The sequence below is a fragment of the Odocoileus virginianus genome, chromosome 8, assembly GCF_023699985.2.
Source record: "Odocoileus virginianus isolate 20LAN1187 ecotype Illinois chromosome 8, Ovbor_1.2, whole genome shotgun sequence".
Taxonomy (NCBI): domain Eukaryota; kingdom Metazoa; phylum Chordata; class Mammalia; order Artiodactyla; family Cervidae; genus Odocoileus; species Odocoileus virginianus.
In genome coordinates this window covers 19,312,460-19,557,223 of record NC_069681.1, presented here as the reverse complement: position 1 = coordinate 19,557,223, position 244,764 = coordinate 19,312,460, and the positions used below count along the sequence as shown (strand labels likewise).

The 244,764-nt window shown below is 44.3% G+C and overlaps 2 protein-coding genes, 2 long non-coding RNA genes and 1 pseudogene across 4 annotated transcripts; 2 read left to right on the top strand and 3 right to left on the bottom strand.

Annotated features, from left to right (window-relative positions):
- Nucleotides 1–27,035: 27,035 nt before the first annotated feature.
- Nucleotides 27,036–30,887, bottom strand: LOC110140944 (glycine cleavage system H protein, mitochondrial-like; annotated as a pseudogene).
- Nucleotides 30,888–40,414: 9,527 nt separating this feature from the next.
- Nucleotides 40,415–150,376, bottom strand: FAM124A (family with sequence similarity 124 member A). The gene is made up of 4 exons (XM_020899624.2): nt 150,073–150,376; nt 139,020–139,051; nt 110,113–110,846; nt 40,415–44,079 (listed from the first exon to the last, which is right to left on the bottom strand). The coding sequence occupies exons 1-4, from the start codon at nt 150,135–150,137 to the stop codon at nt 43,279–43,281; spliced, it is 1,632 nt and encodes a 543-aa protein (XP_020755283.2). The 5' UTR covers nt 150,138–150,376; the 3' UTR covers nt 40,415–43,278.
- Nucleotides 150,377–206,573: 56,197 nt separating this feature from the next.
- Nucleotides 206,574–223,907, top strand: C8H13orf42 (chromosome 8 C13orf42 homolog). The gene is made up of 4 exons (XM_070471135.1): nt 206,574–206,978; nt 219,924–220,071; nt 222,547–222,778; nt 223,733–223,907. The coding sequence occupies exons 1-4, from the start codon at nt 206,574–206,576 to the stop codon at nt 223,905–223,907; spliced, it is 960 nt and encodes a 319-aa protein (XP_070327236.1).
- A 1,368-nt stretch (nt 223,908–225,275) lies between these two features.
- On the bottom strand, nt 225,276–228,270 carry LOC139036217 (uncharacterized). The gene is made up of 3 exons (XR_011488920.1): nt 227,872–228,270; nt 227,321–227,404; nt 225,276–225,463 (listed from the first exon to the last, which is right to left on the bottom strand). It is a non-coding gene; the product is annotated as an uncharacterized lncRNA (long non-coding RNA).
- Nucleotides 228,271–230,929: 2,659 nt separating this feature from the next.
- Nucleotides 230,930–236,032, top strand: LOC110140933 (uncharacterized). Its single transcript, XR_002314921.2, has 3 exons — nt 230,930–230,979; nt 231,949–232,028; nt 235,934–236,032. It is a non-coding gene; the product is annotated as an uncharacterized lncRNA (long non-coding RNA).
- Nucleotides 236,033–244,764: the final 8,732 nt, after the last annotated feature.

Here is a 244,764-nt window from a genome sequence, read left to right as displayed (position 1 = left end):
ATATGGATTTCTTTTCTTATGAATGCATCTCTTTTATTATGAATGCACCCTTCCAATCTGTTTGTGTTACTACATCTTTTTCTCTGACCCTCTCTGCCACCTCCTTCTCCATTTAAGGACCCTTAAATGAAACGGGTCCACTCCAATTCTAAGGCCAGTTGATGAGCAACATTAATTACCCATGCAATTGGCACCTTTTCACATGTCTCATCGCATTCTTTTGCCCTGTTGATTTTTCTTATTGATATGTAGGAGTTCTTTGTATATGAGGAAAGTCAGCTCTTTCTTTGAGACATAAATTACACAAGTTCCTAACCCTCTGAACAGTTTGACATTGCTTATGATGATTCTTATCTTGAAAAAGCTCAGGTTCTATGTAACAAAATTTGTCTGCTTTTCCTTTTTGGTGCTATAGTTGGGCCTTCCTTGCTCTGCACCTGTAAAAGAATTCTCTTGTGATTTCTTCTGCTTTATAGTTTTATTTTTTACATTTAAATATTTTAACCACCTGGAGTCTTTTTTGGTGTAAGGTAAGACATACGGGTGGTTACCCAGTTAATTTATTGTTATCTTTTCCACACTGATTTAAAATTCTTATATAAGATAATTCAAATAACTATTTTATAATAATAAAATTATCTTGACTATATAAAATATAATTATATAAAGTAATTTCAAATAATTATTTGAAATTACTATATAGAAATGGAAACCTACTCCAGTATTCTTGCCTGAGAAATTCCATGGACAGAGGGGGCTGGTGGACTACAGTCCATGGGATTGCAAAAGAGTTGGACATGACTTAGCAACTAAACAACAATTTCCTATTGGTATCTGCGTTCATTTCAGCTCTGTCTTTGATCTGTCTGGTTATTTATGTACTAGATGCACACTGTTTAGTAAGTTTGTGTTTATTTTTTCTTTTTCTTTTTTTAAGATTTTTTTTCTTTTTCTTTTTTGATTGCATAGCAGGGCATGTGGGATTTTAATTCCTTGACCAGGGATAGAACCTATGCCCCCTGTAGTGGAAGTGCAGAGACCTAACCACTGGACCACCAGGGAATTCCCTGTTGTTATTTTTTAATTTAATTTTTATTTCATATTATGATTTACAATGTTGTGTTAGTTTCAGATGTATAGCTACATGATTCAGTTATACATATACATGTATCCATTCTTTTTCAGATTCTTTTTCCATATAGGCTTCCTATGAAACATTGAGTAGAATTCCCTGTGCTGTACACAGGTCCTTGTTGGTTATCTATTTTGTATGTAGGAGTGTGTATATGTTAATCTCAGCCTCCAGATTTATCTCTCCTACCACCTTTCCCCTTTAGTAACCATACATTTGTTTTCAAAGTCTCTGAGTGTTTGTTTTGTAGATAATTTAATTTCTATCATTTTTTTTAGATTCCAAATCTAAGTAATATCATATCACATTTGTCTTTCTGTCTGACTTCACTTAATATGATCATCTCTAGGTCTATCCATGTTGCTGTGAATGGCATTATTTCATTGTTTGCTATGACTGAGTACCATTCCATTGCACAAATGTCCCACACTGTCTTTATCCACTCATCTGTCAGTGGACATTTAGGTTGCTTCCAGGTCTTGGCTCTTGTAAGCAGTGCTGCAGTGAACACTGGAGTGCATGTATCTTTTCAAATCATGGTGTTCTCTGGATATATGCCCAGAAGTGGGATTGCTGGATCATATGTTACTTTTATTTTTAGTGTTTTAAGGAAGACACACTATTCTTCATAGTGGCTGTACCAATTTACATTCCCACCAATGTTGTGGAGAAATTCCCTTTTCTCCACACCCTCTCCAGCATTTGCTGTTTGTAGACTTTTTGATGATGGCCATTCTGACCTGTGTGAGGCAATACCTCATTGTGGTTTTGATTTGCATTTCTCTAATAATTAGTGATGTTGAGCATCTTTTCATGTGCTTGTTGGCCATTTGTATGTTTTCTTGGGAGAAAGGTCTATTTAGGTGTTCTGCCAACTTTTTTTTATTGGATTGTTTATTTTTTTGATATAGAGCTGTATGATGATGATGATGATGAAAATCACTCAGTCATGTCTGACTCTTTGCGACCTCATGGACTATATATAGTCCATGGAATTCTTCAGGCCAGAATACTGGAGTGGATAGCCTTTCCCTTCTCCAGGGGATCTTCTCAACCCAGGGATCGAACCCAGGCCTCCCGCATTGCAGGCGGATTCTTTACCAGCTGAGCCACAAGGGAAGCCCAGAGCTCTATAAGCTGTTTGTATAGTTTGGAGATTAATCCTTTGTTGGTTGTGCCATTTGTAAAAAATTTCTCCTATTTTGTGTGTTGCCTTTTCATTTTGTTTATGGTTTCCTTTGCTGTGCAAAAGCTTTTAAATTTAATTAAGTCCCATCTGTTTATTTTTGTTTTTATTTTCATTACTTGGTTTATATTTAAATATCTGATAAGAATGGTTCCTTCTTATTATTTTCCTGGTTTCTCTTTTCCCTCATTTTTCTATATAAACTTAGAACCAACAGGCCCATTAAAAAAATCCTATTTTTATTTAAATGAAAGCACATTAAATTTATGCACTAACACAGGGCTTCCCAGTGGTGAAGAACCTGCCTGCCAATGCAGGAGACACAAGAGATGCAGGTTTGATCCTTGGATTGGAAAGATCCCCTGAAGGAGGAAATGGCAACCCAATCCAGTATTGTTGCCTAGAAAATTTCATTGACAGAGGAGCCTGGCAGGCTACAGTCCACAGGGTGACAAAGTCAGACATGACTGTGCATGCATGCATGCACACACATACACACATATGAGAAGAACTGATATCTTTATGTTATAGACACTTCCTATCCAAGAACATAGTATTTCTATTTGCCCAAGTCTTTTCTGTCCCTAAGCAGTGATTTAAAGTTTTCTTTATATACATCTTATAGTTTTCCCCTTAAGTTTATTCTTAGGGATTTAAAAATAGTTGGTATGGGAGATAGGATGTTTTCTTCCATTTTTTTTATCTTTAATTATTGGTGGTTTGTATACATGAGGGCTATTGATTTCTATATTTTAATATTGTAGCCAGCTACCATACTGAATTCTTTTTTCCAGTTTTATTGAGATACAGTGGACATAGAACCTCATATACTTTAAGATGGACAACATAATGGTTAGATATATACATATACTGTGAAATGATCACCATAGTTTAGTTAACATCTATTACCTCACATAGCTCCTGAAAGGTTTTGCACCGAATTTCCAACATGTGTGTGTTGAGCAGGGCAGGTATTTCCACATCACCAACAAGCAAGCAATTCTCTGACATCAGCTGGGTATCCTCCAGTTTAACATAATTCTGACACTATCTACCTGGAGATAGAATGAGATTCTACAGGTTGAGGGCTCAGTCTCACAAGACGGCCCTCCTCTTCAGATGCCACTTACAACCCTAGGTTGTTACCCGTGCTTCTGATCGACCAGCTACAGATTGGAGGTTCCCACTGCCCCCACCCCCCCGGGGTTCAATTAATTTGCCAGGGCAGTTTATAGAACTCAGGAAACCTGTTTACTCACTAGATTACTGATTTATTACAAGGGATGTTAAAGGAGTGATCAGCAGCCAAATGAAATACGTAAGAGTGAAGTCCTGAACGAACGAAGTTCTGTCTTGATGAAGTTTTGGTGCCTTCACTGGACGCTCTCGGAACCCCCTTCTTTTGTTGTTTTTTTCTGGAGGATTTATGACATAGGCATGATTGATAAGGGCTTCCCTGAGGGCTCAGATGGTAAAGAATCCAACTGCAGTACGGGGACCTGGGTTCGATCCCTGGGTTGGGAAGATCCCCTGGAGGAGGGCATGGCAACCCACTCCAGTATTCTTGCCTGGAGAATCCCCATGGACGGAGGAGCCTGGTGGGCTACATCTAGTCCGTGGGGTAGCAAAGAGTCAGACATGACTAAGTGACTAAACACAACATGATTGATAAAATCACTGGTCATGGGTGGTGATTCATTCAACTATTAGTCTTTTTCGCATTCCTGAAAATTAAGGAGGTGGGACTGAAAGTTCCATCTCTGTATTCAAAGTTGGGTTTCCCTGGCAACAAGCCCCATCCTTAGGTGCTTTCCAAAAGTCACCTCATTACCATAAACCCCATTGTGGAAAGGGGATTGTTATGAATAGCATGACACCCATTTCACCCTTGTGGCTCTGAAGTGATTTCAGTAACTGAGGAAAAGAGACCAAATACTGTAGTAAAAGATGCCCCATTGCTCTTATTTCAGGAGATTTTAAGGGTTTTAGGAGCTGTGAGCCAAGGAAAAAGACCAAATGTATATGAGAAATATACTTTGGTCATTTGAATGACCAAATACATATTTCTTGTAATTCATAATATCACAGTTACAATTTTTTCCCCTGTGATGAGATTTCTTAAAATCTCTATTTCCTTGGCAACTTTCAAATATATGTTATTGTTTATTTCAGTCACCATGCTAAATATTACTAGTACAGAATTTATTAACCTTATAATTGGAAATTTATACCTCTTAACCCCCTTTACCCATTTCCCCTATCCTCCATCCTCACTCTGGCAACCACCAATCTGTTCTGTTTTTGCATTTGCTTTGTTTTTTTTTTTTAGATTCCACAAAGAATTGACATCAGACAGTATTTGTCTTTCTCTGACTTATTTCACTGAACATAATGCCCTCAAGTTCTACCCATGTTATTGCACATGGCAAGATTTATTCATTTTATTGCTGAACAACATTAATATTCCATTGTATATTTTCCATATATATATTTCCAAATATATCCACATATATTTGTATATACCAGATTTTCTTTATCCATTCATCTCCTGATGGACAATTAGACTGTTTCATGTCTTGGCTATTATATATAATGCAGTGAACATGGGGGTGCAGATATCTTTTTGAGATAGTAATTTTGTTTCCTTGGGGTAAATACCCAGAGATGGAATTGCTGGATCATATGGTAGTTCTATTTTACCTTTTTGAGGAATCAGCATATTGTTTTCCACTGTGGCTATATAATTTACATTTTTACAAATAGTGTACCAAGGTTCCCTGTGATCTCTATCGTAACCAGAACTTGTTCTTGTCTTTTTGATAACAACCATTCTAACAGGTGTGAGGTGATTTGCATTTTGATTGTTTTGATTTGCATTTTCCAGGTGATTAGTGGTGTTAAGCACCTTTTCATGCATTTGTTGGCCATTTGTATGTCTTCTTTGCAAAAACATGTTAAGTTTCTCTGCCCATTTTAAAATCAGATTTTTTTGCTATTGAGTTCTTTATTTTGGATATTAACCTTTTATCAGATATATAATTTGCAAATATTTTCTCCCATTCAGTAGACTGCATTTTCATTTTGTTGATTTCCTTAGCTATGCAGAAGGTTTTTAGTTTGATGTAGTCCCATTTGCTTATTTTTGCTCTTGTTGTTTGTAGTTACTGTGTTTAATAAAAAAAAAAATCATGACTAGTCAAGGCACTTACCCCAGAGTTTTATGATTTCAGGTCTGATATTCATGTCTCTAAATCCATTTTGAGCTGACTTTTGTGTATGGTGTAAGGGAGGAGGGCCAGTTTCATTCTTTTGCATGTGGATGTCCAGTTTTCCCTTCACCATTTACTGAAGAGATTATCCTTTCTCCATCATATATTCTTAACTTCTTTGTTGCAAATTAATTGACCACCACTTATGTGTGGGGTTTTCTTTGGATTGTTTCTTTGATCTGTTATTTTTATGCCAATACCATGCTAGTTTGATCACTATAGCTGTGTAATATAGTTTCACATCAGGAAGTGAGAAGCTTTTGGCTTTGTCATCTTTTCTAAAGATTTCTTAGCTGTTTGGGTGCCTTTGTGGTTCTATATAAATTTTTAGAATGCTGTGAAAAACATCATTAGAATTTTGACAGATTGTATTGAATATGTAGATTGCTTTGGTTAATGTGGACACTTTAACAAATTAGTTCTTCAAGTTCATGAGTTCAGAGTATCTTTCCATTTATTTGTGTATTCCTCAATTTCCTTTAGCAGTGACTTACAGTTTTTCAGTGAGCAAATTCTTCATCCTTTTGGTGAAAGTTATTTTTAAGTATTTTATTCTTTTTGATGCAATTGTAAATAGAACTGTTTTCTCAATTCTTCTTTTGATAGTTTGTTGTTAGTGTATAGGAATGCAACTGTATATTGATTTTTTTTTTTTTTTTTTGGTACCTGGAAACATGTGATCTATCCCAGAGAGTGTTCCATGTGTGCTTAAGAAGAATGTATATTCTGCTACTTCAGATGAAATGTTCTGTAAATGTGTTAAATACATCTGGTCTAACACATGTAGTTTAAGTCCAGTGTTTCCTTATTGTCTGCCTGGGTGATCTATCTGTTTTTGAAAGTGGGGTATTGCATTCCCCTACTATTATGTGTAACTGTTTCTTCCTTAGTTCTGTTAGTGTTTGCTGTATGTATTTAGGTGCTCCTGTGTTGGGTATATAAATATAAATGTTGTAGTCTCTTGTTGGATTGACCTTTTTATCATTACAGAATCACCTTTTATTGTCTCTTTTTACAGTCTTTTTTTAAATGTCTGTTTTGTCTGATATACGTATAATATCCCCAGCTTTCTTTTAGTTTCCATTTGCTTGGAATATTCTTTCCATTCCTTCACTTTCAGTCTGTGTGTCCTTAAAGCTGAGATGAATCACTTGGTTGATGGCATGTAGTTGGATCTTTTTTTTTTTTTAATCCATTAGCCACTATATCTTTTGATGGGAGTATTTCATTCATTTACATTTAATAATTGATAGGAATGGACTTGCTATTTAAAAAAATTTTTTCTGGAAATTTGTGACTTCTTTGTTCTTTCTTTCTTTATCTCTTCCTTTGTGATTTGATGGTGGCTCAGGTAGTAAAGAATTCACCTGGATACAGGAGGCCCAGCTTCAATCCCTGGGTCAGGAACATCTCCTGGAGAAGGGAATGGAAACCTACTCCAGTATTCTGGCCTGGAGAATTCCATGGACAGAGGAGCCTAGCGGGCTACAGTCCATGGGGTCGCAAAAAGTCAGACATGATTGAGCGACTAACACTTACTTGTAATTTGGTGGTTTTCTGTAGTGGTATGCTTAGATTCCTTTCTTTTTCTCTTTTGTGTAACTATTGTAGGTTCTTGCTTTCTGGTTACTATGAGGCTTTTATAAAATGTCTTATTATGACTATTTTAAGTTGATAACAAATTAAGTTCAAATGCATACTAAGCTCTATATTTTCACTCTTGCCCCAACACTTAAATTTATGTCTTTGGTGTAACATTTTGTATCTTTACACTTTGGGTATCCTTTAACAAATTATTGAAGTTATTTTTGCTACTTTTGTCTTTTAACCTTCATACTAGATTTAAAAGTGATTTACCTACCACCATCACAACATTAGAGTATTCTGAATTTATATATTTTTCTTTACCAGTGAGATTATACCCTTATACGTTTTCCTATTACTAATCAGTATCCTTTGTTTCAGCAAAAGAAGTTCCTTTAACATTTCTTGTAAGGCTGGTCTAGTGGTAATGCATTCCTTCAGCTTTTGCTTTTTTTTTTTTTTTTTTAGAAAACTTGATTTCTCCTTCAACTGCTCAAGGACAGATTTATTGGATAGAGTATTCGTGGTTCAGTTTTTTCTTTCATAACTTTGAAAGAAGCTATTCTCTCCTGGCCTGTAAAGTTTCTGCTGAAGAAATCTCACAGTCTTATTGGGATTCCCTCTTACATAACAAGTTTTCTCTTGCTGCTTTTAAGATTTTCTCCTTGTCTGTAACTCTTGATACTTTAATTACACTGTGCCTTTGAGTGTTTAGATTCATCTTATTTAAAATTCTCTATAGGTTTTCCTAAATCTGGATGTCTGTTTCTTTGTCCATGTTATGAGTGTCTTGAGCCATTATTCCTCTGAATAAGCTTTCTGCCCGCCTTTCTCTTCTCCTTCCAGAACCCCTGTAATACAAATATTGATCCACTTGAAGGTGCCCCATAAGTCTCAAGCAATTGTACTTTTTTCATTTTTTTTTCTGTTTGTTCCTCTGATTAAATGGATTTCGTTGCCCTGTCTTAAAGTTTTCGTGGTTCTTTCTTTCACTTGATCTACTCTGATGTTGAACCCCTCTATTGTTGAATTTTTGAGTTCAGTTATTATCGATATATCCTTTAGTTCTGTGATTTCTGTTCGGTACTTTTATATTTTCCATCTCTTTGTTGAAATTCTCACTTCATTCATTGATTGTTCTCTTGACCTTGGTGAATATCTTTATGACCATTATTTTGAACGCTTTATTAGATAAATCATGTACCCTCATTTCATTAAGGTCTTTTCCTGAGATTTTATCTTGTTCTTTTGTTTGTTATATATGTGTGTCTGTGCTCAGTTGTGTCCAACTCTTTGCGACCCCATGGACTATAGCCCGCCAGGCTCCTCTGTCCACGGAATTTTCCACACAAGGCTGCTGGAGCAGGTTGCCATTTCCTACTCTAGGGGATCTTCCTGACCCAGGGGTCGAACCCATGCCTCTTGTGTCTCTTGCATTGGCAGGCAGGTTTGTTTCTTTGTTTTTGACTTTCAGTGTTGGTTTCTGTGCATTTGATGAGCGGCCACCTTTCCCAGTCTTGCTGGAGTTCTGTGGGGAAGTTGAACCTTCAGTTCAATTCAGTTCAGTTGCTCAGTCATGTCCGACTCTTTGCGACCCCATGAATCGCAGCACGCCAGGCCTCCCTGTCCATCACCAACTCCCGGAGTTTACTCAAACTCATGCCCATGGAGTCGGTGATGCCGTCCAGCCACTTCATCCTCTGTTGTCCCCTTCTCCTCCTGCCCCCAATCACTCCAAGCATCAGGGTCTTTTCCAATGAGTCAACTCTTCACATCAGGTGGCCAAAGTATTGGAGTTTCAGCTTCAGCATCAGTCCTTCCAATGAACACCCAGGACTGATCTCCTTCAGGATGGACTGGTTGGATCTTCTTGCAGTCCAAGGGACTCTCAAGAGTCTTCTCCAACACCACAGTTCAAAAGCATCAATTTTTCAGTGCTCAGCTTTCTTCACAGTCCAACTCTCACATCCATTCATGACCACTGGAAAAACCATAGCCTTGACCAGACAGACCTTTGTTGGCAAAGTAATGTCTCTGCTTTTTAATATGCTATCTAGGTTGGTCATTACTTTTCCTTCCAAGGAGTAAGTGTCTTTTAATTTCATGGTTGCAGTCACCATCTGCAGTGATTTTAGAGCCCCCCAAAATAAAGTCTGACACTGTTTCCACTGTCTCCCCATCTATTTCCCATGAGGTGAATGGGACCAGATGCCATGATCTTAGTTTTCTGAATGTTGAGCTTTAAGCCAACTTTTTCACTCTCCTCTTTCACTTTCATCAAGAGGCTTTTTAGTTCTTCTTCACTTTCTGCCATAAGGGTGGTGTCATCTGCATATCTGAGGTTATTGATATTTCTCCCGGCAATCTTGATTCCAGCTTGTGCTTCTTCCAGCCCAGCGTTTCTCATGATGTACTCTGCATATAAGTTAAATAAGCAGGGTGACAATATACAGCCTTGACATACTCCTTTTCCTATTTGGAACCAGTCTGTTGTTCCATGTCCAGTTCGAACTGTTGCTTCCTGACCTGCATACAGGTTTCTCAAGAGGCAGGTCAGGTGGTATGGTATTCCCATCTCCTTCAGGATTTTCCACAGTTTGTTGTGATCCACACAGTCAAAGGCTTTGGCGTAGTCAATAGAGCAGAAATAGATGTTTTTCTGGAACTCTCTTGCTTTTCCGATGATCTGATGGATGCTGGCAATTTGATCTCTGGTTCCTCTGCCTTTTCTAAAACCAGCTTGAACATCTGGAAGTTCACGGTTCACGTATTGCTGAAGCCTGGCTTGGAGAATTTTGAGCATTACTTTACTAGCGTGTGAGATGAGAGAAATTGTGTGATAGTCTGAGCATTCTTTGGGATTGCCTTTCTTAGGGTTTGGAATGAAAACGGACCTTTTCCAGTCCTGTGGCCACTGCTGAGTTTTCCAAATTTGCTGGCATATTGAGTGCAGCCCTTTCACAGCATCATCTTTCAGGATTTGAAATAGCTCAACTGGAATTCCATCACATCCACTAGCTTTGTTCGTAGTGATGCTTTCTAAGGCCCACTTGACTTCACATTCCAGGATGTCTGGCTCTAGGTGAGTGATCACACCATTGTGATTATCTGGGTTGTGATGATCTTTTTTGTACAGTTCTTTTGTGTATTCTTGCCACCTCTTCTTAATATCTTCTGCTTCTGTTAGGTCCATACCATTTCTGTCCTTTATTGAGCCCATTTTTGCATGAAATGTTCCTTAGCCTGGCCCTAACTCTTGGTTGGTTCTCAAATCTTTGTGTGTGTTGAAGCCATCTCTTTGTTCTTAGTGGCTCCCAGTAGTTGAGAGTGTGCCAAGACCTGTCAGGATCCCAGAGGGAAGGGTTTCAATCAGCACCTTGATAAAGGCTCACTGGATGCTGGGCCCCCAGGCAGCAGCTTCTGAAGTATGCAGGTGAGCCTCTCAGGGAAGGCGTGAAGCTGAGCGTTCCTGTCCGCTTCCTCTCTGCTGTGTACTGAGGAGGGCCCCTGGTTAAGAAGTGTGTGATTGCTTGTTACAATTCTGTGGGACCTGGAACTCAAGCCCTTCTGACCACAAGACTGAGATTATAAAGATCTGTGTCCTCGGGGCAGGAGCTGCAAAAGCCAGGGCTCCAGATGCGTCCAGGTGCCTTTCAAGGGGACACCAGCGAGCTGGAGCAGGGCAGAGGGAAAGTGCAGGGATGTCACCTGTCGGCCTCCCGGATCTGCAGGAAGAACTGCAGTCTCTTCCCGGACAAGTGCTAAATTAGAGACCTGACTCAGGCAGCAGCTTTTAAAGTCTGCAAATAGACCTCTTTCAGGGAACTGACTTAAAGATGGGCATATCTGTCTGCCGCCTCTGGACTGATCCCTGGGGGGAGACCCATGGTGATTCCAATGAACCTTTTAAGAACTGCATCTTAGGTTGCATGTCTCACCGTTGTCATGGATACATTCTTCATGGGCTTTCAGAGTGAGATATTTTGGGGGGCCGTCACTCAGGTGGGAATCAGGTAGAAGTTGGGGCACTGGATGTTGGATTCAAACCCTTCACTCCCCGGGGAAATCTGAGGTTGTGAGTTTCTTCCCAAGTGTACGTCTCTCTGTCAGAGTGGGGCTTATGGTGAGAGAGTGTCTCAGTCTTTCTTACTCTTTTCGATGTGGGTTTTTTTTTTTTTTCTCATTTGCCCAACGTGTGGGAGTTACTCAGCTAGTATCTGGATTTCTTTCAGAGAGAATTAGTCAATGTGTAGGTGTAGATTTGGTGTGTCTGTCAGAAGAGAGGTCAGGAGTTTCCTGTGTTGCCATCTTGCACCAAAACCCTCGAATTCTTTTTGTTTGTTTATAATAGTTTTTTCTCTTTTTTTTTCCTTGTGAACAGTCTTGTAATCTGCAAATAATAATAATTTTGTCTTTCCCGTTCCAATTTTTATACCTCCGATTTTTTTTTCCCTACTGGTCGATTACCCTGGCTAGTACCCCCAGAACAATGTTAAATAAATAATTGGGGTGATAATGGATGACCTTGTCATCTTGTTTCTGACCTTTATGAGAATGCTTCTAGCATGTTCTCATTAAGTCAGCTTTTAGATTGAGAGAAAGAGAGCGAGCTATTTTATTATCTTAAAAAAAGTAGGTATCTATTCTTTAAGAGTTTATGTCAGTAATAAGCACTGATGGAATACATAGCCTGGCTGTGTATTTGATTGTATAAGCATTTCACTGAGACACCTGGTTTGAAGTGAATCTTTGTTGGCTGGTTGTGGCATGCCAAAGCTTCCAAGCGTGTACAACGGATGGTGCCTGTATTGGTGTCTCTAGAGAGCCAAGAAAATGCCCTGAAGTGTGGCTCACTGTGCCCCGCCCGCCTCCCCCACCTGGTCTGTGTGAAGGATTCACATCGTTCAGGTGGAAGGGTTATTGTCATTGGAGAACAATGGGGGATGAGATGGCTGGAAGACGATATCCCAGTTTCCTGTTGCTGCTGGAACAGATAACCACCAGTTTAGTGGCTTGAAACAATGCAAATCTATTATCTTACAGTTCTGTAATTCAGAAGTCTGAAATGGCTCTCACTGGGCTGGAATTAAGATGTTGGCAGGGCAGGCTACATTCCTTTCTGAAGACTCTCAGGGAGAATCTGTTTTCTTTCCCAAGTGTTTCCCAAGTACTGTTTTCTAGATACTGTCCCTGTTTTTTCTCATTTACGGCCCCTTCCTCCATCTTCAAAGCCAGCAAGGTAGCATCTCTCTAATATGGCTTTCACTGTCAAATCTTTCTCTGACTCTCTTCTGCCTTCTTCTTCCACTAGGAAGGACTTTTGTGACTACACTGGGCTCACCCCAATGTGAAGATCAGTTGATTTGGAGCCTGAGTTCTCCTGTGATTGTGACCTGATGTCTTCATAGAGTCCAGGGATGAGGACATCTTGGGAAGCATTTTTCTGCCTACCACAAGTGTTAGTCACTCTGTCGTGTCTGACTCTTTGCGACCCTATGGACTCTGGCCTGCCAGGCTCCTCTGCCCTTGGGATTTTCCAGGCGAGAATACTGGAGTGGGTTGCCATTGCCTGCCTACCACAAGTGTTATAAACTTAGGAGGGTCCGTGGCATCTTAGTAAAGAGGAGCAAACCTAGAGGACAGGCAGAGAGGAGAGGAAGAGGCCAGCATTGGAGGGGGTGACCCAGCCCTGCTGCGTTGGGGACACCAGGGGCCATGGGAGGAGCCAAGCTGATGTCTATAGACCTTCCACTGACTTTTTAACGACGAATCAACTTCATTTCCTTAGAGCATCTTTGGTTCACAGCAAAATTGAGCAGAAATTGCCGAGAATTTGCACATGCCCCTTCCTTCCCACGCAGCCTACCCTGACTTTGAGGGAGCCCCGCACGCCCCTCCTACTGGGGGAGGAGTAATAATTCTTTCCATCAGTGTTTGGGGTGGGGGGGGACAGGGCTCTGACCCTAAGATGTCAATCCTACTGGCCTATATGTGGCCACCTCTTTTCTGGTGACCCAGAATACTTGTCAGGGCCCTTAAAGAGAAGAATGGATCCTTCGTAATTGAAGGAAAAGTCCCAACATTGGTACTGGTGAAGGTCATTCCTATGACACTATTACTCACATTTAAGTTCCCACTTTCCAGTAGTTTGTATCAGAGAAATGCCAAATGCAACAACATGTCAGATAACTGCATGGTTATTCATGAGCCAAGATGACATTCTGGGCTGAATTGAACGCTTATGGCTTAGCACTGCTGGTACAAGCTCCAAGTATAACTCGAAGGCCAAGTCAGGCCTGGGAAGGGTTTAGGAGTCCCAGGGTAGAGTGTGAGAGTTTGGATTGGAGGAAAGTCAAACATGTAGATATTGAGGGCCGGGCCAGGTCTTGATGATCGCAAATGGAAGGCCGTTGGAGGCCAGACTCTCTGGCAGTTTGGCCGCGTGTAGGCGGGCAACGTGAAGGGCCAGCTGGCTTCAGTGAGCCTCCCACGGCAGCTGCCTTTGTGGAGTCCTTGAGGATGGAGTGTGCAGCAGTAAAACATGAACAGTTCAGGGTCAAGTGCTGTCGGGGCAGCTCCAATGAATGCTTTGTAATCTTGGTTGCACCTGAATTTGATTGCCTTTAATATTGCCTGAGATGAATGGACTGCTGGCTGGGGTGGATTTTTTTTTTTTTTTTTGCTTTTGCTACTTGAAGATTTTTATTGTAATTGTTTTTGTGGAAAAGACTGTTTACGGCAATGCTTCGAACCTGCACTTTTTTTCATCTCGATATCTCTGTCACTTCTGGTGACAGAGTGCTTTAAGTGCTTTATTACGTATCTCCTGGACTGACTTCTCTTTTACTTCACAGCTTTGGTGGGAGGGGAGGGGGGCCTCTGGGCTCTACGTGGAAATGAACGGTAATAGTCAGGATGTTGCTAAACTTGATGATCGTGGATGGTTCAATTTGCCTTTGATCTCCAGGAGTCTGCAAGATGCTTGATGTTTTATTAATTGTCCATTTAAATTTTGGGGTAAATGTAATGCCTCATTAAACAGAGGAGTAAGGAGAGCCTTATTATCCTTTCCTTCAGCCTGTTAGAGCACAAAAAGGAGCAAATCATAGCTGCTCAGGCTGGTTTTAAGAGTCTTATTTGTCCAAATGGCAAGAGACTGTGGCTTCCATTAGGCTCTTAGGGTCCTTGCTGTGTGGGTGTTGCTTCATTGGTGTGTCTGTCACTTTTTTGCCTGATGCCTCTAATGGGCAGGTCTGGGTTCAATGGCGCTGTGTAGGTCCTGCTGCCTGCCTCGATTGAAAAAAAATCAAATACTACCAGCTTGTTACATGTGTGCTGTGCTTTAGCATTTACAAAACATCATTATATGTAATATCTCAGAGACCCTTCAAGTGGAGGAAACTCCTCTGTGCTCCTGGGGAGTATTAATACATATTAATATGTATGTAGGCTCTATGCATACATTACTATAGTATTTGCTTGGTGATTTATAATTTACAAAACACAAGTATATCCTCTCAAGGAGGGGAAACTTGTGAACACCCCTGCTTCCTGGGGTATAAATAAATATTAAAGTGGGCTTAATAGCACCAGGATTGCTTCCCCTGTTAAATTAGATCCTTTACTTAAAACTTGGACACCAGCAGACTTGTAGCTTTGCTGCAGACCACTGATTCGTGCCAGGAAAGACGGCATTTTTCTACTATTACAAGACAACTCCTCAGTTCTTGCAAAGCTTTCCCTTGACACTGTGTTGCAGCTGGGAGAATAGAAAGTAGAGCAATATCTCTTGAGCAAGCTGTCATTCTTGTGCCTGTGTTTTCTGCTTAAATATTTTTTTTCCCCATTTTTAAGCTACAGGCAGATGACTGTCTTTTAGGCGCTCTTATACTTACGGGCACCATTTTTAAATTGTTGTATTTTGGGAACATCTTTTCCCGGAGCTTCTTGTTTGTGTTTCCAGCTTTGATAGAAATCAGGAATATCTTTATATGTGAATCTGCTCACAGTCCTTGCCCCCTTCTGTAGCTTTCTAGGGGTGCTGACCCTGTACCAGATTGGTTTTATTTTTTTTTCTTGCTGACATCTGCTTTACATTCAGAGGCCAGTTCAACTGCATATTACTGAATCTGTGATAATATTTATTCAATAAAATGAGAATTATTTCAAGTATATTCCTCTCAGAGTCTTACATCATCTGTTCTACTCTAGACTAATTTTGAGGAAGTCTGATGCTCAATTTCAAACACTTTATATTTGTGGATGATTTTGAAGCAGAATGTCCTGATACCCATTGTTCTTTCTTTCTTTTAGTAATAGAGCTCTGTTTTAGTCAGACACATGGGCTCCAGCTCTAAACTACAATTCCCAGCCTCCTTTGCAGCTGTGTATGGCCACGTGACTGAGTTTGCCCAATAGGATGTGATGTATGCAACTTCACGGTTTCTACTATATGATGCTCGCTTTGGCTTCTCCCTTTTCAGCTTCTGCCACCTGGGAAAAGGCAGAAAATGGAGCAACCTTGCAAACCACATGTGGGCTATGGGGTTGTCCTGTGTCCCCTCTTCACATCTCCATTCAACTGCAGACTGAAGTGTTTGGCAGATGGACTTTTTCTGTTCTTTAACTAATAAAAATGTTAAAAATCGAGCACTTAAGTTAGAGAATACAATACATTTCAATGAAAGCTCTTTATGTGAAGGTAGGAGTAGTAAGACCTAGAGATTGTGACTGGTCCCCTGCTTTCGTTCTCTCCTTTCTCCAAGTCATTCTCTGAATGTCTCTAAAAGACAGGCAACTCTATTGCTAAACATCCTAAAATCTTCTGCTGGCTCCCAAGGTACCTAAAACCCCAAACCCTTAGCATAGAGTAGAGATGACAGAATTTGGGTTGAAAAACATTCCTGAACAAAAGTAATGTAAACATCAAAGCTTTGTTCTTCTAATAGAGAATCTGGAGGACAGTGTTTCCAGGATTGGTTTAGAAGCTCAATAATGTCAGGTCTGCTTGAATTTGCTTCAGTTCTTATATATTTTACCTCATAGTTATATGATGGCTGCAGCAGCTCCAGGCTTCACATCCTCTTATGTATCCAAATGCAGGAAGGGAAAAGGAAGGAAACTATTTTCCAGAACCCCCTGGCAAACTTTTCCTCATCTCTCTTTGGCCAGACTGATTCATATGCTTATGCCTTAGCTGCAAGTTGGCTGGGAAAGTGAGAGTCTCTTGTGGAAGGGAAATTCTACATATGATACACAGGGGAGCAGGCATGGCTGTAGGGCAGGCAGTTGAGCATGTACCCCAAGAGCCTCATGCACTTCCCTGAAGCAGAAACTATGACTGTAAGTTGAAATATAAAAAATGTATTTCCTGTAACCATAGGCCCATCACAAACATTTCTTTTGAATTATTATTGTTATGATTTATTGGTCAGAACACAAAAACAACATGAGGTGTACATTTTGGTAAATAATGAAACAAATCAGATTTTTATTGCAAATATATTTCTTAATGCTACTAGAGCACATGTAAAGTGGAAGAATGTTATTGCTGAGTGGGGATAGGGTCTCGCTTCAACTGCATTCTAATTTCATGTGTGTGGATTGAGGTGTTGAGTAACCTCACTCACAAAAATAAGCTGATGGAAATGGAAGGCATTTTATAAACTGCAAAATTAATCGTGTCTTTGGACTCTGAGTTACATACTGAAATGCACATGGTGATCTATTGTTGTTCAGTCACTCAGTTCAGTTCAGTTGCTCAGTCGTGTCCAACTCTTTGTGACACCATGGACTGCAGCACGCCAGGCTTCCCTGTCCATCACCAACCCCCGGAGTTTACTCAAACTCATGTCCATTGAGTTGGTACTGCCATCCAACCATCTCATCCTCTGTCGTCCCCTTTTCCCCCTGCCTTCATTCTTTCCCAGCATCAGGGTCTTTTCAAATGAGTCAGTTCTTCACATCAGGTGGCCAAAATATTGGAGCCTCAGCTTAAGTCCTTTCAATGAATATTCAAGATTGATTTTCTTTAGGATTGACTGATTTGATCTCCTTGCAGTCCAGGAGACTCTGAAGAGTCTTCTCCAGTGCCACAGTTAAAAAGCATTAATACTGCAGTGTTCTGCTGCCTTTTATGGTCCAACTCTCACATCGGTACATGACTACTGGTGAAGCCATAGCTTTGACTATACAGACCTTTGTTGGCAAAGTGATGTCTCTGCTTATTATTACGCTATGTTTGCCGAAGCTTTTCGTCCAAGGAGCAAGCGTCTTTTAATTTCATAGATAGTGATCTATAATAAAAACTAAATATAAGGTTTGGGATGAGTGAGAGGCATTTCTTTCTCTTGTAGAGGAGGAGGAGGAGACATGGGAAAGAGGACCCGCATAATAGCTCTGTCAAAGGGTGTATTCAGCAGATCAGTTGAGGGGAGAGGGGAGAGGAAAGCTGAGCGCTGAAAATTGATTCCCTTTAAACCCTTTCATGCTCAGTGTTCCTCTTGGAGACTCTATGGAGACCCGCATTGATACCTGTACCCCAGTTTAAAGACTCTGGTTTTGAGGATCAAGTGAGATAATGTACATGAAAGCCTTTTGTGTGATGTGAAGAATGTTACAGGTGACGTTAATAATAACTGTATGTTTTGTTTTTCCAAAATTGTGACGACAGCCCACAAGGGCTCTAAGGATTTCATGTTATAAGACCTGAAAGCTGTCCACTAACAGGCGAGGCAGGTCCTGCTAGGCTTGCTGAGAACATTCCCGCAGGATGAAGGAAGAAGACTGAAGGGAGAGAGTGAGAAGTGACCCTTTTTCTGGGGCTGGAGCAGCCGGGGATGGTTGGGGTGGGTGTGTAGGAGAGGGTGTCCTCCTGTTCCCTGGATGGGTGTCTGCCCTTCCACAGTATGTGCTGAGCAGGTCTGGTCTGTGTGAACGAAGGGAGGAACCCTGGAGAGACACTTCTGAGGTCCCCATTTTAGGACAAACAGAAGGTGTAATCCATCCAGGTGCTCAGGCCCAGGAGGCCAGACAGTTCTGGGGTCTGTAGGGACAGGCCTGATGGTATGAAGTCGCCAGCTAGGGGCAGCCAGGCCACAGGGTCACCCTCAGTGGTTGGAGAAGCTGCCTGGGAATGTGTTCTCTGCCAGCAGGGCTTGGGGACCACAGGTTAGATTGGTGATAATGACCAATAAAAGGGGGGAGCACCTTCTGGGTAGTTGCGTGTGCTTGCGTGTGTGCTAAGTACTTTTAACTGTGTCTGACTCTCTGCGACCCCATGGACTGTAGCCTGCCAAGCTCCTCTGTCCATGGGGATTCTCCAGGCAAGAATACTGGAGTGGGTTGCTGTGCCCACCTCCAGGGCATCTTCCCAGCCCAGGGATGGAAGTACACAACGCCTCCTGCACTGTGGAGAGGTCTCTTGGCTTTCTTACGTTTCTCTTGCTCTGATGCCGGAAGAGCAGGCCCAGGAGAGGGGAAGGGAAAGTGGGCCAGGCTCACCCCTCCGTCCACTCCACGCAGTGTTGCTCGGGGCCTGATCAGCGGGCAAACATCTCCACGTTCACTGACACTACCTTAGTCACTTCAAGTCCACCTGGTGGGGGTATTGACAGCACAAGGGCCAGCAGACTGCAAATCCCTGCGTCCCCCTCCTTTCTGAGTTGAGAAGGGTCAGGGTGCTTCACCTTTCCCAGCAGGCCCCCGACTCCTGGTCCCTGGAACTGGGAGCTGAGCACATGGTGCTGGGGAAGGATATGAGTCAAGTGTGAGACAGATTTCAGGACAAGTCTTACAGGTGACGATGTGAGCAATTAAATGATTGAAAAGCTGTTAAATGGGATTAAAATATCTTTTATTTTTTATTTAAAAATTTTATTTATGTATTGTTGGCTGTGCTGGTCTTGGTTGCTATGTGGGCTTTTCTCTAGTTGCGGTGAGCGGAGGCTACACCCCATTGTGGTGCACGGGCTTCTGATCGCGGTGGCTTCTCTTACTAAGGAGCTTGGGCTCTAGGCACGTGGGTGTCAGTAGCTGTGGCGCTTGGACTTTGTTGCCTTGTGATATGTGGGATCTTCCCAGCCCAGGGATGGTACTGTGTTCCCTGCATTGGCAGGCAGATTCTTAACCACTGGACCCACCAGGGAAGTCCCAAAACGTCCTTTAAGGGAGCCTGTGACCCATCAGAAGAGTTGAATTTGGCAGAGCATAACACTACGTGAGAAAAATAACCTGTCTTATGTCTATATTTTATAAACGGAACCTCCGCGGTCAAACTGCCCACCTTCACACAACTGAAGATATTGGAGAGGGGTCCATTTTAATACGGAGTTGCTGAACATGATGAAAGTGTTGGGGTTTTTAAGAGTTGTTCCCCGACATGAGCCAGCTGGTCTCAAGCCTTTTCCCCCTCTTGGATTTCGCCCCTGGGAGCCCTGGACCACAGAGTAGTGTTGATGGGGTTGGAGGTCTGGTCTTGCCTCCAGCGGGGGTGGACCCCTGCCTCAGCCAGGCTGGTTCTGGCTCCAGAAGCAGATTCTACAGAAGTGTCAGTTGCCCGCCCTCCAGAACTCCAGGCCTGTTCTAAGGATGAGCAGCTGTGCAGAGAGTGGGTTCTTTTGCAAAACAGAATCCTCTAACGAGACTAATTGTTTTGTAATAGGACTTTCACAGGCAAAGAAAAAACCCTCTCACATAAAAGCAAATGGATTCTCTCCTCAGAACGCACATCCTCTGCCCAGCAGGTACTGAATTGCAGATGGTGTTGTTCCTCTCCCAGCTGGGTGTTTAATGAAGAAGGAAAGGGGGCCCACTCCCCTTGCCTCTCCCCACCCCCAACACTGATGATGCCCTTTTCTCTGTTCACTGAGATTCACTCTGAGTGGAGAGAAATCTATTTTAAACAAAGGTAGGAGATTTGAGGGTTCAGTTCAGTTCAGTCGCTCGGTCATGTCCGACTCTTTGCGACCCCATGAACCGCAGCATGCCAGGCCTCCCTGTCCATCACCAACTCCCAGAGTTTACCCAAACTCATGTCCATTGAGTCGGTGATGCCATCCAACCATCTCATCCTCTGTCGTCCCCTTCTCCTCCTGCCCTCAATCTTTCCCAGCATCAGGGTCTTTTTAAATGAGTCAGTTCTTCACATCAGGTGACCAAATTATTGGAGTTTCAGCTTCAGCATCAGTCCTTCAGGTATGACCTAAATCAAAACCCTTAAGATTATACAGTGGAAGTGAGAAATAGATTCAGGGAATTAGATTTGAGATTTAGGTGGAATTTAAATCAAAGGGAAAAAAAAGGACCTGTACAGTTATTTCCGGGCTGATAATACCTTATGGACCAAACTTGTTGTTCATCAACTTCCCATTCCAGGTGGTTTCAGGAACATGGAGAAGCCTTCTGTACCAGTTCAGACTGTGTTTGGCTAAACAGTAGTTTCAGTAAAACAGGATCTTAAAAAAAATTTTTTTTTCTCTCATATAACGAAAAAATCATGTGGATTATCCAGGGCTGGTGCGGCTACTCAATGGAGCTACTGTGGACCCTGGCCCCCTCTAGCTTCCAGATCCTTCCTTCGCCTGGGGCACCTCTGCTCCTAGTGGCAGGATGGCCGCCCTTCCTCCCAGCAACGCCCCTCAGGTGCAGGCAGGAGGACGGGCGCTAGACACAAGTGCAGAGGTGATGGGCCATGAGATAGGGTTTCTGCTCCTTACTTTTTTACTCAAATGAGTTGAAAACTTTTACCCACACAAAAACCTGCACACAGAGTTTTATGGGAGCTGTATTCATAATTGCCAATCAGGCACAGCCAAGATGTCCTTCCATAAGTGAATGGATAAATAAACCGAAATATATCCAGTCAACAGAATATTTTTTGGCTCTAAAAGGAAATGAACTATCATGCCATGAAATGGCAGGGAGGAAACTTATTACTAAGTGAACGAAGCCAATCTGAAAAGGCTACATACTATACTGTATGATTCCAAATATAAGACATCCTGGAAAAGACAAAGCTATGAAGACAGTAGAAATGTCAGTGGTTTCCAGGAACAGAGGTAAGGAAGGGAAGGATAGATGGAACACAGGGGATTTCTATGGCAGTGAAACTACTATGTATGAATCTCTCATGGTGGATCCATGTCGTTATATATTTGTCAAAATCCGTAGGATGTACAATACCAAGAATGAACTCTGAACTGTAGACTTTGGGTGACAAGGATGTGTCAGTATATGTTCATCATCTGTAACAAATGTACCCCTCTAGGGTGGAGAGTTGAAAAAGGAGCATGTCCATGCATGGGTGGGGGGGAGGCTGTTCATGTGTAGGGGCAGGAGTCTTCTGACAACTCTCTACTTTCTGCTCAACTTCGCTGTGAACCTCAAATTTCTCTTTCTCTCAAAAAATATTAAAAAAAAGTGATGGGCCAACTGAGTTCGTTTTCAGCAACAAAATAATAGCTTCCGTAGAAGGTCCACACAGTGGACTTCTGTTTATACCTGATTGGCCAAAGGTGGGTCCTGACTACCCCAGGCTGCACAGGAGTGACTGTTTTTATTTTTTTTTTATTTTTTGGAGGTACTTTCCCCTCAGTTTTATTGAGATATAATTGATATATGTATAAGTTCAAGGTTTACAGCATAATGACTTGACACATATATATTGTGAGATGATTAGCATGGTAGGTTTAGTTAACATCCATCTCTCAAATAGTTACCAAAAAAAAAAAAAAAAATCAATTTTTTTTCCCCTTGTGGTAAGAACTTTAAGAATTACTCTTGGTAACTTTTAAATGTACTGTTTTACATTGTTAACTATACTCATCATGTTGTACATTATACACTCTGTAGAGATTTGTCTTATGACTGGGAGTTTGTACTTTTGGACCAGCTTCATTCAATTTCTCCATCTTTCACTTCACACTTCTGGTAACCACAAATCCAATCTCTTTCTTTGTGATTAAAATTTTTTTTATATTTCACATATGAGTAAGATCATATATTTGTCTTTCTCTTTTTGGCTTCCTTCACTTAGCACAATGTGCTCAAATTCCATTCATATTGTTATAAATGGCTGAATAGTTTTCCATTGTATATATTCAGACACCACATTTTCTTTCTTTTTTTTTTTTTTTTTTTTGGCCACAGTACATAGGATGCAGGATCTTAGTTCTCTAATCAGGGATCAAACCCATGCCCCCTGTAGTAGAATGGAGCCCTAAGGACTGGATTGCCAGAATTTTCCACATCACATTTTTTTTCAAATCCATACATCTGTTGATGGGACATTTAGGTTATTTCCATGTCTTAGCTGTTGTAAATAATGCTGCCGTGAACTTGGGGGTTCAGGTTGTCTCTGTGACATAGTGATTTCATTTCCTTTGAATATATGGGGTTCTCATGGTGGCTCAGATGGGAAAGAATCTGCCTGCAATGCAAGAGACCTGGGTTCGATCCCTGGGTTGGGAAGATTCCCTGGAGAAAGGAATGACTTTTCCGCTCCAGCATTCTTGCCTGGAGAATCCCATGGACAGAGGAGCCTGGCGGGCTACAGCCTATGGGGTTGCAAAGAGTCCGGTGTGACTGAGCAACTAACACTTCACTTTGGATATATACCTAGAAGTGGAATTGCGGGATCATGTGGTAGTTCTATTTTTAATTTTTTGAGGAACCTCTCTACTGTTTTATATAGTGGCTGCATCAAGTTACATTCCTACCAACAGTGCACTAGGGTTCCCTTTTCTCTGTATCCTCACCAGCATTTATTAGTGCTTGTCTTTTTGCTAATGGCCATTCTGACAGTCATGCTGTGATAGCTCATCGTTTTGTTGCGTGTTTCCCTAATGATTAGTGATACTGAACATCATTTCGTATACCTGTTGGCCATTTATATATCCTTTTTGACAAAATGTCTATTCAGCTCCTTTGGGCATTTTTAATTGAATTGTTTATTTTAATTGAGTTGCATGAATTCTTTATATATTTTGGATATTAATCGCTTAGCGGATATATTGGGTCTTTCCTGGTGGCTCAGACAGTGAAGCATCCGCCTGCAATGCAGGAAACCCGGGTTGATATGGTTTGCAAATATTTTTTTTGCATTTTGTCAGTTGTCACTGGACATTGGCTGTGTCACTGGCTCTAATTAGGTTAATGCTACAGTGACCGTGAAAATAGTAATTTGATGGGACAGGGGTGGAAGAATAAAAAAATTAATATCAAGCATGCTTTTAGCAAGACTTTCTGCAGCGATATCTCCTTTTCCCCATGCAGTATAAAAATGGGCTCTACTTCATTCATCTCTCTTTGTTCTTTTATCATACATTTTTTTCTTATGTTTAAATCTTTCACCCTGGCCTCCCACTCCATTTGGTCTAAATATCCTCTTTGGTTATTTCTGGTTCAACTGTTTAGAACATGCTGATTTATGGTGCTCTCCTAGTGATGTGTGGTGGGGGAGTGAGCTGCCAAATGCAGTGGAAGACATTTGCAGTTCAGCAAGATGGTCTTAACTATGGTGCCATCTCTGTGCTGTCTCAAGTTGATATGATGCAGGAAGGAATCTCAGACAGTGTAATTAAGTGAACAGACAAAAATCCAGACAGGCAGGGTGCTTGTTTAAGAACCCATATTTGCTGTATAAAAATCAAACATTCCCAAATTGATTGTATTTAGCTAGAAAGAAAAGCTGGACAAACTCTGATGACTCGAAGGACCTCTGTGACAAGCATTGATGATGCAAAGGCTCTCATCTGAGTGTGAAATCCACGCGTGGGGCCCGGGGACCCATTTGCCTGCATGCTCCAGACACTTCATCCTTGTTGCTTCATTTGTTCTGATGACCCCTGGGCTCAACTACATCCTCCCAGCCTCTACCCCACTCCCTCTTTTCCAGAGGTAACATTATCTTTTCCCAAAGAGAGCAAATTAACTTTGTACATTTCATGACATTCTTTGATCTCATTGAAAATGTTACAATTCTGATTTTTGTCAGCTGTCTGATGTTCATACCTTATTATTCCTGCCTGTGCCTGGTTGTCCTTATTTTTATTAGAATTTTAAAACTCCTTGATGTCCTCCATGGGGAACTGTGGACACGTAAATCCTCTTCTTAAACCAAAGAGGGTGCCGAGTGCGTTAATGGTGCTGAAGGCACAGGATTGAGTCAGGATCTCCCAGGAGCACTGGGTTCTCCACCAAGGCTTTCCCCCAACTCTCTGGGGACACAACAGCCAGGAGCTCTTGGGAGGGGCTGGCACTTATGATTTCTTCCATCTTTCTTGCTGCTCTTCTTACCCTCTAGATATTTTCCTTTCTTTTCTTTTGCTCCAAACATCAAAGTGGTGGGAAGAATCCGGCTCTTGGTTGGAGGTGGAGGGAAGGCAGAGGTTTATCCCCTTGCCCAGCTCTCTCTGGTTGCAGAGGGAAGAAGTTGCTCCCTCTGTCAAATTACAGGTGCAACAAGGATACCCTCGGTGTGCTGACTGGCTGTGGATGGGCCTGCGGTTTTGTATGTTTGACTTTCAGACAACCAGGTCTTTCCCATGTCATCTATGGATACTCCCGACTGCCTTCCAAAGACAGAGTCAGACTTAACCAGGCAACCTCCTGCTTCCATCTGATGTAAGCAGGACCCTCCTGTTTTTAAAAAAATAATATTTGTGTATTTGACTGCACTGGGTCTTAGTGGCAGCATGTGGGATCTTTGATCTTTAGTTGTGGCATGTGAACTCTTAATACTTGCAGCATGTGGAATCTAGCTCCCTGAAGGGGAATTGAATCTAGGCTCCTTGCATCAGGAGTGTGGAGTCTCAGCCACTGGACCACCAGGGAAGTCCTGGGACCTTCCTATTTAAAAGGAGACAGTTTTCACTATCGCTAGTCTTAATGAAGAGCATAATTAAGTCATAGGGATAGAATTTTAATAGAATCTGCTGATAACTTCTGGAACCTGGATTTAATCTCAGACAGCTATGTGCTACGCCTACCAGATTTTGACTGTCAGATTTACTAGGGTGTTGTGTCTGAGAACAATAGTCTTGTGAATTGTGCTGACAATTACATATGCAAATAAGTAAGTATACTACATTAACATTAACAAAACTATGAATGATAAAATAATAATGAAATGGATTGTACTGGATGTTGCTGGTTTAATTATTCCTGTTTTAGGGGGCTCAACTTGAATGTTTCTGCTTAGAAGGCCATTATCACATTTTATTCTTAAGACTTTACTCCTCTTCAGAGCCTAGCACATTTGTTACTTGCTTTCACAGGGCTGATTCCTCACTTCTCTGTAAGAAAAGGGTGCTCACAACACTAGTCACACACCTCACTCTTCCTTTTAGATATCTGTGTGTTGTTTTACCTACCTGCTGCATCAGAAACTTCTTCGGGAAATGTTACTGCGGGTGCAACTTTACATGTTCTGATACAGCTTATCAATACTCAGTATATTTATTGAAAGAAAACAATTGAATGATGAGTGTCTACTCTTTCTAGTTGTGTGATCATGGCCATTTCTTATCATATTTGTTTCCTCCTGTGTATAATGGTGATAACGACAACCTCATTCATTTAAGATGAAATGAGATCATGTATATAAAATACTTAACATAAGGCCTAGCACACTGAATTCCCAATAAATGTCAGCTCTTTATTTCTTCATTATTAACATGTGATGTCATTTTCAGTAGGTCCTTTGAAGCAGGGTGGCTTCTTTGCTGACCAAGGGTATAGTGATAAATGAAGGGGTGATAGAAGCGATGGTATTTCATAAAAGCAAAGTAACAGCAATAAACTGAGAGTGGTTTCAACTGGGAAAATGATGCTCAGCTCCATATGCAGTAATGGGCAGGTTTCCAGAAGGACCCGATGTACTCTCAAGCGTGCGTTTAGCACATAAAACTACAATCCTCATCATAAATTTGATCTACAGCCAAGGAATTATGTCCATTATCAAGTGAATGCATATTGTGCTGGTTGTACTTTGGGTAGCCTGCTCTTTTAAAAGGACTCTCCAAGGAAGGTTAAATTCATGCCTTATTTCTCTCTGCATTTATTTTCCTAGAGTTACAGAGGCCAAAGGTCAACAGCTTTGGTAGGTCTGGCCAGTATCTATTGACAGTGATGTTGAGGCAGTTGTTTTCACCAGAGATTCTTTTTTCTTCCTTTTTGCTTCATAAAGCAATATCAAAAAAAAAAAAGCAATATTTATTTTTGGCTGTGCTGTGTCTTCATGGCTATGTGGGCTTTCTCTGGCTTCGGTGAGCTGGGGCCACTCTCTAGTTGCGGTGTGGGGGCTTCTCTTGTGAAGCTCAGGCTCCAGAGCACGTGGTCTTCGGTAGTCGCGATGCAGGGCAGGGCAGGGGCTCCGGAGCCAGGGCTCAGTGGTTGTGGCGCGTGGGTTTAGTTGCTCCAAGGCATGTGGAATCTTCCTGGACCAGGGATCGAAACCTGCCTCCCCTGAATGGACAGGCAGATTCTTCTTTTTTTTTTTTTTTTTAAGAAGTTGAATATTTTATTATTAACTTGTTTATTCTCCTGCAAGGCTGTTGCCTCGCTGTATAAAAATAGCACTAGCAAACACAGTATATTGCAAAGTTAAGACAGTAATATTCTTTACTGGACACTATACAACTAACAAACTTTTCTCCACTGGCAGTTATTTCTAGTGGGAAGATCATTTTGACCCAAATCCAAGGATAGCTGTAAGCAAGTTACAATGTCATATAAGGTATAAGATAACCATGTTATCCTTGAATTACATAATTTTTGTAATTAGTTTTATCAGAGATAATTTCAGGAATTCTGAATAGTATAACTGGAGCCTAGCTTAAAAATCACAGGATGCTGTGGAAAAGATGCACAGTGTTTATCTGAAGGCTTTAGAAAGTTAAGGGGTATTTTCTTCAGGAAACATTGTTACAAGTAGTTTCTTTTGCTAAAAGTTGCTTTTTAAATATCTATCCACCACTAATTTAAGACAACTATGCTAGATTAAGTTGTTTCAAAGTAGTTTATTTAGGGGTTCCATTTTCATTCCTCAATAGATTTTCTGTATTTCTCATATGCTTCTTCACTCATTAGTTCATCTAGTTCTGAAGGGTTACTGAATGTCATCTTGATCAGCCAACCATCTTCATAACAAGACTTGTTGACAAGTCCTGGATTTTCTGCTAGCTTTATTAATTTCCGTTACTTCTCCTGATAGAGGGGAATAGCGTTCACTAGCAGCTTTCACACTTTCCAAAGCACCAAACTCCTCTTGTTTGTTCAACTTTGTCCCAACTTCAGGCAGACTACAGTAAACAACATCTCCCAAAGCTTCCTGTGCAAAACGGCTGATTCCCACTGCTCCAACACCGTTTTCTGTTGTTACCCATTCGTGTTTTTCTGTGAATGTCCGCGCCGACAGCAGCGCAGGGCCGGGGCGCAGCGCCCGGACGGCGCCCGCCCGCACTCCCCGGGGCAGCGGCGAGCAGCGCGCTGGGGGCCCAGACGGCGCGCAGGCTGCCGCCCGCGCCCGCACGCTCCGCACCGCTTGCAGCCCTGTTCGCACGGGTGCGGAGGGTCTCCGCGCGGCTCCTAGAGCACCCCGGCCAGCGGGGGCCCAGGCAGATTTTTAACCACTGGACCACCGGGGAAGTCCTAGAGATTCTTTTCTTCAAAGTGAGAGCTGGATCTCGCATTTCTTCCCTTCATATTCTCCAACGTCTGCGGTTTCACCGGAGACTACTACTGCTCCTCTGTGTCCCTTTTCTCTGGCATCACTCAGCTTCCCAGACCTGCAGAAGCATTTCCCTCCTCCACGGTGCTTTTTCTGACTCCCCAGGAAGAGTGCACTGTCTCTCTCCAGCCCTCCCTGCCTCTGGGTAACGCAGGAGGGTTCTTATTTGTATCACTACCGAGACCGGAAGTGTAGGGCAAATGTATATGTAAAGGCTTGTTTCTGTTGGTTGGTTATGAGCCACTCAAGTTTTGGATCTATTTTTGATCATTTTTATGTCTTGAGGTTGTAACAGGAAGGTTTGGGGGCGGCGGGGTGGGCGGCTACGAGGCCTTCTGTGAGCTTGCCTGGGAAACAGTGCCTGTCACCCTGGGGACCAGAGTGCAGCTCCCCGTCATGGAGCAGCCCCGAGGGGTGTGGTGGGGTCGACACATAGTGAGCAGAGGGGGAGATGAGGCTGGGTAGAGATGGAGGGCTGGATCACGTAGGGCTTTGTGACCGGGGGACTAGCAATTGGATTTTTAGTCCAAAGGCAAAGGGAAGCTGCTTTGAGCTTTAGGAGGGATGGTCCAGGGCACAGGTTCCATCTCCTGCACCTCTTCCTTTTTTCCCCTACTGGATTGTGAATGCACAGTTTGCCTTGTTGCAAGTATCGTGTTTACTGCATGCTTTCTTGAATGGCCTCAAAGCCACGGATGTGTTGAGAAGAAACACCAGAGCTTTCCACACAGACTAGCGGCAGCAGCATCCTTGAAACGGGTGAGCTGCCTTTCCCCACTCCCATTACCCTCTGACTTCTGACCTATGGGTTCTGGCACCACATTTACTTGCCAACTGACAGTGGAGAGTCTGCTGGTTTTCCATTTGATTTTAAAAATGAGTAAATAATTGCAGGCAACATGCAGACATGGCAAAAATGCAAAGGAAGCGACAGGATTTGGGCATCTCAGCTCCAGGGAGCGACTGCGACTCTGAGGGGTTTTTGGAACCCATCCATGTCTGAGGGCACACATGGCTGTTTTATGTCATATGCGTGGCTTTGGAGGTTCAGGAGGCCAACCCCGAGGGACATTTTGAAAAGTGATGGAAATGATTTTCAGTCCAAGGGAAAGAAGCTGGTCAGGTACTTAAGCTCCCGGGCCTACCGTCAAAGGCTCTAATTCTGTCCTGACAAACAGTAAAGAGAGCAAGTAAGTCCACTCATGTCACTTCAGTGTTCTTTTCCAAACATGTGGATTAAAGACAGTTGGGTTTGGAATCCATTCAGTTTGTGATTTTGCCAGGAGTTTCGTGGGTGTAAAGTTTAAAAATAGCTACGTACACATAGAATGTCTGTGGGGAAATGTGGGTAAATTCTAGGCTGGAAAAAGCTTCTGTGAGCAAGTGCCCTCAATGTTTAGCCCCAAATGTTTGCAAAGACAAACATTTTGGAGATCAGAGTAACAATTGTGTTTTATCCTTAGTCCAAACCAGAATGCCTCTGGATCCAAACGTGTGAGTGAATAGAGTGACTCAGAAATATGTGATGGTGGTGGGGGAGCGAAATTAAAGGCCCAGAATAAAGAATTAAAATTTAAAAAGAGGTGCAGGGGGGTGGGGGGTGGAACAGGGAGAAAAACTTCCATATATATATAGGCTAGAGAAGTTAGGATTTTTCGGTCTGGAAGCATGAAGGCAGATGGAATTAAAACTGAAAAGTGCAGTAAGTGGCTGAGGTTTGGGTAAATACGGTAAAGGCTGAGGTTCCAGTAAATACAGTCTTGCTCAGCCAGGGCCTTGTGAATTTTCCTCCCTGTCCACAATTTCCCTCTCTCAGCCCCCCAGGACATTTGGATTGAATTAATTATGAAGTAAGCAGCCTGATCAGGGTCAGGGGCCTTGACTCGAGAATGTGAAGATGGGGATTTATCATGAGAGGAGCTCTGGCTAGGTCAGCCACACACAAATACATCACTCATGTGTTCACTCCTTCCAATCTTATTTATTGCGGTACTGCTTGGACTAGTTTATACTTTGGTCTACATTATACTTGGACTAGTTTATACTTTGTGGATAAAACTTGTATCTAAACAACTACAGGGTTGAATATCCTGTGATCTGTCCTGAGTCAGGGACAACTAGTACCCGCACATGACAGCAGTGGGAAGGGCGCCCTGGCTTCCTGGAGGTGGTGTTTGCACTGGGCTCTGGTGGATGGTGGGGTTCTGAAGGGCGGGGAGTTGCAGAGGAATAAGTGGATGTTGGCACGTGGGTGGGAACTAGGTGTGTTCAGTGGAGAGTTAAGAGCCTATTCATCTGGAGTGAAGAACGGTAAGTGCGAAGAGGTGACGGGATCCTGGTGAAACCCTTGAGAGTGTGTCTTAGGAGAGGGCACTTTTGCAGGGTTGGCAGGCGGGACCCACGGGAGCAGGAGGGTGTGCAGAGCCTGTTAAAGATGAGCAGTGTGTGTGGATGGACAGGAGTGGACAGATGTCAGGCCATGGAGACTAGTGGGGCGTGTATGGCTATAGCCTGGGTGAGGCTTGCACAAAGACACCAGATAGTGGGCATGACTCTCAGGCAACCAAATCAGAGGTGCAAAAATACTTCTTCATCTTCTTTTTTCTTTTTAAATATTTATTTATTTGGCTGTGTCGGGTCTTAATTGTGGCACATGGGATATTTTAGTTGCAGAATGCGGGATCGTTTTTAGTTGCAGCAGGTGAACTCTTAGTTCCAGCATGTGGGATCTAGATCCCTGGCCAGGGATCAAACTTGGGCCCCCTGCATTGGGTGTGTGGAGTCTTAGCCACTGGACCACCAGGGAAGCCCCTTCATTTTTTTTTTTTAAATCAAACTAATTTTGACTCAAAAGCATCATCCTATATGTCACAGGGAAATCCCACTGAGTGACAGTTGAGGGCTGGAATAGGGACCCATCAGAGTCTTGGAGACGACATGACAGGCGAAGGGGAAGGGGCCTCGGGTCTCTCGTGGTCCTGCTGCCATCCTCGCTCTTCAGTCCCACAGTGGTCCCTGAAGCCAGCTTCTGTACCGTGAAGACAAACACCCCGAGGTGAGGTATTTGGATGCCCTCACTTTACAGAGGGGCCTTCCCAGGTGGCTCAATGGTAAAGACCCCGCCTGGCAGTGCAGGAGGTGCAGGAGACCTGGGTTTGATCCCTGGGTCGGGAAGATCCCCTGGAGGAGGCCATGGCAAGCCACTCCAGTACTCTTGCCTGGAGAACCCCATGGACAGAGGAGCCTGGTGGGCTACAGTCCATGGGGTTGCGAAGAGTTGGACACGATTGAGCAACTGAGCAGACGCACTTTGCAGATAAGGAAGCTGAGTCACAGAAGTTGTGGAGCTTGTTCAGTTTCACTGACTAGTAAGGAAGGGGCCGGGTTAGAAGACCTGTCTCTGTCGCTCGTCTGCAGCACTTACGTAGTTTGGGCTGGAGGGAAAGGAGAGGGCAGAAGCACATGGCACCTGGGCAGGATGCGTAAGCTGGAAGGGGCAGTTAGATGTGCAGGTTGGGAATAATCAGACGTACTGTGTTTTCATAGTTTTAGTATCTTTATTTTTTTAATCATAAAATTAATAAATACCATAGAAAACATACCGTGTACAAAAAGGAAAATTAAAAAATATCACCCACGATTTTACCACTCAGAAACAAAAGCTATTATGCCTTGGCACACTTTATTTTTTGTTACATTCTCTAGTTTATTTTTTAGATCCCACACATGAGTGATATCATACAGTATTTGTCTTGCTCTGTCTAACTTATCTTAGGTGGCATAATACCCTCTATGGCTATCCACATTGTTGCAAATGGCAAAATTTCACTCTTTTTTTTATGGTTGAGTAGTATTCTGTTGTGTGTATATACCACATCTTTTTTTTTGTGTGTGTAACTTTAATAAACTTTTAATTTTGTATTGGGGTATAGCCAATTAATAATGTTGTGGTCATTTCAGGTGAATAGCAGAGGACCTCAGCCATATGTGCACATGTATATATTCTCCCCAACCCTCCTCCCATCCAGGCGGGCACATAACACTGACTGGAGTTCCATTATATAATAATAGGTCTTTGCTGGTTATACATTTTAAATACAGCAGCGTGTACACGACCTTCTGTACATGACTAGAGTCCCTAACTATTCCCTTTCTCTTTGGCAACCATAAGTTCATTTTCTGTCTGTGAGTCTCTGTTTTATAAAGAAGTTAATCTGTATCATTTCTTTTTAGATTCCTCATATAAGGGATGTCATGATATTTCTCCTTCTCTGGCTTATTTCACTCAGTATGACACTCCCTAGGTCCATGCATGTTGCTGCAATGGCGTTATTTCATTCTTTTTAATGAATAATATTCCATTGTATGCGTGACTACGTCGTCTTTGTCCATTCACCTGTTGATGGACACTGAGGTTGCTGCCATACCCTGGCAATTGTAAACAATGCTGCGATGAACATTGGAGTGCATGTATCTTGTCAAGTTAGTGTTTTTGTTTTCCTCAAATATATACCCAGGAGTGAAATTGCTGAGTCACGTGGTAGTTCCAGTTTTAGTTTTTCGAGAAACCTCCACACTGTTTTCCACAGTGGCTGAACCAATTTACTTTTCCACCAGCAGTGTATTTTCTACTTTTCCACCAACGCCCTTTCTCTCCATCCTGGCCAGCATTTGTTATTTGTGGTCTTTCTGATGGTAGCTATTCTGACGTGTGTGAGGTGATATCTTCTTGTGGTTTTGATTTGCATTTCTCTGATGATTAGCAACATTGAGCATCTTTTCTTTTTTTTAAATTAATTTTAATTGGAGGGTAATTACCTTACAATATTGTGATGGTTTTTGCTATAGATCAACTTGAATCAGCCACTTCATGTGCCTGCTGGCCACCTGCATTTCCTCTTTGGAAAAATGTTTGACATGCTTCTTTACAATTTGTTTTTCTCTGTACTGTTTTACATGATCAAGAACAATGTATATATATCTATATATGTACTTATATTTATGTATTATATATGTATATATGTGTGTGTGTGTGTATATATATACACACATTCAGGTTGTTCCCCAGTGGTTTGCTGTTATAAATTCTACATGATAAACAGATGCATGTTTTTACCTCTGTTTTAGATCATTTTCTTGAGTGAGTCCCGGAAAGTGAATTACAATCCTTGAGCATTTTTGCAGCTACTGACATATCTATTGCCATACTTCCTTCCAAAAATATTGTACCAATTACTGCTAAAAGCTATGTATAAACATAAGTTGTGTATTAATTTTAAAACTTTGGCTGATTTGAGAAATGACCTCTTGTTGTGCCAGGCTTTGCCTCTTGATTTCTCTGATTGCTCAGAATGACCCTAGACAAAGGCCTTTTTAAAAAAATATTTTTAAAAAATAGTCTTGCTGGCTGAGTCTTTTGGCACCCTCTTAAATTTTGCCTCTCAGGTGAGTGGCTCACTTGCCTACCCTGGACCAGCTCTGATTCACGCCACTTTGCAAAGGAGGAAACCAGGGGTGAAAGATGAAATTCCTTTGATTTGGGTCACACAGGCAGTAAGCATGTGTGCTAAGTCACTTCAGTCATGTCTGACTCTTTGCGACCCATGCCAAGCTCCTCTGTCCATGGGATTCCCAGGCAAGAATACGAGAGTGAGTTGTTGCCATGTTCTCCTCCAGGAGATCTCCCCGACCCAGGGATGGAACCTGTGTCTCTTCTGTCTCCTGCATTGGCAGGTGAGTTCCTTACCACTTGCGCCACCTGGGGTCCTCAGGCAGTAAGTGGTGACATTCAAATTTGGGTAGGTTGACTCCAAAATCCTGTTTCTTTCTACTAACCTGTTTGGGTGCTTTGCTCTGGGTTTTTGAATGTGAATGACGAGGAGAGAGACGAAACCATTACACAGAGCTGAGGAGTTCTGGAGAAGAAGGAGCTGGTCCTTTCAGGCGTGTGAAGGTGTAGCAGTAGTTTAACGTGGGTCTTGTTGATTTGGGGCCATGGAGGAACCAGACACGTCCACTAGAGGCTTAGACAGCAGGTAGCTGAAAACTCAGGTCCGCCCCGCAGGACGGGCTGTGCCCGAGTAGGTAGGGTCTAGTGCTTACCTAATCTGGTGCAAAGGCCGGGTTAGACCCGGCACAGAGGTGTGACCAGGCGGAGTCCCTGGGATGGTCCCAGTTACACGTGGTTGGGTTACAGGCATCGGAAGTACTCCCCCTACACAGTGGCAGCAGTTCAGGGCATCCCAATGGGGCACGGCCGTGCCCGGGGACACTCCTGGAAGCCTGGGCATGGCTGTGAGCTCTGACACCCACCAAAGGAGCAAAGAGGCCACTGTGGGTCTGCAGAACCAGCTTGGGGTGAACACAGGCCCAGACCTCCTTGAGCTTTCTGGCCAAGGAGAGTGGTAGAGCCGCTGGCCTGGGCTGGTTGACTTGCATTGGGCACGGGAGGCTTGTTTTGCAGGAACCAGGACTAACTCTTGGCATGGTGAGAGGATGTGTGGTCTCCTTGCTACACACACCCATTTTTCCTCCATTGCCCCCATTGCATTTTCAGTCTTCAGACCACTTCCGAGGGCAGAGGACCAGGTGGTAGTCTCTTCTATGCATCAGTCTCTTATTGCTTCTGACCTCGTTGGAATCACTCCCATCTTATGGGGTCAGGTGGAGGCCTGAGGGGGTGACGGATAGTTCTAGGCCAAGGTTAGTCTGGGAGTCATGCAGGCAGAGTTTAGAGAGCATTCAGGAAGTTGGAACAGGTTGGAACAATTGAGGCCTGTAAGTGTGCGGTGAAAGTTGGCCAAGTAGCCGTGGGCGGGTGGACTGCCTGTGGTCTGGCAGTTTCGGAGTGGAAACAGAGCAGAAGTGCAGGATGGCTGGACTTGGGGGCCCGGCAGGTGAGGCAAGAGGGTGGGGTGGGGGGTTGCAAATGCTGTGGAGGCCACAGTGAGCCAGTCAGCCCGGGCTCCGGGAGGGGTGGGTGGGCCTGGACACTCCAAGGGAGCAGGGGAATGTAGAGATGGGGAACTGGCCAAGAGAAGGGAGCATGGGTTTTGTACGCTTGGAGGATCGGGTGGGGAGCTGTGGAGAGAGTGTGTGTTTAGGGAAGGGCAGCTCAGAACTGGGGATCTGGGAGAAAGAACAGCTTTCTTGCTGAGTGGTAACAAGCACCAGGGTCTGATTTGCTGGCAGTGGCTTGAGATGCAGATGAGAGACAAGCCAGGGAGGTGGGTGGAGGGTGTGATGATGGAAAGATGACTTCCGATCCAGTGGAGTCTGTCCAGAGAGATGGTGGAGAGGTGATGGTGGAATCGCGGATTGTAAAGAGCATGTTGAAACCAAACCCTGTCTGTCCTCCCGGCACCGGGCAGTTTGTGAAGTAGGCGGGTGTCAGCTGAGCAGAGCGTGGGGCCACTAGGAAGCCGGAGGGAATGGAAAGAGCATCTACCTTTACAAAATGCCCACTGTGCGGCAGGCAGTACAGCGACTTCCTCACAAACTCTGCTTAGTCACTCAGTCGTGTCCGACTGTTCGCAAACGCATAGACTGTCGCCCACCAGGCTCCTCCGTCCATGGGATTCTCCAGGCAAGAATACTGGAGTGGGTTGCCATGTCCTCCTCCAGGGGATCTTCCCAACCCAGGGATCGAACCCAGGTCTCCGGCATTGCAGGCGGACTCTTCACCGTCTGAGCCACCGAGGAAGCCCAAGAATACTGGAGTGGGTAGCCTCTCTCTTCTCCAGGGGAACTTCCCCACTGAGGAATAAACCAGGGTCTCCTGCATTGCAGGCAGATCCTTTATCAGCTGAGCTACCAGGGAAGCCCTCCACACAAATTACATAACTTAATTTTCATAGCGATCCTCCAGGGTAGGTGTTGTCATCCATATTTTACAAATGATAAAACTGAGGCTCAGAGAAGTTAATTAACTTTGCCCTGGGTTTCCAAAGTGAGTGGTGGGGTCAGAATGGGAAGCCAGGTTAACCTGATGCCAAAACCTGAGGCTCTGTATATGTAACTGTATTAGATCCTTTAGGAGGATTGTAAAATCTATGAAGTGAAGTGTTAGTCATTCAGTTGTGTCTGACTTTTTGTGACCCCATGGATTGTAGCCCACCAGGCTTCTCTGTCCTTGGAGTTTTCTAGGCAAGAATACTGGAGTGGGTTGCCATTCCTTTCTCCAGAGAATTTTCCTGACCCATGGATTGAACCCAATTGGAATTCCTACATTGTAGGCCGATTCTCTACCATCTGAGCCACCAGGGAAGTCCTGTAAAATCTACAGGGAAGAATAACTAGTAATGATGGGGTTAATAGGAGATGATGTCTCTCCCATTCAATCCTAGGTCCCCTGGGCTGATACAAAACTGTTCTGTGTGGTTTGTTTGTCCCCTGATTTGATTTAGTGATCAAACCGTGCAGTACCTTGTGCATCCTGGATCTCAAAAGTTTTTTTTTTTTATTGTTTTACTGAATTTACCAGCATATGAGTGGAAATTAAGAGTCTATGTAGTTTTTATATGTTGTAATATTTCTTCAAATAAATCTCTCCTAGAAATTATTGGATTGGCCAAAAGTTCATTTGGGTTTCATAAGCTCCTAAAGAAAAACCAGAACCAACTTTTTGGCCACTCCAAAGTTTTAAAAAAAGGCACAAATAGTCCACTGCCTGACACATAGGGTGCCTGTGTGTGCGCTCAGTTGTGTCCAGTTCTTTCCGACCCAATGGACTGTGGCCCACCAGATCCTCTGTCCATGCAGTTTTCCAGGCGAGAATACTGGAGTTGGTTGCCATTTCCAACTCCAGGGGATCTCCTTGACCCAGGGATCGAACCCATGTCTCTCGCATCTCCTGCATTGGCGGGCAGATTCTTTACCACTGCACCACCTGGGAGGCCTCAACACGTAGTGGGACTTAGTAAATACTTGTTGAATGAATAAGCAAATCCACTCAGACCAATGAAGAAAGAGGTGCAGGGAACTGAATTCTTATCACTTTTCAGGAATCTCAGTGGAGGGTGGGTTGAGGGGATTTATGAAAGGGCTTCAAAGGGCTTCGCAGGTGGCTCAGATGGTAAAGAATCTGCCTGCAATGCAGGAAACTCATTAGTCCCTGTATCAGGAAGATTCCCTGGAGAAGGACATGGCAACCCACTCCAGTATTCTTGCCTGGAGAATTCCATGGCAGAGGAGACTGGCGGGCTACAGTCCACAGGGTCTCGAAGAGTCAGAGAGGACTCTGCAAATCACACTTTTTTAAAGTGCTAGAAGGCCTTTTAACCATGAGGGGTCGCAATTAGAGTCTTGGTGGTGACTTTGGAAGGGCAGAATGTGGATGAGGGTGCAGGGGGCTAGACAAGGGCTCTCTAGCCACACAGACTAGAACCACGGGTAGAGCCTGCACTCTCCCAGGAGGATGTCAGTCTCATCAGTGGCTCTCCATTTGCCAAAGAGATCTGGTCTCAAGAGACCGAAGGAGGCCAGCTTCCAGGCTTCCTGCCCAGGGCCAGTGACTGGAGATGTCCAGGGAGGCTCACCCAAAGCATGAGGTGGTATCCACTCCTCCAGCCTTTGTAAACTCCATCCTTCAGTCAAGGAAAGCTCCCAACTTGGACCAAAATCATCACCCTACAGAGAAAATCCCTCATGAAAACCCCCTTCTGAGAACGTGATTTTATTTTTATTTTATATTGGAGTATAGCTGATTGAAAATGTTGTATTCATTTCAGATGTACAGCAGAGTGATTCAGTTATGTATATACATGTTATCTGTTCTTTTTCAAATTCTTTTTCCATTTCAGTTATTACAGAATATTAAGCAGAGCTCACCTGTGCTAGGTCCTTGTTGTTCTTTTTTTTTTCTTTAAAATATTCATTTATTTTTGGCTGTTCTGGGTCTTCATTGCTGCAGCAGGGTTTTCTCTAGTTGCAGCGAGCAGGGGCTATTGTCTGGTTGTGCTGCATGAGCTTCTCATTACAGCGGCTTCTCTTGTCACAGAGCATGGAGTCTAGGGCTCACAGACTTAAGCTCTAGAGCACAGGCTTAATAACTGTGGCACATGGGTTTAGTTGCTCTGAGGCATCTTCTGGGACCAGAGATCGAACCGATGTCCCTTGCGTTGCAAGCTGGATTCTTAACCACTGGATCACCAGGGAAGCCCGGTTATTCATTTTACATACATCAGTGTTGTACATGTCAACCCTCAAATCCCAATCTATCCCTCCTCCCCACCCCTTCTGCCCTGGTAACCGTGAATTAATTCTTAGTTTCTTTGCTAAGAAAAACTTGGTTTCTGTTGAGACATAGCATTGAGTCAACTTAAATTACAATGAAATAAGGCAGTGTCACTAGAGTTTCTAATTAATAAACATGAACCACTAAGCTGCTCACATTTCCCTTTTTGCTTTGGCTTCTAGGAAATTCATCTGCAGCAGTTTTCTTTACTGTTGGCATATTTCTACTCTTTCTTTCCCTTAGCCCCGATTTCCTATTTCTCTTTGCATTGTCTTATGTCACTGTAATTTCAGTGGCTTCAATACCTTGTGGAAATAAAATAATTAAATGCAGAATAATAAAAGGAAGTGAAGCGCCTCGAGTGTTCTTCGGGGCGGAGTCTTCTGCAAAGCAAAGGGCAGTCACTGGCCCTCCTGGGCAAGGCGGCCACTAGGTGGCACCAAAGCTTTCCTGCAGCCATCCTTAGCCAGGCGATCTGGCCTACAAGTGTTTCTGTATAACGGGGTACTTCTTGGACTGGGCTAACCACGTTTCGAGTTGCTCCTCTCCACAATGCTCTGGCTATAGTTCTAGGGCCTGGGCAGAGCTAACCCCCATGGAAGCAGCTCCATTAGTGACACCATCTGGGAGAGCGGGAGGGGAGATGGGACCCTCCTCACAAATGGAGAGTTTAGGGGGGGTGTGTTATGGGGGCATGGGGAAGGGGCTTTTCAGCTTCCCCGGTGCCTGGTGACTTCGGTCTGAAATGAACATACTGCCCTAATGTTGGGCACATAACTGGACAATAGTTATCACACCTGTGCAATAGAAACTGACTTTTAAAAAGACCCAAGAGTGCCAGCATTAATTTCCATTAGTGTTTGCTCCCATTATTCACTCAGAGAAATTATGTCATTCAAAGCCATTTTGTAAAAAAGCCTTCTGTGGAAGCTGGAAGAATGTAATTCTAAAAAAACCTTTAAATTCAGGTTCTTGACTCTTCTTGAATCCATGTGTTATAACTGTGACAAAAGATGTTTCCTTTGAGAAGCCATTTTTATTCATGTCAATTTCTTGTTTCTTCAAGTGTCTAACAGTATCTGATCAGTTGTGTTTCCAGAGAATTAAAGAGGGGTGGAATACTGCAGATCATTGAGGGGCGTATTTATATCCAGACCAGGAATGTGGAGCAATGTAACCCTGGGCAGGGGTGGGGGTCGGGAGGGTGGGGGGCGCGGGGAGGCGGCCGTCCAGCTTTCCACTGTTCTCCTGAAATTTGGACTTGGGATCACTGGCCAGAAGTGGCTCTGGGTGCTCTGAGGCCTTGCGAGGGAGAAACTCTCAACAGTTTTATTTGCTCTTAGAAAAATCTCTTCCAGAAATTCTATGAGTCTACTCAGGTGCCTTTTACCTGGTGGATTGGAGAATTCATTCATCTACAGAAGGCCCAGGAGGGGAAGAGGAAGTACTTGGATTTCTCCTGTTTGACGAGGGGCTAGAGAGATCAGCCATGGGCTCAAGGGCCTTCCTGATACGAGTAAACACTTGGCCTCACCCGGAAGGCGCTGGATGGTGCAGCTCAGCAGGCTTCCACGTGACTGCACCCCTGTCCTTGGGTCTCAGGGATCAAGCAGCCCCCAGTGCTACCACCCTTCTGTTGACCACACATCAACCCCTCCACCATCACAAAAGTCTCCAGGGGCTCGCCACGCTCCTCCATGGGAGACCCAACTGGGGTGACCCAGGGTGGTTTCTGTAGGGCTTGAGCTTGGTCCATTAGGGACCCCCAAGAAACATTTGATCTTTAAAGTAGATACTCAGTAGTGCTACTAGTAGATACTAGGTGGATCTTCCTGGTGGCTCACATGGTAAAGAATCCGCCTGCAATGCAGGAGACCCGGGTTCAATCCCTGGGTTGGGAAGATCCCCTGGAGAAGGGAATGGCAGCCCACTCCAGTATTCTTGCCTGGAGAATTCCATGGACAGAGGAGCCTGGTCCATGGGGTCGCAGAGGATCGGACTCGACTGAGCGACTAACACTACTACACTACAGGTGGGAGACCACGGTGGGACCATAAGCAGCAATTTGGGGAGTCTTATTTGGAAAAGGGGCAAGTAAGGGATGGCCTGTGAGCTAGACTGGGGCACTTATTAACACGACCCCTGGGGCAACGCTGGGGAGAGAAATGCAAGGTCAAGGAGACATGTTATCCATTAAACAACAAGAAACTACAGCTAAAATACAGATCTTCCATCAAGAATTTTCTTTTCCAGGAGAAAAATAATTTGAGATAACCTCAGCTTTTAAAAATTGAACAAATTTATTGAGCACCTACTGTATGCCGGCAAGCATCTATCACAATAATAATCTGAAAGGGAGAGGATTCCCCAGGGAGTATCAGGAGCCCTCCTGGATGAGGACAGCACTGGAGGTGGGTCAGCAAGGGGAGCTGAGCCCCAGGAGTGCCTCTGGAGCCCCTCCTCCCCAGAGAGACTGCTGTCTGCAGGGAGGGGCAAGTCTGAGTGAGGATGTGCGGTCTTCTCTCCCTTCTTGTGTTACGGGGGCATCTTGCATTTCCTGTTGTGGAAGAGGTTTGCTGACACCCTTTGCTGGCGCTCAGTTTGGTAGACTGCACTGTGCTGCAGTGGGGGAGTCAGTGAGAAAGGGTGAAGGCAGACTGCATCCGAATTGGCTCCGAAGCATCCGTAGGGTGTGGGTGTGAATGTTCTGAGCTAAGGGTGCTGCTGAAGGGTGAAGACTGGAGGAGCCATCGCCTGGCTGACAGTCCACTCATGGATGCCCCAGTGACTTTACTGTCCTGAGCTTGCCTCCTGGTCCTTGGGGGCTACGTCAGCACCTGAATGGTTAGCATGTTGCTTTGCATCCTCAGCTACAGGCTGTGAGTCCCATTTCCTAGCAGCAGGTAGAAAGCCAGTGACTTTCTAGGCATCATTGCTGCAGAAAGAAGCCCCACACTGCTCTGAGCCCTGTGGTTCTGTAGTCATCAGCGTGGTCCCAGGAGCGTGATTTCTTGGTCTTGGGCATCACAGCTACAAAGGGATGCAGACCTCCGTTCTTCATCATTGACTGTGGCTGAGATCTCAAGTCTCAAGTCAACCTCAGTCAAACACAAGGGCTGGCCAACTATGACTCTCAGGCCAAATCTGACCCTCCACCTGTTCTTGTAAAATAAATTTTCTTGGAACTCAGCCGCTTCCCTTCATTTACATATCCTTGGCTGCTTTCACACTATCATGACAGAGTTCAGTAGTTTCGACAGAGACTGTATGACTGGCAAAGACTAAAATATTTATTATTTAGCCCTTTATAAAAAGTTTGCTCACTCCTGGTGTAGAATTATAAAAGATCATAATTTTATGTAATTAAATCAGAGTACAGTATTGTCATCTGTAGTCCTGAAAGGGCTTCCCTGATGGCTCAGTGGTAAAGAATCCACCTGCCAATGCAGGAGACAGAGAAGACACAGGTTTGATCCCTGGGTTGGGAAGATCCCCTGGAGGGGGCATGGCACTCTGCTCCAGTATTCTTGCCTGGAGAATCCCATGGACAGAGGAACCTGGCGGGCTATAGTCCATGGGGTCACAAAGAGTCAGACACAACTTAGTGACTAAACAACAACAATCCTGGAGTGTCCAGGCTGTTCGGGGTAGGAGCGAAGGTTCTCATTACAGGGACAGCAAAGACTTTGGCTCAAGTGTGATGACTAGTGAGGGCTGCTGGGAGGATTGTGTTGAGGAGGATTCTGAAGGCTGGTGTGGATGCTTCCAGGGAGGTGTAAACTGGGCCATGAGTCATCCAGGCGAGGAGCACCAGGGTGGGACGGGACCTCGGCAAGTCCACACTCTTCTTCTCCAAAGGTGCACGGCAACCAGGGACAGCTTGGTGTGGCTCCTGATGCCAGCACTTGGCACTGCTGATTGGGATTGTAAACATTCCCTTGCTGGAGTGGGAGAGACGCGAGATTTGAATACCATTCATGCTGCGACAGAGGCAGGCGACCACAGGCAAGACCAAGGTCAGGTCAGAGCTCCAGCTTTAACTCAGGCTCCTCTGCACACGGGCAGCAGTGTTGGTTCAGGACGGCATCTTGTGTAAAGCTTCCCACTTGGAGAACAGGGGAGGGCATTTATGACTCAGTGCCATGAAAACGCCAGTTAAAACTGCTACAAATTGTTTAAAAATGAAAAAATGACAATGCATGTTTACTGGAGAAAGCAGTATAAAAAGTGGCCCATTTACATGTACCTGTCTAGACAGCCCTTAAATTGTGGATTTAAACATGGAAGCATGAACGATCTTTCCTCAGTGGTCCAAATAAATCCAGGTAGTGGTCTTCTGTAGACTCCCGACCTGTTACAGTGCATGTGTTTGAAAAGTGCATTCAAATCTAGTTCTTAGAGCTCAGATCGTATTTTAGATGTACCAAGAGTCTGTTATTTGGGCTCAATCTGTATAAAGCTTATTAGCCACTTTTGCATAAATGCTGATTTTTGGATGGTGCGTGGCATCACTGTAGTGATATGAGTGCTGAAGTGAGGTCTTACTGTAGTCTGATTATATATCTACTGTTTTACTAAGGTGACTCTTTTCACTGTAACAGTTCCCAGAAATCCTCAGGGCCACTGCTCCCTGGCAGGGTAAACAAAAACGGAGAATCCACTAAGGTATACATCACGAGCACTGACCTCTCCTCCAAGTTGCTTGCTATCTTTCTCACATTGAGCATTTTGGCTTTAGTTGTTTTTCCTTCATGTCATGAAAAATTGTGCAATCAGCTCCAGCTGACTAGGTTTTCTTTTCAAATAATTATAGGAAGCATTTAAATTAGGTAAGTGCATTAAACCATATCCCAAATGGAATTGAGTATTTAAAAAATATATTTTATGACCTAAAAGTTTGTTGAGAATCTATTTGCATAAAAATCCCAGTGTCTTTATCGACTCTTAAAATGCCATGAGCCCCTAGAAATACACCACCTCACGGGCGAGAAAGGCTGGCCTGCAAGGGTGTTAGTGACCCATGAGACAGATCATCAGACTCCAGACGGGCCTGGGGGAGCTGGGCTGAGAACACGATGGCACCAGACCCCAGAAGGGCAAGGTGGGACCTGAGTCTGTGGCTCTGAAAGACACGAGTGGGGGTGCTCAGATGTAGAATTCCTCCGTGTCATTGTCCCCGCATCCGGCCAGCACTGAGGGTGCTGGGACGTCTCTGCCAGTCTGCCCGGCCTGGGGGGCATGGGAAGGGCATTCTGGGGGTGACTCTGTGAGCGAGGAGGTGTCTGAAGCTGGGGGAGCGGCGACGGCTGTGGCCGAGGAGCCCGAAGGCCCTTTGAAGAGAGGGAGGGTGGCCCAGGGGCCCCCCGCAGTCTCGCCGCCCCCAGTGGGCAGGGGTCCTTCTCTGAAGCCCCTGCGCTCTGACCAGAGGCCACTGCCTCGTTCCGGGGGGCGCGGTGCTTCCTCGGGGCTGCAAAACCTGCTGGGTGCTGAGTAGGCAGAGACCACGGACAGGTCGGAGGAGGAGAGCCGCAGCCCGGTGTCCACGTCCGTCTCCTGGGCACCCTCCAGGTCATCGATGGAGAGGAGGTGGCCATGCCCCCGCTCCGGCGCCCTCTGTCCCCCGCTGCCTGAGCTTGCAGACCGCTGCGCTTCTGCCGCGTTGGCCGGGGAGGGGTCTCCGGTGGGCAGACAAAACAAGGACTTGCTTCTCTGGAAAGACCAGGGCAGGCTGGGAGGGCAGGTGGCACACCTGGCAAATTCCTGCGGGTGCCTGGTAGATGGACCTGCCTGGCCGAGCCCCGGGTGTGATGCGTCCAGTGGCGGCTGCGGGCGGCCTGGGGTCCGGCTCTGCGCAGTGGCGCCCGGGGAAGACGTGGAGCCAGGTTTCTGCTCTGAGGCCTGGTGAGCCCTGCCAGGTTTAGGGCGCTTCCTGTGCCCCTTCTGTGCCTGCAGGGGCAAGAGGGGACACCGTTATCAGTGCCGGCCTGGGGGTCCACCTGGCAACGGGGATTCACTGCTAAACAGAACAGGAAACACACTTTCTGATGGTTGGAAACTTCCAGAACTGTCTCGGCAATAAAGCAACGCCAGCAATGTCACTGGGGCTTCCCAGTGCCCTGGTGGTAAAGAACCCGTCTGCCAATGCAGGAGACATAAGAGACAGGGGTTCGATCCCTCCGTGGGGAAGATCCCCTGGAAGAGGAAATGGCAACCCACTCCAGTATTATTGCATGGAGAATCCCATGGACAGAAGAGCCTGGTGGGGCCCAGTCTGTGGGGTCGCAAAGAGTCGGACACATCTGAGCACATACATATACATACATACAGAAATTTCATTCTCCAAATTCTGAAGTGAAGACAAAGACTGCAGGGCTTGGGGGAAGACAGATCAGATTTCTGAGTCTGAGCAGACGTCCCTGAACCCAGGAGGAGAGGCAGTCCCTAGTCACAACAGGGAATAGGACCTCTTCCAGCGCACATGCAAGGACACTCCATGGATTAGCGACAAGCCTGAGGCCTGGCTGAGCGGGACAGAGGACACAGGGATTACCATTCCATGTACAGAGGATGCTCGAACGGTCTGCTCCCCTCTGGCGAAGCCCCAGCATTTAGACATGCTCCCAACCGAGGACAGGGTGGAAACGTCAAGATGGGGCTTGATCCTAGTGCACGTGTGACCATCGGGACACATCCCAGGGGCGGCCCTTGGTTCAGGGCGGTAAACCTTCATTGAGTGAGGGGCTATCAGGAAATCTGCATGTATTGACTCGCTTTAGGAACCACTGACTCCTCTGTGTCCCCTTTCAGAAACTGTAAGGCGAAGGGGGCAGCTGACTACTGACCAATCCCGTGGATGCCGCTGAGGGGCAAAGGCAAGGCCCCAGGGTCAGTCAGTTCCATCCTTCAGCAGCGCAGCCCTGACCTCTGTTCTCTCCCCCACCTTCCCTGCAGCTCTGCAGGAGTTTCTGCTGCACAGAATTAATTGGGAACCTCTCTTCCAATGGATGTTCCCACCTGGGGCTGCTGCTCTCAGTTTCCCCCCGCCCCGGTCTGCTCCCCAGGCCTCCGGGCCAAACTTACTATGCAAAATTTCAGTTAAATAATGGATGTGTGGGGGACAGTGATTCTGGTTCTGTTTAGTATAGGATCATTTCATTTATTGTTCATTTGCTCTTTCGTGTCTGACTCTTTGAAACCCGTGGACTGCAGCATGTCAGGTTCCCCTGCCCTTCACCATCTCCTGGAGCTTGCTCAAAATCATGTCCATCAAGTCGGTGATGCCATCCAACCATCTTGTCCTCTGTCACCCCCCTCTCCTGCCCTCAATAAATTTCATTTATGAATTCCCAAATAAGGAAAGAATTTTTTTTTTAAACACTCAAGTACAGTTTACTCCAAGGAATATTTCCCGGCTCTCTGCAAGACTCTGAGACCCTGGACAGCACACACCCCCGTCTCCCTGTTACACAGGAACCCGGTCGTCCCACAGCCACTTGGGAAGTTAAGTTCAACGCCCTGTACACCTATTTGTACCTGTTACAGGTAAAGGAGGGGAAGCTAGAGTGAGAAGGACTGTTTTCAACCACAGGAAGCACATTTCATTGAAAGGACAGGAGACAAAAAGAACTCAGGTGGAGCCTGTGATGACAGGCACAGTGCTAGCGTGGACGGGGAGAGGCCATGCCTGTCCGTGGGGCGGAGGAGTGTCCGTGGAGGCGGGCGTGGGCGTGGGCAGCTGTCGAGCTAGTGGGAGACACGGGTAGAGAGGAGGCTGGGTGGGAGAGAGAGGCCAAGACAGACAGAGGCTGACACCTGGCAGGTAAGCGAGGGAGTTGTGACGGGCAGGGAGCCAGCAGTCTGAATGATTAGAGACCAGGTGCGTGGAAGGCAATGCTGTGGGTCAGCCTGGGGCTGGAGTCTAATAGTGGTCAAGGAGACCCTGACCACCTGGGTAAGAAATCCACAATCTTATCTTTTTGCTGAGGTCATATTCAGTCTTGATTATGTGCCCCACCCTCCCCGCCATAGGATCATTCCTTTCATTCTTGAGATCTTTGCTTAACTTCAGATATTTCTTAATCCTATAAATAGACTTATTGACTCACTTTTTTTCCCAATCAATATTAAATGAGGGTCTTTCCTGCAGAGCTTCTCATCTGGACTGCTTAAGCTTTGACTGGGTTATTAAAGGTGTGCCGACATATGGGTCTCTTTCAGTGACAGCCTCTTGCCATCTAAATATTATCATTTTTTATGTGCTCTGATGTGGAAAAGGTCTGGAGGACCAGGCAGAGACAATTTTGAATAAGACAAGATATTGAACCCCCACAAGTAACACACAACATTGAAATGTATTGAAGTAAGCCACGATGGTCAGTTCAGTGGCTCAGTTGTGTCTGACTCTCTGCGACACCATGGACTGCAGCACGTCAGGCTTCCCTGTCCATCACCAACTCCTGGAGTTTACTCAAACTCATGTCCTTCGAGACAGTGATGCCATCCAACCATCTCATCCTCTGTTGTCCCCTTCTCCTCCTGCCTTCAATCTTTCCCAGCATCAGGGTCTTTTCACATGATTCAATTCTTCACATCAGGTGGCCAACGTATTGGAGTTTCAGCTTCAGCATCAGTCCTTCCAATGAATACTCAGGACTGATTTCCTTTAGGATGGACTGGTTGGATCTCCTTGCAGTCCAAGAGACTCTCAAGAGTCTTCTACAACACCACAGTTCAAAAGCATCAATTCTTCGGCGCTCAGCTTTCTTTATAGTCCAACTCTCACATCCATACATGACTACTGGAAAAATCATAGCTTTGACTAGACAGACCTTTTAATGTCTCTGCTTTTTAATATGCTGTCTAGGTTAGTCATAGCTTTTCTTCCAAGGAGCAAGCATCTTTTAATTTCATGGCTGCAATCACCATCTGCAGTGATTTTGGAGCCCAAGAAAACAAAATCTTTCATTGTTTCCGCTGTTTCCCCATCTATGTGCCATGAAGTGATGGGACCAGATGCCAGAATCTTAGTTTTCTGAATGTTGAGTTTTAAGCCAACTTTTTCACTCTCCTCTTTCACTTTCATCAAGAGACTCTTTAGTTCTTCACTTTCTGCCATAAGGGTAGTGTCATCTGCATATCTGAGGTTATTGACATTTCTCCCAGCAATCTTGATTCCAGATTGTGCTTCATCCAGCCTAGTATTTTGCATGATGGTAAAGTGAGTGGCAATGTGTGAGCTCTATTGGAATGCAAAGGAGGGGGGGTTGATTTTATAGAGGGTTGAGGCAGCATGGGTAGAGGGTAGAAAAAGCTTGCCTTAAGAAGTCATGCTTGGACAAAACCTTGGAAAGTGGAGGAGGGTTTTGCCAACTAGAAGGCAGCGGGCATGGCATGGAAGGGCACATAGGCACAGAAGCAGCCTGCATGGAGGCTGGCTCACTGAAGCAGAGGTGAGCCCTGAGGACTGAGAGGAGCCTCGCCAGGGGATGGATATATATATATCCTTTTTCAGGTTCTTTTCCATTTTTGTTATTATAAGATAACTGAATATAATTCACCATGCTATACAGTAAACCTTTGTTATTTTCCCTGATGGTTCAGCTGGTAAAGAATCTGCCTGCAATGCAGGGACCCAGGTTTGATCCCTGGGTCGGGAAGATCCCCTGGAGGAGGAAATGGCAACCCACTCAAGTATTCTTGCCTGGAGAATCCCATGGACAGAGGATCTGGTGGGCTAAAGTCCATGGGTCACAAAGAGTTGGACATGACTGAGCGACTAACACTTTGTTATTTTATAGATGGTAGGGTGCATCTGCTAGTCCCAGACTCCTAATTTATCCCTCCCTTGTGCCTTCCCCTTTGATAACTGTTAAGTTTGTTTTCTATGTCAAGGAGTCTGTTTCTGTTTTATAAATAAGTTCATTTGTATCATATTTTAGATTCCACATATAAGTGATATCATACAACAGTTCTCTTTCTCTGACTTACTTCACTTAGTATGATAATCTCTAGGTCAATACATGTTGCTGCAAATGGCATTATTTAAACATTTCTTTTTTTATGACTGAGTGATATTCCATTGTATGTATGTACCACATCTTTATCTATTCATCCGTTGATGGACATTTACATTGCTTCCATGACTTGGCTATTGTAAATAGTGCAGCAGTGAACACTGGGATGAATGTATCTTTTTGAATTAGAGTTTTCATCTCTTCCACATAAAAGATTGCCCAGGAGAAAGATCAAGGGATTATAGGTAAGTTGAATTTTATTTTTTTTTAAGGAAACTCCATAATGTTTCCATAGCAGCAGTACCAACTTACAGTCCCACCAACATTGTAGGAGGGTTTCTTTTCCTCCAAGTCCTCTCTAGCATTTATTATTTGTAGACTTTTTGATGACGGCTGTTCTGACTGGTGTGAGGTGATACCTCATTATAGTTTTGACTTGCATTTCTCTAATACCTAGCAATGTTGAGCATCTTTTCACGTGCTTTTTGGCCATCTGTATGTTGTCTTTGGAGAAATGTCTATGCACGTCTCTTGCCCATTTTTGATTGGATTGGTTTTGTAAATAATTTTATTTATTTATTTTTGGCTGTGCTGGGTCTTGCTGCATGGGCTTTTTTCTCTAGTTGCGGAGGCTGGGGGCTACTCTCTAATTGCAGTGCCCAAGTTTCTTATTGGGGTGGCTTCTCTTGTGGATCATGGGCTTCCGTGGTTGCAGCTCCTGGGCTCTAGAACACAGGCTCAGTTGTTGTGGCACATGGGTTTAGTTGCGCCGTGGCATGTGGGATCTTCCCGGATCAGGGATTGAACTCGTGTCTCCTGCATTGGCAGGCAGATTCTTTTCCATGGAGCCAGCAGGGAAGGCTTTGATTGTTATTTTTTTATATTGAACTGTATGAGCTGTTTGTATATTTTGGAAATTAAGCACTTGTCGTCACATTGTTTGCAAATATTTTCTCCCACTCTATAGGTTGTGTTTTTGTTTTGTTTACAGTTTCCTTTGCTGTGCAAAATCTTGTAAGTTTGATTAGGTCCTGTTTGTTTATTTTTATTTCTTCTGCCTTGGGAGACTGACCTAAGAAAATATCACTTTGATTTATGGTAGGGAATGTTTTGCCTATGTTCTCTTCTAGGAGTTTTATGGTGTCATGTCTTATATTTATTGATAAGTCTTTAAGCCATTTTGGGGTTTCCCTGGTAGCTCAGTTGGTAAAGAATCCGCCTGCAATGCAGGAGACCCCAGTTTGATTCCTGGGTCGGGAAGATCCCCTGGAGACGGGATAGGCTACCCACTCCAGTATTCTTTGGCTTCCCTGGTGGCTTAGCTGGTCAAGAATCTGCCTGCAGTGCAGGAGACCTGGGTTTGATCCCTGGGTTGGGAAGATCCCCTGGAGAAGGGAAAAACTACCCACTCCAATATTCTGGCCTGGAGAATTCCATGGACTGTAGAGTCCATGGGGTCGCAAAGAGTGGGACACGACTGAGCGACTTTCACTTTAAGCCATTTTGAATTTTTTTTTTTTTGTATGATGTGATTCAGTGTCCAAACTTCACTGGTTTACAAGCAACTGTCTAGCTTTCCCAGTACCACTTCCCTCCATTGTATATTCTTGCCTCCTATGTCAAAGATTAATTGACTCTAGGTGTGTGGGTTTAATCTGGGCTTTCTAGTCTATTCCATCGATCTATACATCTGTTTTTGTGCCAGTCCCGCGGTGTTTTGATTATTGTAGCTTTGTAGTATTGTCTGAAATCTGGGAGGATTACTGCGCCTCTTCATCCTCAGTCTCTAATTCTGTGAGTGTGTTGGGGGGTGGGGTGGCTCCCCTCCTGCCCATCAGGCTCTGTACAGCATATTGAAATTCTCAAGCCGTTCTGCAGAGGGTGGCCTAGGGAGCTGGAGGCCAAGAGCAACAATTGTAGAGATTTCTGATGGTCTAAATCACAGATTTTTAAAGAATACAATGCAAAACACTTTTAGTACAGGTTGTAAGGTATGGTTCTCCTAAAGATCACACTCCCCTAGACCATTCTATGTGTTTTCTCAAAAATAATTTTATTTACTTTTGGCCATGCTGGGTCTTCATTGCTGCGTGGGCTTTTCTGTAGTTGTGGTGAGCAGGGGGCTGCGCCTCTAGTTGGGGTGAGCAGGCTTCTCATCGTGGTGGCTTCTCTCGCGGAGCACGGTCTGTAGGGCGCACAGGGGCTCGGCAGTGTAGCCCCCCGGACTCCGGAGCTCAGGCGCAATAGTTGCAGCGCAGGGGGTTCGCTGCTCCACAGCATGCGGGGTCTTCCCGGATCAGGGATCAAACCCGTGGCCCCTGTCCTGGCAGGAGGATTCCTCATTACTGAGCCACCGGGGATGCCCTCTGTGTGCATTTTCTGTGCACGGGGACCTTGCTGAATTCGGTGAGGAAGGTGCTGAGCCGAGCTGGTTCCTCCTGGGGGTGTGATCCACTCCCCAGGGCTTGCTGCTCTGCGCTCAGCATCCCCGGGAGCCCCAGCCCAGCCACTCTCTATGCCTTCTGCTCTGGTTAGTGACCCATCTTCTCTGCAAAGGTCTGTGCCTCACGCGGGAGAGCCCGCTCAGCACACGCCCTACCCCAGGACCCGGCACGTAACAGGAGCTTAAGCGTGAGTGCAGAGTCCCAGCCTGGGGAGCGGGTGAGGAATGGCCCCCGAAGGCCCACGTGTGCCTGAGAGGTGTCACCGCTGGGCAGCTGTTGAAGAGAGAAACCAATTTTCTCAATCATTTGAGTTTGGCTTAATAAGAGTGAAAGTAAGTCGTGAGGTTCTTTAGACAAGGAAATCCTCAGATATGGAGGCTGATTTCAATGGAGAGAAATGTTTACTAAGATGTTGAGGGATTTTCCTGGCTGTCCAGTGGTTAAAACTCCATGTTTCTAATGCAGGAGACAATGGGTTCGATCCCTGGTTGGGGAACTAAGGTTCCCACATGCTGTGTGGTGAGGCCAAAAATTTTCTTTAAAAGTAAAAGTAAGGATATTTATTTATTTTAAAAAAGATATCTATCTTATTTTCCCCAAGGGCTGATTCCTCTAATAAGTACATACTACCCTGTAACTTGCATCTTCAGGGTCTTATTCAAGGGGCATGTTCTGGGTGAGGCTGTCTGCAATCTAAATTTGCCTGAAAAAAGGAAGCCTCTGCAAACATTGCTCCATGAGAAGCAAAAGGCCAAGGTTCCCATGTGAGGAACTGCTTGGGGACATCTGAACTCTCCACTACCAGAGACAGAGTGGGGTTAAATTTGACTTTAAGTCAGGAGCAGCTGGCAGAGGGTGAAAGCTCGATGGGTTTTGCGGAGGTTTTCGTCACTGTGCTTATTGAACAGAAACCTGTCTGTGCTCTTATTTTCCCTGCATCAGGAAGGCTGGAGTCCAGATCAACCCTGATTTCTGCTTTGAGAAGAGTGGCATCCAGTGTTTTCTACTGGAGGGGTTCCCACGTGCACCGTGGAGGTGCCTGCTGGGTGGGTGGGATTCCAGTTGGCTGGGGACCTGCAGGACCCTGGGGTGGGAGCTGCAGGAGGGTGGCTGCGGGGCTCCCATCCCCCTGGGTGGGTCCAGGAGATGCGGTGGTTTCCTCCAGCTCCGCCTGGGGGTAGAGACGGCAGCTTCTAAAAGCAGGGTCTTGTCTGTCTAATGATAACTCACTCATGCAAAGGATGCCTTTCTTTCTGTGTCCCTCCCCTGGCGAGGATTCTATTTCCGGCCGCTCTTGTCTGCCTGTCTGACTTGACCAGAAGCACTAGGAGCTGAGAATGAAGTGGCACAGATGCTTCAAGAAGCTCTTCCCCAGTGGAATTTTCTTTCTTTTTATTTTAACTTATTTTCTTATTGAAGGATAATTGCTTTACAGAATTTTGTTGTTTTCTGTCAAACCTCAACATGAATCAGCCATAGGTGTACATACATCCCCTCCCTTTTGAAGCTTCCTCCCATCTCCCTCCCCATCCCACCCCTCCAGGTGGATCCAGAGCCCCTGTCTGAGTTTCCTGAGCCATACAGCAAATTCCCATTGGTTATCTATTTTACATATGGTAATGTAAGTTTCCATGGTACTCTTTCCACACATCTCGCCCTCTCCCCTCACCTCCCCATGTCCATAAGTCTGCTCTCTATGTCCGTTTCTCCCAGTGGGCTTTCTCAAGGTGAAAGAAACCCTGTGCCTTCTGTCCAGGGAAGCCTCCCCACTCCCCCGCACTCCCCAACCCCCAGCTTTCAGCTCTGAGGGCTGCCCTCTGGAGCTTCTCCAAGAGACTGCAGAACGGTCCCTGCAGAATAGCTTCCTTTGCTTCTCTTTGAGGCAGTGCAGGCTCGCTGACTCACTGGGATCCAGCATTTCCCTCCTTGCTATTTATGGAACTTTCTCTAAGGTACTCAGCAGCATTACATCAATGACTGCCTAAGGCAACCAGCCAGGGAGATCTCTTGTGTCCCTGAAATCACCAAAAAGCTGACATGTGCTAAGTGAACCATGAGCTTTGCGTGGAACCTGGGCAGTTTGCAATGCAAGAAGTGTAAAGAGGTCTTCTTCAAGGGATCTTGTGTCAATAGACCCATGGACAGAATCCCTAGGAAGGGTGATTCTGCCCCTGACCCAGTAAGCCTGGGTGGTGTCTCACTAATCCATCACAGTCGGGAAATTCTCTCTCATCCTCAAACCTCCTCGTTCTGAGAAAGGTCCTTTCCTCTTGTTCTGTCCCTGCCAGGAGCACAGCCACTGTGGCACTGTCTATTATGTAATAAGCCAAAGACCTTTTAACCTAGGGACTAATAAAAATTAGGGGCAGTCTCAAAAACATTGGGCAGTGGGTTCACATGAGAAATCAGATTTTGGATCTAAATAAAAACATCATATTTTGCTTCTCCTTTCACTGTCCTCTGGGTAGTGTTCATATATCCACTAAGAGTATTATTCCTGGAAAAGGCTATGTTGTCTTTAAAAATTATTTTAAATTTGATTAAAATTTTTATTGAAATTGACATATAACATTATATTAGTCTCAGGTGTACAACGTATTGATTCATTATTTGTGTATGTTGTGAAATGATCACAGCAAGTCTAGTTAATCCACTACCACACACATTTATGTTTTTTTCTCGCAGTGATAATTTTAAATCTACTTTCCTAGCAAGTTTCAATATACAATACAGTATTGTTAACTAGTCACCAAACTGTACATTCCATCACCAGACTTATTCTAAAGTTGGAAGTTTGTACCTTTTGATCACCTACCTGTAACAACTACCAATCTGTATTTATGAGTTAGGTTGTTTTTTTTAATTCCACATATAAATGAGATCATATGGTATTTGTCTTCTGCTTTATTTTGCTTAATGCCTTCAAGGTACATCCATATTGTCACAAATAAACAGGATTTCATTCATTTTTTTATGACTGAATAATATTCTACTCTGTGTATGTATATATATGTATACACACACACACATTTTCTCCATTCATCCACTGATGGACACTTAGACTGCCTCTATGGGTAGACTACTATAAATAATGCTATTGTCAATGTGTGTGTGCATGTGCTCAGTCGCATCCGACTCTTTGAGACCCACCAGGTTCTTCTGTCCATAGAATTTTCCAGGCAAGAATACTGCAGTGGGTTGCCATTTCCTACTTCAGGGCATCTTCTTGACCCAGGGATCGAACCCATGTCTCGTGTGTCTCCTGCACTGACAGACGGATTCTTTACCACTGTGCCACCTGGAATGCAAATACCTTTATTTTTTTTTTTTAAGTTTTTTTTTTTTAATGTGGACTATTTTTAAAGTCTTTGTTAATGTGTTACAATATTGTTTCTGTTTTACATTTTGGTTTTTTGGGCAGGAGGCATGTGTGATCTTAGCTATCCCCCTAATCAGGGATTGAACCCACCCCTCCTGCATTGATAGGTGAAGTCTTAACCATTAGTCTGCCAGTGCGTGTATGCTCAGGAAAGTCCCCAAATATCTTTTCAAGTTAGTGTTTTCATTCCATTCAGATAAACACACAGAATTAAAACTTCTGGATCATAGGGTAGTTCTATTTGAATTTTCAGAGGAGTCTCCATGCCATTTTCCATAGTGGCTACACCAATTTACGTTCCCACCAACAGCGAATGGGTTTCCCTGGTGGCTCAGATGGTAAAGAATCCACCTACAATGCGGGAGACCTGGATTCAATTCCTGGGTTGTGAAAATCCCTTGGAGGAAGGGCATGGCAACCCACTCCAGTATTCTTTTTTTTTTCCCATTTATTTTTATTAGTTGAAGGCTAATTACTTTACAATATTGTAGTGGTTTTTGTCATACATTGACATGAATCAGCCATGGATTTACATGTATTCCTCATCCCGATCCCCCCTCCCACCTCCCTCTCCACCCGATCCCTCTGGGTCTTCCCAGTGCACCAGGCCCGAGCACTTGTCTCATGCATCCAGCCTGGGCTGGTGATCTGTTTCACCCTAGATAATATACATGTTTCGATGCTGTTCTCTCGAAACATCCCACCCTCGCCTTCTCCCACAGAGTCCAAAATTCTCACTCCAGTATTCTTGCCTGGAGAATCCCACGGACAGAGGAGCCTGGCGGGCTACCGTCCCCGGGGTCGCAGAGAGTCTGACCGATATCCTTGCCTGGAGAATCCCACGGACGGGGAGCCTGGCGGGCTGCAGTCCCCGGGGTCGCAGAGAGTCGGGCGCGACTGAAGGGACAGCACAGCACACAGCAGTGGGCGAGGGCCCCCTTTCTCCACATTCTCAACACTCCGCATTTCCTGTTTGCTAACAGGCATTCCAGTGGTTAGGAGGTGGCATCACTTTGTGGTTTAGGTTTGCATTTCCCTGATTATTGGTGATGTTGAATATCCTTTCATACCTGTTGGCTATCTGTATGTATTCCATGGAAGAACATCTATTCGGACTCTCAGCCCAATTTTTAATTGAACTGTTCGCTTTTTTACTTTGAGTTGTATGAATTCTTTATATTTTTTTAAAGATATTAACCCCTTATCAGATATATGATTTGCAAATATTTTCTTCCATTTGGAAAGTGACCTTTTTATTTTGTGATGATTCCTATACAGAAGATTTTTAGCTTGATGTAACCCCATTTTTTATTTTTTGCTTTTGTTGCCTTTCTTTTTGGTGTAAAATCCAAATTATCATCACCAAGATCAATCTGAAGTAGCTTACTGCCTATGTTTACTTCTAGGAGTTTTATGGTTTCAGGTCTTAGGTTCAATTCTTATATCCATTTTGAGTTCATTTTTGTGTATGGTGTAAGATAGTGGTCTTTAAATTATTGTATTAAATTAAATTAAAACTAAAGTAAGTGTATGGTCTTAAGATAGTGGTCTTTAAATTATTTTGCAAGTGGCTGTCCAATTTCCTCAGAATCTTTTATTGACGAGACTGTCCTTTCCCCATTGTATATTATTGGGTCCTTTGTCACGAATTAATTGACCATATATGCATGAGTTTATTTCTGGGAACTCTATGCTACTCCATTGATCAATATGTCTCTTTTTATGCCAATATCATACTGTTTCAATTTGTGTAGTTTTGTAGTAATAGTTTGAAACCAGGAGGCATGATGTCTCCAGCTTTGTTCTTACTTATCAAGATTGCCTTGGCTATTCAAGGTCTTTCATGGTGCCATACAAATTTTAGGATTGTTTATTCTGTTTCTATGAAAAATCCCATTGAGATTTTGATAGGATTACACTGACTCTGTGGATTGCGTTGGGTAGTATGGACTTTTTTTTTTTTACAATATTGATTCTTCCAATTTATGAGCATGCAATATACAATATCTTTCTACTCATTTGTGTCTTTAATTTCCTTCATCAATATCTTATAGTTTCCTATTTTTTCTTTAATTTTTATTTTATACTGAAGTAGAGTTGATTTACAATGTTGTGTTAGTTTAAGATGTACAGCAAAGTGATTCAGTTATACATATATTCATTCTTTTTCAGATTCTGTTCCCACATAGGTTATTACAGAATATTAAGTAGAGTTCTCTGTGCTATACAGTAGGTCCTTGCTGGTTATATGTTTTATAGTAATATATAGTAGTGTGTATATGTTAATCCCAAACTCCTATTTTATTCTTCCTCCCAACGTCCTCCTCCCGACCCTCCCCCTGGCAACCATGAGGCTGCTTTCAAAGTCTGTGCATCTGTTTCTGTTTTATAAATAGTTTCATTTGCATCTTTTTGTTTTTTAGATTCCATGTATAAGTGTTATCATATGATATTTGTCTTTCTCTGACTTCATTTAGTATGATGCTGCACATGGAATTATGTCATTTTTTTCTTACGGCTGAATAATATTCCATTGTATGTATGTACCATAACTTCTTTTTTTTTTTTTCAATTGCTTATTAACTGACTATATTACAAAAATTATCCTGGTAGATACCTTAGTTCATCCTTCTAATAAGCTTGTTGCTCTGTTCTTCCCTGTTGCCAGCATCTCCACCTTCTACAAAATGGATGGTCTTTTTCTTCATTCCACTTCGTGGAGAAGACAATTTAAAGGGTCACAGGAAGTTGTTTGCTTCTTTGAAATATTTTCCAACAGTATAGATCTCATGAATCAGATCCTCCATGCAGATGATGCCATATTTCCCAAGAGATTGAGCAATTGACACATTATCTGTCAGGCCAATTCGCTTCTTGTTGATTTTGCCATAACCACACTTGTAGATCAGTTCATTTATGGACCTTCAGATTTGGGTACCCCCATGCAATGTGTGGCTCCACAGTTCTCAGCATGTTAACTGAAGCCTTGGTGAACTTCACAACGGTGCCATTGAAGATCTGCTGGAGGTGAAGGAGCCGTAGCACCTTTAGAATATTCGGGCTCACACCTTTGATACCGCTGATCCTGATGACAAATGCCAGTGTGGGTTCTGCAGGTACATAAAAGTTGCCGGCTTTTCATGCCATCCTAGCCATTCGAATTTCAGTTCTGCACACCCGCCTGTATTCCTTGTGGTGATGCTTAGCTTTTTCATAGATAAGCTTCCTCCTTGCCTTTTGAAGAATCTTTTGGGCAAACTTCTTTCTCAGGCACTTGATCTTAAGCTCTGCAAAATTCTTTCACTTTTTCTTAAGGGTTTCTGGCACAGCAGGAACCTCCTTTTTCTTCTCTTCTGCACCCTTCATGGTTCCAGCCAGGGAAGAGGCTACCATAACTTCTTTATTCATCTGTTGATGGACATTTAGGTTGCTTCCATGTCTTGGATATTGTAAATAGTGCTGCAATGAACACTAGGGTGTATGTATCTTTTTGAACTATGGTATTCTCTGGGTATATGCTCAAGAGTGGGTTTGCTGGATCAAACGGTAGTCCTATTTCAGTTTTTTTAAGGAAACTCCATACTGTTCTATAATGATTGTACCAACTTATTAATACACACTCACCAACAATGTAGAAGGGTTTCCTTTTCTCCCCACTTTCTCCAGCATTTATTGTGTGTAGACATTTTGATGATGGCTATTCTGACCAGTGTCAAGTGATACCTCAGTGTAGTTTTGATTTGCATTTCTCTGATAATTAGTGATATTGAGCATCTTTTCATGTGCTTTTTGGCCATCTGTATGTCTTCTTTGGAGAAATGTCTATTTAGACCTTCTGCCCATTTTTTTGTTTTTTTGATATTGAGTTGCATGTGCTCCCTCTATATTGTGAAGACTAATCTCTTATTGGTTGCTCATTTGCAGATATTTTTTCCCATTCTGAGGGTTATCTTTTCATTTTGTTTATGGTTTCCTTTTCTGTGCAAGGTTTTTAAGTTTAATTAGGTCCCATTTTATGTTTGTTTTTATTTTCATTATTCTAGGAGGTGGATCAAAAAAGATCTTGCTGCAATTTATGTTAAAGAGTGTTCTGCCTATGCTTTCCTCGAAGAGTTTAATAGTATCTGGCCTTACATTTAGGTCTTTAATCCATTCTGAGTTGAGTTTTTTGTGTGGTATTAGGGAGTGTTCTAATTTAATTCTTTTACATATAGAGGTCCAGTTTTTCCAGCAACACCTATTGAAGAGACTGTTTTTCCTCCACTGTATAGTCTTCCCTTTTGTCCTAGTTGGGGACATGGGTTTATTTCTGCACCTTCTATCCTGTCTCATTGATCTAGATTTCTGTTTTTGTGCTGGTGCAAACCCATACTGGATTATTGTAGCTTTGTAATATAGGAAGTCAGGGAGCCTGATTCCTCTAGTTCCTTTTTCTTTCTCGAGATAGCTTAGGCTATTCAGGGTCATTTGTGTTTCCATTTGTTGTTGCTGTTCAGTCACTCAGCTGTGTCAACTCCTTGTGACCCCATGGACTGCAGCACGCCAGGCTTCCCTGTCCTTCGCTGTCTCCCAGAGTTTGTTCAAACCTACGTCCATGGAGTTGATGATGCCATCCTACCATCTCATCCTCTGTTGCTCCCTTCTCCTCCTGCCTTCCATCTTTCCCAGCATCAGGGTCTTGTCTTTTCCAATGAGTCGAAGCACTGGAGCTCCAGCTTGTGTTTCCACACATATTGTACATTTTTTTGGTCCCAATTCTGTGAAAAATGCCATTAGTAATTTGATAGAATTTGCATCAGATCTCTAGATTGCTTTGAGTAGTGTAGCCATTTTCACAATATTGCTTCTTCCAATCCAAGAACATTGGAATCTCTCTCCATCTATTTGTTTCACCTTCGATTTCTTTCATAGTATCTTATAGTTCTCTGAATGCAGGTCTCTTGCCTCCTTGAAAGTGAATGTGTTAGTAGCTCAATTATGTCTTTCCGTGACCCCATAGACTGTAGCCCGCCAGGCTCCTCTGTCCATGGGATTCTCTAGGCAAGAATACTGGAGTGGTTGCCATTTCCTTCTCCAGGGGATCTTCCTGACCCAGGGAGGTTTATTCCTAGATATTTTATTCTTTTTGTTGCAATGGTAAATGGGATTGTTTCCTTAATTTCTTTTTCCAATCTTTTGTTGTTAGTGTATAGGAATGTAAGAGGTTTCTGTGTATTAATTTTTAATGCTGCAGCTTTACTAAATTCACTGATGAGCTCTAGTATTTTTCAGGGCTTCCCTAGTGGCTCAGATGATAAAGAAACTGCCAAAAATGCAGGAGACACAGGTTCAATCCCTGAATTGGAAAGATCCCCTAGAGAAGGGAATGGCTACCCACTCCAGTATTCTTGCCTGTAGGATTCCCTGGACAGAGGAGCCTTCTGAATAGTTTTTCTGTTGGCATCTTTAGGATATTCTATGTATAGTATCTTGTCATCTGTGAACAGTGACAGCTTTACTTCTTTACCAATATAGAGTTCTTTTATTTCTTCTCTGATTGCCATGGCTCTGATTCCCAAAACTATGTTGAATAATTGTGGTGACAGTGGACATCCTTGTCTTGTTCCTGGTCTTAGAGGAAACGCTTTCAGGTTTTTACCTTGAGAGTAATGTTTGCTATGAGTTTGTTGTGTATGCCCTGTTTGGTTCCAAGCCCACTTTCTAAAGAATTTTTTTAAGTCATAAATGGGTGTTGAATTTTGTCAAAAGCTTTTTATGAATCTAATGAGATGATCATGTGGTTTCTATTCTTCAATTTGTAATGTGGTGTGTCACATTAATTGATTTTGCATACACTGAGGATTTCTTTCATCCCTGGGATAAATCCCACTTGATCATGGTGTATGATCCTTTTAATGTGTTGCTGGATTCTGCTTACTAGTATTTTGTTAAAGATTTCTGTGTCTATAGTCATTATAATATTGGTCTGTAATTTTCATTTATGGTTGTATCTTTGTCTGGTTTTGGTATCAGGGTGATGGTGGCCTTGTAGAATGAGCTTGGGACTATTCCTCCCTCTGCAGTTTTTTGGAAGATTTTCAGGAAGATAGGTGTTAGTGAGTCTCTTAATGTTTGATAGGATTCACCTGTGAAGCCATCTGGTTTGGACTTGCATTTGTTGGAAGAATTTTTTTAAATCACAGTTTCAGTACTTGTGATTGGTATTCATATTTTCTATTTCTTCCTGGTGGCCCCCCTGTCCTGCCTGTCACAACCCTGTTGCTGAGCCCTCCTTTGAGCCCCTAAAGCTCCCCTTCTGTCCCAGCTTATTTCCCTGCCTGGGATGGAGCTTCCCCAGATGTGAGAACCTCGCCTCATCTTCAGCTCCCTGCCAAGAGTTCAGGTCCTATCCTGCTTTCTTTCCTCCTCCTTTTCCCTTCTTCTTTGTTTTGTCTTATGTGGTTACAAGGGGATCTTTCGTGTCTTTTTAGGTGTCTGAGGTCCTCTGCTAGCGTTCAGCAGGTGGTCCGTGAGAACTGTTGTAGGGAGAGAGGATTCTACATCCTACTACTTCCTTGCCTCCTTCCTCTTTTTTCTTTTGCCCTGCTTGGTTATGTGGAGGTTATCTTGGCCTTCCAGAAGTCTGAGGTCTTCTACCAGTGTTCAGTAGATGTTCAGTGTGAATCATCTCACTTGTAGATGTGTTTTTGATCAATCTGTGGAAAGAGATAAGCTCCATGTCCTCCGTCTCCATCATCTTGAATCTTCCCTCCAAAATCTAAGTTTTCAATGTACATATGTCATTGGCCTTGTATAAATTTACTCTTGTTATCTTATTTTTTGATGCAATTGTCGACTGTTTTTTAATTTTCTTTGTCTGAAGTTTGCTATTGGTGTGTAAAAACAAAACAGCTATTTAATATTTTTGTATCCTGCAACTTTAGTGAAGTTTTTAGTTCAAATAGTTTTCTAGCACAGGCTTTTGGATTTTTCTCTATAAAAGAGCATTTCATCTGCAAGTAGTGACAGTTTTGCTTCCTTTTCTTAAAAACACAACATGATTGTATTTTAATGCAAAATCACAATACAAAACACCATAGTAAATTGATGGCAACAAAATATGGTATTTCATTGACATTGCATGACAAATGTTAACATCTTTTGGCCATAAATGAGTTCCTGGAATATTTCCTTCTTTCTGAATTGGATGGCTTTTAAATCTTTTTCTTGCCTAATTGCCCTGTCTAGAACTTGCAATACTATATTGAATGAAAGTGATGAGAGTTGGAATCCTTGTTTTGTTTCTGATCACAGAGGTAAAGCTTTCAGCTTTTTACCACTGAGTGTGATGTTAGCTGTTGGTTTGTCATATGTGGCTTTTTTTATGTGGAGATATGTTCCCTGTATACCCCAAATGTTGAAAGTTTTCCATAAATGTTGAAATTTATCAAATGCTTTTTCTGTATCTATTAAGATTATGGTTTTATCTTTCCTTTTGATAATGTGGTATATCACACCAGTTGATTTGCATCATATGTTAAACCACCCTTGCACCTCTGGAATAAATCCCACTTGAATATGTTGTACAATTCTTTTAATGTATTGTTGAATTAGTTTTGTTGAGGATTCTTGCATCTCTGTTCATCAGGGATATTGACCTGTAATTTTCTTATGGTATTCTTATCTAGATTGGTATTAGGGTAATGATGGCCTTATAAAACAATTTTGGAAGTGTCTCCTCCTCTCTTTTTGGGGGGAAGAACTTGGGAAGGACTGGCATTATTTTTTTCTTTAAATGTTTTGTTGAATTTACCAGTGAAGCAATCTGACCCTGGACTTCTTTTTGTTTGGAGATTTTTGGTTACCAATTCAATCTCCTTACTAGTAATCAGTTAAAGATTTTGTTTTGTGATTCAGTCTTGGTAGGTTGAATGTGCCTTGGAATATATCCATTTCTTCTAGGCTAATTATTGGCATCTAATTATTCATAGCTGTCTTTCATGAAGCTTTGTATTTCTGTGTTATCAATTTTAACCTTTCTTCTTTCATTTCTGATTTGAGTCCTGTCCTTTTCTTGGTGAGTCTAGCAAAGGTTTGTCAATTTTGTTATCTTTTCAATGAACTGGCTCTTAGATTTATTGATCTTTTCTATTTTTGTTTTTTTATTTATATCCATTGTGATCTCTCCTTCCTGCCATTAAATTTGAGCTTCTTTGTTCTTTTACTAATTACTTGAGGTATAAAGAGAGTTTTTTTTAAAGATCTTTTTTGTTAGGACTTCTTTTACTATATCCCGTAAGTCTGGCATGCTGTATTTCCATTTTTATTTATATTAAGGTATTTGTTTCTCTTTTGCTTACTTCTTTGACCCACTGGTTGTTCAGCAGCATGTTGCTTAATCTTCACATACTTGTGAATTTTCTGGTTTTCTTCTTATAATTAATTTCTAGTTTCATAATATTGTGGATGGAAAAGATACATTTTAAATCATCTTAACTTTACGTAGACCTTTTTTTTGACCTAACATATGATCTATCTTGGAGAATAATTCCATGTGTGCTTGAGAAGAATGTATATTCTGTTTTCTGTCTGATCTATCCATTGATGAATGTGGAGTATTAAAGTCCCCTATTAATATTGTAATGTTACTCATTTCTTTACATTTGTTAATATTTGCTTTATATATTTAAGTGCTCCTATGTTGGGTTGTGGGCTTCCCTGGTGGCGCAGTGGTAAAGATCCAGCCTGCTAATGTAGGAGGCGCGAGTTCAATCCTTGGGTCATGAAGATCCCCTGGAGATGGCTACCCACTCCAGTATTCTTGCCTGGGAAATCCCATGGACAGAGGAGCCTGGTGGGCTACAGTCCGTGGGATAGCAAAGACATGACTTAGTGACTAAACAAACAATGTTGGGTTTGTTTGTCTCAAATGTTATATCCTTTTGTTGGATTAATCCCTTTATCATTATAAAATAACCTTCTCTCTAATTAGTCTTTTACCATCCCTTCACTTTCAATCTGTGTGTATCCTTACATCTGAAGTGTCTTATAGGCAACATATAAGTGTATCTTGTCTTTTTATATCTATTCAGCTTCTCTGTCTTTTGATTGGAGCATTCAGTCCATTTATATTTAAAGTGATTACCGATAGGTATGTCTTACTGTCATTCTGGTCATTGTTTTCTGGCTGTTTTGTAATTCCTCTTCTTCTTTTCTTGCTCCTCCTCTGAAATTTGATGATATCTTGCATTAGCATGCTTAGATTTTCTCCTCTTTATATTGTGTGTATGTACTATGGGTTTTTGCTTTAAGGTACCATGAGGCTTACAAAAAACAACTTATCAATTTAAAATAGACTTCTAAGTTTGAAAGCATTCTGAAGTTCGTGTTGTTCAGTTGCTTCAGTCGTGTCTGACTCTGTCACCCGATGGACTGTAGCCCACCAGGCTCCTCTGTCCAGGGGTTTCTCCAGGCAAGAGTACTGGGATGGACTGCTGTGCCTCCTCCAAGGGGATCTTCCCAACCCAGGGATTGAACCTGCATCTCTTACATCTCCCGCGTTGGCAGGCATGTTCTTTACCACTAGCACCTTGCTAAACCCCTCTAGTATATTTGTCTCATCAGTTATTATATTTTTCAGCTCTGTGACTTTTATTGCTTCTTTCTTATATTTTCTTTCTTTTGTTGCAGGTCTCACTTTGTGCATCCCATGTTCTCCAGAGCTCATGAGCATCTTTATGACCATTGTTTTGAACTCATCATGAGGTAAATAACTTATCTCTCTATCATTAAGGTCTTTTTCTAAGATTTTTATCTTCTTCCATTTGGAGCATATTTTTCTGTTTATTTTCTTTGACCTTCTGTGTTGGTGTGTATGCACTAGAGAAAACAGCCACTGCTCCCAGTCTGAAGTAGCAACCTCATGTAATAGATGAAATTATTGTTCAACCCTGCCTTAGTTGGTTGGGTTTAAGGAGCCTATTTTATTCTTAGTTGTTCCAGGAAGGGAGGGTGTTCCTAGACCTGTCAGTGTCCCAGAGGGGAGAATCTGTCTGCTCCCTCTGTGTACTGAGCCTTGGGGTGATGGTTAGTTAAGTGCTTATTGACCAGGGGATTTTTGCAGAAACTAATGTCTGTGGCCAGCAATTTTTATTCTGGCCTCCTTAAAACTAATTCTGTTACTTAACTAACACTTCGGGGGTTATTACATTCACTAGTTACACCTGACATACCTGTAAATTCTAATTTTTGTGAAATGTAGTCTTCAACGCACTCTTCTGTAGAAGCAAATGAGTATTCTCCAGCATGGTGAGTTTCATTTTCACTTTCCATATCAGAATCAGTCACTAAGGTTTTTTTCGTCTTTTTGTGGGTCTAGTATTCATATAGCTAGAACTATATTCTGTAGGACTACCATATTCTAGGACACTAGTATATGTGTTCCTCGGACAATTAGAGAAAGTATCTGCATGAAACTCACTGATTAAATTCATGTTTAGAACACACACATGGTTGGAACAAAGACCTAACAGAGCACAAGGTGAATAATAACAGCAGTTGTAAGTTGTAAATGAACTGGACCCTTGATCAGTTTTAAGCTCCAGCAACTTTACATGGTGACATTAATTGTGTCACCCTCTGAAAATGTATTGCTACATCTCCATTTGATGATGTTTGGGTAACAAAAGACATATTAATGTGTGTCAATAATGTGTTAGGAACTATTTGTTTGCTACTGTCCCATTGAATCTGAACACAAGCCTCACTGACCACAACAGCCAGGCTATCAAAGGGTGTATCCTCAGGGTGGTAGCCACAAAAGTGAGTGACCAGATGTCTATAAGAGCTCCTTTCTCAGACACTGTGGCGATTTGGAGCTGGGAAGACAGAAAGCATGAAGATGACAGTTACCAGCTTCCCCGGTCTTTGCAGAGGACTTCAGTCATCCTCTATGTGTGTGTGAGCGAGAGAGAAGCCTGGCTTATAGGCCACAGCTATGAAGCTAAGTTAAGAGGCTTCCTGTATAGGAGGATTGGGGCTTTTGATTCTCTTGCTTCTCTGCTGTTCCCTGGGGTTAGATAATTAAGAAGTCTTTGCTTGTCAGTCCTGTGGGACCTGTGAGTATAAGCTCTGCTATCCACCAGAGCCAGGCAGCCAAGGGATTCCTCTGGATGGCAACTGCAAAGAGCAGGGCATCAGATGAGGGCTCAAGCTCTTTTCTAGGAGTTACGAGTGACTTGGAGTGAGGGACAGTGTAAAGATAGCACCTTCCTGCCTCTCTTCTGGAGAGTAAGCCCCTGCACATGTGTTAAATAAAATGCCTGCCTCTTGGGCTGAAGCTTTAAGATAAACGAATTGACGTGTTTCACAGAAAGCGTTGATGTGTTTTAGTTGGCTGCCTCTGCTCTGGGCCCTAGAATGGGCGATTCTGCCTAAGCCCTTTAAGAATTCCATCACTTCTGGGTTTCTTGGACATAAGCCCCAGTGGCTTTCAAAGCTAGATGTTCTCAGCGTTAGGGATAACTTGTCTCTCAGGTGGGAGCCTCAAAAGCTGAGCTTCAAACCCTTTGGTCCTCGGGGGCAGGCTGGGAGCCGTACGGGCTTGTGGGTCCTGGTGATACTGTGTCTCAGCCTCCCCTACCTACTTTGCAGGAGTTGCTATGCTAGTTTTAAAAGTTGTCCCATCTGTAGCTGGAGCTTTGCTGTGTCCACGGCGGGAGGTTAGTTGAAGCTCCTCCTGTGTCACCATCTTGAATCAGAACCCTGGGCTATCTTTTCTAAATGGTTAGTAGAAAGAGAGGGGGAGGACAGGCAAGATTCACTCTCAAAGTAACCTGTGTAGGTGAGTCGCTAAGTCGTGTTCAACTCTTGTGACCCCATGCACTGTAGCCCCCCAAGGCGGCTCTGACCATGGGATTGCCCAAACAAGAATACTAGAGTGTTTTGCCATTTTCTTCCCCAGGGATCAAACCCAGGTCTCCAGCATTGCAGGCAGACTCTCTACCATCTGAGCCACCAGGGAAGCCTAATCTGTGTACATTTTGTCAAATCAGTGACATTTCTAGGTTGGAAGTTTGAAAATTTTCAAAGAGATTCTAGGCCTATAGGATGGTGGTTTAAACCAAGTCTTTGCTGGAAAATTACTTGTCTGTTCTTTTCCTCTATGTTATTATGGAACTGTAAGGCTTCCAGACTGTCAGGGTAACATACTAATTCTTTTCTTTTTAAAATGAAAGATAAGATAATGTATACCATTTTGCTGATTTGGCAAAATGGCAGCAAAGTGATAACTATCCACCTGGACAGGCTTCCTGTCAATGGTTACAGAGCCTCCCCAGCTTCACCCCACACACCTCTCCGAATGACTTTTCTAAATACAAACCTGACCACGTTTCTCGGCAGAAGAGACTCACTGGCAAAGCACTACGAGAACTTGTCTACTTCATCGAGCCTTGGGTCTTCCTAGAACTGACTAGAGCATACAGATTGCATTTGGAACTGCCATCATTCCCAAACAAGCCATGCTACTCCTGATGCCTGTCAGCCTAGAGGACATCTTTAGAGACCAAGCCTAAGGTGATGCTGTGAAGCCTTATCTGACCAGCTCCCTTCTTTTGTGAACAAAATGCACTCATTTCTCTTGGCCATATAAGTAGGAGTAGAATTGCTGGGGCCAAGGTGAGCAGCTGTTAGTTTCAGCACGTACTTCCAAACAAATCTACATCAAACTGATTGTACCAATGTATAGTTCTACCAGGAATTTACAAGTATTCCAACTGCTTTATATCCTTGCCAACCTTTATGGTTAGTATTCTTTTTCATTTCAGTCATTTTGGTAGGTGATGGTGTTTCATCATGCTGTTAACTGGCATTTCCCAGATGACTAATAATATTATCTTTTTATGTTTATTGGCCATTTGAATATCCTCTTTAGTGAAGCACCTGCTCTTTGTATACAGTATGTTCTAGATTCAATTCCTTTCTTGGATGTATGCATTCTAGATATCATTTTCCAGTCTGTGGCTTATCATCTTGTTCTCTTTTTGGTGTCTCTTGATGGGCAGGAGTTCTTTTTTTTTAAATAAGGTTATTACTAGTCTTAAAAAAAATAAACATTTGCTATTCCACCCACCAGCCAAACAGAGGGTGAAAGACATAATGAAAAGAAGCTTGGATCTCTGAGGATTGTCAAAAATAGGAGAGAGAAGTAAGCATCCATTGTTATTAAGCTTCTGTTTTTTTTTAAGCCTCTTTCTCAGTTGAACCTGAGCATAAATCACCACAAGTATATTTGCGTATTTAAAGGAACTGGGTTTAATTATAAAATTTTTAGTGCAGTAAGGCATTTAGGAGCTTGGTTGATTGACCTCTAACACCTATCCTTTATTAATATTTTTAAAAAATATTTATATATATTCATATTTGTACAAAACAGTCAAATTACTACTGAATAAATCCAGATACACATATATGTATTTTTATCTCACATGTTTTCTTGGTGTTCACAGTCCCTCTATTTAGTATCTTCTGTAATACTTACCACCCTTTCCCAAGATCTGATAATGATATTAAACAAAGGTGAAAAAAAAAATAAAGGTGGTCCCTGAGGCAGCCCCTCAGATATTTCTTGACTTAAAATTTTTCCATCATTAGATACTGCTATCCAATAATACTACAGTACTCATTTTTTCCCATCAAAACCAAATAGTAACTGTTGGTATTTATGATTTATTATATATGTATATATGTATAAAAGCACCTTAAAATTCCCTTGATCATAAGCATATGTGGTAAGCATTAAAGAAATACTCCTTGCCACAGTTTAATGAGGAGATCCTAAAATTAGCCAAAATGATTAACAACTTAAGCAGGAATCCCATTTTTTAATTAGAATGAAAGAGAGTGAAGAACTATGTGGGACATGATCAAAAGAATATCTTCACTTTGGAGTCCCAGAAAGAACAGAGAAGGGATAAAGGGACTGAAATCTTATTTAAAGAAATACTGGCCGAAAAAGTCCCAAATCTGGGAGGAGAGATGGCCATCTAGGTAAGGGAAGTTGAGAGATAATACCCAAAGAGATCCTCACTAAGACACATTATAACCAATCTCTCAAAAATCAAAGTCAGAGAGGACAGTGAAAGCAGCGAGAGAAAATCACATACAGGGAATTCTGATAGAACTGCAAAGCTTTCAGCAGAAATCTTGCAGGCCTAGAGACTGTGGGATGATATATTCAAAGCACTTAAACAAGCCAAATTTGTCACCTGGAAATGAAGGCGAGATAAAGACTTGACCAAATCAAAGCATGATGGAATTTAATCACCACTAGACCTGCTTCCCAGGTGGCTCACAGGTAAAGAACCTGCCTGCCAGTGCAGGAGACATAAGAGACGTGGGTTTGATCCCTGGGTCAGGAAGATACCTGGAGGAAGAAACGGCAGCCCACGCGAGTGTTCTTACCTGGGAGATCCCATGGACAGAGAAGCCTGGCGGGCTACAGTCCATGGGGTCGCAAAGGGTCAGACAGGACTGAGTATCTGAGAACATAGACCTGCCCTACAAGAAATGCTAAGAAAGTTCTTCAAACTGAAACAAACTAACATGAAAACATACTGAAATATAATACTGGTAAAGGTGAATACATATAATCATATTCAAAATACTACAGCAGCGGTGTATAAATCACTTTGATATCTAGCATATAGGTTAAAGATAACAGTGTTGAATGAAAGTAACTATAGCTGCAACATTATGTTAATGTAACATTTATAAATATTACAATATAAATGTTTAATATATGGGGTGGTGCCAGTGGTAAAGAACCTGCCTACTAATGCAGGAGATGTGAGAGACACAGGTTCGATTCCTGGGTCAGGAAGATCCCCTGGAGAACAGAATGGCAGCCAACCCAATATTATGTTAATATAACATTTATAAATACAACAATATAAATGTATAATATATAAATAATATAAAACATAAATTGGGACATCAACATAATCTATTTTTAGCTGATAATTATAAAATGTATTATGAAAGCCTCATGTAACCACAGACCAAAACCAGATAATAGACACAAAATGATGAGTAAAGAATCAAAGCAAACTACTACAAAAAGATAATCAATTCACAAAGAAAAACAGCAAAAGGAACCAAGGAATGATAAAACAATCAGAAATCAATTAACATTGGTGACAGTAAGTCTTTAGCTCTCAATAATTAATGTAAATGGGCTAAAAATTGGTTGAATGGATTAAAAATAAGACCCATCTGTATCTACCTACAAGAATTTCACTTAAGCAGTATAGATACTCACAAGCAGAATGTGAAGGGATGGAAAAAGATATTTGAAGCAAATAGAAACCTAAAGAAAGCAGAGGTGGTTATATTTATGTCAGACAAAATAGATATTAAGTCAAAAACTTAACAGGAGACGAGGTCATTATATAATGATGAAGGTGCAATTCATCAGATACATAAACTGTAAAGATATGCACACCCAGTATTAGAGTGTCTAAAAAACAATTATTTTAAAATATTATTAAAAGATCTGAAGGGAGAAACAGACAACAGTACACCACTTTAAACAGTGGGCAGACTATCCAGGTAGAAAGTCAAGAAGGAAATAATGGATGTAAATGATGTGGTAGAGCACATGGACCTACAGACATATACAGAAGAGACTATCCAATAGCAGCAGAACACACTTCTTCTTGCACACAAAACATTCTCCAGAATAAATCACAATGTCTTAGCAAATTTAAGAAAGTTGAAATTATACCAAGTATCTTTCCCAACCACAATGGTATAAAACTAGAAGTCAATACCAGGGGGAGAGCTGAAAATTTCCAAGTGTATGGGGATTAAAAAACATACTGATGAAAAACAAATGGCTCAAAAGAAGCAATCAAAAGTAAAATAAAAAATATCCTAAAACAAATGAAAATAATAGCACAACATATGAAAACCCATGGGGTGCTGCAAAGGCAGTTCTTAAGAGGGAAGTTTATATTGATAAACATCTCAAATACACAATCTTGCTTTACATCTCAAGGAACTAGAAAGAAGAAACTAAGCCCAAATTTAGCAGAAAGAAGGGACTAACGAAGATCAGAGCAGTAATAAATGAAATAGAGACTGAAAAGATAATAGAAGAGATTTACTGAGTAATAAATTCAGTAAAGTTGCAGGATATAAAATCAATATACAAAAACCTATTGCATTTCTGTATATTAATAATGAACTACCACAAAGAAAACAATCCAACTTAAAATTGTATCAAAAAAAAAAACTGAGGAATAAATTTAACCAAGGCGATCAAAAGCCTGTACACTGAAAGCTGTAAGACACAGAGGAAAAAAATTAAGACACAAATAAGTGGAAATATATTCTAGGTCCTAGATTGGAAGAATATTGTGAAAATGTCCATGTTACACAAAGCCATCTACAGATTCAATGCAATCCTTATCAAAATTCCAATGACATTTATCACAGAAATAGAACAATCCTAAAATTTGTTATGGAACCACAAAAGACCTTGAATATCCAAAGCAATCCTGAATATACAAAAGTACCTTGAGAAATAAGAACACAGAAGCATTTCAAACTGATATTACAAAATGGTAATCAACTGTGGTGTTGGAGAAGACTCTTGATAGTCCCTTGAACATCAAGGAGATCAAACAAGTCAATCCTAAAGGAAATCAACCCTGAATATTCATTGGAAGGAAATGATGCTGAAACTCCAATACTTTGCCCACTTGATGTGAAGAGCTGTCTCACTGGACAATATCCTGATGCTGGAAAGATTGAGGGCAAGAGACGGGGGTGGCAGAGCATGAGATGGTTGGATGGCACCACTGACTCAATGGACATGAGTTTGAGTAAACTCCTGAGAGATGGTGAAGGACAGGAAAGCCTGGCGTGCTGCAGTTCATGGGTCGCAAAGGGCTGGACACAATTTAGTGACCGAACAACAGCAGCAAAGTGTTTTTGGAACCATAAAACACTTCAGATAGCAAAAGTCATCCTGAGTAAGAAGAACAAAGCTGGAGATACCACAATATCTGATTTCAAAGGGATATTAATCAAAACTCTATGTTTTTATGGGGTGGCATAATAAAACACACACAGACCAATGGAACAAAATTCAGATCCCAGAAATAAATCTATGCATATATGGTCAACTAGTATTTGACAAAGAAGAATACTCTAGAGAAAAGACCATCTGTTTAATAAATGGTGGTTGGAAAACTGAATATTCACACTTGGAAAAGAATGAAACTAGGCCCCTATTTTATACCACTCACAAATATTAACTTGAAGTGGATTAAAGACTTAAAAGTAAACCTGAAACTATAAAACTCTTAGAAGAAACATAGGAAAAAAGCTCCTGGATATGGGTCTTGGCAGTAATTTTTTGAATATGACATTTAAAGCATAAACAGCAAAATTAAAAATATATATACAAGTGGGACTAGATCAAATAAAAAGCTTCTACATAGCAAAAGAAAGGATCAACAAAGTGAAAAGACAGCCTATGGAATGGAAGAAGATATTTGTAAATCACATATTGATAAGGGGTTAACATAAACAACTCACACAACCTAATAGCAAAAACAAAAAATGACCCAAACAAAATGGGCAAAGGACCTGAACAATTTTTAGAAGAAAATATGAATGGCCAACAGGTACGTGAAAAGGTTTTCAACATCACTAATCGTTGGGAAATGCAAATTGAAACCACAATGAGATATTACCTCTTATTTGTTACAAAGGCTGTCATCAAAGAGACAAGAGATAATGAATGCTGATGAGGGTGTGGAGAAAAGAGAATCCTTGTGCATTGTTGGTGAGAATATGAATTGAAGCTGCTGCTGCTGCTAAGTCGCTTCAGTTGTGTCCGACTCTGTGCGACCTCATAAACGGCAGCCCACCAGCCTCCGCCATCCTTGGGATTCTCCAGGCAAGAGTACTGGAGTGGGTTGCTTTTCCTTCTCCAGGGGATCTTCCTGAGCCACCAGGGAAGTCCTAAAACAATAAATGGTAGCTCTATTTATAATACCCAAGACATGGAAGCAACCTAAGTGTCCATCAACAGATAAAGAAAATATGTTATGTATCCCCATGGAATACTATTCAGCCTCAAGAAAGAAGGAAATCTTGCCATTTGTGACAACAGGTGCGTGCGTGCATGCATGCCAAGTTGCTTCAGTCGTGTCTGACTCTCTGTGACCCTATGACTGTAGCCCACCAATATAAGTATAAATGGACCCAAGCAGTTCAAACCCATAGTTTAAGGGTCAGCTGTACTTTGGACTGTAGCCTGCCAGGTTCCTCTGTCCATGGAGATTCTCCTGGCAAGAATACTGGAGTGGGTTGCTATGCCCCCCTGCAGGGAATCTTCCCAATCTGACATACTTTACTACCTTAATGCCTTTGTCAGATAAAGACAAACACAACTTATATATGGAATCTGAAAACACTGAACTTGTAAAAACAAGAAGATGGTGGTTATCAGGAGCTAGGGTAGGGGAATCAGAGAGTTGTTATTTCAAGGTACAAACTTGTAACTATTAGATAAACAAGTTCTGAAGATCTAACGCACAACAGTATTTCTAGTCATCAATACTATATTATAAACTTCAAAGTTGCTAAGAGCTTAGATCTTAATCATTCTCTGTACAGTGTACACAAAAAAATAATACAAGACATGATAAAGCTTCTAGCTAACTACTGGGCAGCTGAGGATGAGATGGCTAATTAGTATCACTGACTCAATGGACATGAGTTTGAGCAAACTCCAGGAGACAGTGAAGGGAAGCCTGGCATGCTGCAGTCCATGTGGTTGCAAAGAGTCAGACACGACTTGGCAACTGAACAACAACAAACTTTAACTACTGAAGTAACTGTATTTGTAATATATAAATGTTATCAAAGCAACACATTGTGTGCCTGAAAATTACACAACGTTATCTATCAATTTTATCTCAGTAAAAATAATTTTTTAAAATCCCATTTTTATTTTGAGCATTAATCAAGAGAATCTAGTTTTGAATTATCCAGATAATTGTCTCTGAGGGTATAATGCTAGCCTGTGGGACTGAACTTTAACCCATTACTATACTGTAGGTGAAAGGATTATTCATTTAAGTTAACACACACATTTGGAAGGATTATTCATTTAAGTCAACACACACACACACACACACACTTGGAAGCCTAACTGGAATCCTAGACATTTAGTTTAACTCAAGGTTTCTCAATTCAGCACAACTGATTTTTGGCTGGATTGTTCCTTGCTGTGTGTGGGGGGGTGTCTCATGCTGCCTGGCAGGATGCTGCCTGGCAGATGTCCGCAGAACCCCTGTTCTCCCCACCACATGGAAACAGCCACAAATGTCTCCAGACATTGCCCAATGTTCTCAGACACAGAGGGCTACAAAAATGCCCCCAGTTGAGAACCAATGCTTTTGTGGTTTTGCATTATGGAAGCATAATGCCTTTCAATAAATTCAGCAGTCAAAATTTTATGAATGCCTCATCATTTTTAAATTAAATTTTTGTTCTTACAAACTGATGGACAGTTTTAAAAACAAAGTACAGCTGACCCTTAAATAATATGGGGTTGAACTGCATGGGTCCACTTATACATGGATATTTTTCCTCAGTGAGAACTACAGTACTCTATGGCACAAATGGATACAGAGGTCCAGCTCTTAAGCTATGTTTAGATGAATCACCACATTGTTCAAGGGTCAACTCTGTAGTTCTACAAAGCTTATGGGAGAAAACAAGAAGGTTCTGTCAAACTTTCTGCAATGGCACAGTCTGGTATGTAAGCCATCAGTCCGTCAGTTCCCTCCAATCTCCTACCTGGACAAGTGCTAGAAACCCAGCAGCCTGTGCTCTTGAGGCCAGTCAGGGGGTGTGCTGGGCTGGAGGGATTGTTGAGAATACAGAACTGGATCTCTTCCTCCTGGGTCCACTCTAACACTCTCACCCTCAACTAGGCTTGCCATCCTCCAGTCTAAGTCACTGGCCACTTTTTTTCAGAGAATAAACTGATGCAATGAGGAAGAGGTGGCTGATTCGGGGTTCAATTGCTATGTGTGGGTTCCAATACAACTTTATGTACAAAAATAGCAGGTCACCTTTGGCTTGTGGTCTTTGGTTTGTTGCTGCCTGTCAGCTGCCTTTTAAACTAATTTTAAACCAATTTTCCAATTTTACCACCCACTCACCAAGGCACAGACACCATGCATGAATTCCACCCCATCTCTCTTAGCTTGACCATCTCTCCTGCCTTTCCTCCAGGCTCCAACAACAAAGGACCCGGGGCATCAAGTCTTGGGCATTCAGTGGATCGGCATGATAGAGACAAGAGATAGTCACTGGTCCTCTAGTTCATGAATGCAGAGAGGGAATATGGTTTGGAGACACTCAGTCTTATAATAAGCTGAGGGACTGTATCCTCCCAAAGATAACCTATTGACTTGACATGACCCCAGTCATCTTTTATGGAGATGGGGGTGGAAGAAGTTGCAGTTCTGCTGAACTGGGTGACCCAGCATGCCTCGGAGAGGGAAACAACTGGTGTCACAATTGGAGCGTCTCATAATTTCAAGTGTATGGTACTTAACACCTTTTTCTGCCTGGCCTACAATCATTAGGGGATAATTGGGCACCCCTTACCACTGTCCGGGCTTCCCTGGTGGCACAGCGGTAAAGAATCTGCCTGCCGGTGCAAGAGATGTGGGTTCAATCCCTAGGTCAGGAAGATCCCCTGGAGAAGGAAATGGCAACCCACTCCAGTATTCTTGCCTGGAAAATCCCATGGACAGAGGAGCCTGGTGGGCTACAGTCCATAAGATTGCAAAGAGTTGGACACGACTTAGTGACTAAACACCACCACCACCTCCACTGTCTGGCATAAATAAAAACGAGTTCTCAAAACTCAAAGGCAGTGCTGTTGCAAAGCTGAGCTCGCTGCTCATATCCGAAAAGGACCCACACTTAAAACAAGGCAACACCAACAAGCTATGTCTAATGGACAGCTTCAGAACCTTCCAGGGGCCCTAGCCAAGGCTGCATTACTGCCAGTCCACCTCCTGGCCGCTCTCAACTTGAGCCCCCCACACCGTCCTCAGGGCAGTGAAGACACACAGGTGCCAGGAGAGAGACTGGCAAAGCCTCGGGACCGCGGCTGTCATGAAGTCATGCCAGGGGAAGTGAGAGTGAATGGGTTGTATTAGGCAGGCCAGCAGTTTGCCATCTGGCTGCATATGAGAATCGCCAGGGAAGCTTGAAAACCCACCCGACCCTAGAGCAACTGAAACTACATCTCTGGGGTGGGTCCCAGGCATCAGTTGAAAAACTTTCCAGGTGATTTTTAACATCCAGCTAGAATGGGAACTGCTAGAACTGGAACTGCCAATTTCCTGATTTTCCCTTGTGCCTACCTTTATTTCTCTTGTTCCCTGCGTCACGTAACTATTAAGCTTGGCCAAAAAAGTTTGGGGTTTTCTGTAAGATGTTATGGAAAAACCTGAATGAACATTTTTGTCAAACCAATATTCTGAAAGCCTTGGGTAGTATATATTTTCGTGACTGTATACTCTTCAGATTGGAAAAACCCTCTTTTTTACTTTCTGTGAAGTAAGCTTTTATCACCATTCAGCTCCAAAAATCTGTGATTCTGAAAACTGAGACCCAGAAAACTGTGCCTTGCTTAATGTTCATGACGAAAGCTGGTGGGAGAGGCAGCGTGAGCACAGGGGAATATTCTTTTCTCTTTGTCTTACCCCTGCTGTGTTAATTAGATTAGCATTCACTTTCCCCCTCATTTTATACAGTTATTTTGGCTAAAGTACCCTGAACTTGTCCTCTCAATTAACCTTTGCCTGGAAAATGATACGGATAATGGAAATTCCAAAGAATGCGTTTTCCACTGCTGCGTCCCCCTCTCAATAATTTTCTACTTTGTTCTTATCTGCCAATCTGTTTTAAAAACAAAACTTGCTTTTCAAGCCTTGAAACCTCATCAGTTCCAGCCATTGCTGTGGCTCACCTAGGCTTCCTCTTGCAGTATTATCTGTTGGCTCACTTAAAACAGAGAACTATTGAATATAGTTGTAATGCTTAGGCCAGGAACACAAGGCTGCCCATATCAGACGCGATCAGCTAACTGTCCCACAGAACAAAGACCCGGGCTGAACAAAAGCTCCATCTAGCCTTCCCCTGGAACACACAGACGTCACTGTCATTGTAGATTCGAAAGAGCAAAGATGGATCTAATCTTTTCCATAAATCTGCCTCGCTGGGGAAAAATGTTGATTGTTGAGATTAGTCCTGTAATAACAATGCCTCTACTCAGCAAACAGAATTTAGGACAGTGTCTCCAAGTTTCGAGAGTTAATAAGAAGCATGCCAGGAATATGTCAGGAGCTCACTGTGACTGTTATTCACAGGGCAGTAGTACTCATTATATCCTTAGGAGCTTTCCCAACCAGAATTTTCTGTGGGCTTTCTTGGGTGGTGAAAGTAAAAATACTGAATTAAAAAATAATCCGGTCTTTGAAGTGCTTACTATTCAAAACACAGATGCAGAAACATAAGGATCTAAAGATGGGACAACTTGATAGATGGGCAATGAATATGTCAATTAAATAAGCATTTTCACTCAAGACAAGATAGGATGCAGCAAGTATCTTCATATGTTGAAAAGGATGACTCATTTCTGGCTTGAATATTCAGATACGTCAACAACCGGACATGAAGTCATTGGCTATTTGCCTGTTAGAAGCACCAGCCATTCCAACCTGCTGGGATATCAGGACTGCAGGATGAATGTGGGGGCCTGGGGTCACTGATCTGGGCTGGGCCCACCCTAAAGATGCAGCAGACCATTGAGAGAATGGGCCAGATTTCCATGGGATCTGGTAGTGAAAGTGAAAGTCACTTAGCTGTGTCCAACTCTTTGCGATCCCACAGACCATACAGTCCATGGAATTCGCCAGGCCAGAATATTGGAGTCGGCAGCCTTTCCCTTCGCCAGCCCTTCCCTTCTTCCCAACCCAGGGATCAAACCCAGGACTCCCACATTGCAAACAATTCTTTACCAGCTGAGCCACAAGGGAAGCCGAAGCATACTGGAGTGGGTAGCCTATCCCTTCTCCAGCGGATCTTCCCGACCCAGGAATCGAACCGAGGTCTCCTGCATTAAAGGTGGATGAGGGAGCTATGAGGGAAGTCCCAGTAAAACCCAGCATAATAAACAGGACCTCTCCCAGAACTGGACTTCCCTGGTGCCTCAGATGGTAAAGAATCTTCCCGCAATGCGGGAGACCTGGGTTTGATCCCTGGGTTGGGAAGATCCCCTGGAGAAGGGAATGGCAACCCACTCCAGTATTCTTGCCTGGAGAATCCGCATGGACAGAGGAGCCTGGCGGGCTACAGTCCATGGGGTTGCAAAAAGCTGGACACAACAGTGACTAAGCACAGCACTCCCAGAATACTATGAGTGAGAGTGGCCCCCAGAACCGTCTCACTGGTCCCACGCTGACCTCGTTCAGGAGCTGGATCCTTGCATCTTCCTACTTTCTTGGGGACCAGCCCTGGCTGTACTTGAACTAGTTCTGGCTGGGATTAAACTAACATTCCATTGGTCACTCAGTTAAAATTTTGGACTATCAATGTAGGCTTTCTGATCTGTTTTTGTGTATAGAGAAATATCTAAAATCTACTTTTGAAAAATTAATATCCAATTAATTACAGTTATCCATGTCAAGCCCAAATTTCGCTTAAATTTAATAATTTGAATTCAATTCCCAAATCTTATTACTCCACTAACAAGTCTAGCAAATGTTAATAATTAACACTTATTTTTAAAAGAGCTCTGCTTAAGTAACTAACTTCCTTTAACATTTTAAACTGCATTCATACATTTAATGTCTTCTTTTTAAGTAGTTTAGTGGTCTGATTAATAAACAAAACTTTTTAAGTCCTTAAATAACTAATAAATCTAATCAATTAGACATAGAACTGTTGACTATTAAATCCTCTTAAATGTTTCAGTGTTACAAATTTGCTACCTTTACTCTTATATCCCTTAATTTAAAATAGCAAATATAAATCAATTCTAAGTTATATTTTAAATTGGAGTCATAATGTTGGTCTCTTGTTCTAATAGACCAAACTCTTGAAAACACAACAAATGCTTAAAATACCAGACATGAACAAATTATTTCTAAACCTAACACAAAATTTTTAACATACAGGTTTTTAAAATTTCATTATTTCTGTGTTTAATCCTATTTTTTTCTGGGATTAAAATACAATATCTACTAAAAAGAAACTATGTCATCCAAAACAATCTGCCATTGCTTTTCTAGTTGATGGAGGTTGCATGCAGACAGCTATTTTGGCCAAGAGGTGTCCCGACAAGGAGGGACAAACAGGGCCTCTTTTATGGTTGGTTGCATGCATGCAGGCTCCTTTGTGTCTGACTCTTTGTGACCCCATGGACTGTAGACCACCAAACTCCTATGTCCATGGGATTTTCCAGGCAAGAATACTGGAGTGGATTGCAATTTCCTTTTATGGTTGCTAAACAGAGATTCCAGGACGTAAAGAGGTTATTCACATTGCCTGTGTCACTGGATTTAAGTCAAATCATTATCTGATTTCTCTCTATGAACAGACTTCTGCATCCTCCCCTCAGACCGTGACAGCTTCCATCACTGCTTCATTAGCTCTGCAAGTCTCTGCTTCCCTTAAAATACTGACATGTTACCCCACTGGACTCTCTCTCAAGGCTTTGCTGACTCTGCAGTCTGCTGTAACCAGGTGTTCTTGGCGTCAGGGAAGAGATGAACCAGTTGAATCAGGGAAGCCCAGCTGTTTGAAATGTCCCACACGATGGGATGTTAAACAAGTGACCCCCAAAGTAGGTGGGCAACTGAAGAAAGAGGCAGGTTCGGGAAAGAAAGGTGCTGCTCCTAACTCAACTATCAACATCATTAGATTTAAGAGATGGGAAAACAAATCACATCCCGGCTCCCAGGGCCCTTCAACATGGCGCCCTCTTGTGGCCGCCCGTGGACTCACAGGCCTTCAGAGTCTACCTCCGAGGTTCCACGCCACATGCCCGATCCTGCTCCCGCTACCTGAGGGACTGAGCCAGGAGCGGACACCTGACCAAAGGGAAACAAGCAAAACACTGGGCCGCACAACTGGATTCTCTCCTGAATAAAGACACACAGCCAAGGGTGGCCATGCCAATGGCACGCCAGGAGCGTGTTTTGTGTAGCAGAGAAAGTATTAGTTCTGACCAAACCCCATTTTCTCTAGTGAAAGGAGGTTAAAGACCTTCTTTTTGTAGTATGAGGAAAAGGTTTTTAAAAATTGTTTCTTTATTCAACAATACCCAAGCCCTGGAAGCTTCTTCCTTGATCCTGTTTACCATTTCTTCAACTGTTCCCATGGATCGTTTCTGTAGCCCTTCAAAAGATGGCACTCAAAGCTGAATTTTGTCCTCTAAGACTGAATGTATTACTCTTTCAGTTGTCAAGGACAGAAATTCGTCTCATGCTATTTAAAAGGGAAATTTAATGTAAGAATACTGAGGAGACACCCATCAAGACAGAAGTGCAGCAAGCCATGGACACAAGAGTGGAGGATTCCCAAGCCCTTTCTTTCTCTTCTCGGGACTTTTCTTGCAGGTCAGCCACCATTCATGGCCAGGTGGCTTTCTCAGTGCGCTAGATAACACAGCTGTTGACCATCCCCGGGCTTCATGTTAGCGCTTCAATCATCTGGGCAGAGATTCACTTACTCATCCGTCAGTACCAGTTCTCCAGGGCCAAAATGACAGTGCAGAGATAGCTGACTTACAGCTCCAGACGGAAGGCAGCAGTAGGTTAGTCTAACCTGGCGCTCTGGCTGTGCCTGTTCGTGAGGCGGAGAACGGGGCTTTCAACAGAGGACCGCTGGGGAGGGAACACCTTACACGACGGTATGGAGATGACTGGGCTAAACCTTCTCACCTTAAACTTCAGATCACTGCTGAGATGGTCTAACATTAGGCTTCCTCTTAAACAAATTATATTTCTTCTTTGCACTGTTTGAATGTCTTTTGTATCAAAAAAGGAGGACATTAAAAAAATCTTATTTATATGAAAACTAGATGACAAGTAAGATTGCAAAGATTTATTTCCTGAAATTTTGTAGGAACTAGGCCAATAGCCTAATGATTTAGGTGTGATTTCAGCCAAACAGTTTTAAGTATTTTCTTTGCTTCTCATTTTCAGGAAGATATCCTTCTCTTTTGAGGTCCAAGGAAGAAAAATCTCTTTGCAATTTCTAACAGTATTTTAGTTCAGTCATGCACTGATTTCAAACTAAAATGACATTCATTTTATAATTTTAAAAATCATACATATATTGTTATGTGTAGTTGGAACATTGTCCAGGGTAAATCATATATTAGGGCACAAAAAAGTCTTAAGGAGACAGAAATCACATCAGCCATCTTTTCCAACCACAATGGTATGAAACTAAATATCAATTACAAGAAGAAAGCAGAATAATTCACAAATATGTGGAGATCAAGCATCATGCTATTCAATAATCAATAGGTCAAAAAAGAAGTCAGAAGAAAAATTAAAGTTACTTGGGACAGATAAAAATACAACATACCAAAACTTATGGGATACAATAAAAAAGCTCTCAGAGGAAAGTTCAAGTGGTAAACGCCTAATTGAGAAACAAGAAAAATCTCAAACACATTCACTTACACTTACAGGAAGTAGAAAAACAAGAATAAGTGAAGCCCAAAGTTAGCAGAAAGAGGAAATAACAAAGGTCAGAACAGAAATAAATAGACTAAAAAGACAATAAAGAAAACATCAATGAAACTAAGACCTGGTTTTTTGAAGATAAACAAAAAGATGATGCTATTAAAGTGCTGCACTCAATATGCCAACAAATTTGGAAAACTAAGCAGTGACCACAGGACTGGAAAAAGTCAGTTTTCATTCCAATCCCAAAGAAAGGCAACGACAAAGAATGTTCAAACTATAGACAATTGAGCTCATTTCACATGCTAGCAGGGTAATATTCAAAATCCTTCAACCTAGGCTTCATCAATATGTGAACCCAGAACTTCCAGATGTACAATCTGTGTTTTAAAAAGGCAGAGGAACCAGAGATCAAATTGCCAACATACACTAGATCATAGAGAAAGCAAGGAAATTCCAGAAAAACATCTGCTTCATTGACTATGCTAAAGCCTTTGGACTTCCCTCATAGCTCAGTCAGTAAAGAATCTGCCTGCAATGCAGGAGACCCAGGTTCGATTCCTGGGTCAGGAAGATCCCCTAGAGAAGGAAATGGCAATGCACTCCAGTATTCTTGCCTAGAGAATCTGTATGGACAGAGGAGCCTGGCAGACTACAGTCCGTGGGGTCACAAGAGTTGGACACAACTTAGCAACTAAACCACAAAGGCTTTGACTATGTGCAACATAACAAACTGTGGAAAATTCCTCAAGAGATGGGAATACCAGACATCCTTACCTGTCTCCTGAGAAATCTGTATGCAGGTCAAGAAGCAACAGTTAGAACCAGACATGGAACAATGGACTGGTTCCAAATTGGGAAAGGAGTACGTCAAGGCTGTATATTGTCATCCTGCTTATTTAATTTATATGCAGAGTACATCATGCGAAATACCAGGCTGGATGAAGCACAAGCTGGAATCAAGATTGCTGTGAGAAATATCAACAACCTCAGATATGGAGATGATACCACTCTAATGGCAGAAAGCAAAAAGGAACTAAAGAGCCTCTTGATGAGGGTGAAAGAGGAGAGTGAAAAAGCTGGCTTAAAACTCAACATTCAAAAAACTGAGATCATGGCATCCTGGCCCATCACTTCACAGCAAATAGAAGGGGGAAGAGTGAAGCAGTGACAGTTTTTAATTTATTGGGCTCCAAAATCACTGCAGATGGCAACTGTAGCCATGAAATTAAAAGACGCTTGCTCCTTGGAAAAAAACCTATGACAAACCTAGACAGCATATTAAAAAGCAGAGACATCGCTTTGCCAACAAAGGTCCATGTAGTCAAAGCTCTGGTTTTTCCAATAGTCATGTACAATGTGAGAGCTGGACCATTAAGAAGGCTGAAAACTGAAGAATTGATGCTTTTGAACTGTGGTGCTGGAGAAGACTCTCCAGAATCCTTTGGACTGCAAGGAGAGCAAACCAGTCAATCCTAAAGGAAATCAACCCTGAATATGCACTAGAAGGACTGGTGCTAAAACTGAAGCTCCAATTCTTTGGGCACCTGATGAGAAGAGCCGACTCACTGGAAAAGACACTGATGCTGGGAAAGACTGAAGGCAAAAGCAGAAGGGGGAGGCAGAGGATGAGGTGGTTAGATGGCATCACTGACTCAATGGACTAAGCAAACTCCAGGAAATGGTGAAGGACAGGGGAGCCTGGCACGCTGCAGTCCATGGGGTCCCAGAGTTGGACACAACTTAGTAACTGAACAGCAACAACATAAACTTACAGGACTGCAAATGATGAATACACATTCACTCATAATGGGCTTCATCACAAAGCTTAATTGCCAAGTTCTGCCATAAACAAACAACTGCATGTGTTTCCTCTCAGCATTACTGAGCCCTGCTAGTTCAGTTGGCTTTGTGGTCGAATGGGAAGCTTCCTGGTCACACTGCTGCATATTGAAATACAGATTTAGCTATCCAATTTAGGAGTCAAGAAGCACTGTGTTTTTCCTATCATACTATAGCTTGTATACATTCTAAATAAAAATGTGACAATGTCCATGTAGTGGGCTGTACAGATGAAAGACCCCCAAAACTATACCTTAACAATGGTGAAAAATTATGTGTACTTTTCAACAATGTTTATTATGAAGCTTTTCAAATATATAAAAAATATTGAAAGAACAGTAGAAGATACAATGATTTTGTCTTGCTTCCTTTATCTCCATTGTACAGATTCGTTTTATGTGTGTATAATGTTTTATCATTTATCTATACATATATGTATGAGAATACATATATATAGTAAAAGCTACACACAGCTCTTTGCTGAACCACTTGAAAGCAGTTTGTGGCTTTTTAAACAGTTTATCCATAAATATCTCAGCCTGCTAGGACTAATTTATGTAAATCCCATGTATGGTGGCTGAGATGTTCACACATATCAAGCAAGCATCTTACATTCTTGACTCAGGTACAAGGTGCTTTGCTGTGGTCTGCAGAGAGACTCCTGAAGTTGAAAAGCCCTTTGAATCCTTGCTGGGCCACTTATTAGCTCTGTGGCCTGAGGCAAGTGTCCTACTAGCTCTGATGATGATGGCAGTGGTGGTGATAATGAAAATGATTCAGCAGCAAATACTTAATAGACCTCCCTGTGCACCAGGGTTTACTATCCTAGGTTCTTTCCTAGGGGTGACATCACCAAGATGGCAACACAGGTCATGCCTGACTTTACCCCCCTCCTAAGAAGGAGAGAGTCCCTTGGGCAGCAAGGGAGATCAAACCAGTCAATCCTAAAGGAAATCAACCCTGAATACTCCTTGGAAGGACTGACGCTGAAGCTCCAATACTTTGGCCACCTGATGCGAACAGCTGACTCATTGGAAAAGACCCTGATGCTGAGAAAGATTGAAGGCAAAAGGAGAAGGGGACGACAGAGGATGAGATGGTTGGATGGCATCACTGACTCAATGGGCATGAGTTTGAGCAAACTCAGGGAGATAGTGATGGCCAGGGAAGCCTGCCATGCTATAGTCCACATGGTTGCAAAGAGTCAGACACGACTTAGTGACTGAACAAGAAGAAGAAGGACAGTTAATATTCATGAACAAAGCAGCACTGAGGGAATTCTAGGACATACTGGGGTGCTTCAGCTTCACCCCACTGCCAGAGACCAAGACAAGCTGCACTGGAAGGCTAAGAAAAGCAGCTACACGCTGTCAGCCTTGCCTCTCCCCCAGGTCAGCCCACCACCCCATGGGCCCCAAATTCCCAGTGGGAAATGAGAGCCAGCTGGACACCCTCCCATCCCAGCATGGTGGGTCACTTTGTGAGGGCCCCCACTCTGATCGTGCCTCATGAGGATCGCAGAGGGAATCCGTAGGGTTTGAATCTGGGAATCTGACTGTGATGGAAAAGGTGGGAGGGGCTTGCAACAACCAGCGCTGGCACCTTGGCAGCCTGAGTTCCTACCTGCCGCCCCCAAGCAGTGATCCCAACCAGTGGTGCAGTCTGAGCAGGGAAGTCAGCAGGGTGCAGGTCTGCCTGACTTGGGACCTCAAGCGAAGAGTCTTCACAGCTCTGTAACCAGGTCTGTCTCTTCCCCTCCACCCTGAGTCTTAACCCACCTACTGCTGAGCATTAGCTCCTGGCCCTGCAGACCAGAAAGCCAGGTGGGAACACTTTGAAGCTGGGAAGCCCAGCATCGCTGAGCAAAGAGGCCAGCAGGCAGAGCTGATCATCCGGTGCAGCAAAGCCAGCAGCACGGCTCAGCCCAGGAACTTGGGGTTTGGGGGGGGGGGTGGAGGGCTGAGTCAAGACCACTAACAAAGAGCCTTGCCAGACTGGGAAGTGGTTCTTTGCTCCTCCCGGGCAGGAGAGATGGTTCACAGCACAGATTACTGCTGGCCCTGCCCAACCAGAAACCTTCCGGAACACCTGGAAAGCTGTTTGCAGAGAGCTCTCCTGCTCTGTCCAGGAAAGTGAAAGTGTTACTCGCTCAGTCCTGTCTGACTCTTTGCAACCTCATGAGCTGTACCCCACCAGGCTCCTCTGTCCATGTGGATTCTGCAGCCAAGAATACTGGAGTGGGTTGCTATTTCCTTCTCCAGGGGGCCTTCCTGACCCAGACCCAGGTCCCCTGCATTGCAGGCAGATTCTTGACCGTCTGAGCCACCAGGAAGTGCAGCTAATTCATAGCTCTGCCTACTGCTGAGGGAGCTTTGGGCTCTTCCTGACCAAGGAGCCAGGCCTGAGCACCTGGGAGACAGTGGGGACCAGCATCACTCGAGCAGAGGGCCTCGCCAGAAGCTCCACCGGTCTGCAGAGACAAGCCAGTGACCCCGTCGGAGCAGTCTGGTGCACAAATCAGCCTGGTTAGCTCCCTAAACCAGCAGTTTTCAACCTTTTTGGCACCTGGGACAGGTTATGTGGAAGACAATTTTACCATGGACTGGTGGCGGGGGTGGGGGTGGTTTTAGGATGATTTAAGCACATCACATTTACTGTCTACTTCATTTCTATTATAACATCGGCTCCACCTGAGATGATCAGGCATTAGACCCTGGAGGTCGGGGACCCCTGTCCTAAACAAGAGTCTTCTCAGCTTTGAGGTGTGCTCTGCATCCTGACTCAGCACCCCTACCCCCCGAGCAGAGAAGCTAACCTGTAGCCCTGCCCGGTGCCGAATGCAGCCTCCAGCTCTGCTAACCAGAAAACCTAAACAGAGCTCCCAGGAATCTCAGTAGTTTACCCTGGCAGCCCTGGTTCCAGCAGCATCTGAGTGGAGAACCCGACCAGCAGCTCTGCACCTGAAGGGAGCCCCAGCTGTGCAGGGAGCTTAGTGAAGTCTGTCTGGTTTGATTCCCACAGAGCCTCACTGTCCCTGGAGACTGTTCTGTATGCAGCCTCAACCATGCAGGGAAGGTCATTTATTGCCTTACCCAGAGCTGAATCCAGCCTCCAGCCTGTGAACCTAAGCAGAGCTCCTGAGAATCTGTGTAGCCCATCTTGCAACTCCAATTACAGCAGCACTGAGTGGAGAACCTGGCCGGTGGCCCAGCCCATCAGGAGAGCTAGGATGCTGGCCCATCAGGCCAGGGAAGCTGCCCGATTTGATCTGCAAACAAGAGCCTTGCCAGCCCTGGGGCCTGTGTGGGGCCCTGCCTGGTCAGCGACAGTAACTCATAGCTCCACCCACGGCTGAATCTAGTCACCAGCCTACCTGCCCAGGGGACCTAATCAGAACACAAGAAGCTGTGTACAGGCCTGGTTTAAGTACCGCACGAACAGATTCCCTGTCTGCAGAGAAAAACCAATGGCCCAGTCTGGTCAGGATATTCATTGCACAGTCTGGCTTGATTTGGGTCCCCAAACAACGAGCAGTGCTGTGCCTTGGGCCCTGCTCTGCTGCCTCCCCTGAGCAGGGAAGCCAATTCATAGCCCAGCTGACTACAGAATACAATACCTAGCCCCCACCATCTAGAGAGGCCAGGTAACCGCAAAGCCCATCCTATAGTCTTTCTGGGCAGGGAACCATCAGTCCCATGCAATATTTTCAGCCACTGGTATGCCTCCCTCTCCATGACCTCAGAGCCTGGGCAGGAGCCTTGTCCAAAACAGGCACTGATAGCAAGCCCTACCTGCCCAAGTATCTTACCAGCCAGCAAGTCCAGAACACTAAGCTGAGCAAACTAGTAAAGAACTGCCCCTTCCAAAGAGAACCCGCAGTGTTCTAGAAAAGAAAACACTCAAATGCATAGATGCCAATGTAAGGAATCAAGGGTCCAAAAACAAACAAAAAAAATCAAGTAAATATTAATCACTAAAGGAAACTAATAAAACTCTAATAACTCACCCCAGAAATGGAGATCTATGAAGAGCTGGACAAAAGTTAAGAATAACCCTCTTGAAGAAGTTTAATGAACTACAGGAACACACAGAGAACTATGTGAAATTAGGAAAACAATGCATGAAAAACAAGAAGTTCAACAAAGAACAGAGGGCATAAAACAAATAGCAATCCTAGAACTGAAACATATGATGACTGAAGAATTCATAGACAGCTTCAAAAATGGTCTCAACAATGCAGGAAAAAGAAAAATCAATGAACTAGCAGACGGGATAGCTGAAATTATCCAGTCAAAGAAGCAAAAACAAAAACAAATGAAAAATAGTGAAGAAAGCCTATTGGACTAATGGAACACAATAAAAGAAAATGGTACGTACATTATGAGAATTCCTGAAGGACAGTAATTACGATAGGGACAGAAAGTATATTTAAAAATACATGTAAATCCATGGCTAATTCATTTCAATGTATGACAAAAACCACTGCAATGATGTAAAGTAATTAGCCTCCAACTAATAAAAATAAATGGAAAAAATAAAAAATTTAAAAATAAATAAATAAATAAAAATAAATAAATAAATAAATAAAATAAAATGTAATGGCTGAAAATTTCCCAAACCCATGAAGGTAAATGGACATATTGATCCATGAAGCCTAAAGGACCCCAGATAGGTTGAACCCAAATAGACGGCACTAAGAGACATTATAATTAAAATGTCAAAAGACAAAGAATTATGAAAGCAACAATAGAGCAGAAACAAGTTACATACAAAGCTACTGCCACAGACTACTGGTGGGTTTCTCAACAGAAAAAATTTTTTTTAATTTATTTTATCTGTTTATTTATTTTTCCTTTTTTGTTTTTTAGTTTCACACCCTTTTGTTGAGGACTGACTTTGAATAGTCCACAGTGAGGGAGCTGCTCTGCTAGGTATGAAACCCCAACCCAGAAGCAGGTTGTCTACGGATGGTGTAGCACCAGGGTCCCTAAGAATGTGCGGTGCGTGACGGGTGAGGGGGCAGCCACCTTTCCAGCAGCACCCCATGTCCCAGGAGGAAGGGCTCTCCTCACTGGACCCTGATCCCGACGTGTGGCTGGGTGCAACACACCGCTACCCGAGAGATGTGGGCCTCAACAGAAAAGTTTAAAGGCGAGGAGAAAATGGGATGATATATTCAAAATACTGTAAGAAAAAGTGTCAACCAATAATTCTGTACCCAGCACAACTTTCCTTCAAAATGAAGTAGAGACATGTACACCCATGGCTAATTCATGTCAATGTATGGTAAAAACCACTACAATATTGTAAAGCAATTAGCCTCCAATTAAAATAAATAAATTTTAAAAAATGAAGTAGAGATAAAGACTTTGCCAAACAAACAAATACTTGTATAAGGAAAATTAACCACTAACCCCACTTTACAAGAAATGCTAAAGGGAGTTATTTGAGTGGAAGTAAAAGGATGCCATTTAACATTATTAAAGCACAGTTTTACTGTTTTTTTAAAAACTAAGCTTCCCTGGTGGCTCAGATGGTAAAGTGTCTGCCCGCAATGCGGGAGACCTGGGTTCAATCCCTGGGTCAAGAAGATGCCCAGGAGAAGGAAATGGCAACCCACTCCAGTACTCTTGCCTGGAAAATCCCATGGACAGAGGAGCCTGGTGGGCTACAGTCCACGGGGTTGCAAAGAATCGGACACGATTGAGTGACTTCGCTTCTTCACTTCAAAGCATAACAAGGTAGTGTGAAATTCACTGGTAATGGTGAATATATAGTCAAATTTAGTAATATGGTAATGGTGGTGTGTAATTCATTTACACCTCTAATTTAAAAGTTAAAAGATGTGAGTAAAAATTATGACTACAATGATCTGTTATGAGATACACAAGATAAAAATATATAATGTGTAACATCAAAACCTAAAACGTAAGGAGAGAAGTAAAAATGTAAAATTTTAGGAATGCTATTAAAGTTAACTTGGTATCAGTTTAAAATAGGGTGTTTATTCTAAGATAGTTTACGTAAGCTTCATGGTAGCCACAAGGGAAAAACTTATAGTAATTACACAAAAGAATATGATAAAGAAGGCATACTAATACCAAAAAACATCAAAACACAAAAAAGATGGCAGAAGAAGAAGGAACAATGGATCTAAAAATCAGCCAGAAAACAATGAACAAAATGGCACTATTAAATCCTTAAGTATCAATAATTACTTTAAACATAAATGGATTGTATTCTCTGATCAAAAGACAAAGAATGGTTGAATGGATTAAAAAAAAACCGCAAGGTCCAATGATATACTACCTACTAGAGACTGACTTTAGCTTTAAAAACAGATACAGACTTTAAGAAAAGGATAAAGATATTTAAAGCAAATGGTAACAAAAAAAGAAAAGAAACCAGGACTAGCTATACTTGTATTAGACAAAATAGAACTTTAAAAGAAAATACAAAGTAGGTCATTATATGGTAACAAAGTTGTCAATCCTTCAAAAAGATACAGCAGTTTTAAAATGTATGCTCCCAGTACTGCAGCACATCAGTATGTAAAGCAAAACTAATACAGCAAAAGAAGAAATAAACAATAAATAATAGTTGAATTTTTTGGTGAAACACTCTCAACAATGGATAGATCATTCAGACAGAGAATCAATAAGTAAACAGCAAGTTTGAACAACACTATAACTAAGCAGACCTCACAGACATGTATGGAACATTCTAACCAACAACAGAGCATTCTTCTTAAATGCACATGGAACATTATCTAAGATAGACCATATGTTAGGCCATAAAATAAGTCTTAGCAAATTCAAGAAAACTGAAATCATGCCAAGTATCTTCTCTGACCAAAATGGCATGAAATTAGAAATCAGTAACAGGAGAAAAACTGGAAAAACCACAAACACATAGAAATTAAACAACACTCTTCTGAAATATCATTGGGTCAAATAATAAAGAAGAAACTGAAAAGTACCTTTAGGTGAATGAAAATGAAACAACATATTAAAACTTATGAGATACAGAAAAAGCAGTTGTAAGAGGAAAGTTCATAACAATAAAAAAAAAAAATACCAACATAAGCAACAAGAAACATGTCAAATAAACAACCTAAATCTAATGCCTCAAATTAGAAAAAAGACTAACCCCAGTTTAGCCAAAGGAAGGTAATAATAAAGATCAGAACAGAAATAGAGAACAGGAAAACAACAGAAAACAGTAACCAAATTAACTGTTGGTTCTTGAAAATATAAACAAAATTGACAAAACTTTAGCTAAACAAACCAAGGAAAAAATAGAGAACCCAAATTTAAAAGCTATAAATGAAAGAGGAGACATTATAACTAATATCACAGAAACACAAAGGGTTATAAGAAGATACTATAAAAAAATTAAGTGCCATACAATTTAGAAGAAATGGAAAAATTGTTAGAAACATACAACCTAGCAAGAATGAATCATAAAGAAATAGAAAATCTGAACAGACTAATGACTGGTAGGCAGATTAACTCAGTAATAAAAAATCTCCCACAAAGAAAACCCCAGAATCAGATGGCTTCACTGATGTATTTTAACAAACATTTAAAGAATTAAATCTTTCTCAACCTCTTCCAAAAAAAGTGAAGAAAAGGGAATGCTCAAATTCATTTTATAAGGACAGTATTACCCTGACACCAAAGCCAGAAAAAGACACTAGAAGAAAACTACAAGCCATGTCCTTAATGAATATTGATGTATACATCTCAATAAAACACTAGCAAACCAAATTCAGTAGTATATTAAAAGGATCATTCACAATGATCAAGTAAGATTGTCCCACAATACAAGGATGGTTCAATGCATGCAAGTCAATCAATATGATATATCACATTAACAGAATCAAAGAAAAATCAAATGATAATCTCAATAGATGCAGAAAAAGCATTTGACAAAATTCAACATCTATTCATGTTAAAAATTCTTAACAAATTAGATACAGAGGGAACATACCTCATGATACTAAAGGCCTTATATATCATGCCACAGCTAACATCATACCCATTGGTAAAAGGCTGAAAACTTTCCCTCCAAGATTGGAAACAAGACCATGGTGTCCAGTCGCACCACTCCTATTCCACACAGCATGGACTCTTAGAACAATCAGGCAAGAAAAAGATAAAAGGCATCAACATTGGAAAGCAAGAAGTAAAATGGTCTCTATTTGCAAATATATAAAACGTTGTGAAAACTTCACCAAAAAATGTTAAAGCTAACCAATAAATTCAGAAAAGTTGCAGGATTCAAAATTAACATATATTAAAATCAGTAGTTTTTCTATAAACTACTACTAATTTATCTGAGTAGGAAATAAAGAAAATGATCTCATTCACAATAGCATCAAAAACAATACAGTACTTAGTAATAAATTTAACCAAAGAAGTGTGAGTTCTTGGCACTGAAAACTGCAAGACATTGATAAAAGAAACTGAAGATTCAAGGCACAAATGAATGGGAAGGTATCCTATATGTTCACGGATTAGAAAAACTGTTATTGTTAAACTATTCATAACCCAAAGACAGATTCAATCCAATCCCTATTAAGATACCAGTGACATTTTTTTTTTTTTCACGGAAATAGAAGAAACCATTCTAACATCTATCAGTTCAGTTGCTCAGTCGTGTCTGACTCTTTGCGACCCCATGAATTGCAGCACGCCAGGCCTCCCTGTCCATCACCAACTCCGAGTTTACTCAAACTCGTGTCCATCGAGTCGCTGATGCCATCCAGCCATCTCATCCTCTGTCGTCCCTTTCTCCTCCTGCCCCCAATCCCTCCCAGCATCAGGGTCTTTTCCAACGAGTCAACTCTTCGCATGAGGTGGCCAAAGTATTGGAGCTTCAGCTTCAGCATCAGTCCTTCCAATGAATACCCAGGACTGATCTCCTTTAGGATGGACTGGTTGGATCTCCTTGCAGTCCAAGGGACTCTCAAGAGTCTTCTCCAGCACCACAGTTCAAAAGCATCAATTCTTTGGCGCTCAGCTTTCTTTACAGTCCAACTCTCACATCCATACATGACCACTGGAAAAACCATAGCCTTGACTAGATGGACCTTTGTTGGCAAAGTAATGTCTCTGCTTTTTAATAGGCTATCTAGGTTGGTCATAACTTTCCTTCCAAGGAGTAAGTGTCTTTTAATTTCATGGCTGCAATCACCATCTGCAGTGTTTTGGAGCCCCCAAAAATGATAACATCTATATGGGACCACAAAAGGCCCAGAATACCCAGGGAAATCCTGAGAAAGAATAACAGATCTGGGGACATCACATTTCTTGATTTCAAGCTATATTATAAAACTATAGTGATCAAAATAGTATGGTAGTGGAATAAAAATATATGCATAGACTAGTGGGACACACTTGACAGCCCAGAAATAAATCCTTGCATATATGTAGTCAGGCTTCCTTGGTGGCTCAGTGGTAAAGAATCTGCCTGCAGTGCAGGAGATGAGAGTGTGATTCCTGGGTTGGGAAGATCCCCTGGAGGAGGGCATGGCAGCCCACTCTTGTATTCCTGTCTGGAGAATCCCAAGGACAGAGTAGCCTGGTGGGCTACAGTCCATGGGGTCGCAAAGACTCGGAAATTACTGAAGCAACTGAGCACACATGTATGCACATATACACAGTCAACTAATAACTGACGGGAGAGGAATACTGTGTGTGTGTGTGTGTGTGTGTGTGTGTGTGTGTGTATATACTTAGCACATATACACAGTCAACTAATAACTGACAAGAGAGGAATACTGTGTGTGTGTGTATATATACATATACTTAAGATATTTTAGAAATCAGTATATAATTTACAAATGCCATATATAAACATTAAGAAGAATTGGAGAAAAATAGCATTATATAATATTCTCAATCAGTAGATGTGAAATGAGGGATACCGTTGACCTGCTTCCACCCCAAGGTGGACTGGAGATATCTGTGTGTCCAGGTGGAGTTTATTCCTGTTTTAACCACATTTCCCCTACTTATAGGTCATAGGGTCTGAAGTCCATTAGAAAAGGCTCACTTGACCAAGGGAGATCCCCTCTGTGCGACACTGTGGAGATGTGGCCCCATCACTTGTTAACTACGGTAATTGTGAACCAGGGTGCGCATCCTCGTGTTTGTGCAGGCAAGGACTCAGCGAACAGGCATCTTCAGAGATGCAGTGAGGTCCAGGGGGCAGGAAACCATTCAGGCCCCTTGTGGGCAGAGCAGGATGGTCAAACCCAGCCGTTTCCTTCCTGTGCACACAGAGAAAGTGCTCTCTGCTTGGTCTAGAGTCCCAGCTGGTCTCCTGGGAGCAGCGGCAGCTTGGTGGCACACAGCTTTCTGCAGCAGATGGACAGAGTGCCCTGCAGGCCTGGCCTGGAGGTTGTCCAGGCTCTGCCTCCCATCACTGAGGCCCTTTAGTCCTTCCTTTATTCCTTCCTGCCTCCCTTCACGGCCCACTGTTTACCACTCCCCACCCTTGGTCCAGATAGCAGAGAGACAGAGAGAGAGAGAGAGGGGTCATAGCTAGGCGGCGCTCAGTGGGAAAGGGCAGGTTCCGCTGAGGGCCTGCAGACTTCCCCACCACCACCAACTGCAGCAGGGGCGACAGTGGATCCCCCTCCCCTCTCACGTGGCCTGGTGAGTGGTTCTAAAACTCTGAGGCCAGTTGTGCTTGACATACGGGGTTGTTGTTTTTTTTTCCAGAAGCAGGTGTTTACTGGGCACCGGCTGTGGGCAGACACTGTGACAGCCGCACTAATGCATATTAAGTGGATCCTCACACACACCCCCTTCCAGACTACCCCAGGAGGAAGGTGACTCCCCCGAGGTGACAAAATCCTGACTCGTGGAACCTAGACTTCCTGTATCTGAGTACAAAGAGGGAGACAGAAATTCTTTGAGCAGAAAATTCCAGAGGATCCCGGGGCTCATTCTCCCAGCATGAAGCCCAAGAATCCAGTGGAAAGTTCCTTAAAGTCTGAACAATGTTTGACCTTCCATCTGGGTGGTTGGAAGTTTGGTGGTGGGAGAGAGAAGTCTAACCCAAAGGTCTGAGGCCCTTTAGCAAGAGGTTCTTTTCCTATCTTTCTTGGGGACAAGTGAGAAATACAGAGTTTCCCTTTGTATGTATGTATTTCTCTTCATATTTGTCAGAAAGTTGACATAACATATACAGCTTACATGACCAAAAAAAACTGGCAGAAAATATATCATAATGCTCTGTTATGGTGGTAGTAATTTATTTTGAAATCTCTAATTCCCCAAAATATTTTGAGTAATGTGGTTTGATTATTTTCTAATAAAAATGTAATAGAGACAATAGAGACTATATCCCTGGTAGTCCACTGGTTAAGACTTTGCCTTCCAATGCAGGGTGTATGGCTTTGATCCCTGGTCAGGGAGCTAGGATCCCACATGCCTCACGACCAGAAAACCAAAACATAGAACAGAAACACTATTGTAACAAATTCAATAAAGACATTAAAAATGGTCCACATAAAAAAAAATCTTTAAAAAATATAATAAAAAAATTTTTAATGAAAATATCAAACTGAAAACCTAAAAACAGAACTACCATGTGACCCAGAAGTTCCACTCCTGCATATATGTTTGAAAAAAAACAAAGACACTAATTCAAAAAGATATGCACCCCTAAAAATTCAAAAAGATATGCACCCCAATGTCCATAGCAGCAAAATTCACAATTGTCAAGATATAAAAGCAATGTAAGTGTCCATCAACAGATGAATGGATAACGAAGATATAGTATAAATATACAATGGAATACTAATCAGTCATAAAAAGAATGAAAATTTGCCATTTGTAGCAACATGGATGGAGTTGGAGGGCATTCTGCTAAGTGAAAGAAGTCAGACAGAGGAAGACAAACACTGTATGATGTCACATACCTGTGGAACCTAAAAAACAAACTAGAGAATATAACAAAAAAGCAGCAGACTCACAGATACAGAGAACTGGTGGTTACCGATGGGGAGAGGGAAGTGGGAAGGGGTCATATGGGGTAGGGGGTTAAGAGGTACAAACTATTAAGTGTAAAACGGGCTACAAGATATATTGTACACCATGGGAAAAACAGACAATATTTTATAATAAGTATAAATGAGTATAAAATTGTGAATCACTATATCATACACCTGTGACTTATATAATATTGTGTTATCAACTATACTTCAATAAAAAGGATACCTAATTGGGAGCTAACAAAGAATACATTAACATAGAAGGAAAATTAAAGTAGGTCTTTCAGCCTGGTGTTTGAAGGTTCAGCCAAACCCTAAGCACTGTCCCAACAGGACCTAGTCTAGATGGGTGGGATCGAGACCCCCCCAACTCCTAACTGCTGGCTCCCAGAAGCCTTCTGCTGTGGTCTTCCTATTTTCCCTGCCCTGGAAGGAGACGCTCCCCTGGAGCAAACCCACTGCACCCCACTTTCCTACACCACAGCTCACATGTGTCACACTCCATGGGATGGTCTGGACCAGCCATGAACTTGGAGCACGGGACTCTCTTGTTCATCTTGGTCCATCTCTAGTCCCACATCTGACTGAGTGGAGACACAGTGTCTGCCGACTTGAACAGCTCCCAGCCTTGGCGCTGGACCGTCCCCTTCCCCTGTAGTTAGTTACTCAGAGGCACAATGTGGCCTTCAGTGGATCGGCCCTACCTACTGGGAGCCACCTGCCATGGACAAAATCAGCGGCCCTTTCTTCCAGGTCCACCGCCAAACCAAACCCCTTTGGAAGCAGAGCCATGGACAGACCAAACTAAATAAGCCAGGGGAGGTAGGCAGGCCACGGGGGAAAGCTGCTATAAGGACTGAGAGCAGAAAACACTGCTTAGAATCCCTCATTTTCCTTCCTCTCCCTCAAAGATCTGATTCCAAGTCCTGCAAAAGCCTATAAGCCCAGTTCACTTTTTTTTTTTTAACCTGATAGAAAATTACTCTTCCTTCCAGGCCTGAAAGAGCTCCCATGTCACTTACATATTCTGCAGGAATATCAAACTCAGAAGATGCTCTAGGAAATTATATTCTGGGGGTGACTTTCAGCCACCCTGGGCAATGTGCGGTGATAAACTAACCCAGTACAGGCAACGTGGTTGGCTGGAAACAGCAGTTTTCTTTAGAGTCTGGACTGGGAGCCAGAAACCCTGACCAAGTGTTCTGAGCTCAGTGGCCTCCCATTCACTCACACCCCTCCCTGCTCCATGTGTGGATGCTATCCTCCTTGGGCCACTCACTGCAGGCCTGCCCAGAGACCAAGGGGGCGGAGGGACAAGCTAACGCGTACTGAGTAGTCTCTGTGCCCTGCACTCCAGGCTTGGGGCTAGGAACAGGATACGGTCAGTCTTATAACTGACACAGAGCTCTGTGTTAGGTTTTCAGCTGTACAGCGATTCAGTACATGTAATTATACTGCGAGTGAGCATCACAATATTATGACTTCTACTCTCGATGGTCTGTCATGAGCCTGCTACTAAGCACAGTTAAAATAAACTTCTTAGAGGGAATGTGCCCCAGGAAGTGCTAATCAAACATGCAGTGACAACTGGGTAGTCCTGCTGAGACTATCCTGAGCGAGTGACCGTGTAGAGAGGGTGCTGTGGTCCTCAGCACCCGGGAGCTGGTTAGAAATGCAGGATCTCAGGCCCTTCTCCCGACACCTCCTGGATCTGAGTTTCTGGAGGGGGGACCCAGAGAATCTGTGATTTTCAGGGCTGCTGAAGCTGGAGGGGTGCTGGCAGATGCAGTGCCCAGGTCCCAGCTGGGTTCCTTAGAAAAGAACAGGGAGCAAGACAGCTGGTGTGGGCTCCTGAGTCCCCATGTGCGCGCCCAGTCTCCTCTGCTGTTGGTGATTCTGGGCATGGCAGGTATTGACCTAAATGTCTGGGGTGTGTCTGCAGGGCAGGGGTGCAAGTGGTCCCCCCGCTGGTAGACACGCTGAGAGGGTGCAGTAAGGAAGGTACTGGAGTGCACTAAGCCACGTGGCAACTCCTGAGCAACCAACTGATATTCACCATCACATCATTATTTTTGGGTTGGCCAAAAAAATGGGGGTTTTCCATAAAAATGTACAAAAGCTCGAGTGAACTTTTTGGCCAACCCAGTATCTCTTGGGGAAACTCTTCCCTGAATAGGCGCTTGCTTCCCCAGGCAAGAAGCTGACCAACTGGAGACGGTCTGTGCCCATCTCTGGCAGCTGGAAGCAGAAGCACCAGTCTGTAGGGTGGACAGTGTTACGTTGTCACGTGTGTCGTCTGGCCCCATGTCTGACTCTCCCACCTCCCCTGGGAGCAGAGGGGCTCTAGGGAAGAGGGGTTTCTATTGGCATGGCCACTGTTCTCACCCGATGTGAGGGGCGGGGGTAGGGGACCATCCACTCGTGCCCTTTGCCCCCTACCCTGCATTCAGTGCTGGAGGCCCGCTCGCCAGAAGCCAGCAGACGCCATGGCCCCAGGGCTCCTCCGCGGGCGCCTCCTGTCCCGGCCTCCCCTCTGGGTCCTGGTCACTCTCCTCCCTATTTCTAACCACCAGCTAGGGTTCTCCCTACTCAGCCTGCCTCCAGGGGGCCTGCCCAGCACAGCCCAAGTTCCCACCTGTCTCCCCTCTGTCTCCTTTTCTTTGTTCATTCGTTCAACAGTGAGTGTCTGATGTGTGCCAGGCACTGTCAGAGGCACTAGGGAGCCAGCAGTGGGCAAAACAGAGAAAGTCCCTGCCTCCGGGTGCCCAGGTTCTGGTGGGGGAGACAGACAAGCCTCTACTGGTTCACGGCACCTCTGTTACAGGGGATGGCGCTCTGAGGAAAGGCTGGCAGGGCAGGGGCACGTGTGTGAGAAAGGGAGAGAGAGATGCCCTTCACACCGTGGCCAGGGAAGGTCTCGCTGGCGGGGACACGGAGCAGAGCCCTGATTGTGGGGGTGGGGGAGAGGGAACATCCGCGTGGCCAGCTGGGCAGCGGGGGTCCAGGCAGAGGGACAGAACAGACACAGGGTGATCCAAAGGATCAAGAGTGACATCAGGGTGGCTGGGGCACAGTGAGGGGAGGAGGGCAGAGCAGGAAGGGCCACTGGGAGGAAACCGGCTCTGCGAGGGAGGGGACAGGCAGCGGTTCCGAGCACACGAGTCACCTGATCTGGCTTATGCTCTAAAGGGACCTGCTCACTGTCCAGTGGGCAAGCGAGGGTGGAGGTAAGGTGACTGGTCAGGAGGCTGTGCGGGTGAGACTTTCTGAAACCCGAGTCATGAGAAGGAACCCACTGTGTGATGTTCTTGGAGGAGACCATCCCAGGCGGTAGGTGCAAAGGTCCTGAGGCAGGAAAGAGTTTGTTGCCTCTGAGGAAGAGAAAGCAGGCTGATGTGGAAGGCAGAGAGGGAGTAAGAAGTGAGAGATAAAGGCTGAGAGATGAGCAGCTGACAAAAGGGCCTTGGTGAACATCTGGAAAGGCTGTCAGGGCCATGGGAAGCTTTGGAGAGTCTTCATTTTGAGAGAGATGATATGATGCACCTTTTATGATCATGCACATAGACACACACACACACATACACACACACTTGGGATCCAAGTGTGCTTGGGTTGTGCTTGGGATCCAAGGATGGCGCTGTAAGAATTTCTGCTGTAGAATCTACATCTGGAGGGTGTCAGGTGAAGCATCACTGTCTTACGTCAATGTTTTCTCACTTCTTTCCAGTCATCACCCTCTTTACCCTACAGTGCAGAATACAATGTATTGGACACCACTCTGGGCTTCCCACGTGGTGCCAGTGGTAAAGAACCTGCCTGCCAATGCAGGAGACGTAAGCAACTGTGGGTTTGATACCTGGGTTGGGGAGATCCCCTTGAGGAGAGCATGGCAACCCACTCCAGTATTCTTGCCTGGAGAATCCTATGGACAGAGGAGCCTGACGGGCTATAGTTCACAGGGTCGCAAAGAGTTGGACACAACTGAAGTGACTTAACACGGACATCACTGTACCCCACAAACAAAAAGCAAAGTCTTTCTCTGCTTTTTTTTTTCTTAAGATTTTTTTTTTAATGTGGACCATTTTTTAAAGTCTTCATTGCATTTGTTATAATATTGCTTCCATTTTATGCTTTGCTTTTTGGGCTGCAAGGCAACAGGGTTTTTAGCTCCCCGACCAGGCATTGAACCCACACCCCCTTGTATTGTAAGGCAAAGTCTTAACCACTGGACTGCCAGAGAAATCCCTCTCTACTTTCTCAAAAAACAAGTCTCACCCTCATGTGTTGCTGGTGGAAACGTAAAATGGCACAGCAAGTACAGAAAACAGTATGAAAGCTACTTTTTTCTAAAAATTAAACATAGACTCACCATGTGACTCAGCAATTGCACGTCTGGGTATAAACCCCAAAGAAGTAAAAGCATGGACCCAAAGAGATATTTGCACACACACGTTCACAGCAGCATTATTCACAATAGTCCAAAGGTGGACGCATTTCACGTGTCCATCAATGGATGAATGGATAAACTAAATGTGGCATGTTCATGACAGAATAGTATTCAGATTTAAAAAGGAAGGGAATCTGACACAGGCTACAACTTGGATGAACCTTGAGGACATTATGCAAAGTGAAATAAGCCCATCACAAAAAGATAAAACACAGTACAATCCCACTTATATAAGATTCCTAGAGCAGTCAAGCGCATAGAGACAGGAAGTACAGTGGTAGTTGGCAGGAGCCAGAGGGAGGTGGGGAATGGGGGTTACTGTTTAACTAGGACAGAGCTTCAGCTCTGTAGGATGAAGAGTTCTGCAAATGGGCCATGGTGATGGTTGTACAACAATGTGGGTGCAGTGACACTACTGGACTGTACATTTAAAAATGACTAAGATAGTCAACTTCTCTGTTGTGTGTATTGTTATGTGTATTTTACTACAATTATAAAACTGTTTTAGAAAGTCTCTGGGGCCACTTTGTCTCTCATTTGCATCCTCATCAGCACCCATCTCCCTGTCCTCGTGGCGGCAATGACCCTAGTATTTAGGGACTGACTGTTTAGACAATCTCCTTGCTGCATGAAGATGACAGATAAATGAACTGGCATGGATGAAATCTTAAAAGCTCTCCAGTGAAGACAATCCCCAAGACTGAACCTGGCTGCTCTTTCAAAGGGTAATGATTCTGCTTGTCCGGATTTCTTGCCTTTTAAACGTTACTTCCTGGTAGCTCAGCTGGTAAAGAATCTGCCTGCAATGCAGGAGACCCAGGTTCAATCCCTGAGTTGGGAAGATCCACTGGAGGAAGGCGTGGCAACCCACTACAGTATTCTTGCTGGGAGAATTCCATGGGCAGAGAAGCCTGGCAGGCTGCTATGCGTTTGCAAAGAGTGGGACACTACTGAGAGACTTTCACTCATTCACTCAAATGTTACTTAAATCTTGGTGGCTCAGTGGTAAAGAACCTGCCTGCCAATGCAGGAGACGTAAGAGATGCAGGTCCAATCCCTGGGTTGGGAAGATCCCCTGGAGGAGGGCATGGCAACCCACTCTAGTATTCTTGCCTGGAGAATCCCGTGGACAGAGGAGCCTGGTGGGCTACAGTCCACAGGGTCGCAGAGAGTCAGACATGACAGAAGTGACTTAGCACACACAAAACCTTCTGTTTAAGCCAGTTCCCTCCTTTGCCTTCTGAGAATGCAAAGAACAGCCAGTGACCATCTATGGAAGAAGTTCTCCAAAGGCTTAGACGCCATTGTTAAGTTCCCTTGCCTCTCCAAAGACATGGCGTGACCTGCTTTCCACATTTTCCAGCCTAAAACTGCAGCCACATTCTCTTGGTGAAACCGATCTTTGAGTCCTCAACTGTGTCTCTGTGTGTCTGGGTGGACCCCAAATTGCTTCTTAAGGTGTGGACCAGCCCATGGCACTCCCATGGTAGACCTCTAAGGGAGGTGGTAGGCTACTATTCAGGCCTGTGTCCTTTGCAGGCTCCTCAGAGCATCTCAAGACGTCAACACACAACCCAGCTCAGGTGAGTTGCAGGATAAATGACTCCATCCTTTACCAGCTACATGGGAACAGGTGTGCTCCAGGGACTGGGCCAGGAATAAACAAGCCAAATTCACTGTCACTTACAATCTACCAAAAAGTTGGCTGTGAGAAACAACTTTGGGAAGACTGAAGGTGTATCCCTGCCTTTGGGGTTAAGTCCTCAGGAGCTGCAGGTGGGGACCACCTGGTTTTGCCCAGCCTCCCTCTGCGGGGTGTCTTTGTTGCACTACATTGACTGGGCACCCTGCCCGCCCTGCAGGTGCCATGTAAGGAAGCCTTGGGAGGCCTCCGTGCAGTTGTTCTAGATGCACTATTGAAGGCAGGCTACTGACCCCTTGATGGACATGAGAAGGTGCGGGCAGCGCTGCTCCCAGGGCTCAGAGTCAGCAATCTGAAGTGCAATCTATTTCTGCCTCGTGGACTCTAAAATGCATCGCTGATGATGTTCCATTCTGGTTTTGCTGCTGGGGAACTCAAAATCAAATTGGGGTCCTATTTCTGGAAGAATGCTGTACAACAGAACTTTCTGCAATGATGGCAGTGTTCTGTATGTGTGCGGCCCAACATGGTAGCCACCAGCCACATGTGGCTACTGAGTACTTGAAACGAGTGAGACTGCGGAACTGAATTTTTTATTTTAATTAACTTCAATGTTAAATTTAAATGGCCATGTGTGGCTAGTGGCTACAGATTCCACGGCAGAGTTCTCAAATAGGGAATGACATGAATCTTGGGTCTCACAGATGGTTTACCTTACTTTCCTAACATTATCCAAATTTCTCCTCCATTTCAAGTTTCTTTGGTATTTAGTTATTATTATTTAATTATTTTTATTAATCTTCTAATGTGGTCTATATCTTTGTCAATCAACCTAAGTCTTTAAAAAAAAAATGTGGGATTTCCTTATAAAGACAAAAAATCCAGATAACATGGCCATATTCCCCCCTTTTTGATCATGTATGCCCCCACTCCTTTGTGCAATATGGAGTAATTAATATGTTCATTTAAGGGAAGGGAGTCCCAAGAGTGGGGAAAGAGAAGTGTCCTCTTCTGTTTCTATGCATTGTTTTTTCATCTGGGTGTTGCTCAGGCAAAGGTTTAATTTGTGAAAATTCACCGAGCATGTATTTATGATATGCACTTTTCCTTGTATATATTATTTAAATGATTCTTCAAGAAAAAGTAAGGAAAATGTATGAAGAGAACCTCCTATGTTCAAAGTACCACATTAGTTCTAGTGTGTGTAACACAGGTCTTGGCTCCAGAAAGCTGTAGTTTCAATCATCAAACATTAATGCAAATTTCTGAGATATATTTTATAGAGAGATATTTTCGGCAACTTCAGAGGCTGGCAACTCCCCACCCACCTACCTTTCTGCCTCTCCCCCCAAATCAGGCAATTCCAAGAAAGGAGAGGTGAGCTTCAGGAGGTGGAAGGCTTTCTTTCCATCTAATCAGACACTAAAATCCTCAACAAAATACTAGCAAACCAAATCTAACAACAAATTAAAAGGATTGTACACCCTGATCAAGTGGGATTTATTCCAGATATTCAAGGATTCTTCAGTATATTCAAATTAATCAGTGTGATATACCACATCAACAAACTGAAGAACAAAAACCATATGATCATCTCAATAAATGCAAAAAAGCTTTATGACAAAGTTCAATACCCACTTATGATAAAAAACTCTCTAGAAGTGGGATAAGAGGGAACCTGCCTCAACATAATAAAGGTCATATACTTCAGATCTACAGCTAACATCATACTCCATGGTGAAAGCTGAAAGCATTTTCTATAAAATCAGGAACAAGACAAGGATGTCCACTCTTGCCACTTTTATTCAACATCATTTTGGAAGTCCTAGTCATGGCTATCAGAGAAGAAAAAGAAACAAAAGGAATCCAAATTGTAAAAGGATAAGTAGAACTGTCACTGTTTGCAGATGACATGATACTATAAATAGAAAATCCTAAAGATGCCATCAGAAAATTATTGGTTCATCAATGAATTTAGTAAAGTTGTGGGATACAAAATTAATACATAGAAATGTCTTGCATTTCTATACACTAACAACCAAAGATCAGAAAGACATATTAAGGAAACAATCCCATTTACTAGCACATTAAATAAATGCAAGTACCTAGGAAAAAAACCTACCTAAGGAGGCATGAAATTAAAAGATGCTTGCTCCTTGGAAGAAAAGCTATGACCAACCTAGACAGCATATTCAAAAGCAGAGACATTACTTTGCCAACAAAGGTCCATCTAGTCAAAGCTAGGGTTTTTCCAGTAGTCATGTACGGATGTGAGAGTTGGACTATAAAGAAAGCTGAGCACCAAGGAATCGATGCTTTTGAACTGTGGTATTGGAGAAAATTGATGCTTTTGAACTGTGGTATTGGAAAAAATTGATCCTTTTGAACCGTGTTGTTGGAGAAGATTCTTGAGAGTCCCTTGGACTGCAAGGAGATCAAACCAGTCCATCCTAAAGGAAATCAGTCCTGAATATTCACTGGAATAGTCATTGGAAGGACTGGTGCTGAAGCTGAAACTCCCAATACTTTGGTCACCTGATGTGAAGAACTTACTCATTGGAAAAGACCCTGATGCTGGGAAAGATTGAATGTAGGAGGAGAAAGGGATGGCAGATGATGAGGAGGATGAGATGGTTGAATGGCATCACTGACTTGATGGGCATGAGTTTGAGCAAGCTCTGGGAGTTGGTGATGGACAGGGAAGCCTGGCGTGCTGCGGTCCATGGGGTAGCAAAAAGACATGACTGAGCAACTGAACTGAACTGACTGAAGGAGGTAAAAGACTTGAAGTCAGAAAACTACCATGGAAAGAAATCAAAGATATATCATATCCTTGGATTAGAAGAATCAATATTGTGAAAATGACTATAATATCCAAAGCAATCTACAGATTCAATGCAATCCCTATCAAATTACCAGTGGCGTTTTTCACAGAATTAGAACCAAAAAAAATCACACAATTTGTACAAAAACACAAAAGACTCCGAATAATCAAAGCAATATTGAGAAAGAAGAACATAGCCAGAGGAATCAGGCTCCCTGACTTCAGACTATACTACAAGCTACAGTAATGAAGACAGTTTGGTCCTGGCACAAAAGCAGAAATACAGATCAATGGAACAGGGCAAAGTCCAGAGATAAATCCACATACCCATGGCCACCTAATGTGTGACAAAGAAGGCAAGAATATACAATGCAGAAAAGACAGGCTCTTCAACAAGTGACACTGGGAAAACTAGGCAGCTACATGTTAAGGAATGAAATTAGAACACTTCCTAACACTATACACAAAAATAAACACAAAATGAATTAAAGACCTAAATGTAAGACCTAAATATAAAACTTAAGAGGAAAACAGAGACAGAACACTTTTTAACAGGAATTGCAGCAAGATCTTCTGGGATTCACTTCCTAGATGGACCTAGAGATTGTCATACAGAGGGAAGGCAGAAAGAGAAGGTCAAATATCATATAATATACTTATATGTGGAATCTAGAAAAACGGTACAGGTGAACTTGTCTGCAAACCAGAAACAGATTCAGAAATGCAGAAAACAAACTCACAGGTCACCAGAGTGAGGGAGGGGGTGGAATGAATTGGGAGATTGGGACTGACATATATACACTACTATATATAAAATAGATAACTAACGAGAGCCTACTGTATAGGACAGGGAACTCAACGCTCTGCATGCATGCTAAGTCGCTTTGGTCATGTCCGACTCTTTGCAACCCCATGGACTGTAGCCCACCAGGTTCCTCAGTTCATGGGATTTTCCAGGCAAGAATGCTGGAGTGGGTTACCATGCCCTCCTCCACGGGATCTTCCCAACCCAGGGGTTGAACGCACGTCTCTTTTGTCTCCTGCTTTGGCAGGCACATTCTTTATCACTAGTGCCACCTGGGAAGCCCACTCAATGCTCTGTGGTGACCTAAATGAAAAGGAAATCCAAAAGCAACGTGGACATATGTATATAAATAACTGATTCACTTTGCTGTTCAGCAGGAACTAATGCACCAGTGTAAAGAAACTATTAAAAAAATAAAAGAGTGAATTTTACAAAAAATAATTCCAAATTCTTAAAAGAGGTTGAGTAGCTCCCAGAAACAAACCTCTCAGCTTTTCTCCTTCAGAGGAATTAAACACTGAAGGAGGTCTCTGAAATATGAATTGTCAAGTCAATGGGGCAGGATGAAGAAATGACACGCAATCTATATTTTAAGAAAGCAACTAAAAACTACCCAACCAAGATTGTCTTCAATGTATAACTGCGTCCAAGTGAACAAAAGCATATGAATTGAAAATGAAACTTGGAAAACACACTGCTAAGGAGAATGGGGGGTGGGGTGGGGAAGGTGCTTTCTCCACTGGGTCCCTCCTCCCACAACCAAAACATCTTAATTTGCTAAAGACTGAAGCATATAAATTTTTACTTTTAAAAGGAACTTAAAGAGTTGGACCGACTTCTCTGGTGGCTCAGACAGTAAAGAATCTGCCTGCAATGTGGGCGACCTGGGTTCGATCCCTGGGTTGGGAAGACCCCCCTGGAGAAGGGAATGGCATCCACTTCATTATTCTTGTCTGGAGAATTCCATGTACAGAGGAGCCTGATGGGCTATAGTCCACTGAAGTCACAAAGAGTTGGACACAATGGAGCCACACACACACACTCACAAAGGGGTGGGCAGGTGTGTCGAGCTAGAGCAGAGAGCTGCTTTCTCCAGTGATGCAGGAACAGTAACCTATTCAAACGGCCATAATCAAGAACTGTGAGAGGGGACCATTATTCATTTCTGCCCACATTAATTTAACTCTTTGACATATTGCCATTTTGGACAAAAGCCCAAATTCCTGAAACCCCCATGATACAAATCTTTTCATACTTGGATGCTCTAAATTCAAAAGCCTGTACCCATACAGATTGTATAGCTATTTAAATCTGTGACTTTTCTTTGAAATATTCTTTCAATGGTTCCTTCGAGTGGGTTTCAGGCCAAGCTTTCTTACTTTATTCTTTCATTTATATTATTACAGGGATTGAGGAGGGGGAAGTATTCTAAATAACGCAAAAAAGAAAATTTCCCTCAGAAACAATCACATTCATTTTGGACTTTTAGTATAAACAAAGTCCTTTCATTAATTTTTACTTATGCAAATGCATTGTTTTGCATAAAGAATTGGCAGTCTTCAAATACAGAAGAAAACTTTTCTCACATTTCAAGAGATTATAAAACTGATACAGAAATACAAAGGATCATAAAAGACTAGTATAAGCCACTATATGACAATAAAATGGACAACCTAGAGTAAGTGGACAAATTCTTACCAAATTTCCTGAAACTGAACAGGAAAAAATAAAAAATATGAACAAATCAACCACAAGTACTGAAATTGAAACTGTGATGAAAAAAACTCCCAGCGAATAAAAGTCCAGGACCAGATGGCTTCACAGGCAGATTCTATCAAACATTTAGAGAACAGTTAACACCCATCCTATTCTGAAAAATTGCAGAGGAAGGAACACTCCCAGACTTATTCTGTGAGGCCACCATCACCCGGATACCAAAACCAAACACAGATACCACAAAAAAGAAAATTATAGGCCAATATTACTGATGAACATGGACACAAAAATCCTCAATAAGATAACTAGCAAAATGAATCCAACAATATATTAAAAGGGTAACACACCATGAAAAACTGGGATTTATCCCAGGGATGCAAGGAGTTTTCAATATTTACAAATCAGTATGATACACCACATTAACAGACTGAAGAATAAAAACATATAATCATCTCAACAGATGCAGAAAAAGCTCCTGACAAAATTCAACACCCATTTATGTTAAAACCTCTCCAGAAAGTGGGCATAGAGGAAAACTATCTCAACATAATAAAGACAAAATATGACAAACCCATAGCTAACATCATACTCAAACATGAAAAACTGAAAGCATTTCCACTAAGTTCAGGAACAAGAAAAGATGTCCACTCTTACCACTTTTTTTAAACGTAGTTGGCAGTCAGAGAAGAAAAAGAAATAAAAGGAATCCAAATTGGAAAAAAGAAGTAAAACTGTCACTGTTTGCAGATGACATGATAATACACAAAGAAAATCCTAAAAATGCTACTAGAAAACTACTGGAGCTCATACATGAATCTGGTAGAGTTGTAGGATACAAAATTAATACACAGAAATCTCTTGCATTCCTATACCCCAACAACAAAAGATCAGGAAGAGAAATTAAGGAAACAATCCCGATTTACCATTGCATCAAAAAGAATAAAACACCCGGGAATAAACCTACCTACAGAGGCAAAAGACCTGTACTCCAGAAACTATAAGATGCTGATGAAAGAAATGGAAGATGACACAGACAGACAGAAAGCTATACCATGTTCTTACATTGGAAGAGTCAATATTGTCAAAATGACTGTAGTGCCCAAGGTAGTCTACAGATTCAACGCAATCCCTATCAAATTACCAAAGGCAGTTTTTTACAGCTTTGGAATAATAAAATCTTAAAATTTGCATGGAAACACAAAAGACCCTGAGGAGCCAAAGCAATCTTGAGAAAGAAAAACAGAGCTGGAAGAATCAGGCTCCCTGACTTCAGACTATACTACCAAGCTACAGACAGTATGGTACAGTGCAAGACAGGCTTATAGATCAATAGAACAGGATAAAAAGCCCGGAACTAAATCCCTGCACCTTTGGTCAATTAATCCTTGACAAAGAAGTCAAGAACGTACAATGGAGAAAAGACAGTCTTCAGTAAGTGGTGCTGGGAGAACAGACAGCCACGTGTAAAAGAATAAAATTAGAACACTAGCACCATCACAAAAAAGCCTCAAAATGGATTAAAGACCTAAATGTAAGGCCAGGTTCTATAAAACCTTTAGAGAAAAACATAGGCAGAATACCCTTTAACACAAATCACAGCAAGATCTTCTTCTATCCATAGCCTACAGAAATGAAAATAGAAACAAAAATAAACAATTGGGACCTAATTAAACTTAAACGCTTTTGCACAGCAAAGGAAACCATAAACAAAACAAAAAGACAACCCAAAGAATGGGAGAAACTATTTGCAAAACCAACAAAAGATTAATCTTTAAAATATACAAACAGGTCATGTAGTTCAATATCAAAAACACAAACAATCCAATCAAAAAACAGGCACAAGATCTAAATAGACATTTCTCCAAAGACGACATAGAGATAGCACCCCCTAAAAAAAAGAAAAAAAACAATCAACAACAAAAACCCATGAAAAGATGTTCAACATCACTAATTATTAGAGAAATGCAAATCAAAACTACAATGAAGTATCACTTCATACTGGTCATAATGGCCAGCATCAAAAAATCTACAAAAACAATAAATGCTGGAGAGGGTGTGGAGAAAAAGGAACTCTCCTACACTCTTGGTAGGAATATAAATTGGTACAACCACTATGGAGAACTGCATTGAGGTTCCTTAAAAAACAAACAGAAATACCATGTGATCCAGCAATCCCATTCCTAAGCATATATCTGGAGAAAACCATAATTCAAAAAGAATACATATACCCCAGGGTTCATTGCAGCACTACTTACAATAGCCAAGACATGGAAGCAACCTAAGTGTCCACTGACAAATAAATGGATAAAGAAGATATGGCACATATATACAATGGAATATCACACAGCCATAAAAAAGATTAAAACAATGCCACTTGCAGCAACATGGATGGACCTAGAGATTAACATACTAAGTGAAGTAAGTCAGACAAAGACAAATACAATATCACTTCTATGTGGAATCTAAAAAATTATAGAAATAAACTTATTTACAAAACAGAAGCAGATGTACAGACTTCAAAAACAAACATGGTTATCAAAGGGGGAAAGGTGAAGGGCAGAGGATAAACTAGAAGGTTGGGATTAACATATACATAAACTATATATAAAATAGCCAATCAACAAGGACCTGTTGTATAGCACAAGGAACTCCACTTAATACTCCATAATAACCTTATGAAAAAAGAACGTGAAAAAGAGTAGATATATGTATATCTGAAACACTTTAATGTATACCTGAATGAACACAACATTGTAAATCAACTAGACTCCAATACAAAATAAAAATTAAAACAAATAGCGTTTAGTTCAGTGACTAATAAAACAATATTATATATTATTTGCATAATTCAAAGAGAAATCTGAAAATTACCTATTTCTTTTAAATCGTAAATATTTCAAGGTGACTTTTTTGACTTGAGCAATGTGGCCTAGCTATAGTTTGAACCAGGTATCTGACATGTGCCAAATTCTCACTTCATTTTGCAATATGTGGATTATACTTCTGATGTTTAATGCTAAAACCAACAGAAACTATGCAACTTTACCTGCGATTCAAGTAAATACAATCAGCCAGAACCTTTCAAGACAACGTCGCCTAACTTGTTATCAGCTTTCTCCTCTCAGGTAGCTGTTTATGAAAACCGAGATGCCAAAGGCAGAGGCATTTCAGAAAGACAAAATTGTATATGCCTGCAACTGATTTACCTGTTATTAGTAATTCTAGAAAGCATGGGCCTTGAAAGCATGTATCAGGTAGGGCATATACAGGACATTCTTAAATCTATATGCTCACTTTTGAATTCAAGAGTGTAACTTAATGACTTATAAAGAGTTGGGATAATTGCTGGAAGGATGGGAGGAGGAAGAGGTCCAGTAATTGAACCAAGATATTAACCACAGAAGCAACAGAAGAGCTCACTGCATCCATTTCCTTCTATGTATTTACTCCCCTCTTCCCATGCTTAATGAAAACAGAAGCCCCAAAGACATTGCAGTACTCCTTAAAATGCCTAGAAGTCATTTCCTAGTAATCACTGAGTTTTAACAACGTAATGCCCAGTAGCAGAAGGGTGAAGGGTAGAAAGTAGGGGAGGCACCAGAGCAAAGAAGAAAACATATCTTCTCTATTCAATGTCAACCTATTTTACAGTTGTCACGGGTGGCTTTTCCTGAAGTTCCTTTGTGGAAATGAAGAATTCATTGGTAAAAACCTCCTACTTGTGAGGGAGAAGACGAAACAATCTTTAATAGCAAATTGCCTGGGATATCAGCTCATTCAAGATCCCCTGGAACCACAAGTATTTAGTGGATGGATGCTTGTCACAGGTAGGTGACACCAGAGGATCAGCTATTGTTGGCCTGGGGCACATGACCTTGGCAGCAAAGTGAAAATCGTGTAATTAGAGTATAGACACCTTGACTTGGTCTTCAAGCCAGAAGGAGGGTCACTGATCCCTCCTTTTTCTTAACTCCTTGTTTTGCAACAGGTTAGGGCTTCAGGAAAAGCCATTTCCCTTGTTTCTCTGTTATCGCCAAAGGGAGACAGACACAGACAGACAGACGGACATTCCCCAGGTACCTGCAGAAGGATCTTGTTGCCGTCATGGTCCTCGGTCTGCCAGCGCCCCTCACTGATGGGGCTGCAAGGGTTGGGCAAGAGTGGCACCAGCTCGCCGATGTCCCTGACCCGGAACTCCAGCACGGAGGAGTCGGTGGGGACCGGGGTCTGGTCACAGGGCAGTCTCTTGAGGGAGAACTGGATGTCCACGTCCAGATTGGAGAAAATGGGGAAGATGCAGAAGTCCGCTTTCTTCTGACTGGGGCTCCGCCTGAGGATCAGCTCGTAGAACTTGAGGATGTCGGCGTAGTTGTCATGGCGACAGTAGATGGTGAAGCGCACGATCTCCTTGCCGTAGTGCACGGGCCGGATGGCCCAGAGAGGCGTCCCCGGGGCCAGCGTGAAGAAGTCCTGGCTGCAGGGCAGGTAGGGCAGGAACCTGCTGGGCACGCGCTCCGTGTGGTGGTGGCGCCAGGGCGGCCGCTGCAGCGTGCGGTGCAGCTGCAGGATCGGCTCCTCGCCGTATTCCTCCTGCAGGAAGAGCACCACCGCCAGCGCCGGCTGTGCCGCCTTGGGGGCCCTCCTCCGCCGGCGGCACGCCCGCCTTTCCGAGACCCTGAACAGCGGGAGGTCCGGGTGGATCCATGCCAAGACCTTGTCGATGGCCTCCTGCAGGGGGCGGGATTCCCCTGGGTCCGCGATGATGTGGATGCTGACCAGGAAAGGGTCCTGCGCCTCCTCCGTGGAGTACTCACCTAGCGACACACAAAAAGAAACCACGAAGAACACACGGTGACTACTTCATGAAGGCGGCCCGCGATGACATGCAAGGTCTTGGCAGAAACAGAAGCTCCATTTGAACCGACTCCTTGATGTTATGAAATTCTGGTCCCAAGTTCACGTGCAAATATGACTGTTGCAGCACCCAGCCGCCTGCCAATGCAGGAGACATAAGACACTCGGGTTCCATCCCTGGGTCGGGAAGACCCCCGGAGGAGGGAATGGCAACCCACTCCAGTATTCTTGCCTGGAGACTCCCATGGACAGAGGAGCCTGGTGGGCTACAGTCCATATAATGGCAAAGAGTCAGACAAATGACTGAAGGGATGTAGCCCGGCATATACAACAGCAGCCCCAAACTCAAGAACTATTACCCTAATAGTTAGCCGCCTGGCATTAGGGCGACCTTGGTGTGGTACCGCAGCAGATTGAGCATATCTTCCATTAAACAACACAGTCAAGTCTCCATGGATTTGGAAAGGCTACCAGGGCCCTTAGGGAAGGGCTGTACATTAAACATCAGGTGTACAACATTTGCCTCCCAGGTGGTGCTAGCAGTAAAGAACCTACCTGCCAATGCAGGAGACATAAGAGACATGGGTTCGATGCCTGGAAAGATCCATTTACACCATTTAGAACTTCCCAGAGTAACTGTAGTGCCTCCCCCACAAATGTTCCCTACTGCTGTGCTCCTTTGGTTTGCTTATTTTGTTAGCTTATTCATCACTTTGTTCATTCATTTAACATTTATGGAACCCTTTCTTCCCAGGTACTTCCTCTAATGGACAAATCAAGCCCTGGCTGGTGAGGCATCCTGCTAACTGTCGCGCTGGTGGGGTTGTCAGGTGGTGATCCCCTTGCTGCTGGAGACAGAGGGAAGAACAATCCGGGCGGAGGGGGTGAACCCCATGTTTTGTCAGAGCTTCCTGGGCCTGTGGTTGGGGGTGGGGTGAGGCACAGTTGGACCATCACGGCCCGTGTCATGCTGCTTTTTGGACCCCTACTTGGGCCACATCCACCCAGAGGCCCACACATCCCAAGCGGGTCAGTTCCCCTCCCTATGTTCTCTGGCAGAACATCGGATTCCAAGTGCGAAGTTGACTGTTTACCTTTGCTACCTCCTCCCATGGGGTGAAAAGTTTGCCGGCTACACTACTTAAGAAGTGTTCAGCATATTTTATCAGATAACCTGATAAAAGCCTTGTTCTTATTCATAATGGCTCTCTTTTCATTTAAATTGCATGACCATCCAAGGGAAATCAAGGAAAATTTAAGTCTACTGTGACTAGGAGGGCAAGATTCATCTAGCATCTAGACCTGTCTCCATATACATGCCTTGCAATGTCCACTGGGGTGTTAGGCACAGGGCCATCATGCCGTCGGTAACATTTGAGAAGAATGATGTCCTTGTAAGAACCATCATTTCAATCGGTTCACATGATGAAAGGTGATTTTTTGGTAGTTAAACAAGACATTTCAAGTGGGTTGACAAGTACTTTTCATCACAGGCACCTATAATAACATGGTCTTAATTTTGCTGGAGCAAAACCTGTCTGAATTTTCATTGGAACCCTGACTCTTAAATCTCTCACTTGGGAACAATTGTGTGTGTGAGCTCAGTTGTGTCCAACTCTTTGTGACCCCATGGGCTATAGCCCGCCAGGTCCCTCTGTCCATGGAATTTTCCAGGCAAGAATACTGGAGTGGGTTGCCATTTCCTTTTCCAGGGAATCTTGCCAACCCAGGGGTTAAACCTGCATCTCCTGCATTGGCAGGTGCATTCTTTACCACTGAGCCACCGAGTGGTGGTGGTGATTTATTCACTTAGTCATGTCGGACTCTTGCAACCCCATGGACTGCAGCCTGCCAGGCTCCTCTTGTCCATGGAATTTTCCAGGCAAGAATACTGGACTGGGTTGCCATTTCCTTCTTCAGGGGATCTTCCCAGCCTAGGGATTGAACCTGCTTCTTCTGCATTGGCAGGTGGATTCTTTACCACCGCACCACTTGGGAAGCCCATTTTGGGAACATTTAGCTCAGTTTGTTGTTGTCTGTTTCTCCTTCACTCATTCATCCACATGTTTCTTGAGCGATTGATATGTACCAGGCACTGGGGGACAAGGAAGCTGGCACCATGACTACTACACAGTCCATTAATACAGGCTCTGGCATGACTAGTGCCCCCTTAGAGTATATGACCTGCACAGCCACAGGCAGCAGCCGTAAAGAACCATGAGCCACAAATGAGACTCTCATAACTTAGCTGGGAAACACCAACATAAAAGATTAAAATTCAATCTGACATAAATCTATAGAAAATACGGTACAGGAGCATCTTTGACGCAGGAAGAGTCTAAAGTCACAATGACATAAACATTTACTATAGATGATCTACCACTGAAAGTCCCTTGAATTTCCAAGATGGAACTGGAAGGTCCTGACTTGAAACAAGACCACACAGCCCAGATAGATGTTCCTTTGGTTGACCAGTAAATGAAATAAAGGCTTGTGGGATGGTTGTTAAAAGAGTCTTGTATCATTTAAACACTAGACCCCTCTCAGTAGGCTGTGCCTTTCATCTACAAGAGGCTTCTGGAACTAATGTAATGATGACTAATGTAACTGCAAAGTGAAGTCTCGGTACTCCCATGATCATGGAGTTGAACGGTGGGTGGAATTATTTAAGTTCTCTCTCTCTCTGGTTGAGCATGTGTTCCCAAACTGATACAAGTATGAGCATGATGTAATTTCAATTTACTATCATATCACAAAGGAAGGAGCAACTTTTTTTTCCACAGGGCCTCTGAGAAGGCTTTCTGGAAGAGGGTCCAGGTGAATTGGGTTTTGATGGATCAACGACATCTCACAATAACCCCAAATGCAGGGGAGATCACTGCAGGAAGAGGGAAGACTGTTTATGAAGGCACAGATCAGTATGAAAAACAAGCGCATTTGGAAGTGGGTGGTGAGTAACTCTGAAACACAGCAACAGATGCAGATGGAAAAATGGATTGGAGCCAAGTTGTACAGGGCTTCAGCTCAATTTGGGAGTGATAAGGGGGCAGTGGAAAGTTTTAATAAAGGGATGTTGGGATCAAGTCAGGGGAGGTTGGCTACAGGCAAAGTAAGAAGTTAGAAAATAAGTGATGAGTCTAGTAAGAGATAACAAGGATGTGGGGAATTACATTACTGACCCTGGTTCTTTATTCTCTCGTCACCTTTCTTTCTGCCATGTGGCTTTGTACTTCCTTCCACTAAATGGTTAAAATGCATTTCTCTACCCGTTGACTTTGAACAAGACTATATGGCTAGCTTTGGCCAACAGAAACACACAACAGTGGCATGTGTTTTGGCTTGCCTTCCTGTGCTTCTGACATTTCCACAAGAAGAACACGCTTGGGTCAGCCCACTGGAGCCAGAAAGAAGGCTGAGAGCCATGTGGAGCAGACCCAGCCTACCTGAGCCTGGCCTCCATCGGCCAGACACCCAAAGACATGTGGAAAGAGCCACCCAACTGAGCTTCGTCTGGATCAGCTGACCCAAGCCACTGTTTGGGGATTGTTGTTACACAGTGATACTTACAGCTGCAGGCAGAGTCAGTGGGTGTACAGAAAAGGCATAGTCTTAGGCTATTTAGGAAGCATAGGGAGTCCAGGGCCTGGGGATGGGGGCAGGAAAAGGAGAGGAGTTGACCTTGATGTTTCTGGCATAAGTAACTTGTTTGATATTGATATTTAACTTGAGATAGAAAAAAGATGTTTAACTGTGATAGAAAAAACCTGCCATTTTTCTGTGGGGAGGTTTGTGGGGAAAGATGAGCTCTTCTTTGGCCAGGCTGGCTTGAGATGCCCGAATGACTTCCAGGAGGGATGTGTTGTTGGCAGTGGGCCTGCGTGTTGCTGAGGTGATGGGCTGAGCTCAGGGATGGACCAGTTACCTTTAGGCCACATTCACGTTCATGAAGTTCTCTCTTAAGTGTGTGCCCACATTGAAAGAGTCGGATGCGATTTAGCGACCCGAACACCAACACTTTGATTTGAACCAGTGAAAATTCACCTGGATGGCTTAAAAAACAATCAGAATTCGTGGATGATTCTGGTCTTTTTCTTTGCATGCTCTTTCTGCTCACCTGGCTACTTTCTGTTTCACTGAACATGAGCATTACTACCAACAGAAGTGCAGTTGATGCAAAAGTAGTGAACACACAGAGCAATGACATTTCCCACCAGTCAGGAGCTTCAGTGATGGCGGTAGGAGACACCACAGTCGCCAGCAATGCCTATTTCACTTTTCCATGGTGTCCTCATCACCCACCAGTGGAGATACATGATTCACAAACAGTGATGGATGCTCACTATGAATGGAAAAGAAGGGCTTTGAATAATTTGGGGATGAAGACACTCACTTGAGAAGATTACTAATGGTTTCTATGAGGGAAAGACAGACACTTGCGGCAGTAAGAGTGTTGGGGAAATAAGTCGTCAGAGCATCAGACAGTCCCAATAAGATCCTGACGCCACCACACTCGGGGTGTGCATGTGGCCACGGATGTGGGGTGAAGTTGTTGGCTCACACACAAATGACATTGGCCATGGGCTGGCACCTTCTCGGTGTTCTATATGTATGAACTCAAGAAATCCTCATAAACAACCCCAAAAGGAGGAGGTATGACTCTCATCCTCATTTTATTATTTTTAAAGTTTATTTAATGGGAGGCTAATTACTTTACAATATTGTGATAGTTTTGCCATACATCGACATGAATCAGCCATGGGTGTACAGGTGTCCCCCCATCCTGAATCCCTTTCCCACCTCCCTCCCCACCCCATTGCATTGGGTTGTCCCAGAGCACAGCTTTGAGTGCCCTGCTTCATGCGTTGAGCTTGCACTGGTCATCTGTTTTTCATATGATAATATACATGCTTCAGTGCTATTCTCTCATATCGTCCCACCCTCACCTTCTCCCACATACTCCAAAAGTCTGTTCTTTACATCTGTGTCTCTTTTGCTGTCTTGCATATAGGGTCATTGTTACCATCTTTCTAAATTCCATATATATGCATTAATATACTGTATTAGTGTTTTTCTTTCTGAGTCACTTCACTCTGTATAATAGGCTCCAGTTTATCCACCTCATTAGAACTGACTCAAATGCATTTTTTTTTTTTAGTTAAGAAATATTCCATTGTGTATATATACCTAGACTGTGTGGATCACAACAAACTGTGGAAAATTCTGAAAGAGATGGGAGTATCAGACCACCTGACCTGCCTCTTGAGAAATCTGTATGCAGGTCAGGAAGCAACAGTTAGAACTGGACATGGAACAACAGACTGGTTCCAAAAAGGGAAAGGAGTATGTCAAGGCTGTATATTGTCACCCTGCTTATTTAACTTGTATGCAGAGTACATCATGAGAAATGCTGGACTGGAGCACAAGCTGGAATCAAGATTGCTGGGAAAAATATCAATAACCTCAGATATGCAGGTGACACCACCCTTATGGCAGAAAGCAAAGAAGAACTAAAGAGCCTCTTGATGAAAGTGAAAGAAGAGAGTGAAAACGTTGGCTTAAAGCTCAACATTCAGAAAACTAAGATCATGGCATCGGGTCCCTCACTTCATGGCAAATAGATGGGGAAACAGTGAAAACAGTGACAGACTTTATTTCTTTGGGCTCCAAAATCACTGTAGATGGTGACTGCAGCCATGAAATTAAAAGATGCTTACTCCTTAGAAGAAAAGTTATGACTAACCTAGACAGCATATTAAAAAGCAGAGACATTAAAAGGTCTGTCTAGTCAAGGCTATGATTTTTCCAGTAGTCATGTATGGATGTGAGTGTTGGACTATAAAGAAAGCTGAGCACTGAAAAATTGATGCTTTTGAACAGTGGTGTTGGACAAGACTCTTGAGAGTCCCTTGGACTGCAAGGAGATCCAACCAGTCCATCCTAAAGGAAATCAGCCCTGAATATTCATTGGAAGGACTGATGTTGAAGCTGAAACTCCAATACTTTGGCCACCTGATGTGAAGAACTGACTCATTGGAAAAGACCCTGATGCTGAGAAAGATTGAGGGCGGGAGGAGAAGGGGACAACAGAGGATGAGATGGTTGGATGGCATCACAGACTCAATGGACATGAGTTTGAACAAGCTCTGGGAGTTGGTGATGGACAGGGTGGCCTGGCGTGCTGCAGCCCATGGGGTGGCAAAGAGTTGGACAAGACTGAGCAACTGAACTGATACGTACTACAACTTCCTATCCATTCATCTTCCCATGGACATCTAGCTTGCTTCCATGTCCTAGCTATTGTAAACAGTGCTGCAATGAACATTGGGGTATATGTGTCTCTTTCAATCCTGGTTTCCTCAGTGTGTATGCCCAGCAGTGGGATTGCTGGGTCATATGGCAATTCTATATCCAGCTTTTTAAGGAATCTCCACACTGTTCTCCACAGTGGCTGTGGAGTATGTACTAGTTTGCATTCCTACCAACAGTGTAGTTCCCTCTTCTCCACACCATCTCCAGCATTTATTGTTTGTAGACCTTTTGATGGCAGCCATTCTGACTGGCGTGAGATGGTACATCTTTGTGGTTTTGATTTGCATTTCTCTGATAATGAGTGATGTTGAGCACCTTTTCATGTGTTTGTTAGCCATCTATATGTCTTCTTTGGAGAAATGTCTTTTTAGTTTTTTGGCCCATTTTTTGATTGGGTCATTTATTTTTCTGGTATTAAGCTGCATGAGCTGCTTGTATATTTTGGAGATTAACTCTGTCAGTTGTTTTGTTTGCTATTATTTTCTCCCATTCTGAAGGCTGTCTTTTCACCTTACTTATAGTTTCCTTCATTGTGCAACAGCTTTTAAATTTAATTAGGTCCCATTTGTTTATTTTTGTTTTTATTTCCATTACTCTGGGAGATGGGTCATAGAGGATCTTGCTGTGATTTACATCAGAGAGTGTTCTGCCTATGTTTTCCTCTAAGAGCTTCATAGTTTCTGGTCTTACATTTAGATCTTTAATTCATTTTGAGGTTACTTTTGGGTATGGTGTTAGAAAATTAGATCTAGTTTCTCACCAGCCCAGGTTGGATGCATGAGACAAGTGCTCAGGCCTGGTGCACTGGGAAGACCCAGAGGGATGGGGTGGAGAGGGAGGTGGGAGGGGGGACCGGGATGGGGAATACATGTAAATCCATGGCTGATTCATTTCAATGTATGACAAAAACCACTGCAACACTGTAAAGTAATTAGCCTCCAACTAATAAAAATAAATGGAAAGAAAGAAAAAAAAAAAAAAGAAAGTTAGATCTAGTTTCATTCTTTTACAGGGGTTGACCAGCTTTCCCAGAACCACTTGTTAAAGAGATTGTCTTTTCTCCACTGTATATTTTTTGCCTCCTTTGTCGAAGATAAGATGTCCATAGGTGCATGGATTTATCTCTGGGCTTTCTATTTGGTTCCACTGATCTATATTTCTGTCTTTGTGCCAGTACCATACTGTCTTGATGGCTGTGGCTTTGCAGTATAGCCTGAAGTCAGTCAGGTTGATTCCTCCAGTTCCATTCTTCTTTCTCAAGATTGCTTTGGCTCTTCAAGGTTTTTTATGTCTCTACACAAATTGTTAAATTATTTGTGTAGTTCTAGAAATTATTTGTTCTAGTTCTATGAAAAATACTGTTGAGAGCTTAATAGGGATTGCATTGGATCTGTAGATTGCTTTGGGTAGTATACTCATTTTCATTATATTGATTCTTCCAATCCACAAACATGGTCTATTTCTCCATCTATTTGTGTCATCTTTTATTTCTTTCATCAGTGTTTTATAGTTTTCTATATATAGGTCTTTGTTTAGGTAAATTTATTCCTAAGTATCTTATTCTTTTTGTTGCAGTGGTGAATGGGATTGTTCCCTTAATTTCTCTGTTTTCTCATTGTTAGTGTATAGGAATGCAAGGGACTTCTGTGTGTTAATTTTATATCCTGCAACTTTTCGATATTCATTGATTAGCTCTAGTAATTTTCTGGTGGTGCCTTTAGGGTTTTCTATGCAGAGGATCATGTCATCTGCAAACAGTGAGACTTTTCCTTCTTTTCAAATCTTGATTCCTTTTACTTCTTTTTCTTCTCTGATTGCTGTGGCTAGGACTTCCAAAACTATGTTGAATAGTAGTGGTGAGAGAGGGCATTTTAAAATTTAATATTATTTTTTAAAATTTATTTTTAATTGAAGGATAATTGCTTTACTATATTGTGTTGGTTTCTGCCATACATCAACATGAATCAACCATAGGTATACATATGTCCCCTCCCTCTTAAGCCTTCATTCCCACCTACCAATCCATCCCACCCCTCTAGGTTGTCACAGAGCACTGGTTTGAGCTGAGTCATACAGCAAATTCCCACTGGCTATCTATTTTACATATGCTAGTTTATATGTTCCCATGCTACTCTCTCAATTCATCCCACCCACCCTTTCCTCACTGGGTGCACAAGTCTGTTCTCTATGTCTGCATCTCCATTGCTGCCCTACAAATAGGTTCATAAGTAACATCTTTCTAGATTCTATTTATATGCATTAAAACTCCAGTACTTTGGCCACCTGATGTGGAGAGCTGACTCATTTGAAAAGACCCTGATGCTGGGAAAGATTGAGGGCAGGAGAAGAAGGGGACGACAGAGGATGAGATGGTTGGATGGCATCACTGACTCAATGGACATGGGTTTGGGTGGACTCCGGGCATTAGTAATGGACAGGGAGGCCTGGCGTGCTGTGGTTCATGGGGTCGCAAAGAGTCGGACTTGACTGAGCGACTGAACTGAACTGATGATATTTGCCTTTTTCCTTCTGATGTACGTCACTCTGTATATGGGCTCTAGGCCCATCCACCTCATTAGAACCAACTTAAATGCGTTCCTTTTTATTATTCTATTGTGTATGTGTAACCACAACTTCTTTATCCATTCATCTGTTGATGGCCATCTAGGTGGTTTCCATGTCCTGTGTGTGTGTGTGTGTGCACATGTGCATTCAGTCATGTCTGACTCTTTGTAACGCCATGGACAACAGCCCACCAGGCTCCTCTGTCCATGGAATTTCCCAGGCAAGAATACTGGAGTAGGTTGCCGTTTCCTTCTCCAGGGGATCTTCCTAACCCAGGGATTGAAACTGTGTCTCCTGTATCCCCTGCATTGGCAGGTGGATTCTTTACCACTGTGCCAACTGGGAAGCCCTTCCATAACCTAGTTATTGTAAATAGTGCTGCAATGAACATTGGGGTATGTGTGTCTCTTTCAATTATGGTTTCCTCAGGGTATATGCCCAGTAGTGGGATTGTTGGGTCATATGGTAGTTTTATTCCAATTTTTTTTTTTAAGGAATATCCATACTGTTTTCCATAGTGGCTGTTATCAATTTGAATTCCCACAAGCAGCCCTAGAGCAGGAAGCTGAGGCACAAAGAGGTGGAGGGACCAGCAGAGGGCACAGAGGCAGGGAGTGAGCAGGCAGGCACCTGGCCATGGTGTCTGAGGTCTGTGGGTGCCGTCCCCTCGAAGTTCTGCAAAAGGACTCGTTTCCCAGCTGAAGGGGCAGCAGTTACTCTCCAGCCCTTTCTGGCCAAGCTGCTGCCACTTCCCTCTCATGCTCTCCTGCCTGCTCCTCGGCCCCAGTCCTAGCTTTATTTTGTGGCCACACATTTACACCTCTTCCTTCTGGCCCTGGGTCTCTGAGGGAGAATACCCCAGAAACCACCTCCCTGAGGGCACATCCCCGGGTCTCTACATCGGAGCACTGTCTTCAAGGGGAACTGGATCCAGCCAGCACTGCAGGTGGGTGTGACAGGCACAGAAAAGCAGAAGAGCAACACTGGGAAGGCAGCCAGCATGGGAGGGGGAAGGTAACTTCTGAGTCTCCAAGACAGAGTTGTCAGGGTGCCCGGTACCATGCCACCTCTACCAGCAACACAAAGGTTTCCCGGGGAGCAGTAACAAAGGCCAGGCTGCAGCCTGCACGCCTCAGTGACTGTTTACAGCTCCGCAGAAAGGGCAAGATGCCGGGCCTCAGAGCAGGGAACAGGGCTGAAAAGCATTCCACCAAGCCCAGGGCGGCGCAGGATGCAACCCCGATCGACCAAGCAGCGAGGCTGGAGACCTGACCCCTGTGCTCCCGTGAACCACAGAGACATCAGCAGCCAGTATCCTGTCCCCAAGAAGAGTCGGGGGGATGAGTGCTGACGTTAGGACACTCTGGCTGTCACCAGCCTGTGCCCACTGCATGTGACCCTGAAATAAACAGGCTCCAAGGGGGACAGAACACAGCTCCAAACCACCATCGGGCACTGGGGTTACACACGCCCCAGAGAAACCCTGCCTCCATGGAGCTAGATAGACAACCAAGTACTGGAGGGGCAGGAGAGAAAATGTGAATAATTAATTGCCATGAAAGGCCTCTCCGCCTCCCTGGAGAAGCAGGGACAGCGTCACGGTAGGATATGCCTTTATCATATCTATTACACGGCCTCTCAAAGGCCCTCAGAGAGCACCTGTTCAGTGAGGGAAGGACGCAGACCCAAGAGGCCAATGGGCAGACCCCCGCCCCCCGCCAGGGCTGGAGAGAGATCAGAGCTGTTCACCAAGCTTTCCAACTGGCCTGTGCTCCCCAAGAGGACGAGGAAGATTCCTTCCCGTGTGATTATATACAATTAGATTTTCCTTGGAGAATGTATAACACTGTATGCAATTGTAAGTAAAGCACTGCACCAGGTCAGGCCTTTTATGAGACAGAAAGAGTTACCCCCATATTTCACTCTCTTATACTCCCCTGTTTTTGTCTTGTTAAGTGTAACAGAAAATAACTTACATGATAACAATCATGTATTGTGTTCTTATTGTTTGTCAGACACTATCTTAAAAGCCTCAAATATCTCATTTAAGCTTTACTTGGGTTTGATCCCTGGGTCAGGAAGATTCCCTGGAGAAGGAACCCACTCCAGTTTTCTTGCCTGGGAAATCCCATGGACAGAGGAGCCTGGCGGGCTACAGTCCATGGGATTGCAAGAGTGGGACACAACTTAGCAACTAAACCAACCAACCAATTTTTAAAACACCACCATGATAAAGGTGAGGCAGGAGGTAGAGGCTCCCCAACCCCCACCTCCCAGCCCTGGGGTAAAGCAACTGGAGATTCATTCCTTGTGGATCAAAAAGACAAGAAGAGCAGGACCTTTAAGGGAGGAGGCTGGGCCCTGCCCGGACCACATGTTTCTTCTCTCGAAGTCAGGAGACCTCCCTGATCATGCATGAGCAGAAGAGGCTCCCTGGAGGCCAAAGGGGATTGGTGCCAAGGGATGTTCTCCACCCATACGCCTTTTCAGTAAAATCCATCTTGGCTAAGAGATGTGTGTGCATACATGGGAGGATCCTGAGATATTCCAAATATGAACTGTGAACCAGGCAAATCAAAATGACTGGCTAAAAGAAACCCAGAAGAAACACCCCATAAAAGTAATTCAAACCACCAGGAGTTCAGAGACTCTCTCTCCCTGAGTCTGCCTGTGTGTCTATTCACATGTACTGTACTCTTTTCCCTCTTAATACTTTACTAGCTTCACTACTTTCTGTCTTTGTGAGAATTCTTTCCTGCAAAGCCAAAGGGCCAGGGCCCTTGTCACTGACCACTGGTCTAGTGGCTAGGATAACATGCTGTCACCACTGTGAACCGGCCTCAATCTCTGGCTGGGAACCGAAGCCCCAAGATCAAAGGTATATCTTTTCTCTACATCTTGCAGGTGAAATGTTAACTGACTTGCCAAAGGCCATTAGGCTGAGGAAGAACTGGGTCTCTATGTTCCTCAACATGTGCTTTTTCTTGCCCCTTTTAATTTTTTAAATTTTTTTGGGGGGAGGGGTGCATACCATATGGCTTGTGGGATCTTAGTTCCCCATCCAGGGATCAAACCCACAGCTCCTGCCATGGAAGAATGGAGTCTTAACTGGACTGCTTGGAAGTCACCTTGCCATTTTTATTTTTAAATAAATTTACTTATTTTCCCACACCACATGGCTTGTGGGACCTTGGCTCCCTGATCAGGCATTGAACCTGTGCCCCCTGCAGTAGAAGCACGGAGTCCTAACCACTGGACTGCCAGGGAAGTCCCACTTTTTCTTGCCTCTTGAGCCCATCAACCTTATGCTCATCCTGCCCTGAACCTCAGCCTGCCTAGCTAGGCTCCATCAGGAAATGTGGTTGGGTAATTTTGCTGTGAATGGACTGACCAGTGTGTTTGGGCAGCTTCTGATAATCTCTGACTGTGTGGATGTCCTGAGTCTGGTGGAGGAACAGGGAGGGGACCAAGTCCCCCTGCTTGTTGACAGATGACCTGATGCTGACCCTCCCACTGGGTTATCTCAATGCTGCCGGTGCCAGGACCCCTCACTGCCACACTCTGCATCCCAAGGCTTCACGCCAGCCCGCTGTCTGGTGTCCGCCAGACTGGCCCTCCTTGCAGAACTGACAAACTGGTGTGTCCTCAAGACACTGACTTCCTAATAGCAGGTATGTCAAATTGAAGGTCCAGATCGCCTGTTCCAAAGGGAATGAATGCCTGGCCAAGTCTCAGGACATGACAAGGTCAGACACCCCTTTCTAGAATTTCTGGGAAATAATTAATGTCTCTTGTCATTTTATCCACCATTTATCATTGACAGTCTGCAATTCTGTGACAATGACTTGGGCTTCAGTGGTAAAGAATCCATCTGTGATGCATGAGCCACAGGAGACATGGGTTCAATCCCTGGGTTGGGAAGATCCCCTGGAGGAAGGCATGACAACCTTCTCCAGTATTGTTGCCTGGAGAATCCCCATGGACAGAGGAGCTTGGTGAGCTACAGTTCATAGTGTCACAATCAGTCAGACATGACTGAAGTGACTGAGCATGCATACATGCACGCACGGCAATGACTTATTTAATCAAGGAATGTTTATCGAGCACCTACTATCTGCCAGAAGTGTCGGATACAGTGGTGAATAAAACAGTCTCTGCTTTCATAGAACTCATCATCTAGTTAGTGGGGGAGATAGATAATAAACAAACAAATAAGATGAAGTCAGGTACCTAAATGCAATAGACACTTCACTGCACAAACTCATGTTCAATGTGGGTACTCCAGGGGTTTCCAAGGCAATAGCCATAACCACTACCATCACCTAAATAAACTATCCTGGACCATTTCAGGGCCCTAAGACCCACAGGGCCCCCAAACAGCTCAGGCTGCCAACAGAGTCTGAACAAGGCCCTCCAGCTGCTGCAGGTTGCTTGCTTCAGGGAACCTGGCTCCGGGAGTTTAGCTAAAGTCCCTCCAACCTCAAATGGAGAAGGTTGAATAAACTTATTTGCATTTCTAAAGCCCCACTCTGAGGCACCCAACCGTTCAGGGGCTCGGATACCTAATCTACTGACCAGACACACATGATCATGTGACCGAAAACGGTGGATCAGGTATGTAGGATCCACACACCCAGGGCATAGACTGACATGTGAAGTAAGATTAGGTCAGAAAGCAGGAGGGAAAGAGACCCCAGAATGACAAGGAACACAAAACCCGCTGCGTTAAAGTGCCACAGGGGGCCAACCTCTCACCATTAAGCTGCCTGGTCTTTCCTGAATGCCAGAAATAAAAGCTGCCAGAAAGGGGCTTCCAGATTCCTTCCCAGGAGAATCTATTCATCCGAAATGTAATGAATAACCTGCCTTCAGCTCTTTTTTTTTTTCTTTTACAGTTTTTCTTAAAGCCAGTTCTTCGAACCTCTGAACTAATTAAAAATTGAAGCAAACCCCTTTGTCTCTGACAACACTTAAAGTCCCAGATATTCTCAATTCTTAGTACTTTTATGATTTTGACAAGGCCTTTGGTTGGCCTGTAACTTTGAGCTGTGACGGGAACAAGACTGGTCCCAGTGCCAGCCCCAAAATACAGTCAAAACGAGACACAGGGTTGGCAATAGTGGCAATCTGGTGGCAGTGAGGTACATACAGAATATTTAACATAGGGGATCCAAAACGCATTCATAATATAGACAAAATGCTTCTCCTCTCTGAGCCTGAATTCACAGAGCATGCATGCATGCTAAGTTGCTTCAGTGGTATCCGACTCTTTGAGATCCTATGGACTATAGCCCACTAGTCTCCTCTGTCCATGAGATTCTCTAGGCACGAATACTGGAGTGGGTTGCCATGCTCTCGCCCAAGGGATCTCCCAGACCCAGGGATCGAACCTGCATCTCTTAAGTCTCTTGCATTGGCAGGCAGATTCTATACCACTAGCACCACCAACTTTCCTGTAATTGAAGAATGGAATACAGGCTAGAATACCTAGTCTATTGACCAGACACACATGACCAAGTGGCAGAAAACCCATGGAGAATGGTACATCAGGTGTGTAGGATGCACACACCCACGGCATAGACTGATGGATGCGGTAAGATTAAGTCAGAAAGCTGGAGGATCATACAGTGGGAAAGAATCCACCTACCAATACAGGAGATGCGAGTTTGATCTCTGGGTTGGGAAGATCCCCTGGAGAAGGACATGGCAACCCACTCCAGTATTCTTGCCTGGAAAATTCAACGGACAGAGGAGCCTGACTATAGTCCATAGGGTTGCAAACAGTCAAACATGACTCAGAACACATGCATACAGTCTGAAGAAAACAAAACCTCTGTTTTCCTTTGACAGAGGAAAACACTAAGGCATCTTCCTGATTCTTGGGCTTTTGTAAGAGGTACAGCTTTGCTGTTACTGTATTTGACCACTCTCTCAATTTTCATCATCTGTTGCAGAAACAATGTCAGGAATCTGAACATGTGATTCGTATTCTTAAGCTCATTCTAAAACTATTAAGAGAGAAATAATATAGAAGGCAAGGCAGATGCTTTAGACACACTGCATGTTTTTTCATGTGGAAATGTGATGTCCACTTGACTCTAAAGGTATTTCTTATCTTTGCTGTGAGACAAACCTCCAGATGGGGAAAGGAGGGGGAATCAAAGGCCAGACACCAACCAGCCAGGAAGGACCAAGTCACTTTAAATTCTGATACTGCTTGACAGCAATTCTGGAAGAGGACCGGGAAGTTGATACGTGATTAGTCTGAGAAGCTTTAATTCAGTTAAAAACACTTAAGCATATCTGGCATAGTTATCCAAGTCCTGAGGACTTAATGATTTTGCAAGTTTATGAGAAGGTAAGACAGGTCTGACGCACACTAACATCCACTGCTTAGCAATGTACTCAGGGGGCTTCCCTGGTGGTCCAGGAACTAAGACTCTGCGCTCCCAATGCAGGCGGCCTGGGTTCTATCCCTCGTCAGGGAACTAAATTCCACATCCCACTAGGAAGACCCAGTGCAGCCAAATAAATATTAAAAAACAAAACAAAAAAACAAAGGGTGTTCAAGCAACTCCAACAACAACAAAAAAATTTTTAAACATACTAGACCCTTTATGTATAAAAATTATACTGTTCAGAACAACCACAGAGTCTCTAGTATTCTACATACAATCACTCTACTCAGTAACTCCCATTTTTTCTAAAACACGTTGTATCTTGTCATTTCTATCAGTGGCACAGTCCCCCTGAGAGTGCCAGGACCTCAATAAAATTCTGAAGATTTGGAGGTGAGGCAGCAGGGCTTGCCAACAACATGACTGGAGGGCTAATCTTGTTTTAAGAAGTAAGGTGTATCCATCAAAGTCAAACAGACAAAAGAGGAGGATGTTAACCAAATCTATCCCCAGGATTTGTTCACCAAGACCGCTCAGCCTTCCAATGGAGCTAGCAGGAGGAACCCTCACAATTACAGTAATTAAGATTTATTTTTAAAAGGGATTTGTCTGGCAGGATGTTGAGAAATGAGACGGGCCATGATTAGTCATTACAAGTCTAGGAAAAAAAATACTACGGACATGCATATAAAAGACATTGTGGATGGTCTTAGGAAAATCAGCAATTAAATCTGGTTTTGCTCGTGATCAAACTAGCAATATGGGAAATGGAGCCTGTGGACTCTTTTATTTATTTATTTTTTGCCCTAAATTTCAGTGAAACATTCAAAAACTCTGCCAACTTGAATTGGATATTGATGTATCCCGGGTCCTTGTTTCCAAGTTTCCTTAGAAAAATATGTATGTTACAGCCCATTGGAAGAACAAGCTTCCTGGGGGCAACTCAAAAATTAAAGATGGGGGAGGGACATCCTTGGTGGTCCAGTGGTTAAGACTCCATGTTCCCAATGCATAGGGGGCGGGTTAGCCTATGATCCCACAGGCCATGTGGAGTGGCCAAAAAAAAAAAAAGATGGGGGAGGCATTTCAGTCTCCGCCCCCCGCGACCCCCACGTTTCATATGACATCAGACAATTTGCCCAAGTTGACCAGCTAGTCAATGGCAGGTCGAGAAAGAGAACAAACATGTCCCAACTCCCAGTCCTCAGCTCTGCCCAGTTCTGAAGTTCCCTCTCCCACTGATGGGCCCAAGGACTGCAAAGCAGGCAGAGACAGGGTCCCTTCGCTAGCTCACAACCTAATTAAGGACACAAGATGCTCACATGTGAGCAATATAAGAAAAACACAAAACGGGAGGTGGTAGGTTCAGGATGCTCTAGAGGATGAATTGCAGAGATAATAACCGAAGTTTCCCTCTCCCTCCGTTTTCTTATTGCCTGTATCCCTCCACCTGGAGAGTCCGGGCTGTTCCTTGCTTCAGGGACTGTGGGGGCTGATGGACTCATTCATCAAGCTTCTGAATTTAGGTTGTTTTCCAATCACAGCAGAGGAAACAGCCTGGAAGCGCAAGGCTCTCTACTGTGAGGACTGGGGGATTGGAGACAGAAGAGGCTTTCTGAGCCAAAAAGGGCTAAAAACCTAGAGCAGGGGGTTCACCTTGTGAATCAGAAGTCAAGAAGAACATGTGGTGTGTGGGGGTGGCTTTTCCCACACAGAAGATGTCACGTTTGGGCTCCTGGTGGGAGGGAGAAGACCGGAAGGGTCGGGACCAAAGCCTGGATGCCACAAGGTTTCCCAGGATGGATCACGTACTGAACTCCCAGGCTGAGCCCTGCAGGGGTGGGGCCCCCACTGCAGACCTGTGCCTTCCCTTGCCAGGGGGTGAGGGCAGAGGCCCAGGAATGAAGTTCAGCTCTATGATAGAGACATATGGCAGTTCCACTTTTATACCTGAGCAGGTGACTGAAAAATTCCTACTCACTGTAACAGGAGGTTCATAGAGAGTTCTCAACAGACAGCAGAAAGTGTTATGATCCAACTGATAGGGACCCCCTCTAAACATGCCAGCCTATAGAAAGACCTCCAGCTTCTAAGTCTAGGTTATCTATGACCCACACATTTTAGTCTCACTATGTTCAAGCCTGAGGCAGTTGAATATTAAGGATGGAATCACAGAGGAAGTCCATTGTCCCAGCAACAGACAAAAGAAAGACGTCTCACAATTATTCTTGTTACACAGAAGGAAAGAGAAATCCTTCAAGCATTGGTTACACAGCTCAGCTTCCCTCCCTTTTGATATCAATAATAATGTCAGATGTCAGAGTGAGATAAAAAAGGGGGAGTGAGAGCAGGTAGAATGTTTCTTCTTTTCCATAACCAGTGTATTGTACAAAATTTGAAAGTTTAACAAATGCGGGGGGCTTCCCTGGTGGCTCAAATGGTAAAGAATCTGCCTATAATGCAGGAGTGCCAGGTTTGATCCCTGGGTCAGGCAGATGCCCTGGAGAAGGGAATACAACCCGCTCCAGTATTCTTGCCTGGAGAATCCCATGGACAGAGGACCCTGGTGGGCTGCAGTCCACAGGGTTACAAACAGTTGGACATACCTGAGCGACTAATGCTTTCACAACAAATCTGGAGGAAGGAGAGAAGGTTTACAAAGAAGAAAGAAGGAAGGACTAATGGGATCCTCTTTGCTTTCCTGGTCAGTTCTGATTATAGCCTTTAGTGGCTATGACCTGGCTTTTTACATACCATTCCCCGAATATTCCCAGCCTGTTATCCCCTCAAAGGTTAACGGCAACAATTTTGATGTTGAATAAAGATAGAAATTGGCTACTGGAGGGAAATTACTTTTCATGAAGCCTCTTCAGGGTACTGATGGCGTTTGGGTATTGTTAATGATGCCTGGGGTTGAAGCAGGTGTGTAATCAATGAAGTGAAGTGAAGTCGCTCACTCATGTCCGACTCTTTGCGACTCCATGGACTGTAGCCTACCAGGATCCTCAGTCCATGGGATTTTCCAGGCAAGAATACTGGAGTGGGTTGCCATTTACCATACATTTAATGAGAACCACAGAACAGGCTCCAACTTGTGGGCCTCCAAAAGCTGAATCTCCCTGTTTACAATCTACTCTTTAGAGCAATTTTGCCCATTCTTATTGTGTACATGTATGTATATTGTGTGTGAGTAGCTATCTATACAGTTTTTTGTGCATAAAATCTTAATTTTTATAAGACCCTGGCACTCAAATCCATGCCCACAGGACAGTGAAGTAGTTCTTTTTGGAGAGTAACAGGGCAAGGGAGATCAGAAGCTTTAAAAAGTAAATATTTGACAATTTCACTTGTAGGAATTTATCCTAAGGAAATAATGAAGGATATGCATAAACTTGTGGTATAAAAATATTCCTGCCAATGCTGACTATAACAGTGAAAAAGAGAAGAGGACCAACAATAGGGTACCAATGAATGACGTTTGGTGCAGAAAGAAATACAATGGAATACTGTACAGTTAAACTATCACAGAAGTAAGTTTGGTATATAAAGAAAGTTCATAATATGCTTAGTGAGAAAATCAGACTATAAAACTCTCCAATACTACTTTTGGTAATAATATACACATATATAGGAATATAGATGCCCAGAAAAAATCTGTAAAGGCAGACACCAAGTTATGACTTGTTTCTGGATGGTAGCATTCTGAGTTTTCTTCTTTTGGTGAGAAAAGCACCTGGCATGCTAGAGGAATGTGTAATGGCAGCTATTCACTTTTGTTCCCTCCCTTGGAATGGGGGTTGGGGCGGGGGGAGGGGGGGTGGTTTCTGACAACCGTGGTAGAACAGATGTCCCTGAAGTGTCACTTCAGCCTCTCAGGGAAAATCTGATCATGAGAACCCTGATTCCATTTTTCTTTCATGTCCTGGCTAGAAATTCACACCCTTTATGTAGTTGAAATCACACAATTAAAACTTATCTTTGAAGCCAGAAGGACTATACAACATTTTTTTGGAAACGGATGTCCGTGTAACAGACCATCAGAGGAGTTGTCCATATGGGATATTGAACTCAGACTCTGATTTCCTGATGAATATCTTTGGTTATTGCTTTTCTCTTATCAACTGTCAAACAGTAATACTGTCTAGTTTTTCAGGTCCCCACTCAGAGGACTCTGAATATATAGATTCCACACCATCAACTAACTAACGTTCAAAGTGCACTCACAATTTCAGCTCCAACAGGTTCATTCATCTCAGGTTTCATTTGCTAATTCCATGATCATATGGATTAAGCTGCTACTTGCTTCTCAAAAGAACCGCAAACAAATACCTCTAGCTAGCCTGATAAAGAACAGGTCCTGTGTTTTAAAATAAACTACTCTTAGAACTTCCCTTGGTAGTCCAGTGGTTAAGAATCTGCCTGCCACTGCAGGGAACATGGTTTTGATCCCTAGTTTGGAAAGATCCCACATGCCACGGGGCAACTAAACCCATGTGCCAAAACTACAAAAACCTGCACTTTAGAGTTGGTGCTCCAAACAAGAGAACAGCCACTGTTCACCACAACTAGAGAAAGCCCACACACAGCAATGAAAACCCAGCACAGCCAAAAAATAGAACACATTAATTTAAAAAAAGACTATTCTTGGAGGAGGAATACAATTATCTTCTTTTAAATTATCCATAAAATAACTTAAATATTAAGTGGATAATTTTATTTAGATGTTATACAAATCCTAGAGCCCACAGAGTATACCATTAAAAGTTAGCCTCTGAAAGTAAGAAACTTGGATCAACCACCTCAATCAGGGATGATTAAGAGCAATCTTATTTATTGGGGGGATGGGCTATATCAGTGCTCTGCAAAAGGTAAGTACAAACAACTCACTTGGCTTAGGAGTTCAGGGGTGGGGCCTGGGATTCTACATTTCTAACTGAGTGATGCTGACGCAGGGGTCTGTGGACCACACTCTGAATAGCAAGTTTTCCTGTTTGGTGATTCACTGTGCTCTGCCAAGCCAAGAATACCTTGTCTGGGCAGCTGACAAAATGTGCAATGAGCAAGTACCCGCACCAGCTGCATTTTTTAGCTCTCAGCCTCTGCTCAGCTCCACCTATGTGGTGGCAAGGCCCAGGCCTGTCAAAAATGACCCTTGCAGGGTTTCGGCCTCTGTATTAGTGTTCCCTACAAGTTACACGCTAGATGGCTCCGGCCCTCAGAGGACGGTCCAGGAGCACAGCAGGTGTCTCAAACACGAAGCCACAGTTGCCCCAGGGAAAGCCTCAGTGTCGGGGGGCCTGGGAAGAGCCACAAGCACCAGGGTCCTTCTCCACAGGCAGGAGAACCAGTTCCTAACTGGAGTGAGACCAGTGCATCCCCAGGAGGAGAGAAGACGTCTTGAGGGCTCTTTCCCACACAGCTGTAGGAGCTGGCAGTGGGTGGCCCAGATGCCCCATGCTAGGGAATGCAATAGGTATTTCTGAGTAAAAGCAGTAATCCCACAGTCTCTTTGGAAGGCAGAGCCGCAGGACAGACTGGACAAGAAAATCAGACTGATCTGTCTACATGCACAACATCTTAATGGTTTCTGATTGGTCTCTGTGACCATGACCACAGATCAGGAAGGGCTGGATCATCAGTGATAACATCACAGAGCCTGTCTAGGGCTGGGGCATCATTCCAGTTGTGCAGTAGCTCACCAGAACCTCCATGAGAGCAGCTCTGCATGTGAACCTGTTACGCCAGAACAGGTTCATTTGCTGGAAGTTGCACACTCAAGCCTTCCTGGCACACAAAACCCTGACTGTCCTGCACTGAAACATATACACATGTCCCCAATGCATTCATTTTTTTTCATTCATTTCTTTTATGTCAACTGTGTATCAACTGTATATATACAACAGTATGTCAGAAAGCATCACTAGTATTAACATTAATAAGCCCTTGGGAATCCGAGGAAGTAGAAAATGAAAGAAAGTAGTGACGGATGTGAACTGAGATACTTAAGATACCTGTCAGGTTATTTTTTAAAGACCATATTATGGTCTTTAACCATAACTAACTTTGTCTGAAAGGCAATATTCTAAATTAGATAAAATTGGTAACTTTTCTTTTGGTGCTTTTACTGCAATAGGAATGTGAAGCTGCAGATGGAATAGGTAGATTTTTTAATCTTTTGGCAAGCCTGTGTATATTGCCAATTCCACACTGATCACAGAATTAAGCAACTTCAATGGCTGAAATTTTTCTTCATAAGGATTAATACATAGGTTTGAGTTCTGCTTAGATCTTACGGAATAAGATTCTGGAAGATATTTGTTCTGAAAATCATAATGGGGAAAGTACTGTACACAGAAAAAAAAATTATGACATTTACAAATGGATCAAAGTGAAACTGCCTCCCGTCACCTCTTCCAAAACACTGATCTTCCTGTTTCTGGATGTGTGTGATAAAAACTGGCTGTAAAATGAGCAAACTCTGTCAATAAGTTATCTGCTCTTCTAATAAAAACAGAAAGAAAATAATGAATATTTCATATCCCAAGTCTGAATTTAGCTCTGGATATAGGAACACAGATCATATATGCAAATATTCTCCATCACTGGTGAGTTCTACAGGACAAAACCACACATTTTCAAGGTACTGCTGCTTTAAAAGCTCCTTATGTTCTTTCATTAATTAAATCACAATGGGCTTATCTTCCCCTCCATGCTGAGGGGAGGCACAGATGTAGCCAGAGACAAAATCAAAACGTATTATGCTTCTGTATCCTGAAATAGCATGGAAATGATGACACCACTGAGAAATGAAAAGAAAAAGATAGCATTTAGAAAGATGTGCCTGTGAACAAAGGCAACCTTGGGAAGGGATGGGATATCCTCCCATCAGAACTACGAGGAGGACTTGACAAGCCCCAAGGTGGCTCTCGACCAGCTACAGTGCCTTGCAATTAACCAAGATATCCTGATTTTTTCCATTTAAAAAGCACCTGTGGGGGCAGCGGACAGCCTTTGAAAGAATGACAGAGCTCAAGGACATGACATAAACTGATTAGAACCAAATGGATCCAAGATGGTGAACAAGTTGACTTTCACTAGACCTTGAGCCTCAGTAAATGCTCATTGTAACACATCAGCAAGCTAAGTGACACACTCAGGCACCATGACGGTTTCAAGGCTGATCATCAAAGACCAAAAAGCGGGCAGTGGACCAATTCCTGGAAATCCCACCCCTTCTCCCAAATAGTTGGAATAATCCCCCCCACTCATTAGCTTATGAAAATTACCCAGACCAAAATAGCTTAGGGGATTCCCTGGTAGCTCAGCTGGTAAAGAATTCACCTGTAATGCAGGAGACTGCCTGCAGCATAGGAGACCCAGGTTTGATCCCTGGGTCTGCAAGATCCCTTGGAGAAGGACATGGAAACCCACTCCAGTATTCTTGCCTGGAAATCCCATGGACAGAAGAGCCTGGTGGGCTACAGTCCACGGGGTCGCAAGAGTAAGACACAGCTTAAAGATTAAACCACAACATAAAAGCTCACCACACCATAGTTTGAGGTCTCTCTTGCCTTCTGAGATGGCCCACACTCTGTTTGTGGAGTGTGTTTCTCTCTAAATTCACTTCTTACCTATCAAAACAAAACCCCAAGCAAACACACACTGCAATCTACTGACCATTTTACCTTGAGATGAGAATGTGTCCAGGGGCCCACAGCAGCAGCCGGGCCTCTTTGAGGCTGCCCTCAAGGGCCAATCACAGACACGGTGGCCCCAGGAAAACTGAGGGGACAGAAGTCCATTGGACCTACAGCTTGTGGAAGCTCGGGACCATTACGGAGAGCATGGGTGGGAAACAGGGAAGCTACCTGACTCACTAGAAGGGCAGAGCAGGAAGCAAGGGAAAGAAAGCTGGGAGAGAAACTGGCGGGCAGGAATCTGAGGCGTAGGCAGGGGCCAGGGAAGATGGGGGAGAAATGGGTGAAAACAGATTCAGTGACTCCAGCCCGCCCACCCATAACACGTGCCTTTTTGCACAGCTTACTACATGCTCCTGGGCTCAGGTGAGCAGAGCACACTGCTGAGGGCCACTTCTCCATAATTTCAGACAGAGGATTCCTCAGGGCACTACCAAGCACCTTCTTGATCACTTCAACTGATCCTTTGCCATGTGTGCTTTGAAAAGTCTGAAAGAGCACAGAACTGCCAGGCATTCCTGCTGTCATGGGCAGTTGATAAGAACCAGGTGAAGAGTTAACGACTCTACTTGAGTTTCAAGAAAAAACAGTCTCAGGCACAATTAGGAGAAGAGTCTTAAAGGCACAATTTGAAGAAGAGTCTTAAACACAGAGGACTCATGAATTCTTTGACTACCTCCTACTGGCATTATCCTGTGGCTAGAAGTCCCCAAGAAATGTTATACTATCCTGAAAATATCATTTTCCAACTCCCAGCATTTTCTAAGAGGAATTCTCCAAGTATGATTATAATCTTTATTGGGATGGAAATATTCAATCACACATCATGGGAAATGCAGTTGATTTATTTTCTCCTTGGCATAATGATTGTTTTTATCTTAGCCTGTTTATAAAATTTCCTCTTTTTATTTAAATCGCTTAAGAATGCAAACTGTACACAGTAGCTTGATGATCTTCTAGCAAGGCTGCTGGAAAAAAAACCAACCCAAAATTCTGAGAAAGTGAAAGTGTTAGTTGCTCAGTCATGTCCCACTCTGGGACCCCATGGACTGTAGCCTACCAGGCTCCTCTGTCCATGGGGTTCTCCAGGCAAGAATACTGGAGTGGGTTGTCATTCCCATCTCCAGGATATCTTCCCAACCCACGTTCCCTGCATTGCAAGCAGATTCTTTACCTCCTGAGTCACCAGGGAAGCCCAAAATTCTGAGAGTATAAATTAAACTCAACTTCCTAAGGAAGCATCATGCTTTACTGAGATCTCCTGAATGCTCAGCGTGTGTACAGTTTTTGCAGAAACAAGTGAAAAGCCTTTTTGGCCATCAATCTAAAGAAGTCAAATGGACCAGTTGCAATGAGGACAAAATTTATCTACACAAAACCAAAACATCCACTAAAGAAGCTCCTGAACCACTCTCCTGAGTTGAAAGTGTGACTGGACACAGTCAATGGAAATGCCATTCTTTAATCCCGGACATGGTGGAAAAACAAGACAACCAGTCTGGAGAAGGGAATGGCAACCCACTCCAGTATTCTTGCCAGGAGAACCCCGTGGACAGAGGAGCCTGGCGGACTACGGTCCATGGGGTCACAAAGAGTCAGACATGACTTAGCGGCTAAACAACAACAACTCTATAGCACAAGGAACTATATTCAATATTCTGTGACAAACCATAATGGAAAAGAATATTAAAAAAGAATAATGTATACATGTGTGTATCTGAGTCACTTTATTGTACAGCAGAAATTAACACAACACTATTAATCAACTATATTTCAATGACATTTTAAAAAAGATTAAAAAAAAGAAGATGCCCAACGGTATGTTACCCTCCTTCTCCCCTCCCCTATCCACTTATTTGAGTGCCCTCACCACAATGTCTCTACTGACTTAGAGGAAGCTCGCAGAAACTCAAACTGACCTGAACAACCCTCGCTTCAGGGTTAGTGATACTGTCCACCAGAGAGGATGCCCACCCTCTGGACTCTTATTCCAGGACAAAGAAAAAAGGTACAGAGTCCTTGAGTCTTCACGCTGTCTTTCCTCCCTCCCTTCTCTCTTTTTAGTGGAGTTTCCAAGACAGTGACATCCAAGCATCCCAGAGCACTTGGCGAGGTCCTCAGGGGTTCATTCTACAGAAAGGGAAACTGAGGCTCAGAGAGGGTAGATGACTTTCCTGAGAGCACACAGCTAATTCATGGCAGAACCAGGACTAGGACACCTGGACCCTACATCACTGCTTTGGTCCTTTCTCTTGGGGCCGATCTTTCTTCTACCGTCATCAGGGCAGGCAGGGTGAGGAAGAAGCCTCTGCTTACTTTCTAAGAGGAAAATTGGTGGCCCAATAGAGTGGTATTCTTGCGGAAGCTCTCCCGACCACTCCAGTAATGACAAAACCCAACCCTGGACAGACACAGTCCAACCCCAGTTCATCCCAAGGAAGCATTTACACCTCTGTGAACTCAGGATCAGGATATTCGGTTAAGAACCACCTGCAGACCCAGATAAGTCCATTTCCTAAAAGTGACCAGTTAGTACCAGTGCTCAAACCCTGATCAGGAGTCAGGAATCACTTAGAAACAAGCCATCCAGTGGACAGGGGCTGACGAACAGCAGCAGAATGACCGACAGGCAGGAGGTGCTTCCACGACCAACATGTGGGAACCGGGACTGACTGGTGAGCCCCCTGGGTCCCACAGAGGATGCGGCCACCAAGCTGGCTGTGAGAGGGGAGTGACCCTGCAACTGCGCCATTCAAGAGGAAGAGGAAAATCATTAACCTTCTTTCCGCTCAGTCCTCTGACTGTGACTATCCAGTTTGTGAGGAAATGCGATTTTTAACATCTACTTGAAAAATACTTTTTATAATTGCAGCACCACTGAACCTGTTTTAAAGGATAGACTTAAGACTCTGATTTAACAAGATTTTTTACTTTTCAGAAAGGGTCCACTGTGTTACCTTTGGCTGGATGCGTAAGGGGCCTTCTGTGTATAGGTGTGGCCAGGACTGATGGTCCTAGCTGGGAGGAAAGGCAGTTCAGGCAACATACAGGACAAAGACATCCAGGGGCCCACCAGTATCCCCTCACCTCTTCTTGCTGCCCAGGACAATGATGTGATGGCTGTGGCAGAGGCAGCTATTTTGTAACTTTGAGGCAACTCTGAGGATGGAAGCCAAAATCCAAGGACTGCATAACAGACCTGCATTGCTTCCTCCAGACTTTTTTTTTTAATTAGAGGAAAACACTTTGCTGACAAAGGTCCATGTAGTCAAAGCTGTGGTTTTCCAATAGTCATGTATGAATATAAGAGTTGGACCATAAGGAAGGTCCAAAGATCAATGCTTTCAAATTGTGGTGCTGGAGAAGACTCTTTGACAGTAGCTTGGAGGAGATCAATCCAGTCAATTCTAAAGGAAATCAACCCTGAATATTCATTAGAAGGACTGATGCTGAAGCTGAATTTCCAATACTTTGGCCACCTGAAGAGCTGACTCATTGGAAAAGACCCTGATGCTTGGAAAGATTGAGGGCAGGAGGAAAAGGGGGCGACAGAGGATGAGATGGTTGGATGGCATCACTGACTCAGTGGACATGAGTTTGAGCAAGCTCCAGGAGATGGTGAAGGACAGGGAAGCTTGGTGTGCTGCAGTCCATGGGGTCACAGAGTCAAACATGACTTAGCAACTAATCAACAACAAAGGAAAGGAAAACCATACTTAAGTCATTATTCTTCTCTATTACTGGTGGTCAAATACATTTCCTAATTGAAATACAAAACGCATGTATACACCCTCACTCACCAAGAGGCCCCAACACTGGAGGAGGAGGCAGGAATTGCCAAATATTTAAAGAGAAAGGGAACAACAATAAAAGGTTATTGATCCCAATTGCACCAAGAAAAATTCCAACTCAGAGATCCCAATTAAAATAATGGAGAGAAAAACATCCCAAACCAAATTACCAGTTTCACTGACAAGAGAGGTGCTTTGTTGTGACCCAGAGGACTGATTTGAGAGCTACAAATTGAACAAAGGCTTTGGGCAAGTATTTTAGAAAAATCATTCTTAAAGAAATGTAGCCTCTGGGCAAAACTGAAAATGGCAGCAGAGAGAGAGAACACATTCTCTGGTTTTCAGAATGCAGAAGCTTCCGGGAGGGAATGCAGATCACTAGAGCATTAATCTCATTATTACTAATGGTTCTTAATAACTAAGGGGCAATGCTGGGTCTCCAGTTGGCTGAAATGATCAGAAATTGCTCACTGAGGTTATACGAATAACTAAATATAATTTGACACTAAATTACCATCCCAGACATACAGCTTTCTGCACAGTCTCTTATTGCAAAGAAAAAACTAAGCCAGAACATCAATAAATAGAATAATCCAATTAAGCATCTTTCCATTTGGGAACTATTTAGAATTGAGAGCTTAACAGTGAGCTAGGACAGAACAATTCAGTGTTTACTGATTCAAATAAAAAAAAAAAATCAGGGCTTTTATTGTAAGACAATTTTTGTGTTATTTTGTTTATAAAATAAGTGTTTAATTAATCTGAATGGCATTGTAGTGATCTTCATCTTTGCACATTGCTCCTAGATGTAAGGCCTAATTTCCCATAAATAGATTTGTAAGTTATTAATAATATTTAATACAGGCACCTTTTCTATGCTCAGAGTATGCTTATAAACACACTCCCTTTTTTTGTTTGGCTTTTACTATATGTAATAGTCACCTGTGACGTCTGCTGCAGGTACAGACAGACATGGGAGGAAGTTTGCCCAACAGAGGAGTTGGGGCCACCTCATGGATCCAATGAAAGCACTCGGAGCTGTGAGCTCCGTGTTTGACACGTTTGTTGAATGAATGAATGACCTCAGCTTTACCAGAGAAAGTATTTTCCAAGCATGCAGGTAAATAAAGCCTGGGCTAGTTCCTCCAGGCTGAATTTCCATAGGGAAAATAGTGGCATGTCTAGCCCTAAAGTCAAGGTACAATCAAATTCTACTTCCCAGATTTACAGGATCCTGTATCACGTTCTTTGGTAAACCGTCTGTGATTCTTACTATTAAAGCATGGACAGCCTTCTCTAACATACAGGAATGGGACTGACTGCCCACCCCGGGTGCTCAAGACAAAGAGGAAGGACATTTAAGCCATACTTACTGCTGGTGGAGGACACATGGCTGTAGTCGGACCTGAAACACAAAACCTCAGTGTTAGGAGGATTAGACGTTACTGCTCTCTATCCAAGTGATCGCTTCAAGCCAGAATCTTAAAACAGTCAGTAGTAGCATTTAACCGATAAAGAAATGCCACAAATTAAAAAGTGTCATGCTGTGGACTGTTTTGTACAGAAGCAAGTTATGTCTGAATTTGAAAGCACAACTAGAAAGACATTCTAGAAACCCAGGGTCCCTCATATGGGCTCTGTGAGTCTCCCACATGGGAGACCAGATGGGTTCCGAACCATCTACATTTACTGGCAAAGTTTTGAATGGAAGCTTATGTGTCTGGGGAGAAGGCTCAGTGTTTTCAAGATTTTCAAAGGGCTTCACAACTCCCCACCACATCCTGCCCCCCACCCCCCAAGGTTAAACTGCTGCAAAAGGTTAAACCCTTCAAAGATCAGTTCCTCCCCTTGGGGAAATGCTTCTTTGCTGATGTAAGCAGAGGCGAAGTGGACCCCTGGTGAGTGAGAGGGGACCCTGGCTGGGAGGGCCCCCATATTCAAGGTCTGGCTGACTATCAGGAAACACTCAGGCACAATGGTGGTTGATTTCAGTTCCATCTGGGAAGAAATCCTGCTGATACTAGAGTAACAGGATGTGGGCGATGATCGGCAAAGGGAAGAGGCAGGGTTAGGGCCAGGGTGAAATAACCCATCAGCTTCTACACAGAAAATCAGCTGCTGGCATCAGGCCTCTGTGAGAACGGGAATCTGGCCAAGAACTTGCCTGCTTGATCTCTACTAAGTTTCTGCTCTATTTGTGTGGCTCTTAAGCCGCCCCTCTCGGGGCAGCTTCCGTGGTATGGAAGCTATTGGTTTTCTCCCTGCAGGGTCCCCAAGTCATTCTCAGTAGGCAACTAATCTCTCAGGCACTGAGGGGCTTATTCTGCCAAGGTGGTAGTTAGGGGACATAGTTATGCAAATAGAGTAGTTAATTATGTTTAATTTTATAGGTACACACTCCCTGTATTTACTAAGCCTCATGTGGCCTTTCTTGAATCATCTTTTATTCCATTGACTTTCTTACCACATTAAAAAGGCATGTACAAAAAAAATTTTTTAAGGGCATAAAAAGCATACTGTCTCATTAGTTAAAACAACCTATATCTCTCACACAAAATGATGTGCTGACTTATTGGTAGAGGGACAAAATGGAAGCAAGACAGCGAGTGATTTTCTCTTTTCAAATGAAATATTGCATGCGTGCTAAGTTGTGTCCAACTCTTTGTGACCCTATGGACTGTAGCCCACCAGGCTCCTCTGTCCATGGGATTCTCCAGGTAAGAATACTGGAGTGGGTTGCCATGCCCTCCTCCAGGGTATCTTCCTGGACCCAGGAATCGAACTCATGTCTCTTATGTTTCCTGCATTGGCAGGCAGGTTCTTTACCACTAGCGCCAATTGGGTTGGCCAAAACATTTGTTCAGGTTTTTTCAGAACACTATCATGGAAAAACCCGAATGAATTCTTTGGCCAACTCGTACTTTAATTGTCACAAAATCACTGAATTTTAAAACTGGAAAGAATAACAACTACTAACACTTGCATATCCCTCGATAGATTACAAACTGCATCCACCGAAATCTCATCCAATTTTTCATACCACAGATTTGGAAACTAAGGTGATAATATTTGTAAGGCGACTAGGAAGTGAGGAATGATATGATAAAGGCTTGAACTAGGGTGGTGGTAAGGAAGGAGTTAGAAGGCAGAATGGAGTGTAGAGACTGGAGACACACGCTAGCTCAAGGAACAGTGAGAGGAGAAGGGGAGAAAGAGGAGTCAGGGATCAGGAACATTATGAAATGCAGGATTTGTAAGTCAGTGCATTAAATTCCTTCTGGAACCAGGCAGGACATAAACTTTAGGATGATACTTAGAAATGTAACTATATGTAAATGCAATGAATACTCAACCAGCATCCACTTGGTAGATGCAATAGCAAAACAATTCCATGACAATGTGATCATCTTAAGATGGCCATGCTTCAGAGAAACTGCATGACAAGTCCAATAAAACATTCTATAAGAATGTGCAATCATATTGATTTTTACCATTAAAATTTTGTCACTATTTTCAGCTAGGGTTTTCCAAATGCTCTCGAAGCATATGGGTTTCACATATGCATTCATTTTAAAAGATTTGCATATGGATGGATACGTATGTAGAATAAAATTTACATTTGAAGCATTTTCCAAGAATCTTAAAGTGCAGAGGGGGTATTTTAGGGCAGGTGCTAGCAGAATGGATGCCTCTGCCTTGAATCTCTCCATATTTCTTGTGATGAAAAGCACTGCCCCGATCAGGCATGCCAAATGGTCAGTCTTTGGTGACTCTTGCTCTGCTCAAGCTCCTGCCTCATACGGCAGCCAATCTTTGCAAAGCACAAATCTGATGAAGTTCAAGCTGGACATAAACCCCTCTTTCTGTGACTGATGGCCTCTGCTCAGCTCTGCAGTCTCATCCATCACTCCAATTTCTACCCCTGTCCACCATCAAAACAGAAATCAAACAGAAAGAAAAGTCACTTACAGCCTCACATTGCTTTCCAGCCTCTGGTCCTGGTGATGTCATTTGTACCCAGTTGCCATAATGACAGAGATACAATTTTAAACTACTCTTTTCACTAACTCTATCATAAAATGGTGCCACATAGTTCCTGTAATTATATAGATAGTGATATTCTATAATTTAGTCAACCATGTTCCTTTTGTTGGCTATATGACTGTTTCTGATTGTTCACTTTTACAAAACACACGGAGATGAGATATTTATCAATATATTTAATTTCCTTAGAAAAATTATCATGATGGGGAATAGGAACTGAGTTGAGGTATGAAGACTTTTGTAGTTCTTAAAAGACATACCAAATAACCCTGGAAGGTTATTTACTAGAAATATGGACAGTGGAAGACAAACTTTAAGCTTGAAACAATTTTATGCATAAATATGGTCAAACAATTTTGGATACTGACTCTGGTTCTCTGGAGGGGTGTGTACTCCCAGGTGTTTTAGGTAAGAGAAAGCAAGTGGTAGGGTACCTGTCTTGGGGATCTTATTTATTGGTCTCACATCTTAAGATGTGAGAAGAATTTATAAGAATTTCTCTAGCTGGCTCTGCATAAGATATTCAGCTCTCCCAGAATGAAGCATGCCAGGTGCATCCACAAATTTTAGGATGAAAAATTTATGGACACATGATATAGAGAAGCAGGATAATACAAAGATTATATATATTCACATACCTGGCACATATAGTAGACACATTTTCAAACATCACATTTATTTAGTAATGTAATACTAAACAGAAAGTGATATGTGGTCCCTTGACTGGACTTTAATCACAATTATATGTAGAGGGGCTAAATAGAAAGAGGTCAGCACTTAAGATAGTTTACCACTGTCAATAGCCTACTGGCCAATTTTTATGTTCATTTAAAATGGATACCTTCCTAAATTCTCTTTTCCAGAGAAATCTTGGGGTAAGAATTGATCTCGACATTTCAGTGAAATTGATCTTGACGTTTTGGTAAATCAGCTCAATGCCCCATGGACCTCAACTGTGAACTCTCGGTCTATTGAATTAGATGCCAAAGTAACTTAGAGCTATCGAGCTCCACCTTGAACACAAAGATAATAGAGTATCTACTAGATTGTCTTTTCTTCTATGCAAGATTTCCCCACCTACTGTTCTTTAAACGGCTCGTTTAAAAATCTACTCTACCTATTTTTTCCCACCCACCAGTTTATAAATGCTAGACCTGTGAATTGTTGGTTATCTCTGAAATCACAGTGATGCATCTGTTGGAGGTCACCCAAAGATAAAGGACATAATATGACCCTATGTTTTCATAAGCTCAGTGACAGCTGACATTACTGCCATTACTGCCAGGTCAAACTTCTGAATGAAAATAACCCATCAGCTATTGTCATATTTGAAAGAGTGGCTTAAAGGCCAAATCTGGGAGACAGCGCTAAAGAAACACCCATTGGAAAACATTCATCTTAGTCTTTTGTTTTGGTTTACAAAACTCTGCTTGTCTCTCTGTTCAAGAGATTCTGTTTCTTATGATAGTGGATTACAGTCAGTAGCTGACTTGCTAATCTTTTTCTAACAGAAAGTACATGGAAGCACAAAGCAGGTTTTCAAGTGGATCTAGAGAATGCAAGTTTCAAAATGACGTCAATTACCCCAGAATGCTAGTTTGCTTTTAGTCTTAGCCCATGTTGAGGGGTCAGACTGCAAAGGTATTGATAGCATTCCAAGCAAAAGAAAGTATTTGAACAGAAAATAAGAATTAACTACAGACCAGCTGCTCCTTGAAAGACAACTTTACCAGGTGGAAAGTGTGCTGGAGGCCTGGGCTTCAATCTAACCCATTAACTAGTCATGCACCCTCCAAACCTTCATTTCTTCATCTTTAAAATAAAAATAATTATCATATTGAGGCATGTGCCATAGCCTTTAAGACGTTCTGAACAATGACCAAATTTTTAAGGCATTTAAAAGCATCAGAGCCTCTACTGTGGACACAGAACATATGGTTTTGAGGGCACCTGGAGATGTACCTTTTTATTATATGAAACTCTAAGGACTTCCTTGGTGGCACAGTGGATAAGAATCTGTCTGCCAATGCAGGGGACACAGGTTTGATCCCTGGTCCGGGAAGATTCCACATACCATGGAGCAACTAAGCACGTGTGCCACAACTGAGTCTGTGCCCTAGAGTCTGAGAGCTGGAACTACCGAAGCCCACTCACCCTAGAGCCTGTGCAACAAGAGAAGCCACCACAATGAGAGGCCCACATATTGCAATGAACAGTAACCCCACTGCTGTGACTAGAGAAAGCCTGTGCAAAAACAATGAAGACCCAGCACAGCCAAAAATAAAAATAAATAAAATAAACTTTAAAAACAGGCATTAAAAAAAAAAACTCTAAGGGGCTTCCCTCATAGTCCAGTGGTTAAGAATCAGCCTTGCAATGCCAGGGACGCCAGTTCGATCCCTGGTCCGGGAAGATTCCACATGCCGGAAGGGCCACAGCTACTGAGCCTGAGTACTGCAACTACTGAAGTCCACGCACCTTAGAGCCTGTGCTGCGCAATAAGAGAAGCCACTGCAATGAGAAACCTGAGCACCACAACTAGGCCTGCAGCAACTAGAGAAAGCCTGGACACAGCAATGAAGACCCAGCGCAGCCTATATATATGTTTGTGTGTTTTTTTTTAATCCTCAAGTTTACCATTTGGAGTATTTTTCATACTGGGGGTCTACTTATGCCAGGCACCATTCTAGGGACTTTAAGTGTATAGTGTTAATTGCTCAGTTGTGTCCGACTCTCTGCAACCCCATGGACTGTAGCCCGCCAGGCTCCTCTGTCCATGGAATTTAAGTGTATAGCCTCATTTAATCCTCATAACCACCCTATGAGGGGAGTACTATTATGTCACCCACAGTATATAGACGGGAAAGCTGAGGGCAGAGAGAGCTTAAGTAACTGGTTCAAGGTTCCACAATTCCTAAGTGGAGGAGCCAGCATTTAAACCGCAGCTGGTCTTTATCTTTCTGGCTTACTTCACTCTGTATAATGGGCTCCAGTTTCATCCATCTCATTAGAACTGATTCAAATGAATTCTTTTTAATGGCTGAGTAATATTCCATGGTGTATATGTACCTCAGCTTCCTCATCCATTCTTCTGCTAATGGGCATCTAGGTTGCTTCCATGTCCTGGCTGTTATACACAGTGCTGTGATGAACATTGGGGTGCACGTGTCTCTTTCAGATCTGGTTTCCTCGGTGTGTATGCCCAGAAGTGGGATTGCTGGGTCATATGGCAGTTCTATTTCCAGTTTTTTAAGAAATCTCCACACTGTTCTCCATAGCAGCTGTACTAGTTTGCATTCCCACCAACAGGGTAAGAGGGTTCCCTTTTCTCCACACCCTCTCCAGCATTTACTAGAAAGATGGTAACGATAACCCTATATGCAAAACAGAAAAAGAGACACAGATGTACAGAACAGACTTTTGGACTCTGTGGGAGAAGGCGAGGGTGGGATGTTTCGAGAGAACAGCATCAAAACATGTATATTATCAAGGCTGAAACAGATTACCAGCCCAGGTTGGATGCATGAGACAAGTGCTCAGGGCTGGTGCACTGGGAAGACCCAGAGGGATCGGGTGGGGAGGGAGGTGGGAGGGGGGATCAGGACGGGGAATACATGTAAATCCATGGCTGATTCATGTCAATGTATGGCAAAAACCACTACAATATTGTAAAGTAATTAGCCTCCAACTAATAAAAATAAATGAAAAAAAAAAAGGAACAAACAAACAAAAAAAGACTGCAGCTGGCTGGCTCTTTTGACTGTAACATTCAAAGGAATGAGCACAGTCCACCCCCTGGCAGTGGGACCCACAGAGGTTCTTAGCGGCATTTCAGATGCGCTGCTGAAAGGATCAGTCATCAGCTCAAGCAATAGCCCCAGAATGCCTTGCTCCTCTGTTCTGCTCACACCAGCCTAGCAACAGTCCCCCCACCAGCCTTGATGATCCCAGCTACCCACTGTCTCTCTCTGCCTGCCCCTAGGCAGATGGACCCTGCTGCAGGAGAGACAGACTGGTACCTTCCGACGTAATCACTAATCTCAGCTGGCTTCCCACTCATCTTTGCCTGAACAACCATGTCAAGTCTCCATTCTTCTGGGGTGCTGCATCTGGACTCAGTGGAAACCCATGTTCCCTCCTCTCCCACTGATTGCAACAGGGATGTCCCCCCTCTGTCCATAAGCCAATCTGTCCAGCTGGTCCAAGGTCCATCTGCCCCCCTCTACCTTTTTAGAAAGCTGACATTACAGATATACATCTTTCTCCTACAGTTAACCTTCCTCATTTACAGAATCCTTTCTATGAGCATTTACTGCCCGATTATTGCTTATGTTGAAGACTCCTTCCCTCATCCCATTCCCTGCTCCCAGATACTGCCTCTCCTCACTCCTCCCATTCCCAGCCACCTCCTTTCCCTCACACTGACCTGGCTTTTGCACCCACTTCTGCTCCATCAACTACTACTCTTCCTTCTCTTCATCATCTCTGTTTACAAAGAAGACATTTCCGGACTTCTCTCGTGGTTAAGAATCCGTCTGCCAATGCAGGGGACACAGGTTCAATCCCTGGTCCGGGAAGCTTCCACATGGAGCAGAGCAACTAAGCTCATGGGCTGCAACTACTGAAACCCAAGCCCAGGAGCCTGTGCTCCACAGCAAGAGAAGCCACCACAGGGAGAAGCCTGCATATGGTAACTAGAGAGCAGCCCCCGACTCGTGGCAACCAGAGAAAGCCCATGTGGAGCAATGACGACCCAGCACAGCCAAAAATGTAAAAAAAGAAGACACTTCACCTTCCTCCTGATTCATTCCTCAGTAGCATAGCTTGCCTCTTTCCTTCTTTTTCCCCTTGGCTTCCAGGATACCACCTTCTTTTTTTCACTCTACGCCTCCTTTTTCTCAGACTCCTTTATCATCTCATCCTCCTTTACCTGACATTTAAATATTGTAGTTTTGCAAGGTTGGCCTTCAATAGCACCTGCTTCCCAGAGCTGTTGAATGATTAAATGAGTCAATGAAATAGGGATGCTGGGAAAGATTGAGGGCAGAAGGAGAAGAGGGCATCAGAGGATGAGAGGGCTGGATGCCATCACCAATGCAATGGACATGAACTTGGGCAAACTCTGGGAGATGGTGAGGGACAAGGAGGCCTGGCATGCTGCAGTCCACAGGGTCGCCAAGAGTCAGACATAACTGGGTGACTGTGGGCGACTGAACAACAACAATGAAACTTCCCAGGTAGCCCTAGTGGTAAAGAACCCACCTGCAGTGCAGGAGACATAAGAGACATGGGCTCAATCCCTGGGTTGGGAAGATCCCCTGGAGAAGGAAGTGGCAACCCACACCAGTATTCTTCCCTGGAGAATCCCACGGACAAGAGAAGCCTGGCAGGCTATAGCCCCTGTAGTCACAGAGAGTTGGACACGCTTGAAGCGACTTAGCACGCAGCACAAGTCTTAGAATGGTACCTGGCACATAGGAAATGCCAGGCATGTGTCTGCTATGACCTTTAGTTGATTTAATCCACTCTGAAGGCTTCAATTGCCATTTTCAGGCTGGCAGTTCCCAAATGCAATGCCATCCTGCAGTCCTCCTCTCTAGGTAGATTACCTGATTGCTGACTCACTATCTTTCCTTGGATGTCTCCCAATACTTCAAACACAGCATGTTGAAGAGGAAACTTCTCATACCCTGCCCAAACTTGGTTTGGAGGGGACCAAGGGCTACTCTGAGACTCTGATGAAAAATAGTGTCTTCTCATAAAACCACACAAAGCCCATCATTTTGCTTACAGCTCAAAGCAATTCACGCATCCCAAATTAAGACTCCTTATCTTAGAAGATGTGTCATTTGAGCTGACTCCTAAGAGTAGAGTTTCACCTGGCGGACAAGCGTGCCAGGTGAAGGGCCCAGCAGGCAAAGAGGGCAGCTTGACACAGGCGAGGGAACTGGAGAAAATCCAGCTGATGTGATTGGATGCAGGGTGCAAGGATGGGCCTGCCAAGTGACAAGGCCAGAGAGCGGGGGTTGGGGGGTACTGCACAACACCAGGGCTTGTGGGCCATGCTAAACTCTTGGTACTTTGTAGACAACAGAACCACTAAAAGCTTGCAAGGCAGAGACACATGATCCGATTTGTGTTTTAAAAATATGCTGTGCTAAGTCACTTCAGTCGTGTCCAACCCTTTGCAACCCTGTGGACTGTAGCCCTCCAGGCTCCTCTGTCCATGGGATTCTCCAGGCAAGAACACTGGAGTGGGTTGCCATGCCCTCCTCCAGGGGATCTTCTTGACCCAGGGATCGAACCTGAGTCTCTTATGTCTCCTGCATTGGCAAGTGGGTTCTTTATCACTAGCGCCACCTGGGAAGCAAACACATACTGAGTGCTTTCTACATATTTTCTACACAGTCTCCACAGGCAGCTATATGAAGCTGGATAGGGTAAGAGGGGGCAAGCGCTGGAAAAGCAGGGAAACTATGGACAGTTTTTTAAATAAGTAAACTCAACTTTAAAGGATATATGAGTAAGTGGCAAATACTAGATTAATAGAAATAGCCGAAACTATTTCATTTAAATGTATGCCACTTTAGCTTTAAGAATGCTACAGAAGTAATAAGAATTCTTCAAACAATTCTGTCCTATTAACGTACACATTATGACAGAGGCGGAGTGGTGGCAGAATGCTGAGCGAACCCCTCCCAGGAGCCCTGACAGCTGTTATGCTGTCCCTTGGGATGGGGGGGGGGGGGGGGCGGGCTTGAGGGGTGTGTGTGATATACAGGTCAGGGCTTCCTCTGCACTTCTTCAAGACAGCCCTTGCAAAAAAGACCTGTTTTACGTGAGTTCCACAAATTGAAAACCAATGGACCAGCTTATGCTTTATTTAACCCAGCTGAAAATAAGCTGGTTAATTTTGCTTTGTTCTTTTACTCATGGTCTAGCTAACTAAACACAGGGAGGCAGGAAGCCAAGAATCTCTGATTAAAGTGGATAAACTTCACATATACAGAGTGTGGGAGGAAGCACAGGAGTTCAGTATTTGGAATCAGGTTGCAACACTGGAAGGTAATTGGGTTCTGTAGTGAACCCTCAGTGATCACAAGTGGGTAACAAGGAAAGCATATTGCACAGTAAATGCTTTGGGGCAGTAAGGTCCCAGAGGTGGGCTGAGTGGGTGGAGGCTGCAAGGAAGGGTGGGGTGGGCGGGCAGGAGGGGCTGCCTAGGGAGACTCTCCCTGGGTCAGGTCAGACCCTGGGTCCATTCTGGACCTGGACTCTCTCTCTGTCCTCCCAGGGTTGCCAAATCCTGAGATTATTCTGAATTGCCCCCCTCTCCCTCAACCATCCAGAAACGAGGCTTTCTGTGCCCTGGGCAGCTCCTGTCCTCCCCGCCGCTCCCCCCGGGGTTACCGCTGATAGGAAAAGACACCCTTTCCTTCTGGGTCGGTACCCGCATCCGGGATGTAGCGCTGACTCTGCACCGGGAAGTCCTCTAGAGATAGGGGCTGGGCGGGAGGCTTTACAATGGCCTCCGTCTCCTAAAAGACATTCAGTCTTTTGTCCCGCTCAGGAAAACAGTGTTGGTGGGAGAGGGTTAATTACATGAGTCGCCAAAGGTTTGGGCTAATTGAGTCAGCTGAAGCGAAGAGGATATTAAAAAATTTATAATAATGATAAACAGGGCTAGATCATAGCACTATCCTCACCCCACCTGTGCTCAAGGCTAGTGCTTCCAGCTGGCACAGGTGCGCACAGAGGCGAGGAAGTTTCGGCTGGGCAGCGGAGGGGTTGGGGAGACAGGGCGTCTCGCCAAGCACAATCAAGCCATAAAATGAGAAACGCCATCCTCTTAGACGACTTCTGAAAGACTTCCAGGTCTCACGTATCCTACCCTCTTTACTTCTCATCCCCAAGCCCCCGTCCCGGACTCCAGGGGGCTCCGGAGTTACAGGAAGAAAGTCCTTGCGGAAGGTAGAAACAAGTGCAAGAGCATCCCTGGTCTGAGGAGGATACAGGGGGACTCTGCATTTGCCCTGCACGCTGCATCATCTCAGTGAGAGCGGTGGGCAGGAGGGGCTGGGGCGGTGTGGGGTTACTCTGAACCTAGAGTCCTTCCACTTTCCTGCCCCTCAGGGAGGGGACCGCCCTGACCCGGGCAGCCACGAACCACGCCGTTCTGTTCTCAAGGCCGGCCCAGATGGGCTCACCACAGCCCCTCCGGCTTCCCTGAGGGACCCGGCGGCAGGAGCAGCCCCAGTGGCCCAAGGCCAGCCCAAGTGGCTCGGGCGCGCGGTCCAGGAAGGTCCCCGGCCGGGAAGAGCCGCAGCGCAACTCGAAGAGTGCCCCCCTCGCCCACTGCCCGGCCCGGTCCGCGCGGCTCACCCTCCAGTCTCGGCGCCCGAGTCCACGCAGTCATCCTCCTCGCCGCCACCCGCCTTGGGATCCATGGTGCACTCCCCGCCGCGCTCCGCTCGCGAGCGCCGGCGTGACCCGGGCGGCCCAGCTCAACCCGGCCCGGCGCGAGCTGGCGGGGCTCCCTCGGAGAGTCTGGCGGCCGGGGCTCAGGCAAACAACTCCGGCACCGCCCCGCGCCGCGCCCTCTTCTGGCCGCGCCCAGACTGTCCCCCGGGGGCTGCTCGCGTTTCGCCCTTCGCAGATCGGCCGAGAGAGCGTCTGCGCGCGCCCGAGTGTGTGTGCACGGAGCGTGTGCGCGCTGGTGTGTGCACGCGAGTCGGGGGTACGTGCGTACGCAAGAGGGCGTGTGCATGTGGTGTGAGCGCGCGCGCGGGTCTGTGCGGAGTCTGTGCGCACGCAAGAAAGTATGTGCCTGTGAGCGAGCGTAGGTGCACGCGCGAGAGGGTGTGTGCAGCGGGTGTGAGCGTGTGCGCGAGCTCGCATGAGCCCGCATGTTGCGTGCCCGTGTGTGGTGTGAGTGCAGGAGTGGATGAGGTCTGTGCGGTCTTGTGCACTTGGGGTTTGCTGTGGGTGGGTGGGTGAGGCATGCAATAATGGTCGTTGTACACTTCTGGGTGTTTCCTGGGCGCGTGTTCCCGTCTGTGCTTTGTGACCGCTTATCAAGACCAGTGCCACATATTCTCACGCACAATCTCATTAAATTCACAAAAAGCTATAGGGCAGATATCAACAGTCCAATCTTACAGATAAGAAAATCAAAGCTCAAAGAGGTTAAATAACTTGCCTTAAAAAAGAAGAAAGTAGAAATGAGTGCCTCGCGGGTGAGTGGGTGAGCCGGGTGAGTGGGCTCCCCTGGGCCCACAGTCCCGGAATTCAGACTCTTAGGGATCGCCGGGAGGTTCCTGAGCCGCGGCGGCGTTGCAATTCCCACGGAGAAACACCAGGGAGCACGGTGGAAGCGAGGAGGAACCTGTTTTACTTCTAGAGCATCTAGGTGTTTTCTCACAGTTCCCTCAGAATTGCCAATACTGAATTTATTATCACCTTTTTTAGCACAGGTCTGAGTGGCTTCCCACCGCCAACTTGCCAGTTTACCACTGGTGTCACGTCATTCTTTTGTGTGTTAGTCGCTCAGTAGTGTCCAACTCTTTGCAACCCCATGGACTGTAGCCCACCAGCCTCCTCTGTCCGTGGAATCCTCCAGGCAAGAAATACTGGGTTGCCATTCCCTTCTCCAGGGTATCTTTCCAATCCAGGGATTGAACAGCGTTTCCTGCATTGCAGGCAGATGCTTTACCATCTGAGTTACCTTTTGCTAGTTAAAAAAAAAAAGCCTTTAAAAATAACTTGAAGACAATTGCAGGCACCTGCATTCAGGGGTTGCTGCTGTAGGGAGATAATGGATGTTTGTAAAATACCCTGCTCAGCCCCTGGGGTGAGTTAATGATCACTATTGCAGCGGATCACTTCCCATTAGGATGAGGCTAGATAGAGTTTGGGGTCAGGAAGGAGCAAAACTATTTGGATTTAATTCTGACAGCCCTGCCCAAGCCATAGGAAGGCACTCATTTCTAGTTTCTTCTTTTTTGAGACAAATTATTTAGCCCCTTTGAGCTTTGATTTACTTCTTTGTAAGATTGGACTGTTGATATCTACCCTAGAGCCTGTTGTGAATTTAATGAGATCGTATGTAAGAAAATGTAGTGTTGGTCCTGATAAGCACTAGTCCTAGGCAGCCATCATTACTTCTAAAGCATGAGCTAGCTACAGCCCCAGTCTTGGTTTGCAAAGCTGTGACAAGTGGTTTCAGGAAGGGGAATCTATTTTCTTTCCTCTCTCCCTCTCCTCTCCCTTCTGTTCTTCCTTCCTACTCACTTAAATGTCACTCCCTTTGATTCTTAATCACATTACACAAAAGAGAGATCTAACTAAACAAAAGCAGAATAGACATGCAATCTCAGCAAGAAAAAACATAGGTAAATATGCCAACCCCAAATCTTAACTGAATTGTCCTTACTGAGCATAAAATTCCCTGAACACAAAATAGAGATGGAAATATTATACTCAATTTGTGCTCATTAGCTGAAAGAAGCAGCATGTCAATTCTTCAGAGGAGATCCCCCTCACTGCCACCCCACCCCCACCCTATATACTGATGTCTAAAAGGAAATTCTCAGACAAGACAAAAGAATTGTTGTAAGAGATTTACAGCACAATGCCATTAGTGACCAGCTTAAATTTATTGGTACAGTCAATAAATACCAGATAGAAGGCTGAGTTCTGGATATATAAATGAAGGAAGACAGTAATGGATAGTATGCTTGCCCTCATGGAACTTATAATCCCTCTCCTTATAAGGAGAGGGAGACTAATGAAATAGGTATATGTTAATATATATATATACACACACATATATATATGTATATATATATATACACACATATATAAATATATATATGTATATATATATATATACATATATAAATATATATATATATATATATATATATAACATAAATGAAGTGGATGCTATGAAGAAAAAGAACAGTGAGTCCTGAGAGAGAACGTAATTCAAGTTGGAATGTCAGGGAACGCTCTCTCAGGAAGGGATATTCAACCCTCTTCTGCCTCGGGGTCTTTGCACTTACTGTTTCTGCTCCCTGGAATAATTGCTCCCAGATTTTCTGCAAGGCTCTTGCCACATTATCTTTCAGGATTCTGCTCAGAGAACAGACTTACAGGCACAGCAGGGGCAGGAGGGGGTGGGATGAATTGAGAGAGAAGCACTGAGATGCATACATAACCATATGCCAAACAGATAGCTACTGGGAAGTTGCTGAAAAACACAGGGAGCTCAGCCCAGGGCTCTGTGACGACCCCGAGGGGCGGGCTGGGGTGGGGGGGTGGGAGGGAGCTTCCAGAGCACGTGTGTGCACGCCCGCAGGCTCAGTCGCTGCAGTGCGACCCTATGGACTGGAGCCCGCCAGGCTCCTCTGTCCATGGGATTCTCCAGGCAAGAATACTGGAGTGGGTTGCCATGCCCTCCTCCAGGGGATCTTCTTGACCCAGGGATCGAACCTGGGTCTCCTGCATTGAAGGCAGATTCTTTACCACTGAACCACCTGGGAGGCCCTGAACATACGTATGCTTACGGCTGATTCATGTTGATGTATGGCAGAAAGACAAACACAACATTGTAAAGCAATTATCTGCCAATTAAAAATAAATAGATTTTAAGAAAACATTGAACTTAAAGGACTCCGAAAAAATAAATAAATAAAGGACTCCGTTCAAATGGCCCCTGATCAGAGAGCCCTTCCCGATTAAACTTGCCTCACAGTGTTCCCTTAGCCTGCTCTGTTCTTTCTTATAACTCTACCAGCACTTGACATCTAATATGTTTATTGACTGACGACCTCATCTTTCCTCTCTAATCCTACCCATGGAACGCCAGCTCCGGGAGAGCAGGAGCTCTGTTTTGTTTACTGCTGTATCCCCAGTACCTGGAATAGTCCTTGGAGCAATAGGTACCTGCTGAGTGAAAGAAGGGAAAGCAGCCACAGCCTGGGGTAGGGGAAGTAGTAAGGAGAGCTTTCCTGGTGCAGAGACCAGCAAGAGTGCGGCAGGACAGAGCACTGAGCACTTGATTAGAGACAGAGGGAAGCGGGGGGACCAGAAGGACCCCAAATGGGAAAGATGATAGTGAGGCATTTCTATATAAATCTGACATCTCCCAGAAGTCAAAAGACCGTTATAGCCTATTTGAAAAGTCGTAGGATGAAGCCTGTCCATAAACCAAACTAAAGGGCTGATAAAAGGGGCCAAATAAGTAAGTATAATGGAAATCAACCCTGAATATTCACTGGAAGGACTGATGATGAAGCTGAAGCTCCAATACTTTGGCTTCATGATGAGAAGAAGTGACTCATTGGAAAAGACCCTGATGCTGGGAAAGATAGAAGCAGGAGGAGAGGGGGACGACAGAGGACGAGATGGTTGAATGGCATCACTGACTCGATGGACATGAGTTTGAGAAAACTCCAGAGGATACTGAAGGACAGGGAAGCCTGGCGTGCTAGAGTCCATGGGGTCTCAAAGAGTCGGACACAACTGAGCAACTGAACAACAGGTATAAGATAATGAACATCCTGCTGTCTTGTTCTCCTTAACAGCCTCAAGGGCACCTACCTTCACTTATTCTGTGTAGAGGCAATTCATATTTGTCACGTTATTTAATCCTGGGCAACGTTCTCTGAAGTAGGTTTATTTTTTCACTTGGCAGTTGAGGAAACTAAATCTCAGTGAGTTCAAGGGCCTTGCCCCAGGCCACCCAGTGAATGAGCAGAGGAGCCAGGTGATCCATTGACTGTGGATGGAGTCCTCGTCATCTGCTGGGAAGGACAAAGGGCCAGCCATCACACCCTCAGGAGGAGGACACTAAGAAAACGAGCAGAGAAGAAGCAGTGAACTTAGCATGATCCTTAGAAAATGAGACGCTGCTTAAATCATTTTCATGCGTCTCTTCGGTTGTGTCCAACCCTTTGCGACCCCACAAACTGGAGCCTACCAGGCTCCTCTGTCCATGGGATTCTCCAGGCAAGAGTACTGGAGTGGGTTGCCATGCCCTCCTCCAGAGGATCTTCTCAACCTAGAGATTGAACCCTTGTCTCCTGCATCTCCTGCAGTCTTTCTCAAATATCCAGAGAAAGGTCAAATTAGATAAAAACCTGGACCACGTCTCAAATGATGGATTGATCCAGCTCCCCTTGATTGCAGGGGACACAAGTGTTATTTTTCATTGGCACAGCCCCCCGATGGTGACTCAGTAATGATGCATTTATTATCAGGAAGAGAAAAATTGTGAGCAGTACTCACTGTCCCTCTGAGCACAAATATCCAGCTGGGCTCCCCCTTAAGTCTTTGGGTCCCAGGAACCTCACTTTGTTATTTTTTTGGTAAGAGGACCTTGTAGTGGTCACCAGAGTATATCTTGCCCATAACCTTTACATGATTCCCAGGCTCTCCTTCCAGCTATTTAACACTGATCACTTTAATTGTGGGGGTGCAGCACCCTCCCCCTCCCCCCTGTAAGATATGGGCAGAGAAGTGTCCCTGGTCTGCTTAGAATGTCCTGCCCAAACCCCTTAGAGATGTTCCCATTGGAGTCTGAGGCCAGTGTGGGAGGAACTCTGAGGTAGGGTGTCATAGGCCAGGAAACATGAAAGCCGATTTCTAACCGGAATTCATCAAGTCACTAGAACAACAGTGTAGATCATCGGCTGTTTCAGAAGCACTCACTACACATCAGGCATTGAAGTAGAGGCCTTCCGTGTACAACCTCACACAAAACTGTGGGGCTTCCATTGTCCTTCAAATGAGTTTGTTGTGTAGTAATGCATATATATGGAATCTAGAAAGATAGTTCTGAATCTAGAAAGATAGTACATGCCTAGCAGCAAAGGAGACACAAACATAAAGAACAGACTTTTGGTCACAGTGGGAGAAGGAGAGGGTGGGATGGTTTGAGAGAATGGCATTGAAACATATACATTACCGTATGTAAGATAGACAGTAAGTGGGAGTTTGATGCATGATGCAGGGCACCAAAGCTGGTGCTCTGTGACAACCTGGAGGGGTGGGGAGAGGAAGGTGGGAGGGGGGTCCAGGAGGGAGGGGGTCACATATATGCCTGTGGCCGATTCATGTGGATGTATGGCAGAGTCCATCACAATACTGTAATTATCCTCTAATTAAAATAAGTGAATTAAGTTTGAAAAACTTCTAAAAACTGGGCTTGTTGTTATAAATCTCACAAGAGATGTGAAGCCCTCTAGAAACTGTGAAGCATATGATTACAAGGTGTCACTGGTTTTTTTAAATCACTTTTTCTCAGAGAGATCTGAACACAATATCTTGTTGGATCTCACCCAGGATACTCTTTTCAGCCTCTGTGGATGTGGCTGCATACGGTGGTGCGTTAGAAAAAGGCTGTCCATCCTTTTATTTGTTGAGCACTTGTGTTTCAGGCAGCGGCCGGGTGCCAGGCACACACTGGTGAACAGGTCAGAGGCCGTAGCTGGCCTCATGGAGCTTTTGAGGTCGGGAGAGGACAGTTCATCTCCTTCCAGACCCAGCAGCAGGGCTGGCCTTTCCACCAAGCCGAGCTTTCTTAGAGGAAACCCGCCTCCCCCCCTACCCCTCCACACACCTGAAAGATGCCTGTGTCTGTTAGAGTAGGACTGGAATATCAATGCACTTTACTGAAGGAAGAAACTCAAAATAATCTGATAGGAAAGAGCATCAGTTCTGTCAGTGAAAGAGATAGACTAGTAATCAAAAAAGTAATAGGGAGGGTGCCAAAGGAGTTAGTAAAAGACAAGTAGCTTTAAGATGGAACTTGCCTGGTGAGTCAGTGGTAAGGAATCCATCTACCAAGCAGGAGACACGGATTTGATCCCTGGGTCAGGGAGATCCCCTGGAGAAGGAAATGGCAACTTATTCCAGTATTCTTGCCTGGAGAATTCCATGGACTTAGGAGCCTGGCAGGCTACCCGTGGGGTTGCAAGAAGAATTAGACATGAGTTAGTGACTAAATGACAACAACAAAGCTTTAAGATAAGAAATCTGAGGGTTAGAGGTTGAAACATTAAAAAAAAAAAAAATTTAAAATCTCCTAGGCATGGGATTTGCTTGGGTTTGAGTTTCAGTTCAGAGGGAAGTTAGGCCATCTCATTGTATGAGTCTAAATCTTCTGGATCTTTCGTTGTATGGCCACCCTGACCTAGGATAGTTCTTTAAGTGAAATTCTGGCTTATGGTATCTAGTAGCAAATTGAACTGGGAGAGATGTTGGTTTGAGAAGTTTTGCTCATTCATTTTTATTTAATTCTTTATTTAAAAAAAAATAGATTTTCAGGACTTTCCTGGGAGTCCAGTGGTTAAGACCCTGGGCTTCCACTGCAGAGGGTGCAGATTCAACCCCTGGTCAGGATCCCACATGCTGTGTGATGTGGCAAAAAAAAAACAAAACATTTCCCGAAATAAAAATTCAGGTTAAAGAGAGACATGGAAAAAAAATTCTCTTTCTTCCAAGACTCCAGAAGAGTTTGTCTGATGTGAAAAATAAATATTATGATCATGACAAGAAAAATTATAAACTATTGACAAATCTACTTAGACAAAGAAAGCCACTAGCCTTACAGGCAAGCATAAGGGGACCAGATGGCAAAGGGATAAATGAAACTAAAGATAAACTGTTGCGTTGGAAAATAATCTTATTAAAATATAAATGACTCTGCTTGGATAGGGAGGAACAGAGAGAGTGGTCCTGCCTTGGAGTCTCCAAAGAAGCCTTTGCTTTATGGGGTAGACCTGGAGTCCAAGGCCAGACACTCCACATTGTGCCCACGGTTACCCCTCCAACTGCCAGGTGGTGAGCGAAAAGTGAGATGGGAACACGAAAGACTTCTGGAGAAGTGCAGTGGAGATTTATAAATATAGGAAAACTTTAGACTCAGGACACTGCTCTCCAGGCCCCTGAGAGGAGGGCTGTGCCTCTGGGAACTGTGGCCCAGTCACCTGTTTATCATGGGATGTTAGCTCTCTGTCTTCTGATCCTCACACTTTCCTTCAGTGACCCAATCTTCCACCATTCTGCCTGCCTGCATTCATTTCTTAGGGTGGCCATAACAAAATACCACACACTGGGGCCTTCAACAGCAGAAGTTTACTTTCTCACAGCTCTGGAAGAAGCTGCAAGTCCAAGATCCAGGTGTTGGCAGATGTGGTTTCTCCTGAGGTCCCTGGCTTGTTAACGACTGCCTTCTCTCTGCATCCTCACGTGGTCATTCCTCAGTGTACACATCTCTGGTGTCTCTGTGTGTGTCCAAATTTCCTCTCTTTATAAAGACACCAGTGAGATTGAATTAGTCACTTAGTCATATCTGATTCTTTGGAACCCCATGGACTGTAGTCCACCGAGCTCCTCTGTTCATGGATTTCTCCAGGCAAGAATACTGGAGTGGGTTGCCATTCCCTTCCTCAGGGGATCTTCCCAATCCAGGGATCGAACCCTGGTCTCCTGCATTGCAGGCAGATTCTTTACCATCTGAGCAAGTAGGGCCCACCCTAAATGGCCTCACTTTATTTCCCTAAGGACCTTAACTCCAAATCTGGTCACGTTCTGAGGTACTGAGGGTTAGGGCGTCAATATGTGAATTTGCAGGTGCAAAATTTAGTCCGTAACACTGCTTTCAAAGACATCTTATGTAGGAGGCGGGATGGTAGGTGTAGTGGGTAGATTTGAGTTTTGATCCCTGCCAGACTGTTGCGTTCAAACTCAACAGTCTATGACTTAACTAGGTTTATAATCTGGGGCAAGTGTTGTAACCTCTCTGAGCATCAGTTTCTTTGTTTGTATCGCAGGTACTCTAAGGTCTTGTGAGGACAGAGGAGTTATTACAGAGGTAGTGTCTGGCACGTGGGAAGTGTTGGGTATTAACATTAATCATCATTTTGCTCAATAGTCAGCTTCCAAGTCTCTCTCTCTCCATGAGCTCTCTCACCTTCTGTCCAAATGCAGCTTCCCCCTTCCACACGAATGCCACACACTTGCTCTCTCCTCCAAAGACACTGACTTGGTTATCCTGATGGATCTGGTTCAAATAGGACAGAGCCCCTGTCCTTGAATCCCGATGTCATGACTGGGAGATTCAGGCAAGTAAGCCCCAAACCTCAACATGACATAATTAGTATGTGTGTAGCTCAGTTTTAAAACATGTACAAGATGCTATTAGAGTTCGTGGAAGGGAGGAGACAATACATCCTGAGAGAGAGAGCAGCAGGAGGGGGATGATGAGGAAGGGATAGGAAAAAGTTTCACAGAATAGAAAGTGTAAGTTGAGACTTAAGGAGTGAATAGAACTCACCAACCAGACAGAAAGGGGAAGGGCAGAGACCTGTCTTCTTTGAGGTCTAGGCTGTTCTGCCTTTCTTTCCGCCCCCTTCCCACCCCTTCCCGGTCCCCTTGCTCCTGGTGGGTTGATATTAAAGTCTTGCTGGTTCCTTCCCTGGTCCAGTGAGGCCTTGGACATTTGGCTCACAGTCACCCTTTCCAATACTGCTGTCGTCTTACAACTGCTCCAATGGTCATTTAAAACTCCAAGATACAAATTTATGTTCCCATCCTTCCAACTCCCATTTCTGTCTCCCCATCTGGTCCTTAACCTCATGAAGACTTCTATTTATGTATCTCAGAGTTGAGCCAAATTTTAAGCTCTGGATGGATCTGCAACTTTAAGAATTCTTATGGCCACCCTCCACTTACAAAATACAGACAAACACTTGAACCCTCTGCTTACTGCTTGCTGTTGTTGTTTTTCAGCTGCTAAGTCATGTCTGACTCTTTGTAACCCCATGGACTGTAGTATGCCAGGCTCCTCTGTCTTCCACTGTCTCACAGAGTTTGCTCAAATCATGTCCGTTGAATCAGTGATGCTATCGAACCATCTCATCCTCTGCCTCCCCCTTTCCCCTTTTTGTCTCCCATCTTTCCCAGCATCAGGGTCTTTTCTGGTGAGTCTGCTCTTCGCATCAGGTGACCAGAGTATTGGAGCTTCAGCTTCAGCATCAGTCCTTCCAATGAATATTCAGGATTTATTTCCTTTAGGATGGACTGACTTGATCTCCTCTCAGTCCAAGGGGCTCTCCAGAGTCTTTTCCAATGCCACAATTTAAAAGCATCAATTCTTCAGCCCTCAGCCTCTTGCTCGCTAGATGTACCCTAAAATTTTCTCTTGTCTTAAAATCCACTGCCATCATCCTGGTCCATTCCTCCCTTCTCTCTAGGCTAGCTTGTTACACTGATCTTCCAATGTCTCCCACACCCATTGCTGCCTCTCTTATTTAGTCGCCATTCTGTAGCCAGAGTGCAGGTCTGACTGCAGCACCTGCCTGACATTCTGAGTGATTGGAAGAGCTTCCTGTGGAGTCCTGTCCCAAGGCTACAGACACGGAGCCCAGAACCAAGGTCACCTGCGAAGCTGACTGAGCCCCTTTGTAACAGTTGGCAAAAGTACCCCCCTCCATCTGCCATCATCACCAGCAGGCTTCTTGACCCTGAATTAGGCAGAAAGGCCCACCCCAGTACTCACTCTATAGTGCCCTAACCAGTCACCTAATGCTGCCCCTCCAGAAGAAATTTTCTTTGCCTTGAGGCTATAAAAATTGGCCACCAACCAGGAAAAGCCGACTCTTCCTGGTCTGTTAGGAGGTCGGCCTGCTGTGCTCACAACACCCACATTATCTCTGCTCCATTGCGCTTAATAAACTCACTCCCTTCAGAAATGCTCTGTTGGGAAATTCTTTTCCAACCTGCGTTCAGACTGCCCTAACACTTCCTGTTGCTCTTATCATGGAGACCAGAATTGTACCAAACCTCCACCCCTGTGTCATCACTGTTCCCCACCCCTCTGCCATTCTCTCTGCATTCTCTGTGCTCCACTACACTGGCCTTTTTTGAGTTTCTCCAGTGGTCAAACTGGGCTCCCCTGGTGGCTCAGATGGTAAAGAATCTGCCTGCAATGCAGGAGACCTGGGTTTGATCTTGGGTCTAGAAGATTCCCTAGAGAGGGACAGGGCAACCCACTCCAGTATTCGTGCCTGGAGAAGCCCATGGACAGAGGAGCCTGGCGGGCTACTGTGCATGGGCTCACAAGGAATCGGACACGGCTGAGCGGCTAATGCTACTACTGCTAATGACCAACTAGACTTTCTTTCCAGGCACAGAGGCCCGGCCATGCCAGTTTCTCTACCTGGGAGGCTTCTCACCTGGTTCACATCTCACAATTGCCTCGGTCGTTGTTTCCTGCCTCATTAAATGGATTCCTCACTTCTGCTTTCAGAGGATCTTAACATAGCAGTCATTCTGTATTTGTTTGTATGGTACTTTGCTCGTTCTCTCTTTCTACCTCTAGATGAGTTTGAGCAAGTTCCAGGAGATAGTGAAGGACCAGGAAGCCTGGCGTGCTGCAGTCCCTGGGGTCACAAAGAGCTGGACCTGACCTAGCAACTGAGCACCAACAACTACCTCTAACTGAGAAGTAGATCAGATGATTTCCTCTCACCGTGGTACCTTCACTGCTGATGGGAGTGGTTGACACAGGATGTCCTTACAACAGATGTCTCTATGCCAAGCACTTAACACTGAGCCTAGCACACATTAGGTGTTCTGCCAATGTTGCTGAAAGGGTGACTGAGCATGTGAGCCATGGATGTCCTGACACCTTTTCTAATCCCTTGGAGGACACTAGAAAACTTTTCAAAGATGTTCACTCCCCTTTTAAAAATGACTTAGTTTTCATGAAAACATTCATCATGGACAAGGCAGAATATGTTACAGAGCAGACACAGTTCAAATAATTGTTTCATCCCATTGGGAGATTTATTTACTGGAACAAGCATGACAAAAAAAAAGGGTACATTGAGTGACAGTGGTTAATTCCCACAACCCCTGAAGAGTTGACCCAAGCAACCTCTGGACTCTGCCCAGTGTGAGTAATCTAATGTGGAAAACATTATATTGTGAACTGGCTGTGTTTTGATGCTTTCACTTTTCCATCGTATTTTCCAGAATTCAAAATATTTTACCAGAATCATCTGTAAGTGAATGAGATCATTTTCTTCCCAGTCTGTCTTTGACTAGCCGTCTCCTGCTGTGATGGGTGTTGATGGGGTGTCACCCAGGATTCTTGCAGGGTAGAGGTCGCTAAGCACTGAGAATTGTCTGCCGGAGGTTGTTGAATCTTCTCTTGTGGAGGAGAAAGGAGCTGTCTATTAAATACGGGAATTCGTTGGTTCCTCAGGGTTAGGTTAAACGTTCTCCTGCTGATGGGGAGTGAAATGATTCCATGAGTTCCCCAGTGTCTCTCTGCATTCTGATTCCGTGATCCTATTAATGTTTGACAGGAGGGCAAGTCTAGATGTGCAATTCCATATAACCCCTGAGTTTCCTCCTGGGGATGAAATTGAATAGAAAATGGAATATATCATAGTGATGGGAATCTGGCTGTGTGCTTTGGAATAGTAACTAGCTGCACAGCTTCGTCTCCTAGGAAACAAGCAAAGCGCGATGTGAGGATCTTGGAGGGCGTATGCTACGGACTCAAAATTTATCTGGGTTTGGCTTCATGGTGGGAGGGAATGCATGTGATATTTCATCTGTGAGTCTGGGCACACTGACAAATGGTGTGCTAAGTGATTTAAGAAACCAATAGCGCATAAACCGGAAAGATCAAGGTGCAGCCACCGCTTTATGTTAGGTGGGAATGTGAGTCGGTGGGCTGTGGAAAGTTTTAGGTTGTTTTGCCCACAGTGCTAACTGTCAGGATGATTCATGGGAAAAAGAGACAGCCAAACATCTGCCCATTTGGTTTAGATGATGCAAAACACAGAGATATTTGGAAACATGTGAATGTCTGATATTGCATCTACAAACTTTCTGGATGAGCAGTTGTGTGTGTGTGTTTTGTTTTTTTTTTAATTCCTTATTTTGGTGCCGCATAAATCATTTTTGAAAAGTTTCTTTATTCTGTGTAATTTGGGTTTGCATTGCATTTCAAATCATAACTTATGGGTACCCAGAGGGTTGGGTTTTTTGTTTGTTTTGGGGGGGGTTGTAATAAACATTTTCTAGTCCTATTATGGAATTTTTCCCAAGAGAAAGGGTATAGACACTTCAACTTGACCTCTCAGCACCAGCCCACACAGGTGGCCATGCCCTCCTCCCTACAGCATCGTCTTCTCCTGACAGCACCCTTGCTATTCTCCTTGCATGGCTCTGGACATTGCAGCCCAGATGACTGCAGATCCTAAGAGCAATCTGACTTCTTGTGTTGGAATCACTCTGTGCTAGTTCTTCTCTCTCAGTCTGGCGCTCTCTCTCTTTCTCTTCTCATCCTCTAATAATTTCCTTGATGATTCTACACATGCCCATGAAGATAAGTACTATCAATAGGCTGCCAGCATCTAAACTTGTATCTTTGACCCATTTCTCCCAGCTGAGCTCAAACAGTAAGTTGGATTCCCCACGTGGAATTTTCATTCGAATGTCAGAGGTGTGTAAAAGGCAACATGTCCAAAAGAGAAACTATGACCTTCTTCCCCAAACCTGAGGTCTATTCAGAGCTAATGATCCCACTATCCACCAGAAACCAGGGTCATCTTTGTATCCTCATCTGTTCCAACTTTCACATTCCTGTCATCACAAACACACCCTGAATATATCTCATGATTGTTCCTTCCCTCCCTCTCCAAAGTCATCCCGTGGTCTAGGCCAACATCACTGCTGACTGAGATGACTGGAATAGAGATGACTGGAATATCCTTATGTCTGGTGCCCAGTATTTGCCTCTGCCTTCTAATGATGTTCTCTCTAAACAAGGTAGAGAACTCTTATAGAAATGCAAATCAGATCATGTTGCTGCTCTGCTCAAAGCTCTTCCAGGATCCCCTACCAACTGTGGGAGCAGCAGGAAGAATGGGCTTATAGGAAGAGACTGTGAATTATGTCTTAGAAGACTGTGAATTATGTCTTAGAAGTGTCGAGCTTGAAATGCCTGTAGGGCATTCCTTTGGGGTCTGCTGCGCGGATGCAGAGAATCATAGTAGGAGATGTAACTATGGAAGGGGCTGCTTGCTGTGAATAAGAACCAAATGAAGACATTATAAAGGTAACTAGAAAGCTTCCCTGGTGACTCAGTGGTGAAGAATCTGCCTGCCAATGCAGAAGATGTGGCTTTGATCCCTGGGACGGGAAGATCCTCTAGAGAAGGGAATGGCAACTCACTCCAGTATTCTTGCCTGGGAAATCCCACGCAAAGAGGAGCCTGGCAGGCTATAGTCCATGGGGTCCTAAAGAGTCGGATACAATTTAGTGACTGAACAACAACAAAGAAGGTCCAGTAAGGGTTCACAAGATGACAACCACACTTGGGTGTGACCATAGCATTCTAGAGGCTGTAAAGGGTGGGGAACTCTAATTCACTGGGGTCCCCAGAACTAACCAGTGATTTAGTGGCTGTTTTGTATACCCCTGACTTACAAGAGATTGATGTATAATCATGATATCAATTCATTAATTAATTTAGAGTGAAAAATAGAAATACTAAAAATTCTCCCAAAGACTAAGTTCACCACTGGATACATTCTCTGACTCTAAGACAAATCATACCCAGTAGGCTGCTTGGTGAGCATAAAAGCCAAGGTATGGAAGTGAGATGAATGATTCTTATTCAATTGTTGGCCCAGAAATTCATGTACATGTTTCCAGATACTGTTGAGGCTGTGTCTTGAAGTTGTTGGTGCATAGCTAAAGGTGCGGTTGGGATAAAAACAGTGGAGCTATTTTTTTTAATTCTATGGAAGTATAGTTGATTTACACTGCCGTACGTTAATTTCTGCTGTACAACAAATCGACTCAGTTTTACATATATATTCTTTTTCATGTTTGTTTCCATTATGGTTTATCACAGGATATTGAACATCCTGTGCTGTACAGTAGGACCTTGCTGTTTATCCATCCTGTATTTGCATGTATCCATGCTAATTTGCTTCAGTTGTGTCTGATTCTTTAGGACCCCATGGACTGTAGCCTGCCAGGCTCCTCTGTCCAGGGACTCTCTAGGCATGAATACTGGAGTGGGTTACCATGCCCTCCTCCAGGGGATATTCCTGACCCAGGGATTGAACTCACGTATCTTAGTCTCCTGCACTGGTAGGCTGGTTCTTTACCACTAGATAGTTTGCATCTCAGAGAAGGCAATGGCACCCCACCCCAGTACTCTTGCCTGGAAAATCCAATGGACGGAGGGGCCTGGTAGGCTGCAGTCCATGGGGTCGCTAAGAGTCAGACACGACTGAGCGACTTCACTTTCACTTTTCACTTTCATGCATTGGAGAAGGAAATGGCAACCCACTCCAGTGTTCTTGCCTGGAGAATCCCAGGGACAGGGGAGCCTGGTGGGCTGCTGTCTATGGGGTCGCACAGTCAGACATGACTGAAGCAACTTAGCAGCAGCAGCAGTTTATGTCTGCTAATCCCGAACTCCTGCTCCTTCCCTCTCTCACTCCGCACTTTGGCAACCATAAATCTGTTCTCTATGTCTGTGAATCTGTTTCTGTAACTGTTTTTACTTATACATAAGAATTATTTTCTACAAATGGTTTTTGCTCCCTTGTTTAAAAAAATAGGGGGCAGACAAATAGCCAAAAGAAAACCCAAGGCTATGGAAATGTTCAGGATTTAGGTAGAAGTATTTAGCTCAAAATGTATCATAATTCCAAAGGTAACTTTGGACTCTACATAGGAGCCAGCCAGAAGGATGCTCTAATTTATTAAACTTTTGCCCTGAGAAAGATAAAGCAGTTTAGCGAATAGTCATTTGATTTCTCCTTTCTGCTTGAGTCTTAGGGAAAAAATACCCAAGAGAGATAAGCACCAGTGCTTCTGAGGCAGTTGCCTTGGGGGAAAAGAAGCCGTGCAGAGCAAGTTTGGTTCTAATGAGTGGAAATTGGGAGAGGCAATGAATTTACTCAGAACTGAGATTTGTATTCCTCTAGTGCCTTTCTGCCCATTATGATGATGTCAAGAATTTAACTCTGAGCCTGGCTTATTCAGTATATTAACTCATTACTTACTTAAAACTTTGTGAGCTAGATGCTCTGCGTGTGTTTGTGCTAAATCTCTTCAGTCATGTCCATCTCTCTGAGACCCTACAGACTGTAGCCCACCAGGCTCCTCCATCCATGGGGTTCTCCAGGCAAGAATATTGGAGTGGGTTGCCATTTCCTCCTCCAGGAAATCTTCCTGACCTAGGAATCGAAACTGTATCTCTTATGTCTCCTGCATTGACAGGCAGGTTCTTTACCACTAGCACCACCTGGGGAGCCTGCTGGAGGCTCTATGTATCCCCAACCTGCAGGTAGGAAAGTGGAGGTACAGGGAGGCAGGAAGCTTGCTGAAGGCACAGAACCAGTAAGTGGCCCAGCTGGTTTGATTCCTGAGTTCACTGTGTCAAGATCCCCACCTCTTCCTTTTGCTCCACAGATCATTCCTGAAATGAACACAGGACGCTGAAGTGAAGAGTCCCAAGTCTATGACCCACGGTCCCAGAAGAGGTGATCACATCACGTCTGTAATCAGTCATGGTCAGTTTGAGGACACATATGCCTGCACCCAGAGTCGGGGGGGGGGGGGGGCTTCCACCTGAGGACCAGCTAGGAGCGGGGCTGAGGTGGGGGCTGGGACATTGGTGCCTGTTCTATTTTTCCGTTCTTACCCACATACCAAAAGATGGGATTCTTTCTTAAGCACCCTAGCTCTGGACGGCAGACCGAGGGGAGGGTTGGGGGTGGTGATGGGGAAACAGAGCGTGAGGCTTGGAGTCGAGCTCTCAGGTCAGAACACACAGGTTCCCTCCCCCTGGCCTGTGCAGGGCTGCGCCGTCTGCTTGCTCTTCCTACTGACCACATCCTTCTATTAGAGTCTTTCTTTGGAAAGAGCAAAATACAATTGTTCAGATTTCAGCTTTTTAAAACATTTTTATTTTATATTGGAGTATAGCCTATTCACAATGTGGTGATAGTTTCAGATGGACAGCAAAGGGACTCAGCCATACGTATACATCTATCCATTGGGATTTCAGCTTTCTTAGCTAAAAAATCCTCACCCCTCTTGTGCTCCTTGGAGAGGAAGTCACTCCCAAGGCAGCGTAACTGGGCTCAGACAGATGCAGATAGCATCAGTTTTATGTTTCTACACAATCTCTTCATTTTCTTCTATATATGTTTAACATACTGTGCTATTGGTTTTTCTGTTTAATACTCAGCAGGTGACATTACTTATAAATTACAGTGATGATGGGGGTGGATATTGCCTCCTTTCTCTCTGTGGATTAATGTAGGAAGAACGTTGTGAGCATTTAAGTGAGGAGCCAGTGTCCAGGGAAAGAGAAAGGAAACAAAGCAGCCTTGGGAACTTTGAGGGAGAGGTTCAGGAAAGGAGACCAGGAAAGATCGTAGCTTAGTGAGAAACTGTGTTATGGAAGCCAGAGGTGAGAGTTTGGGGAACATGCACCATCATCAAGAGTGTCAGGATATTCATATGTTAATGCACATATGTGGAATCCAGAAAAATAGTTTGGATGATCTTATTTGCAAAGCAGAAAGAGAGACACAGACAGAGAGACAAACATGGGTACCAAGGGGAAGGGAGTAAGAAGAACTGGGAGACTGGGATTAACGTTCACTATTGACACTAGGCATAAAATAGATAACTAACGAGAGCCTAGTGTATAGCACAGGGGACTCTAAGTGCTCTATGGTGACCTAAATAGGAAGGAAATCCAAAAAAGAGGGGATATATGTATAGTTGTCAATCCTAAAGGAAATCAACCCTGCATATTCGTTGGAAGGACTGCTGCTGAAGTTAAAGATCCAATACTTTGGCCACCTGATTTGAAGAGCCGACTCACTGGAAAAGACCCCAATGCTGGGAAAGATATAGGGCAGGAGGAGAAGGGGTCGGCAGAGGATGAGATGGTTAGACAGCATCACCGACTAAATGAACATGAGTTTGAGCAAACTTCCAGGAGAAGGTCAGGGGGGCCTGGTGTGCTGCAGTCCACGGGCCACAAAGAGTCAGACATGACTTAGCAAGTGAACAACAATCTATAGCTGATTCACTTTGCTGTAGAGTAAAAACTAACACAACATTGTAAAGCAACTTTGTACTCCAACAAAAATTAATAATAAAGAAGAGTGTCAGATACTATGTGTAGGGCACGTCGGATGAGATCCATGGAGAAGGTGCTGAGAATCAGGAAGGGCTTTCATTGTACAAAGTGAAACCAGGTGTCATTACAGTGATGGAGATTCTGAGAATCAGATGATAGGCAGGTTTGTTGATTTCAGTCCAGAGGGTGGCACACCCAAATCAGACTAGAAAACTAGAATATGAACTTGAACCCAGGTGTGTGAGCTAAGCAATGACTATATGAGACAGGTGTTGGCCGAGTGTTCTTATTGGGATAATGTCCAAACAAAAGGGCTCAAAACTTAAGGATCAGGGTTACTTGCAAAATTGCTCTGTGTATTTATGACTTGTTGAAAAGCAACTTCGATTGTCAGAGGGATCACCCAGGCTTTCCTGGAAGGGTCACCTCAATTCTCCTGGGTAGTAAACTCCCTCCAGGGCTCTTCGAACAGTAATCTCCATTTGCTTGAAATAATGAAATTGTTTACTTGGTTAGAGTCTTTAACCCTGGATATTAAAGAAACAGGGAAGTAGATCAAACCTATTATGTTCAAATTTTATGTCAAGTTAGGAAGCGAATATGTATATTTAAAATATAAAGCTTAAAAGAATCCAGCATATTATTTGATCAACACACTCCCAACCCAGGACCTTTGTACTTGCTACTCTTCTGCCTCAAAATCTTATTCCCAATAGCCTCATCTGTTGCTTTCAGTCTTTATTCAAACATCAACTTATCAATAAAACCTTCCCTAATCACCTTTTTAAAAATTGCACTTCACCCCTCTCCCATTCTGCTGAATTCTTTTCAAGCGCCAGCCATCACTTACGTACTTTATATTTTAGTTGTTTATTTGCCCCCACTGTGCATCAGGTACTAGTGCTGTGTTCCCGTGCTGCAGATAAAGTGATAAACAAAACATGTTTCTTAGAGCTGCTTGGGGGTCAGAGTGAATTTATAAGGGCATGGTTGACTAGCAAAAGATAACTGAAAGATCTTCTCAGGGACAATACAACTGAAGAAGAATAAAATTGTCTAAAAGGATTTCAGTCATCTTAACATAAATTGAGTGTTTTTATTAAGTTGTACTAAGTGATTGGGTTAGTAATGTGGTTTCATACACACGCCACTTATGTAATGCTATAAATCAGTCTTACCTCAAATTTTTTAACTGATGTAATCAAATAAAGGACACCCTCAGGAAAAAACGATACGCATATGGTAAAACATTTCAAATAGAACCAAACCATTTACGATGAAAAATGAGGCTCTTTTCCACTTAAATTTCTTGTCCTTTCAATATAACTTCCTTCCATGGCCTTTTCTGCTTGCTTTAGACATTTTCCATGCATGGCAACCACTCCAGTATTCTTGCCTGGGAAATTCCATGGACAGAGGAGCCTGGCAGGCTATAGTCCATGGGGTCACAAAGAGTCGGGCACAACTGAGGAACTAACACTTCATGCATATACTCACATACATGAAAATATTATCTTTTCACCAATTTTCAATATTACAAACTGTGTTGCCTTGATTTTTTTTCTTTTCATTTTTTTCCTTTCCTTACCACACTGTGCAACTGTGGGATCTCAGTTCCCCTACCAGAGATTGAACCCAGCCCCAGACAGTGAAAATGTTCAGTCCTAACCACTGGGGCATTCCGGGCTTGATTTTTTTTCACTTAACGTATTTTAGGGATGTTTTCTTGGAATATATTATAGGCTTGCCTCCCTTTTAAATAGCCTTTCTTTTAATATTTCCTTGCAGGATGGCCACAATTTAGTAACTTATTGATTAATGAAAACAATATCTAGGTGAACATCCTTATAATACTTAGTTGTTCATTTGTCCGCGTGTAGCTGTCCCTGTAGGGTAAGTTGTTAGAATTGCTGATAAGAGGCTATGAGCCTGTATGACCCAAGAGTTTAAAGTCTTTCTTCCTCAAATTTGAATGAATGTAAAACTTGGTCCTACTTCTAACATTTCCCACTGTGTTCATCCAACATAGGGCTTGATGACTCATCCCTTGCTGCCCAATTTCCTATCCTAATAATGAAGATGCTTAATAGCTATGCAAATACACCGGAGATGTAATTTATTAAAGTAGCTCCAGAAAGTACCACTTATGCGCTGGGAATATTGACTTAATAATGCAATTTCACAAGCCTTTATTAAAGGCTCAATTCTTGGGCCTGCTTCATCCTTTTGTGTACGTTTGGGTCACAGGCATGGTCCTCAGCAGAGGTGGCAAAGAGAACGGAGAACGGAGGGGGCCTGCTGTGCCTTCCGTCTGAAAATGGGGCAGCGTGGAGCCTGCTGGACGTGCTTTTAGTGGCCAGCAGGAGCATTGTCTGTGGACACCAATTAAGCTGAGTCAGGAAAACCCCTCTCTCCTAGGGAATCGTGAGGGCACTCAGCCCCTTCCAGAATATCTGGGCTTGCTCCACCTCTGCCTGAAGGGGTGGCCCATGTGGAAATGCTGGAAGAGAACATTAGAGCAGGGAGAGCCGACCTGTGGCTCTCAGAACATCACAGGCGTGCGTTAAAGGAGCCTTGGGGGGAAAAACTGCCAATAAAGTCAAACTTACTATGTTTTATTTTGATAAAATTCTAGTTTGTCTGTTGTATCATTTTCTATATGTTTTCTGACTCTGGTAATTCTCATATCTGGGCTTCCCTGGTGGTTCAGTGGTAAAGACTCTGCCTGCCAATGTAGGAGACATGGGTTCGATCCTTGGTTCAGGAAGATCCCCTGGAGAAAGAAATGGCAACCCACTCCAGTATTCTTGCCTGGGGAATCCCATGGACAGAGGAGCCTGGCGGGCTACAGTCTATGGGATCGCAGTATAGTGCCCGTATCTAAGCCTTGTGAATTGTGTTTTCTGTTGCTTCTGCTGGTTCTTCTTAGCTTCCTTGTGTGCCAGTTATTTTTTATTGGATACCGGATGTTTTATTTGGAAAAATATGTAGGAATGAAGTTTAATTCATTAATTAATTAAGAGAACTTCATCTAAATAAAATTTGTCTTTGCTTCTGCCTGGTACCAGGGTGCTACCAGCTTGGGAGTAACTTAAATCAAGTTCAAGGTTTGAGATTCACTAGATGACCCAGAAATAAAGTTCAAGTGTCATTCCATGAGAGGACTGATTCATTCCTGGGCCATTAGACCCTTCAACTTCTCAGCTTTCTGTGGGGGAGAGTTTTTTTAAATTATATCCCCATAATGTTTACATTCTCCAGGAGAATGTTCTGGCTTAGACTCCTATTCTCAGGACAAAGATGTTTCTCTCCCTCCCCCCCTTTTTATTCCTGAATTATAATTTCTCTTTGATTTTTGTAATTCCCTATTATCTTATTAGCTCTCAGACTTAAAAAAATATTTGACCAATAATTTTTTGTTGTTAGGGCTGGTTTGATAAGATCGCCCATTGTTACTGGAAAGGAGTCCTTTTGGATGTATTTTGAAGATAAACCCAATAGGTCTCTAACTGAGGGGAAGAAGTATGTAATAGAAAGAGGAGTTGAGGATAACTGGGAGGTTTTTGACCTGAATGTTTAAGAATGGAGAAGCCAATAACTGAAATGAGAAAGACTGAGGAGGGAGCAGATGAAAAATGATCAGGAACTTGTTCTGGGGGATGTTCAGGCCCCAGATGGGGCCTGAAATTGGGTAGGCAGCTGAGTATATTAGCTTGGAGTTCAAGGAAGATCTAAGCTGGACAGAGAAGATTTGGAGCCCTCAATGTATATGTGTATTTAAAATTGTGAGGTTGATTGAAATCACCACAGGAATAGACACAGAGAAGGGGTCCAAAGATCTTGCAGACATTCAGGAAATATTAATTCTCTCTGCTCCTCAACAGGTATGATGTACTTTTTTTTTTTTTTAGATTTTTTTTTTCATGTGAACCATTTTAAAAATCTTTATTGAATTTGTTACAATATTGTTTCTGCTTTATGTTTTGATTTTTTGGCCACATAGCATGTGGGATCTAAGCTCCCTGACCAGGGATTGTGCTGGCACCCCGTGTTGGAAGTCAAAGTCTTAACCACTGGACCGCCAGGTATGGTGCATTGCCAGATATGAACATGGAAAGTTTTTTTTCCTTTTTTTCACTTCAGACTAATATAATAAATGAAAAAATTTAGACAGAAAGAATTTGTCACCATGTCCTGTCACCCTACTTCCTTATCATTGTCTTCTTCCCGTCCCCGCCACGCTGACTAACCTGGACTCCCAACATTTCTCAGCTGTGTTACCCCACAGCCTCAGAGCGAATCTTCCTGATTCTAGCTCTTTTATGTTTCCTTCACATCAGGAACAGAATGATGCTCTTGCACCCCAAGGGTGATTGCTGTCTGATTTTGAAGTGGCAGTCATAGTTTAATATTTACTAACATCATTTTTTACCAATTTAAATGAATAAGACTGTGCGAGTGATGAGGGTTTCATAAATTGAGGAAGCAAAGCAAATTTGGCTAAAAACCTATAAGTGAAAGTACAGCGTTTTGGACAGAATACTGGAGTGGGTAGCCACTTCCTTCCTCCAGGGGATCTTCCCAACCCAAGAATTGAATCCAGGCCTCCTGCATTGCAGGTGGATTCTTTATCATCTGAGCCCCAAGGGAAGCCCAAGAATACTGGAGTGGGTAACCTATTGCTTCTCCAGTGGATCTTCCTGACCCAGAAATCAAACCAGGGTCTCCTGCATTGCAGGTGGATTTTTTTTTTTTTTACCAGCTGGGTTACCAGGGAAACCCAGTTATTTCCTACTCATTGCAAATCATGTTTGGCAATTAGGAAACAGGCCATAAATAAAAATAGGAACTTTTCTCAATTCTATGCCCTCTCACCACTCAGATTTGGTTCTATACATACGTCCATTTCTAGAATAAAAGGACCTGCATTTTCCTGTCTCACAGTCAGGAAAAAAGGAGTTGGTTACCCAGGGAGAATGCAAATCTCTGCAAAGAGATCCTTAGAAAATAAAACTTATTCTTGCCTCCCAAGGATAAGTTGGATGTGGGCCTGAGTGAAGACAGGAGAGCCAAGCAGATGACCTTTCTTTTTTCCCGGACAATATTGACTTAATTTTGGAGTGTATTTCTGCAATAATTCATCAGGGCAGAGGAATTATATTTCTTTTCATCACTTTTGTTTAAAATTCAATGATCCAGGCTATCTCCACTTCATTTTATATTTTTGTTTCTTTTATCTTTTGACCCACACAGAAGCTAGGTCAAAATGAAAGACAAACATGAAATTATCAAAACAAAATGCTGTTTTGAACTCACAGACAGAGGACATACTTGTGGTTGCCAAGAGGGTGGAGACTGGGGGAAGGATGGAGGGGGAGTTTGGGATTAGCAGAGCCATCCACATAGAGACGGATAAACAACATGGTCCTACTGTATAGCACAGAGAACTGTATTTGAAATCCTGTGATAAACCATGATGGAAAAGAATATGTAAAAAAAATGCATCAAAGTGAAAGTGTTAGTCGCTTAGTGGTGTCCAACTCTTTGCAACCTCATGGACTATAGCCTGCCAGGCTCCTCTGTCCATGGGATTCTCCAGGCAAGAACACTTGAGTGGGTAGCCATTCCCTTCTCCAGGGGATTATCCCTACACAGGGATCAAACACAGGTCTCCCGCATTGTAGGCAAGTTCTTTACCATCTGAGTCACCAGGGAAGCCCAGAAGAATGTGCATATAGGTGTAGCTGAATTACTTTGCTATCCAGTAGAAACGAACACAACTTTGTAAATCAACTATGCTTCCACAAAAATAAATGCATAAACAAACAAACGAGTAAATGCTATTTTTAAGATAAGTACTTCAGTAGGAGGGTTTATAACCAATGCTGATCCTTACTATAACTAAAATGTATTTGGTGTTTACTTGAAGCCAGGCTCTGTGCTAAGCCCTTCACATAGATGATGTCATGTACTCCTCATCAAACCCTTGGGGGCAGATATTTTATCTGGGGGTAGATATTTATATGGGGGTACCATATTAGAGATCAGGCACAAAGGGTGTAAGTAACTTGTTCCGAGCTAGTCAGGAAGCAGTGGAATGCCAGAGCTCTCACATCTAACCTCTCTGCTGTTAAGTCCTACAGGATGGACAACTGCCCTCTTCAACTGTAGTAAATTCATACAGTTTTTGTACACTGAGGACCAGCGATGCAAAAACTTCAGTCAGCACTTGGTACACACAGTGCATACACACCTTGATTTCTTTTATTTTTTTCCACACCTTGATTTCTGGTGGCTTCTTTCTCAAATCCTTTTTCCTCAGAATGCCTTTGTTGTTTCATAATCTTGGTCTCATCCCTTGCCGATATGTTTTCCTGTCTTGATTCCTGTAATTCTGCAGCATACTCGACTTTGGTTTCAGTGGATACTCTGGCTCTGGGGGAGTAGGAGCTGGGAGAAGAACGGAGTTTCCTTGCATGAGAGCTGGGAGAAGGTGAGTGCGGTCTTAAGGAGGAGAGGAGGGTCAGTCAGCGATCCGCATGGACAGGAGCCTGGCAGGCTGCAGTCCCTGGGGCTGCAGAGAGCTGGGCGAGGCTGGGCAACACAGCAGCATAAGTCTCCAGTCATGACCTCAGATGCGATGACATGCTTAGGTAACTTGATCTCCTGTGGAAACTGATGAAAGGCTGAGTTGACATTTTGGTTGATTTCAGCCTGAATCAAGGTCAACAGGCATGGACGGGGGAATACAAGCCTGATAGGCAAAAGATTTTTGCTCAGGCAGTGGGAAACTGGCTTTCGGGGTATCAAACATGGAACAATTCCTGATGTTGGCCTAGTCCAGGGTCTGACCAGAGGAGGGGTGACTGAAAGGGAGGCGGCAGTGCAGGTCTTTGGAAGTGAAGACACGGAGGCAGAATTCATTTCATAGTAATCTTCACACTCTGATTATCATCACTTGCTCCCTACTGCTATCATGATAACAAGCCAATCACTGTTTAGGTGTGTTTTCAGTTGCCCTTTTCTGTGTAACACCAAAAGATCCAGATGGAAAGTGGGAAATTGAGGATCCTCAAGAAGATGGTTGGAGTAACACCAAGTATCCAGCAGTGGAAAGATACAATGTCAAGGTGACTGATGAATCACCTTTGTCTAGACATTTTGAAGTCAAGTAGGAACATCCAGAAAGTGGATATTGGCAGACAATTTCCTAGAAATGAAACATGAAGTTGGAATAGGTCATCGCATCTAGCCTGAGAGCCTAAAGAAAACGGATCTCCACATTAGCCAAAAATGAAAGCTGGCCCCAAAGATGAAAGGCAAGTAAGAGGCTGGGAAGTCTGTCAAAAGAAGGATTTTGAAAATTTAGGTAGCAGGAGATGAATGGCAAGGTCACGGCTAGAATGAAATAGCCTTGGAAGTAAAACCTATGTGGGAAGCAAAGGTCAAGAGATACAGGAGGAAAAAGCTCAGAACACATTGGTGGTACAGACCTGTGGGGAATTTGCTTCTGAAAATAAAATAAAATGAGGCATCAAAGAGGCTTTACAAGTTTGAAGGCTTATTCTTACCTGCGGTCAAAGAAGAGACTTAAATTTTATTGGAGCAAGGTACAGATGAAGAATAAATCACCGCCCGGCTGAGCCTGGAAGCCCCCAGGGCCTCCTGTTGGGTCCTCTGATGGGGGAGGGGCCACAGGGACCCGGGCTCCGGGCAGGAAGGGCCCCGGGGGCACACTTGGGGCTGGGAGGCCCTGGGGGTACTGAGCCCCAGCTCCTGGGCAATGTCACCCGAGCTGGTGGTGTCCAGGGCTGGGTGTCCTTTGAATCCAGTAGGCGCCGGCGCCCAGGCTGTAGCAGCCCCCAGCCAGTGTGGAGATCCCAGAGCTCTCAGCAAAGGCCTCCAGCCAGGCTTTGTCACTGCCCATTTTGTAAATAAAGTTTTATCGGAACAAAGCCACACACCCACATTTAGCTGCCAAGGCCTGGGAGTCCTATCCTCCTAACCGGGGTCTCAGCTCAGCATGGTGGCCTTGTGGACTTGAGGTAAATATGTAATGGGATACATGGAATAAAGTTTATCCCACGTAATGTCTGGGGCTTAATTGTGCCAAAAAGTTACTTGTGTATCTGAAACTCAAATATAAGCTGTTACCCTGTTTAAAAAAAAAAGTAATCAAATTTAAGTGCACTGTAACATTCTTAATGAAGTAAAAGAAATCAGAATTTTGGATAATAGGAATGGAGAACAGAGGATCCAGTTTTGTTGACCATGTCCTGCAGATGCTTCTTGGACACTAATGTGCGCATAGACCCACACATAGACAAAGATTAGGGATCTTTGTTACAGAGTTCGATTCATTATGTCTGCAGTGAAGCCACACTGACCTCATTTCTCAGAAGCTCCCAGGTGATGCCAGTGCTGCTGGTCCTCAGACCACGCTGATTGACTGGGCTGTAGAGTAGACGTTTCCACACTTATTTCCGCCCCCAGTAGCATGTGGGAAACAATATCATAGAGGTTTGTATAAAATATCTAAAATGAAAGTGTTAGTCGCTCAGTGTGGTCTGACTCTTTGTGACCCCATGGACTGTAGCTCACCAGGCTCCTCTACTCATGGGATTCTCCAGGCAAGAATCCTGGAGTGGGTAGCTGTTTCCTTCTCCAGGGGATATTCCCCACCCAGAAATTGAACCCAGGTCCCTCGCATTGCAGGCAGATTCTTTACCATTTGAGCCACCAGGGAAAGCCAGCCATCAAATATTTGGGGTGGGTGTGGTATGTTTTTCATAAATCGTACAGTGTTTGTTTTAAAGATGTTGAAGGTCTGGAGTGGATCACAGAGGATAGATGAAATGAGTAAATCAGTAGGCATGTGAACATTTTGTATCTTTTTAAATCATTCTTTTAAGTGTTTGGATAATAAATGTGGTCAGTAATGTCTAGGTATTTAAGGAGCTAGAAAGAGACAAAGAGCATCTGAGATCATGTGTATATGAGTGTGTATGTGTGTGAATGTTGTGTTTAACAGCATGCAAGTATGTTTGTGCATGTGTGTGAATGTGTATGTACTGGGAACCCAAGAAATGCTGACATTGGCATGAGTATCATATCTTGCCGTATATTCAGGTGGTGAAAACTCGATGCTCCTCAAGCACTTGTCCTGTGCTGTGTTGGGTTGCTTAGTCGTGTCCAACTCTTGAGACTCTATGGACTGTAGCCCGCCAGGCTCCTCTACCATGGGGACTCTCCAGGCAAGAATCCTGGAGTGTGTTGCCGTGCCATCCTCCAGGGGATCTTCCCAACCCTAGGATCGAACCCAGGTCTCCTGCATTGCAGATGGACTCTTTACCGTCTGAGCCACCAGGGAAGCCCCCTCAAGCACCCACTCTCTTCTAACTCCATCAGACTCTTCCTCTAATTTTTGTAGACTCCTATATCTCTTCAGGATTCAATAGGATTCAGTCTCTGCTACATTCAATTTTGTCCCTTTTAGTAAAATGTAATTAGATGCAAATACAAATCACAACTATTGTCAGAATTCAAATGGGCTCTGATGAGAATTAATATTTTCCATTCATAGAAGTACTGATTCAGAGCACACAATAAGGCAAAGATTCAAAATTAGGCAGAAACCACTCATTTCTCAAGCAGAAATAGCCATATTCATCTTAGAGAGATTAGAATTTTGCAATCCAGTTATCAGAGCTTTCTGCTATAAAAGACTTCTTATCCTCCCTCTCAAATCTCACCCTCCATAATGACAATTGAATAAATGAATATGTGACAGAATTAATTGAATGCTATTATCTTCACTTTGCAGTTTTAATTTCAGATCTTGCCTCATTAACACAATTATCCAGGAAAGCGTTATGTCAAATAAACATACAACTGTGCTGTCCTGTGTGTATTAATCAGAATTTTTGTGTTCTCAAGTGACAAACTCAACTCACACTGACTTAAAACAAAAGAAAATGAATTTATCGATTCATGTCACTATAAAATTGAGGTACACTTTGGGTATAATTGGACCCAAAGAGTCAACTTTCCAATCTCTTTGGTTTCTTCTTCTATTTCCTTTGAGTGTTGGCCTTACTCATTCCTAGAGCAGACAATTTTTTTCTAGTCAAGGAAGGTTTCAAACTCAGAGAAGCTTGAACTTATAGACTTTAGGACTAAAGATCCCAGAAGAAGAATCTTTCCCTATATCTATGGCAAAAAAAAAAAAAAAAAAATCATTGGGAAGATTGTAATTCAGCTTGGCTTACATGCCCATCTCTGAAACCATTATTATGACCACAGGGCTGGAGACCTCCACTTGCCTTGCTTCAGGTCACATACCCAACTCTAGGACTAATGTATGGTAGGTATCGTTCCCACCTTAACAACCTTGAATGTAAGAAGGATGTTTCCCCTGAAGGAAGGGGTGATAGGCAGATTGATAATGTATTTCCATTTCATTGCAAGTTTAGCCTGAATGGTAAATAAGATAAGACTCTTGCAAGTGCTGTTGAGGACAGGAAGGGAAATATCTGGAAGGAACTCAGGGAATATTAATGGACAAGACACGGGAACAACAGAGGAGTCTCAAGTTAACACATATATCTATGTGTGTATGTGTGTTAAGTTGCTTCAGTCCGACTCTGTGCGACCCCATGGACTGTAGCTCACCAGGCTCCTCTGTCCCTGCACTTCTCCAGGCAAGAATACTGGAGTAGGTTGCCATGCCCTCCTTCGGGGGATCTTGGATCCAACCCAGGAATCGAACCTGCTTCTCTTATGTCTCCTGCATTGGCAGGTAGGTTCTTTACCACTAGGGCCACCTGAGACATCCCTCTCTGTGTAGGGAGGTTTGTATCTATTGCTAGCAGACTTCAGACAAGATGTTAGGCCTATAGTTACCTATATTAGAATATAAAGTTGTCTGGCTGCAGCGGGTGGTCTTAGGAGATTTAACAAGCATGAAAGCATTTATTACTAAGTGCAGAAATAGTTCATCATGATGTGGGATCTTGGATCTAAAATTAACGCCAAATATCTTTAAAGCGTGATTATCATGGTTGTGTGTTTTGTCAGGAGATCAGCTGAGCTGTAGAGAGCTGAGCTGTCAGGTGTTAGAGTGGTGACTAAAGCAACAAGCGACAAGAAAGTAACAGCAACGCCTTTCATCACTTACTGTGATATTATAAGCAAGAGGACAAACCTGGAGACAGCATCGCCCCCCCCCCCCCCATTCCACTGTTCCCCGTGGAATGATCACGCCTGGCAAGTGGATCAGTGCAGACCTGGGAGTGGTCTCACTATTGAGGGAGCCCCACATACAAGGTTCCTGCAGTTTTATGGCTCCTATAGTTTTATGGATCACATATAAACACGATCGGACGTGTGTTTAACCTGGATGCTGGAGGGAGGGAGGAAAGGAAGAGGGGGAATTAGAAAAGGCTGGAAACTGACCCAAGCCAACATGCTCTTCTGCCTTGTGTGTGTCCTGCCACTTAATAGTTGGACCCAAGATTTGAATAGTCTGTGGCCATGTTATGTCATTTTAGTCGTGTCATCTGACTCTTTGTGACCCTATGGACTGTGGCCAGCCAGGCTCCTCTGTCCATGGGATTCTCCAGGCAAGAATACTGGAGGGAGTGGCCATGACCTTCTCCAGGGCATTTTCCCCACCCAGGGATCAAACCCGAGTTTCCTGCGGCTCCTGTGTCACAAGGGGATTCTTCACCACTGAGCTACTGGTTAGCACACATGCATGCAAATTGGTAGTTGAACCAAATGTCTTGATCAGACATACAGCTAATCTTTTTGGCAAGACTATGGAGTGGTACTGTGTTCTTGCCCCCCCACCCCAGGTTATTGAAATATACTTGCCATATAACATTGTGTAAGTTTAAGGTGTACATGTTCATTTGATACACTTGCATATTATAAAATGATTACCACCCCTCCTTTAATACAAATTGTCATCCAGAAATACTGTACTAATTTAATTCTCAACAGCAGTCCTTGCACATGCCAGTCCTTCAGCATCCTTTCTAGGTAAAGACAATACCTGGCTTTTAAATATTGGAAATTTGGGGGGGGAAAGATACTGTTGTTTTAATTTACAAATTTTTGCTTACTAGAGAGGTTAACAATTACTCACGTGTTTATTAGTCTTTGTATTTCTTTCAAAACAAATTACATGTTCATGCTTTATGCTCATTTTTCCGTAGGCTTTAGTATCATCTGTATTGATTTGTTCCATGGTATTTATATATAAAAATTATTAATCCTTTACTAATAACCTTATTATCAATTCTTTAGTAAGATTAATCCTGCTATATTAACTGTCAATATTTTTCTTGTTATTTATTGCTTAATTTGTTTGTCACTCTTTTATTTCAGGTTTTGAAATTTTACATGGGTATTTTTCATGTTTTTCTTTGTTATCCTAGAGTTTTAATTTTAGAAAACCAACATTCTCTTAATAAATATGATACATCGTTACATACTATCTTCTCATTATGTTTACATTTTAACATTCATCTCAATTCATCTACAACTTGTCTGTCTTGTAGAGTGATGACCACTATTTTTTTCAGTCACCAATTTTGCAGATCATTCACCAAGGATATCCACACCAGGTGACTGTGGAATGGGATGGGATGGGATGGGATGGAATGCCAGTAGAAGCACAAATCCACATGAGCAGACAATACCTACCATAAAAGCCAGGTGAAAAAGTATTCACCTGAACCCCCAAATGCAAGTGGGTTGGCATGAGTTACATACAATGACCATACTGCTAGATAGCAGAAACTACACAGGTGGAAATGCAGGGAAATCAAAGGGACTTCTGACAGGCTTGGGAGCTAAAAACCTCAAAATTGCTCCCACATGTTCACAGGAAAGTGCAACTGTCTGGTCTGAGAAAAGTAAAACTTGAAGAGTGTTTTGTAACCTTCAATTTATCGGTGAGTGTTAGCATGGATTGTACGGCAGAGACCTCATTTCCTGAGTGCCAGTGATAATCTTTACTGGTTCCCTTAAAAGTGGTTAGCCTGGTGGCCCAGCGGCTAAGACTCCGTGCTCCCAATGCAGGGGTCCTGGGTTCAATCCCTGGTTGGGGAACTAGACCCCATATGCAGCAACTAAGAGTTCACACGTGGCAAATAAAAATCCTGGATGCCACAATTAAGACCCAGCACACACACACACAAAAGGGCTGATAAGCACAGAATTTTTTTCTGGGCTTTCAGCCCTATAAACCTCCATAACCTCAGGCTCAAAGTTTCCACAGCCACTCTCCCACCTGTGAAGAAGAAATCATCATGGCTGACAGTTTGCTTAGTCACTCTGAAGATTGGGTGTGGTAACCAAGACATTTTTCAGAGGCCACAAAAATCAAGAAATGGAAACCCTTTCTCATCCTCACATCCAGGACTCAGCTATAGGGTGGGCAACATGGAAACATGGACCCCAAGGCATGGAGTTGTCTCTCTAACTGACTTGGTAGTTAATTCTACTAAGAGAAAGAGCATTCTGAACCTGTACTTGGGAAGGTGCCCAGTAATAATAATAATAGTAACATCAAGGAAAATAAGTTACCGTTTATTAAACACATTCCAAGTGCTAAGTACTTTACAAAAATCAACCCTAATCCTCTCAACAAGAAGTACATGCATTTTCACTAATACTTTCTAGTCACAGAAACAAATTTAGAAAGTTAAACATGTTTTCCCAAATCACAGAACGGATGTGAATACTAATTCAAGTGTGATACAAAAGCTCAAGTTTTTAACCACTTCTGTATTCTGTCGGGATAAATAGTACTAACCTCTATTTGTTGAATTTATATCAAGTATGAGATACTGTGGGACTTCTCTGATAGCTCAGCTGGTAAAGAATCCGCCTGCGGGAGACCCTGAGTCAATTCGTGTGTTGGAATCTTCCCTGGAGAAGGGATAGGCTGCCCACTCCAGTATTCTTGGGCTTCCCCGGTGGCTCAGCTGGTAAAGAATCCGCCTGCAAATGCAGGAGACCTGGGTTCGATCGCTGGGTTGGGAAGATCTGCAAAGAATCAGACCTGGAAATGGAATGCCCAGAGCTTAATGTATCTCCTGTGAAGGTAGAATTTACCAGCTGAGACAGATGGTTGGCCGTGTGGAGGCAGAGTGTGCAAGGAATTTAGAAAGTCCAGCATCATTCAAGGAGCTCGTGCTTGCAAAGTCACTTCCGTCATGTCTGACTCTCGAAACACTGTGGACTGTAGCCTGCCAGGCACCTCTGTCCTTGGGATTCTCCAGGAAAGAATACTGGAGTGGGTTGTCATGCCCTCCTCCAGGGGATCTTCCTGACCCAGGGATTGAACCCGCCTTTCCTGCCTTGCAGGCAGATTCTTTGCTGTTGAACCACCAGGGAAGCCTATAATTCAAGGCATGGGAATTCAGTTCTGGGGCTCAAGTTCACAGCTTGTGAAGGGAACATTTGGAAAAGTGATGGAGAAGGCAACTCTCCTTCAGACACAACAAACAGCTGTGTGATTTCAGGATGTTGATGTGTGCCTTAGTTATTCCTGATGTGGGTCCATTGTGTTTTAATCAACCTGTGGGCTCTGTAGTCTGTGTGCTGCTTGGCCAGGTGAAGGAACTCAGTAAATCAAAGGCTGCCTCAGCCAAAGGTACACGTTTCTACCTGGAGATAACTTGGGGGATTCTGATGATACCACAAAGAACTGATCAGGACAAAGCAAGAGTAATTAGATCAGAAACAACGTTTGCCTAATGTTTTGTTTCTTTTTCAACCGAGCTGAAAAAGCTTCGATCCCTATGACTACACTCATTGTTTGCTTTCAGCAAGGGAACAAGCAGTGGACCAGAGGAAACCACTAGGACTCAGCTTATCACCTGGAAGCTAATTAAGAAATCAAAGCCGGTGAGCGTCATTTTGTGGGAGTTGTAGAATTCTGAGGGTGCTAACAAGTAGAGCCTGATCAAAATTCAGGATAGGACCATGAACAATACGGATTAGTGACGGGGATGATTTTAAACTGGATTGTTTGGTTTTGTTTTACGGTTGAGCTGTACAGATTCTTTATGTATCTTGGGTATTAACTCCCATCTGGTTTATAATTTGCAAATATTTTCTCCCATTCTGTGGGTTGCCTCGTCACTGTGTTGATAGTTTCCCTTGCTGTGCAAAAGCTTTTTAGTTTAACGTAGTCTCCCTTGTGGCTCAGCTGGTAAAGAATCTGCCTGCAATGTGGGAGACCCTGGTTTGATCCCTGGGTTGGGAAGATCCCCTGGAGAAGGGAAAGGTACCCACTCCAGTATTCTGGCCTGGAGAATTCCACAGTCCATGGGGTCGCAAAGAGTCAGACACAACTGAGTGACTTTTACTTTCATACCCTTGTTTATATTCATTTTTGTTGCCCGTACTTTTGGTATAGTATCTATGAAATCATTGCCAAAACCAATGTTATGAAACTTCCCTTCCATATTTTCTTCTAGGAATTTTACAGTTTCAAGTCTCACATTTAAGTCTTTATTTCAAGTTGATTTTATGGTATATGATATGGGTTATGGTATATATATGGGTCCAATTTCATTGTGTTACATGTGGATATCCAGTTTTTTCAACAACATTTATTTAAGAGACGATCCTTTCCCTCTTGTGCATTCTTGACTCACTTGTTGAAAATTAACTGACCGTATACATGTGGATCTATTTCTGGGCTCTATGTTTTGTTCTATAGGAATAAACTTAACTAAGGAGGTAAAAATGTATATACTAAACACAATAGAATATTGATGAAAAAAGTTAAGAGCAACAAATGGGGAGCCATCTGTATTCTTGAATTGGAAGACTTAGTATTGTTTAAATATTCATACTACCCAAAGCAATCTACAAATTCAATGCAATCCCTACAAAAATTCCAAAGGCTTTTTTGTTTGTTTTTTTTTACAGAAAAAGAAAACAATTCCACAACTCAAGTGGAACCACAAAAGACCACAAATAGCCAAATCAATTCTAAGAAAGAAGAACGAAGTTGGAGGCATAACACTTACTGATTTTAAAATATATTATAAAGTTGCAGTAATCCAAACAGGAATAAAAGATCTATAGACCAATGGAAAGCTCTTTTCTTTCAATGCAGCAACCTAGAAGAAGCTTATATCACTTCCACTTCCCATACCTCAGAAATTTGTTACCTGACTACACTGTGCTGTAAGGAAGGCTGGGAAATGTAACCTTGATTTGAGGAAACCATTTGTTTCACTAAAATTGAGAGAGAAAGGAGAATGATAATTGCAATCTCTGGCATATAAAACTTTACCAGTCATTGAGAAATGGCTCATCTGATCTAAGTCACTAATAAACTAAACACATCTTATCTTTCCTGTCAATAACTGGACCTCCCACAAATGTGTTTCCCTATTTAAGAAATAGAGATAACAAATGGAAATTAATGTTTATAAGGTGTCAGAGCATCTGATACATAGAAGGTGGTCATGAACGGTCCCTTTTTCCCATTTTACTCTGGAAATTCTATCAGGAAGTCTGAATTATCTAGCCAGATGAAGGTTTAGAACTCAGATTTGATTTGTTCTTAGGAATTTCTTCTTCTAGCTGGACACGCATACTCAGAGGCAGCAGCTGGAGAGCTTAAGATAAATGATTTTGAAAGCTTCTCTCTGAGCATACAGAGTTTTCAGAGACATAAATAAATAAATAAATAAAAGCCATAAGGCATCAGGATGTACAGTACACCCAAAGCCTAGTGATCAAGTTAGAAAAAGTATGATTTCATCCAACATACCCAGGTGGAATCAGAACCCCCTAGGGTTGATTAGTTGAGGCTCAATCAGCATTTATGCTTATATAAAAGAGATATCCACCTACAAGATGAAAAATAAATAAATGGAACACTGAGACTTTTCTAATTGTGAAAATAAAATTTACAGGCCATTTGTCACTTTCCTGTCATTTTGTGTCACAAAGACTTGCAGTCCCCATAGGCGAACTTATTTATTCCTCCATCCTGTCATCTAGATCAGAGACTAAGACAATATGACAAACAAATGAATTATTGCGTGTTAACAGAGTCCTAGATTTTTTAAAAGCAGCTATAAAGAACTTTTATTAGGACATTAAGGGAAACTTGAATATGGATTGCTTAATAGTTGAATATTACTGAGACCATATTAAGTTTTAGGGGTGTGTTGTTTTTTTTTTAATCATTTTGTCTGCTAGACAAAGGTCACACTTGGCTTTTGTGCTGGTCTGAGTTCTGTCTACTCCACTGGGTCTCTGTTAATCCAAGAGCAGGTGTACATCTTGCTAAATTTCACTGAATGCAGGGAACCCCAGAGACCAGAACCCTGATGTTTACAAGACTCCCCACCCCAGCTTCATTGACTGTCTAGTCTTCATTTCAATTTCATTAAGTGACTGGTGAGCTCAAGAAGGCAGGGCTCTTTGTGTTTTATTCATGGAACTGGAGCACATAGTAAGTGTTCAGTAAGTATCTGCTGGCTAAATGAATTGGATATAGGAAGCTAACAGATATTGGCATATGGATTTTGGTATTGGATAGCAGTGTGGAACTTGGTTGTTAAGTCCACTTATAAGCTATCTCTTGAGTTTGCTTTCTGGATAATCATATCAACTGTGAAAACTGCCAGTTCTTTGTTTCTTTGAACTTGCTTATTAAGTCCATTTATTTATAAGTTATCTCTTTTGAGGTTTGTTTTTGGACAATCATATCAACTGAGAAAACTGCCAGTTTGTTTCTTTATCCCCAATCCTTGTAGATTTTCTTTTCTTTTTCTTACTATGCTGGCAAGATCTTCAATGTTGCCTAAAAGTGTTGCCCACAGACTTTCTTGCCCTGTGCCTTATTTCAGAGAGTGCCTTTCTTTGAGTACCATTCTTTGTGGCATTTTAGTAGCTACTTTAAAAAATTAAGAAATTTTCTATTTCTATTAATAGTTTGCCCAGAGGTTCTTTTTTATTCTTTTAAAGTGACTTACGGGTATTCCCATTCGTTTTCCACTTGCCATTTTAAGAGATGGTCTTCTAACACCACTGAAAAATGATCTGCTTTCCAGTGTCTCACAGTTGAATTCCCAGTTCCTCGTTAGTGAGAGGGGCTTAGTTCCTGCCTTATCTTTTCTGCACTGTAAAGTATGTCAATATGGAGGGGCAAATCAAATTCTTAAAAATCGGCATTGTGTCGAGCCAGTCTCTTGTCACGCTGTATTACATTTAAGTTACCAGGAATGAGATATCCAGGCTGTATAAAATCCATAAAAATGCAAAATATACATTGCAAATTCCAAGCTGATTTACGGAGCTGTACAGAGAGCAGACCCCGGGTCCTCAGGGTCTTTTTCTCTTTCATTATATGTGAGAATTTCAGTTGTGCTGCTAATTACAAGAACCCTGAGATCTCAGCATCACAATGGGATTAATGACAGCAGCAAAGACTCAGAGAGAGAGAGAAATCGATTTTTTTAAAGTCAATAAAAATGCAACTATAATCTATTTCCTGAAAGGGGAGGGGTCACCTAGCTGATCCCTCCCTGAGGCTGGAAGAAGCTTAAGAGCTCAGCGACTCAAAAAAAGGTTTCAGAATTCTCTGGACTCCGCTCTCTTTCCATTCTTGTCATTCTACACCCCCTAAGCCCACCCCCATCGCCCTTCCAATCCTCGTCCTGACATCTGTTTTTTTCATCACTGTCAGTGAAAACAAGCATGGTGCTGCCTGAAACCCACAAAGAGCAACCTCCAGGGAAGAAAATATCAATCATAGGTGTGTGAATCATCACCCCCAAGAGCTGGCATGCTGTTGACTTGCACCAGAGCCTGTATTTTTCATTGAATGCTGAAAATCAGCCTTCATGTGTATGATTCGGGGTAGGGGTGGGGGTGGGATATATAAAACACAAGGGTTTTAGGAACTTAGCACTGGCAAAAGTCTGGGTGTGGGGAGAGAGAAAGATGGGTGGATTCATTTTGGCATCTAATCAGTCCCTGGGAATAGTAAGAAAATGGGAAGGGAGTCAGCTTATCAGCATACTGACTTGCAACGAGGACCCCCTGAAATGCTTCCTAATTCTCTTTGCAGCAGGACCCAGAGAGGAAAGCCACTGTCACAGGCAAAATTCACTTGCTTGAACATTCTCTTTAATGAGCAGATTCATTCATTTTCTGGGGAGCACGATCGTTTTGTCTCTAGCACACCACGATGAGGACTGGCTGGTGCAATCAATTCCACCCAACACCCATCAGTTCAGTTAAACAACCAGTGGGGAGAGAAGAAAAGCCAGAAATCAATAGCAGTTGTTTCATCGGATTGACGGGTTACCTCAGGCTCTTCAGATTCATCTGTTGGCTGATGTGTTCAGTTGCTGCCGTGCCTGCAAAGTGTCACATGGGAACTTCAGGCCAAGGCAGACCCTACCGGGAGGTGACGGCCAGAGGACGCAGGCTCACTGTGGGCAGCGGGGGCTTCTCTGGCCAGGCTGACCCTGCTGACACGTGCAGCCACGAGCATCACGGCGCGCAACTCGCCTCTGGTGATGGTGAATCGCCGTAACAGCCACCTTTGCGGAATGCCTTCTGTGAGGGCCCTTTACAAACATTATTACGTGACTTTTACCAAACCAGCAGGGTAGGAATTGTCACCCTTCCCTGCTCTTTTCTTGCATGAGGTTTTTGGAGAGGCCATTTACTTGGCTAGCCAGCAGTGAGAGGAAACGGCAGCCTACAAACCCACCCCTGTCCCTCGTCAACGCTGACATTCTTTGAAGGATCCTTTTATCTCTGGATAGCTTAGTGGCTGAGGACAGATTCTGGAACCTGACAGAAATGGGTTCAAATCCTGCCCCTACCTGGGGGACCTTGTGAAACTTATATAACTTTTCTGAATTTCTGCCTTTCCATCAGTGACAGATTTTTATTTTGGGGGGCTCCAAAATCACTGCTTATGGTGACTGCGGCCACGAAATTAAAAGAAGCTTGCTCCTTGGAAGAAAAACTATGACAAACATAGACAGTGTATTAAAAAACAGAGACATCACTTTGTGAACAAACATCCATGTAGTCTAAGCTATGGATTTTCCAGTAGTCATATATAGATGTGAGAGTTGGACCACAAAGAAGGCTGAGCAACAAAGAATTGATGCTTTCAAATTGTGGTGCTGGAGAAGACTCTTCAGAGTCCCTTGGACAGCAAGGAGATCAAACTAGTCAATCCTAAAGAAAATCAACATTGAATACTCATTGGAAGGACTTATGCTATAGCTCCAATACTTTGGCCACCTGATGCGAAGAACCGATTCTTTGGAAAAGACTCTAATGCTGGGCAAGATTGAGGGCAAGAAGAGAATGGGGTGACAGAGGATGAGATGGTTGGATGGCATCACTGACTCAATGCACATGAATTTGAGCAAACTCTAGGAGATAGTGAAGTACAGGGAAGCCTAGCATGTTGCAGTTTAGGGGGTCACAAAGAGTCAGATACTACTTCATAAGTGAACAACAACAATCTGCAACATGGGTGGGAATAATACCTATTCATTGAAGCAAAGTATATACCAAGTCCACTGCAGGTCTGGGATATTATAAATGTAGAAAAGGCTGGGCTTTTTCCTTAACCATTATTCTTAGTAATATCATTAAAAGTAGTGATATGACAGACTTCCCTGCTGGTCCAGTGGTTAAGACTCTGCACTTCCACTGCAGGAGACCTGGGTTTGATCCCTGGTCAGGGAACTAAGATCCCACATGTCAGAAGATGTGGCCAAAAAAAAAAAAAAATTAAATTAAAAAAAGTAGCGACTTGAGATTTCTTAAACTCCTCTTACGGCTACAAACCTTCTTCTTTTCTCGTCCCTGCCACTTACAAACCCTTGGCAAGCTCTTCGTTTGGGTGTCAATGTTTAATTGCTTACCTCTGAATTTTAGTGAACATTTATCACTAGATGACCCGCAGAGGCTTCTACTAAGCCTACTCTCTTCATTCAACATTTTAAAATGCCCTTGGGTTTCTCGTTCACTTGCCTGGAGAAGGCAATGAAGATCCATGAAAATGTTGACAGTGGAAAGAAACCCCACTTCTATGATGTTCAAGAATAGGCAAAACTAACCTAAGACAGTAGAAGTCAGACCAGTGGCTACTTCTTGGAGGCCAGTGGGAATTGATGGGGAAGGGGCAGTGGGAGCCTTTGGGTGCTGGAAATCTTTTCTACTTGGATCTGGACATTTGAGCTGTATGGCTGTGATGGTGCCCTGTACTGTACGTGGGCTCCACCAGAGTTAAGGAGAAATGAAATGTTAATTGTGCAGAAGACATCTCTTGTGCTCACAGAAACCTGTAAACTGCCTTCACCCACCTATGTCCCTGGGTAACAGATAAATTATTCCCTCACCATGGAATGAACCAGTCGGAATGAGAGTTGGTCCAGGGAGGTGGTAACACTGGAAAACGGGAACACACCCCATCACCAGACGTACGTACAAAGGAACTGAATGGCTTTCAGATTTGCTCTTGTTCCTAAACAAATGTGGTAACTACCTTTGATCAAGTACCTGTTTTGAGCTAACTATAGATACGTATATTTTTTTCTCTAGCTTTTCCAACCACCTTATAAGGTGAGTATCTTTTGTTCCATTTTACAACTGAATTTGTAGGTTAGAGAAAACCCTTGTGGCTCAGATGGTAAAGAATCCGCTTGCAATGCAGGAGAACTGGGTTCGATCCCTGGGCTGGGAAGATCCCCTGGAGAAGGAAAGGCTATCCACTCCAGTATTCTGGCCTGGAGAATTCCATGGACTGTAAAGTCCATGGGGTCTCAAAGACTCAGACACGGCTGAGCGACTTTCACTTCACTTTCAAAGAAATTTTATAACAGTAAGTAGTGAAGCAAGATTTTAACCCTGGCCTGTCTGGCGTTTTGGCCAAGGAGCGTAAGCTCTGCCGAGTGACTGGGTTTCCAGCTCCAGCTCTGCATTGCCTACCTGTGTGTCCTTAGGTGAGTACCTGGGCCTCTCTGTGCCCAATTTCCCCGTCTGCAGAAATGGGGGTGGTATGTGCAGATATATACTGTGGGGTTGTGAGTTAAGTTGTACGTCACTTGGAGGGCTTCCCAGCTGGCTCAGTGATAAGAATCCGCCTACCAATGCAGGAGATGCGAGAGACATGGGTTTGAACCTTGGGTCTGAAAGATCCCCTGGAGGAGGAAATGGCAACACACTCCAGTATTCTTGCCTGGAGGATCCCATGAACAGAGGAACCTGGCGGGCTACAGTCCATGGGGTCACAAAGAGCCAGACATGACTAAAAGGGACTTAGCATGCACACATGCATGCTTTGTGACCAGGACAGAGAAATGTGTTAAAGAAAGTACATTTTAAGAAATTTAATTGAAACATTTTAGGTGTGGGCAAATACACATAACATTTACCACCTTCACCATTTTTCAATGCACAGTTGGGCAGCGTTAAGCACATTCATATTGTCCTGCCACCAACACCACCATCTATCCCCAGATCTCTCGGCAAACACTTTACTTAAAGCCCCTTCCCAAATGGCTGAAGTTCTAATTTTACTTCCTAAGAAACTATCTTCAGCTTGTTCCCAGCATGTAATGAAAACAGAACCCAATATCTGTTCCCCTCAGTTTTTCCACTAGGTGATAGGATGCCTGTGGCTGTAAACTGTGAGTAAAAATGGTGAAATATGATGATCAAGTATCCCAAGAGCTTGTGTTCCCAATGGCCAAGTGCCCAGAGGCCACTTGTTCTTAGTAAAAATGCCCTGCATCCCGGGGAAATGTAAGCGGTCCCTGCAAGCAGGTCTCCAATAAATAAAAAGCTTATCAGTCAAGGTTTAGCCTGTGCTTTTGTCCAACCATCCTTTTCAAAGCTTGCCAATGACGTCTCTTGCGGCACCCTGTGAAAGCGTTTCAAAAAGAGGTTTCTTCGTGACTCAGCTAGTAAAAAATCTGCCCACAATGTGGAAGACTTGGGTTCAATCCCTGGGTTGGGAAGATCCCCTGGAAAAGGGAAAGGCTACCCACTCCAGTATTCTGGCCTGGAGACTTCCATGGACTGTATAGTCCATGGGGTCGCAAAGAGTCTGACCCAACTGATTGACTTTCACTTTCATGTATATTACCATATGTAAAATAGATGACCAGTGCAAGTTCGATGCATGAAGCAGGGCACTCAAAGCTGGTGCTCTGGGACAACCCAGAGGGATGGGGTGGGGAGGGCTGGGAGGGGGGTTCAGGATGGGGGGACACATGTGCACCCGTGGCTGATTCATGTCAATGTATGGCAAAAACCACCACAATATTGTAATTAGCCTCCATTTTTTTTTTTTTAAGTTTCTTTAAAACTGTTGTGTATCTAGGAAAACTTTACACTTCAAAATTTTGAGTTTGCTTGTCAAGGGCTCTGCTTATACAGGCAAAGTTCTAAAATGATGTTAAAATATCAATATTGTACTGTACTCTGGAGAGTTCTGTCTCTTGTGCAAAAATGTAGACTTTTTTAAGTTTTTTTTTTTTTTTTTTAGGTAAAGTATTTATTGAATTTGTTACTATAGTGTTTCTGTTTAATGTTTTGGTTCTTTGGCCAGGAGGCATGTAGGATCTTAGCTCCCCAACCAGGGATTTAACCTGTATCTCCTGCGTTGGATGGCAAAATCTTAAACATTGAACCAATAGAGAAATCCCAAATGCAGACTCTCTTTTGTTCTTGTTATGCCTAACACCGCCTCAACTCTGCCCAAAAATGTCTGAGAAGACTCACCACCTCATTCTTCCCTGGTCTTATTGATTTGCATGTCTGTGGCCTGGGGTTGGTCAGTCAGAAGCAGGCTGCCACTGACCAAGCAAAATAGGGACAGTGACCAACCCAGAGGATTTTTTCAGCCTGATTGCCCAGAGGTAATGCTTCTGGGCTGTCTCGAGGGGCAGAGCCGGCAGGGGCATTTCCTAATGGCTCTCTATTTAGAGGAGTCGGTTTCTAGCTTGACTCCACATGTCTCTCTATTTCAGATTTACTAGGTTTCTTTTGCAAACATCTGGATTCCCTGGTGGTTCAGACAGTAAAGCGTCTGCCTGCAATGCGGGAGACATGGATTCGACCCCTGAGTCAGGAAGATCTCCTGGAGAAGAAAATGGCAATCCACTCCAGTACACTTGCCTGGAAAATCCCATGGACGGAGGAGCCTGGTGGGCGACAGTCCATGGGGTCGCAAAGAGTCAGACACGACTGAGCGACTTCACTTTTTTTTTCACCCTTATTTGGCTTGGCAGGTGGCGCTAGTGGTAAAGAATCCACCTGCCAATGCAGGAGACACAGAGATGTGGATTCGATCCCTGGGTCTGGAAGATCCCCTGGCGATGGGCATGGCAACCCATTCCAGTATTCTTGCCTGGAGGATCCTGTGGACCCAGGAGCCTGGTAGGCTACAGTCCATGAGGTCCTAAAAGCGTCGCACATGATTGAGCACATTTCACCTTTATCATATTTGATAATTAAGGAAGATACAGATGAAACCAGTGTTCCAAAGGCTTCTCTGATTTTCGCCCGTGGCCACGTCCTATAAAAGAAGCTCTCTGCTAGGTAAAAAAAAAAAAAATTTCTGAGCAGGTTTCAGAGCCAAATGATGGGAACTGAGCTGTAGAGACCAAGGGCGCCATCTAGTGGTAAAGCAGGAAGCTGTCACTGCAGCTAGTGAATGAAATTTGCAGCGTAGTTGAAATTCCTGCCCAGTTCTTCCTGTGGGGCCCAAGGAGGCCTCAATTCAAAAGCTCCAAGATATTGGCCTTTCTCTGTAAATCTGTGTGTGTGTGGCGGGGGGGGGGGGGGGGGGGGGGGTGGAGGGGGCAGGAGCAGTCGGTTAGAAACTGCTTTGTCAAAGGAAAGGAAAGACGCTTCCTTTGTGGGGTGTGGAAGATGCTTGCTGTCAGATAAAAGGAGTCAGGAGCAGTCAGCCTGCAGAGGAGCCTGGAAGATTCTGGAAACCCAGGAACCTCAGCCTTGGACAGCTATAGCATGGCTGTGCCAGCCAGGGACAGTCAGGGCTGGTCTGGCCAGAGCCCCAGGGGAGGAGCCCACTTAAATGGAGCCCTGGTACCTGAGGTCTACCGGGAATTTGTACTCTCAGCTGGAGAAGGGTTTTTACTCTCCTGTTTCCTAAGGCAGGTCCTCCCCTGTGGGAGCGGATTCCTGTCAGTAAGCCAGAAGCCCCACCATGTGGCAGAAAAGAGATCTTTCTTTCCTTCTCATGTACCACAGTGGGCTCCCCTGGTGGCTCAGCGGTAACGACTCTGCCTGCCAATGCAGGAGACACAGGTTCGATCCCTGGGTCAGGAAGATCCCCAGAGGAGGAAATGGCAACCCACTCCAGTATTCTTGCCTGGAAAAGTCCCATGGACGGAGGAGCCTGGTGGGCTACGGTCCATGGGATTGCAGAGAGGTGGACACGACTGAGCACAGACACACACATACACCACAGACCAAGTCCCCGTGTGGTCATCTTATACCCTAATGGGGCCCGTGGAGGGAATCTTCTGGACAGCAAGGAGATCAAACCAGTCAATCCTAAAGGAGATCAACCCTTAATATTCATTGGAAAGACTGATGCTGAAGCTGAAGCTCCAATACTTTGGCCACCTGATATGAAAAGCTGACTCACTGGAAAAGATCCTGATGCTGGGAAAGATTGTAGGCAGGAGAAGGGGGCGACAGAGGATGAAATGGTTCTATAGCATCACTGACCAAATGGTCATGAGATTGAGCAAATTCTGGGAGATAGTGAAGGACAGGGAAGTCTGATGCGCTGCAGTCCATGGGGTTGCAAAGAGTCAGACATGACTTAACAGCTGAACAACAACATCTTTCAATATGTGAAATACAATGTTTGATTTTTGAATGTTGAACTTGACATTCTTGGGATAAACTCTACCTGATCTTCTCATATATGGCATTGTGTTTTACCACCTAATATTTTGTTAAGGAGTTTTGCATCTCTCTTCACGAGGGATACCGAGCAAACTCCGGGTGATGGTGAAGGACAGGGAAGCCTGATGTGCTGCAGTCCGTGGGGGTTTGCAAAGAGTCGGATATGACTGACTGAGTGAACAAGGACAAAGCAGGACCCGTGGGGAATCCATGCAGCCGGTTGTCCATTTGTGAGTCTCCTGGCGCTTCACGGGCCTGCCCGCTCTTAGCCTCTAGCTCTCAGCTTAAATGTCTCCTGCCCTGACTTGTACTAAGAGTTTTAGAAGCCTTTACCTCCAACCAACAGTATTGTTCTCTATCTGCCTGGCAGCCTGCAGGCTGGCTTCCCAGGGCTCAGCGCATGTGTCTGATGCAGTAGGTTTCCATGTCTGTCATCTCCCCGCTGGGCAGGGTCGGCGTCTGGTGCAGCGTCCCCCTGGAAGAGGAGCTCCAACCTCTGCGTCGAGGAGGGAGAGGCCTGAGCCCAAGGGCTGGGACACGGCAGTGGAAGAGGCCAGTGAAGACTCCTGTCTGCGGGCCCCTGGCATGGCCACCCCACTAGAAGTCATAAGAGCTGCGCAGTCTACCACGGGGAGTTCCGGAGATCGTAGGGGGCCAAGGCACTCTGCCAGCGCACAGCGTTCTCAAGTGCTGTTTATTTCCATGCTCTTGGTTCCATTTACGGCAAGCCCATCTGCTTTCCGGGATCCCTTTATTAGGAGAGAAGAGGCAGGAGGTGGAGGAGGACCCAGCATCTCCCAGAGCTCAGGGCCACACAGGGATCACCGTCATCAGCAATGGCGGGGTGTGGGGTACCCTCAAACCTGTCTGCATGCTTAGTTCGGAGCCGTGGCCCAGACCTCACCCCAGAGGTTCTGATTTAATCTGTCCAAGAGGAGGCACAGGTGGGGGGCAGATAGCTCTCCGGGGATTCTATGGTGCGCCTGAGGCTGGGGACCCGGCCCTTCCACCCACCCCTCCCCGGCTTACAGATGAGTAAGTAGAGGTCAGTAGTGTAAGAGTACTGACCTCGCAGCCCTGCTCCCTCTCACGGGACATGGGGCAGAGCCGGGCCACGGACACCCCCTAGCGGGACTGAGTTTGCTCCACAGCAGCACTGAGTCTGAGGCCCCTCTCTCGCATTTCAGATGAGAAAGGGTGTCCACGTCTGTGACAAAGCTCCTTGGGGTCCCCCCACCGCCTGCGGCAGCTGCCGCTGTGTTTCACTGCTTCCAGAGAGGACATTCTGAGATGGATACAAGCCAGGCAAACGCCGTGAACTTTCACAGCGGGCAGAGGGTCAGAGTGGACCACAGCAAGTGGAGAGATCCATTCAGGTGATGGTTACGGCAAGGCGTACACTGACATTAAGGAGAAACACAAAGCCCCTGGCAAGGGGCACTTCAGTCTATATTTGAGGGGACACACGTGGCTTGTTTGTTCAGATGGAACATAGCTCACAAATGTAAAAAAGTGGGAAATCCTTTAATGCACTCCAGGGTCCTGTGTTGTCTCAGGTGGTGGTGAGGGGGTCTCAGAGGTCTTGCTTCTGCAGACATTCACTTGTTAGACACCCTGGGTGTCAAAGGAGAAACACCTCTTATATAAACAATTTAGACATTCTAAAACGAATGAAGAAATCAGGGTGCGTTTTATATGTTTGGATTTAACAAATGAATGCTTTCAAACACACACCCAGGTGTGCGATGCAAGACGATTATGCTGTTTACAAGATAATAATAGGGTTTCTAAGAGTGTGGAATCATAACACACTGTTTAGGGGTATTGGTGTTTAGGTGGTGTCTGACAATGGGCCACAAGAAGCAAGTTGTGTAGTGAGCATCTTTCTGTTGTGTGGTGTTGCTTTATCAGTGGGCATCTTGGCTAGGGCTACTAAGACAGAACAACACTGACCGAGTGACTTAAACAACAGACATTCGATTCTCAAGAGTTCTGGAAATCCCGGAACAAAGTGCTGATGAACCTGGTTCCTGATGACAGCATTCTTCTGGGATTGAAGACTTGAGTCCTCGCATAAAGGAGAGAGACAGAGATCTCTTGTGTCTCTTCTTAGAGGACACTAATCCCATCAGGAGGGCTCCAACCTCTCCCAATTGTCTCCCAAAGGCCCCACCTCCTAATACCTTCACACTGGGGGTTCAGGTTTTAGCATATGAATTTGGGAAGGGGAGACACAATTCAGTCTGTAGCACTGGGTGCCTTACAGCTTTTGAGAGTCCTATCAGGGGTCTTTATCCCGAGACCCTTTGTGAACGTGAAGTTTGAGTCAAGGGTCCCTGCCTCTGATCCCCTCCAGGGCCTGCCCTCAGCCTACTTACATTTTTCGAGAATGGGGGGCAGAAAGCAGGGAGGAGGGGAACCTGGGGGTACAGGGGGGTCAAGGATACTGTTGATCACATAAATCCTGATATGTCTGTGGCTCAGAGTACTATGTAACTGTTAAAAGGAAAGTTTAATTTGGGGCATAATTTTGGCTAATCAATCTGTATAAGCACATATACCATTTATGATTGATCATTAAATAATTTGTACAAAGGGTTTATTTGATTTCCACACACACTCCATTTAGCTTTCAGGATAATCAAGGGCCACGCGTGAACAAGGTTGTACTGCGCACGCACAGACACGCAGACACACACACTTACATCTCCTCTCTTACGGGCCCTGGGGCCTGGCTCTTGCTGCTCCCTCCCCCCCCCACCCCCATCAAGTCCCTGAGGGGTCCTCTTTGCCACTGGGCCACCCTCAAAGGAAGAGTGGGGGGCAGCGAGGAGCTGGGCAGTGGAAGTTTGCTGCACATTTTCTGGGTGAAGGAAGATGGCAAGAAAGCACTCTCAGCACAGCTGCCTCGCTCTTGACCCCTGGGTACCCAGCCACGGGGTGGGTCACCCTTGGCCTCACACCCCTCCTGGCCTCACCATCCCCCCCACCCCGGGCCAGTGAGGAGTCTGTCTCTGTGTGCCCTATACTCTCAAGGTGGTCTTCTCCCCTGGTGGGTACCAAATCTGTGCTGCCTGAGGCTCATTTGGGGATTTGGGGAGCCTGTCAAAGGCCCTCGGGTGAAGCCCTGGACCCACTTTATCACCAGCACCTTCTGCAGCAGGCAGCCTTCTGGGAAGTGGTGTCTCACTGTTATGCTTTAGTTGACAGCTCCTGGGGCTTCCCAGGTGGTTCAGTGGTCAGGAACCTGCCTGCCACTGCAGGAGACACAGGAGACTTGGATTCGATCCCTGGGTGGGGGAGATCCCCTGGAGGAGGAAATGGCAACCCACTCCAGTATTCTTGCCTGGAGAATCCCATGGACAGAGGCATCGCAAAGAGTCGGACATGACTGAGCATACACCCTGCTGCACGCTGACCACTCTTAGGAAGAACACTGACCCAGTCCTTCACTCCCAGCGCCCAGTGACTCAGAATCTGAGGAGTTCAGTAACTGTGTATCGAGCTCCGGGTTCTGGGTCCTCAAATACAAAGATAACTGAGAAGCACTTGGGTCTCTGGCAGGCACATGCAGTCTGCTTTCTGGGTTTAAAATGACCTGGGTTCCCCTCACCGTTTATTGGGGAGTGTGGTGCAGTATCATCTTTGTCTCCCCATCAGTCGAAGGAATGTAATACACCCAGGGGAGTTGTGCGATCACACGAGAGAGAAGGGCCCACGGATGGGGCTGACCAGAGGGGGTCACCGGTGGGCTGGGGGAGGGGAAGTGGGACCTTTGCCAAGGCCAGGGGCACAGGTGGGCCAGGGGCCCATCTCCTCCAGCTCCTCGCGTGACCCTGGCCCAGGTTCCCAGAACGCAGGTCTCCCCACCTCCTGCCACCTTGGGAGTGGAGGCATCTGTGTTAAAGCTCATCTCTGATTTGCCCCAGAGTCAGGGGCTAGACTTCTGGACTCTACCATCACCTGATAACCAGCCCCCTGCGTTAAAGTCCCTCCGTTTTCAGTGGACAAGCAGTTCCTGTTTTTTATGTTAGACCCTGGGGTGCTACAGAACGAAAGGACTGGGAGGCAGTCAACTGACCCGGTTCGGTGGGAAGGGATTTGCAGGTGGACGCGCCTTCAGGACCTGGCCAAGCAGAGAGGGAAGGATCCTAGGAAGGAGGGCTTGGAGGTTTGCAAATGAGGAGTTGGCTGAGGCTGCTGCGGGGGGGTATGGATGTGGGAGCCCCCAACCCCCAGGCCCTCCGCGGCTCTCTGCCTCAGTTGCTGCGGCGGCTCCACCATCAGCCTCCAGGGGCCACGGTCCCGGTGCCCCAGGCAGAGCAGCCGAACACAGGGACCGCGGTCCCCCGCCTCCTGCAGCCCGGGTCGCGGTCCCCGCGCCGGCCAGAGATCCAGCCTCGGAAGGACTGTCCGGGGCGGGGCGGACTTGGGCCCGCGGAGGCAGGAGGTGGGTGAGGCAGTGGCGCGTTTCCCATCGCCTCCCCTCCGCCCTCGATGGTGGGGCTGGCTCGGTCTGTGGGTCGTCTGGGGCGGGGACCACTGTGGCCCCGGCGCTGACCTGGGCTTCCCGCCCACCCCCTCCGCATCGCTGCCTCGCTTCCCGCTGCCCTGGGGACCGAGCCCCAAGACGGAAGGTGGGTGGTTTCTTGCCTGAGTTACCGGGCTGGAAAAGGGGAGGCCAAGCCGTGGAGGCCTCTAGTGGCATTTTCAGGAGTTAGATACCTCATCGCTGCTGTCAGGAGTAAATGACTCCATGCATTTCCTAGACCGATGCCTGGCACATGGTTCGAACTCTCTAGCGGTTGCTTGCTATTCCTTCAGGAGGTGTCTACAATTTCCCTCCCGCCTCCTTTCCCCTCCCCCTCTCATCTTGTAAACCACCCCGCGCCCCAGGCACCTAGCACTTCGTCCCCACCAGATTCCTCCTTAGTCACAACAATATGGCCTCGGTCTTTGTCTATCAAAAAATCCCAGCAACCGCCCACCCCAGTCTTGGGCCAGAAACCCCTTGGCAGTCTCCTCTTGTCCTCCCTGGCCCTCTGCACCCTAGAGACCATTTCCCAGGCCTCCACAATGAAGCCAACCCTCTTAAAAGATTCTGTTTTAAACCTTGCAAAGGGCTTCCAACACCTCCCCCAGGCCCCATTTGCAAATACATTGCTCTTTGCAAATAAAGCAGCAGAGACCTTGGGAGCATGTGGACAATTTAACAAATGGATCAAAAGCTAGTGCTTTAAAAAATTGTAGCTCAATTCAGAAATGTCTTAACTTCAGTAAGTAATTTGAACATCCTCTCCCGCATCCTCCTCTCGTCACCAGATTATTCAAGTTTTTCCCTGAATACAATTACTCTATTTCTTTATGTTATTTTTTTTAACAGAAAAGATGCTTTAGCCAATTCAGTGGGGTTAACAAAATTAGAGGGAAATGCTTGTGTGCTAAGTCGCTTCAGTTGTGTCTGACTCTTTGTGGTCCTATGGACTTTAAGCCACCAGGTTCCTCTATCAAGGGGATTCTCCAGGCAAGAATACTAGAGTGGGTTGCCATGCCCTCCTCCAGGGGATCTTCCCGACTTAGGGATCAAACCTGTGACTCTTTCCTCTCTGGCATTGGCCGGCAGGTTCTTTATCACTAGCGCCACCTGTGGAAGCCCATTTATGTGTGAAGACACATGCATTTCATTGGCACTGGTCTTTATATAAAGTACGAATTATTCCTTATTCAAAGAAAAAAAAATGTTAAATTAGAAGAAAAGCAAGAGGCACAATTTCTGACATAAGGTAGGTGACTATGCCTTTGTTGAAATTCACAAGATGTAAATAAACACATGTAGCTCCATCTACTCATACATATATGCACACAGGCACAGACACAAAATTTGGACGCACTCATTCATTCGGACAGGTTTCCTTTCCGTCTAACTTAGCTCACCTTTATTACATCAGAGTACATCAGCGTGAATCATTTTCGCTTTGCTGTCTGCTCTGCCCAGAGCTGGGCGTGTGTGTGTAGGTGCTGCCCTCTGGTGAAACTTTTAAGACTTGCATGCTCAGCCGAATGAAAGAAATCCTAGTTTCCACCTTTCAAGAGCTCAGTAAGCATTAGTTAATCGCACTGTGTGGTTGTTATTTATTTAACGACTGACAGAGAAAGAGGAAATTATGAAGGAGACAGCGAAGGAGCATCCACAGGAAAACCCCCATAGAGTCTAGGACAGTGATGAATTCCAAGTCGCCTCCAGTAAATATTTGATTGATTAAAAAGATAATCCTGAAGGCTGTATGTAGATAGACTGGGGTTCTCTGACGGCAACCAAAGTGACCTAATTCCATGCAAGCCCCGAGAATCCTGCTGAATCTGGACATTTTTCAATATTCACTTCCTGTCATCACTTACTCCACCCAGCCCTGTGGCAGAGGTGTGAGGCCCTTCTCCATCGGCTGTTTGGGTTACAGCCATTCTCTACTCAAAGGGAGTTAAAGGATTTAGAGATGAATCATGCGTTCTTGAACAGTGAAGTCTCTGCCTTGGGACCTTGATTCAACCTGGCATCCATATCTGATGCACAGTAGCAGTTTCACTCTGATTCCACGCAGAGGGAAATAGCATGCTTTGCTGGAAGGGGCAGGTCAGGGAGCTGAGAATTTAGTCAGAAAATACAGGTCAGGATGGACAGGCACTCTGGCACATTTGCCCATTGTCTTGGCAAACCTTGAAAGATGGACTGTCTCTAGCTACACCTGTCCCTCATTTAGCTGTCCAAAGAAAGACCAGCACCCCTGCCCAGGACAGAGGCTGTCACTGAGCAGAGACCAGACAGGTTGCTGTCGGGCCCTCTTCAGAGCCTGAAGCGATACTTCATCCCCCTTTCCAGCCAAGACTTGAGGAGGAAAAAAATAGCACATCTTACAGAGAGGGTTTTCCTGTGAGCCGAAGTAACAGGATTTTTGGAGTACGAGTAAAAGCAAGAATTTCCATTTAACTCTCAGGAAAAAAGAAAGGAAGGCTCTGTTCAGAGGAATAGAGGTTTAATACAGGGTTTTGGGGTTCACACACTGTGAGAAGAAATTGGGGGAGGGAAAGCAGGTGGGAGGTTACAGAAAGAGCTGGAAGGGCAGCCTGAAACCCCTAAGGGCTGGTTTCTCTATAAAGTTTGGTGGGAAGTTGCTACAATTCTCAAGAACCTCTGGGAAATTTCTCACCCAATCTGATGTTTGCCAAGAAGCTTGGAAAACACTGTGGATCTTGTGTCTGGTTGGACCCCTGGGGATATATAATACACCGTGCGCCAAATATAAATGATTCGGGGATTCTTCTTACAGAGAACCTTTTCTCTGGCTGCCCTCCAATGAGATCCTCATCCGTCAACAGGGACGGTCAGCACAGCTCCCCAGGAGACCGTGGCAGCCTGTCCCACTGGCGGCCCCAGTGAACCATGCCTTCTGGTTCTCATACTACCTGCTGAGCTGGTCCTGTGATTGACTTACTTAACAGTATTGAGAAGAGAAGAACATGGTGCTCTTTTCCATCTTAAGCCATGAGGCTTGGCAGTTTCTGCCTTTGCTTTATTGGAAGCCCTGAGCAGCTGTGGCAGAATTCTGGCCACTCTGCTGGAGGGACCATGTCGAGGAGAGGCCTGTGTGTCCCAGCCTGCCCACGGCTGAATGTAGGCATGGGAGTACCACTGCCATGCCCATCACCAGTCCAGATGAATTGTAGAATTGTAAGCAAACAAAATGATTGCTGAGTATAAACCACTAAGTCTCAGGGTGGATTATACATTGTAAGAGAGAAGTGAAGCCCTTACTTTCCCTAAATCTGACGGAGCTCCTATTTAAGTTTTCTAAATGGAATTTTCTGAAAATCCCATTTGCCACACCATCGTCCACTAAGTTCTTATCCAGTCAGGGTTGTCATATACAGTTGTAGGGGTTGTGCACTGCACCAGGGGATCCGGCTAAGGGAGCCAGTGAGGACTTCTTGCCGGGCCTAGAGAGGGCAGCCTTTCTAAATCATGTAAGGGAGACTCTGACAAAGAATAGTCAGTTGAATTAAACCCCAAATTATTGACTTGGCCTCCAAGTTTCCTCTAACTGCTTCATGCCACTTTCACTCCCCAGTCTATCTTTCTCCAGCACAGTTTCTCATTACTTGCCTGTGGTCTTAATCCAGCTTAATTCCGGCCTTCCTCAGACATGCCCACTCTGCTTTCCATTAATAGCAGTTTCCTTCCAGGGCAGGACACAAGTGCAGCCACCAGCCCTCTGTGGCCTTAGGCATGATGCTGCTTTCTTCCAGTCTGGTAAACTTCAGAGGAGCTGATGTTTACTTGCATGCTCAGTCACTAAGTCGCGTCCAGCTCTTTGCCACCCCATGGACTGTAGCCTGCCAGGCTCCTTTGTCCATGTAATTCTCCAGGCAAGAATACTGGAGTGGGTTGCCATTTCCCTTTACTTACAGGCACACTTTTAAAGGATTCCCAAGCATGTTAAAGTAAGAAGGAACAGTGAAGCCACCTGCTGGCATTCTGTTTCTGTCTCCATAGGTAGAGGACTGAGCCCAACGGCACAGGAGTGGCTCTGACCCCCAGAGGGTTGTGTTCCACTGGACAGAGGTCCAGAGGCACTGCATGAGCCAGAGGAGCTGGTCTCCTGGGGAAATGCTTTTCCTCACAATTCACAGCACAACCAGAATTCAGAATGTTCCAGCAGGCTGTGCAAATGGACCGGCGTGACACGGGATACACGTTGTCGAACTTTGTAATCTTACCCTCTATTAAATATTCAGCACAGACGATTCGATCTCTCCCTTTTCTCAGTTTCTCCCTTCTTCCTCTCTATCCCCTCCCCCTTCCTGCCTCTTTTCCACTTTTTTTTTTAAAGTCTGCCTTTTGGGAAATGCCCATTCAGAATGGCTTTCCTGTTAAGGATACAGCCAAAGGGATTTCCAGACACGGGGCAAGCATACAGAGTGTTTTCTTTCACTCTGGATTCTTTAGAGAAATCGCAGTTGCAGCCTGGTGGGGCTGAAGAGGCAACTGCTTTGAGATGCAAGTCCCACTGGGATCATCCCTGATCCTACCTTGACAATAGCCAAGGAGCTCCCTGTCGGGGAGGGAAGGGAAGGGGATGGGGTGCCTGGCCATGTGCAGGAAGGTTGCTCAGGACAACTAGCCTCTCAGGAAGTGAAGCTCAGCATCATTCAGGGAAGCAGGCTAACCTGCCAATTTCTAAGCTCATCATTATCAAGAGTGGTCCATCTGGGCCCTTGATCTCTACAAATATTGAAGGATGAGAGGCCTGAATGCAAAATATTTGCCCCAGAACAATAGTTTGGCACCTGGGTGGTACAAAATAGAAGTAGTAGTAATCATACTTTTATTACACAAGTTTTAATTGCTACTTTTGATTGAGCAAATATGCCCTGTGAAGTCCTCTTCTGTATTACCTCATTTAATCATGACCAAAAACTCCATGACATCGGTGACATCTACTTACCTGTGTCATGAAGATGAGAACACTGAAGCTCAGAATTGAAGTAATGTTTCCAAGCTGGTCGGTGGCAGATCTGGGAGTCAGATCGCATCTGAGCGAGGCCCACGCTCGCATTCTTCCCTACCTCCCTGCCCTGCCCACCAGGCCGTGAGCATCCCCTAGGTCTCCAGCAGCACAAATGAGGCTCCCCTGGGAGCAGAGAGAAGCTCGATCATCCTCCTACACCCTTTCTGCCCACAGCTGCCATCTCAGCAACGATACAGAGCAGGCCCTTCTGGACTGCTCTGCACTGTGCTAGGATACTGCCCTTTGGGTTTGAGGAATCCTGAAATAAAGCAACATTTCTTATAACAAGGTGCCTTATGCTCAGTCTCTGGGGTCCTGGCCAAGCCTCAAGGCTCTTGCTAGCTACACAGAGAGCAGGTTTGGTTTCCAAGAACAGCAGGCTGTTTCCCAGTCCTCAGTGGGACTGGTGTGGAGGGGCTGGGCTGGGGGTGTGGACTCAGGCCCTTCACTGTTCCCCACCTAGGTGCTTGCCCAGTGTTCTCCATGCAAGGGAAGAATCAAGTCTGTGATGCCTAGCTTAAGATCTGATGTACATCTGTAGTTTCCTCAAAACCCTCTTCACAGGCCATCCATTCCTTCTAGTGAGGCCATGAGAAAATCTAATATGGTGTAAAAGCAGTTGCCTCTTGGGATGAATTTTCTTGAGCAGAGATGACAAGTGCTTTTGCAGGGAGAGAGCATTGCCCCCCTCGGCCCCCTCAGGGGGAGCTCTAGTGAGAAGGTGGCTGGTGTGGGACAGGAGGTGGGACAGTCAGCTGACTGGGTCGTGCTGCTTCTTTCATGCCCCTGGTATTCACGAACTGCTTGGCAAGTGATGTCGCTTTAATAGTCTCTCCATTTTCCTCCCAAGTCTGGACTTCAGGAAGAATCCAGCTGGGAGGCAGGGGTAGAGTGGGGGAGAATAGATATAAAGATAGAGGTTAGGTTCTTATCACATTCTAAGTATGATAGAGATCAGATTTCATTAAAAAAAAAAAAGTTGTTTTGGCCTTGCTGAGTGGCATTTGGGATTGATCTCTGACCAGAGATTGAACCTGTGCCCCTGAAGTGGAAGCACAGAGTCTTAACCACTGGACCACCAGGGAAGTCCCTAGACTTCATTGTTTATCTATTTAAACTTTGTCTCAATCCATGTGGAGTAAGTATCATCATAAAGCCCACTGCAGCAAGCTACCAAGAAAGGCAGTGGGGTCATAGACCCTGGGTTTCTCAGAGAAGGAATTCTATGAGCTCCTGTCCATTGTGGATACTTGGATACTGTGTCTATGTAAAGCCAGAGATGTGGGATGGGTAGAGACCCCCTACACACACACCCAGGAGACCTTGGCGTGCCTGCCTTCAGGGCTCCTAGAACCAAAGAGCAGTGGGACCAGCACACTGGGTTAGAAGCTGGGGCCATGGGTTTAAGGACTAGTTTCTCAGTCTCCTGATCAGACCTTCACTAAGTCTCCTAACCCCTCCAGGCTCACCTTCTCATTTGTGAATTGAGGACCCATAATTATGATGGTGGAAAGGATGCTTCTTTCTTGAGGAAGCCACCAGGAATCCATAAATTAACACCTGGGGAACTGGTTCATTAGCTCCAGCACACTCCACAGATGTAAAGCATAGATGTGCCTACATATTTGAGACCATCTCATCACTGTGCCTGGCAGAATGTCACACGTGGAGGATGCGCTCAAGAAGAATACATTTATAATGTCCTTTTCTGGTTACACTTTCAAAGTCATGGTTATTTTTCTAGAGCAGGATATCAACATTAAAATTTTTTTTGTATCACAGATCTCTTTGAACATCTGATAAAGTCATGAACATTTTCTTACTCAAAAAGAAAAAAAAAAAATCCCCCCCCCCCCCAGCAAACTAAACCATGCTAAAGTGTATATCTCATAACATTTACTACAATTTCCAGGGGCTCATAGTTTCCTCTGACGCCCATCTTAGCTTAACAAAATGCCTGTGCTGGAGATTTTCAGGCTTCAGTTCTCTGAAGTTTGGGAGAGAAATAGACTGTGTAGAAAAATGAATGCAATAATGATATGTAGCATTTGGCTGGGAAAAATTCTAGAGGTAATCTCCCTGAGATTGTTGGCACCAATGGTAAAGAATCTGCCTGCCAGTGCAGGAGACCCGAGAGGCGTGATTCGCTCCCTGGGTTGGGAAGATCTCCTGGAGTAGGAAATGACAACCCACTCTAGTATTCTTGCCTGGAAAATTCTGTGGACAGAAGATCCTGTTGGGCTACAGTCGATGGGGTCACAAAGAGTCAGACACGTCTGAGCATACATACATAGCGATTCTTATTTAAATGAAAATGTGTTCAAGCTAAAGAAAGCGATTTGCCCCATACATGTGGCCACCCTCAGCTCTCTGAGGCTTTTGTGCAGAAAGTTGTGGTAAGATATCTGAATCCTCCTGTCTCCACAATAGACTGCTATCCGGTAACAGCAGTGAGGTCTCCTTACCGCACGCAGGGTGAGGCACCTCCAGGTCGCTGGGATGCTCCTCAGAGTCCAGCTTATCAGGGATCTGAGAGCCTCCTACCAAAGGTCCTGGCTGTGTCCACCCAGGCGCATCTCAGGGGGACTGGATATTACCTGCAGCAACATGCTATTTTTGGCTTAGCGCTGTCTTTACAAAGTAGGGTTTCAGGCATTTTGGCCACGGGGAATTCAGGACCAGGGCCAGCTCAAAAGAGGTGGAAACCTAAAAACCCACAGCAAGATCCAGTCAAACCGAGTGAGACCACATCCAGAAATGCAAAAGGGAAAGGAGAGAAAATATCTGAGCAGGGAAACGTGCGTCACACGTTCCCCATCCAGCTGGAACCTTTGATGGAACAGCGAGGAAGGTATTTGCCCCCTGGGGTGCTTCAAGCCAGTCAGGGAGCTTGCTTTTAAAGCTCAGGGCGCTGCTCCCTCAAGTCCTCAGGTGGTTTATGGCATCTTGGTTATTGGATGTGAAAGTTTCCCCCATGAGAGATGCCCGGGTTGCCCGCCTGACCGAGCCCACACTCGCTGGGATTCCGGGACTCAGGGGCCCCGGGGAAGGCAGATGGGGGCAGTCCTGCAGGTTGGCTCCCGCGCCCGCAGCTAGATCAAGTGGCGCCGCGCAGGCAGCTGGAAGGCACCCACAGAGAGAAACCCAGCACCATGCTCAGAAAGCTCCACTCCATCCTTCACTCCGGCCAGCACAGGAAGGCAGAGGTGGCAGAAAGCCCTCACTACCACAGCCCCAGCCCCGCCGTCAGGCTGATCCGCACCAGCTCCGTGTACGTGGTCGGGGACCACGGCGAGAAGTTCAGCGAGTCCTTAAAGAAATACCGGAGCGCCGGCAGCATGGACACCAGCCTGTACTACCTGCAGCGGGAGGGGGACCGCGCGTGGATGCTCTCGCGCACCCAGGACTGCCTGCACTACTTACAGGAGCTGCTGGCCTTGCGCAAGAAGTACCTTAGCAGCCTCAACGACCTGAAGCCCAGCCGCGCCCCGGGCGTCTCCTCCACCTCCTCGAAATCCTCCAGGGCCGTAAAGAAGTCCGCCGCCAAAGAAATGAAGGTAAGTGCCACTGTGGGCTTCCGTGGTGGCTCAGATGGTAAAGAAATTGCCTGCGATGTAGGAGACCAGGGTTCCATCCCTGGGTCAGGATGATGCCCCGGAGGAGGAAATGGCAACCCACTCCAGTATTCTTGCCTGGAGAATCCCATGGACAGAGGAGCCTGGTGGGCTATAGTCCTTGGGATCAGTCGGACATGGCTGAACAACTAACACTTTTTCAATTTCTCTGAAGTGCCCCCAAGAAATACTATGGACAAAAACATTTTTCCAAGAGGCGAGTGGGAACCCTGGCTCATCCAAGCACAGCTCAATTAATCTGCGTGTTCTGGGCACCAGCTCCAAGACCTCAGAGAGTCGCCATGGCCATCTCCCAGGCCTGGGAAGGGTTGGTCCCATGCTGAGTTTTTGCGTGGAGGCCTGGGCGGTGGGGGTACAGTTTCTGGCATCCCCAGAGCAGCCCACAAGGAGGGCTTGGGCTTGGTCTTCAGGCTAACAGTTTGCCTGTCACTTACTGCCCACTCCCTGGGTGAGAGAAGGCTTTTATGACATTTGCGTGACAGCACATCACTTCAACACTTCACTCCTCAGCAAGTTATTGTTGTTGCTTTTATTATTACAATCACATCTGAAAGTCCCAGTGAAAAGCAAACATTGGGAGGATTTGCTCTGTCTGTGTGGGGTGCTCAGGTCCTCAGGGGACCTGGTCACAGCCTCAGAGAGAGTCTGTGACTCCAGGAGACTGAATGACAACTTTGCTGGGCACTGGAGTCCTCCTGCCCAGGCAGACCAAGCAGGAAATCAGTGAGGGGAAGGACCTGCATTTTATGGTTGCCCTGGTGGCTCAGATGGTCAAGAATCTGCCTGCAATGAAGAAGACCTGGGTTCGGTCCCTGGGTCGGGAAAATCCCCTGGAGAAGGGAATAGCTACTCATTCCAGTGTTCTTGCCTGGAGAACTCCATGGACAGAGGAGCTTGATGGACAACAGTCCATGGGGTCGCAAGAGTCAGACGTGACTGCGTGACTAACACTTTCACTTGTACTTATCACAGTGTTTGTACACATTATGTTTTTTGGAGGTGATTCCAATAATGCCAGAAGAGAAGGGGGGAGAAAGTCCCTTGGGATCACAGAAGAACAAGCTGAGGCTCGGTGACCAGATTTTGCTAAGACCCAAATCTCATTGTTACTTGTTCCTTTGTTCCCTAAATTTTTTTTTAATGTCTGAAGTTTGAGGCTGTTTCAAATCCCCATCAATCATTCTCCTGAGCTCTAAGGTGTTCAGAGCAGGCCTTTTCTGCCCTCTCAGCTCCTACCCCATCCTGGCTGCCTCCCCAGAGTGTCCTGCAGGCCTGCAAGTCCCATTAACACTGACCAGCTGGTCTGTTATCAGATCTCTAGGGCCTGGCCTCACCCAACTGGTTTCAACTGTCTGCATTTTATCCCATGTGGGAGCAGTTTAAATAACCATTTGAACTCTCAAAGTAGGTCAGTGTTGGGGCCCATATGAAGTATCCTACTCTCAGGTATGGGTACTGATCCTGCAGCCAGCCAGTTGTAGATTTGGGGGCCTGACACCCTCCTTTGGGGCCACCTCCTCCTCTGTGGTCACCTCCAATGACAGAGGGATCACCATGGCTTCTGGACTCTTCTCCAGCTTGACTGGCCTGCGGTTCTCGGCTCCGGTTAGATTCCCCCCAGGCACTTTGTGCATGGTGTGTGCTAAGTTGCTTCAGTCATGTCCGATTCTTTGCAACCCCTTGGACTGTAGTCTGCTAGGCTCCTCTGTCCCTGGGATTCTCCAGGCAAGAATGCTAGAGTGGGTTGCCATGCCCTCCTCCAGGGGATCTTTCTGACCCAGGGACCGAAGCCACATCTCTTGGGTCTCTTGCTTTGGCAGGTTGGTTATTTACCACTAGCACCACCTGAGACCACAAGCCCTGTGGTCTCTGTATCCTTGAAATATTGAGTTTGTTTTGTCAACTTGTGTACTAGGGAGAAAGCTGGGGAGAGAGTGTGAGTACAGCTATAAAAGCATTTTCATAATGAATAGGTACCGTGTCTTCAAATCATTTCAGCAGAAATACTTCCTTACTTCCTAATCATTCTACAGAGGGTCTGAGAGGATTCATATACCAGCAGCATAAGGTGCCAACAGACATTGGAAAGCTGGGAGAGAAAAAGCATCCACAGAAAATCAAGACAGCTCAAGAAAACATGCAAATCCTACAGCTGCATTTGGCTTTGCACTTCCTGGGAGCTACAACGTAAAAAGAGCAGGATTTATTTCAAAATTCTAACTAAGAGGAAGAACCATACCTATTGCTTAGAGGAATCCAGATTTTTCCCAGTCTTAAATTCTAAACTTTCTCATAGAGGATCTGATATGGGGAACCATGGGTGATGTCATTTGTAATATGCCCTCACTGATATTTTAGTAACAATTCATCAATGAGTGTATCATTCCTTCCTTCACTTAACAACATATATTTATTGAGCACAGACTATGTGTCAGGAACTCTTCAAGATGCTGCTAAACGAGCCAAAGTTCTTATTCTCATGGATGATCATTCTCGTGGGAAAGGCAGGCAGTGACCCAGGATGCAGATTTCTGGAGGTGATTTCTCAGAGCCCTTGCAGGTGACCGCCAAGTGGCACAAGACATGTGTCCTAGTGAGGAACTCGGGAAGGGGTCTGGCTGTGTAATTCCTGCCGGTCCTTCTGGACCCAGTGGAGGATTCAAATGCCAGAGGCATGTGGGTTGGGGGGAACCACACGCCCTTCCAAAATCTCTGTCAAAGTCCCCTAAAGATGTGGTGCACCCTCTGAGAGAAAAAGCCCGTGAGAAGTTAAAAGCTGTCCTGCTGTGTTTCTCGCTGTTTCCACTCCCCCCCCATCCCAGCACTTTGGGTAGCAAATTGCTCTCCTTCAGCCTGCTTTGGGGTCTGGTCTGGAACAAGACTGGCCTCAGCCTTGGCGTGTTTCCCCCCTCACCTTGTTCCCATGGTAATGTCTTCAAGTTGCCGGAGGTCTCTGGGTTAATTCCCTTCTCTCTTTTCACTCCTCCTCCTAACACATCACTTTCTCTCAAGCTTGGCCTTTTTTTTGAGGGGGTGGTAAAATAAGCATAACACAGTATTTACCATGTTCAGTGTGGCATTTCATAGCACCTTAAATGACTGCTTTTCAGTGGCCTCAGATTATGGGTAATGAAGTCTATCACAGTCAATGAATTATGAAATTAAGTGCTTTTCTTTGATATAATAGACATTTCTTTTAAAGAAAAATGTGCAACCCTGTGTAATATCAAATGGTTAACTGCCAGACAGAAATCAGAGCTCTTTACCCCAGAGCTTTCTGTAAGCTTTTCCAAATGATCATTTATATAGACCCATGATAATTCAGCCCAAAGACAGTAAGCCCTAATTAACATATTTTTAGGATGCTTTTCGAAAGTAAATTAGTAGAAACTAGAAAATACATTCCTTTAAGAGGTCATGGAGGCTCTAAAAATACTTCATTTAGGAATTAGGAGAATGTTTTTATAAAATGTTTGACAACTCTCTTTTATTTCTTAAAAATATAACTCTCTTTAAAATTCTTTAAAAAATTAAAATTTACCAAAAAAATTAAAAGTTACCATTTGAACCATTTTTAAGTGTGCAGTTCCCTGGCATTAAGCATAATGCTGTGTAGCCCACTACTATCCATTCCCAGAAAATTTTCATCAGCCCAGACACAAAGTCTGGTCCCATTAAGCAGTGACTCCCCATTTTCCCTTTCCCCTCGACTTCTGTGTTCTACTTTCTGTCTCTGTGAATTTACCTATTCTAGGAACCTCATATAAATGGAATGGCACAGTACTTGTCCATCTGTGACTGGCTTCTTTCTCTTAGCATAGTGTTTTCAAGGTTCATCCATGTTGTGAGAACCTCCTTCCTTTCCAACAGTCCATGAGCTTGGGCTTTTTCAAATATTTATTTTTATTTATTTATCTGGCCGCACCAGGTCTTCGTTGCAGCTTGCGGGATCTTTAGTTGCGGTCTGTGGACTCTTAATTGCAGTGCATGGGATTTGGTTTCCTGACCAGGGAGCGAACCCCTGCATTGGGAGTGCGTAGTCTTCACCCCTGAACCGCCAGGGAGCTTGGGTTTTGATGGGAGGTGAGGAGGAAAAGTTTGAGATTACACTGATTTTGTCCGGAGTGCTTGTCAGCACTTGGGGGGATTCACTGAGGATTGCTCCCCACGTTTTCAGGGCCAGATGAACAGGTGAACAGCCGGCATCCCTCTGTGAGAACTGAGCCCCCCAAGGGGACCTGAGTGGACCACAGTGTCTGGGCTACCAGGGAGGCAGTTTGCGGTTGGCTGCAATGCACTCAAGAAACTTTGCCCAGAAGGTTTGGGAGGAAATATTTTCCAAAGCTAAGGTTCCTGGTCACCTACCCCAGTCAGAAGAAATGTCATTATTTCCGTGTGTCATCTAGCTCTGAGCAGCTTGGATTCCCCATATGTCTGCCTGGATAAATGAACCAGCTATTCAATGTACACCTCTCCCAGCACCAATCCCCTTTCCACCCCCACCCCCCAACTAAAGAAATTCATTTGCTACAAGAATAATTTAAATAGAACCAGGGGAATTCTGGAGAATGCCTGCCAAATGTGATTGATTTTTATTTAAAGTAGTTTTGCTCTGATAATAGATAGCTTTCAGAATAAATCTTCTGTCATTGGCTGTTCAATCCTGGTTCATGAAATAAGACCACATCAACAGCAAATGGATTTTTTTTTCTCCTCTACGGTAGAAAGATCTGAATCCAATTCACTTAAGAAGATTCTAAATAATCCATCTATAAATGGCATATGGGATGGGAAAGCAGGTCCTGGATTCCCATATACCATTGGGAATTATTTTTCAGTTCTGTTGGGGGGAGTTTCTGCAAACATGGTGGTATGAAAGTGCAGGTTTTCTGTGAGCATCAGTTACTGGAGGTCTCTAGTACTGGGCCTGTATCTGGTTGCCAGAGTTAAACGGCAGTAAACATTCAGTATGAACTGCAAAGAATTTCTATTATGCTTGGCAGAGTTCCCCAGAAGATGACAGACAGTAAAATAATGATTGATAACAGAGTATCCAATTCCTGCAGCCCCTCTCAGTCAGATCACAAGATGGGTAATTATATCCCCAATCTATCTTCCAGACACCTGCTGCTTGCTCAGCTTAGAAACAGCACTCCTTCCTCCCATTTTCCTCTCCACTACACTCCACTCACCCGGCTAACTTCTTGTCTTTTAACACAGCAGAGAAATCACTGCCCCAGGAGGCCATTTCTCATGTCCTCAAGTCTAACACAGTGGATTTCTCCCTTCTTTGGGTCTGGCCCTTAACTCAGCACTTAGCTTCCAGCACCTAGCACTCAGCCCGCAGCACTGTAATTGTCTGTTCATTTGCTGTGTCTGCTGCTGGCCACGAGCTCCTTGAATGGAGTCACCATGTCTTATTTATCTTTTTATCTCCAGCTTCTAGTGAAGCTCCAGGTACACTGTAACTCAATAAACAAATAAGCTAAGAAACCCCAGTTGTAATTTAAGAAGAAAACTGAAAGGTTTATGGGTGACTTGGAAAAGTAATAGGTCTATAGTTTTCAGTGAATGGAAAATTATCTTTTGTTTTTAATAGAGTAGAATATATTTGGGTGTATTCAGATGAAATGATATCCTAATAGTTAAAGCATCCCATGTGTAATGAATCAGAGTTTACCATCAAAAGGACATTTTTGTTTTTTGGTAAACATTTTTTTCTAAGTTATATTTACTCATTAAACAAAATTTATAAAACACAGAAAAGTTAAAGAAAATTGAAATAATTTAGAACCATATCATTCAGAATAATCACTCTAAAATGTTTAAATATATTTTCTTTCATTTATTTCTTATATAGTTATAGATATATATAGTAGTGTTGCCAGATAAAATAGAGGATGTCTATTTAAATTTGGATTTCAGATAAATGATGGATTTTTAAAATATAATTATGTCCATATATTTGGTATATATTAATACCAAAAATTTATAGCTTATGTAAAATTAAGATTTAACTGCCATTAAGTTTTTTTAGTTCCTGAATTTAGCAACCTTTATGTATGTATATGTATAAATATACTAAATTTGGCATATACCATATACTTTTAAATCATTTATATTTTGGGTTCTTTTCTATCATTAACTTGTTTTTGAAAACTTCAGTTTTAATGGCAAAAATTTAACTCACAGCCCTTTAAACAATTGTTAAACATTATGAATGAATTCATCTTACTCTGTCTATAAAGGCATTTTTTGGACAGTTATTCCATAGTGTGATTAATAGGTCAAAAGGTAAAAGTCATTCATTTTTAAAGGTTCTTCTACATATTGTTTTCCAGAAATATTTTATAATTTATGCTTTAATCAACAGTGAATTAGAAAGCTCTTATTGCATTTTATTAACACCAAGTAGTGTCAATAATTTCTAAAGTCTATTGATTTAATAGATAAGCAGAACTATCTTATGTACTTTTTTTGAATTATTGCTTGAGCAAAGAATGACCCTCTTGTTTTATCAAACTAATGTGTACTCTTGAGTAATGGATTGCCCATTCATGTCTTTATACATTTTTGGCTCTAGCAAAATTTTTTTTAATCTATATGGATTCACATCAAGAATGTGAGCATTGTCTGCCACATGGTTAAAAATATTTTCTCAGATTTATATATTGTTTAATTTTACTTGACAGTACAACTTTATTTATCATTAAAAATACTACCAGTTTTTATGTAGTTAAACATGTCAGCTTTTGTCTTTGATATTTCTTTGTTTCATGCTTAGAAAGCCCTTGTACATCTCAAGGTCAGTTACATATTTGCCACTTTCCTTTTTTTTTTAATAGTTCCATAAAAACCCCAACCCTCTTATCTCTATCAACAATTTATTTTTATGCATAGTAGGAAGTGAGAATCCTATTTGAAATTTTTCCCAGATAGCAAAGACTCAACACCATTTATTGACAAATCTATCCCTTCTCTCATTGGATTGTAATGTTTCACTTATCATGTGTGAAGAGTTTTATACTATGCTTTGAGGCTATTAATTCAGTTCTATTAGTTAGGCTTCGCAGAGTTTCCTAAGTGTGAGCAAAAACATTCACTTACTGTTTTGCTAAAGTGAAAGGATCACGTAGGTGACCTTTAACGGGAGGAAGGGAGGAGGTGCCAGGTACTAGCAAAGGAAACAACGGCTTTCAGATGGTAATGCTAGAGAAAAAAGACAGCTTGCAGGACTGTGAGTCTGCAGCCTTCTGTACACAGAAGAGGTACAGCTATGCTTCCAAAATGATTGCAACACTTAGCTAAAAGAGGTAATTGCCAGGTTTAGCTACACTATAGTTTGTGACAATCCCTGCCCCTCCTTTTTATCTTTTTGGTCTGATTTTCTCAGCTGTATTGTCTACATCACTATTTGGTTGTTGTTCAGCTCTGACAAGTCTACCAGTAGGTTATCTATTGAAAATGTGGATGTGGACGTGTGTACCTATGTATTTAAATGTCAGTGATTATACCTTTCCCCAAATTGTTTGTCAGATCTATAGTTCTTATTTTTTTTTTTTTTACCAAAGTATAGTTGACATACAGTGTTGTGCCAATTTCTGCTGCATAGCAAAGTGACTCAGTAATACACATGTATACATTCTTTTTAATATTCTTTTCCATTATGGTTTATCACCAGATATTGAATATAGTTCCCTGTGCTGTACTGTAGGACCTTGTTGTTTATCCATCCTATATCTAAGAGTTTCCATCTGCTAATCCCAAACTCCCAGTCCTTCCCACCTCCCTCCGCCTTGGCAACCACGCGTCCGTTCTTTATGTCTGTGAGTCTGTTTGTGGTTTGTAGATAGGTTCCTTTGTGCCATATACAGTTCTTGTTTCTTAAGCTCCCATTCTTTTTATCATGGACCCCTCTTCAATGATGGGTACACATTTCCATAGGTGTTGTGATATAAAAGGGATAAGAATAATGTTGGGTCTGATCGTAAAGAACCATTCCAAGGATGGCAGAAGCAAAGAGGGTATATTTGAGCTTTTAAGGTTTATCCTGAAGGGTTTCTTTTGAGACCATTACATTGCTTATGGATAAATTTAAACAGGTTTACATTTCATTTCACCCCGCTGAATGAGCCACGGGAAAATGGTCTCTCCTGTCCAGCCAGACAGTTCCACACCTGATCCTGGCAATTTCATCACAATGCATTGATGTTTTGATTTCCAGATGTTACTAGCTCAAGGTTGTATTATCAACACTCCATGAAAATAAGGGGTACAGAGTTCTCAAAATTTGTCAAGTTAAATCCAAAGGTATAAGTTAGCGTCATAAAAACTGTTGGAGAATATAAACATTAGATGTTGGTATGTATACAGCATACATTTATTCATTCAACAAATTACTCTGTGTCAGGCACTGAAATAGGTGCCTGACATGCATAGATGGAAAGACAGCCCATCTGCACTGATACAGCCCATTATTTGAAGTTCCCTAATCTCAGCATCTGGCCTGAATCACACTGATGTGTTAAAAGAGAAATAGGTAGAATAACAACAAGAAGGTTGGAAGCTGGGTGTATCCTACAGCCTGTCATGTAGGTAGTGGTTGGCAATGACAGAGAGAGAGTTAGTTGCACAGTCATGTCTGAGTCTTTGGACTCCATGATTCCATGGACTGTAGCCCGGCTCCTCTGTCCATGGGATTCTCCAGGCAAGAGTACTGGAGTGGGTTGCCATTTCCTTCTCCAGGGGATCTTCCCGACTGAGGGTTCAAACCCAGGTCTCCTGCGCTGCAGGCAGATTCTTTACCAACTGAGCCACTAGAGAAGGCAATGAGTATTTATCCAAAGACAATCTCTCTGTGAGTATCATTTGCCAAAGCTATTTCATAGACAAGGTTGAGAATCACAAGTCTGTCTATGACATCCCTTATATGCGGTATCTAAAAGGAAATGGTGCAAATGAACTTACTTACAAAACAGAAAGAGACTCACAGACTTGGAGAACAAACGTGTAGTTGCTGGCAGGAAGGATAGGGGAAGTGATAGGGAGTTTGGGAAGGTCAGGTACCCACTGTATATATTTATATGCTATATTTAAAATGGGTAACCAACAAGGACCTATACCTACTGTATAGCCCACGGAACTTCTCTGCTCAATGTTAGGTGGCAGCCCGGATGGGAGGGGGGTTTGGGGTGGGAATGGATACATGTGTGTGTATGACTGAGTCCCTTCGCTGTTCACCTGAAAAGATCATAGTGTTATTAATTGGCCATACCCCAAAACAAAATGAAAGCTTCAAAACCAAAAAGATTCATGGGCCTGGTGTGCGGCTATGAGGGTTTCATACAACGTTGCTGTCCACATAAACAGAGAAGCGGTGCCCGTGTCTCTCTGCTTCAGAGTGAAAGCGTCAGAGAGGAGGTGCCATGTGAGGTGGCCCCTGGGGAGGTGAGGGGGGTGGGCCCTGATCAAGAGAAGGGAGGAGGCGGCTCGATGTTTCGTGGTGGTCCTCTTGGCTTTGGGTAGGTTTAGAACCTATCCAACCTGCCCTAACCTGTGACAAAATGTTGCTGCTTACACCTGCATGTTCGTTTTGGAGCATCCAAGCCTCTTGGAGACAAATGCTGACAGATCCCAGGAGAAAGTAAACAGACTGGAGAAGCTGAAGGACCCAAAGGGCAGGTGAGACCAGGCAGGATGGGAGTGGATGTGAAATGCAGAAAAATACCCTGCTTGGGGGACTCAAACATTACAGTGAGAAATACAGTGGAGTTTGGTTTGGAAAAGTGCAAGGGTTTCATCTGGGGAAAGTAATCTGAGACCCAGGCTTGTTGTGAAGGAGTCAGACAGGGAGGCTTGGAAAATGATGACCTTAAGGCTGCTGAAGGTTGAATGTGAAAGGCAAACTTGAGTGGAGTTGGCAATGCAATACAGATGCTCTCAGAGAAAGCTCGCTGCCTTGGGGCTGCTGGGGCCGAAGGAACACGAGCCCTGTGACACTCAAGCTTGAGCAGGTGCCCCAGAAAGCAGGTGTGTAGCAGCCTTTCCAAAGAAGTAGCTGAAAAATTCTGGGCCAGGAAAAGTCAAAATTGGAAGGAAGGCAATCCACTTCTATTTAAGAGTATTGAGTTCAGAGAGGGAGAACTATTTTGGCTCTCACCCAATGGTGTGGGTGAATGAAGTCCCATTTTGCCCAACCACCACTTTGTAAAGTAGATTTTCTGTGATCTTGGCCTGAGCCCTAAACCCTGAGCTTCAGTTGATGTAGCTCTTGTGCGAGCCTGAGTTTGAAGAAGGGCCTGAAAAGGCCCAGGGAACCTGGACTTGCAGGTTAGCCTCGGTGTCACCAAGCCAGGCTCGTCTACCTAATTCACATGAAACCCGAACGCTGAGATGCCAGGGTTTGCAGCAAAGAGAAGGCTTATCCACAAGGCAGCCGAGTGAGGAGAAGGGGGACAAATCCAGATCTGCCTTCAGGAAAGCAAGGGGCTCAGGTATTTATGGGATAAAGAGGCAGGGTGGCCTGGGGCTTTGGGAGCTTGGGGGAAAGTGACTGGAAGTAAGGAAAAAGGAGCAATTGTCATTCTCTGCAGGCGTGGCTAGGGTACCAGCCTCTGCCTGCTCAAAAATGCAGGTGCTTAGCACCGTCTGAGGGAGAAAGAGCTGTCTCAGCCACGTCCTGATGGTCAGATAGGAGCTGGTCAGGTAAGGCGTTCAAGGCAGAGGGACTAGCAAGAGAAAACACAGGGAGCTGCCTCCAGAGATGAGTCTTCCGGTCATCTGACTGTGGGAGGGTGGCCTGGCCCGCTGAGTCCATATAGACTGTCAACCAGTCCCTTAGTTTTCCATCCCAGTCCTTGGAGTTCCTGGTCCTGCCGAATCTGGGACATTTCTGGTTTTCAGGGTCCAGTTGTCCCCCTTCTCAAGTGCTTCCAATTCTGCACCGCGCGCCGCCCAATGCCCGTGACTCTCTGGAAAGTAAGTTCCTCTGTTCTGTTATAGCAATTTCTCCTCTTCAACTGCTTTCCATTTGCCAGGAACTCCTGGGTATCTCTCTCACTGACAACCTCTCTCTTGTTCTCTTTGTCATTGAGCTTTAACTGCCCCCCCCCTTCATTTTCATTTGCTCTTCGAACGGGGCAGGATAACTACATATGAACAGTTTTCCACTTTTAACAGAAAAGGTTCAGTATGTTTTGAGGTACTTCAAAAATTTTCTCCAAGAATGCTTCTCACAAATATAAACGGAAAAAAAAATCCACTATTTAAAGGTGCTTTTTGGGAATTAGCTGGTGGTCTGGTGGTTGGGACTCTGTGATTCCACTGCAGGGGACATGGGTTAGATCCTTGGCCAGGGAACTAAGATCCTGCAAGCTGTGGCATGGCCAAAAAAAAAAAAAAAAAAAGTCCCCTAGTGGTATAAAATGCATTTTTGTTGTTCAGTCACTCAGTCATGTCTGACTCTTTGTGACCCCATGGACTGTAGCATGCCGGGCTCCCCTGTCCTCCACTATCTTCCAGAGTTTGCTCAAAAAATGTATATATTTCACCAAAATCTCATGCGTGTATAAAGATGTCATCCATTAGTTTCCTAACATGCAAATCTGTGATTAAATCACTTTCATTTTTAATATCTTCCCACTTTCAAAAGGGCTTCCCTGATAGTTCAGTTGGTAAAGAATCTGCCTGCAATGCGGGAGACGCCGGTTCGATTCCTGGGTCAGGAAGATCCCCTGGAGAAGGGATAGGCTACCCACTCCAGTATTCTTGGGCTTCCCTTGTGGCTCAGCTAGTAAAGAATTCACCTAAAATGCAAGAGACCTGGGTTTGATCCCTGGGTTGGGAAGATCCCCTGGAGAAGGGAAAGGCTACCTGCTCCAGTATTCTGGTCTGGAGAACTCCACAGATGCGTCCATGGGGTCACAAAGAGTCAGACACGACTGATCGACTTTCACTACTTTCACAATGCACACAAAAAATAAAAGAACACTATACTTGGTCCAAAGAGCCCAGGTTAACACCTATTTTCTCTTTTTCCTCCCCAAGTTCTCTCACTTCCTACATTCTTTGGGGAGTTTTTTTTATTAGTTCACATGTTGATTCTGTGCCTTTTGTCCTGAGTTCTCCCCCAAAGTCCACTACAGTGCTTGGACTTCTATGATGCCAGTCACTGGTGACTGGGGGCTGTTGTGAAGACAATGATGGCGATGAAGAGGAGGTGGGGGGGAGGAGGAGGAGGATATCCTGAAGGAGAATGGATCAGGACAGAACCTGGAACCTGGTTTGACTTTCAGTAGATTTCTTAAACACTTTATATTGTATTAATATCTGTTTTCATTTTTCAAACAATCGTACCAATTTGTCTTCAGTGTATTCCACGATTGAACCCGAATTTGGCCACTTTTCCTACTGACACCTCTTCCGGGAGTGTTTTATTTTCAACATATCTCATCCCCTCTTTGCTGCTGTGAGCATCTCATCACCTGCCCTGGGGAACTGGACAATCTCCTAATTGGGCTTATTTGCAGGGGTCAGTCCAAAGAAAGACAGATTATTTTGCCTAATGGCAGGTAACAGTCCCTGACCAAGACAGAGGCAGATAGACTCACCCTTTCATACCACACCCCCCCCCCCCCACCACGCCCCCCTTGAGATCACGGAAAATCCACTGACTATAGCAACTGTGGCTCTGGAGTATCCACCTTCCTTTCAGGGGCACTTCTTCAAATTTGCGTTTAAACCCGCAACGTCACTTAAACGTTTAGTTTTAGTAACATTTGGTCCTTTCCAGCATCCCTTGCGGAGGGCGCTCCGAGCTGGCTGGCTCACGCCGCTCTGCCCCTTCCCCCTGCCCTTCACCTCTAGCAGAAACCCACCCCCAAGCAGTACTCCCAGTTCAGCGCGGACGTGGCGGAGGCCATCGCCTTCTTTGACTCCATCATCGCAGAGCTGGATACGGAGAAGCGGCCGCGGGCTGCGGAGGTGGACCTGCAGAATGAAGACGTGGACTTCGATGGTGAGTGCCATCCCTGGGGGCAGGAGGTGGGGGTGGCGTGGGGTCTGCGGAGTGGACTTCCCCGATAAAGGGGCAACTCTCATCTGCAAGTCAGAGCCTGGCCCTGAGCTCGCTCTATGCCTTGGGGTCCTGGCTTTGGCCTCCCCCACACTGGGGTACCCCCTTTAACCCTTGACGCCCTGTTTGGACAAAAACTCCTTCTCTGTGGGGCTTCCCTGGTAGCTAGCTGATAAAGAATCTGCCTGTAGTGCAGGAGACCCTGATTCGATTCCTGGGTTGGGAAGATCACTGGAGAAGGGATAGGCTACCCACTCCAGTATTCTTGGGTTTCCCTGGTGGCTCAGCTGGTAAAGAATCGGCCAGCAATGCAGGAGACCTGGGTTCCACCACTGGGAGGGGAAGATCGCCTGGAGAAGGGAATGGCTACCCACTCCAGTGTTCTGGCCTGGAGAACTCTTTCATGGATAGAGGAGCCTGGTGGGCTACAGTCCTTGGGGTTGCAAAGAGTTGGATATAATTGAGCATGCATGCACGCAGGTATAGTCCAGGGGGTCACAAAGAGTCGAACACCATTGAGTCTTTCTCTGTGGTCCATTTTTCACAGCTGAGGTGGGGTGGAATTTTTAAGGCTCCTTGAAGGAAAGCAATAGAGCAACATTTTAAGCAAGGGGTGAGGTGGGGAATTGTTAAACGGGAACAGAGTATAAGTTTTGCAAGATGAAAAAGTTGTGGAGACCTTTCACACAATGATGTGACTATACTCAACTGAATGTACACTACAAGATCCCTCAGAGGGTACATTTTATGTTTTGTATCTGTTACCAGAATTGAAAAAAGAAGAAAAGGGAATGAAAGTGAAAGTGAAAGTCGCTCAGTTGCATCTGCCTTTGCAACCCCATGGAATATACAGTCCGTGGAATTCTCCAGGTCAGAATACTGGAGTGGGTAGCCTTTCCCTTCTCCAAGGGATCTTCCCAACCCAGGGATCGAACTCAGGTCTCCTGCATTGCAGGCTGATTCTTTACCAGCTGAGCGACAAGGGAATAAGGGAATAGACAAATTATATTTAACCTATATATTTTATATTTGACCTATATATTTGATTATGTAGGTTGGCCCTGGACAGCACTGTTTGCTAGACCTGACTCTGACCCTTTACCATTTGTCACCCCTCTGCACCCTACCCCACCCCCCAGTGCTCCCTCTGTGGCCCCCACTGGCCACCATTCTGCAAGGGTGTGGAGGGCGGGAGAGTGCCAGGGTGCTTGCTCAAGCCCAGCTTGGATTGTTGGAGAGGGTGGGGTGAGGTTGAAGGTGATGCTCGTCTCCTCGCCAAGGTGTATCACTGGCTGCCTCCTGATGGAGAGCGGGTAACTCCACCACATTCATGAGTTGAGCCCACATCCAGTATTTGATTGTCAGTTTCTTTAACCTTTGATTGGCCCTCAGGGCTTCCCTGGTGGCTCAGTGGTATAGAATCCGCCTCCAATGCAGGAGACTCGCTGGAGATGCAGGTTCAATCCCTGGGTCAGGAAGATATCCTAGAGAAGAGGGCATGGCAATGCCCTCTGGTATTCTTGCCTGGGAAATCCCATGGTCAGAGGAGCCTCGTGGGCTACAGTCGATGGGGTTGCAAAGAATTGGACGTGACTGAAGCGATTGAGCACGCACATCCATTGAGAACATAAGTGTTATCTTCAGAGTTAAAATTTTTTAATGGAGATGACTTTATGTGTTTTTCTCTAATAACAAGAATAACATATGTTCATTGTGAATCAAGTGAGTCAAACAACATACCAAAGTATAAAGAAGAAAGTGAAGCATTTGGCCTGTAATTCTACTACCCAGAGATAACAATCATCGTTAACATTTGGTGTATGTTCTTTCAAAAAGATTTAAACATAGACTCATTTTATTATTCCTTTTAAACAAAAATAAGATCTCTTGACTATTTTTTTCATCCACTCTTTTCCCTTAATTTACAATACATTGAGGGCATTTTTCCAAGTGAGAAAACACAGGTCTATGTGCTTATCTTTAATAGACACACACTCGAGCATTTTCTCCCTGCCCCGTAATTGCAAAGTTGAATCATTCTCTTCGCTCAGCTCTCTGGGCCTTCCTGGTGGCTCAGACGGTATAGAATCTGCCGGCAAGGCAGGAGACCCGGGCTCGATCCCTGGGTTGGGAAGATCTCCTGGAGAAGGAAATGGCAATCCATTCCAGTATTCTTGCCTGAAGAATTCCACGGACAGAGGAGACTGGCGGGCTGCAGTCCACAGGGTCGCAGAGGATTGGACGTGACTGAGAGACTAAGCAAGAGCATGCTAGCGCAGCCTGGCCTTCCTAAGCATTTGCTATTCACTTGTGTGTTTACTGTGAGTTCTCAGCCCCCGCTGCCCCCTCCGTGACCTTCTGCTCCCCCTCCTCCCCACGGTGAGTCCCCCTTTCCCGGGCCTGGCTTCTGTCTTCCAGTGGCCACCAGTTCCCGGGGGCATAGCCTGCACTCCAACTGGATCCTCAGGGCGCCCCGACGGCGCTCCGAGGACGTCGCGGGGCACACGACGGCCGGCCAGTTCCGGAGGAGCACGGAGCGCCGGACCATCAGCACGCAGAGGAGACTCGAGAGGCACCCCATTTACTTGCCCAAGGCTGTGGAAGGGGCCTTCAGCACTTTGAAATTTAAGCCCAAAGCCTGCAAAAACGAGTAAGTGTTTGGGCCACAGATTGTAACCAAGATGCTCTCATGTCCACTAGACTCTTGGGGGGGTGCTTCTTAGGTGCCCTGAACCCCCATCCTGCATGGAAAAATTATTCCCTATTTGAGGGGAGGGAGGTCTTAGTTAAAAATTTTGTAACAGCTTACACTTATGTTCTAGCTTGGTTCACGTCTGTCCCCAACCTTAAATGTCCTTTTAGCTCTGGATCTGCCTCCCTTTCTGGCCACTTAGCCCTCATGCTTTGTCCGTCCTGTCTCACTGTTTCCCCCAGACATCACTGATACTCTGTGAGCTACAGATCTTTAATGACAGTTTGGGGTTGAAGCAGGCATAGCACCATGAGGGATCCAACCCTGAACCGATTAGATGGTCCTGCAGTAGAAAGGCATCACCAGGCTGGGGTGAAGGACTTCTTCCTGGCCGGGTCTGTGCTGACCCTCTTGTCATCATCTCTTGGCCTCTTTCCCTGCAGGTCCTCCTCTCCCAAGACGAGTTTCCATCTCTAACTCGCAAATCCCTGGGACTCACTCCTTCAGAGAGATATGTGCACACTTGCTCTGGCCACCCCAGGCCACTCTGCAGGGAGCTCACCTCTCACAATAGAAGTGCCTGTCTTGGCTCACCCACCTGTCTTGCTTTGTTTCTACAAGAGCCCTCCAACTCTGATGGGTTCAGGGGTTTTCTAAACGGCCTTTTCCCTCCTCCATAATAAAGGACCGTGTACTGGACATATTAAACCAGGACTCACCCCTCATCTCCTATTCTTCCCCTCCAAGGTCAGGTCGCCCCACATCCCTACGATGACACAGATCTGTCCTCCATGAGTCCCAGCACAAGGGGAGCATCCGACAGGCTCCATCAGGAGGGTAAATCAGAGCATCCTTTCCCTGTGTGACCGGCCAAGCCAAACCTAAGCCCTCTGCCTCATTCCTCCCTTCCAGCCTTGGGAGCTCCAGACAGATCCTCTTCAACTTCTCGGGAGAAGATATGGACTGGGACTCGGAGCTCTTTGCGCTGGAGCCCCCGGCGTCCCCCGGGGAGGACCAGTATGAGACGGAGAACCCCCGAGGGCAGTGGCTGCTTCGGGAGCGACTCTGGGAGCGGACGGTGCCCTGACGGCCTCAGCTTGGCAGCCTGGCTCAGGCTGGGTCCCCCAGAAGGAGTCTGCTTTCAGCGAAGCAGCAGGTGTGTGATAGAGTTAAAGATGGGTCAAGTCAGGTCCTTGAACACGCAGTCTGCCCGTGCCCAGTCAGTGCCAAAGACACCTGCACGGCCCGCAGTAGGGCACTTGGCAGGGCTCTGCTTTCTCTGTGTGGGCAGGTGGGCTGGTCGTTACCACCCTACTGGTCTTTAAGAACAGAAGGAACGGAAAGTCCAGGCTCACTCCTGGCCTCCCCTCGTACAGGGGAACATCCCGCTTGGTACTGGAAACCAAGAAACGCGCCCACCCACTCATCTCTGGGCCAAAGTTTTCAAAGAGAGGCCACCCCTCTTCTCCACGGGGCTCAGAAACCCTCTGGTCACCCACTGAGCTTGCCTCTTCTCTGCAGAATGCCGTCTGGGAAGCAGCTTTTAAAATTTTTTCCACCTTCTTTTCACAGTGTGTTCTGGAAATTTCTGCTGGATTAGGCTGAAGATGAGGCCAGTGTCCTGGCAGCGGGAGGGGGGACGTGGTGTCTGAGGGCCCTGGCTGGGGACCACGCTGTCTCCCCCAGCCCCAAAGCTCAGCTCGGCTTCTCACAGCCTGGGGAAGGAGGAAGATGAAATGATACTTCGTTTCTAATTCTCAGGCCCCAAATCCTAATAGATACTCACCCAGCCTGTGGATGAAAGCTAGGGCCCTCCCTTCCCCAAATTAGGAGGGCAATCAGAACCTTCTGGAGTAGAAAGGATTTTGACTTCTGTAACTGTCCAAATTACCGGGACTCCCCTGGTGGTCCAGGGGTTCAAATTCCATGCTTCCACTGCAGGGGGCTGGGTTCCATCCCTGGTTGGGGAACTAGGATCCCATGTGCTGCGTGGTGTGGCCAATAAATAAAGAAAAAACTTCTCTTAAGAAATACAGTTTTTAAAAAGAATTACATATGTAGCATATTCTTTGCATGTCTCCTATACTTTTTTGCACATTTTGCATATGGTTTGACCACCTCAAGTTCGAGAACCACTGGTTTGGAGACTACACTGAGCTTTGTCCAGCCTCACCTATTTCTTCTGGCATTTTCTTGTTAAAAAAAAAAAGAAGTCACCCAGGGTGGGGGAGAGGTGCAGCGCTGTTAATGGCGATAATAGAGGAAAACGGACTAGGAAAAATCAATAATTGACATTAAGCCAAGGTTGCTTTAGGCTAAGGGTCCCTCTGTGAGCTGAATAAAGCTTCCCTTCTCCCAGGCCCATGCGATGATATTCTTATTTTCAGGTTTTATTAGAAAGAAGCTTTTATTTATGTTAATTTGACTCAGAATCTAAGTATTCGTAACTTCTGTGAGAAAGAAAAAAAAACCCTAATAGTTATCTGCCATTCTTCAATGTTTTTTCTAGTTTAAATAAAAATGTTTAAAAAGTTCTCAGAAAAAAAAATAATAAAAAGTTCTCAGGTGATGATGATTCTGCTGTTCCAGGGTCCATATTTTGAGAATTGATGACTTAGAGGCTTGAGTGTTAAAGATGAAAACCTGCGGCGGGGTGAGGGCAAGAAATTTTATATCAACACATTTTCAGAACGAAAATGTATAGCAAATGTTTTATTACTTGTGTTTCTTATTCTTTGAGTGCCAATGTCAATGTTTGGGAGTTTTTGTTTTGTTTTGTTTTGCTCATCTTAAGCTCACTAGAGCCAGAGGCTTGTCTGAAAAATAAATGTTTGGGAGATTTGTTTTATGAACTGCATTAATGCACGCCAAGTCACATCACTGTGTATCTTTCCTTTCTCCAAATGTGGCCTTGTTTTGAAGCCCCACAAAGGAGAGTTCACTGTTTGGGATAGACTCAGCATGAGGGTCTCTAGGCTCTGCCCTTATCAAACTCCAGTTGATCATAGATCAACCCTGACATCAAGTGGTGAACACACCTTAGGTATTTTGCTTGTATAGATAAGAAAAAATGAGCAGGGCAAGTTGGGATCATTGGAGTCCTGATTTTTTATTTTTTAGCATTTATTGCTTATGGGACATGAAACCGTACTTTTTCTCTTTTGCCTCATGTTTTGTATATTTTTTTGTCTTTAATGAGACTATACACAGACTGCCTGAAAATCTCCATGATTCAGAAACATAAGGCTAGCTTGTCTTGGTGGTGATTTTAGGTCTTTGAAATTGGTGATAAACCCCAGGATCTGGGCTCTGCCTGGGGAATCCTGAGATGGTATCCCCTGGGATCTTGTAATTAGAAACATTTGAGACAATAAAAGTCAACTCAGTAAAATGGACTCATGTGATTCTTTCCCTGCCTTGAGTTGACTAGTTACTCAGTCGGTTCATGTCTGGGGTACAATGTTAGCAGCCCCAGCTTTCCCAGGACTGTCTCTGTTTTGATATATGAAAACCTACCTATCCCCAGACAGAATATTCGAATAGAGGATGAGAGTCCCGGGCATCTGGCTTGTTCTTCAACCCTGAATTCTAGCTTCCACCCCCCAATGCCTTTGCGTTCAGGGAGAAAGAGACACGGGAGCCTTTTTAGTTCCAATCATATACATCCAGCTCTTTGGTTGGTTGCTAGGCAACTGCAAACATGGCTGCCAGGACAGAGCTTTGTGGTGTTCACTCATACTTAGAGCCTAGATTCCAGCAGGAAACTGCGGTCCCCTCATCACAGGTGGCCCTTACGGGATGGGTTAGTTTCCCGTTGCACACTACCACACATTTAGGGACTTAACACAAGTTTATTCTCTTGGTGTCTGGCAGTTAGAAGAACTAAAATCAGTCTCACTGGGATAAATCAAGGTGTGGGCAGAAGTGGTTCCTCCTGGAGGTTGTGAGAGGAGAATCCATACCCCTGCCTTTTTCTGTTTCCAGAGGCTGCCTGCATTCCTTGGCTTGTGACCCCTTCCTTGCATTGCCCCCACCCTTTTTCCTCTGTCCTCACATCTCTAATACTCACTCTGATTTTCTGCTTCCCTCTTATAAGGGACCTTCTTATAAAGACCTCCTTATCCTCTTATAAGGATATAGGGATCTTATAAGGTGATCCCTCTTATAAGGATGATGCATGCTCACCCCCCTATTGCCAACCCCTTAATCTAATTAACTATGCAAATTCTCTTATGCCTAATAAGGTAATGCTCACAGGGCCCATGTATGCTTGCCTGGAGAATCCCATGGACAGAGGAGCCTGGTGGGCTCCAGTGCATAGGGTTGCAAAGAGTCGGACACAACTGAAGCGACGTAGCACGCACAGGGCCCAAAGATTAGGATGGAGACATCTTTGGGAGGCTATTATTCAGCCTAAAAACATAGTATCACAAGATATTCTGGTTCTCATTAATCTGGCCCAACTTTCTTCTAAGCGTGATTGTAACTGTCCAATCTTACCCGATGGCTCAGCAGTAAAGAATCTGCATGCCCATGCAGAAGACGCAGGAGTCGTGGGTTAGATCCTTGGGTCTGGACGATCCCCTGGAGGAGGAAAAGGCAACCCACTCCAGTATTCTTTCCGGAAATAATCCCATGGACAGAGGAGCCTGGCAGGCTCTAATCCATGAGGTCGCACAGAGTCGGACATGACAAGTGACTTAGCACGCATGCATAGATTAGGTTAGATTTGAAGGTTGCTGAATTGGATCTGAAGCGAACCTTAAGAGGAGAGCCAAGCCATTGTTTGACTCCTCATCTCCAGTCTTGCCTGGTTTCTGTAGGTAAGGTGCAAAGGCAAATGTGTATTCTCTGCAGTTCTGGAATTGCACCCCCCCCCCCCCATCCTGCCTCACATCGGCCAGTTGGGGAGGACTGAATGAATTTTTCATGATTAACCCAGATCTTGGGTCCCAGAGCGTGGACTCGAACCCGAGTCCAGTTCTCTGAGCTGTTTGAGGTCCTTCAAAGCCACATACAGTGGCCTCATCTCTGATGGAGGAATCAATTACCCAGCAGCCGATGGTATGTGACGGTTTGGCCACACGATGGCGCTTCACGCCTAACAATTCCGCGGCTTCTCCCAATCACGGATGATTTGATTCAAATAGAATGGTGAGGCGGTGTGTCCTTTCTCGTAACAACACAGATACCGTTGCCAGAGAGCCAGGGGCTGTTGGGGAGCAGAGGTGAGCTGGGCTCGATAACCGAGGGAAAGGCTCTGTTCTACTTTATAGGATTGTGTAAGGATGAATTAATATTAAGTGGAGCCAAATGAAATTGCTGACATCCAACAGTCTTTGACCCACAAGGGCTGCAATTTCATGTGGTTCATCCTACAGGGTCTTGTGCCAAGTCACAGCGAGACTTGGTAGAAGTGAGCTGTTATTATCACAGCCAGAATGACAAGAGAACAACATGCCCTTACTATGAACACTTAGAAAATAGTTGCTTTGTCTTCTGGAATTTTTTTCCTGAAGATTCTTACTAGTAGGAGACTCTGCTGTTTCCATGGACTCAAGTTCCAAATAGGAAAATACGTCTGACAGATATCTACGTATCACAGCTATGCTATCAGTCAAGCCACTTCTCGCTAAAGCCTGCCTTCAGCAAGGTTGGTTCCAGCAAGGATGAAGATCGAGGCTGACACAGTACCATTTGCTGAGTAAAGCTGAACTCTCATCTCTGGGGTTCAGGGTCCTCCTTTGCTGTCTCCTGCAGAGCCTCCCTTGCCTCTCCAAGCAGGCACTCTGCACCTGGGGCTGGTATTGAGACTTTTCTCTCTGATGTACCTACATTGTATCTCATTCCCTTTTAGCAAGTCTGGTGAATGCTAGCCGATCTTGCTAACCTAAGGAATAGAGACTGTTTTCATTTTGGAAGAGTTTTCAAAGCTGTAGCCAAAAGTGATGAGAATTTCAGATACCTGGGACAGGCCCATGGGATGGGGATAATTTTGATCATAAGAGCCTCTGGGAACCCCAGAGCCTGCCTACACCCTACTTGGTAGTCCTGTTGCATTAGGCCCTAATAGGGAGCTGGAGGTGGACTGGGGGTCCCCACCAAGAACACAGACCTATGGTCCCAGGAATTTAAAAGCAAATAAAACTAGAGAGTGGTTATATTTTATCAGAGAAAGATCCCCCCCCCCCAGATCCTCTTTCCTTCTCATTTCTTTCCTCAATTCACCCCAGGAACATCCCTCTGACAGCTCACCCTTCCCCGCTTGTCATGTGAGAAAGGAAAGGTTTGTGTTTCTCACTGACGTTGGACACAGACCATGGAAGACAAGAAGGTATCTTGTAGGATCTCACCACTTGTCATTGATTATGCATCAAATGAGGCTGTATGTTTACAGACGTATGTTTAAGGTGGGGAATGAGGTTTGAACCCTTCAATGCACCAAACATGGGTTAAAAGTGAAGAATCCAGACATATTCTATGGTTCAATTCATATGAAATTCAAGAGCAAGCAAAACTAATCTATAGAGAAAGCCATTAGAACAGAAGGGGTTGGGGCTGGTGGGGTGGGCTGAGAAAGGGTTGGAGGGACCTTTCTGTCGTGATGGAGACATTCTATGTTTTTAGTAGGGTGTGAGTTACATGGATGTAGATATTTGTCAGTGTTCATGGAACTGCCCACTGCACGTCAAGCGGGAAACAGTGAGAAATGACCTAAGAACCACAGTCCCTGTAGGTGTGGAGGTCCCTTATGTCATGGACGAGATGGGGAATTTCCACGTAATCCAAGTTCTCACCAGGCTGTCTACGCAGTAGAAAAACATGTAAAATGTCAGCCAATTTTCCAGACAGTTTCCAAATCCAAGGACGCTTGTCTTGGTGCTCCCGCGGCCTATGTCTTTTCAAATGTTTACAGAGTATTTACAGCAAGTAGTCCTCTGGGTGGCAGTTGTCATTAGGAAAACTGGCAGCAAAAATTAACACATACCATAAAAGAGAGATAATTGCTCCACAGTCATATACAATATTATTATCAAATGGTATTCACCAAGACAGCCAATTGGTCCCTACCAGCTCCATCTTGTTGTTCTAGGAAAGACTCTCCCCGCTTCCTTGCTACCCTGAGGATGAAGCTGCCACAGCTCGAGAAAGATACGCCATATGGTACTTAACATCAGAATCGGAATGAGCTTGTGCCTTTTGTGTGAGATGCTGAAATTTATTAGAAAATCAGAAAGCCTCATTTCCACCAAGTTCCTGAGACCTGCCATCTGCTGCATGAGAAAGAAAACGGAGGTTTTTTTTTTTTTTTTTTTTTTTTTTAACCATTTACTTATTGTGAATGTGAGAGTGCTGTGTGTTTAAAAAAGCAGGGCTGGGGGCTGGGTTTGGGGGTGGGGGGGTTGCATAAGAACAAGCCAGAGCAAGCCCACTTGGCAGGGAAGAAAGAAGACTGTCAGCTGAATGGTGGCAAAGGCTTGGGAAGCATAATTATGGAAATCACCTATTCCAGAGCGTTCCCCGCCCCCCCCCCCCCCCACCACATGTTCTTTCTACATAGGAACAGCCCATGGGGAGGCCAGCTTTCAAGAATAAGCAAAATCTCTGTTTCAGAAAGGAAGAAGAAGGAGCTTAAACAAGCACCAGCCTCTCTGAGTGTTAGGTCTCTCGGGGGAGACAGTAACGCAAGTAGGACAAGAGGAAGCAGATACGGAGCCCAGAAGGCTGAAAGGATGGGAGGCTAAGGGAGGTTTCCTAAAGGGAGATGCAGGAGGGCGGGGGGAGGCAGGATGGAGAAGAATCTGATAGGGGGCGGGGATGTGGTACCCAGTGAGAAGGAAGAGATCTTCTAACGTTGTTGGGAAGCTTACTGTCATGTTGGGGATACAAAGATAAAGCTGTTTTGCACCATCAGGAGGGCGTGTCAGATGCCTAGGGATTCATTTCAGGGGGAATGCTTGTCTCTGGCTTCACTGGGTTCACAAGATGCTGGCTTGACCACAAGTCCCTGTGACTGTCCTATCTCTCCACAGAGCCTGGCAGCCTGGAGAGCTTACCTAAGCCTTTGCTTTTATTATAATAATTTATTTTTACTCTTGCTTTTACATCAGAGCTTGGCATGTCTATCGGAACTGCTGCAGGCAACGTTCACTGATATGGTTAGTGCCCGGGTTTCTCAACTCTGATCACAACACTCAGGACATAAAAACCTTCTAGCAAATAGGCTGCGGAGCCTGAAATGGAGCAGTGGTGGGGGTGGGGGTGGGGGAGTAAAGCTGTAAGGCACCAGGGAGTTTCAAGTTATGACATTATGGAGTCAAGTTCAGGTCAAGGCCGGCCTTTCCTGGACCGCATCCAAGGAGGTTTAATTAAAGAAGAACTGAAAAGACCTCTCAATAGGCAATCTCATCCTGGAGGCGGTCTCCCCGCAGGATCCCAGGGGCATCCTCAAAGTCAAGTTCAGTTTCTAGGCCCTGCTCTGGGGCCTTGGGGGGCCAGCTGAGAGTACAGCCCATACCCTGAGCCTCCACGATCCCCAGGTGCTCATCATCACGCAGGTAGGCGACCAACAGCATGTCCAAGTAAAGGACGAATGTGTGCAAAAAAGCCTCGGATGGTCCAGGAATCCTCACCTCCCACTGAAGCCAATCCAGGAACCAAAGCTTCAGTTGAGAGTCTGCATGGACTATGTTAAGAAGGAATTGACTTGATGGGAGAGGGATCAAAGTGAGTCTCTGAATTTGCAGCAAGATGAAGTGGAAAGCGATCAGAAACCCGTGTCTAGCTGTGACAGGGACATGCTGGTCGTCCGAGCCTTCTCCCATCCAGGGTGGCGATGGGCAAGAGCCCTCTCCCTGGTTCTGGACTCGAACCCGCGAGCTCCATGCGGGCAGAAAGTTGCAGCAGTGCTGAGGCCCCTCAGGGAGAAGTTGGGGGTCAGCCTTGGGGAGCAGATCCCACATGCTTGCCTGGGCTTGGAGGAGGGAAGCGGCCTTACTTTTTACTCCCTCGGCAGGTCAGGGCCCCATCATCAGCTCCCGGCCTGGGGGCTGGGGATCAGCTCTGATTTCCCTGGGGGGGCGAAGGGGGGGGCTGCCCGACCTCTACAAGATAGGCTTCCTCTGCAGATGCCTGGGATTCTCCTGAGCCGCTGCGGGCAGACAGGACGGTGGTGACTGCTCAGACCTGAAGACGCAGTGTCACCATGGTAAGCAGTTAGCATCCTCTGTTCTGACTCCCGTCTCAGCTCCCATTTGTCCAGCAACTATTAATCATAAGGCTTATTATCTAAGAAGAGCATCCATCTGACGTCTTAAATTCCTGAGCACTTGCTAAGCACCAAGTGCCTCTTACCTATTATCTTGTTTAATACTAACTACAATCCTGTGGGTCTTCTCAGGCAATGCTAGGGGTCAAGAACCTGCCTGCCAGAGCAGAAGATGTAAGAGACTGGGGTTCCATCCTTGGGTCAGGAAGACCCCCTGGAGGAGGGCATGGAAGCCCACTTCAGCATTCCTGCCTGGGGAATCCCATGGACAGAGGAACCTGGCAGGCTGAAGTCCATAGGGTCGCACAGAGTTGGACGCAACTGAAGTGACTCAGCACACATCGCAAGCACAACCCTGTAGGAGGGGACCATTCTCATTCCTACTTTCCAGATGAAACAACTAAAGACCAGTGAGATTTAGTGAAGGGCTGGGGTCCAACAACTGATGAGTCCTGGGCTTGCCAGTCAACCCTCATAGCCCAGCTCCAGAACTCTCTCTCTGTAACCCTAAATAACAATCCACTAAAAGAGTAAGCATTCTGTTTTCCAGGTACTCTGTGAGTAAGTAGGCTGGATTCAGAGAGGTTAGGTAATTTACCCAAAGCCACACAGAGACAAAAACCACTCTGGCTCCAGGATCCAAGCTGTTTCCTCTCGGTGGTCCCCAACCTTTTGGGCACCAGGGACTGGTTTCATGGAGGACAATATTTCCACAAACTGGGAGGGGGGCAGGGTGAGTGAGGGGATGGTTTCAGGATGATTCAAGTGCGTTACATTTATTGTGCACTTTATCTCTCTTATATCAGCTCCTCCCTCAGATCACCAGACATTAGATTTTAGAGGTTGGGGACCCCTGCTGTAAGCCATACCCCCTGTTCAGACCTGTGTTACATTGTGGGCCCCATCCCCCAGAGAAAAGATGGGAGGCATGGTGAGCAAAATTGGGTATGGACTGTACAAAGGAGGTTTAGCAAGAACGTAACACTTGTTGGACTTTAGATAAACAGAAAAAATGGCTTCTTTGCAATACTGATGTTTCTCAGAGGCACCATGGTTACTGCTCAAAGAGTCCCGGAAAGATTTGGATGCTGTCAGCCAATGAGAGCACCTACCCGCTTGATGATCTACTTGTTATCAGGGCTAGTTCCCAAGTGTTTGAAAACTTGGGTGCTGTTTGTCATTCACTGGGGCCCTCAAATGTATAAGGAGTGTGTCTTAGGGAGAAGCCCTGTGACCTGGTATGCGAGAAGTAAATACAAAAGACCTAACACATACCTTGGACAAATTCTGCAGAACCAGCCTTTTTTTTTTTTTGGCTCTCTCTGGGGATAGAGGAAGTCCCCTGATTTCAGCGCCCAGAAGAAAAGCGTATTTATAATCAGCAGAGGGTGAGGCGGCTGCTCTCAGAACTGTACACTCGGGGTCCCCAGTGGTTAGTTACGCCACCAGCTCTGGGGAGCATTGAACCCCAAGTGCTGGACTGAACCTAAGTCTTCAAACACACTTACATTACCCTCTGTATTATAACCCAGCAGCAGACTCCGTGTCTGGGTTTCCTTCGTCATTCACTAGGAGCCTTAGGGAGGATGTTTTCATTGGACTTGGCGCTTGTTTTGAAAGATGACTAGAATGAATAGTTGCTATCTTTGTTACTGTTGGATTGATTTTAAATGCCTTTAAAAGGCATTTAACAGAGGGCTTCCTTGGTGGCTCAGTGGTAAAGAATCTGCCTGCTAATGCAGCAGATGCGGGTTCAGTCCCTGGGTTGGGAAGATAGCCTGGAGAAGGAAATGGCAACCCACTCCAGTATTCTTACCTGGGAAATTCCATGGACAGAGGAGCCTGGCAGGCTACAGTCCATGGGGTTGCAAAAGAGTTGCACACAACTTAGCGACTAAAAACAAACAAACAAAAGGCATTTAATGATTTTCCTGAGATCAAACGTGAGGCTTCAATTCAGTACTTATTCAATAAGTGTCTATTAAGTACTTCCCATGTGCCATGGACTGTCTTGGCACTTTAGTTGAAACGTAGATAAATTATATCTATTTTTTGATTACAAGGAGCTTGTAATTTAGTAAAGGAGAGGGAAAAATAGTATATGTGTGTGTGTGTGTGTGTGTGTGTATACACAAACATTTTATGTGTTGTGTGTGTATATGGGTGCATGTGTTGATAGACAGGAAATGTGGGTGTGTGCATGTGGTATTTTAACAAGACAATCCCATGGTGACAAGGATGCAGGGGTTGAGCGATGAGCCTAGGGCCCAGGGAAGGCCAGCCAGTGGCCAGTGCAGGGAGCGAGAACAGTCTCAGAGAAGAGATGGCGATGGTGCTGAGGCTTGCCACAGGTGACCAAACCAAAGGGGGACAGGACGATCGGAGATGTGTCGTCTCTTTGGGGAAGAGCAGGAGGTATTTGGGGTGAGCCTACACCCACAGCAATAGGCATAGTGAACATAAATGAAGACAGTTCTAGAGGGTGCTTTGAAGGCCAGGCCAGGCTGTGGCCTCGTGAATGGGTCACACACAGTGGGGCAGGCAGACCGAGGAGAAGATGAACAAAGGGGACCAAGCCATATCGTGGTGGGGAGCTGGAAACACAGCTGATCAGGACGCACCCTCTGTTCCCAGAAAAGAGCTGCTAGGTTTTTTGTTTTACTTTTTGGCCACATAGTGCAGCCTGTTGGTTCTTGGTTCCCTGACCAGGGATCGAACCTGTGCCCCTGGCAGTGGGAGCTTGGCATCTTAACCAATGGACCACCAGGGAAGTCCTCTGCCAGGGTTTAGAGCCCTCTTCTTCCTGGTGGTAGTGGCCTGGTTCCCTTTAAGAAATCCCCATAGATGAAAATCCAATCTTATAAGACAACTTGAGGTTGATATTTGTGAGACAGGAGAATTCTTCACTCTATGAAGATACTTTTTTTTTTTTTAACTGACTGCCCCTGATGCTTTTAAGTAGACTCCATTCATCCACAAGCCCCCAGATTAGGAGCCCTGCGTTGTGGACAGTGGGGTGGCCTGTGTGGGTTGCATTGTTCTTCATTCAGCAGAGGCATTCATGGGTTCTCTCTTTTATTAAAAAAAAATTTTTTTTTAATCAGAAGGAAGAAGGAATCTCACAGATGAAAGAGCAAACCCAGTAGAAAATTCTTTTTGTTGATTCCAGTGTTTGCTGTGTCTTATTGGTATCTGTCTCTATTTTCCTCCACTTTTTATGTCTTCCTTGATGGCCCAGTGGGTAAAGAATCCACCTGTAATACCAGAGACATGGGTTTGATTCCCAGGTCAGGAAGATCCCCTGGAGGAAGAAATGGTAACCCACTCCAGTGTTCTTGCATGAGAAATCTCATGGACAGAGGAGCCTAGTGGGCTGTAGTCTGTGGGGTTGCAAAGAGGTGGACATGACTGATCAGTTGAACACGCATACACGCCACAAGCACACACAGCCCTGGATTCATTTTTATAAAGAAAATTGTCTTCTCACTGCTTTTTTGATGTGACAGTAGCTGGGATCCTGTCTTCATCCTTCTAAACATTCCCTTGCCACCTTTATGTTTCTGAACTCTTTGTTCTAACCAAATGATTCCCTATTTCCAAGATGATTACAATGAACATCTTCTAGTTCTAATCTGATTCAAATTTAGCTCATGTGTTTTCTCTATGGAAATGACTTTGTCCTAAGCTGGGAATGAGCACAACAAACTCATGAGAAACCGGGAGATGTCCGACTCATCTCCCCAAGAGGAGGCTATTGTGTGTTTCCTAAAGGTGACCCTTCAGATATCTCTGACTGGGGGTTCCATGCTTCATCACCCACATTTCTCCTTCATTTTATGTTCTAGTATGGATTCATCAACACCTGTCTGCAGTCACTTGTGATAGAGAAATTTGGTGAAGAGACTTGGGAAAAACTGAAGTAAGTCTATGAAAGGAAAACTGAAAACTCTAGGGTACAGTTGGTAAGCCTCCTGTGTTTCCAAAGTTATAAGGCTTTTACTGACCTTTTGACTAAATCAGTTATTATGGTGATCAAATTCCTTGAACATACCAAGTAAATACAGAAAAAAGCCTGGTATCTTATATGTCTTTAAGGAAGTTCTCTGTATCAATTCCCCAAACCAGGCTTAAAATAGGGCTCTCCTGACTGTGACTCCATGGACTGCAGCACGCCAGCCTTCCCTGTCCTTCACTATCTCCCTGTGTTTGCTCAAACTAATGTCCATTGAGCTGGTGATGCCATCCAACCATCTCATCCTCTGTCGCCCCCTTCTCCTCTTGCCCTCAGTCTTTCCCAGCATCAGAGTCTTTTCCAATGAGTTGGCTCTTTGAATCAAAGTATTGGAGCTCCAGTGTTAGCTTTTATTTCATGAATGAGTTAGCTGTTTTTAATCACAGAAGAGAAAACATCTACATTATTCACATGGCACATAAGTGGAGCTGCTGAAATCCCACAGAAGAGGGGATCACTTCAGTTCAGTTCAGGCGCTCAGTCGTGTCCGACTCTGCGGCCCCATGAATCGCAGCACACCAGGCCTCCCAGTGCATCACCAACTCCTGGAGTTTACTCAAACTCATGCCCATCAAGTCAGTGATGGCATCCAGTCATCTCATCCTCTGTCGTCCCCTTTTCCTCCTGCCCCCAATCCCTCCCAGCATCAGGGTCTTTTCCAGTGAGTCAACTCTTCACATGAGGTGGCCAAAGTACTGGAGTTTCAGCTTCAGCATCAGTCCTTCCAATGAACACCCAGGACTGATCTCCTTCAGGATGGACTGGTGGGATCTCCTTGCAGTCCAAGGGATTCTCAAGAGTCTTCTCCAACACCACAGTTCAAAAGTATTAATTTTTCAGCACTCAAGAAGGGATACCCCCTTTTAAATTTAGCCAGAATCTCTCCTTAGGTTTTCTTTAGATAACTGTTACAGTTTTCCTCTCTGCCTCTGTCTGTTTAGCCCTTAACATTGTTATTTACACCTCCATATAATCTCCTGCCTGATTAATCCTAGGCAGCTCTTCCACTTTCTTGGAGGCTCCAGCTTTGAAACATTAGGGGATAGGGTTGAATGGGGTCTCAGAAATCTCCTGGTCTTATGAAGAGGGAAGAACTGAAAAATCTGTATTAGCTTCCTCAGTTACTCAAAGACATGCAAATGAAAATAATTAGGCACTGCCCTGCCTATTAAATCGCCAAAAATTTTAAATGATAATAACCAATTCTGGTTAAGATGCAGCAAAATGGGTAATTGCTGATGGCATTTTACATAAGTGCAACCCTTTGGGAAAGCAGTTTGACAACATGTACCAAAACTATGAAAATGAGGAGATCTTTTGAAGTAGTAATTTTATTATTGAGAATTGATTCCCTTAGAGACACACATGTATATGTGTGTGTGTGTGTGCATGTGTATGTAACACAGCCTTACATTTATAAATAATATAAGAAAAAAATCCTTTAAATGTTCAAAAACAAACCAACTAACAAATGGAATGGCAAAAAAAACATGTACCACTATTTGGATAATAACAAAGATCATGAAGGAACTTGTAAGATTTTACAACAGTTTAAGTAAAAACAACAAACAACAGATAAACAAACAAAAAGCTTCCCCCAGACAAGATTTACATAGCCACCGATTAAATGATACAATGGAAAAAGAGAAAGACTGAAAAACTAATTATTAATAGTAATTGAATTAGAAAGATAAAATGCCAGATGACTGATTTTTTTCCCTAGTACCTATATTTTTTCATTGCTTCTGTAATGTAAAAACCATCAAAAATGCTTACTGCAAACTTTCCTCACTCCTACCCCAATTTTACAAAGGAAATAAGGAGATAGAGCTGAGAATTCCGGAGACTCGCAAACAGGAGGCTGAATTGAGAAGCCTGGCGGGCCCCACAGCCTCAGCCCCTCTGACCACACACCGCCCACATGTGTGCCCTGACCCCTCATTTAGGGAAAGGCAGCCTGAGCCATTTTCCACAGCACCCCTGGGGTAATTCGCTTAGAGTGTTGCGAGTTCGGGTGGGAAAAAGGAGCCCTGGACTATATAGGCCAAGAAAACTCATTTCCGAGTATTTCAAGAGGAACACTTACGTAATTCTGATCAGAGAATACTTGAACTGGAGGTGCTGGAGAGATCACCTAGCTCAGATCTCTTCATTTTTACAGCTGAGAAAACTAAGGCCCAGAGAGGTTAGGGGATTTGCCCAAGACTGCACAGCAAGTGGGCAACAGAGCCAAGAGGAAATGTCAGATGTTTGAAGGGCTCCCTTTTGTCCGCTTCAGCTGTCTCGCCTGGAGAATTCCATGGACAGAGGAGTCTGGTGGGCTAGAGTACATGAGGCCAGGAAGAGTCAGACTCAGACTGAGTGACTGTAACGCTAACCTGTCTTGGGAACTGAAACATTTGAAGTTTTTTTTTTTTTAATGATGTTACATTGTAAAGGGTGAACTCAATAAGAAGGGGAAGGAAAAGGATAGTCTTAGATTAACCCTTGCTTTGGGCTGGACCTCTACCGTCATTGATCCTAGTAGCCCAATAAGAACACTACAAAGCAGGTTTTTGTCTCATTTCGTCCAGAAGGAGACTTGCCAAAGGTCACAAGGTTACTTACTGGGACTGGGACTCACACCCAGACCTGCGACGGTGAAAGCTCCTCTTTCTAAGAGGCCACACTGCCTGAAGCAAGGACGAGCGACTGGTGACACGGATTTCGATTCATACCGAGAGTCTGGGTGAAGATGTCAGTCGCTCAGTCGTGTCTGACGGAGCCACCAGGCTTCTCCGTCCATGGGATTTCCCAGGAAAGAATCCTGGCGTCAGTAGCCGTTCACTTCTCAAGGGGATCTTCCTGAGCCAGGTATCAAACCTGTGTCTCCTGCATTACAGGCAGATTCTTTACCGGCTGAGCCACCAGGAAGACCTGTCTGAGTGAAAAGCAAGGGGTATTTCTTTAAACTTGGTTTTCCTGAGCTCCTGGAGAATGCCTGGTTCTGTGGAAAACACTGGAGGATGAATGACTCAGATAAGCCATTTTGCCTGGATGGTTTTGTAATCTGTAGAAAATACCTGTATACCTCGGACATGGGGACTACTGCTCAAGGCCCTTGGCAGACAGAAATTGGCATCATTTGCTCTGCCATAACAGGACGGGGGTGGACATGCCACAGCCCTGCCTCCTTTCCTGCCAGGGCATGGTCAGTCCTAGGACAGGTGGTGAGCAGAGACCATCGGATGGACATTGCTGGGAGCAGTGGGTAGGAACCAACTCGGGGAATAGGGGTTTGCACTCTCAAGGGTACTGGATGTGGCTGCATGTCCCAGGAAGTCAAGGTCAGTTTCAGCAGGCACTCTGAGGCCACAATGCTTAGAGTTGAAGCCCAGATGTATCTGGATGGGATCTGGGTGTTTCAACATTAAAAAAAAAAAAAAGTAGCTAACCTCGTAGGGGTTGTTTCACATGTTAATTGAGATAATACAAGCAAGACACTTGGAAAAAGAATGCCTGGTCAGTGGCGAGCACTGACCAGATTAAGCTGTGTGATAGAAGCCATGCTCACGGTGTCCAGAGACGGGTGCCCGGTGGGCTGGGGAGAGGTCCAGGGGAGGCAGGGTTTGCGTCCCACCGGACTGGACTGAGTCCTGGCTCTGCTGCTTCCCTGATAGCTCAGATGGTAAAGAATCTGCCTACAAAACAGGAGACCTGGATTCGATTCCTGGGTCGGGAAGATCCCATGGAGAAGGGAATGGCAACCCACTCCAGCATCCTTGCCCGGTGAATCGCCGTGGATGCAGGAGCCTGGTGGGCTACAGTCCATAGTGTCCCAAAGAGTCAGACACGCCTGAGTGACTGACACGTTCACTTTCTGCTGCATGCGGCGGGCAGCCCATCTCACTCCTCTGAAACTCACTGATAAAAGGTGAAGACCCTGTCTTCTAGGGTCTCCTAAGGCACCCGAAGGAAATAACAGGCACCCAGGAGGTGTCATTTCTGCTCCAGAATCCAGGTGCTGCGCTGGCATCAGGTTATATTTGACGTTCACAGGCACCACTATGCCGCAGGTCGGATAACCCTGCCTTCCATCTGCAAGAGGCAGACGTTCCCCTAGGGTGTCTGCTCTGCCCAGAGGAAACCTGGCTCCTAAAACGAGCATCATTTGGTGGATGGCGTTGCCTCTGCTTCTGTCTTCAGACTGATCTCCCCGACGCCCATTGTCCAGACCTGCCTGGAGGACCCCCATATTCGCCAGTGACCAGCCTGGGGGAGGGAGAGAAGGACAAGCTTTTGTTGATCGATTTTTGACTGTGAACCTTGTACCATCTGAGCCTTCGCTCAGCTGGTTGGCCCAGAAGAGTCTATCCTGACTAGGAGAGTGGGCAGATTTCTGGAAATAACTGAAAATAACCAGAAATAGCCGGGGCAGTTAGAGATCAGTGGAGATAAAACAGCAAGGTGTTGTCTGCCTGCGACAGGCAGCTGAGTGGTGTAATTTAGAGAAGGCCTCTTTTTATTTGTTAATTATTTTTGGCTGTGCTGGGTCATTTTTGCTGCACAGGCTTTTCTCTAGTTGCAGCAGGTGGGGGCTGCTCCCTAGTTGCCGTGTGAAGGCTTCTCATTGCAGTGGCTTTTCTTGTTCAAGAGCTTGGGCTCTAGGGCTCACGGGCTTCAGTATTTGTGGTTAGAGCACAGGCTCAATCATTGTGATGCTCAGGCTTAGTTGCTCTGAGGCATGTGGAATCTGCCCAGATCAGGGATTGAACCCGTGTCTCCTGCACTGGCAGGTGGATTCTTTACAACTGAGCCACCAGGGAAGCCCTTACGTAATGCCTCTTGCCTTCCCCTGTGTATGGAACAGATATAGCATGACCAGCTATTAAATGTCAGGACTTTGATTGGTTGAGATATTCAATGTATCTTTGTAAATCTAGAGGGGAAAAAACCCAGCTTCCCACATGTATAGCAAGTAGATGCTATACAAGAAGCTTTTCCCAGTTTCCATCTTTGGTGTGACCTCACTGAAAATGGTACATTTTCTCTTCCTGCCCCAGAAGGGCACTCCTCACAGCATCCCAAACAAGCGGGCTGCCCTAGTATCCACAGGAAGCCAAGGTGACTGTGATATTTGAACAAGTGATGGGGAAAGGTGCCAGGGAATCAGAGGAATGTGTCCAGGGACAGAGAACCGGGTGGGGTCATATCCCTAGTTTGTGTTGTATAGTTCACCTCTTTAATCTTGAAGTCTCAAAGGATTTGTTTGAGCACTAGACACCTATGTGATTGCATTGGAAAGGCATCTTTAAACCAAAAGTAAAAAGTCTATCTAACAAGCTCAGCCCCCAACAAAAATTGCATATTAGAACTCATTAAAAAAAAAACAAAAACACTGTAGTGTAGAAAACTCAACTCATCAAGTGCAAATTAAGGCAAGATTATTTGTGTGCAAAGATCTCCTTCAGGCTACGTTTAAATAATAAGTTCCCTTGTGCTTTTAAAATAGAATTTTAGCAAAAAAAGAAAACCCCATCAATTCCTACACAAATTTTAAGAAGCAACGATCAGGTGAAATGAAATATGTCTCCAGACTTTACAACATAAATTTTACTTTGTATGAAATAATCAGAAACAGATGTTTCTCCTCCTTTGTCTGCATTGTTTATTGCTCTTTTATATACCCGAGATTTATAGATTTCTAATTATGAACCACTCTTTCATAACCTCCTGGCTAAAACCTTTATCAAGACTTAACAGTGAGAAGCAACTAATAGATTAAGAAGAGTAAGGTCCCTGGAGTCATATAAACTTTTACTTTTTGCCTAGATCGTTTACTAGCTGTTTGACTTGGGCAAGTTTATTTACTCAACAATATTCATTTAGTCCTTAGTATGTGCCAGGCAGAATTCCCAGCCTTGGGAATGGTGATGAAGGAAACAGATGAGGGCTCTGTTCTCTGGGAATGTGTATTCCAGGGTGGGGCGGCAGACTATAAACAAGTAAATAAAAAATAAATGAAATTAAAATCTTTCAGATTGTGCTAAGTACTATATAAAAGTACAGGGTACTCAGACATACATATACATATATCCATTTTCCCCCAAAATTCCCCTTCCATCCGGCTGCCACATAACATTGAGCAGAGTTCCCTGTGTTATACAGTGGGTTAGGTAACCTTTTTGCTCTTAAAAGCAATCGAAAACCCCAAGAACTTTTGTTTATTTATTAGTATTTACCATATTAGAAATTTAAACTGAGAAACTTTTAAAAATGGCTGCTTATAAATTCATCTAAAATTAATAGCAAATTAATTTTAATTTACTTTAATAATGTAATAAGCTTATTACATGTCAGCATGAATAACATTTGTGTTTATGAAAAATAATTGTATTATTCAAATAAAAAATTAAAGAGTGAAATGTCACTGTTTTTAGATTTTTGCAATCACTTTCTTGTTTGAATTGCCGAAAAACTGTCAAATGTTCTCCTCTGCACCCTGTCTGTTGTGATCTGAGGTTTTAGTTGAGCGATGTGAATAAAACATAGGAGGAAGACTTTAATACTCTTTTCAGATAATTGTAGAGATTCATCTAAACCTCACCAAAGCTCCACCAGTGGTCGTATCTCAAAGATCAGTTACAATCTGTGTGCGTGTGTGCTCAGTCGTGTCTGACTCTGTGACCCCATGGACTGTAGCCCACCAGGCTCCTCTGTCCTTGGAATTTTCCAGGCAAGAATACTGGAGTGGGTTGCCATGCTCTCCTCCAGGAGACCTTCCCAACCCAGGGATGGAACCCACGTCTCTTGTGTCTCCTGCATTGGGAGGAGGATTCTTTATCACTGCACCACCTCGGAAGCCCACAGTTACAATACTGAGCGTGAAACCGATGGCCTTGGTTTCAGTGACCTTGAAACCAAACACCAATGACCATTTCCATACTCCATTAAGTTAAAGTTCTGTGGCCTGTGTTACCCTTTGAAATAAATCTTTTACCATTATTTTGAGCTGTCATGCACTAGTCATTCGAAAAATACTAGCTCCCTGAGTTATGCAGATCTTATGAATGTTGACATGATACAGTACATTATACAATATCAAAATCACATTTGTCAATATCACCACAGTCCCACCAGAGCCTCAAAATTGGGGAGCTAATGAGCTCACAGTAGCAGATGCGAGTTTTCCAAAATTCCAATTTTCACTTGAAAGCTTGAGTTTGATCATTGGCAACAAATTCTGTCAGTTATTTTCCTTGAAATGACAAGTTAACTTTGTTCTTTCTTATTTTTTTAAGAAAATGTCTGCCAAATATTCAAGTCTGAGTAATCGTTATTTGTCTGTCAGTGGTTCTTTCAAGTAGAAATGATGTCCTATGAAAAAAGTGGCTAATTCGTCTCACAAAAGCAATCGTAGCTGTGCTTTTTCCCGGGGTGACCCCTACACTTCTGTATACAGCAAAGGGCCTTCTGTGTATGTGCTTCCCAGCATGTCATGAAGAATGTTCAGAACAGGTAGACTCAGGGCCAAGATTTAATAAAGCTGTCATTTTTTACTGCATCACAAAGAACAATCTGAAGTGAAGCTGGTCTTTTTTTGTTTTTTGTTTTTTTCTAAACCATGAATATATAGCAGTGAAGAATACAGTGACCATTTAGTACAGATTGATACCACTATTATTCAAACTAAAGCACCGATAGTTTATCCACCAATGCTTTTGCACCATTATCACAAATATCAACCAGCGACAAGGGCAAATAACATCTTCATTTTATTATGAAAGTGGTTTTGATTTCATGGGCCCCTTTAAAGCATCTTAGGGACCCATAGGGGTTCCCTGGAATACAGCTTGAGAGCTGCTGGCTGAAGCATCAGAGTCTTTCTCAGTGAATCATGTCTGACTCTTGGGCTCCTCTGTCCATGGAATTCTCCAAGCAAGAATAGTGGAATGGGTAGCCATTGCCTTCTGCAGGGGACCTTCCCAACCCAGGGATCAAACCTGGGTCTCCTGCATTGCGGACAGATTCTTTACCATCTCAGCCACCAGGGAAGCCCTTGGGTCACGTGGTGACACTCGAATCTGTTATATGAATTCCCCACCTGCCATAAGGGAACTCTTGAAGGAACGGTTTCCCAGGCTTTAGAATCAATCCCATTCTCTTGGCCTGAAACTTGCTACAAAGTGCTATTTATTTTTCCTGTGGGCTTTACAGCTCACTCTGAACTCTTAGAAACCATTACATCAGTTTAGTCATGTCGAACAATGTAAGATCTATAATTTGTAATTCTTTGCCTTGCCAGACCGAATCCTAGAAAGTGTTACTGAGCAGTGGTGTCCAAGACTGAGAGTCATTGGAGACAAGTGATTAAAAAAATATTAATTTCCAGGCCCCACCCCCAGGGCCCAGGAATCTGTATGTTTATTTTGCTTCCCAAGTTATCATGGAAAAGGCGAACTGGACCTAGTCTCCTGGCCAGATGTTTTGGGTGTCACTAGCTGGAACCAACTAAAGAGAAACATACATTTAATGGCTGACTGTTTTTAGGTAAATACTGACTTGTCGGAACTCCTGAATATGTGTCCTTGTGGCCACCTAAATGCTTGGCATTTTTTTGATCCGGGGTCATCTACCTCTTACTTCATTGATTTTTCCAACCCCCAGTCTCGTCAGCATGTTTTC

Bases quoted from the DNA above. Each gene is read 5' to 3' on its own strand.
- C8H13orf42 (XM_070471135.1), top strand. From the start codon at position 206,574: ATGCTCAGAAAGCTCCACTCCATCCTTCACTCCGGCCAGCACAGGAAG. The intron at 206,979-219,923 runs GTAAGTGCCACT...CACCTCTAGCAG, and splicing joins CCGCCGCCAAAGAAATGAAG to AAACCCACCCCCAAGCAGTA. The intron at 222,779-223,732 runs GTAAGTGTTTGG...CCTCCCTTCCAG, and splicing joins CCCAAAGCCTGCAAAAACGA to CCTTGGGAGCTCCAGACAGA.
- FAM124A (XM_020899624.2), bottom strand. From the start codon at position 150,137: ATGGATCCCAAGGCGGGTGGCGGCGAGGAGGATGACTGCGTGGACTCG. The intron at 110,847-139,019 runs GTAAGTATGGCT...GTGTGTCGCTAG, and splicing joins CCATGTGTCCTCCACCAGCA to GTGAGTACTCCACGGAGGAG. The intron at 44,080-110,112 runs GTACCTGGGGAA...TTGCCCCTGCAG, and splicing joins GCAACAAGATCCTTCTGCAG to GCACAGAAGGGGCACAGGAA.